Below are 288,358 nucleotides of genomic sequence, written 5' to 3'. Positions count from 1 at the left end.
TAGTTTAGGGAATTTTGAGCTTCTACGTAGTTCTCAAATCACAGAGGCAGTTACCAAAAGGCAAGAGTCCTGCTTACATCTGAGCAATCCTCCTAGGGCTGTTGCCCTTCGGGCACTCAGAAGCCTGGCATCTGGGACCTGGTTTGCAAGAAGCAGGTGATGGGAGCACCTGTGATTAGGATGAATAGTCTGGAGCCAAGAGGCCTGTTCAATAATGCAACACAAAGGGATTAAAAGAAAAGAGGAAAAGCAAGCAAGCACTCAGCAGTTAGTCTTTGTGGTTGGAAGTCTTTTGTTTCTTTCTAATCTCCTTAAATGTGATTGCAATGGCGAAGGCTCTTATATTTAATAGGCTCTCGAGTTACTTTGGAGATGAAACATATTTTACACTTACATAAAACATACTTTATACTGGAACGCAGATGCTACAATTGGTACCCCTGCACTCCAAGAAAGCATTTCAAAAAGGGTCCCCAAAGATTTCAGGACGGCATTTACCATATATAAAAGGATGATTACAATAATACTAAACTCTAAGATTAATGTAACAGAAATAGAAGCACAGAAGATAGGTCTACTTATTACTTTCCCTCTTGGGGAGTTTCAGTAAAAAAAAAAAAAAAAATTAAATGCACTTAACCCTGACAAGGATGACTGCTCCAGGTTTTCAGTAGCTGCTCAAGTTGTCAATACATTGCACTCACTGCTCAGTAGGTGCCCCTAAATTGTGAATTTTGTTAATGAAGTAATGTCCGGAAGTTATTGGCTTCATTTAGAAAGCAATATTCTTCTCCGTAGTGTCAGTCTTATTTTAGGGAATCCACAGGGGATACATAACGTGAAAGTTCAGAGTGGAAGGCATCATGTTATTATTCCCCAAATCTTTTCAAGTGTCCCCCAAAGCCGAAAAGATTAAATTATAAGGTTCTGATTTCTCTACTGTTTCAAAACACAAACATATAAAAGGGGAAAATGGATACTCTTTTTTGAAGGACATAAAACCAACTTTAACTTATATGAAATGTTTTGAATTGGTATAATTTGCTCCTGAGATCTCAAAGCACTTTGTTATATTTCACTGAACTTGACTCTTCCCTATGGACAAGAGAGGTTGAAAAAAATAAAGTATCATGCCCTGATGGCTTTCTCTAGCCACTCTTGGACAAAAAGGAGACAACAGCTTGTCTTTCTGGCCTTGTCATTCTTACCAGGGACCCTTTTGTATGCATTCCTTTTATGCACATAAGTAGGAGTGGCCTGTTCATCCCTGGAGAGGATGGAAAGTGATGTGATTTTGTGACTTGGAAATGAGCACTATGCCTTTTCCAAATCTACCCTTCTGGTTGAAAACAGTGTCTGAAATCCATGATTCAAAAAAAGGTTGAAGACTCTCATGGTAAAAGTTGTCTATCTTAGAGAATTCTAAGTGAGGTTCTAAGGGTGTTTTCAAAACATGGAGGCACTTAACTAAAAAGTATTAGCAGCACCTTACCCGTATGTTCTCTGAAATGGTAAATGTGGATAAATAAAAGGTTTTATTTCATCCACATATTTTGAAGATTAAATAAGAAGAAACTCGTAAAGATCTTAACATAGGGCCTAGGACACAGTACACTCGGTAAATGTTAACAGGCCGTACTGATACAATGGTAGCTGTCGTAGACATTAGTTGTAGTCCGCAGCCTATTTGCACCTACTACTATGTCTATAGAGTTTAACTGATAAAATCTGAAAGCTTATAGACCATTTTCTCCCTTTCTTTCTTTGCTTCCTTACCTCATTCAATTCAAGCAACCAGTAATATTTAGTGAGCACCTATTTATAGACTTTTTGGATAATGTAAAGATCAAGCCAAACATAATCATTGAACCATGAAATTTATATTTTAGAAGACAGAAGAAGATACTTAACCAAAATTTTCACAAATGATTAATGCCAACTCTAGTACGTTCAGTTTGAGAGCTACTGTAGGGGCATGCATAGACTGGAATCTGGCATCTGTTCTAGAGAGGGTGGACTAGTTTATTTAATTTCGCAAACTCATACATACTTTTGTATAAAGCTCCAATTAGATTATATTCTTAAAATTTTTTTAATGTTTATTTTTGAGAGAGAGACACATAGAGTGTGAGCGAGGGATGGGTAGAGAAAAAGGGGGACAAGATTCTAAAGCAGGCTCCAGGCTCTGAGCTGTCAGCACAGAGCCCAACACGGGGCTTGAACCCATGAATGGTGCGTTCATGACCTGAGCTGAAGTGGGATGCTTAACCGACTGAGCCACCCAGGTGCCCCAAATTAGATTATTAATATAGTGGAAAAGCAAACAAGTCTTCCCTCATGGAGTTACTAGTTTTAGTTTTCATACTGTGCTCTAAGAAACTCCAAGAGTGTCACAAGTCTTTTCAGGTGCCACCATGCACTGGGACCACACAACTGCCACACCCAGTTCAGAGTGGAGGCCGTCCTCATTTTGACAGCCCCCTGTTAACACAGGTGTGTGTATATGTGTATATAGGAACTGAGTCTTTACTTTGCACAGTTCCTACGTACTTTTTTTTTTAAAAGTTTATTTAGTTAAACAACCTCTATACCCAATGTGGGGCTCAAACTCACGACCTTGAGATCAAGAGCTGCATGCTGAGTGAGCCAGCCAGGCTCCCCCACAGACTTCTGATAGGCATTGATTTCAGTTAATTTGTGCAAAGTGAGGGCTGCCTATATGTCCTTTTATGTATACTTGAGACAGTGTGTACTGCTGAAAATAAATAATTGGCAGCCATTAGCTAAATTCTAATCTAGAACATGATTTTCCAGTTCAAGAATCCTCATAAGAATATCTCCCAGCAACTGTCCTCCTCCATCTATATTTCGTAAGCTTGATATTCCATTTTCTAAACTTTTCTCTCATTAGATTCAGCTCACTTACCCTCACTACCCTGGTCACTCCTTTGTACATACTGTTTTGCCAATGTAACTCTTAATGCTGGGGACTCAGAACTGAATTGCAGGTACATTTAGCCATGGAAGATGTACCTGTATCACCCGTCAGACTGTATGCTCTACCTGGGTAGGTAACCTTGGTACCCTAGGTTAGCATCTGATATTTGATTGGGACTTAATTAATTATTTCACTGTTAAATACTTCAAATGTAGGATCCCTCATAGTATGAATGCCTAGTGTTAGAAATATAACATGATCATGTTAGTTTTGCTGGAAGCCACCTAACACAGTTGACTTTGTGTTTGATGTTGTTTTGACACATGGTTGTGTGTTTCTTATCAATTTCTCAGATTAGCTACTTTTCATATATGAAGCTCCTGTGGGGGCTGACAATGAAACAAGTAAATTCTGTTGGGAAGGGATTATGAGAACCAGAGAACACAAAGTCAGAACTGAGTAGGATCCTAACTTGAAAAGGAAGCTTTTAGGAATGTTATGACCTCTTTCCCATAAAACTTTGTGTCAAGAGACTAGAAGGAACAAGGAAGTCAGAAATAAAACTTTCACATTATTCTGGAAATGCCAAGACATAATGCAGAAATTTTATGGGTTTATATTTTAAAGGTTCTGCATTATAGTATTGATTTGAATGATTTGAAATTTCATAGAAATTTTCATTACCTTTTAACGTGATGAAATTCACTGAAGAAAGAAATGTTACAGAAATGGGCTATACCATAATGACTTTCATATTCATGTGAGATTGTCAGTGCAGACAATTGGGACTTCAATTGGAATGGGAGAAAGTGCTCTTGAATACCAAATCTGGGCAAAGCAACTTGGCACTTAATGACCAAGCTTAAAAAGTTTACACTCACATTAGAAATTATACTTCTGGGACTCTATCCTGAAGAAATAATGAGAGGAGAGTCAAAGATTTATATACAAAATACTTTATCACAGCCTTCTTCCTAATAGTGAAAAAAAAAAAGAGAGCCTTAATGTTCATTAATATAGGACTGGTGAAACAAAATTCTAGTTAAATCTGTATGATGGAAAACTAAACAATTACACTTCCAGAAAGCGGCAGAACAGTATGGATAGTAAGTTGTCTTTCAGCAACAACAACAACTAAGGAAAAGTAAAATAAAATATAATAATAATGGTGAGCTATAGGCAGAAGGAAGAAAGAAGTAAACAGTTTCAGTTATTTCAGTTTTGAATTTAGAAGCAGGCAACAATTATATATAATAAAATTGAAAAAAATCCTAACCTCAAAGGAAAAATGAAACAAAAGAACCCATGTGTAAAGTTGGTGACTTAATGATGTGCACAATTATTTCAAGAAACTTTGAATTCTGATAATTTGCATAAGCTTTGTGAGCTATAGCTCAATGATAAAGATATGCAAAAAGTCTCAAAATGTTATCTGTAATAATTTCAGTATTTTCATATTGATATTGCTGTTTTTGAGTTATTACCCACATGTTTGTGATAAAGCAACTATGTAATTTTTTATGTCATTAGGAAATAGGACTTTGTTAAAAGAAAAGAAATGCAAATATAAAGTCAAAGAAGTTAAGCAAAAGCATCTCATCCAACATTTGAATTGAATTTACCAGAATGACCTCAAAATGTCTTTTTATCTTAACACTCTATTTTTTACATCTTTTGATGAAGAAGTCTGGACACAGTGACCATCCCAGTATTAGTGAATAGTCCCCATGTACAGATTGTGTACATGTACAGACCACAGATTGTGGTCTCTGGTTGCCTTTTTTTAATAAAAGGAATCAGGACACCTTGAAGAGATGACTAAGTCTAGGTTTGTAGCAGAAGTATGAGCCTGGACTAGCTTCTTGAATTTCCAAACAGGGAAGCCACTAGCGCTGTGCCTACATTGAAAGGAAATGAGAGTCAGTTTGTTTTAAGTTTCTTTATTTATTTTGGGAGAGAGAGAGAGATTGCTCCTGAGCAGGGGAGGGGCAGAGAGAGAGAGAATCCCGAGCAGGCTCTGTGCCATTAGCACAGAGCCCTATGTGGGGCTTGAGTTCATGAACCATGAGATCAATACCTGACCCGAGATCAAGAGTCAGATGTTTAACCTGTGCCACCCAAGCACCCTGAAATTATAGTCATTTTTAAGGACACGGTCTCATCCCAGAAAAGATGGAAATGTGTTAAGAATAGTAATAAGGGCAATGAATTGAAATGTACCAAAATGTAAAATATGTGAGCACATAATGATACAAAAATGGTAAATAAAGGAATCATGCACTTTTCTTACCCTTCCGGTGCACACTGTACCTTAATTTAGACAGAGTACTTTATATAGAAGAATTTCAAGATAAATAAATGTAGAAGAAATGATAAAATTTTATTATTACCACTTTGTATCTACTAATGAAAAAAAGTTAATTAACAGCTATTAAACCAAAATCAAGTATTAAAAAGCTAGTAGGAAACTTTCTAATGGATAGATCAGGTTGTAAACACCTTTCAAGTTTAGTAGCATGCATGTGCACACACACACACACACGCCCACACACACACACACACACACACACACACACACACACACACACATTGGAAAAAGATGTGCCTGCTGATAAGATTCTGCCAAAATATTGAACCTAATCTGCTCAAGCTTCAAGGTCTGCTTACCAGTTTGGACACAAATATAGGGGAGATCAGTACTTGAAAAACACCACAGAGAAACAATCAGAAAAATTCAGAATGTGAAAAGTTCTTTAGGAAAAATGACTGAAGTCTTCAATAAATTAATGACATGAAAAATAAAGAAAAGAACGAAAGGAACAAATAGTTTGAGACTTATGAGATGTCAACTAAATGATATGTGTTGGACATTTTTTAAAAAATTCAATCTAAATAAACAAAATAGTAAAAACACTTTTTTAAAAACAATTGAGGAAGATTGAACATTGACTAGGTGATAGTGAAAACATCTTTAAATGCATGATGTGTGAAAATGGTATTATAATTAGGTTACAAAATAGACTCATAATCTTTTAGAGACACTGAATTATTTATGGAGAAAATTATATTATTTCTTGGATTTGACTTAAAATATGCCAGAGGTGCCTGCATGGCTCAGTTGGTTAAGCGTTGGACTCTTGATTTCAGCTCAGGTCATGATCTCACAGGTTTGTGAGTTCGACCTCCGTGTCTGGCTCTGTGTTGACAGTGTGGAGCCTGCTTGGGATTCTCTCTCTCTTTCTGCCTCGACCTCTTCCCTGCTTGTGCTCTCTCTGTCTCTTTCTCTCTCTCTCAAAATAAATAAATGCACTTAAAAAATATGCCAGTGGAGTGAGAGAATAATGGGTGGTAGTGTAGATGAATCAAGATTGCCCAGATACTGAGAACTGTGTAAGGTAGGTGAACGGTATAAGATATTTTAATGTAATATTCTCTCTTGTTCTATGTGTATTTGAAATTTTTCATAATTAAAAATTAAAAATAATGTTTTTAAATGGTAATAACACAATTAAAATTTTCTTTTAATCTTTATTTATTTTTGAGAGAGAGACAGAGTGTGAGCAGGGGAGGAGCAGAGAGGGAGGGAGACACAGAATCTGAAGCAGGCTCCAGGCCCCGAGCTGTCAGCACAGAGCCCGACGTGGGGCTCGAACTCACGAACCATGAGATCATGACCTGAGCCGAAGTCGCACACTCAACCAACTGAGCCACCCAGGTGCCCCTAAACGGTAATAACACAATTAGCTCTGGGTTATAGAATTTATGAATCTTTTATTATTTTACTTCACTATAACTTTTTTCTTTTTGGTAAAGGTGTATTATTTTAGTTTCATAAAAAAAAAGTATATAAACTTTAAGTGAACTCAGGACCAAATCTGAGATGATAAATCCTAGAACAAATCCCTTGCTGCTTGTCAAGAATCACTGACTCAGGGGCGCCTGGGTGGCGCAGTCGGTTAAGCGTCCAACTTCAGCCAGGTCACGATCTCGCGGTCCGTGAGTTCGAGCCCCGCGTCAGGCTCTGGGCTGATGGCTCAGAGCCTGGAGCCTGTTTCCGATTCTGTGTCTCCCTCTCTCTCTGCCCCTCCTCCATTCATGCTCTGTCTCTCTCTGTCCCAAAAATAAATAAATGTTGAAAAAAAAAATTTATAAAAAAAAAAAAAAAGAATCACTGACTCAGTTTCTGAGGGCTGCTGGGATGAAGTCCCATACCCGGGTGGCTCACAACACAGATGTATCCTATCACAGTTCTGGTGGCTCCAAGTCCAAAATCATGGTGTCAGCAAGGCCCTGTCTCCTCTGAAACTTGTATGAAAGAATCCTTTTTTGCCTGTTTCTGGCTTCTGGTGATGGTGTCAGTCCTTTGCTTACATCTGTCACTTCAGTCTCTGCCTCTGTTGTCCCTTTGTATTGTCTTGCGTGCCTGTGTGTGTCTCTTTTCCTCTTACAAGGGAGCCAGTCATATTGGATTAAAAGATACTTCCTATTCCAGTATGACATCACCTTATAACCAATTATGACTGTAATTATGTAATTAATTATATCTGCAGTGATCTTATTTCCACACACATCATGTTTGAGATAGTAGGATTAGGATTTCAGCATACCTTTTGGGGGCACACAGTTAAACCCATAACCCTAATACCATCTGTGGACCTTGAAATAGCTGTGATGTTAGAGGCAGATATCTCATGTAAAGCTGACCTTGGTAAGGTTGAAATGTCAAGTAAGTCCTTTATTAGTTGTATGACCTCAGGTTTAATTTTTTGAATCATACTTTCCTTGGCTGATAATAAAACAACAGTGTAACAACAGCAATAGCAGTTTGGCTGATAATAATAATAACACAACAACAACAATAATCATTTGTGGTAGGTCAAGTTCTCTATCAGAGAGCCTAGGGTAGAGTTTGTGTGCTAAATCTTTATTGGGAGATTCAGTTCTGTGGCACCAAGAGTGAAGGAGAAAAGGGCAAAGAGCAGGGTACCCACTGTGGTACATCATCACCAAGTTGGTTATGGTTTCATAAGAAGACAGTGTCATCTCAGGTTTGGTATCTTCCAGATAGGTTATGTGGAATCACTGTGACTCAGCATACTTCAATAGCATGAGGAGAAATGTTTATCTGCCTGTTCCTTCCCACCTTTTCTTTGCCATTGGTGCTATTTAATCTCATAGGACTTTACTCTCTGGCTCCCCCCATAACCCATTCTGAGTTTTTTTTTTTTTAATTTTTTTTTCAACGTTTATTTATTTTTGGGACAGAGAGAGACAGAGCATGAACGGGGGAGGGGCAGAGAGAGAGGGAGACACAGAATCGGAAACAGGCTCCAGGCTCTGAGCCATCAGCCCAGAGCCCGACGCGGGGCTCGAACTCACGGACCGCGAGATCGTGACCTGGCTGAAGTCGGACGCTTAACCGACTGCGCCACCCAGGCGCCCCACATTCTGAGTTTTGTTACCCAGCCTGCCTGGATAGTTTGGGACAGCCAGACCTTATGCCTAGATGAGAAGTGCTTCACCTGAATTCAGAAGTGGGTGGAAGAGATGAAGCTCCTGGTAGGTAGGACTGGGACAGATAACAACAGGTCAGGTGGAAGCTGTGTCCAAACCCAGCGTGTATCCTAGAGACTTTCTGAGGAGATAAGGCACATGAGGCTGTGTCCCGAGATTTTCACTGGGAAGCAGATAAGGTCTAGGTGCTGTCAACAGTGTCCAGACTTCATCCTCACCGACACAGCCTTGCCTGTCTTCCTCATGTCTCAATATGACCCCAACGCCTGCCCAAATGTTGCTCCTTCCACCGCTACCCACTTCACCACCACCTACTGAGCTTTTCACCTCACTTTCTCCTAACACCCTATCCTGAGGGATCTTCTCAAAGGCAATTCTTTGCACTTCACTCCGTTTCTTAGATCCCTTAGTGGCTTCTCATTAACAAAAGATAAATCACAAATGCCCACATTTATCGTCACCTCTTCTCCCAGCTTTGTCTTCCAGCTTCCACTGTCTTCCCAGTAGCAATATGCAGACCATTTCCCATATGCACTAGGCTGGCCCTCTCTCCCAGACTTTTATACCTATACTGTCCTTCCTCCCATGGCACATAGCTAATTTCTGTGTCAATCAGGGCTTAGTTGACGTTGTTCTTCAAAGTAAAAGCCTTCTGTACAGCAAAGGAAGCCATCAACAAAATGAAAATGCACTTTATGGAATGAGAGAAAACACACACAAACCATATATTGGATAGGGGCTAATATCGAAAATGTGCAAGGAATGCATAAAAAATACCAATTGCAAAATGGGTAAAGGACCTGAATAGATATTTTCCAAAGAAGACATACAGATGACCAACAGACACCTGAAAAGATGCTCAACAGCACTAATCATCAGTGTAATGCAAATCAAAACCACAATGAGATGTTACTTCATATTTGTTGGTGTGCCTCTTATGAAAAAGACAAGAAAATAAACGTTCCCAAGGTTGTTGAGGAAAGAGGACCCTTGTACACTGTTGGTGAGAATATAAAGAAGTGCAATCAATATGGAAAACATTGTGGAGATTCCTTAAGTTACAAATAGAAATACCATGTGATCCAGCAATCCCTATTCTGAGTGTATACCCAAAGGAAATAAAACCACTGTCTGGAATATCTGTGTTCCTATGTCCATTGCACCAATGTTTTTTCATGATAGTCAACATATGGAGACAACCTAAGTGTCCATCAAATGAATAGCTAAAGAAGCTGTGGTGAATATACACAAAATGGAATTGTGTTCAGCCTTAAAAAAGAAAAGGAATCCTCCATTTGTGGTAACATAGATGAGCCTGGAGGGCATAATGCTAAGTGGAGTAATCCAGACAGAAAAATAAATGCTTCATGGTATTACTCATAAAAAAAAAATCAAATCATAGAAATATTGAGCCAAGCCCTTTACATAAAGTCAAACTCACAGGAGAGAAAAAAACTCAATAGAAACAGAATAGAGTGATTGATGGCTGCCAGGGTTTGAGGTTTGGGGAAATGGGGAGAGGTTAATAAAATGGTATAAACTTTTAATTATAAGATGAATAAGTTCTGAGGGTCTAATGTATAGAATGGTGACTATAGTTGGTAATACTGTGTTACAGAATTAAGTTTGGTAAGGGAATTAGATTTGGTAAGTCACCAAATATAAGGTGACTGTGAGGTGATGAGTTATTACTTAACTTGCCCTAGGGAATCCTTTCACCACATATACGCTTACCAAATCGTTATGTTGTACATTTTAGATACATTTTATATATTTTTTAAATTATGCCTCCATAAAACTTGAAAAAAAAAGAGAAAAAGAAAATACATGCCTAGGTGTAGGGTGTACTTTCTTTGGGATTTTTCCTGGATTTGTTGTTTGGTATCTGACATGAATTTAGGGGAAATTCTCGATCATTATTGTGTCAAATATTTCTTTGGTTCCAATCTCTCTTTGTCCCACAGACCTTGGATATTTTGTTCTGTACTTTTTTTTTTCAGTCTTTGTTCTCTTTGCTTTTTAGTTTTCAAAGATCCTATTGATACATCCTGTAGTTCAGTGAATCTTTCCTCAACCATGTCCAGTCTACCAAAAAAAAAAAAAAAAATCAAAGGAATTTTTCATTTCTATTACAGCATTTTAACCCTGAGCATTTCTTTTTGGTACTTTCTTAGGATTTCCATGTTTTGGCTTTCATTTCCCATCTGTTATTCCTTGCTGTCTATTTTATTCATTAGAGCCCATAGCATATTCATCAGAGTTGTTTTATATTCCCAGTATAATTCCAACATCCCTGGTATGTCTGGATTTGATGCCTGCTCCATTCTCTTCAAATTTTGTTTTTTGCCTCTTGGTATGCCTTGTAATGTTTTTCTTGTTAGCCAGACATGATGTAGTGAGTAAACAGAACTACTGTAAATAGGTGGTAGTAATGTGTTGAGATGTAGGTGGAGGGGAAACGTTCTGTAGTTCTAAAATGAGGTTTCTGCCTTTTCATGAGTCTCTGCCTCTGTAATGTGAACTTCATAAGAGTTTCCCAGTTTCCTTTCACCGGGTCAGTTAGCTGCTGATAAAACTTCATCACCTAGTGTCTGGTAACTAGTTTCCCCTGAGGGCAGGCCTTATAAGAACAGAGCACACTGGTATTTTCCAGAATGGTTCCTTTTCCCCTTTCCCTCTGCCAGAAGCTAAATGGGATTTTTTTTTTTCTCTGATATTTACTGTGGGAACCTGATTAAGCCCATAGAGGTCAATCTCTCCAAATCGTGGAGGCCTCCTGATGACCTAGAGTTTTTAACTTTCAAAGTTGCCCACAATGAGCCTCCAGCAATTTGTCAATTACAGTCCAGGGTTTCCTGTGCTAGCACTGGTACTTTGGGCATTTTCTGCTAGTGAATTCCTATTCCTGTAAGTTGTGACTCCCTGGATTCCCTTGTCTGTCTCTTTGGGGCTGTGGTTTACCCTGTGTCCTCTTCTTCACTATGGATTCAAGAAGAGTTGTTGATTTTTCAATCTGTTAGGCTTTTTATGTGTTGTTAAGACAGTGGTGACTTCCAAGTCCCTTAAATGCAGAACTGGAAACTAGAAATCTGCAGTTACATGACACTATGCATTCTTTCTCCAAAACCAAGTCCTTGTAAGACAGAGACTGACCGTGTAAGAGAGTTCTCCTTACCTGAAATCTATTTCGGAGGCATAAATCCGAGTTTCCAATTTACATCCAGTAAATCATATATGTAGGAGAGTCATCCATCCAGATACTTGCTAGCTGTTTCTTGAAGTGTCAATTCTAAATAATTATCTTAGAAGCTGCATTCTTAGGAATGCTTCTCCTGTCCTTGAATATTGCATAGTAGTGACAGCTGAATTCAGGCATGTGGTATTTTTTTTTTCTGTTTATATTTTGAAACTCTTTGAATGCATAATGCCCTTTTGAAGATACCACGTCTCTTCTATTTAAATGACATCTTAGAAAGGATTAATGATTTGGGGGTTTTAACCCATTCTAAGTGTGACTCTCTATTAAGAATGTTACCACCTCACACCTTAACCCAGCCTCCAGTCAAGTGCTTCTATAATTACACTGTAAGTAGCTAATTAAGAAGGTGCTTAATGTACTGTAGTTGAGAGTGCTTTCCATTCAGGGAATTAGTTCTACTCCTTATTAGGAGTTGCAAGTAAGCAATTCAATATCCTGAATCCACTCCAAACAAAATGCTAACTGGGTATCTTCATGGAAACATAACTCCAGCCAGAATGAGTATTGTGGGAATTACTTTCTCTTTCTTCCTACTTCTTCCTATTATTGTTATCCAGCTCCACAACGGAGATAAGAAGCACAGCATCTGCAATTCTCAGATTAGTCATCTCTTTATCCCATGGTGGTGGATTGACACTTATTTCTGCTGGTATCATGGCTGCCACCATCACAGCAGGATTTCTATTTCTTTTTCAAATAAGTAAAATTAAGGGTACTCAGCATGGTACAGTTCAGCTGTATATCTCTAAGTTGCACACAAATTGAAGGTGCTTTTAACTTTTATTTTTAAACTTCTTTGCCAGCCTGCAATGACAAAAATAAAGTCAAGCAACGTGGTCCATTTACCTGCCTGCCTTCCTTCTAAATATACAGCAGTTGGTTGTAAACTGTGTTACAAGAGCAATTTTATGGCAAAGAACTTTTTCATAAAAGATATTGGAAAAACCTGGAGTAAAAGACAGATTTTTGTTTTCATTCAACAAATTTATCTGGATTCAACCTACAAAGTTGTCGATTGAACAAGTTGAGATAATTTACTGAAACCTTTGTGATAAATAGAATGGGGGACTAGAGAAAGTATAGATTTTTTACAGTATGATGTAGGGCTTTTTTTTGTGTTTGCAATCATAGCCTTCATTTTGATAAGGGAATTATACTTTGGAAAACAACAAACTAATTGCATGGGATTTCTTGAAACATGTCATCCAAACTTGGCTGTCCTGAATTTTTCTCCCAGGATTTTGAGCCTCAAATACAATCATGTAAGATAGAAAAATAGTTGGAGCCAATTCACCTTTGGAATGAGGAGACTTTCTGTTGTGGATTGAATTATTTACCACTCAAAAATATATTCAAGTCCTAACTCCCAGAAGCTGTGAAATATGACCTTATTTGGAAATAGGGTCTTTGCAGATGCAATCAAGGTGAGGTCATACAGAATTAGAGTGGGCTCTAATCCAGTGTAAGTGGACACCGACACAGAGGTAAGACGGCCATGAGAAGGCAGAGGCACACATTGTTATGTTGCCACAAACCAAGGAATGTGTGGGCATCCAGAGACCGGAAGGGGTAAAGGAGGATTTTCCCCTAGAGGCTTTGGGGAGAGTATAGCCCTTGTCGACACTTTTTTTCCAAACTCCTAGAGTATAGGACTGTGAGAAACTAAGTTTCTATTGCTTTAATCCACCCAGCTTGTCATTTGTTCCATTAGCCTAGGAAAATAATATACCTTCCTTTTGCCTTTTCTCCTTTGATCAACTGATGTGCCCTGTTTCTGTTGGCATTTCCAAGCCTAACTTACCAGGTTCTCCTATATTGAGTTATCCCATGATCTTTCTAATAAATCCCCTTTAATTTTTTTAATGTTTATTTGAGAGAGAGAGAGAGAGCGAGAGAGAGAGAGAGAGAGAGAGAGAGAGAGAGAGAGAGAGAGAGAAAGAGAGAGAGAGAGAGAGAGAGAGAGAGAGAGAGAGAGAGATACATATAGCATGAGCAGGGGTGGGGCAGGGAGAGAGGGAGACAGAATCTGAAGCAAGCTCGAGGCTCTGAACTGTTAGCACAGAGCCTGATGCAGAGCTTGAACCCATGAACTGTGAGATCATGACCTGAGCCAAAGTCAGGCCCTTAACCAACTGAACCACACTGGTGCCCCCTAATAATTTCATTTTTAAACTTAAGTTGCCAATAGTGGGTTTCTATTGCTTGGCTCAGACTGTTCTATCTAAGAAGCAAACATTTCTTGCTGTCATTCTAGGTGTCAATTGTTATTGGAGGCTGGTCAGACACAGAGAGTAAGAAAGATAACCCAAACTTAGAAATCAGGCCAAGGGAGAGCAGTATGTAGCCTTATAGACATATTAGATTAAAACATTGTTTAACAGGTCCAACCAAGAACTTTTTAAGTATTTACACTTGAGGAATGTACCATTGTTTAACTTAATATTTACTGTGAATTAAAATCCATATTCTCTGAATTTACATGTTAATTAACATCTAGAATTTTTTTCTGGCAGAGATGCAAATCGTTATATTTCTCAAAGTTTATGGTAGAATACCCTGCAGAACATTAACCAGTTGTGTATCTAATCTAGCAGTCCTAGTATACATTGTTTTTTTCTTCAGTGCCTATATAACCCTTGTTCTAATAATTCTCTTCAAATCAGCTTTGCCATTCTGCTGATTACCTCATTAATGAGGAAGACCAGTTTTGCTACATGTATGTTAAAATCGTATTTTCACCATTTTGATAATTATACTTTGATATGCCTAGAAAAGTAATTTGAGAATACTTGGTTCCAGATTAGCAGAATAACTATTTGTGAATATGACCATTAGGCAGAAGTTAGAATATTGACATTAAATGACAAATATGAAAGGATTTAAGTGTGCTGAGAGAAAAGAATGATTTTGCTCTTCTCTTATGATTGAAAAAAGAGGGGTGCCTGTGTGGTTCAGTCAGTTGAACATCCAACTCTTTTTTTTTTATTTTATTTTTTATTCTTTAAAAATTTACATCCAAATTAGTTAGCATATAGTGAAACAATGATTTCAGGAGTAGATTCCTTAATGCCTCTTACCCATTTAGCCCATCCCCCTTCCCACAACTCCTCCAGCAACCCCCAGTTTGTTCTCCATATTTATGAGTCTCTTCTGTTTTGTCCCTCTCCCTGTTTTTATATTATTTTTGTTTCCCTTCCCTTATGTTCATCTGTTTTGTCTCTTCAAGTTGTTATATGAGTGAAGTCATAGGATTTTTATCTTTCTCTAACTAATTTCACTTAGCATAATACCCTCCAGTTCCATCCATGTAGTTGCAAATGGCAAGATTTCATTCTTTTTGATTGCCGAGTAATACTCTGTTGTATATATACACCATGTCTTCTTTATCCATTCATCCATTGATGGACATTTGGGCTCTTTCCATACTTTGGCTGTTGTTGATAGTGCTGCTATAAACATGGGGGTGCATGTGTCCCTTTGAAACAGCACACCTGTATCCCATGGATAAATGGCTATTAGTGCAATTGCTGGGTCATAGGGTAGTTCTATTTTTAGTTTTTTGAGGAACCTCCATACTGTTTACCAGAGTGTCTGCACCAGCTTGCATTCCCACCAACAGTGCAAAAGAGATCCTCTTTCTCCACATCCTCGCTGATATCTGTTGTTTCCTGAGTTGTTAATGTTAGCCATTCTGACTGGTGTAAGGTGGTATCTCATTGTGGTTTTGATTTGTGTTTCTCTGATGATGAGTGATGTTGAGCATGTTTTCATGTGTCGGTTGGACACTTCCTTGGAGAAGTGTCTATTCATGTATTTTGCCCATTTCTTCACTAGATTATTTGTTTTTTGGGTGTTGAGTTTGATAAGTTCTTTATAGATTTTGGATACTAACCCTTTTTCTGATATGTCATTTGCAAATATCTTCTCCCATTCTGTTGGTTGCCTTTTAGTTTTGCTGATTGTTTCCTTCACTGTGCAGAAGCTTTTTATTTTGATGAGGTCCCAGTACATTTTTGCTTTTGTTTCCCTTGCCTTTGGAGACGTGTTGAGTAAGAAGTTGCTGCGGGCAAAATCAAAGAGGTTTTTTTCCTGCTTTCTCCTCGAGGATTTTGGTGGCTTCCTGTCTTACATTGAGGTCTTTCATCCATTTTGAGTTTATTTTTGTGTATGGTGTAAGAAAGTGGTGCAGGTTAATTCTTCTGTATGTCTCTGTCCAGTTTTCCCAGCACCACTTGCTAAAGAGACCGTCTTTATTCTTTCCTGCTTTGACAGAACGTCCAACTCTTGATTTAGGCTCAGGTCATGATCCCAGAGTTGTGGGATCAAGCCCCACGTCGGGCGCTCTGTGATGAGTGTGGAGCCTACTTGAGATTTTCTCTCCCCCCTCTCCCCTGCTTGCGTTCTGTCTCTCAAAAAAAAAAAAAAAAAAAAAAAAAAAAGATTAAAAAAAGATTGAAAAAAGGAATTTCCCATATATATGTGTATATAACTTACATATATAACATGCATATGTACCTATATATGCATATGTGTATATATATATACATATATATATATACATATATATATATATAGTTTTAGAAAGCCTATTTACTCAAAAATATTGACCTATGTACTATTAAGTGTCTGTTAAAGTCTAAGACAACTTTTCACTGAAGATCTGGTCTTTGGGTGAAACTAAATCTGGACATAGAAGTGTAAGAATATTAAATAAACTCTAGAATCACCTAAAGCAACTGAAAACCAAATGTAAATTACATGAATTTGATAAGAAATTAGGTAGTTTCCCATTGTAAGATAAGACTTATTTTTCCTGTATTATTGAAACATTGGCATTAAAATAAAAACAACAAAGAATGAGTACAGCCAAATCCCATAACAAACATAATGTAGGACCAATGTGACATTATTGAAAAGATTCAGACATAGTCCTGATGGAAGGGGACTGTATGGCGGGGGGGGGGGGGAGTAAAAGTTGTGCAAGAATAATGGGTAGGGAATGAAATAAGGATACTACCATCTCCTGAGTGTTATTATATGTCCAGCTCTAGAAGTCTTTTTAAAATTAAACTTTTTAATCCTTGTCATGTATTATTATCATTCCCATTTATAGATAAAGCTCAGAGAAGTTAATTGTCTTTCCCAGGGTCATACAGAGCTCATGCAGAGTCAGGATTCAATTTTATTTCTAACTCCAGTGTTCCTGTTTTGGGTTTTCTATTAAAGGACATTGCCTCTCAAAATAAGATTGACCTTTCCAGTGGATATTCGGGAGTCTAGTTGATTGCACAAGTCATAGGTAGAAACTGTGACCTTTCTGGAATGGCACATGGTTGATGGAAAAAGTATAGGCAAGGACTACAGAATATTTATTATTGCTGGTACCATATTGCCCTTAAAATACAGTGTGACTGTGGGAATGCCACCTTTCCCCCCACCCCCTTTTCTGGCCTCAGTTTCTAAATCTTTAAAATGAGATTATTGGACCAGATTTATAAATTTATAATTGTGGTCCATAGTATTGTTTTTTTACTAAAGCAGTTCATTATTCTTTCAATCAGAACTTCTAGAGGCATATAAGGTAAATAAATCTGAGATGCTATTATTTGAAAGATGACCATTTGTTTATATTCTATTGAGAAAGGATAAAAAGTTACAGCTTAAACTGATAAAATACTTTATCACCAATTATTATTTTATTTTCTAGTCATTAGAAAAGCTTTTTAAAGCTTATTTAGAAATATTTTTATCATATGTCACAAAAAGAAACAAAATAAGGAAACTAAATTTATGTAAGATTCTTCTAAAGTTTTTTTCCCATTTAGTGTCCAATTTTCCAGATAACTTTTAGGCTTATAGCTGTTTGTTTTTTTCCACATACCACTACTGATCAACCTCTACCGTTGCTTCAAAACTAATGGTTTTAAGGCATTTCTTAAAAACATGGCTGTGCTATCCCTGAGGTTTTTTTCAAAGCCAGTGATACATATTCTTTAAATTTGATGTTGGCAAATAGACAAATATGGCTGTGTGTATTCGCTAGTGTGTGTGTGCGCATGTGTGTGTACACTTATGTAAGTAAACATATGGATTTGTGGTATATGTATATATTCTATAAAACTTCCAGTTTAGATACACAAAGAGGGAACACTTGGATATTGTTCACCTTGATTTTCTCCAACATACGCTGCATTGTCTTTTACAAAAAAGGAACTCAAAAAATATTTATTGACATGAAGTGGACCTAAAATATTCTACTCTGATGTCTATGGTTTTCAAATTATGTGGCTTCTATATGTAATAAATAAATCCATTAGCTGGACTGAATTTTCTAGATATGCTGAAGGTACATTTCTAATGTTTACCATTTATTAGCAAGAGGAAAATAGGATAGTAAATTGCAAAACCTATCAGTGAAGGCAAATTTTTTCCTTCAAAAAGATAATTTAAAATTATAGTTTTTCATGGAGTTCTGCAGTGTTATTTGTTGATTTCTGCCTAATTAAATGCAGATTATAAAGCAAACATCTGCTAGGTTCATTCCCCCTGATCAGTTGGGTAACTAAAGGTGGCAAAATTGGTTTTCCATCTAACATACTATTTGTTTTATCATCAGCATTTTGAAATTGAATTTTTATCACCTCTTTATGCATCTAGAAATTTGTACATTAAAAATAAAAGTATTGAAAACAGCGGTTACTTTGTTTTATTCAACAGAAATGTAGTGTGTGAAATCTTGGTTTGATTGATACAAAGTTAGATTCCAAATTTCTAAGTGCCCAATCTACCAGCCGGTCTTTCCAAATACTCATGTTTAATTTTGAGTTACATTTGAAATAATTTACTTAAACATGTCATAAAAATAAGTTTGTATGTTCTAGAACAAGCTGTTCTAATAGTAGTACTTCAGCATATCAAACAAATTGTTTTTGTAAACCTCTGCTTTATAATCACAAAACCAGAGTTGGTCTTTTAGCTGAAGTTCCTGCTGTCATGACTCACTCCAGTTCTAAGAATTTTGCAAGCCTTCTTCTGACCTGAATTCTAGACACACACACACACACACACACACACACACACACACACGCACACACACACACAGTTTTGTTTTAAAAAATAATATAGCATAAGAGTTCATTCCTCTGAATAATATAACCTGGTGTTTAAGAGTATAGACTTTCTGGAGTGAATTCCTGGGTTCAAGTCCTGTCTCAACCATTTACTGGCTTAGAGCCATTGAAAAGTGACTTAACCTTTGTTCCTCAGTTTCCTCCTCTGTAAAACAGACAGAGTTTAGTACCAAGTAATAGTACTAAGGAGTGCTTTGAGGGAAAACTAGTTTCATATGTATAAAACTCTTAGAATTCTACCTGCCATATATTAAGTATCACATAAGTGTTTGTTAAGTTAAAAGACATGAAAATGTGTTTATATCAGTAGTCACATTATATGCTGGAAGCTTTTGTAAATCTCTAACTGCAAATGAGTGGAATATCCACTTATTTTTGTTAATTACCTCTTCTCTTGCCTCACTATAAATAAATCTTTTTGCTTTTTGCTATTACTCTTTCAGAAACTTTAATGCATTACTGTATATGAAGTGCCCAACTAGCTGGTTAATGCAATGAAACACAAAACTAGTACAAGCCCTACATTCCATACGCCCCGTGCTCCACTTAATAATCAAAGTCTGTTTCTTGCTGGAAACAAGTAGAATTAGTTGGATTTCTCAAAGCAGGGTTTAAAAATTCTAATAAAGCCAATGGTATAGAAAGCTTCAGGCTCAGATATTCTTACTCAAGAGTTTTTGTGGAAGGCCACAGGAATAAAAATATTTACAAAGTTTTAAAGTGATGCCAATGACAGTCCAGCCTTAGTGATCACTGATCCAATCCAAATTCACCATCTTCACTTACTAAATTTCATTGGGCATGAGCAAGGAGCGCTGTCTTTTATTCTGAGGCATGAAAGGAATTTACAGTGAACTTTTACAAATTTTTCAAACTCAGTAAGATCCAGGTAATAGTTACATATTCTGTCTGCCCTTCTGTGCATTTGAATTGGAGAATTGAAATAGTTCTTTACCTTGCCTGGGTAACCTGAGACTCGTTTCCTTTTACAAATAGAATTTATGTTATACAAACATGATTTTTTATCTGTCTTTGTTCCTTTTAATTATCTTACATTAAACATGAATAGGATTCCCATAAGAGTTGTACTCATTGTTAGAATGTAAAGACAATTTATTATTTAATAGGTTGGGCTACTGGGTATCTTCTTCTCATTGACCTCACATTGTCTGATGAGCTCCCCTTAGACTTCAACTGGTTAAAGTAATGGAAATAATGCAAATAGATTTCATTGAACAGCTCTCCTTGAAAAAGTGCAGCTGTCCCATTTTACTGTTGTTCTACTAACATACTCAGGTACACATTACTGTGTACAGTATCTGGGTTCCACACATTGGATGTGCTAGAATACTCTTAGTTCTGTGAGATGTTAGGAAGTATTATGATAAAAGTTTTTGCAGTCAAATTTGTTTGAAAAACTGTGAATTAAATCAAGAGAAATGTGTTTCTTTAGGACTTCTCAAACCATACCGATAGGCATGATCAGTCTTCAAGAGGGGGGTACGGTATGCTGTATCTTCTTACTGTTTTTACCACTTCTTTTTTTACTTAGATTATTTATCAGAACTTGTGTTCTGTAATATCATGTTTGGGAAAGGCTTCTTGTACAGAAGTAAGACTTCTGGAAAGTGAGACTGAAGTAAAATTTGTGTATAATCACTTGAGCTCTTTTATCAGCTAATCCTCCTTCACCTTTGTAGATACCCGAGGGTTAAGTATAGCAGTGCAAATGTGAATAACACTGGAAAACAAATATATACCACTTAGCTCATTCCTCCCCTGGGATATCTAAGTACAGCTCTGAAAGTTACTATTTCTGTCACCAATATAGAAATTAATAGTATTGAAGATATTTATAAAGAAAAGCTATTAGCAAGATCAGCTAGGATTGCCACTGGCATTAGTGAACCTCCAACTGTTTTCCCCAGGCTTATGCCAAGCCATGGCTAGAGTACTTTCTGGATAGTAGTGAAAAACAAAAAGAACATTCCCATTAAAAATCAGATGACAGGGGCACCTGAGTGGCTCAGTCAGTTAAGCTTCCAGCTCTTGGTTTTGCCTCGGGTCATGATTTCATGGTTTGTGGGTTCAGGCTCTGCATCAGGCAGGCTCTGTGCCAACAGCATGGGGCCTGCTTGGGATTCTCTCTCTCTCTTTCTCTCACTCTCTGCACCTCCCTCTCTCTCTCTCTTTCTCAAAAAAAAAAAAAATCAGATGAAGGATCAGTGAGTAGGTACTTGAAGCCAGCTTTTGGATTAATATGAGGGAAAATGTACTATTACAGTAGGGTAACATGGTAAAACAAATAACTGAGTAAATTAAGAGCCATGACTGTATGACTCAAGGGCAGTCAGCCATACCCATGGACTTGGAAAATGTTCCACTTGGAGGAGAACTTAGAGTCACAGTAGGTAGGTTTCAGTTCCTATGTTGTCCCTTTGGCCTGCTATAACCGGGTACCATAGACGGGATGGCTTATAAATAGGAGAGTTATTTCTCACAGTTCTGGATACTGGGAAGTCCAAGATCAAGGGTGGTGACTGATTTGGTGTCTAACAAGGGCCTGCTTTCCTCACAAATGGCTGTCTGGTTGCTGTGTCCTCACATAGGAGAGGAAGTGCACTAATCCCATTCATAAAGGCTCTGCCCTCATGACCTAATCTACAAAGGCCTCACCTCCAAATTTCATCACATCCAGGTTAGGACTTTTAGCTCACCATGAATTTGGTAGGGGAGGACAAAACATTCAGTGTATATAGCACATAGCAGCTTCTGTTGACGTGCAGTTACACGTAAAGTGTAACATAAACAATTAGCAAAAGATCACATTTTTAGGAACTGGAATTTTGACGGCACATGGGTCACCTCCTTGCCATTTTTTATTTAATTCAGCTGTGCACTTTGCAGATAGGCTGTTGTTCACAGAAGTCAAGTAATTTGTTCACAATTACCCAACTAGTTAAGGATTGAGCTGGAATTTGAACCAGGTGTTTGTATCCCAAGTCATTTTTTCAAATAGACTGCTTATTTTTTCCCCCTGAAACAGCAGTGATTACCCTCTTTGCCATTTACAATCTTCAACAAGACATTCAATTACACATCATTAGTATTCACTCATCACAGTTAGGCCTGTTGAGAAGTTCCTCTTGAAGGCCGAACAGTTTTTCATACAACACATTTAAATCTGCAAGTCTTCACAGAGCTATAGGCTGAATAACAGGAGAAAGGTCATTCCAATTTGTAGAGCAAACCAAGGTGGCCAGCGGGCATGTTATTATGTTTGGTAAAGGAGGCAAGTCGGAAAGGACAGGGACATGTCTTTGTGTAGCAAAAGAGGATTTAAATATCACAGTATTGCTTTTACCTTAGTGCCATCTTTAAAGTATTTTTCTTTTCACTACACAATAAAAGTGAACTCTATACACCTTAGGGCATCAATGTACACATACAAGAGGTACTCAGAAATATGTGATGGAAAGCTTTCTTTGTAGTGTTTCTTTCCCTCTTTCCTTTTATCTTTGTCTTTGTATTTAAATTAAATAGAATGTCAATCATGTATTTATTTATGGAAATCATTGTGTATCGGGATTTGGTAGAAGATGGTGACATAATTGTAGGCTTTCACCACACAGAGTAGAAATATGGAGAATTATATTTCTAAGATGTAGATTCTTACCTATAAAGATACAGTGATTACTAGGGGTGCCTGGGTGGCTTATTGGGTTAAGTGTCTGACTCTTGATTTTGGCCTTGGTCATCATCTCACGGTTCGTGAGTTTGGGCCCTGTGTCGGGCCCTGCAAAGACAGTGCGGAGCCTGCTTGAGATTCTCTCTACTCTCTCTCTGCCCCTGTCCCATTTGTACTGTCTCTTTCTCTAAATAAATAAATGAACTTAAAAAATTTTTTAAACATATGGTGATTACTAATCATTAATAAAACATGCTTTGAGTTTTCCAATTAATATCTTTTCCGGATTCTGCATTACTAGAATCTTCAATGTTCACAATGACTGGAATTGTCTTTGGTTGTGGAATTGTAACTGTGCTTTTAACTTCGTTATCACTCTGGCCTGACTTTTACTAATAGGATTAAACAAGCATGGTAAAAGGAAAGCAGAAATACATAACATATAGGAATCAGAGGCCGAATTCATAAAATTAGAAGAATTTAGAACTCCAGTGAACTATTATAGACTAATTGAATCTTTTCCAAATAAGGAAACAGAGACCCCAAGAGGTATAATGATGCCTGCTAAGCCTTTGGCTCAGTGTGGTGGGGACAAAGCTGAAATTCAAACTGTAAGATTATATCATTTCCCAGTCCTTCCCTTTTATACAGTAGAAATGATTTTAAAATGACAGAATCATGAACTGGTGTAAACAAATTCCATTCTTATTGGGCATTTGCAATGGTGATAATTTGGAAGGTCAAGCATTTTTTTCTTTTGCTTTACTCTGCAATGAATGTGCATTGACACAATTTGAAAATGTTATGGAATGTAGGCTTTCTATTACAATTGCCAAAATAGTAGAACATTCAGATTGTTAATTTTTGAAGACACAGCTATTTCCAAACTGTTTTTATTTGCGTTATGTTTTATCACTTACTTTTTTACACATCATGAAGATTAAGGTCTTTGTAATTTAAAAATTATACAACAGCTGCTACAAACTGCTTCTTACACTGGAACATGAAATTTATATTGGGAAAATACCTATTACTAGCTATAAAATATGTATGAGGCTCTGTAGCCAAGTTTGTAAAATGGAATTTCTCCTCACAGCAAAATGGAATGGTTACTTTGCTTGGGGGATTCACTATTAAAGGAGAATTGTATTGATATGTGTTAAGTATTGTTCCACTACATGAATAATGCAGCCATCCATTGTGATACTTAGTATTTTGGAATTATTTCTATGCCATTTTATTATTTAGACACTTACTTATATGCTGCCTTTTGCAGCTGAACTTATTTTATTTGATAGAATTTGCATAATTATCTAAAGATGGGAATTGTATATTTTTGATTAATTTTGGTCTGTGTGTTTCCACAGCTAATTAGACAGATATGATTTATTTACTATACACACAATCCACATCAACCAGAAAAAAAATCATAATAAGTTGGGGGGTATTTTTTATGACAAATGGCAAGAAGTAAGCTATCTGGGATTTTCTTTTTTTTTTTTTTTTGTTTTGTTTTTTTGTTTTTTTTTTTATTTATATATGAAATTTATTGTCAAATTGGTTTCCATACAACACCCAGTGCTCATCCCAAAAGGTGCCCTCCTCAATACCCATCACCCACCCTCTCCTCCCTCCCACCCCCCATCAACCCTCAGTTTGCTCTCAGTTCTCAACAGTCTCTTATGCTTTGGCTCTCTCCCACTCTAACCTCTTTTTTTTTTTTTTTTCCTTCCCCTCCCCCATGGGTTCCTGTTAAGTTTCTCAGGATCCACATAAGAGTGAAACCATATGATATCTGTCTTTCTCTGTATGGCTTATTTCACTTAGCATCACACTCTCCAGTTCCATCCACGTTGCTACAAAAGGCCATATTTCATTTTTTCTCATTGCCACGTAGTATTCCATAGTGTATATAAACCACAATTTCTTTATCCATTCATCAGTTGATGGACATTTAGGCTCTTTCCATAATTTGGCTATTGTTGAGAGTGCTGCTATGAACATTGGGGTACAAGTGCCCCTATGTATCAGTACTCCTGTGTCCCTTGGATAAATTCCTAGCAGTGCTATTGCTGGGTCATAGGGTAGGTCTATTTTTAATTTTCTGAGGAACCTCCACACTGCTTTCCAGAGCGGCTGCACCAATTTGCATTCCCACCAACAGTGCAAGAGGGTTCCCGTTTCTCCACATCCTCTCCAGCATCTATAGTCTCCTGATTTGTTCATTTTGGCCACTCTGACTGGCGTGAGGTGATACCTGAGTGTGGTTTTGATTTGTATTTCCCTGATAAGGAGCAACGTTGAGCATCTTTTCATGTGCCTGTTGGCCATCCGGATGTCTTCTTTAGAGAAGTGTCTATTCATGTTTTCTGCCCATTTCTTCACTGGGTTATTTGCTTTTCGGGTGTGGAGTTTGGTGAGCTCTTTATAGATTTTGGATACTAGCCCTTTGTCCGATATGTCATTGGCAAATATCTTTTCCCATTCCGTTGGTTGCCTTTTAGTTTTGTTGGTTGTTTCCTTTGCTGTGCAGAAGCTTTTTATCTTCATAAGGTCCTAGTAATTCACTTTTGCTTTTAATTCCCTTGCCTTTGGGGATGTGTCGAGTAAGAGATTGCTACGGCTGAGGTCAGAGAGGTCTTTTCCTGCTTTCTCCTCTAGGGTTTTGATGGTTTCCTGTCTCCCATTCAGGTCCTTTATCCATTTTGAGTTTATTTTTGTGAATGGTGTGAGAAAGTGGTCTAGTTTCAACCTTCTGCATGTTGCTGTCCAGTTCTCCCAGCACCATTTGTTAAAGAGACTGTCTTTTTTCCATTGGATGCTCTTTCCTGCTTTGTCAAAGATTAGTTGGCCATACATTTGTGGGTCTAGTTCTGGGGTTTCTATTCTATTCCATTGGTCTATGTGTCTGTTTTTGTGCCAATACCATGCTGTCTTGATGATGACAGCTTTGTAGTAGAGGCTAAAGTCTGGGATTGTGATGCCTCCTGCTTTGATCTTCTTCTTCAAAATTACTTTGGCTATTCGGGGCCTTTTGTGGTTCCATATGAATTTTAGGATTGCTTGTTCTAGTTTCGAGAAGAATGCTGGTGCAATTTTGATTGGGATTGCATTGAATGTGTACATAGCTTTGGGTAGTATTGACATTTTGACAATATTTATTCTTCCAATCCATGAGCAGGGAATGTCTTTCCATTTCTTTAAATCTTCTTCAATTACCTTCATAAGCTTTCTATAATTTTCAGCATACAGATCCTTTACATCTTTGGTTAGATTTATTCCTAGGTATTTTATGCTTCTTGGTGCAATTGTGAATGTGATCAGTTTCTTTATTTGTTTTTCTGCTGCTTCATTGTTAGTGTATAAGAATGCAACTGATTTCTGTACATTGATTTTGTATCCTGTGACTTTGCTAAATTCATGTACCAGTTCTAGCAGACTTTTGGTGGAGTCTATCGGATTTTCCATGTATAATATCATGTCATCTGCAAAAAGCGAAAGCTTGACTTCATCTTTGCCAATTTTGACGCCTTTGATTTCCTTTTGTTGTCTGATTGCTGATGCTAGAACTTCCAGCACTATGTTAAACAACAGCGGTGAGAGTGGGCATCCCTGTCGTGTTCCTGATCTCAGGGAAAAAGCTCTCAGTTTTTCCCCGTTGAGGATGATGTTAGCTGTGGGCTTTTCATAAATGGCTTTTATGATCTTTAAGTATGTTCCTTCTATCCCGACTTTCTCAAGGGTTTTTATTAAGAAAGGGTGCTGGATTTTGTCAAAGGCCTTTTCTGCATCGATTGACAGGATCATATGGTTCTTCTCTTTTTTTTTGTTAATGTGATGTATCACGTTGATTGATTTGCGAATGTTGAACCAGCCCTGCATCCCAGGAATGAATCCCACTTGATCATGGTGAATAATTCTTTTTATATGCCATTGAATTCGATTTGCTAGTATCTTATTGAGAATTTTGGCATCCATATTCATCAGGGATATTGGCCTGTAGTTCTCTTTTTTTACTGGGTCTCTGTCTGGTTTAGGAATCAAAGTAATACTGGCTTCATAGAATGAGTCTGGAAGTTTTCCTTCCCTTTCTATTTCTTGGAATAGCGTGAGAAGGATAGGTATTATCTCTGCTTTAAACGTCTGGTAGAACTCCCCTGGGAAGCCATCTGGTCCTGGACTCTTATTTGTTGGGAGATTTTTGATAACCGATTCAATTTCTTCGCTGGTGATGGGTCTGTTCAAGCTTTCTATTTCCTCCTGATTGAGTTTTGGAAGAGTGTGGGTGTTCAGGAATTTGTCCATTTCTTCCAGGTTGTCCAATTTGTTGGCATATAAGTTTTCATAGTATTCCCTGATAATTGTTTGTATCTCTGAGGGATTGGTTGTAATAATTCCATTTTCATTCATGATTTTATCTATTTGGGTCATCTCCCTTTTCTTTTTGAGAAGCCTGGCTAGAGGTTTGTCAATTTTGTTTATTTTTTCAAAAAACCAACTCTTGGTTTCGTTGATCTGCTCTACAGTTTGTTTAGATTCTATATTGTTTATTTCTGCTCTGATCTTTATTATTTCTCTTCTTCTCTGGGTTTAGGCTGCCTTTGCTGTTCTGCTTATTTCCTTTAGGTGTGCTGTTAGATTTTGTATTTGGGATTTTTCTTGTTTCTTGAGATAGGCCTGGATTGCAATGTATTTTCCTCTCAGGACTGCCTTCGCTGCGTCCCAAAGCGTTTGGATTGTTGTATTTTCATTTTCGTTTGTTTCCATATATTTTTTAATTTCTTCTCTAATTGCCTGGTTGACCCACTCATTCGTTAGTAGGGTGTTCTTTAACCTCCATGCTTTTGGAGGTTTTCCAGACTTTTTTCTGTGGTTGATTTCAAGCTTCATAGCATTGTGGTCTGAAAGTATGCATGGTATGATTTCAATTCTTGTAAACTTATGAAGGGCTGTTTTGTGACCCATTATATGATCTATCTTGGAGAATGTTCCATGTGCACTCGAGAAGAAAGTACATTCTGTTGCTTTGGGATGCAGAGTTCTAAATATATCTGTCAAGTCCATCTGATCCAATGTCTCATTCAGGGCCCTTGTTTCTTTATTGACCGTGCATCTAGATGATCTATCCATTTCTGTAAGTGGGGTGTTAAAGTCCCCTGCAATTACCACATTCTTATCAATAAGGTTGCTTATGTTTATGAGTAATTGTTTTATATATTTGGGCGCTCCGGTATTCGGCGCATAGACATTTATAATTGTTAGCTCTTCCTGATGGATAGACCCTGTCACTATTATATAATGTCCTTCTTCATCTCTTGTTACAGCCTTTAATTTAAAGTCTAGTTTGTCTGATATAAGGATGGCTACTCCAGCTTTCTTTTGGCTTCCAGTAGCATGATAAATAGTTCTCCATCCCCTCACTCTCAATCTAAAGGTGTCCTCAGGTCTAAAATGAGTCTCTTGTAGACAGCAAATAGATGGGTCTTGTTTTTTTATCCATTCTGATACCCTATGTCTTTTGGTTGGCGCATTTAATCCATTTACATTTAGTGTTATTATAGAAAGATATGGGTTTAGAGTCATTGTGATGTCTGTATGTTTTATGCTTGTAGTGATGTCTCTGGTACTTTGTCTCACAGGGTCCCCCTTAGGATCTCTTGTAAGGCTGGTTTAGTGGTGACAAATTCCTTCAGTTTTTGTTTGTTTGGGAAGACCTTTATCTCTCCTTCTATTCTAAATGACAGACTTGCTGGATAAAGGATTCTCGGCTGCATATTTTTTCTGTCTAGCACACTGAAAATCTCGTGCCAATTCTTTCTGGCCTGCCAAGTTTCAAAAGAGAGATCAGTCACGAGTCTTATAGGTCTCCCTTTATATGTGAGGGCACGTTTACCCCTTGCTGCTTTCAGAATTTTCTCTTTATCCTTGTATTTTGCCAGTTTCACTATGATATGTCGTGCAGAAGATCGATTCAAGTTACGTCTGAAGGGAGTTCTCTGTGCCTCTTGGATTTCAATGCCTTTTTCCTTCCCCACTTCAGGGAAGTTCTCAGCTATTATTTCTTCAAGTACCCCTTCAGCACCTTTCCCTCGCTCTTCCTCCTCTGGGATACCAATTATGCATATATTATTTCTTTTTAGTGTATCACTTAGTTCTCTAATTTTCCCCTCATACTCCTGGATTTTTTTTCTCTCTTTTTCTCAGCTTCCTCTTTTTCCATAACTTTATCTTCTAGTTCACCTATTCTCTCCTCTGCCTCTTCAATCCGAGCCGTGGTGGTTTCCATTTTGTTATGCATTTCGTTTAAAGCGTTTTTCAGCTCCTCGTGACTGTTCCTTAGTCCCTTGATCTCTGTAGCAAGAGATTCTCTGCTGTCAGCTATACTGTTTTCAAGCCCAGCGATTAATTTTATGACTATTATTCTAAATTCACTTTCTGTTATATTATTTAAATCCTTTTTGATCAGCTCATTAGCTGTTGTTATTTCCTGGAGATTCTTCTGAGGGGAATTCCTCCGCTTGGTCATTTTGGATAGTCCCTGGCGTGGTGAGGACCCGCAGGGCACTTCCCCTGTGCTGTGGTGTATTACTGGAGTTGGTGGGCGGAGCCGCAGTCAGACCTGATGTCTGCCCCCAGCCCACCAATGGGGCCACAGTCAGACTGGTGTGTGCCTTCTCTTCCCCTCTCCTAGGGGCGGGATTCACTGTGGGGTGGGGTGGCCTGTCTGGGCTACTTGCACACTGCCAGGCTTGTGATGCTGGGGATCTGGCGTCTTAGCTGGGGTGGGTAGGCAAGGTGCACGGGGGCAGGAGGGGCAGGCTTAGCTTGCTTCTCCTTAGGTGATCCACTTCAGGAGGGGCCCTGTGGCAGCAGGAGGGAGTCAGATCCGCTGCCGGAGGTTTGGCTCCGCAGAAGCGCAGAGTTGGGTATTTGCTCGCGGAGCAAGCAAGTTCCCTGGCAGGAACTGGTTCTCTTTGGGATTTTGGCTGGGGGATGGGCGGGGGAGATGGTGCTGGCGAGCGCCTTTGTTCCCCACCAAACTGAGCTCTGTCGTCCGGGGTCTCAGCAGCTCTCCTTCCCTTTGTCCTCCAGCCTTCCCGCTTTCAGAGCAGAGCTGTTAACTTATGACCTCCCAGACGCTAAGTCGCGCTTGCTGTGGGAACACAGTCCGTCAGGCCCCTCCGCTTTTTGCAAGCCAGACTCGGGGGCTCTGCTTGGCCGGCGAGCCGCCCCTCCGCCCCGGCTCCCTACCGCCAGTCCGTGGAGCGCGCACTGCCTCGCCGCCCTTCCTACCCTCTTCCGTGGGCCTCTCGTCTGCGCTTGGCTCTGGCGACTCCGTTCTGCTAATCCTCTGGCGGTTTTCTGGGTTATTTAGGCAGGTGTAGGTGGAATCTAAGTGATCAGCAGGACGCGCGGTGAGCCCAGCGTCCTCCTACGCCGCCATCTTCCCTCTCTCCCTGGGATTTTCTTTTAAAAAAATGTTTCCCAGAACATTTCACAAAAATAGAAACTAAGTTTCTTTTTTTTTTTGATCACGTTCTATCCTCTTAACCATGTGAGTTGCACAGAGTTATTATCCGTTTTCAAAATCAAGTGGTAGTTAAAAAGTTTGATCACCTACTGGTAACGCTATCCCCAAACAACTAAGTTCATCTTCTTCATGTATTTCTCTTCAAATATCACCAATTCACTGTAAAACTTTCAAAATCTCATCTGCCAGTCTGCTCAGTGCGGTACTAGTGACAGAGGTCATTTTCCCATTTAAAGTCCTTCTGAGAAGAGTATCACACGAGCTTTGCAATCCTTTCCAACCTGATTTTCCAAATACATCTTACCATCCACACCCCCAGCCAGACCTGTATCATTTTCTTCTTTGTTCCCTGGCCCAGGCCTTCTCCAAAATATTCACTTTTTATAGTCCTTTTCATCCTTTCAAACACAGTATTTGCCAGTCCGATTTTCTCTCATTTTATGTGAGTCGATATTTTTTTGAAGGGTGGGAGTGATGGCCTGTGGTCCTGATAATCTTTCCTTATCCCTGACTTCCATTGATATGTACTGGTCACTATGCTGGGGGTAGAGCCACACTGTCTGGGTCTAAATCCCAAACGAACCATTTACTAGTTGTGTGATTTAGAGTGGGTTACTACTAAAGGACTACCTTATTAATCTTTATGGGCTGCTCTAACAAAATATCACAGACTAGGTAACCTATAAACAACAAGCATTTATTGCTCACAGTTCTAGAGGCTGGGAAGTCTCAGATCAAGACACCAGTAGGGGTGAAGAAGGGTCTTCTTAGTTCATAGCTAGAGATTTTTTCATGTCTTCTTACTTGGTGGAAAGGGTTAGGGAGCTCTGTGGGATCTCTTTTATAAGAAGACAGATCCCATTCATGAGAGCTCCATCCCCATGAGCTAATCACCTACTAAAGGCCCCACTGATATAATCACTCCTGAGGGGTTAGGATTTTGATATATGGATGTTGGGAATGCAAACATTCAGGGTGTAGCAATGCCTCAGTTCTGATGCCAACGAAGAGGATGATAATAGTATCTATTTAACACATTTTAAATGCATACAATTCTAGCGCCTTGTGTATAGTCAATGATCAGTTAATGTTAGATATTATGGGAGAATAAAATTGATACTTAATATATATTAAAAACGATCTATGATGCTTTACCTCCTTCCTGATTTTAAGACATAAAAGCATTTATATGTCACTAAACAGCATTTATACACTTTTTAAATTTCTATTTATCTAACTGCTAATATAAATTTAGCACTTTAAATAGATACTGTCACATGCCAAATGTGAAAAAAAAATCTTATAATCAAGCCAAACTTTTGATCTCTTATAGAAGTTGATAAAACCTTTCTGACTTTGACCACCTTTGATCTCTAGCATTGTCCCTTCATATGTGCATAGAAGACTATGTCCTTAAGGGAAATATGAGAATTTCCAAGAGTTTATTAAGGGTCACATGCAGAAATGTATACGTGTAAGAAATATGCAGGCATCTTCATATTTAATTATGTGATTTCAGTTTTTTTAATGAAATATTATGCCCATATGAAAACTTGGTATCTTCCTTCGAAAAGGTGATATGGTACAGTTATTGAATTCCACCTGTGGTTGGTTGTTTGATGGTGGATTATGGATTCCAAATGGTGCTAGGGCTTAGATCCTTCATGAGACAGGCAGTCATAGGGTTTTGTGTAGCCCATACCATACGCTCTGTGTAGTCTAGTTGGACAAAACATTCTATATTTTCTATAAATGTGCTCATTTCTCCCTAGTGCTTGTTAACCAGTATTGAATATGGTAGAAACTTCCAGGGCAGTATAGTAAAGCACTGTCATTGGGCATAATTCTGGTTTGAATTGATAATTTGGAAAATTAATGACACAACAAAAAGTTAAATCACAAACAATAAGAAAGCATTACCCACAATTACCCCTAATTCTAATCCTTATTGCCCATAATTCTTTCTAAAAACTTCTAAGTACGTTTAGGTTTAATTGCAAAAGGTATTTAATTAAGGTGTGCAAATGTGCAAAATGATCTCACCACTTAATTAGTGGAAGTTCATATAAATAGTGATGATTCAGTAAAATGTACATTAATATATAAAAATATAAATACACCATTACAGATTTAATTGATTTTTATTCAGTTGCCAGAAAATATTCATATTTGTTAAACAGGTTCCAACGTATCTCTAATTGGACTGCTAGTAAGAGAATTCAAAACCCTAAATATTTTAAATATAGTACATAGTCTTTTCTATTTTGGCCTTCTGATTACTTTTTAGAAATTTCTTTTTTATACCTTGAGCCTGCCTTAACTTCTGCTCTACTGATTTAAATTGTTGCACTAATTTTAAGTATGTGCTAATTTGATCAGAAATGGGAAATAAGGTGTTTTTAGCGGCAAAACATTGCTTCATAATAAAGTTCGTACTAAGTTTCAAGTGTAAATATGATCCACTTAGCGCAGATTGTGTGAAATTTTGAAGCATATTTTACCTCAATCCAGTTAATAATTCTGTTTAGTCTGGTATTTTCTTTTTCTATGTAACACTTTTGTAGGGTTTGCCAAAATGGGGTTCCAACTGGACTCTGCTGTTTTTTTTCTTAGTTATAGTTATGATGCGCTCTTAAATATAATAAAAATACCTTTGCTTTTTGAGTTTCATAATTAAGACTTTTAACTATTTCAAGCTGACCTCCTTGTAATGAGTGCAAATTAGTGAGATTAAATTGAGATTGCTTTTGTCTCTGTCCTCTTGGTTTACATGCAACTTTTACCACACCTCATTAACTCGATAGTTCAGTGCAAAGAAATGCTATTTTGTTCATTTTCAGTGAAAACCTGGCTCTATTAATTAGGCTTGATAGATATTTTCAGCTTTAAAAATAATTTAAAGGTAAAGCTTGACATCTGTAAAAATTCCCACTTCGTATTTATTAAATTTCTAAATTCACTTTAAGAATAAACTTGGTTAAAATACAATGTGTCAGTCAGCATAGGCTGGTTTATGCTGCAAAAAAAAATAATTCACAAGATCTCAGTAATTTGGAACCCCAATATTCTGTTTTCAAGCTTTATGTCCAGGAGGGGTTGGCATGTTACTCTCTTCTTACTGCAAACACTCAAGGAACCAAATACTGAAAACTCTTCTTCCACAATCGCTATGGCAGGAAAAAGAAAACATAGTTAATCAATACTGGCTTTATGTCTTCTACCTGAAAAATGACACATCTAACTTGTGGTTCTGTTGCAATGGCCAAAGCTATGCCTAATTTCACTTGGGCCAGTTAAGCACAATTCCACCATGTGCTTGGAAAGAGAAAAACTGGGGTATTTGTGATTATCCCTAATGACCACCAAAGTCTGCCCTTCTGGTCACCACATATTGGATATACTCCCTTTTCCCTTCTACATAAACAACATCAACAACAACAGACCTTCACATGGTTTATGAAGGAAATAACTCTCAAGCCACACAGTCATAGCACAAAATTAATGTTTAGGATACCTGGGGGTGAGGGGCTGTAGTTCCAAAGAGTACTGCATATGTTTCCTCCTTATTCTGAGATCTCTGAAATCAAAGACTAGTTATCTACTACTCATACAAAATACAGACATACCTCAGAGATATTGTTGATTTGGTTCCAGACCACTGCAATAAAGCTAACATTGCAATATAGTGAGGGAAAGGGATTATTTGGTTTCCCAGTGCATGTAAAAGTTATATTTATACTGTACTGTGCAATAGTATTATGTCAAAAAAAACCCAATGTGCATACCTTAATTTAAAATACTTTATACTATCATCTGAGCTTTCATTGTGTCATAATCTTTTTGCTGGTCTTGGATGTTGATGGCTGCTGGCTGATCAAGGTGGTGGTTGATGAAGGATGAGGTGGCTGTGACAACTTTTTAAAGTTAGACAACAATGTAGTTTATTGCATCAACTGACACCATAAAGATATAATTACAATGAAATTTTTGAAGTATTGTGAGAATTAATAAAATGTGACACCGAGACATGAAGTGAGAAAATGCTGTTTGGAAAATGGCACAGAAAGACTTGTCTCACTCAGGGTTGCCACAAACCTTCAGTTTGTAAAAAGTTCAATATCTGCAAAGTGCAATAAGATGAGGTATGTCTATATATGGTGGTGGAACTTGCTAGCACATAAAGTTAGAAATACATAGAGAAAATTATATCCTATCACCAAGTGAAATTTATTCCAGGTAAGGAAGATTGGTTGAACATTGATAATCAATCAGTGTAATCCACCATATGAGCTAAGTTGCATGCTAGTGTGCATGATTGTATCAATCAATGCAGAAAAAAAAGGTAGACAGAATTCAGTCCATCCATGATAAAATCTTCCAGCAAACTAGTAATAGAAGGAAAATCTCCTAAATTAATAATAATTGCAAATACACTAAAAAAAATATTTTAATGGTAGAACACTGACTGCTTATAGCCCAAGTTTGGGAGCAAGGCAAGGATTGTCCTCTCAGCATTTTTTTTTTTTTTGAAAAAATTTTTAATGTTTATTTTTTACAGAGAGAGAGAGACAGAGCATGAGCAGGGGATGGGCAGAGAGAGAGGGAGACACAGAATCCAAAGCAGGCTCCAGGCTCCGAGCAGTCATCACAGACCCTGATGCGGGGCTCGAACTCACAGACCATGAGATCATGACCTGAGCTGAAGTCGACACTCAACCAACTGAGCCACCCAGGCGCCCCTCCTCTCTTAGCATTTTTGTTCAACATAGTGATGGAGGCTATAGCCATGGCAATAAGGAAATAAAAAATAATGGTAAATAGAAAAGGTGTACAGATTGTAAAGAAAGAAATAATTACATTTCTATATGCCAACCACAAAACCATTTGCATGACTGAAAATGAAAAATAAAAGTATCAAATCACTGTTCTACAGCTGATCCAAGAGACATGAAATGCTTAGATGTAACTCTAACAACACATTTTAAAGGTCTGTATGCTGAAAATTATAAATTGATGATGAAAGAGATCAATGAACACCTACATAACTTGCGAAATATATCATGTTCATGGCTTGGATGACTAAACGTGCAAAAACGTCAGTTTTACCAAATTAAGTTTTTAGGCATTTATCTGTTTTCAGAAAGGATGTGTTTTTCAGTAATGTTTGGTATAATTCTTATAAAAATACAGGCAAGGAGTTTAGGAAGATGGCAGCGTAGGAGGACGCTGGGCTCACTGCGTCCTGCTGATCACTTAGATTCCACCTACACCTGCCTAAATAACCCAGAAAACCGCCAGAAGACTAGCAGAACGGAGTCTCCGGAGCCAAGCGCAGATGAGAGGCCCATGGAAGAGGGTAGGAAGGGCAGAGAGGCGGTGCACGCTACATGGACTGGCCAGAGGGAGCCAGGGCGGAGGGGCAGCCCACTGGCCAAGCAGAGGCCCCAAGACTGGTTTGCAAAAGCGGAGGGGCCAGAGGGAGTGTGTTTGGACAGCAAGCGGGACTTGACATCTGGAAGGATATAAGCTAATAGCTCTGCTCGGAGAACGGGAGGGCTGGACAACAATGGGAGGGAGAGTTGTTGAGCCCCGGACAACAAGCTCAGTTTGGCGGGGAACAAAAGCGCTCGCCAGCGCCATGTCCCTTGCCCATTCCCCAGCCAAAATCCCAAAGGGAACCAGTTCCTGCCAGGGAACTTGCTTGCACCCCGCAAACACCCAATGCTATGCTTCTGCGGATCCATCCCTCCAGCGGGTCTGACTCCCACCCGTGCCACAGGACCCACCCAAAGTGGATCTCCAAAGGAGAAGCAAGCTGAGCCTGCCCCTCCTGCCCCCGTGCACCTTGCTGATCCACCCCATCTAATACGCCAGACCCCCAGCACCACAAGGCCTGGCAGTGTGCAAGTAGCCCAGACGGGCCACGCCACCCCACAGTGAATCCCGCCCCTGGGAGAGGAGAAGAGAAGGCACACACCAGTCTGACTGTGGCTCCAGCTGTGGGCTGGGGGCAGACATCAGGTCTGACTGCGGCCCCACCCACCAACACAGGTTATTCAAGACAGCACAGGGGAAGTGCCCCACAGTTCCCCACCACTCCAGGGATTATCCAAAATGACAAAACAGAAGAATTCCCCTCAAAAAAACCTCCAGGAAATAACAACAGCTAACGAACTGATCAAAAAGGATTTAAACAATATAACAGAAAGTGAATTTAGAAAAATAGTCATAAAATTAATCGCTGGGCTTGAAAACAGTATAGAGGACAGCAGAGAATCTATTGCTACAGAGATCAAGGGACTAAATAACAGCCAGGAGGAGCTAAAAATGCTATTAATGAGCTGCAAAATAAAATGGAGACAACCACGGCTCGGATTGAAGAGGCAGAGGAGAGAATAGGTGAACTAGAAGATAAAATTATGGAAAAAGAAGAAGCTGAGAAAAAGAGAGATAAAAAATTCCAGGAGTAAGAAGGGAAAATTAGAGAACTAAATGATGCACTAAAGAGAAATAATCTACGTATAACTGGTATTCCAGAGGAGGAGGAGAGAGGGAAAGGTGCCGAAGGTGTACTTGAAGAAATAATAGCTGAGAACTTCCCTGATCTGGGGAAGGAAAGAGGCATTGAAATCCAAGAGGCACAGAGAGCTCCCTTCAGACATAACTTAAATCGATCTTCTGCACGACATATCATAGTGAAACTGGAAAATACAAGGATAAAGAGAAAATTAGCAGCTAGAGATAAACGTGCTCTAACATATAAAGGGAGACCTATAAGACTCGTGACTGATCTTTCTGCTGAAACTTGGCAGGCCAGAAAGGAATGGCAGGAGATCTTCAATGTGATGAACAGAAAAAATATGCAGCCGAGAATCCTTTATCCAGCAAGTCTGTCATTTAAAATAGAAGGAGAGATAAAGTCTTCCCAAACAAACAAAAACTGAAGGAATTCGTCACCACTAAACCAGCCCTACAAGAGATCCTGAGGGGGATCCTGTGAGACAAAGTACCAGAGACATCGCTACAAGCATGAAACCTATGGACATCACAATGTCTCTAAACCCTTATCTTTCTATAATAACACTGAATGTAAATGGACTAAATGTGCCAACGAAAATACATAGGGTATCAGAATGGATAAAAAAAACAAGACCCATCTATTTGCTGTCTATAAGAGACTCATTGTAGATCTGAGGACACCTTCAGATTGAGAGTGAAGGGATGGAGAACTATTTATCATGCCACTGGAAGTCAAAAGAAAGCTGGAGTAGCCATACTTATATCAGACAAACTAGACTTTAAATTAAAGGCTGTAACAAGAGATGAAGAAAGGCATTATATAATAATCACAGGGTCTATCCATCAGGAAGAGCTAACAATTATAAATGTCTATGTGCCGAATATGGGAGCCCCCAAATATATAAAACAATTACTCACAAACATAAGCAACCTTATTGATAAGAATGTGGTAATTGCAGGGACTTTAACACTCCACTTATAGAAATGGATAGATCATCTAGACACACGGTTAACAAAGAAACAAGGGCCCTGAGTGATACATTGGATCAGATGGACTTGACAGATATATTTAGAACTCTGCATCCCAAAGCAACAGAATGTACTTTCTTCTCGAGTGCACATGGAACATTCTCCAAGATAGATCATATAGTGGGTCACAAAACAGCCCTTCATAAGTATACAAGAATTGAAATCATACCATGCATACTTTCAGACCACAATGCTATGACGCTTCAAATCAACCACAGGAAAAAGTCTGGAAAACCTCCAAAAGCATGGAGGTTAATGAACACCCTACTCAAGAATGAGTGGGTCAAGCAGGCAATTAGTGAAGAAATTTAAAAAATATATGGAAACAAACGAAAATGAAAATACAACAATCCAAACGCTTTGGGATGCAGCGAAGGCAGTCCTGAGAGGAAAATACATTGCAATCCAGGCCTATCTCAAGAAACAAGAAAAATCCCAAATACAAAATCTAACAGCACACCTAAAGGAAATAAGCAGAACAGCAAAGACAGCCTAAACCCAGCAGAAGAAGAGAAATAATAAAGATCAGAGCAGAAATAAACAATATAGAATCTAAAAAAACTGTAGAGCAGATCAATGAAACCAAGAGTTGGTTTTTTGAAAAAATAAACAAAATTGATAAATCTCTAGCCAGGCTTCTCAAAAAGAAAAGGGAGATGACCCAAATAGATAAAATCATGAATGAAAATGGAATTATTACAACCAATCCCTCAGAGATACAAGCAATTATCAGGGAATACTTTGAAACATTATATGCCAACAAACTGGACAACCTGGAAGAAATGGACAAATTCCTGAACACCCACACTCTTCCAAAACTCAATCAGGAGGAAATAGAAAGCTTGAACAGACCCATAACCAGCAAAGAAATTGAATCAGTCATCAAAAATCTCCCAACAAATAAGAGTCCAGGACCAGATGGATTCCTAGGGGAGTTCTACCAGACGTTTAAAGCAGAGATAATACCTATCCTTCTCAAGCTATTCCAAAAAATAGAAAGGGAAGGAAAACTTCCAGACTCAGTCTATGAAGCCAGTATTACTTTGATTCCTAAACCAGACAGAAACCCATTAAAAAAGAGAACTACAGGCCAATATCCCTGATGAATATGGATGCCAAAATTCTCAACAAGATACTAGCAAATCGAATTCAACAGCATATAAAAAGAATTATTCACCATGATCAAGTGGGATTCATTCCTGGGATGCAGGGCTGGTTCAACATTCGCAAATCAATCAATGTGATACATGACTTTAATAAAAGAAAAGATAAGAAACATATGATCTTGTCAATCGAGGCAGAAAAGGCCTTTGACAAAATTCAGCAACATTCTTAATAAAAACCCTCGAGAAAGTCGGGATAGAAGGAACATACTTAAACATCATAAAAGCCATTTATGAAAAGCCCACTGCTAACATCATCCTCAATGGGGAAAAACTGAGAGCTTTTTCCCTGAGATCAGGAACACAACAAGGATGTCCACTCTCACCGCTGTTGTTTAACATAGTGTTGGAAGTTCTAGCATCAGCAGTCAGACAACAAAAGGATATCAAAGGCATCAAAATTGGCAAGGATGAAGTTAAGCTTTCACTTTCTGCAGATGACATGATATTATACATGGAAAATCCGATAGACTCCACCAGAAGTCTGCTAGAACTGGTACATGAATTTAGCAAAGTCACAGGATACAAAATCAATATACAGAAATCAGTTGCATTCTTATAAACTAATAATGAAGCAACAGAAAGACAAATAAAGAAATTGATCCCATTCACGATTGCACCAAGAAGCATAAAATACCTAGGAATAATCCTAACCAAAGATGTAAAAGATCTGTATGCTGAAAACTATAGAAAGCTTATGAAGGAAATTGAAGAAGATATAAAGAAATGGGAAAACATTCTGTGCTCATGGGTTGGAAGAATAAATATTGTCAAAATGTCAATACTACCCAAAGCTATGTACACATTCAATGCAATCCCAATCAAAATTGCACCAGCATTCTTCTCGAAACTAGAACAAGCAATCCTAAAATTCATATGGAACCACAAAAGGCCCCGAATAGCCAAAGTAATTTTGAAGAAGAAGACCAAAGCAGGAGGCATCACAATCCCAGACTTTAGCCTCTACTACAAAGCTGTCATCATCAAGACAGCATGGTATTGGCACAAAAACAGACACATAGACCAATGGAATAGAATAGAAACCCCAGAACTAGACCCACAAATGTATGGCCAACTAATCTTTGACAAAGCAGGAAAGAGCATCCAATGGAAAAAAGACAGTCTCTTTAACAAATGGTGCTGGGAGAACTGGACAGCAACATGCAGAAGGTTGAAACTAGACCACTTTCTCACACCATTCACAAAAATAAACTCAAAATGGATAAAGGACCTGAATGGGAGACAGGAAACCATCAAAACCCTAGAGGAGAAAGCAGGAAAAGACCTCTCTGACCTCAGCCGTAGCAATTTCTTACTTGACACATCCCCAAAGGCAAGGGAATTAAAAGCAAAAATGAATTACTGGGACCGTATGAAGATAAAAAGCTTCTGCACTGCAAAGGAAACAACCAACAAAACTAAAAGGCAACCAACAGAATGGGAAAAGATTTTGGCAAAGGACATATCGGGCAAAGGGCTAGTATCCAAAATCTATAGAGTTCACCAAACTCCACACCTGAAAAACAAATAACCAAGGAAGAAATGGGCAGAAGACATGAATAGACACTTCTCTAAAGAAGACATCCGGATGGCCAACAGGCACATGAAAAGATGCTCAACGTTGCTCCTTATCAGGGAAATACAAATGTAAACCACACTCAGATAATCACCTCATGCCAGTCAGAGTGGCCAAAATGAACAAATCAAGAGACTATAGATGCTGGAGAGGATGGGGAGAAACGGGAACCCTCTTGCACTGTTGGTTCAAATGCAAACTGGTGCAGCTGCTCTGGAAAACAGTGTGGAGCTTCCTCAAAAAATTAAAAATAAACCTACCCTATGAGCCAGCAATAGCACCACTAGGAATTGACCCAAGGGATACAGGAGTGGTGATGCATAGGGGCACTTGTACCCCAAAGTTTATAGCAGCACTTTTAACAATAGCCAAATTATGGAAAGAGCCTAAATGTCCATCAACTGATGAATGGATAAAGAAATTGTGGTTTATATACACAATGGAATACTACGTGGCAATGAGAAAGAATGAAATATGGCCTTTTGTAGCAACGTGGATGGAACTGGAGAGTGTTATGCTAAGTGAAATAAGTCATACAGAGAAAGAGATACCATAAGGTTTCACTCTTATGTGGATCCTGAGAAACTTAACAGAAGACCATGGGGGAGGGGAAGGAAAAAAAATGGTTAGAGAGGGAGGGAACCAAAACATAAGAGACTCCTAAAAACTGAGAACAAACTGAGGATTTATGGGGGGTGGGAGGGTGGCGTGGGTGGGTGATGGGTATTGAGGAGGGCACCTGTTGGGATGAGCACTGGGTGTTGTATGGAAGCTAATTTGACAATAAACTTCATATATTGAAAAATAAAAATACAGGCAACTTTTTTATAGACATAGAAATACTGATTCTAAAGTTTATATGGAAAGGTATAAAACTACACATCTAAAACAATCTTAAAGAAAAGAATTGAGATGAATTACTTTACCTGAAAACAAGTCTGCTCTATAACTACAGTTATCCAGACAGTGTGGTATTGACAGAGGTATAAACCCATGGCTAAATAGAAACCAGAATTAGAGTCACTCAATGAAGTCCAACTGATTTTTGGCAAAGGTGCTAACACAACTCAATGGGAGGATGGCCTTTTCAACAAATAGGATTGAACATAAGGAATAAAAATTGAACCTTGACCTAAGCCTTATACAAAAATTAACTAAAATTTTATCATAGATTAACATAAGAAAAATTATAAAACTTAAGACACACACGTGCATGCGCGCACACACACACAGACACACACACACGGGTAAAAATCTTCAGGATCTAGTGACAGGCAAAAAATTCTTAGACTGACATCAAAACATAGTCCATAAAAGAAAAGATTGAGAAATTTGACCACATGAAAGTTAAAAAATGGTGTTCTGTGAATGACCCTGTTAAAAGATGAAAATATAAGATACAGACTGAGAGAAAATATTTGTGAACCCCATATCAGTAAGAAGACTAGTGTGTAAGTATATAAAGAACCTTCCAAATTCAGCAGGGGAAAAAAAAATCCAATTTGGAAATGGGTGAAAAATGTAAAGAGACATTTCACCAAATAGGATATACAGATGATTAATGTGCATATGAAGAGATGTTCAACATCATTAACCATTTGAGAGATGCAGATTAAAAACGTGAAGTATTACTACACACCTATCAAAATGGATAAAATAATAAATAGTAACGATACTATGTGAATTTGAGGAATTAGAGAAATTGGATCATCTATACACTTTAGGAATGTAAAATGTTACAGACATCTGGAGAAAAGATTGGCAGTTTGCTATAAAACCATGCATACAGTTACAATACAATACAGCCATTGTACCCTGAAACTTATATGTTTATTAACACAAACATCTGCACACAAATGTTCATATAGTTTATTAATAATAGTCCCAAACTGGAAATAATATAGATATCTTAAAAATTTTTTTAAATGCTTATTTATTTTTGAGAGAGAGAGACAGAGCATGAGCAGGGGAAGGGCAGAGAGAGAGGGAGACACAGAATCTAAAGCAGCCGCCAGTCTCTGAGCCATCAGCACAGAGCCTGATGTGGGGCTTGAACTCACAAACCTGAGCTGAAGTTGGATGCTTAACTAACTGAGCCATTCAGGTGCCCCTACAGAGATCTTTCAGTTGGGGAATGAGCAAACATCTATACATCCATACCATGAAATAGTACTCAATAATGAAAATAAACTGTTGATATATGCAGTGATTCATATCTCTCCAGGTAATTCTGCTGAGAAAAAAAAAAAAAAAAAAGGGACAATACAAAAAGGTTTCATACTGTGTAAAACTGTTTTGAATTTATTTTGAAAAGATAATTTTAGAACCGGAGAACAGATTAATGGTTGTCAGTGGTTTAGGGAAGAAGAGGTGACAAGGGGAGAGGTGGATATGGTTGATACGGAGAAAACAGCATGAGGGATCCTTGTGCTGATACAACTGTTCTGTATCCTGACTGTGGTGGTGAATACACAAAGCTACGTGCATGATGCAATTGTATAAAACTAAATACACATATTTAGGAGCACCTGGGTGGTTCAATCAGTTAAACATCTCACTCTTGATTTTGGCTCAGGTCATGGTGTCATGGTTTGTGAGTTCGAGCCCTGTGTTTGGCTCCAGGAGCCTGCTTGAGATTTTTTCTCCCTCTCTTTCTGCCCCTGCCCTGCTCATTTGTACATGCGCCCTCGCTCTCTCTCCAAATAAAAGTAAATAAATAAAAATGAATAAATGCACATATTTGTATGTATATTTTCATGAAGTGTGGTTTGTGCAGTTGATAGTATCCCTTTTGGCATTTAGGCCATACTTTATATTAATTCTTAAAATTTTAACTCCTAGTACCTAGTGAAAAGAGTAAATAAATATTAATAAGTGCACTCTATGTATAACACAACATATATAAAGGAAAGAAGACTAAAGATATTCAGTAGAGTATAAAGAAATGTTTCTTTTAATCCCAACTGTGGGTGGTTTCATTGTTTGGCAAATTTTTTCTCCTCAAGATATCAAAATTCCAGTGATGGAAAAAAAACAAACAACTAACTAATAGTTACCTAATCACCAAAGTATATGAGAAATACAACCCAACGGCTTTATCATTAATTTTATTTAAAATAAATAGCCTACATATTCTCATGTTACATATGATACCAGACAGTGAGAATTATTATGTATGAAGGAAACACTGGTGATCTTCGGGTAGTATTGAAGCTGGTCTTGTCTGGCTCACAATATAGATCGGGCTCTAGATTAAACCTTGCATGTTAAGTGTCATTTCTAAATGACATTTCAATTGTTTGACATGTCATGGTATTCCTCTTTAACAATTTCTCATTTAACTGGCTTCTTCCACATATGCGCTCATCTTAATCATTCACTCATCCTTGAAGTAGCCAACTTTAAATGCCATGTGTTTTTATTCACAAAGCATGGAATCAATCTCATTATACTCTTGAATGCACAGCTTTTACTAGGAGATCCTCCTTCCAAGCCAAAAAATCAATTTATGTTTAACGAGAGGAATGATATCTTTTTCTGTGTGTTGGCAAAATGGGAGAGCAACGAGAGAGGGAAGAACTCCCTTTATTATATGTTAAAATGTCTCTGCGTGGGTACCTCCCATGTGCGGGTGGATCTGGCAGCTAATTTACATTGTCATATCTTGTTAATCTCACCTTCACATTCATTTGTTCTTCATTTCCATTCAAGATAATGGAACTGAAGTAGATGTTCTGCAACAGAAGATGCACGATCACATTAAGTGCATTGATGTGTTAATGTATTACAACATACTATGATGTAGCAGTTGTCCAGTGTTCATTATGAATCTCAGGAATTAATTCACTTTAAAGACTAGGAAGAATTGCTTTGTAATTGCTAACACAGGAGATAACAGTTCTACAGGATTAGGGACTACTCTGGTGGGAATGACTCGGAATATACAGAGTTTACATTCACAGCTTCATGGCGAGTTTATATACAGTTAGATTTTTTTCAATTGTTAGTAGGCTAAGATTCACGAAAGAATTCCCTTTGAGATCTGTCTTCCATTATTATGTTGTAGATGAGAGGGCATGCAAGTAAGTTTTGGTGCTTCACATAATGATTTAAGATGCAAACATGTTAGTACAGATCTTTACAGTTTAACAAAATACTTTCACATATTTTTTTGATTTAGTTGTTGCTAGTAAAAGCCTGTAATTAGGCAGATCAGTTACTAACCCCAGGGAGGTTAAAGAACTTAATCAAGATCACACAGTTGGAAAAAGAGTTGAGATGATAATTCTATCTACTGGTGGAATGCATGCATGCATGCATGCATGAATGAATGGAAAAATAACTAACTCCAGGTCTTCTTACAAGTGGTATTTCTTTGCACCTACTAGTTCATATGGGGTATACTGTTTAACATGCCATGTTTCCCAAAATTTTCAATTGATCTTTATGCATTTGGACATAATCCTTTACATTTTTTTAAACGTTTTTTTTATTTTTTTATTTTTGAGAAAGAGCGCGAGCAGGGGAGGGGCAGAGAGAGGGGGACACAGAATCCTAAGAAGGCTCCTGCCTCTGAGCTGTCAGCAGAGCCCAGCATGGGGCTCGAACCCACGGACCTGCGAGGTCATGACCTGAGCTGATGTCAGATGGTTAACTGATGGAGCCACCCAAGTGCCCCTGGAGGTAATCCTTTAAACAGATGGTGTGGACAAGCCTCAAGAAAACTATTGCTTTTATGGATAAATAATTAAATGTGTTGATTTAGATAGAAAACAGGTTAATTCGCACAGTTTAAAACTGTCAGATCTGTCTCTCATTGGTGAGAAGCAGTGACATTTGGATGTTTAGTCACCAGGCAGTAGGAATTCTATGCTGTCGGATCTACAGTATCACACTGTTCATAGTGATATTACCAAATGATAGGAAGCAACATTCTCGTTCATATCATTGTGGAGTAAAGGTCTCTGAAAATATTTCCAATCAACCAGTGCAAATTTAGAATTACCCGTATGCATTCGTTTCCTGAATTTAATATCGTCAACATGAACTGTGTCATTTTGATGTCACTTTTACTAATTGCCACATCAGTGACTAATTGAAGTATATTTTAAGCTTAAAGAATATGATTCTATGCTTTATCATCTTAATAAACATTTTATCACTTCTAGCACATATACCATCTCATTAAATTAATGGTTTTTAGAAACATTGCCTTTATTGACAGTTTGCAATAACATGAAGAAATGGGATGAATAAGTGAGTGTATGTTTTACATTTTACAAATTGTGAAACACAGACTCATGAGTCATCTTTGCCAACAGCTTTCATTAGTTAATGGTATTCCCATTAGTTATATTGTACACATATCATGGCAAAAGAATAATGAGGGGTTTTGCATCAAGAAAGAACACGTTGTAAGTCATGAATTGTTTTCTTCCCTTTGTAAGCAAAACTTAAGTGTAGGTGTTGCTAACCAAGAGTTGGTCTTACACAAGTTCCAGGTTATTATCAACTCTTATCATAACTACTCTGAAAGGTTCCCAATTAGAAAACCTGCACCAACTCTGCCTCCTCTCAAATTTCATCCTCAGCCTGTAGCAAAAGGAATATTTTTCCAAAACCAACCATACCGACATCTATTCCATTGCTTAAAACCTTTAATGGCTTAGAATTTCTCTTGGAATAAATACTGTATTAGGTAGTTAAAGAGCAGCTACTGTAACAGATTTTATTCTCTTTAACAGAGTGGAAGGATAATTTTCATTCACGCAATAGAACAAAACAAGTGTTTCTGGTAGGCAAGATTCAGCCCAATTATGATATAAGAATCCAGGTTCCATCCCTTCATGACTCAGACTTCTCTGCATATTGATGGAAAAGTAAAGGAAGGGTGAAGAAGTCACATTGCTTCTTAAACATGTTATCCCAAGTACGCACATCAATTTTAACATTTTCCATTGGCCAGAAATAATCTGGATCTTACTGAATTTTGTCTGGGGATATGTTGCTTCACTGCAAATCCACTTCTGGGGACAGTTTGCCATTATGAATGGTTAGATGCAATTTTAAGTGGACAGCTAACTGTCTGGTACAAACCCATCCCTTAAGATACCATGTAAGATTCTGCCAACCTGGCCTTTTTAAACACTCTTTTCTTTTTTGGCTCATACTCTTGTTCTTTCTATCTCCGTCATGCCACATATTTCCTTTTAACAAAGTTTTTGTACACATTTTACTTTTTTCTTTTGGATCTAAATGCTGTTTGTTTTTCAAATTCTTACCCAGCCTTTCTGACCCCCATTTCTTTTGCTGTATATTCTCATAGTTAAACTTTACCATGTACCTAGACTCTTCAAAACCTTTTAAACTGCCACCATGATCTTCTAAATGCAAATATTCATCAAGAGTCAATGCCTAACTCGTGCTTCCTCAGAAGCAGACCCTAATTTGAATATTCAGATGAAAATAGTTTGTTACTAGGTATGAGGAACATAAAGGGAAAGTGGTACAGGGAAGGGTAGGTAGCCAGTAATTCCAATGGCTGAATCCCATTAAGAAGACTGGAGAACAATATACTCTTCCTCATCATTAGTTTAGGATTAATGTGGAAGAGAGTCGATTTTCTAGCAGAGATACATCAAGCAGAGTGGCCTTCTGAGAAAAGGTTCCGGAAAACAATATGCAGATATTGGCAGATGGATCTGGCATGTGTAAAAATTTTACATATAAGGTATAAGGGCAAGACATTTATAGCATCTGCTACAGTTTACCTGAGTCTTGGTACTACTGTAATCATGCAGCTCAAGTGTTTGTTTTTGTTTTTTTTTTTTCTTTTTTCTCTCTCTCACCTTTGTCTAATAGTTGTTTTACTGGTCATCAGCCTGTGCTCCTCCACAGTCCTGCTGGAATACCACTGACAGATGAGTATTCCTAAAGCATGTCTCCCTCATGTTAATGTGCATTCTCAACAGTCCTCAATGACTCTGTCCCTTTTTTCTGTTTTTATTTAAATTCCACTTAGTTACCATACAGTGTAATATTAGTTTCAAGTGTACAATATAGTGACTCAACACTTCCATACATCACCCTGTGCTCATCACAACAAGCGCACTCCTTAGTCCCCATCATCTATTTAATCCATCCCCTACCCTCCTCCTTTACCATAATACTAGTTTCTTCTCTATAGTTAAGAATCTGTTTAGAGGCTCCTGGGTGGCTCAGTCGGTTAAGCGTCTGACTTTGGCTCAGGTCATGATCTCACGGTTCGTGAGTTTGAGCCCCACATCGGGCTCTGTGCTGACAGCTCGCAGCCTGGACCCTGCTTCAGATTCTGTGTCTCCCCCTCTCTCTGGCCCTTCCCCTCTCTCTCTCTCTCTCTCTGTCTCTGTCTCTCTCTCTCTCCTCAAAAATAAACATTAAAAAAAATTGAAAAAAAAGAATCTGTTTCTTAGTTTGTCTCTCTCTCTTTCACATTACTCCTTTGTTTTGCTTCTTAAATTCCACATATGAGTGAAATTAAATTGTATTTGCCTTTCTCTGGCTGACTTATTCTGCTTAGCATAGTACTCTCTAGCTCCATCCATATCATTGTAAATGGCATGATTTTATTCTTTTTCTGACCAAGTAATAATTCCATTGTATATATACACCACTTCCTCTTTATCCATTCATTAGTCAGTGGACACTTGGGCCATTTCTATAGTTTGGCGATTATAGATAATGCTGCTATAAACAACGAGGTACATGCATTTGAATTAGAAATTTTATATTCTTTGGGCAAATACCTAATAGTGCAATTGCTGGATTGTAGGGTAGTTCTGTGTTTAACTTGTTTCCAGAGTGGCTGCACAAGTTTGCGTTCTCACAAACAGTGCAAAAGGGTTTCCCTTTTCCCACATCCTCTCCAACACCTGTTGTTTCTTGTGTTGTTGATTTTAGACATTCTGACAGGTTTGAGGCCATATCTCATTGTAGTTTTGATTGACATTTCCCTACATCTTTTTACGTGTCTGTTCACTGTCTGTATGTCTCCTTTGGAAAAATGCGTAATCCTGTCTTCTACCCATTTTTAATTAGATTATTCGCTTTCTGGGTATTGAGTTTTGGAAGTTCTTTATATATTGTGGATACTAACCCTTTACTGAATAGGTCATTACTAAATTTCTTCTTCAAATCTGCAGGTTGCCTTTGATTTTGTTGATTATTAATTAATTAATTAATTAATTAATTAATTATTTGCTGTGCAGGAGCTCTTGATTTTAATGTAGCCCCAATAGTTTATTTTATTTTTGTTTCCCTTGTCTCAGAAGACATATCTAGAAGGAAGCTGCTATGGCCAGTATCAAAGAAGTTACTGCTTGTGGTCTCTTCTAAGATTTTTATGATTCAGGCTTCAGATTTAGGTCTCTGATTCATTTTGAATTTATTTATGAAAGGAATTTCATTCCTCTGCATATTTCATTTTTTTCCTTTGCATATTTCTGTCCCTTTTTCCCAACACCATTTGTTGGAGACTATTTTTTTTTCCCATTGAATATTCTTGCCTGCATTGTCGAAGATTAATGAACCATATAGTTGTGGATTCATTTCTGGGTTTTCTGTTTTGTACTATTGATCTTTGGGTCTGTTTTTGTGCCAGTACCATACTGTTTTGATCACTACAGCTTTGTAATGTAACTTGAAGTCCAGAATCGTGATGCTCTAGCTTGGCTTTTCTTTTTCAAAATTGCTTTCACTATTCAGGGTCTTTTGTGTTTCCATAAAAATGTTAATATTGTTTGTTCTAGCCTTGTGAAAAAAGATATTGGTATTTATATAGGGATTGCATTAAATGTGTACATTGCTTTGGGTAATATACACATTTTAACACTATTTGTTCTTCCAATCCATGTGCATAGAATGTCTTTCCATTTCTTTGTTTGTTTTTTTTGTTTAACATTTATTCCTTTTTGAAAGGCAGAGAGAGACAGAGCATGAATGGGGGAGGGGCAGAGAGAGAGGGAGACAAAGAAACAGAAGCAGGCTCCAGGCTCCCAGCTATCAGCACAGAGCCCGACACGGGGCTCGAACTCACGGACCACAAGATCATGACCTGAGCCGAAGTCGGCCACTCAACCGACTGGGCCACCCAGGCGCCCCTGTCTTTCCATTTCTTTATGTCATCTTCTATTTCTTTCATCAGTGTTTTATAGTTTTCAGAATACAGGTTTTCCACATCTTTGGTTAGGTTTATTCCTATCTATCTTATTATTTTGGGTGCAATTGTCAATGACATTGATTTCTTAATTTCTCTTTATGCTGCTTCATTATTGGTGTAGAGAAATCCAACAGATTTCTGTATGTTACTTTTTTTATCCTGAGACTTTACTGAATTTATTAGTTCTATCAGGTTTTTGGTGGAGTCTTTTGGGTTTTCTGTATACAATATCGTGTCATCTGCAAATAATAAAAATTTTACTTCTTTTCTGCCAATTTAGGTGCCTTTTATTTATTTTTGTTGTCTGACTGCCGTAACTAGGACTTCCCATACTATGTTCAGTAAATGGTGAGAGTAAACATCCTTGTCTTGTTCCTGACCACAGAGGAAAAGTTCTCAGTTTTCCCCCATTAAGGGTTTTTCATATGTGTTGAGGTATGTTTCCTGTAAACATATTGAGGATTTTTATCATGAATGGATGCTATACTTTGTCAAATGCTTTTTATGCATCTATTGAAATAATCATATGGTTCTTGTCCTTTCTGTTATTAATGTGGTGTATCATGTTGATTGATTTGCAAAGATTGAACCACATTTGGAGCCCAGGAATAAATTCCACTTGATCATAGTGAATGCTTTTTTTTTTTTTTTTTTTAATGTGTTGTTAGATTCGGTTTGCTAGTATTTTGTTGACGATTTTTGCATCCATGTTTATAAGATATATTGGATTTAAGTTCTCTTTTATTGTGGCATCTTCTCTGGTTTTGGTATTAGGGTAATGCTGGCCTCCTAGAATGAATTTGGAAGTTTACTTTCCTTTTCCAATTTTTTGGAATAGTTTGAAAAGAATAGGTAATAACTCTTCTTTATTTTTTATTTTAATATTATATTGTCAAGTTAGCTAACATACAGTGTATACAGTTGTAGTCTTGGCTTCAGGATTACATTCCCATGATTCATCCCTTATATACAACACCCAGTGCTTGTCCCAACAAGTGCCCTCCTGAATGCCCATCTCCCATTTTCCCCACCCCTCCAGCCCCCAACTCCCATCAACCCTCAGTTTATCCTCTGTATTTAAGAGTCTCTAATGGTTTGCCTTACTTTCTGTTTGTAATTATTTTCCCTTCCCTTCCCTTCCCTTCCCTTCCCTTCCCTTCCCTTCCCCTAGGTCTTCTGTTAAGTTTCTCAAGTTCCACATATGAGTGAACTTGCATGATATCTGTCTTTCTTTGAGTGAATTATTTCACTTAGCATAATACCCTCCACTTCCATCCACGTTATTGCAAATGGCAAGATTTCATTCTTTTTCATCACTGAGTAGTATCCCATTGTATATATACCTCATCTTCTTTCTCCATTCATCAGTTGATGGACATTTGTGCTCTTTCCATAATTTGGCTATTGTGGATAGCACTGCTATAAACATTGGGGTACATATGCCCCTAGGAGTCAGCACTTCTGTATCCTTTGGATAAACTGTTAGTAGTGCTGTTGATGGATCATAGGTTAATTCTATTTTTAACTTTTTGAGGAACCTCCACACTGTTTTCCAGAGTGGCTGCAACAGTTTTTATTCCCACCAGCAGTGCAAGAGGGTTCTCTTTTCTCCACATCCTTGCCAGCATCTGTTGTTTCCTGAGTTGGGTAATAACTCTTCTTTAAATGTTTGGGAGAATTTGTTTCTGAAGGTGTCTTATCCTGGAGTTGTGTTTATTGGGAATTTTTCCATTACTGATTAAATTTTTTAATGTTAATTTATTTTTGAGAGAGAGACAGAGAGAGAGACAGAGAGAGAGAGCTTTCATCATGTGCCCCTGATGACTGATTGAGTTTTTTGTTGGTTATCAAGCTGTTCAAATTTTCTTTCTTTCTTTTTTTTTTTTTTTATCTTTTTTTGTTTTTGAGAGAGTGAGAGACAGAGCATGAGCAGGGGAGGGGCAGAGAGAGAAGGAGACACAGAATCCGAAGTAGGCTCCAGGCTCCAAGCTCTCAGCACAGAGCTCATTGCAGGGTTCGAACTCATGGACCGCAAGATCATGGCCTGAGCTGAAGTCAGATGCTTAACTGAATGAGCCACCCATCTGCGTCTATGCTGTTCATATTTTCTATTTCTTTCTGTTTCAGTTTTGGTAGTTTATATGTTTCCAGGAATTTATCCATTTCTTTTAGGTTATCAATTTGTGTGCATATAATTTTTCATAAACTTTTATAATTATTTGTATTTATGTGGTATTGATTGTTAATTTCCCTCTCTCACTTATGATTTTATTTATTTGGGTCATCTCTCTTTTTTTTATAAGTATGGCTAGAGGCTTATCAATTTTATTAATTTTTTCAAAGAACCATCTCCTAGTTTCACCAACCTGTTCTATTGTTTTTATAGTTTCTATATCATTTATTTCTGCTCTAATCATCATTATTTCCTTCCTTCTGGTGGCTTTACACTTTGCTGTTCTCTTTCTACCTCTTTTAGGTGTAATATTAGGTTGTTTATTTGAAAATTTTCTTGCTTTTTTTTAATAAATATATTTTTTTAATGTTTATTTTGAGAGACGAGACATGGCGTGAGCAGGGGTATTTATTTTTGAGAGAGACAGACACAGAGTGTGAGCAGGGGAGGTGCAGAGGGAGAGGGAGACACAGAATCTGAAGCAGGCTTCAGGCTCCGAGCTGTCAGCACAGAGCTAGACGTGGGGCTTGAACTCGGGAACTGTGAGATCATGACCTGAGCCAAAGTGAGATGCTGAGCCACCCAAGCACCCCTCTTGCTTCTTGGGTTAGGCCTGTATTGCTATATATTTCTCTCTTAGGACTCCTTTTGTTGCATCTTAAAGGTTTTGGAGTGTTGTGCTTTCATTTTCATTTGTTTCCGTGTATTTTTTTAAAATCTCTTCTTTGATTTCCTGGTTGACCCATTAATTGTTTAGTAGCATGTTATTTAACTTCCGTGTATTTGTGGTCTTTCCAGATTTATTCTTATGGTTGACTTCTAGTTGCATAGCGTTGTGTTCAGAAAAGTTCCATGGAGTAACTTTGATCTTGAACTTGGTGAGGCCTGGTTTGTGGACAAATAGGTGATTGTGGAGGATGTTCCACATGCACCTTGAAAAGAATGTATATTCATTCTGCTGTTTTAGTATGGCATGTTTCGAATATGTCTGTTAAGTCTTTCTGGTCCAATATGTCACTCAAAGCTATTGTTTTCTTGTTTATTTTCTGTTTATTTGATCTGTCTACTGATGAAAGTGGGTATTAAAGCCCTCTACTATTATTGTATTATTACTGATTAGTTCCTTTATGTTTGTCATTAATTATTTATGTATTTGGGTGCATAAATGTTTATAACGGTTATATCTTTTTGTTGGAATGCCCTCTTTATTATTATTTAGTGCCTTTTTCTCTTTTTACAATCTTTCTATTAAAATCTAGTTTGTCCAATGTAAGAATCGGTACTCCAGCTTTCTTTTGACATAAATAGCATAATAAATGTATCTCTGTCCCTTCACTTTCCACCTACAGGTGTCTTTAGATCTAAAATAAGTCTCTTGTAGGTAGTATATAGATAGGTCTTGTTTTTTATGCATTCTGACACTCTGTGTCTTGATTGGAGTGTTTCATCCATTTACAAAGTATGTATGTATGTATTTTTATTTATTTATATTAAGTGTTTATATTTGAGAGAGAGAGAGAGAGAGAGAGGAGGGGCAGAGAGAGAGGGGAAAGAAGATCTGAAGCAGGCTCTGTGCTGACAACAGAGAGCTTGATGAGGGCTTAAACTCATGAACTGTGAAGTCATGACCTGAGCTGAAGTTGGATGCTTAACTGAGCCATCCCAGTGCCCTTAAAGTATTTAATGATAGATATGTATGTATTACCATTTTATTATTTGTTTTGCCATTGTTTCTGGAGATTTTCTCTCATCCTTTTTTTCCCTTTCTTTTGTATTTTGCCTTTATCTAATTTTTATTTAGTGATATATTTAGATTTCTTTCTCTTTATTCTTTGCATGTTTATTAGTGGTTTTTGATATATGGTTACTATTGGTTTGGTATATAACCTTTCTGTATATAGAAGTCTATATTAAGTTGATGGCCATTTAAGTTTGAAACCATTCTTTTCCTTTTCTCCCCACGTTTCAGGTATATGATATTATATTTTATATTCTTTTTTTGGTGTGTGTGAGTTCCTTGACTGATTTTTTTTTTACAAAAATATACATTTTTTTTTTACCACTTTTGTGTTTTCTACCTTTAGACTGTCACTTTTGGTCTCTCCTTCCACTTAGACTCCCCTTTATTATTTCTTGCAGGGCTCATTTGATATCATGAACTCCTTTAGTTTTGTTGGTCTGGGAAATTCTTTTATTTCTCCCTCTATTCTGAATGATAGCTATGCTGGATATTCTTGGCTGCAGATTTTTCCCATTCAGCACTTTGAATATATCATGCCACTCCCTTCTGGCTTGCAAAGTTTCTGTTGAAAAGATCTCCTGCTAGCCTTATGGGTTTTCCCTTATAGGTTAAAAACTTCTTTTGTCTTGCTCCTTTTAAGATTTTTTCTTTATCACTGTATTTGCAAATTAAATTATAATACATCTTTCTGTGGGCCTGCTTTTGTTGATTTTGATGGGACTTTTCTGTGCCTCTGGAATTGGATGTCTGTTTCCTTCCTCTGATTAAGGAAGTTTACTTCTATTATTTCTTCAAATAAATTTTCTTCCTTTTTTCTTTTCTTCTGGAATTCCTGTCATACAAATGTTATTACATATGATGCAGTCACTGAATCCTCTAAGTCTATTCTTATTTTACCTAATTCTTCTTTCTCTTTTTTTTTAGCTTCATTGTTGCTTTCCATTACTTTTCTTATAGGTCATTAATTCATTTCTCTGACTCTTCAGGCCTACTGTTTATTGTATGAAGTGTGTTTCTAATCTCAGTTATTGCACTCTTCATTTTTGATCGTATCTTTTTTCACTCTTTTATCTCTGTTGTAAGGGTCTCTGTGATATCTTCTATTATCTTCTCAAGTCCAGTGAGTTTCCTTATGATTGTTGCTTTATATTTTCCATCAGGCATATTACTTATATCTGTTTCACTTTGATCTCTGGCTGTGGTCTCATCTTGTGCTTTCATCTGGGATAAATTCCTCTGTCTTCTCTTTTTATCTAAGTCTCTCCCTGATTCTTAGTCTTAGAAAAGCCGCTTAAGACTCCTGCTCGTGAACGTAATGGCCTTATGAAGAAGTCATGTAGTGCCCAGAAATTGGCCCTTCAGGGAGTGTCTCTGGTTGTGTGTGTGTGCACTCTGCAGTTATGTTCTGGCTGCTCTATCTCTCAGGCCATTCATCTCAGAGGCTCTCCTTGCCTGCAGTGTTTGGTCCCTGGCATATATGTGGCAAGTTTTAACTAGGTGTGCTCCGGTCTGCTTGTGAAATAAGACCTGTTACACGTCCACCTCCACAAAACTCTCTGGTATGGTATTGAGATGTGGGCAGGGTTTGTGCTGATCTTCTGAGGAGAGGGGCCCACTGCCCTGGAACTGGAGCAAGCATGACTGAAAAGGACAGTTCCACTGGACTGCAGGGGGGTCAGGCTTGGTGTAAGCAACTTAGGCAGCCAGTGCCTGTGCCATGCTGCTTTCTGCAGGTGTCTCTGTGTTTATGCTGAGGGGAACACGAGGGGAATAGCACTGGTCAGCGTCTTTGTTCCCAGAGAGGTCACTGTGTGAACTCTGGTTCTCAGGGAGAACCTCTCAGGGAGGTTCTCAGGGATCTGCTCCAAGAAGATCAAATAATTTCCCCACTGCATCTCTCAGACACTTTTCAGATTGCTGTTTCCATGCTGTCTATCCCTGGGTTGTTTGCCTGCCTTATCTCCAACAGCAGTTCAGTGCCCTCCTGGCTGTGTTCCAGCCATGCCTGCTGACCTTTAAATCTTCAGACTTTAAACCCCACTGGTTGCATGAACTCAAGAAATTCATCCCCTCCCCCTCATTTTCTAAGCCATTTTCTAGCATCTTCTCTTTCTGTAGTTGTGGAGTTTATTCAGTCAGTCTTCAGGTCAGTGTCTGGGGTATTTAGGATGATTTGATAGTTATTTAGTTGTGTTTATGAGATGAGGTGAGCGCAGTATCCTCCTACTCTGCCTCCATTTTCCCATCTCTCGGGCATTCTTTATTATAAGATTCAGCCCATAGTCTTTCCTTACTTTCATATAGGTTAGTTTTATTATGCTTTTTCTCCTCTTTTGACATCCGTTATCAGATTCTCTCCTTTGATATGTTCTTGTGTATTCTACATAGCTTCCTTGATCCCCTTTACCTAGAATAATCTTGGCTTATTGAATTTTCATTTATTCTTTAAGACAGCATTCAAATTTAAGCCTCGTTATTAGAAAGTTTAATCTTAGAGCTGTCCAAGTGGATTACTTTGGAGGTGATTAGTTTGCCATTCCTGTATGGTTTTAAGTACAAGTTTGGCAAAAATGTGGTGGAGTTATCCAGGGGAGACTCGATGAGTAATGTATTGAATATCCAGACTTCCTAATGTCTTCTTATTCTGTGATTCTATAAACTCCTTCTTAATTAGTCCAGCTAGGATTGATCATTTTGTGAAGTGCCTGTGACATACAAAGTTTTAACTAGGATTTTAGAACCGATCACATGCACTTTTATATTCTATGGAAATTTTATACATATGTTTCTCATCTCCTCTGCTAGATGATAAATTGTCAAAAGGCAGAGATGTACCATAATTCAATCTGTATCTCAGAGTGCCAGTATTTTGCTTACAGGAAGAACTATAAGTATCTAAAACAAGTCCATACATTTTTCAGTGACCTTCACAAAGTTTCATTTTACTTTCTTCATCTACCTAACAGGTACTGAGTATATGATGAACCTAGCTCCATTGACCATGAACATAGGCCGTATGGCACTACATGTCCCTACTATCAGTGAATATTTCCCTCAGAAAATACATATAAAAACCCATTTGTTTATCTTATTTCTAGAAACCATATGTTAGAAGTTTCAATGTTAATAAATAAATAGCAATATACATTTTCTTTAGGTTAATTATGTGGGTGAACTGGAAATGTTTACATTCACATTCTAGAATATTAAGGGAATTTTTGCAGTCCTCACACCATGGCCATTATCTAATAGTTATCCCCCACTCCAAGGGGGGGTTCATATCCTGTGGATGTGTTTGTATTATGTGTTTGTATCCATTTCAGCTTTTACTGATTGGGCCTAGGGTATATATTTGCAAAACAGAGAGGAAAATATCTGATATTTCTACTATTGTTTATATGCTGAGTGCAAAAATAAGAGTTTTCAGCCATACAGAGAAAAGTATAATATAAAATCTAATATGTTATTATTGGGTAGCAGCTCACTTTTAACAGTTCATCTTTTGCCCCTTGAAATATATTATATTTTTTCAATTCATATACAGATTTAAATGTTCATTCTCACCCTTTCTAGCATACATTCACCCATATACTACCTTGCCACAGTCTCATCCTGTTTCTCATTTCATTATTAAGATTAACCATTACCGTGATAAATTAAGTACACTATTTTAATAATTATATTGCAAATTTTTCTTATATAAGGTCCACTTCTTTTTAATTTATTCACAAACTAGTGCATTTTTTTGTGATTTCTCTGTCCCCATCACTACCCCACATACAAGGCAGGGGGAGGGGGACGAAAGGCAACCCTAAAAGTAAAAATATTAATTAAGCCAAATACCAAATTATTCCAGATCTGGCCAACAGTAGTGTTTTGTTGTTTGTTGTTGTTGTTGTTGTTGTTGTTGTTGTCGTTGTTGTTTAGGTAAGAAATAAGCTACTATCTTGAAAGTCAAGGTTTGGCTTTTTGATAATTAACACTGTTACCACTTGGGGGCTTGTTAGAAGGGTAACCTCAGACTGTCTCAGATCTAATAAATCACAATCTACATTTTACTAAGTTCCTTAAGTGCTTTGTATGCAAAGTTTGGTCATGTAAGACATGGATATTACTGTGGCAAAGATAGTTAAGATATCTACCAATATCTTTTGCTTTAATAGTCTAAGTTCTTAGTTTTAGCTGGTTACCAAGTTAACCATCAAGAGAATACATTTCTCAGTTTTCCTTGCACCGTGGTGTAGCTATGGGACAAAGTTTCTGGCCAATGGAATGTGCTTAGAATCTTTGTTATGATTTCTACGTTATGCCTGGAAAGTGAGTGCAAGTGAGCCCTTGTCTTCTCCATGCACTGCCTCCTGCTAGATGGTGACAATTTGAGTGTTTAAGTTGGAACCAAAAATAAGGAAGCCATATATGAAAGATGAGTAAACCAACTCTGGATTGCTAACCTATGAACTGCTCTGTAAGAAAAAAAAAAAGTCTTACTTTTTAAAATGACTCCTGTTTTGTCTTTTTATTATTACTGCCATTGTACGGGTGATATCCAAAAGTTGACTGTATTTTCATCTTTTTACTTAACCCACCCATTTAATGACACAAAGTAAAATACAGTAAAGTGTATTTCTAAATTCTCATCATGACTTTTTCAATAGCTGAATGAATCATCTCAGTGCAACCCAATGATTAATGCAAGTCAATGACCATTTTTATCTCTTTGGCAACTTCCAAATTCATACTGTTTAGTAGCTTTTGAGTTAAGGGTATGTCACTCTTTAGCAGGTAAAACAGTCAAAATATTACCAGGAAAAAAAAGTCCTAAAACAAGCCCTAGAGTATACAGCATAATTAAACAGTTATTTATCTTTCTGATTTTGAATGTTAATTTTGGTCTTATATCTTAAATCCCACATAATTGCATTTTTTCTGATTATACAGTTTTATACTTGGCAAAACAAACAGTATTTAACTTAGGGACTTATCTTTCTACAGCAGGAGCCCCTGGAGTTTTAGGACCTATCCCTGGCACACTGCTCTGCATAGAGAATACTTTCATTTCCGGAGTCTTTCCCAGCTTCCAATTTTGCTTTGAGCAGATATTATTTTTAATACTATTTTTAAGAATAATTTTAGATTTACCAAAAATTTACAGAGATAAAACAGTTTCCCTATATCTCATACCCAGTTTTCCCTATTATTAATGTTTTGCATTCGTCTGGTATATTTGTTATAATTAATGAACCACTACTGAATGTGTTGTTATTAAGTGAATTCCACAGTTCATTCAACTACCTTGATTTTTACTTAATTCCCTTTTACTGTTCCTGGATCCCGATTAGTTTTATTTAATGACAGTGTCTCCCTAGATTCTTTCATTTTGTCCTGGTTTCTCATACTTTTCTTTTCTTTTTCTTTTTCTTTTTAACATGACCTAGGCCCTTTTGTTTTGTTTTGTTTCGGTAGGGGGTTACTGGTTAGGTAGGTATTTTGTTGGCTTCTTCTCTATTGCAATTTGGCTGGTGTTTTTCTCATTATTAAGCTGCAGTGTGGTTTTTGAGAGGAAGGTCACAGAGGTACAGTGCCATTCGTTGCATCATATCAAATGTACATACCATCTATATTATCTATGTCTTCATATTGATCTTGATCACGTGGCTAAACTAGTGTTTCTCTGGTGTCTCTACTGTGGAGTTACTCTTTAGGTCACATTTCCACATTGTCCTCTTTGGAAGCCAGTCATAGGCACAGCCCACAATTATGGAATGGCCAGTTATGCACCTCCTTTTTAAGAGTGGAATAAATATGTAACTTAAACATTTCTTTGCACATTTCTTTACTTTTTATATTTGTCTTAATGTTTATCTTATAATGCTGTTTCTGAATATTTTGTAAACACATTTTAGAAAAGCCTAATTTTCCATTTCTTCAAATCCATGTTTAAAAGGACTGACCTAAATTTCTGCATAATTTAACTATGGAAATAACTTTTGTGGGCAGTATACTAGTTTAAAGAAGATATTTTAACACAACAGTTTTAACTAATATTTATTGATTGCTCACTGTGTGAAAAGAACAGTTCTAGGTGGTTTCCATGTATTATTTAATTGGTATTAAATTCACTATATTCTAAGAATGCACATATTATTAAGCTACCACTGAGGCTCGGAGAAATTAGATAATTTTCTCAACTATTCAAAACCATTAAAATAATGGCTCAGGGAATTTAGTCCAGCCTCATTCAAGAAGGATTTGGTGATAATTATAAGACTGGTATTATATATTCAAATGTTAAGGCTAAAGCAGTTTATTCAGTAAAACTTAGAAAACACATCATATGAAAATTTTAGTTGTGAATGATTTTTATTTCAATTTCTATATAATAACAACTTCATGGTCCAATCTGATCATCCCAAACCACTCAAGGTTCAGACATTGAGGCACTCACATATCTTGGTCATCTGAGAATATATCAAGATCTATATTTAGAAAATTTCAAATAGTTTGCGTGAGTCAAGTCCTCTATGAAAAAAAAGTTTTGTCTCTTCAGTATATCATCTAAGATGATTTTTAACAACTCATAATTGACGATGATAGAAAGTAGGTAAGTCTTTTTATTTTGTTTTGTTTTTTGTTGTTGTTTTTCTTGTTGATGGAATATGAATGGAATTACACACATGATTAAAAGATTTCCATTTGTGATCTGTTGGAATATACAAGTGTTTCCTATTTTCATTGTACTAATTTCCTAGGATATAATTGCATAACAAAATTCACAAGCAAATGGAAAATTTTATAAGGATATCATGGCAGGCAGAGCATCCTGGAAGCACTTTTGTATATATGAATTTAACAGCCATAAAACTTTTACTCTGAATTAAATGTTCTTGTAACTGGACATTGAAGAATTAAGAAGACACCAGTCATTTGTACAGGTTTCTAAACACAGTAATGCTAATTAGAAACACCCTTGCTCCAGAGACAGCAAACAGGAGGACTCGTAAGATTCTGCTTTAATGGAAACTGTAATGATGCATTTGATAGGTGTTGCATATAGAAAATGAATTAAGGGCCATTCTGCCATCATTTCATATTGTATAAGAAGAGTGCCCTTTGGCTAAATTTCATGTTAACAGTGGTTCTCATTTACTTTACTTTTGCAATTTCCATTGCCCTAAAATAAAACTGAGATAAATTCATTGAACTGCCTACTTTGACATACAGATTTTAAGCCTAAAATTTCTGGAGAGATTTAAATGGCTTTAAATAACTTGTTTTCAACTACATTATGATCACACTCTTATTGTTTAAAAAGATCAGTGTTAGATAACAGGTCACTGATAGAATTAGAAGTCAAGGTATTTAGCATGTATCTTTTCAGCTGAATTGACCATTGTGGATCTCAACAGTGGCTCACTGAGGTGCTTTTAAGCTTAGGAGCTAATATCTCTCTAAAATGGCTGTTAAAAAGAAAAATCAATGGCATCTGTAATGTATAACACAATCCTCATGAAATAGAAAATAGGATAGCTGTTTCCCTTAATATGACACCAACATTTAGTACATGAAGTGTGTGACTTTTGTGTTGCAAATTCTCTCACATTGTTTTTCTTTGGTGTTAAAACCATCGTTTGAGATTGATTTAGCTTCAGTTTGGTTTTACATAGACATATGTCAGGCATGTTATCAGGTTTCTAAAGATTATGATGCCATAGCTGTCAAATTTCACATCCAAAATATGATCCCAAACTACCGAATTTAAAGAGATGAAGCCCTGATTGTCAAATATAAATGACTGAATTTGAGTTCCAGAATTTCACCCTAAGTAAAATCAAAAGTCAAAATTTGAGATGCTTAACTATTTAACAAACAGGCATTGACTAAATAGCCATGGGATAGCTAATCAGTGAAATACCATGTAGCCATGAAGAATTTCCTATAATAGAATAATATGCAATCATACAGAAAATGTTCATAAAAATACAGAATCACATGAAAAAATATTCACAATATATTTTAGGTGAAAATGGAGTCGGTTAAAACTTATCCTAATTTCAAAAGTAAATGGTTGAAAATATGAGTAGATATATAGACAAGCAGATAGATAAATAGGTGGAGCAAGGGAAGAAATAGAAGAGAGTTGAAGGAAACGGAAATGGTGACAGTGATGCAATTCTGGATTTACTTCTTTGTGCTTTTTGCATTTTTTCCAAAAATTCGTATTAAATTTTATTGGTACGTATTGAGAACAAAACAGTGCTCTAGATATTAAAACTATTAGGAATTTTAATAGTCATCTCATGTTCACTTCCTTTATTTTGGAAGACCCTCACATATAGACTTCAGTGGCATACACTATGGATGATATGATGAGAAGGCAGCAGAAACCAGGGATTTCTTCTCCTGGTTGAATGTTGACTTCTCTAGACCTTAATGCTTATCTCCTTCCCTTGCCTATTGGTTATTTACTGGCGGTTCTTATTAGGTATCTTGGGTTTAGATCCTTTATAAGCAAAGTGGTCTTAAAATGATTTTATATATAGGGTAAAATAATTTTTCAAATTCCCTGACATTTTGGGAACAAAGAAATGGTAGGAGACCTCCATCACTAAAGGTGAGCTAGCCCAGAGCTGTATATATGCAGAATAATATATATGCTGAACTACCACACAATTAAGAGTTATAAGAATGCACTCAACACTCAACATTTGTGTGACATTCTAAGGTTTGTAGTAATGTGTTTAAATTGCATTTTGTTTCTCAGTAGAGATAGGGCATTTTAAGTACTTTGCTGATTTATGAAAGTCAAGCCTATAATATATTAATAGTATGTGATATATGGAAGGTGTTATTCATTATTAATTGCAGTGCAGAAATTAGTGAAAGAAGTAGGCAGGAATTTTAATGAACACTTCTCCATCTTTTCTTACTGTTGTCAGATTGATAGCTGGGTAAGCTAGAGTAAAACAAATATTTTCATGTCTGGGTGAACTGGGTGCAAACTTGACTTGTATCTGTGACTTGTATCTGTATCTGTGACTTGGTCAGATGATTTAAATTGTCTGATTTGAACATTAGTCACTTTTTGTTAGTTACCTTGTCCATGCTATATTGGGCAAGTTAATAAAAATTTCAGCGCCTTAGTTTCTGTACATGTAAAACTGGTCTATCACTAGTACATACTTGTATGTATCTTGTATCTGTGACTTGGTCAGATGATTTAAATTGTCTGATTTGAACATTAGTCACTTTTTGTTAGTTACCTTGTCCATGCTATATTGGGCAAGTTAATAAAAATTTCAGCGCCTTAGTTTCTGTACATGTAAAACTGGTCTATCACTAGTACATACTTAAAAGCTTATTGTGTGGATTAAAGTGATAATACACATAAAATGCTTAGTATAGTGTCTGGTAAAAAAAAAACTCAAAAGTTATCCTTTATTATTTTATGGCACTGTTCAATATGGTAGCTTCTAGTAATGTGGCTATTTAGAGACCAAGAAAATTTTATAATTTTTAAAAAATATATATATAATTTAATATATATATAACATTATATATATATTTTAATAAACATATAATTTATTTTGAATTGTCATATTAGACTTACTAAAGAGCTGCAAGAAAATAGAATGATACAAAGAGTTTCCTTAGATCTCTCATAATGCTTTCCTTAATATCAACATCTCATATAACCATATGATTATCAAGAACAGGAAATTAACATTGGTACAATATTATTAACTAAAGCACACTTATTTTTCAAATTGCCATCTAGTTTTTATTAATATCTTTTTTCTTCCTTTAATATCTTTTTTTTATTTTTAATTACAGAATTCTACATGACATCCTGCCTTGTATTTAGTTGTCACGCTTATTTGGTCTCTTTTGGTATCTGATAATTCGTCTTTTCCTTTATCTTTCATGACTTTGACGCTTTTTAAGTTTACTGACCTTTTTTTACATATTTTTTCATTTTTTATAGAAGGTCCCTCAGTCTGAGTTGGTTTGATGTTTTCCCATGTTTGAAGTGAGGTTATGCATTTTTTGTGTAAGAATAGAAGAGAAATGAGTTTGTGTCCTTTTCAATGCAGCATATTAGAGGTTCATGATATTATGTGTCTTTTACTCATTTTACTTGTTTACCTTGAATACTTAGTTATGATGGGATCTGCAGGGTGTCTCCACTATCAACTTATTATATTTCCCTTTATAGTTGTTAAGTATCTTGGGTGAGATACCTTGAGAAAATACGTTTTTTTCTTTAAGTATTGTTTACCAATTTTATCATCCTTGAGTGGATCTTGCCCATAATATCTATTATTGCTGTGTTTTGCTAATGATTAATTTATACTTCTATTTTATTTCTACATTTAGTAATTAGAATTCTCTTGTGAGGAAGAATTGTTTATTCTCCAGTATGGATCCATGGGTACTTATTTTATTCTATGTATTAATATTCAATATAACATCATTTCTTTTTGTTCCAATCATTCCAGCTCTGGCCATTAAGAGTGGCCATTTATCTACTGATATTTGTTGAATAAGTTGCCATTTTTTTTTTTTTTGAGTACTTAAATACTTTTTGGCACCACAACATATTCTAGGCTCATTCTGAGGATTTTCTACCACAGCACTGGAATAAATCCCTTCTCTTAGGAGCTAGGGTTTCTTTTATTGGAGCATGACTTTTTGAAAATAGATATGGGTGTTGGATGTCTTCATAGTTATTAGGGATGTGTATATAGTAGCCCATGCATACACACGTATCTCTGTTTCTGAATCTGTATATCTGTACTTAGTATATAAAAGCATGAGTTTATACTGATACCTTTGATTCCAACACAGCAACACAGGGATTATTCTAGCCTTTCCTCTTTGCCTATAAATGAGAAATACAGGTATCATTTCCAACAGTCGTTTGATCAGATCTAATTTTCACATAGAATAGTTTCAGAATTGCTAACCCATATTCCTGGAGCAAACACTTTTACTAACCAGACTGCAACATTTATGTCAAGTTCTTTTGGCCCTTATCTTTATAGCATGTGGTCATGATTTTCAGTGTAATACAGTTTAATTGTTAGTGTTTGATTTCCATTAGGGTTCCTTGTCCCTTCACATTCTGGTTGGTTTTAATGATTTATTTGGGATGTGTGTAAAGGGTATGTGAAACACCACTATAGTTTTAAGAGTTTTACAAAAAGACATGCTCAAAGAAGTGTGATTACCTCATCATCCTTACTTCTTTACTCTTATTCCTGTCCTGTTGGCCACCCTTCTTCCCCTTTCCCACCAGTTCTGTAAATAAGCAATCACTTCGACACAAATGAGAAGATACTTGTATAGTTTTAATATACTCTTTTCTCTTCCATGAAGGACAGTATGCTACAGATGCTTTGGGTGCTTGGCTTTTTTCACTTAACAGTATTTTCTGAAAGTCTCTCAATTTAGGTTCAAAGCGATCTTCCATCTTATATTTTTTATAGCTATATAGTACTCCATTGTGTATAAGCACCACAGTTTATTTTACCATTCTCATGTATGGGTATTTAAGCTATTTCCAATGTTTTAAATTATAAAAAAAATTAAAAAAAAAAACAGTTCAAATGATACCTTATGTGTATGTACTTATGTATTGTGGAAGGGGTACCTGGTAGGGTACAGTCCTAGGAGTGGTATTGCTGGGTAAATACATACATAATTTTTTAAAAAGTATTTTATTTTACTTTTATTTATATTTTAAATATGAAATTTATTGTCAAGTTGGTTTCCATACAACACCCAGTGCTCATCCGAGAAGGTGCCCTCCTCTATACCCACCACCCACCCTCCCCTCCCTCTCACCCCCCATCAACCCTCAGTTTGTTCTAAGTTTTTAAGAGTCTCGTACGTTTTGGCTCTGTCCCTCTCCAACCTTTTTTTTTTCCCTTTCCTTCCCCCATTGTCTTCTGTTAAGTTTCTCAGGATCCACATAAGAATGAAAACATATGGTATCTGTCTTTCTCTGTATGACTTATTTCACTTAGCATAACACTCTCCAGTTCCATCCACATTGCTATAAAAGGCCATATTTCGTTCTTTCTCATTGCCATGTAGTACTCCATTGTGTATATAAACCACAATTTCTTTATCCATTCATCAGTTGATGGACATTTAGGCTCTTTCCAAAATTTGGCTATTGTTAAAAGTGCTGCTATAAACATTGGGGTACAAGTGCCCCTATGTATCACCACTCCTGTATCCCTTGGGTCAATTCCTAGCAGTGCTATTGCTGGCTCATAGGGTAGGTCTATTTTTAATTTTTTGAGGAAGCTCCACACTGTTTTCCAGAGCGGCTGCACCGGTTTGCATTCCCACCAACCGTGCAAGAGGGTTCCTGTTTCTCCACATCCTCACTAGCATCTATAGTCTCCTGATTTGTTCATTTTAACCACTCTGACTGGCGTGAGGTGATATCTGAGTGTGGTTTTGATTTGTATTTCCCTGATGAGGAGTGACGTTGAGCATCTTTTCATGTGCCTGTTGGCCATCCGGATGTCTTCTTTAGAAAGGTGTCTATTCATGTCTTCTGCCCATTTCTTCACTGGGTTATTTGTTTTTCAGGTGTGGAGTTTGGTGAGCTCTTTATAGATTTTGGACACTAGCCCTTTGTCCCATATGACTTTTGAAAATATCTTTTCCCATTCCGTTGGTTGTCTTTAGTTTTGTTGATTGTTTCCTTTGCAGTGCAGAAGATTTTATCTTCGTGAAGTCCCAATAGTTCATTTTTGCTTTTAATTCCCTTGCATTTGGGGATGTGTCAAGTAAGAAATTGCTACGGCTGAGGTCAGAGTGGTCTTTCCTGCTTTCTCCTCTAGGGTTTGGATGGTTTCCTGTCTCACATTCAGGTCCTTCATCCATTTTGAGTTTATTTTTGTGAATGGTGTGAGAAGGTGGTCTAGTTTCAACCTTCTGCATGTTGCTGTCCAGTTCTCCCAGCACCATTTGTTAAAGAGACTGTCTTTCTTCCATTGGATGTTCTTTCCTGCTTTGTCAAAGGTTAGTTGGCCATACTTTTGTGGGTCTAGTTCTGGGGTTTCTATTCTATTCCATTGGTCTATGTGTCTGTTTTTGTGCCAATACCATGCTGTCTTGATGATGACAGCTTTGTAGTAGAGGCTAAAGTCTGGTATTGTGATGCCTCCCACTTTGGTCTTCTTCTTCAAAATTACTTTGGCTATTGAGGGTCTTTTGTGGTTCCATACAAATTTTAGGATTGCTTGTTCTAGCTTCAGGAAGAATGCTGGTGAAATTTTGATTGGGATTGCATTGAATGTGTACATAGCTTTGGGTAGTATTGACATTTTGACAACATTTATTCTTCCAATCCATGAGCGTGGAATGTTTTTCTTTATATCTTCTTCAATTTCCTTCATAAGCTTTCTATAGTTCTCAGCATACAGATCTTTTACATCTTTGGTTAGGTTTATCCTAGGTATTTTATGCTTCTTGGTGCAATTGTGAATGGGATCAGTTTCTTTATTTGTCTTTCTGTTGCTTCATTATTAGTGTATAAGAATGCAACTGATTTCTGTACATTGATTTTGTATCCTGTGACTTTGCTGAATTCATGTATCAGTTCTAGCAGACTTTTGGTGGAGTCTGTCGGGTTTTCCATGTATAATATCATGTCATCTGCAAAAAGCGAAAGCTTGACTTCATCTTTGCCAATTTTGATGCCTTTGATTTCCTTTTGTTGTTTGATTGCTGATGCTAGAACTTCCAACACTATGTTAAACAACAGCGGTGAGAGTGGGCATCCCTGTTGTGTTCCTGATCTCAGGGGGAAAGCTGTCAGTTTTTCTTCATTGAGGATGATATTAGCTGTGGGCTTTTCATAAATGGCTTTTATGATGTTTAAGTATATCCCTTCTATCCCAACTTTCTCGCGGTTTTTATTAAGAAAGGATGCTGAATCTTGTCAAATGCTTTTTCTGCATTTATTGACAGGATCATATGGTTCTTATCTTTTCTTTTATTAATGTGATATGTCACATTGATTGATTTGTGAATGTTGAACCAGCCCTGCATCCCAGGAATGAATCCCACTTGATCATGGTGAATAATTCTTTTTATATGCTGTTGAATTCGATTTGCTAGTATCTTGAGAATTTTTGCATCCATATTCATCAGGGATATTGGCCTGTAGTTCTCTTTTTTTAATGGGTCTCTGTCTGGTTTAGGAATCAAAGTAATACTGGCTTCATAGAATGAGTCTGGAAGTTTTCCTTCCCTTTCTATTTTTTTGGAACAGCTTGAGAAGGATAGGTATTATCTCTGCTTTAAATGTCTGGTAGAATTCCTCTGGGAAGCCATCGGTCCTGGACTCGTATTTGTTGGGAGACTTTTGATAGCTGATTCAATTTCTTTGCTGGTTATGGGTCTGTTCAAGCTTTCTATTTTCTCCTGATTGAATTTTGGAAGTGTATGGATGCTTAGGAATTTTTCCATTTCTTCCAGGTTGTCCGGTTTGTTGGCATATAATTTTTCATAGTATTCTCTGATAATTGCTTGTATTTCTGAGGGATTGGATGTAATAATTCCATTTTCATTCATGATTTTATCTGTTTGGGTCATCTCCCTTTTCTTTTTGAGAAGCCTGGCTAGAGGTTTATCAATTTTGTTTATTTTTTCAAAAAACCAACTCTTGGTTTCATTGATCTGCTCTACAGCTTTTTTTTTAAGATTCTATATTGTTTATTTCTGCTCTGATCTTTATTATTTCTCTTCTTCTACTGGGTTTGGGGTGTCTTTGCTGTTCTGCTTCTATTTCCTTTAGATGTGCTGTTAGATTTTTCATTTGGGAGTTTTCTTGTTTCTTGAGATAAGCCTGGATTGCAATGTCTTTTCCTCTCAGGATTGCCTTTGCTGCATCCCAAAGCCTTTGGATTGTTGTATTTTCATCTTTGTTTCCATATATTTTTTAATTTCTTCTCTAATTTCCTGGTTGACCCATTCATTCTTTAGGAGGGTGTTCTTTAACCTCCATGCTTTTGGAGGTTTTCCAGACTTTTCCTGTGGTTGATTTCAAGTTTTGTAGCATTGTGGTCTGACAGTGTGCATGGTATGATCTCAATTCTTTTATATTTATGAAGGGCTGTTTTGTGACCCAGTATGTGATCTATCTTGGAGAATGTTCCATGTGCGCCCGAGAAGAAAGCATATTGTGTTGCTTTGGGATGCAGAGTTCTAAATATATCTGTCAAGTCCATCCGATCCAATGTATCATTCAGGGCCCTTGTTTCTTTATTGATCCTGTGTCTAGATGACCCATCCATTGTTGTAAGTGGAGTATTAAAGTCCTCTGCCATTACCACATTCTTATCAATAAGGTTGCTTATGTTTGTGATTAATTGCTTTATATATTTGGGGGCTCCCGTATTCGGCCACATAGACATTTATAATTGTTAGCTCTTCCTGATGGATAGACCCTGTAATATTATACAATTCCCTTCTTCATCTCTTGTTACAGACTTTAATTTAAAGTGTAGTTTGTGTGATGTATGTATGGCTACTCCAGCTTTCTTTTGACTTCCAGTAGCATGATATATAGTTCTCCATCCCCTCACTTTCAATCTAAAGGTGTCCTCAGGTCTAAAATGAGTCTCTTGTAGACAGCAAATAGATGGGTGTTGTTGTTTTTTTTATCAATTCTGATACCCTATGTCTTTTGGTTGGACAATTTAGTCCATTTACATTCAGTGTTATTATAGAAAGATATGGGTTTAGAGTCATTGTGATGTCTGTAGGTTTCATGCTTGTAGTGATGTCTCTGGTACTTTGTGGTCCTTGCAACATTTCACTCACAGAATCCCCCTTACGATCTCTTCTAGGGCTGGTTTAGTGGTGATGAGTTCCTTCAGTTTATGTTTGTTTGGGAAGACCTTTATCTCTCCTTCTATTCTGAATGACAGACTTGCTCAATGAAGGATTCTTAGCTGAATATGTTTTCTATTCATCACATTGAAGATTTCCTGCCATTCCTTTCTGGCCTGCCAAGTTTCAGTAGATAGATCCGTCACTAGTCTTATGGGTCTCCCTTTATATGTTAGAGCATGTTTATGCCTAGCTGCTTTCAGAATTTTCTCTTTATCCTTGTATTTTGGTAGTTTTACTAAGATATGTCATGCAGAAGATCGATTCAAGTTACGTCTGAAGGGAGTTCTCTGTGCCTTTGGATTTCAGTGCTTTTTTTGCTTCCCTTCACCAGGGAAGTTCTCAGCTATGATTTGTTCAAGTACACCTTCAGCCCCTTGCTCTCTCTCTTCCTCTTCTGGAATTCCTATTATATGGATATTGTTCCGTTTGATTGCATCACTTAGTTCTCTAATTCTCCCCTCATACTCCTGGATTTTTTTATCTCTCTTTTTCTCAGCTTCCTTTTTTCCCATAATTTTATCTTCTAATTCACCTATTCTCTCCTCTGCCTCTTCAATCCGAGCTGTGGTCACCTCCATTTTATTTTGCACCTCATTTATAGTATTTTTTAGTTCCTCATGACTATTTTCTTAGTCCCTTGATCTCCGTAGCAATAGATTCTCTGCTGTCCTCTATACTGTTTCAAGCCCAGCGATCTATTTTATGACTGTTTTTCTAAACTCTTGTTCCGTTATATTGCTTAAATCGTTTTTGATCAGTTCATTAGCTGTTGCTACTTCCTGGAGTTTCTTTTGAGGAGAGTTCTTCTGTTTTGTCATTTTGGGTAGTCCCTGGGTTGGGGCTGAACTGCAGGGCACTTCCCCTGTGCTGTCTGGAGTAACTTGTGTTGGGGGGTGGGGCCGCAGTCAGACCTGATGTCTGCCCCCAGCCCACTGCTGGGGCCACATTCAGACTGGTGTGTATCTTATCTTCCCCTCTCCCAGGGGCAGGACTCATTGTGGAGTGGTGTGGCCCCTGTCTAGGCTACTTGCACACTGCCAGGCTTGTGGTGCTGCTTTGATGGAATCTGGCATATTAGCCGGGGTGGATCAGCAAGGTGCACAGGGGCGGGAGGGGCAGGCTTAGCTCCCTTTGCAGTCGGCTGCAGCACCGGGAGGGAGGCAGGCAGACCCATTGGAGGGAGGAATCCACAGAAGCACAGCGTTATGTGTTTGCACGGGGCAAACAAGTTCGGTGAACTGGTTCCCTTTGGGGTTTCAGCTGGGGGATGGGAGAGGGCGATGGCGCTGGCCAGCACCTTTGTTCCCCGCTGAGCTGAGCTCTGTCTTCCAAGGCTCAACACCTCTCCCTCCAGGTGTCCTCTCACCCTCCCGCTCTCCGAGCAGAGCTGTTGACTTTTAACATTCCAGATGTTAAGGCCCGCTTGCTGTCAGAATACACTCCGTCCAGCCCCTCCGCTTTTGCAAGCTGGACTCGGGGGCTCTGCCTTGACGGGTGGGCTGGCTGCCCCTCCACCGCCCTGGCTCCCTCCTGCCATGTAGCGCGCACCACCTCTCTGCCCTTTGTACCCTCTTCTGTGGCCTCTTGTCTACGCTTGGCTCTGGACAGTCCATTCTGCTAGTCTTCTGGAGGTTTTCTGGGTTATTTAGGCGGGTGTGGGTGGAATCTAAGTGATCAGCAGGAGGAGGTGAGCCCAGCACCCTCCTATTCCGCCATCTTCCCTTGGTCTAATGCATAGGTAAATTTGTTAGCTATTGTTAAACTTCCCTCCAGAAGGGATATACACATTTTATTCACAGTTTCAGCAATATGTTGTCATGTATAATTTACCAAAAAAATAGTATTTCATTGTGGCATTAATTTATAGTTATTTAATCGTGAGTGAGTTTGATATTTTTATGGGATTTTTCATATGTTGAGAGCTATTTTTATATATTTTCATGTGAATTGTGTATTCATGTATTTTCCCACTTTTATTTTTTGTTTTGTCCACCAGTTGTTAGTAGAGTTTTATATATACATAAAATTAGTATTTAATATGGTAAATATTACAGTGCAGGAGGTTAGGATGATAACCTACCATATAGTAAAAAAATGTATATATATTTTTGACTCTTTAAAAACTTAATAATGTACTATTGACCAGAAGCCTTACTGATAACAAAGTGGATGAATGCATGTTCTGTATGTTGTATATATTATATATATATATATATTATGTATTTTTTCAATAAAATAAGCTATAGAAAAGAAAATATTATTAAGAAAATCATAACAGAAAATATATGTAGAGTACTATAATGTAAAAAATTCATGTGTAGGTGGACCCACCCATTTCAAACCTGTATTGTTCAAGGGTCATCTGTATATACCACTAGTCCTTTGTCTATGGTATATGCTGCAACTATTTTCTCCGGGCCTGTAGTTTTTTTATTATTACTATTTTTAATATTTATTCTTGAGAGAGAGAGAGAGACAGAGAGACAGAGAGAGAATGAGCAGGGGTAGGACAAAGAGAGAGGCAGACACAGAATCTGAAGCAGGCTCCAGGATCCACCAACTTTTCAGGACAGAGCCTGAGGTGGGGCTGAAACTCACAAACTATTAAATCATGACCTGAGCCAAAGTCGGATGCTCAACCAACTGAGCCACCTAGGCACCCTGGGTTGTTCGTTTTTTGTTTTGTCTATAGTGGATTTTTTCTGCAGAAATAAAATATATATATATATATAATATTTATATACAATATTTATATACAATATAAATATATATTTAAATATTATAAAATATATAAAATATAAAATATATATAAATTTGACTATATATACATACATATATGTATGTGTATATATTCAAATTTTGTTAACTTTTTCCTTTTATTGCTTATGAATTTGAGTAATAGAAAGTTTTTCCCAATACCAAGGTTAAAGAGAGATTTATTTGTATTTTCAAGTACTCGTTTGGTTTCATTCATTAGACTTCCATTTGTTTGTTTGTTTGTTTGGTGATTATTATCACATACGTGTGAGATGTGGATCTAAGTTTATCTCTTTCCAAATGGCTTTGCAGCTGTTTCAGTACCTGTTATTAACAAGTATATTTTTATGTCAGTGGTCTGAGATGCCACTATTGTCATATATGAAATTGCCATATCTATTTAGATTTAATTCTGGGCATTTTATTCTCTTGGTCCGTGTGTGTATTCATACACTGGTACCACACTTGTTTGTTTCTTTGTTATTGAAGTGGACGCACAATGTTATATTAGTTTCAGGTGTGGGTACCACACTGTTTTATTCATTTATTTGTTTATTTATTTATTTATTTATTTATTAATCTGCATTTTAAAAAATGTTTATTTAATTTGAGAGACAGAAGGGGAGCGCAAAGAGAGGGAGAGAGAGAATCAATCCCAAGCTGACTGCGCAGAGCCTGCGGCTAGGCTTGAAGTCACAAACCGTGAGATCATGACCCGACCTGAAACCAAGAGTTGGATGCTTAACACACTGAGCCAGCCAGGTGCCCTGGTATCACACTGTTTTACAGAGAGAGACTTTGCAGTATCTTTTCGTGTCTACTAAGGCCAGTCATCCCGTGTATTTCTTCTCTTACAGAGTTTTTCTAGGTACTCCTGCATGTCTTCTTTCATCTGAACTTTACTATCATTTCACCTAACTTTATGATTTGTTTGGTACAATTAGATTTGCATCGAATGTATAAATCAATTTTTGGAGAACTTGACATTCTTGCAGCATTGAGTCGTTTTATTCAAGAACACAGTGTGTCTTTACATTTGTTCACGTCTTCCTTAGTGCCTTTTAGGAGTGCTAAACTTTTTCTCGTACATTTATATGATATTGAAATTAAATTTATTGCTAAATATTTAGTATGAATGTTACTGTGGTAAGTGGGACTTCTCTACTCCTAAGTTCTCTAATATCTCATTGTTAGAGAGTATATAGAGCCTCTAGGATTTTCAGGTGTAATACTTGAATAATAGTAAATAGAGATAGTTTTACTTCTTCTTTAGGTGTTATGTCCTATTGATTTTTCTCCTCTAATTGAGTTGGTGAACACTGTGGAAGAATGTGAAGTAGTAGTGTGATAATGGGTATTCTTACCTTGTTCCTAATCTTACTCGAAATATCTGTAGTATTTCCTCATCATATAAGATACTGGCTTTAAGACTAAGGTAAATACATTTTTGTCAGGTTCAGAAAGAAGCCCTTAATTCAGATTTCCTTGAGTGCTTTTATCATAAATGACTGTTGTTTTTTGTCAAAGGCTTTCTTAGTGTCTACAGAATTATTTTTGTAGTTCTATATATAGTTTGCCACATACACATTTTCTGCAAATTTGCCTAAGTATTTCATTAGAGTTGGCCATATTTAATTTGTTTCAAACTATATTTGTACTGATTTATATGTTTACCTCAACAATGCCTTTTAGTACAATGCTTAGTGTTCCCTTAAATGTATTCTTTTTTTTCTTTCTGTAATTAAGTTTTTAAATTTTAATTTCAGTGTAGTTTACACACAATGTTATATTGATTTCAGGCGTACAATACAGCGATTCAACACTTCTATATGTTTCAGTGCTCATAATGGTAAGTCTATTCTTAACTACTTATGAAATGATCCTCAGTTCAAGACGATTGATTGCTAAATAAAAAGTAGGTGACTACCAATTAACCGAATAGAATGAACTTCCTATGTCAAGTGGTTGCTGTGGCTCAGAGGCATGGAGTCTACACTACATTTTAAGTAAACAGAAGTCATATGATACTATAGACTGTAAAGGGTAATTGCTATTTTTTTAAAGTTTAGTATCTGTGCCATCCATCCTAAGTTTGGATAATTCACTATTTTAAGAGTCTCAGTAGAAGGTAGAGATTCTTTCTTTCTTTAGAAGTTGAGAACAGCATGTATTACCTTTTTCATCCTCCCTTGCCACTAGGACATGGCCAATCAGTGAGATGCTTCCAACCGGGTCTTAACATTGGAAGGAGATAATGCAAAAATTAAAATAAATAAATAAATAAATAAATAAATAAATAAACAAATAGACAAATAAATCGAGACTGGCTGCGAATCTACTGAAGGGGCAGCGCAAATATGTGAGTGTCAGGGGCAACAGAGTAAGTGGCTTACAACTGAGAGCTGTCACAAATACAGCAACACTCCTTTGGCACAACTCATGGATGTGCAGTATATTTGCTAGTTAAGAAATATTTGTGTAGCCTTTCACGTACAGCTTATGCCTGTATGTCATAATTTTAACTGTCTTCTGAATCATCACCAGAACCTCTTGGTTTCTCTTCAATAGTGGAGGGGGAAAATACTCAGTACTTGGTACAGCCTTGTGGTTTAAAATCAGATCAAGATACAAATGTAAAGCCCAACTCTGCTACTTAATAGTTGCATGACTTTTAGTAAATCAGCGAATCATTATTTTACATAGTGAACCTGTAAATTGGGGACAATATTCCTAATTTTACGGGATTGTTATAAGACCCTAATGTTAGCAAAGGTAATGTTAGCAAAGACCCTAATGCAGTTTTCACGCTATTCATAGTATGTATTCAGTATAGTGCATAGTAGTCATTATTAGTAATTATATAGTCTCAATATTGCCTGTGATGTTACAAGTATTATTTGTATTCTCTGTGCAAGTTACCAATCTTGACTGTTAAATTTCAGCTAGACTCTTAGTTTTTCTTGCTTTTTTTTTCTCAAAATTATGCCTGTTAACTGAGTTCTCACTTTTAAAATGATATGCACCTAGCCTTTAACATCTAAGTGATTAAAATTGTGAGTGAATCTGGATCTTTAAAAATGTTGGAGTTTATTAGGATGGTACTAAGTCAAGTTTTAGGAGTCTTCTGGTAAACAAACAAATAACATGTTACTGCTGTTCATTTAAGTAGGATTTTATGTTGTTCCTGAGATGGGAGTCTGTAGGCAACTAATAAGAGGAACAAGTGAGTGTGAAGAAAAACCAGCTGCCCCAAACCATGCGCATCTCAAAATCAACAGATCATACAGGGGCACAAAGAGGTGAATCCAGCCCAGTGGAATATAGGGCAGATTTCTCAAACTTTGTTTTTCGGGACATTAGCACCGTTAGAGGTAGTATTTTTTTTTTTAATTTTTTTCAACGTTTTTTATTTATTTTTGGGACAGAGAGAAACAGAGCATGAACGGGGGAGGGGCAGAGAGAGAGAGGGAGACACAGAATCGGAAACAGGCTCCAGGCTCCGAGCCATCAGCCCAGAGCCTGACGCGGGGCTCGAACTCACAGACCGCGAGATCGTGACCTGGCTGAAGTCGGACGCTTAACCGACTGCGCCACCCAGGCGCCCCTCGAGGTAGTATTTTATGAACAAAAATGTCAGCATCCCTACTTACCTGGACGTCAGCATCCCTACTTACCTGGATTACTTCTTGAGTATTTATTTACCATGCAAAATAGTAGAGATTCTGAAAAGTCACAGAGTAAACAACCCGGTCTCAGTTTTCTAAAACCTTTATTTTTCCCAACCTGTGGCAACCTAATTTCTTTACCTTAGTTTGTTTTGATTTGTTTTTTAAACATTTTGTGATGATCCAAGTTACAGGGTAGACACGATTCAGTAGTGGAAAAGTTAGTCTGATGAATTGTGAAGACTCCTAGAAAGCAGTGTAAATATTTGAAGCTTTACCCTCTAGGCCCTGAAGAGCCATTGAAGATTTTTGAGGTAGAATAAAAGGAATCAGTGACTTAGAAAGATTAATTGGCAACGGTATATGTTTTTTTATTTAAAAGGGCACAGAGATGGAGGCAAGGGAATCCATTATTAAGCTGTTGTAATATCTCAATTTTAGGAAAATAATTAAGAATTAGAATGGAGGCATTGAATGTAGAATGGAAGAGATTAATTCACAGGATTTGGTGACTAATGGATGTGGATGGGAAAGGAGAAAGCAAGTTGAAAGTAGTTTAAACTGGCAGAAGGGTCCAAATTTGATAAGTGGATACAATGTATCAGGTAGTTCTTGAAGTAATCAAATCCAGAGGATGGCTATTTGTGGAAGAATGTTGCGAATATTTTAGGAACTTAAAAATTGTAGAATTTATTCTGATGTCTCCACTTAAGTTTTCTGGAGTCACAATTTGTCAAGGATTGAAACAGCTCTCTATCTTGCATTTTCTAATCTAGTAAAGAGACTTAAAAGATGATAAACACTTCTTCTGACATGGATTGTGTCATCTTTTGCCTATTTGTTATGTAGAAGCATGTCTTACTATGTGTCTGGTCAATTGATGATTGGCATGGAAAAATGCTTCAACAACAAGATCAATGAATCCTTTAGTCCTTTGGGGTATAACATGACATACTGTGAGGGCACAATATAAAGAAAGTAATTAGGGTTCTTTCAAGGACAAATGTTCCTGAAAGATGGGCAAAAAATAATCTAGGGCCAAACAATTTTTCTCACCCCTATGGAAATATCCCTGTTCATTCAGTGTCTTACATTGTGGAATGTTATGAAGCTTGAATGGAATTGTGCAAGGGAAGAAAGGAATATTAAAATCTTTATTCTTAATAAATCTTTGAGTTAGAAATTCATATCTCATGCTGCTCTAAACTTAATTCTATCAATAATCTTTTCTAGGAGTCTAAACTTTTTCTTGTCTTTTTAAAAAGTTATTCCACAGTTTTAAAAGCCACAGCTGTGAAACTGAGGTCTTGGCAACAGATAGATAAATTTGAGAGGGTCGCAGACTAACCAAGTGAAATTTTCCAATAAAATGTAAAAGATATAGGGCTGAGTTGAGAGAGAGAAGAAGGGAAGAAAGGAGGAAAGAGATATTAGTGCTAAGCACGTATATTTTGAAATCATCCACATAGGTTAAAAATTATATCTTTATATGAAAAATAGAGAGTTTCTCAAAAAAGGAGCGTATAAGCAGGGGAGGTTGTAATGCTACAGAAAATCTCACACAACATTCCACAATGGAGTTCTAAAAAATAAGTATTAGCAATGGAGATTAAGATAGAACAATGTAAGAACAAAGTGGATATATCCAGTGGAGAATTAAATGATTTTTTTAATGTTTATTTACTTTTGAGAGAGAGAGAGCGAGAGAGCAATGAGCACGGGTGAGGGAGGGGCAGAGAGAGAGGGAGACACAGAATCTGAAGCAGACTCCAGGCTCTGAGCAGTCAGCACAAAGCCCGACATAGGGCTCGAACTCACAAAACGTGAGATAATGACCTGAATCAAAGTTGGACGCTCAACCAACTGAGCCACCCAGGCACCCCTCCAGTGGAGGTTTTTAAGGGAGAGGAAGTCAACTGAGGTAAAAAACGTCTAAGACGAATAGAAGAAAGATCATTAAATTTAGTGATAGGAAGGTGTATTAAGCAGAATAAAGGGGCCCCAGCGATGCCCTGTCCTAATCTTTGGAAGCTGTGAATGTGCTGTGTTACATGGCAAGGAGGAACTAAGGTTGGGGATGGAAATAAGGTTGCTAATCAGCTGACCTTAAAATAAGGAGATTTTTCTGAATTATCCAAGTAGGACCAATGTAATCACAAGGCTGTTTTATATAGGGATTTGGAAGCCAGAAGAGTATCAGAGTGGTACAATATGAAAAAGATTTCATCTGGCTATTTCTGGCTTTGAGGTTGAAAAGAGGCCATAAGCCAAAGAAAGTAGTTATCCTCCAGAGTCTGGAAGGACAAGAAAATGAATTCTCTTAGAAAGTAACAAGGCCCTTCTGACACCTTGATTTTAGCTTAATGAGACCCATTTTGAAATTATGATCTCCAGATAATAAATTTGTGTTGTAAGCCACCAAGTTTGTACCAATTTGTTATAGTAGCAGTTGGAAACTAATACAGATGAGTATTGTTTACATGCATATAGAGCTTTGGTAAAAAATATAGCCATCTATTACAGAGTTACAAATGAGAAATAGAAGCAGCAGGTGTAGCCTATTTTTTCAGCAAATTAGGCAAGTGGAATAAAGAAGAGAAGTAGGATGACAAGGTCTGAGAAATTGTTAATTGGAGAAAAATTCAAATGGATCTAATTAAATAGAAATAGTATTGCTTAAGAAAGGGGCTCTATTATATATAGTTCTTTCTTTGCAAGTATTCAGAACATTTCTTAAGAAGATCATACGAACATTATTGTCAAAGCAAACAAATGAAAATCTTCCAAACTAATGGATGCAGTGAGATCTAGAAACTCACAGAAGCTGTTCCATTTACTGTAAAGAATATAAAAAAATCATGTTTAAATTATATGAAATACTACCAATTATGAATGGGATGAAAATAGACACTTAAGAAAAAATTCTGGCAACTTCATAAAAATGTCAATTTTACATATTAAAAGAAAAAATATAATAGTGACATGTTAAGTGCATTTATAGAAAAAAACAAAGAAAAGTATGCTAAATCAAAGCATACACAAAGCAAAGACTGGGAAATTGTCAACAAAATCATTGTATAATACAGAAAGGCAACCTGGCTTTTCACAAAAGTTTGTTATGAGAAAGTCTAGGAACATTTAGGAAGAAAGGTAACTATGTCAGCCAAATGCCGCTGTGGACAATGCTGAACTAAGTGAACCATTTTTATGCAAAACTACTTCTATTATAAAAACATTGGTAAAACACCCTCTGATCTTAATACTGTTACAGCTAATAATGCAGTTTTAAAATATGCCTTTTTAAATCTAGGTAAATGAACTCAATTGAATGATTGAATGTCAATTACATGTAAATGAATGATTTAGACCAGATGACATACAGGTTTCATCTAACCTGTTCTAGTGCTGGAGATGCAAGCATTTCTTGTATAACATATCCTGTGACCAAATATTTGGTAAATGTCTCGTTAAACTTTGCTTTATGACTTCACAGATCTTTAACACATGAATCCCTAAGGAAATATTCTAAATGTAGCATTTCCCCAGGTGTTTTTTTTTTTTTTTTTGATAACTGAAACTATTGTTCCCTGGGAATCCTATAATACCAATATGCAAATGTCAGTGTTTACACAAAACCACCTATACCCCTCAAATCACAAATACCAGTATACTGTTATCCACAGATGAAATCAGAGTCCTAAAACAAAATGAAAGCTCAAAAGAATCATCTTTACTTCTTTTTAAACCTCCATTGTTGGTTGACCTTTGGAGTTCTATTGGACTGTTAACTACATCTTTTTCTATTTCCTAGCTCTGAATTGACCACCTGGTTATCTAGTCATCAACACTTAATTTTCTTCTATTTGAGAGAGTCCTCTGTGGGATTTTGGTTCAGATCTGTCAACTGAAAGAAAACCAGCTTCAGAGTAGGTTGGCAAATGCTTTATTTGTTAGTAAATGCTTTATTCGTCTTCCTGGGGAATATAGCCCAAGAAAATCTTTAAGACTGCTGGGAAGAATTGCCCTGAAATTTTTAGCTGCAATGGATTTTATATGTTAAAAAGGGGGAAAAGGTTCATGTTCTTGCAAGCATCTCTCCAAATACTTTTGTGTCACAGGGATAATTTGTTATAGTTGTTAAAATGAAGGTTTACTGATAACCACATGAGCACCAGGAAGACCCATAGATCACCTTAATACATTATGTTTCTACAAAATTTGATGGTTTAAACTTACTGCTTGCATACCCCTGCTTAATTAACTTCCTGTTCTTGACTCTTTGAATTCATTTGAGATGGTCACAGAATGCTGGCATCAGTCACTTATTTTAATGCCCTGCCCTGCTTGTGCACAGACCTTTGGGCATTGAGAGCTCCTGTTTACTCAATATTCTTGATCACTCATTTGCCAGGTTATTCTCTACATGCTTGATTGCCCTTTGGCTTTCTGTTTTCTTAAATAGGTATCAAAACTCCTACAGTTTTTTCTTATTATAGTACTAACTATACCAATAATTTGCTTAAGCAACTAAGATGCCATTCAATTTCACATCTTCTCTCAATGTTCACAACAACTCTATGGCAGGTGTTTGTCTTTTATTTTGCAGATGAGAAAACAAAGGAAAGACTCCACAGCTGATACTTAGTAGAGGCAAGATTTGAACCTACGTTTGCTTGTCTCCAAAACGTGCATCTAAATACTATTGTCTTGCGACCAGTCTTTTTGCCCTTTCTGTTCGCCATCATGAAACCTTCTTAACAATTTAAGACATTAGCCTGATTTCCAGGAATTGACCCGAAAGAGATTAGATGAAGAGGATATTACTTAGGAGAATAGAGGTCAAGGACTAGAAACTTGAGGACCACTTCTGAGGGTGATCACCAAACCTAACAGCAGAGCTGATGGTGTCTGATTTCACTCAAGCGACAGGGTGCTTCCTGGCTCCAGAACCCATATTGAGGCCTTACAAAATGGGCATGCATTTCCCCTGGAGGCACTCACGTCCACCGCTTCTTTCCCAGCTACCCCTTCGTGAGGCCCACCCCTTACAGGAGGAACCTGGATTCACAGCTGTGAATATCTTCTTGCGTCCATTTTAACTACGTGCCTTCAGTCAACAGCCCTTCCTCTTCTCTTGCCACTCGTCTTTCCAGGGGCCTGAAAAAGTGCTTCTTTTCAGTAAAGGAAGCCTTTCTGGATCTGTGCCCTTGCTCCGTGATGTTCTTTTCTGATCCCGGAAGGGTACTTCACGTTACTCATGCTTCTTCAACCCAGGAAACTGAGGTAATTGGTCGCTTTTTGGTTGTGCTGTATTAAAAGTGCATTTCGATTTCCATAGAGTCCAAAAGCTATTGGGAGCTGTTGGTATGTCTGGGCCAAATGATCTCATCAGGGTTTGCTATTCTCAGTGTTTAGATTTTCCATTCTAATAGATGTGTAGTAGTATCCCATTGTTTTTTTAATTTTCAAATTTCTAATGACGTATGCCATGGAAAATATATTTTTTTCTATTTTATTTTAAACTGAAGTGTAGTTGACACATATTGTTACATTATTTTCAGGTGTACAACACAGTGTTTGGACGTATGTTATGCTGTGCTTACTGCAAGTGTAGCTACTATCATATACCACCCCATTATTATACTATTGACTCTATTTCCTTCCTGTGCTGTACATTTTATTATCATGACTTACTCATTCTATAACTGAAGACCTGTATTTCCTACTCTGTACATTTTGCCCATCCCTTTACCCCGCTCTCTTCTGGCAAACATCAGAGGTTGTTCTCTGTATCTACAGTTCTGTTTGTGCTCTTGGTTTATTTGTGGGACATCTTTTCATATGCTTATTGTCGTCCATATATTTTCTTTGGTCAGATGTCTGTTCAGGGTTTTTGCCCACTTTGTAATCAGGTTCATGTTCTTATTGTTGAGTGTTAAGGGGGTTTTGTTTTGTTTTTGTTTTTTCAGTATATTTTGGATCATAGTCCTTTATCAGGTAGGTCTTTTGCAAATATTTTCTCCCAGTCGGAGCCTTGTCTTTTCATTCTCTTCACGGTGTCTTTTGCAGAGCAGAATATTTTAATGAGGTCTGCTTATCATTTCTTTCTTTCATGAACTGACTGGGAGCTCACAGAAATCTCATGATGCAGACTGTAGAAAATCTGATAATTTAGACAGATGAAATGACTTTACCATCCCTGATGTTATATTGGTAGAGTAATGATGGCAGTGTAAGAATATGCGTCTTTTAACTCCATATCTGATATATTTTCTACTCTTTCACTTAATGTAGATTAAATAAGGACCATTTGTCTTCTGTGCATTTTTAAAGACCTGTGCAAACCACCATGTTTTAGAACAAAAGCAAAATAAATGCTCACATCTTTTGAGGTTGATGGAAATGTCTTATCGCACGCCTTGGCAACTCTTTCTGAAGCTTAAAACATATTACAAAGTCCCATCTCATCCATTTCTAATGGTAAAACCACCCTGGCTGGCTCCCCAATTCCTGTGTAACTTATCTCTTATTTATCATATTCAAATCTGCAATCCTGATGCTATTTTCGTGATCGTAATTCATACTCAACAATCTGTTTCCATTCTCAACTCAGTGAGCTGGCAATCAATTTCTTAGAGCTCTCTGGGAAGAAAGCAAAATCTAAAAATGAAGCCATTAATATATTACAAATAAGTACTAAATCTGTTAGGTAGGGGCTGACAGGTCACATTAGAATGGGTGCCCTGCGGCGCTGTGAGGCACGAGAAAGGACTTGTGATGCATGATACCATTATTGACCTTTGAGTTACACAATTTATCAGAAAGGAAAAAATAGTTTCTTTTGTGTGGGCAAAAACTGCTAAGTGAGCCCTTTACCCTAGATTTCCAGGAGAAGCAAATTGGTCATTGCAAAAGTTCACTAATTAGGCTGTTTATTCCTTCAAACTGACATTGGATTGTTACAACTTAATCAACATGCATGTAACATTAGTTTTTAGCTTAATATTGCATCAGAAGCCAGGGTAAAAAATAGACTGTATTTTGAGAACTATTGGAAGTGTTTGGCCTGCCTTATAATTAGGGTGTTCCCTCTATTCATCTCCATTATACACACTCACACTACTAGAAACATAAATTGCAGTGTAATAAACATAATGGTTGGTGCTCTACCACTAATACAGCACCTCCTCCAAGTTGCATATGATACTTAGCTCTAAATTTTATTTATCTTATTGAATCCTTAAAATACTCATAATAACCATAAAATATGATCCAACTGACTATTCTCATTGTACTGATGTGAAAATTGAGGGTTTGGTGAGATGAGTTGCTCAGGTTGGTACACCTAGTCAGTGGAAGAACTGGGATTCCAATCTCGGGCGGATTAACTCTAACACCCTATGCTGCAGCATCACTCTGTATTGCAGTGCATTTAAAACAAGTTGAGAGGGCCTGAAATTAGTCCCAGACATCGAACTCTATATGCACTGTATTTTAAATCAATTAAAAGTGCTCAAATATAATCACTGATGTTGTGCCTCCAGATAATGCAACACAATTACATCTTTTTCTTGTTCATCATTGCTGTTTAAATAAAGAGAGACATGCTCTGAAGCTTATCATTTACACAGATTTCCTGACAGCCTTAAACCATGGAACATTTTTCTAAGTTAAATTTATTAAGATATAATGTACATAAAGTAAATTTCACCTTTTTTGTGCATACAGTTCTATGACTTCTGACACATTTGTATCAACACCATTAAGGTCATACACAGAACATTTCTGTCACCTCAAAGAGTGTTGTCAATATAGTTTTAAAATAAGCTTTCAATTTAGAATCCTTTTCATACTTACAGAAAAGTTTTGATTGTAGTACCGACAGTTTTCATAGAGCTCACACCCAGTTTCCCCTGTTGTCAGCATCTCGAGTAACTGTGGGCCTTTGTTACCGTTCTCTGCTCCAGCATTGCATCCTGGATCCACATTACATTTAGTCATCATGTCTCCTTCAGGCTCCTCTGGACTATGTCAGTTTTGTAGACATTTCTTTCCTTGGTTTTAATGACCTTGACAGTTTGGAGGACTATTCGTCAGATAATATGTCGACTGCCCCTCAGTTGGGATTTGTCTGATGATTTTTCTCATGATTACACTGGGGTTATGGGTTTTCAGGGGAAAGAATACAGAGTTAAAGTGACCTTCTCACATCACATCAAGAGCACATACCATCAACATGACTTATCACTGTTGATACTGACTTTTATCACTAGCTGACATAGTGTTTGTCAGGTCTCTCTACTGTAAAGTTATTCTTTTCTCCACTTACCATTGTGCATTCTTTAGAAGGAAGTCATTATGCATTATGCAAAGTTTAAGGGGTGGGAACTTATGCTCCACCTCTTTTAGTGGGAACGTATCCACATACATTATTTAGGATTCTTTTGTGCAGGTTATTTGTCTATTCCCATTTGTTTATTTATTCAGTCATTGATTTATGTAAGTATGGACTCAGACATTTCTTTTTTTAAAAAAAATTTTTGATTTTTTTTGATTTATTTTTGAGAGAGAGAGGCAGAGCATGAGCAGGGGAGGGGCAGAGAGAGAGGGAGACACAGAATCTGAAGCAGGCTCCAGGCTCTGAGCTGTCACCACAGAGCCCGACATGGGGCTCGAACTCACGGGCCGTGAGATCATGACCTGAGCCGAAGTCAGATGCTTAACCGACTAAGCCACCCAGATGCCCCAGACATTTCTTTTTTACATGAAGTTATAATCTAATACTGCATTTTCAAATTTTTTGCTCATATTGTTATAGCTCTGGGTATCAGGAGCTCTTTCAGTTGACTCCTATGTCCCTTTGACGTATCCCCATTGTTGTTTGGATTGGTTTTATTTTTAGCAAATTTGGTTTAGGGTTGGTTTGTTTGTTGGTTTATCTCTGTCACTACAAGATATTCCAGGATAATTTTTTATATTCCCTCTTCAAGCTCTAGAATCAACTCTTCCTCCGAGGAGTTCCTTTTATAGGAGAAACCAAGATGTGGGTGCAGGGTGTCCTTGTTGCTATTTGAGTGTGGTGCTTCTAAGTGTTTGGAGCTGATAGAGGAGGAAATATATATGTGTGTATACTAACCCATGTCGTGTATAAATTAACTATAGATAATTCTAGATATATTCATCTGTATCTATCATTCTAACCTTCCCCCTTGCTTGTCTAGAATACTCCATGCCAACAGGTAGAAATCTGGCTCCCACTATCCACCATCCGTTTACTTACTTGTTCAATTCCAGGATACATGGATAGGGGTTTCTGAATTGTTAACCTTTACCCTGATGGGAAACAACTTTACCAATTAGAGTACAGTCCATATTTGCAATTCATTTTGCTTTTGTTCTTATAGCCTCTGCTCACTTCCAGAGTTAATTAGGCAACATAGGCTGACCTTTCTACAAGAAAATATTTGAAGTCAGGATAAAATAATAAAAGTTTTATTTAATGTATAACTACATTATGAAGAGTTTAAAATTCCCAAGTTGCTTGTAATCATGGATATACAGTCACGTAATAGTTTTAGATCTATTCTTTTGAATATTCTAATATTGTAGTACCTGCTTTTTAAATTCATTTTTCTTAGTTTAAGGTTTTGGTTTTCTCTTTCTTTTTAGACTATGCCTCATTAAAAATAGAATTCTATAGGGGCACCTAGGTGGCTCAGTCGGTTAAGCATGTGACTTCAGCTCAGGTCATGATCGTGTGGTCCGGTCCGTGGGTTCGAGCCCTGCTTTGGGCTCTGTACTGACAGCTCTGAGCCTGGGGCCTGCTTCAGACTCTGTGTGTCCCTCTCTCTCTCTCTCCCCCTCCCCTGCTCCTTCTCTCTCTCTCTCTCTCTCTCTCTCTCTCTCTCAAAAATAAACATTTTTTTTAAAGAAGTAGAATTTATAGACCAGAGTTTGATAGTAGGATGATGTTTAAAATTATCTTCTATGGACTTTCCCTATTACTTATCTTTTCATGGACTTAAAAGGTATTAAATATATTTTTAAGCTGGACCCCAAATATCAATTGAGAAACGGACTACAAATATGTGAGTTTAAAAATGCATTCTTAATGGAAATTAAATAAATGTGTTCTTAATAATAAAAGGGAATTCTTTTGAAAATACTAAGCTAATGTAGTATTTTGTCACCTGGAATACAAAACCCCCGCAAATTCAGTGCAATCATCTACCAGAGGAATCTTACAAGACCATGAAATCTGCTTGAATTTAAAAGAGAAATCTCATCTCAAAATATCCTTTCTGAAATTGTCTTTTGGAAGTCAAAGTCAGTGTTTTTAACATAGTTCAGAAACCACATAAAATAAAAACAAAATAATTAAAATGATCAGGCTGCAGTATTTTCTACAAAAGTCAGGCTGGATGCTGGGTTGGACTCAAAGTTCCACAAAATCAATTATATACACATGCTGGAAAGGCACCTGAGATTAAGGCAAATAGAATGAGCAGGGCATCGAGGATGAGGCATCCAAAAAGAGCAAACCTTTCACTGAATATCGGATATGAAACATTTAGAAGCCTACACTGAAGAAATCTTCTTTTGATTAAAAATTAATGGTTTTTATTTATAAAATGACTAGCTTTGAGGTTTTATATATTCATAACTTCAAGGGTTTCTCATATATTTCAAGTACATTCAAGCTTTTGTAATGAAGGTTCATTTTAAATTAATGATTTATTACTTCCAGAAACATTTTAAAGTAGTTTGTAGTATGATGTTGGGCTGCAAAGAGAAACAATTGCCTCGAGAATTCTGTCAGGTAGGCCTCCTCCGTCTTAACAGGATTCAAAGGAAATGGTGGAGGCAAACCTCCATGATTGATAATTAGATATGTGTTCTTAGTATGCAAATATGAATACAGGTGTAATAGTGCTTTGTCTTGAAAAGCATGATTTGATGCATGGGTGAAACCACAGAGGTGACCATGGATTTGATTTTGAGCCAAACTATAGTGACCATACTGTGTGCCTTTCTCTTTTCTAGCTGAAAAAACATTTTTCTGAAGGATTTACTGTTTGCTTTCATACATTTGTTGAAGTCACACAACTCTAAACCCAATATCAGAATACATTTTTTTTTTTAAAAAGCAAAAACCAAACAGGCTTCCCGTTTTCCCATCTTCTGTGTTTCTTCCTGTGTGTATGCTTGAGAGTGACAGGGTTTACCGCAAGACTACAGACATTTTCTTCAATAACAAGTATTTTCTCAACATCCTTATTCTCAGTGGTTCTAAGATTTAATAAAGGGAATTAGAAAAGTTCACAAAAATACAGGACAGATCGGTAAAATTAAGTACCTCTTAAAAGTACCAACCTAATGGTATGGGTATTTAAGTGAAGAAAAAAAAATAAGGGGATTAGGAAAACTTTGGGCATTTATTGAATGATAATGCTTTTAAAAAGCAAAGGCAGGCTAGAATTTAAGTGGATGAGGACTTGGGGCGCTTGGGTGGCTCAGGTCATGATCTCACAATTCATGAGTTTGAGCCCTGTGTTGTCCTCTGTGCTGAATGCTCAGAGCCTGGAGCCTGCTTCAGATTCTGTGTCTCTTTTTCTTTCTGCCCCTACCTGTTTGCTGTTCCTCTCTCAAAAATAAACATTAAAAAAAAAAAAAACACACATTTAAGTTGATAAGGACTAGTAATAGAGGGTTTAGACTTGTCAAAGGGAGAAGAGTTTTCTGATAGAGGGTACTTCATGCCTAAAGACATGAAGGAAATACTATTAAAAGTCATACATGCCAAGGTCAGTAATTTATACATAATCTTAAAGGATCAAAAGAATTGCATCTTCAAATCTAAGAAATTAATAGAGAAGGATTGTGCACAGTTTGATAATGGGAAAGACAAATTGAACAGGCATCAATTTAAGATTTGTTATAATCGAGGTGGGAAGAAACACCGATTAAACAAGTTTGATCATTGTGGAAATTGGAAGAGAGGGAGTGAGGAGCTAAATATTGTGATTTTGTGACCAGGAGAATTTGGTAGCATTGATATAGAGTTGAAATCAGGGATGTGTTAGAAATTTTGATTCCAAGTGCCTGGGACAATGAGCATGCCCTTAAGATTTAAAAATAAATACATAAAAATGAAAAACTGGCTTTTAGAAATGCGCCTAGGGAAGGTTGCAAGAGGGCAAGCCTTATTTTTTGAACATTGCATACCCTTGCCCGCCAATATTTTACTTATAATGCACATGTTGTACATAAATCATGGTTTTCACTTATGATGGTACCTCTAGTATACGTTTCTAGAAATGAAATTATGGTTTCACAGATTTTTTCTGGATATATATTGCCATATTCTTCTCGGAAAGATCAGGTAATTTCTAGCAATGTATGAGATGGCAGTGATCATTATATTCTTGTAAAACATAAGAATTACCAGTGTTTCAACTTTTAACACTTACATTAAAAGATAAATGTTGATGATTATATTTGAATTTCTTTGATTACAAGTGGAATCATTGTTAAAGTGGGTCATTGGGCTTTTTTACCCTTTGTTCCTCCCCCTCCTTCCCCTGCCACCGAAGTGGGGGAAAAAGTGCATTTACCCAGGCACTTTACCATAACAATTTACCTATGTATTGACCTTTATATATATTTGATGTGAATTTTATTACTAATTTTTATTTATGTTTTATTTTTCTTCATACATACATACATATATATATATATATTCTTTTTCTGGGAGAGTGAGGTATTAGGTTAGGAAAAGGCCTTGCTTATCTTGGTATACTTACCGTTTTTGATGCATAAATAAGTATTCATGTAGTTTTGAAGTAGATTAGCAAATCTGAAGGAAGGTACATGTTCTTTTTATTAACTGATGTATAAGAAGAAATTGTTTCATCAATTCTATAGGGAATAGATTTTACAAAGTTTTGAAGTATGACCCACTCTGACCAAAAAATAGATGTCATTCTGAGAATGGAAAGCAGAGACAATTTAATTCATTCTTGCATGCACATTCAGCAAAACAGGATTTTTTTTTTTTTTTTTTTTTTGATTTGAAGATGAACACAAGTCCTTTGTCTTTCTTGAGAAAGATGTGATTGGATATTGCTCAATAACTTAGTATTAACTCAAGGCTAAGTGAAATTTTCCAGCTGGGGTGAATAAGGATTCAAAACCTTTATGAGAACAGAGGGATTGAAAATCATGCTAACTTACAGGAGTGAAGTCAACTGATCTTTTCCTTTATGATTTTTAGTGCTGGCTTTATATTTGGAAAGTCTACTCTGAGGCCAAATAGAATACACACACGTATGTAATCATATATGTGTGTATAATATATATGTAACTATCTGTGTTTTTAACTCATTTATATGACACTTTTTTTAAAACATAAGATGGATGGGGTTGGTGATAAATAACTTTTTAAATAGTTGATGAATGAATGTGTGAATGTGAGAATAATGGCCCTTTCAACCCCTAACATACAGAGACCATGCCCTAATCTACAAAACCTATAAATATATACTTTTCCTGTCCAAAGGACCTTGCAAATTTGATTAAATATACAGATTTTGATATGGAGAGATTATCTGGGTGATCCCAATCTAATGATAAGCCCTTAGTACATCAAAGAAATGAGAAATGGAAAGGAATTGACCTACTGGTTTTGGCTTTGAAATAAAGGAAGGGACCATATTCCAAGGAGTGTGGATGGCACCTTTAGAAGTTGGAAACAGCTCTCTAGTCTATTAATTGATGTGTTAAATATCGATAAGTGCCATTCTTTCAACCAGAACACATAATAACTACATATTGAGAGACTCCCTCTTTACTGTTTTGTTTTTCAATATTTGAATTATTTTAACTTGTATTGTCTAATGTTTGGTGAAAATTAAAGCTGTTAAAGTTGATTAAATCTGTATTAAAGAGACAGAAAAAGAAGAGACAATGCCCTCCGGGAAAACCAAGGAATCTGGGGTATGGAAGGGGGCCTACTATGACAGAAGAATAGAGAGACCTGGAAGGTAGGTGAAGAAATTAAAATAATGTTGAACGAGGTACAGGGAATTAAGGATTATGCTTACCATAAAGAAGTCAGAAAGGGTTTGAAGAAAAAGCATGTTTACAGGGTCAGGGTTGAGAAATTATCTTCTGATGTGCCACGCAACTCAGAAATACTTATGAAAAGGAATCTGTCAGTATTGAAGAGGTGGAGTTTACACTAGATTAAACAATGCAAAGAAGGGTGGGCTATAAGTTGAGAGGGAGCCCGAGTTTTAGAAAGGATAATTTTGAGGACAAGGAAAAATCAGAACAGCCACTGACATGGAAAGATAAAATGGGAGAGAATGAGAAGAAAGAATTGACAGTGAAGAAAAAAAAATGATCGAGTGTTTGTGGGTGGTTGTGGTGTTTTTTATTTTCTTTGTTTGTGTCCCTATTTCCTGCCCCACCTTCTTTCCCCAGTGGACCCTGGATTTTGATTCATGGAAATCGAACACTAAATCTAATACAAAAGAAAATATACTTTTCTTATATTTAGAGAGAATTTTCCCTGTTTCTAGAAAAGTTGTAAAGAGTGAATTTGTCCCCAAACTGGTATGCATTCTTTGTATAAAAATGGTAAATGTAAACAAAGCTTTGCTATTAGAATGATATATGTGAAACTCCCCATGCACTTGGGCAGAAAAATGTTATACAAATGAAAAGTGTTGCATATATTTTCAAAGAACACATGAGTTTATTCCTCAAGGGGAATTGTTAATTTATGTACTGCTCTTGTTCTGAAGGTATGTGCATGATTCATAAGTTAGTTTATAAGTAATTTTATATTGCAGAAAGAAAGCTAAGGGGATACTTAACTGTTTCCAAGTATTTGAAATATTTATTGTATGATAATCAACTGTTCACCAGTTTATTGTAGTAGAGAAGGAAATCAATTTAAATTCCACCTGTAAAAGTTTATGTAAGATACAAATCTTACCTAAGCATTGTAATTTGTTGTAGACTGTTGGGACAGGAAAAGGAAATATTTCTTTTGTTGGTGTTTTTAGTTCTTATGACCCTATATTCTCTGTTCTTCACATCTACACTCCTGAATTTTACCAAACGATTGAAAGGATATGGACCAATCCCCTGCAGTCAGCCCTTACTCATACTAGTCTTTAATCCCACCAAGTAGCCAGTTGGTTTTATTTACTTGTTTTATCCACATCTTAACGTCCGTCTATCTTGGTGTTTCAATACTGTCATGCCCATGATAATTATAGCTAATCACAGATTTACTTGAAAGTAACACCTTGTATCTGTGTCTACCTCTGCACCATTTTGAAGAACGGCCAATTAAAATATCCTGTTAGGGCTCCTGGGCGGCTCACTTGGTTAAGCTTCCGACTCTTGATTTTGGCTCAGGTCATGATCACGGTTGCGTTTCAGCCTGCTTGGGATTCTCTTTCTCTCCCTGTCTTTCTGCCCTTCCCTTCCTGGCAGGCACGTTTTCTCTCTCTCTTTTTTTTTCTCTCTCTCTCTCATAAATAAATTAAAGAAAAAATCCTATGTATAACTACTAATGGGAATGAGGGTGACAGTTTTCAGTTTTTGCTCTTTCAGTTTTGAGTCAGCATTATCAGTCTTAAAGGATTATCTTTTTTTTTCTAATACTTATTCATTTTTGAGACAGAGAGAGACAGAGCATGAACGGGGAGGGTCAGAGAGAGGGAGACACAGAATCTGAAATAGGCTCCAGGCTCTGAGCTGTCAGCACAGAGCCCGACGCGGGGCTTGAACTCTCGGACTGCGAGATCATGACCTGAGCCGAAGTGGTCGCTTAACCGACTGAGCCACCCAGGCGCCCCAGCATTATCAGTCTTAAACAGGCAAATGATTTACATTGAAAAACAAATCTATACCTAGATTATTTTTGAGATCATCATTGCCATGTCCTGCTTCCATGATCCCCATTCCTTTTTTTTTCTTCCTCTTCTTTTTGATGTACTACAAAAAAAAATCCTAAGTGTTAATGTCTTGAAGAAGCAAGGCCATCATTTTTATTCCAAGGTAATGATCTCTTTCATGCCCCTTTCCCTCTACCCTTGCAGTCTTTCGTTTATTATGCAAATAGAAGCAGGCTGAGGAGGCATATTGCAAGAGTTAATGACCAGCTAATTGTTACCACCTTCACCACCCCCTCCCATGAAAACACAGGTACTCTGAATTGATGACTAGCGTTTCCATATGCTTAATGGGAAACAAACAGGAGGCTCAGTTGTGCCGCTGACAAAACATGAGGGAAAAAATAATTTCCATCACATGCCCCTGATTTAAAAGTGCTCCAGGCCATCTTTGTTCCACAGCTAGGAGCATAATAAATTAAGAAAAAGTAGTGTATGGCTGAGATGAAATCCTGTGGGATGTGTGAGTAAACTAACAGAGAACTTGAGGGGAAAAATATAGGTAGCATTGAGTAGATAGTATAAGAAGGAAACAAGGTGCCATGATGTTGCACTAATGAGCTAATAATCTACAGCTGTGATACGCATCCCTCCAGCTCGCTCTGCCTCATGTATTTCATACTTCGAGAGGTTCTGCCGCCATGAAAAGGCATGGTAAAGCTGGACTTGATCTATAAATGGAAAAATAGATGTCATGAATTAGGGAGAATTCATAGAGAAGCAACAGGAATGCTGGAAATAAGAGTACACAAAGGACGAGAAAGAAGTGGGCACAAAAAATGATATTTACTGAGAGGAGTTACTAGGCATAGGATATTCATTCATAATCCTTTTTATCTTCCCCAGAAGATAAATCTATAATTTTTCATTGAAGATAAGAACACTGATGTTCAGATATATTTAATTATTCACTAACTTTGTTGATTCATTTGTACATTTATCCGTTTGATAACTATTTGGGCACACCTTCTTATATGTTAAGAAAAAACATCCCTTGAAATAAGGGAAAATGTGGATGCATAGTTTTCATTATATTTAATATATGTATATCTTTATGTCTTTATGCATACACATATACACTCACCCAAGTATTAAGTAATGCATTTTGTTTAACTCATGTTATTATTTAAATATAGGTTTGTACTTAGTGATTTGACATGTTAAATTGTAAATGTTTGTGTGGTAGAGACACATAACTACGACCAGTAGTAAATATAGAAAGTTACCTTTTATTAGTCTGTTGGGTGTTAATCAGGTCTGTATTTAACCAAGTATTTTTTATCCTAACACTTTTGTTGTTATTGTTGTCTATAAATACCCATGTTTTCAAATGTTCTTGGTACTGGTTTTAACATCTTACTTGTTTCCTCATTAATTAGTGGGTTGAATAATATCTTTAAGACATTTCCTATTTGCAGGAGTGTTAAAATGAATACAAAGCCAAATCATGCATAATAAGATAAATAGCACAAACGCCTTGCCCTTGAGTGCTTGACAGGGAGAACTAATGCTTATGTGACTAACTGCAAAAACAAATGCTATGGTTTCTAAGAGCAGAGCAGGAGCAGTGAACACAAAGTTTTTCTTTAAGTGAAACTTGGGATGAAGCTTGAAAAATGAGAATGCAGTCTGTCGTTTGGAAAGACTTTCTAAATAGAGACAAAAAGCACCGTGAGTGACAGAGCGAGGACTTAAGCCTGTATCTGCCTGACTCCCAGCCACACTTTTTAAGTTTTTTTTGTTTTATTTTATGTTATGTTATGTTATGTTATGTTATGTTATGATTTGTCATGTCCTGCTCATTCTTACCTTTTCAGATCTACTTAACATCGTTAGTCTCTCTGGCCATAATATCCCTCCTTTAAGAAATAAGGTTTGTGGATAAAGGAATACATTATATTTATCATCACTAAGATTGATTCTCATTATACTGTTCTAGTAATTACAAACTCAGAATAATTAGCTTTTTTATTATCTATGGCTAATAATTAGCTTTTGTTTATTATCTTTGGAACATTTAAAAAAGTAATGCGAAGAAATCACTACTGCATTTTTTCTTGGATCTCTGTATAGATGCACAATAGAAAACTTATCTCCAATGACTTGGAAACTTGAACTGACTTCTCCAGTTATAAAAAAGCCAATGAATCTATGAAGCTCAACTTTAAATTATTATGCCTTTTAAGTTTTGGTTAAAGTCTGAAACCAGTGGAAATTGATTGTCATGTTAATATAAAAGTTGTTACTAAAGGGCTGTTTGTCTTCTGTTTCACCTCAGGTACTTTCAAATCTATCCCCCCCTTTTTTAATTCTATATGTTTAAATCTGCATATCGGGAAATTTATTTTTGTGAATGGACAAAAGAGACAAGGTAGCAGTAGCACATTTATTTTGTCCACTTTGTGTAATGTCACAAAATCACATGATATTCTCCACCCTATCCAGCTCTGAGGTGGTTGGGAAGGGACCTGAAGGATGTTGTGTTAGGGTCATATAGACTGAGAATATGTCAAATTTATTAGCTTTATACACTTAAAGCATCACTTATCCCTTTTGATATGTATGAAAATTGAAACTTTTCATTTCACCTATATGGTTATCTGATTCAGATATAGCTTCATGGTTATCTGATTCAGATATAGCTTCCTAAAGAACATCCTAAGTTCCTTGAGGACAGAAAGTGATTGATGAGCATATATTAGGCACACAGAGGATATTTGAATAAATTAGTAAATGAATGAATAATGAATGAAAGACAATATCCAGGTGTGTGTGTTGTAAAGATAAATTAGATGCATTCCTTGATTTATAGAACTTGCATATCCATGGTTACAATAAGGTAATAAAATACATAACAGATTAGATTTGATATTAAAAGTATAGTTTTACATTTATCTGATTAATGGGATGTGATTAAATATACTTTTTTCTTATAGTACAATTTTTTTTCCTCTGAGCGTTATGCTATATGGACATTTTATATAGATGGTGTATGAGTATAAATGAAATAATACATTTCTAACTTTAAGTGGCCTGCAGACATTTTGAAATACAATCAGAGCTCTCTACCAAATGAACTTAAAATCACATAGTTATCTCCAATCAAATGCAGGTATTCAATGAGATGGAAAAAGTATAAGCTGGAAGGCTGATGTCTTTGAATTTAGGATGGTATACTTTCCTTCTAAAAGACTGGACAAATGAATACCCACATTTTCCTTTATTGCTTTTATTACCCCTAAAATGACATTGGATGCTATTTATGGCTGGTTATTAACCTTTGCCTCTTTTCTATGGAAAAGAAATAGTTTCTTCCATGATACAGTTTAATGAAAATTCTTACTATAAATATAATTATTTTGGAGTCTGTAAAGCAAACAGTTAATCCTACAAATGATTTTGAAAAACACGTTGTGACAAGGTAAAGCATCACTTACATGCACATAGGGCAGCAGAGCAACAATGTGACATCAGACAATGGCAGCCAGTGTGATATGCTCTATCTTAAATTAGACATAAGTAGTGAAAAAAGTAATTTCAGATTGCATCTAAAGTCTCTTAAGTGATAGGGCTTCTAGAGAACATAAAAAGTGATTTTTCCTAGACTCTTGAACCATATTCCAGATGATGACGTGCTGGACTTTTTTTAAAGTAGAAAGAAAGATTTTAGTATAATGAGCTTTGGTTGGAGAGAAAAAAAACAACCAACAACAACAAAGAACATTTACATGCTTAGTGTGTTTGAGGGTGTCTTCACCTCTCTATACTGTTGTTTCTCAGTAAGGATCATGGGTGTAATGCTAACTGTGTATCTCATGCTTGAGGCTGTCTTGAGGCTTTACTGAAATACGTGTGTGTAAAGTGCTGGGAGCCGTTTTGATAAAGAGTGCTACCTGAGTACTAGGTATTTTTGTTGTTCGTGAGGTGAATGGGTAGATTAATTGTTCTGAGTTTTTGTACACCAGAGTTCCAAGCATTGCAACAGAGCGAATTGGTAATTTCATTCAGCCCTACCACTTAGCATGCTACAGAATTCTCATTTTATCAGAAAGGTCTTCGTGGCTAAGAAATGTCTGTTTAGGTGATTTGAGGGTAGTATAAAGGTAGATAGAATTTAAGAAATTTTTGTATTTCCCTCAAATGTAGTTCTACCTAAAATTAGGTATCTATACCTGATTGATGTGGGTGTACATTTTAGACTTAAGAAGCTGATAAGTGAACTTTGAGTATTCAGTCCCATTGGAGGAGAAATGTGCGTTTCTGGGTATTACTGGGTGATGTGGGTGGGCTTGGGCTATAGAAGCCGTTAGCACAGGCTCACTTGTGTGGGGGAGTGGGAGCGGCTCAAGTGATATCAATATAATATGAGAAAAGTAATTGGCAAACTAACACTGTGGGAAGCACTTTGAAAGGTTTTGTGATACTGTGGAGTGGTGCAGAAAGGAATTTGTATTTTGAAAGGAAGGCAAGGTGTGAGTCAGGAAATAAAAGAATATATGAGATGAAGGTGTGTTGGAGGAGGAGATGACATGACTTAGAATAACTGGACTGTGGTTACTACTTGGGTATCTGTTTAAATGAGAAAAGAGGCCCTGATACGGGATGAGGTTTATTTAAAAAAAAAAAAAAAAGAAAACATTAAGGTAGTGTTTTTCAGCCTTGGTTGCTCATGAGTCTCTGGCAGAGCTTTTAAAAAGGTTCACTCTCAAGCCTCAGCTCAAGATGAAATAAATCAGAATCTCTGGAGGTTGAGACCTAGACATCAGTTTTCTTAAAATCTTTCTCAGTCATTCCAAAATTCAGCCAAGGGGCACATGGTGATCTAAATGCTCCTAGATCTCCATCGCCATCTCTCATCTGTCCCTGTGCAAAACACACACATTTCCAACTTGGTTTTTTATCAGACTACACAGATATTACATCCTCATGAAGATTTTATTTTCCCCATTTTTTTAAGGTAACGTTGTAACTTTGTTTTGTTTTAATAAGTAATGTAAGTCATCCAGAAATGCTGATGAGCCATAAGCAAAAAACATGATACATGACCACATAGCAATAACTACCATCAATATTTTTTTTCCTGTCCTTCAAAACATAGATTTAAACAAAACTGAGATGATACTGTTTATATTTTTAATGTGCTTTTTAATCTTTGATATATTGAATATGCATTCATGTCTTTCCATGCATTTCTGTAACACTGTTTTCAATGGATGGATGCACTATAGTTCTGTTTTGGTTGTTTAAGCATTCACTGTCTGTGGGATATTGACTTCCTTTTCAGTTTCTCAGTGTTTTTTTTTTTTTTTTAAGTTGTAATTGCCAATTTAGAGAATGGAGATACTATGAAGCATTTAAAGTAAAATAATTGATTTACTAGGTGCAAATCTCATATGTATACATTCTTACATATCCCCTGTGGCTCTGAAACTGAATTGACATGTTCATTTAGTGAATTGACATGTTAAATTGTAAATGTTTGTGTGGTAGAGACACATAACTATGACCAGTGGTAAATATAGAAAGTTACCTTTTATTACTCTGTTGAGTATTAATCAGATCTGTATTTAACCAAGTATTTTTTATCCTAACATTTTTGTTGTTGTTAAGTTGTCCATAAATACCCATGTCTTCAAATGTTCTTGGAACTGGTTTTAACATATTACTTGTTTCCTCATTAATGAGTGGGTTGAATGATATCTTTAAGACATTTCCTATTTGCAAGAGTGTTAAAATGAGTACACTCATTCTATCTTCCTCATTCCCTTCCTCTTTCTCTCCCTTGTGACTCTGTCTCTTTATTTTGTTCTCTTTTTATCATTGTCTCTCTTGCTCTCACTCTCTATCTCATAAGTAGCATTGTGGTATGAGGACTTTCAGTATACACAAGATGAGGCAAATATTCAGGGGATGATAGTGAAATATGGGTAAATATGGATATTTTCTCAGTGGTTTAAATGTTAGAGTATTTTTAATATAATAGAAGACATCTGAAGAGCAATATTATGTATATTTTTGCACCCCCCCCCCTTAATGTGGTGTTATGAGTTTTTTGCAATCTCTAGCTAATTTTAAAGTAGGAAACCCAATTAATAAAATTTTCAAAAGGAAAATGAAGAATGCATCCAAATATTTCCCCAAGCCTGTGAGATGGGGTTATGCTCATCACAGATGTTACTCTCTTGTATGGTATATGTATCTGAAATCATCTTTGTTTCAACATATCCCCAAAACTTGTGCACTGATGTGTAGTGTAGCTACATTAAATGAAGTTTGGGTATAAATTCTATCTACTGAATGACAGTTGTGAAAACCCTAATAAAACATTGGTTCATATTCTGAAAGTATTCAGATAGTTTTAGTATTAGAAACAAATGACTGAGGAACCTGGGTAGCTCAGGAAGTTGAATGTCCAGCTCTTGATTTTGGCTCAGGTCATGATCCCAGGGTAGTGGGTTCCAGCCCTGCCTCAAGGTGTATGCTGAGTGTGGAGCCTGCTTAAGATTCTCTCCCTCCCTCCCTCTATCCCTCTCCCATCCTCCCATTCTCTTTCTCTCTCTCTCTCTTAAATAATAATAATTAAAAAAGAAACAAATGGCCAAGGGACGCAATTGCAGTTTTGTATATGTGTGTGTCTTCATCTCATTATTTGGAACTTGTCCTAGAACTTTTGAAAAAGATAGTTGGAGTCTTATTTCATTTATATTACTATATAATAAATGTGTATCATGTTACCGTGACAGTCTAGGCTTGATTTCAGTAGAAGCTTAAATATATAGAGGTTTTCTTTTCTTTTTTTTCTTTGAAGTTTATTTATATTAATTTTGAGTGAAAGAGAGTGGGTAAGGGGCAGAGAGAGAGAATCCCAGGCAGGCTCCCCACTGTCAGCACAGTGCTCAATGGGGGGCTTGAACTCAACAACCTTGAGATAATGACCTGAGCTTAAGTTAGATGCTTAACCTACAGAATCACCCAGTCTCAAAAAAGATTAAAATAAATTAAATGTCTCAAGTTAGTAATTGGTTTGGAGCACTTCATTTACTTTTTAATATTAAAGTAACATAGGCCTAAAACATTTCAAACAATACAGACGTATATAAAGAGAGCAAAATACAATATACTTGTCTTTGTTCCAAACTAAATTTCTTAAAATAACTGTTGTTAACAGATTGGCACACGTGCTGCCAGTTTTTCCTCTGTGTTTCTGGTAACACAAATGCATTTTTCTATCTTTAAGATTTTTGTACACATAAATATGAATATACTAAGATGACTATTCTGCAACTCCTTTTGTTTTTTAGCTTGTCACTTTATTACAGTTTTCCAGATCAGTACATATGAATCTAACTTATTAAAGTCATAATTAGTTTATATTTCATGAGAAATATGTGCTATAATTTTCTCAGCCACATCTTACTCAAAAACATTCAAATTATTATCAGTTTTTTCCCTACAACAAAAATACTATAGCAAACACACTTTACAAACACTGGTGGCCTTAGGGCAGGCACATTTTCATTTTTAATAAATAAAATACAATATATAGCTATCTATAATATCTATAATTTACTATCATATAAACAGTGAAGAGTAGCAGTCTTTTAGGGAATATTAAGTTATTTCATCTGTCCTGAACTCGTTCTTTACTCTTTTATGCTCTCTCACACTCTCACTTTTTTTCCTTGCTTCCTTCCACTATTCCTTTCATTTTTCTTTGCAACATTCTTAGAGTATTTTTTTTTGCTAATTTCTTAGATTTTTTTTTTGTAGCTTCAAACCTGTATTATAGTTACAAATAAAATTAATTTTCCAAATTAGGAAAATCTCATATCCCCTGTTGCTTTTATAGACCAGAGAAGAAGAAAGAACTTGAACATAATATATTTGTTTACCATGAAAGTGATACAATTGCTCTTGAAATGGGAATTAAAAAAATTGAAACAAGACCCGCTGGTATCTTGGGTGTCTTGAGGTAGTGGAAAAAATGTGCTTGGCATCCTAACACCTGATTTCCCAAGCTGGCTACAGTACAATTATTTGTGTGACAATCAGAAGTATATGTACATCTTCTTTAACCATTCATTAGTCGATAGACATTTGGGCTCTTTCCATAATTTGGCTATTGTTGTTATGCTGTGATAAACATTGGGGTGCATGTGCCCCTTTGAATAAGCACTCCTCCATCCCTTGGATAAATACCTAGCAATACAATTGCTGGGTCATAGGGTAGTTCTATTTTAAATTTTTTGAGGAACCTCCATACTGTTTTCCATTTTCCAGAGTGTACCAGTTTGCATTCCCACCAGCAGTACGAAAGAGATCCTCTTTCTTTGCATCCTCACCAATATCTATTGTTTCCTGAGTTGTTTATTTTAGCCATTGTGACAGGTGTGAGGTGGTATCTCATCATGGATTTGATTTGTATTTCCCTGATGATGAGTGATGTTCACCTTCTTTTCATGTGTCTGTTAGCCATCTGGATGTCTTATTTGGAAAAGTGTCTGTTCATGTCTTTTGCCATTTCTTCATTGGAATATTTGTCATTTGGGTGTTGAGTTTGGTAAGTTCTTTATAGATTTTGGATACTAACCCTTTATCTGATATGTTATTTGCAAATATCTTCTACCATTCCTTCCATAGCCTTTTAGTTTTGCTGATTGTTTCCTTCCCTGTGTAGAAGCCTTTTATCTTGATGAGGTCCTAATAGTTCATTTTTGCTTTTGTTTCCCTTGCCTCTGGAGACATGTTAAGTAAGAAGTTGCTGTGGTTGAGGTCAAAGAGGTTGCTGCCTGTTTTTTCTCTAAGATTTCAATGGCTTCCTTGTCTTAGGTTTTGGTCTTTTATTCATTTGAGTTTATTTTTGTTTGTGGTATAAGAAGGTTGTCTAGGTTCATTCTTCTGCAAGTCGTTGTCCAGTTTTCCCAACACCATTTGCTGAAGAGGCTGTCTTTTTTCCATTGGATATTCTTTCTGCTTTGTGAAAGATTAGTTGGCCATGCATTTGTGGGTCCCTTTCTGGGTTCTCTGTTCTTTTCCATTGATATATGTGTCTGACTGGACATAACTTTTTTTTTTTAAATTTTTTTTTTTTTCAACGTTTATTTATTTTTGGGACAGAGAGAGACACAGCATGAACGGGGGAGGGGCAGAGAGAGAGGGAGACACAGAATCGGAAACAGGCTCCAGGCTCTGAGCCATCAGCCCAGAGCCCGACGCGGGGCTCGAACTCACGGACCGCGAGATCCTGACCTGGCTGAAGTCGGACGCTTAACCGACTGCGCCACCCAGGCGCCCCTGGACATAACTTTTAAAGGGTTTTATTGTTTTGTCTTTGGTCATGTCTTAAATGAATATCATTTACATTCAGTTAAGCAATGCAGATGAAAATTGTTACATTTTCATGACACTTTTTGTTTCTTAATTTGGGCAAGATTCTTCACTCTTGAAAGCATACATAGAATGGTTAAAGCATAAATAAATTGTTCACTTACACGAACTAAAAGGAATTCTGTGACACAGAGTGTGTTACTTTGAACTGGTTTTAATTACCCACATATTAAGGTTCTCTTTGTTCTTTCATTCATTCATTGATAACAATTTATTGAGTTCTATTATGTAGAAGATAATAGACTGAGTATATAATACTGACCCAAGTGGACATGAGGTCTGGCTTCATGGGCTGATAGTATAGTAGAAGAAATTGATATTACTAGTGTGAGATATAAATATATATTTAATCAATAGTTTTGATTGTTTAACAACTACAAAAAAAAAAATAGAGCAACTTTCCCCCATATTAAAATTCTGTTATAGTGTAAAGACCTACTATTCACAAAAAAGTACTGGAAGAAATATAATCTATAAACATGTAGAAAACTACAAATAAAAAGTTGCAGACTGAATTGTATTCTTTGAGTAAACCATTTGTTTTTATCTCCATTTTTTATCTGACAAATAATAATGTGTAGACCTTATCTGCCATAGAATCACCAAGTGGATTAAATCAAGAAGAAAGTCTTATAAAATCCAACAGTAGTGACCCAGTGACCAAGCTGATTTGATTATATACATTACATAATGTGACATTAATAACACTAATCCTTAGGGATTTCCTGTCCTTAAGAGCTCAGAATTCAAAGAAGTCTAAAAAAATAATCCAAATCTAACCTTCTCCCCATTGTGGCATATTATGTGCACTATTACTAGGAGATAGGCTTTCACTATTTTTGTGAACTTTTCAAGTATAAGAAAATCTCTTTACTGTTTTCCTGTCCAACATTGTGGTAAATCATTCCATGGCTTTGTGAAGTGACTTTTAATTGAGAAGTTCTGTGTTATCAGTTTGTTCAGCAGTCATCTGGGGGATTGAAACAAATCAGATCCACCAGAGACCATCTCAAAAATAAAGAATGGCAGTTGATATAAATTTGGAGATATATGTGGCCTGTGATCCAGAACTATTTGTCTTTATGCGGTATAACCTTTCTGGTGAGAAAATCCATTCAGCTTATCAAATTATAGACTAGAATTTTATTTTGTGAACAAAGAGATTTGGGGGGGTTTAAAGGATATTTCTATGTTAGCTGGTGAATTGAACATTTTTACTCAGGATATTTCTTCTGAAAGAAGTAGACTCACTTTCTAAGATCTACATAGTCTTCTGCACTGGATACTACCATAAAACCTTTACTGAATATTTTAGTATTTCTTGGGTGCTAGAATTTTTTTGGTTATGTGGCCATGATAAAAATACTGAAACTGGACACCGAGACTGATTGCTGTGAATGGCAAACTGGAAATGTTACTAGAAAGAGTTTTAAGAAACCTTGATTCTCCCCCCAACTTTGTCACTAACGAGCATGTGTCACTTAGCTTCCTGAATCCTAGTTTTCTCACATGTAAAATCAGAGGATTCATTGTATGAATTGTAGTCAGTCATGGGGCTAATGTTATTTAACACTCTTTGTAGTTGGGGATAGTTTCTACCTGAGATGGAGACTAGTTTGTGTATTTGGCCTCACCGTGAAATTTAATTATTTTTACAGTGAAATGTTTTGCTTTTGTTTTTGTTTGCATTTTTGCTAAATAATGTATAGATTTAGGGATAACTCAGGGTATTTCTTGTTTTGTGGGTCACAGGTGAGCCACAGTAATCTGAAATGGGCCAACATAACTGATAAAGTGAAGAATTGTGAGATTTAATTAAATAATACATTTCAAAATACTGATTACCATAAATAATAATACTGTTCTTTTCTGTAATAGGAAAGACTTTGGTAGCACTAATGAACTGAATATAAAGTAGACATCACAAATGCTTGAGAGAACAAAAGTACACAATAGTAAATTTTAAAATGTTTAAATGAAGGAGTGCCTGGGTGGCTCAGTCAGTTGAACGTCTGACTTCAGCTCAGGTCCCAGTCTTGTGGTTAGTGAGTTCGAGTCCCGTATCGGGCTTGCTGCTGTCAGTGTGGAGCCGCTCCAGATCCTCTGTCCCCCTCCTCTCCCCCTGCCCTGCTCACACTCTCTCTTTCTCAAAAATAAATAAAACGTTAAATTTTTAAAAATGTTTTAATGAAAACTCATTGTGCAATTGAAACTGTTTCTGTGCCTTTACATTTCCCTATGACAGCAAAGCCCCACCTTTTCACAATTTTACATATTCACAGTGGAACTTATGTACACAAGCGGGTGGAAATTAGAGGTCATGGCCCTAGCTGAAGTGATCTGTGCTAATTTAGAGACAACACTGGACATGTAATATAAATATTACATCAAAAACAAATGGTGCTTGCCCTGACAAGTTGCATTTATAAACCCTGGAGAGATGGGATCCTCTATGGTGACTCTGCTTTTATGAAGCTCTGTAATTTAGTGCTAACTCACTCAGTGCTAAGTGTTGGCCCACCCCTGGCCTAATTATGTAGTAGAGAAGGAGTCAGCAATTGGGCTTATTTCATTTGTGAATACTTTGTTGTTTTGTATTGTTTTCCCTTGATAGTATGTATTTATGGAATATATTATTACCTGCTTGAGAATTTTCTCCTTTTCTTTTCCATTTATGGTCAGCAGGATAATTGGATATTTCATTTTAAACAGAAACATTTATTTTATTGCTTTTTAAAGCTGTTGAATTTTAGCCTTTGGCTGTGTGATTTTAACCAAAGGTTTTTGTGATTTACAGCACCATAGCATGTTTCTTTTGCAATTCCTTATAATAGCCCTTAGAAATAATGATAGTAAACTGTTTATAATTTTTATAAAAAGATGTTACCCACGTTGAAAGGAAAAAAATAGTGACCTCCCTCTTGAAATAGACTACCATTGTTTGAAACATCAACACTTGTTTTTAATGACACATGCTTCTTAGACATCTCTATCAGCAGTCCTCAAAGTGTTATCCATAGATTACCTGCATAATAAATTGAAAAATAGCTTAAAAAGGTAGGTTGTTTTTTATTTATTTTTTTAATCAACTGGCCTGATGATTTAGAGTTTCTGTGTCTTTTTTCCCTAGCTTTGTTGAGATATACAACATATGACCCTGTGTTAAGTTTAAAGTGTACAACATGATGATATGAAATATGTATATATTGCAGACTGATTACCACAATAAATTTAGTTAACACATCTATCACCTAACATAGCTTCATTTTGTTGATGTTGTTAAAGCTCTTCTCTTAGCCACTTTCAAGTATTCAATACAGTATTGTTAAGTGTGGTCACCTGCTGTATATTAGATACCCAGAGTTCATTCGTCTTGGAACTGGAAGTTTGTACCCTGACCACTTTCACCCATTCCCTTCTACCCTTCTTCCCCTGGCAACTAACATTCTTCTCTCTTCCTATGAGTTGGATTTTTAAAAAAAAAAATTTTTGGATTTAATATATAAATGAGAACACACAGTATTATCTTTCTCTGACTTATTTCACTTAGCATAATGCCCTCAACTTTCCTCTGTTTTTGCAAATGGCGATATTTCCTTCTTTTTATTACTGAGTAATATTCCTGTGTGTGTGTGAACATTTTCTTTATCCATTCATCTGTTGATGGACACTTATGTTGCTTCCATATGTTAGCTGTTTTAGATACTACAGCAAATGAAAATGAGAGCACAGGTATTTTTGAGGATAGTGATTTCATTTAAAGACATTTCTTGACATCATCCAGAATTACTAAATAAGAACCTTTGTTGAGTGCAATCCAAGGCTATGCATTTTTCATAAACTTTCTAAGTAATTCTTATACACATGAAAATTTGAGGACCATTTTCCATTTAAAAGATGTGTTTTTCATATAAGAAAATTGTGATCCTGAGAAGATACATAATCCTCCCCACCCCCATTCCACAGCTAGTTAACAACAGAACTTGAATCAGAACTTAGATATCTTTATTCTCAAGGTAATCTCTAGAGAGGATATGAACCTCATCCCTCTATTTTTATCCTACATACTTGGTGGAAAACTACACTTTATAAATAATATTTTCTATAGGTAGGCTAAAACTAGCATTTTCACAATTTTTTCCCCTTAGGTTTTTGTCTCACCTTTTTTTTTTTTTTTTTTTTTTTTACAGACTTTGTTCCAGCAAAATCAGTCTGCTTCTATTTTTTCTTTTTTCTTTTTTTTTTTTTTGAGATAAAGTTCTTTATTCATGACTTCTGATTGGGTGTGCCAGACTCAAGATTACTTGTTTTGTTCTTATTTATGTCTTTCCCATTTGTATTGATCAAGATATGCCAGGTTATGCTGCAGTAACAAATGAACACGCCAAGATCATGATGGCATATCGCAGCAAAAGTTTAATTTTTCACTCATGCTACATGTCCAGGTTGGCTTAGAAGCCCTGCTTTATTCTAGTGCTATTAGTCCTATTCAGAAAATATTTTTAGTACTTTCCTCTTAAGAACACGGTAAGATTATATTTACAGGCATTTTTTTTTTAGTTTGTACTGGAAAATTGGCTAGTTCTTTATGATTTGTAAGCAGAAGTTGTGTAAGAAGAAGGGCTTTACAGTAGAACATTTAATTGCGGAATTAAACCTCCTGACCTCTTTGACCTTGTAACTAGCAATGTAGATGATGATGACTGGTTCCTTAACATGGCTCTCTGAGGCCCTGTGATGAACATAGCTTTACTAGAGATCCACCAAAGATGTGTTGCACAAGGGAAAATAAACTTTTGTTGTCTTAGCCTCTGAAATGGTTGGAGTTGTCTGTTACTTTGGCATAACATGGACTATCTTGACTAAGCTCCTCTTAGCTTGTTGGCCCGAGCTGGTCGTAGGAAGAGAAGATCTAGGACTCTTCCATGGTTTCCCCACTGACCCTTTCAAATTATGACAGTTTTTTTCCCCATGCCCTTGGCAACTCTGGGCCTGAAGGTAGGATATATCCTCTTGGCTCTTTAAAGCCTCTTTCAGACCATGATTTCTCTCTGCTCTGTAAAATGCCCGGATTTGTAGCTCATGTCATAAGATTCTACCATCTGCCTCCTGTCTATGATCTAGGCAGTGATACCCTCTTGGTTTCCCTCTTTCACATCCCTGAAGATTTTAGCACATGGACCACTGTTACTCTTTCCAACCAAACTTCAGTCATAATCCTTGGAAATTTTAATAATAATCTGAACAGTCTTTCCAGAATTCTTGCTTCTCAGTTCCTTGACCCTCTGAGCTTCAATAATCTTGTCATCCACACTATCTCAAGCCATCTCCTCTCATGTTCACAATCTAGAGGTTTCCATCTCTAATAACTATGTATCCTCTATAATCTTAACTTCAATCATCTCATCTTCCAGCCATCAATTCTTTATCCATCCAGCAGCAATGGTCTTTCAACCCCACAGGATGTATTATATGTTGATCTTAGTGTTTTTATTGTTACAAGGTAAAAACAATACAATCTCTCATTTGCATAAACCCTCGACTCCTTTATCAATCCCTCTTTCTCTGTTCTAACTCCTTTGCTCATCCTCAGCTGACAGCCTTTCTTTCTATTCAGTTCTACTACGATTACAGATCATCTGTCTGAATTCAAAATAAAGACCACCTTCTTGCTTCTGCAAAGGAGCCCATCTCCTTTCATCCTCTCCCAATCATTGTTTCTTCTATCCTGAGTTTCCTTAATTTTTCCTCCCTATTGCCTTATCACCATCAGCATAAAAACATGGTATATGATCTATCATGCAAAAGCAAACTAAAAACCTTCCTTCACCCCACATACCTGGCTATCCATTGTTCCCCGTTTCTCCTCCTTCACAGAAAATCTTTTCTTACTCTTTCCACTTCCTCTTTTTCCACCATTTTAAAACACCACAATTAGTGTTTCATTTTTACCACACTACCAAATGCTCATACACACACCAATACCGTGTGGCCAAATCAAGTTGTCAATTTTAGCCCTCTTACTTGCCTCCAGTAAGGCTAATAAGCTTTCAGTTTTTTGAGAGGCGTACGGGAGAGAAACTAGGTATTATTGAAAACTAGTAATGTGATGGACATTATTGTGTAAACCTGAAATTTTTGCTATTGGGAAATTTTCCATGATGTAAAACTTGGTTGGAAGAGAACACCTTTCCACACTTTACATAAAATCAAGAAGTAAAAATAAAATAGATAAATATGCCTATGATAAAAAAAAACGATTAAAAAAATCACAAATATATTTTGTTGAAAGCCTGGTAAATAAATTTGCAGAGATTATGACAGGAATTAACATCCTTAGTTTATTAAGAACTCTTACAAATCAGTTTTTAAAAAGTGTAAATGCCATAATATAAACCAGGGGGAAAAAACACAAAAAAAACAGCACCAGGAAACCTCTGAGAAAAATGTTGACTAACATTTTCCTCAAGGAAATTAAAAAAGTCAGGTATACCTGCCTACCAAGTTGCAAAATAATGTTTTAAAAGATGATAAAAAACTAACGAGGGGTTAGTGGAAGAGGTGGACTTGAATGGAGTTGATTTAACTCAAATATATACAAATATTTTGGAGATTAATTAAAAAACATTAATGAAAATTAAAAATAGAAACTATATCCTGGGGAAACATTCAAAAAGTGTACAAAGATAAATGTTTGAAGATAATCACTGTAGCATCATTTGTTTTGTTTGTATTGTTTTAAATGTTTGTTTATGCTGGAGAGAGAGAGAGAGTGCCCATGCCAGGGAGGGGCAGAGCAAGAGGGGGACAGAGGATCTAAAGCAGGCTCTGTGCTGACAGCAGACAGCCTGATGCAGGGTTCAAACTCACCAACTATGAACTATGAGATCCTGTCCTGAGCCAAAGTCATATTTTAACCAACTGAGCCACCCAGGTGCCCCACTATAGCATCATTTGTAAAACTAGGGAAGATAAACTCCTTATAAATAGGGAATAGTTTTAGTAAATTATGGTGTGCACATACAATCAAGTTCTGTTACTGAAAGAAAACAAAATAAGTACAAGATCTCCCAGTAGGAGAATGTTGGATATATATAAGAAAAAAAAAATGTTAAGGCTGTGATAGAGTTAGCTAGAGAGAAGATAATGGAAGGCAAGATAACGCAAGCCAAATCATAGATGGCCATGAATTAAGACTGACTATGACTGAGATTCAAAACCTGTTTGATGAAGTGATCAAAGGAGTCACGTGACCTAAATAACGAATTAAAAGGGCCACTTTGCCCATTAAATAGTGAATTGACTAAAATGGCAAGATGGGAGGCAAGAAGACTATTTAGGTGCCTCTTTGAAGCAAAATAAGGGATGTTGATCACTTAAAACAGGTATAATAATGGTGATGAAATGGTGAAAAATTAGAGAGAGAGCACAATTGGAGAAGGGGCACAGAAAAAGGGAAACACAGAATCTGAAGAAGGCTCCAGGCTCCAAGCTGTCAGCACAGAGCCCAATGTGGGGCTTGAACCCACAAACTAGGAGATCATAACCTGAGCTGAAATCAGTCACTTAACCAACTAAGCCCCCCAGGTGCCCCTCAAAAAAGTTTTAAAAATATTTATCTATTTTGAGAGAGAGAGCAAGTGTGGGAGGGGCAGAGAGAGATGGAGAGAGAGAGAGAAACCCAAGCAGGCTCCATGCTGTGCTGTCAGCACAGAGCCCAATGCAGAATTTGGGCCTGATGTCACAGACCATGAAATCATGACCTGAGCAGAGATCAAGATTTAGACTTGAGCCACCCAGGCACCCCTAAAGGCAAAATCATTAAGATGGATACTGTGAGTGGGAGAAAGAAAGGAGGCAACATTGAGTCTAAGTCTCTAACCTGACCAAGTGTAAGGGTGCATGGAAAAGGTTGAGGAAAGAATAGGATCATGAGAAAATCAGAAATTTATTTGGGGGCATCTTAAGACTTATTTTGCATCAAAAGCATATGTCAGACAATTGAATGTATGAGAGTGACTAAAACTATACATTCTGGAGTCATCAGTGAATAGATAGCATTGAAGTTTTTTTAAAGTAATGACTCTGGATGATCATCTAGAGAATATATAGACAGAAAAAGAAGGCATCCAAGAACTGAATCCTGAAGTACTCCTACATGTAGAGCTTGCTGACGTGAGGTATTGTTTACGAGCAAATAATAAAGAAAAGGAGCAATTGTGAAACTGAAAGAGAACTGAGTAGCACCCAAATACCACAAGAGTGGGTATTTGAGTGGGGAGTTTGATAAACTCTCAAAGGTTATAGGCAAGTAAGAGGGCTAAAATTGACAACTTGATTTGGCCACACGGTATTGGTGTGTGTATGAGCATTTGGTAGTGTGGTAAAAATGAAACACTAATTGTGGTGTTTTAAAATGGTGGAAAAAGAGGAAGTGGAAAGAGTAAGAAAAGATTTTCTGTGAAGGAGGAGAAACGGGGAACAATGGATAGCCAGGTATGTGGGGTGAAGGAAGGTTTTTAGTTTGCTTTTGCATGATAGATCATATACCATGTTTTTATGCTGATGGTGATAAGGCAATAGGGAGGAAAAATTAAGGAAACTCAGGATAGAAGAAACAATGATTGGGAGAGGATGAAAGGAGATGGGCTCCTTTGCAGAAGCAAGAAGGTGGTCTTTATTTTGAATTCAGACAGATGATCTGTAATCGTAGTAGAACTGAATAGAAAGAAAGGCTGTCAGCTGAGGATGAGCAAAGGAGTTAGAACAGAGAAAGAGGGATTGATAAAGGAGTCGAGGGTTTATGCAAATGAGAGATTGTATTGTTTTTACCTTGTAACAATAAAAACACTAAGATCAACATATAATACATCCTGTGGGGTTGAAAGACCATTGCTGCTGGATGGATAAAGAATTGATGGCTGGAAGATGAGATGATTGAAGTTAAGATTATAGAGGATACATAGTTATTAGAGATGGAAACCTCTAGATTGTGAACATGAGAGGAGATGGCTTGAGATAGTGTGGATGACAAGATTATTGAAGCTCAGAGGGTCAAGGAACTGAGAAGCAAGAATTCTGGAAAGACTGTTCAGATTATTATTAAAATTTCCAAGGATTATGACTGAAGTTTGGTTGGAAAGAGTAACAGTGGTCCATGTGCTAAAATCTTCAGGGATGTGAAAGAGGGAAACCAAGAGGGTATCACTGCCTAGATCATAGACAGGAGGCAGATGGTAGAATCTTATGACATGAGCTACAAATCCGGGCATTTTACAGAGCAGAGAGAAATCATGGTCTGAAAGAGGCTTTAAAGAGCCAAGAGGATATATCCTACCTTCAGGCCCAGAGTTGCCAAGGGCATGGGGAAAAAAACTGTCATAATTTGAAAGGGTCAGTGGGGAAACCATGGAAGAGAAGATCTAGGACTCAAATACTGCTACATGTTAAGGGGATGCTCAAAAAAAAGGCTGAATATGTGAATTAATTTACACTGACCCATGAAGTCCACAGGGGCTGAGCAAAAGCAGAAGAGCTTTAAGGTTCAAGGGAAATAGGAGATGGAGTCAGTTGGAGATCTCTAGTGCCCTACAGAGAAAAGAGCCCTATTGGTAAAGTCTTTTTGCAGTCACTGGCATAAAAAGACATGTGAGACATGATTGTATGTACTCTGGTCTGTGAGCCAGATTGTGGTGGAATGGCAAACGTGTGTTACAGAAGAAAGAGGATGATGTTACTAGGAGACCATGATGCTCTGGGCTCTCCTTTCTTATTCCTGCCTAGGTTTGTGTGGAAGCTTTGGGAGGGGACAGTGTTACTGAAACAGGGAACTCTGTATATATCTAACAAAATATTAACTGTAGTTATTAGTATGGTAGCATAATGCATGATACTGATTTTCTCATGTCGCTTAGTTTTAAGTAATTACTTTTTTTAATGTTTATTTTTGAGAGAGAGAGTGAATGCACGTGCACACAAGTGGGGAAGGGGCAGGGAGAGAGGGAGACACAGAATCCAAAGCAGGCTCCAGGCTCCGGACTGTCAGAACAGAGCCTGACGTGGGGCTCAAACCCGGGAATGTGAGACCATGACCTGAGCCGAAGTCAGACACTTAACCAACTGGGCCACCCAGGCGCCCCTAAGTAATTACTTTTAATGAATGTGTATCATGGGATATACACATATATGTATACTATGGAATGATGTGTGGAGTGAAGGAAGATTTTTATCTTTGCTTTCACATCACAGATATTATAGCAAATTTATATGCTGATAGAAATTATGCAGTAGGGAATATTGGAATGAGTATGTGTTGATAATATCCCATAGGTATATTGTATATCCTATCCCACTCATAAACCTATACAGTCTCATTTTTGAGCTATGTTTAAAAATATTGGCCTAGAAGAGGGAAGACATGGAAGAAGCTCTGAATATTTTTTTCTTCTCCTTTTTTTTTTAGGAACAAGTTTTTATATTGCTATTTTATTCCAGCTGTATTTTTCAAATTACTTGGCTAATACTAAACCCATGTTCATAGAGAAATTTATCATTTTACATAAAGTTGTTGAAATCTCACTGGGTGGAACCTAACAGTCATATTTACTGATGTGTCAGTTGTTAAACAGTGAGCAGATGTCTTATTTAGCTTCTCTACAATGGTATCTGGATAGTTTTAGGAAGATTTCTAATAATATGGAAGCTGTTTTGTGATTCCCTCCAATACTGGTCCCTACCTCAAAGTTTTTATTTTTTAGATGTTTCTTATGTCTAACCTGGAAACTGGTCAGCCCCTCTTACGTCTTTTCCAGTCTTCAGGGTTATTGGGAGGATTATAGGCATGGAGTCTGGAATTAATTTCCTAGTGTTTGAATCCCATTGATGCCTAAACATAGGATTTTTCCCCCAAGGAATTTACAGTGTAATCATTGAAGAGAAACATGTACACTAATTCCTACAACATAAAATAGAAGTGAGTAGATTAAAAATAAAACTGGCTGAAGTGATAGAAAAATATCATGGAGTGAATGACATTTGAGTGGGAATTTTATAAATAGAGTGTTTCAGGGATAAAAATGGTGTTAGGTGGAAGGGAATTTCAAGCAGAGAAGTGACTTCAGTGAAGATATGAAAATGACAGATTGCTTTAATGTTTAAGGAAGAGTCTGAGACAGTGGGAGAATGCATTGAGTTGGGGAGAATTGAGAGATGTGGTTAAAAATATCTTGGTGGGACATGAACACCAGCCTAATAATTCTGATTTGCTTTACTATCCATTTGACTTTATGAGTCATTAAAAAGAATTTAGTATAAATGCTGATAGCTGGTATAGCTCACTCTAAGGTTGTTTCTGCACATGAGAGCTACCAGTAAAACATTTTCATTCAACCATTTATTTTACTACATGGTCCCAGACAAATCGTTTTCTTGATTTTTTTTTCTAATCTTTAAAATCAGATGGCTAGTGACAAAGAATTACTTGGCTGATTTGAAGCAAGTATAAATGCACTTAGTATTGGAGTATATACGACCATAGTAGGGTCAGCTATCAATATAATAAAATTTCAGCCAATGACATTCCATATATGGCAGCGTTTGTTGGTAGAACATCCCTCTGTCACTAGGGAGGAAATTAGTTTTTTAGAAGTAGCGATAACAAAATTTTTCCCTAAAGGGTCCGGTGGTACATATTCTGGTCTTGGTAAGCCAGGTGGTCTCTGCCACAACTACTCTACTCTGCCTTTACAGAGAGAAAGCAGCCATTGACAGTATCCAAATTAATGGTCATAGATGCCTTCCATTGAAACTTTATGAGGTCAGAAAGTAGGCCAGATTTGGCTCATTTGCTGAACCTGTTCTAGAAGATTACTAGGAACAGGTGTGGGAAAAGTTTAAGAACACTATTATATAACTAGGACACCACCATATAAAGATGAACGTTTACCAAATGTTTACTCTAAACCATCCACGGGAATCCATACGGGGACCAGAACTGTGTGTTACGGTACTGATCCTCCCAACTCAGGGCTGAATTCATAGTAAGCAAAAATTCTGTTTTTATATATCTTTCATATTGAAGGGCAAAGAGAAAAATCAATTTAACTTAATTAAAAGATGAATACAATTTAAAGATGAGTACATCCCACAAAAACATAAGTCCAGAAACTACCATAGAGCTGAATTTCATGAAACATAAAATTTGTAATAACAAATGAGGATTGTGCCAGATACTTTTCTCGGTACCTCCATGGATAATCTTATTTTTTCCTTCAGAAAATCCTTCTGAGAATGAAATACCTAGGGATAAATTTAACCAAGGAGATGAAAGACCTGTACACTGAAAACTAGGAAAAAAAAAAAAAAAAAAAAAAAAAAACAACACTGATGCAGTAAATTGAAGAATACAGAAGTAAATGGAAAGATATTCCATGCTCATGAATTGGAAGAATTAATATTGTTAAAATGTCCATTCTGCCTGGAGCAATCTACAGTTTAAGGCAATCCCTTATGTATATTTCAGTGGTATTTTTCACAGAAATAGAGCAAACATATCTAAAATTTTTATGGAACCACAGAAGAATGGCATGGCCATGGCCAAATCATCTGTTCCATAGGTCAATGGAACGGAATAGAAGGCCCAGAAATAAACCCACAGATACATGGTTAATTAATTTACATCAAAAAAGCCAAGAGTCTGCAATGGGAAAAGGAGAGTCTCTTCAATAAATAGTATCGTGGGGGAAAAAACGATGAGAAAGCCTATGACGTGAATAGTTACATCATCTCAATTTTACAAATAGGGAAACTGAGGCATGAACAGCTGAAGAATTTTCCCTAGCTACATAGGTAGAGAATGGAGGAGCCACATTTTTTAATCCAGATAGTCCATTTCGGGAGCCATTGCTGTAGACTACCTTTAGGTTTAAGTCACTTCAATTTTTGAAATTTGCGCTTGTCTGTGAAAACAAGTAAGATTTACTTAATGATAGGTACCGTTTGATTACTTAATATATGCCAGAACCTTTTACAAATTATCTCTCGTCTCCATGACTCCACTTTGTGTATGAAAATGAAGACACAGTATCAAACCAAAGTGACATAAGCAGCAATTAGTAGTGTCAGTATTCTAGCCTGGAGAGTCTGACTGTAGAGCCTATGTTGTTTATATTTAGAGCAAGAGAACTAGTCTTAACAAAGACAATGGCAGTTGGATTTTTTGTTTTTTGTTCTGTTTTGTTTTATAAAGAAAGTAATTGAGCAGCACTAAAAAGTTGTTGTGAGTCAGAGAATGCAAGATAAAGTTTTGTTCAGAGAGTTTGGTTAGTTAGCAGTAAGCAGGGAAGAACAGAAAGGAACATGAAAGATAGGGGATCAACAAATCATAAAAGAATGGGGCATAAAAATATTGGGGGAAAGGAATTATTCTGAGTCAAATTTCAAAAGAAAATATGACCTGAGATTGGTCATAGAAGATAAAGAAATGGGTAGAGTCAAGGTTAATTAATTTTTTTATGAATATAACTTTTTGTTAAATTGACTTACATACAACATCCAGTGCTCATCCCAAGTGCCCTCCTCAAAGCCATCACACAATGTCCCCTCTCCCCCAAGATCAATTCAAATGCTGAGCTTGGGATACTTCAAACATGATGTCATTCCAAAAAAAAAAAAAAAAAAACCTGAAAAATTTTAGTTACAGAAGCAACTATGAATTGAAGGTAGTAAGTTTGGTTGAATTGGTCACAATGATAGTAAACTAAAAGGATCTATTCTTTGGGCAATTCAGTATCTACAGATGGAATAAAGTCCTAAGAGGATGAGGAATGAGTAAATCCATTTGCAAACGAGAACACCATCAGTTACCTCAGCAAATGAAATTTCAGTTGACTGATGTGAATTAAAGACCATTCTGGGGCTCTTGGGTGGCTGAGTCGGTTAAGCATCCAATTTCGGCTCAGCTCATGATTCCATGGTTTGTGAATTTGAGCCCTGCCTTGGGCTCTGTGCTGACAGCTCAGAGCCTGGAGCTTGCTTTGGATTCTGTCTCCCTCTCTCTCTGCCCCTCCCCTGCTCGCTCACGCTCTCTCTCTCTCTTTCTCTCTCAAAATTAAATAAACAATTTTTTAAAAATAAAGACTATTTTTAGGGAGAAAATAAGATGTTGGTTTGAAACTAAAAAGTCTGAGTCTCAAAGTTCAGATTCAAGGAATGTTCCACATGACTCAATGAGTGAGATAGAAGGAGTACTTGATTCTTTACAGAGAGGGAGGTCAGAGTGAGAACTGAAGGCGGTGAAAAGGATGGCCTTCCTTTGGAAGTGAGAGATATAATACATGTGTGGAAGAGCATAGGGGGATGGTAAGAAAAGAAAGAAACAGAACAGCCCTAGCATGGGGGAACTGAAACCTGAGAAAGGGAAATCTCACTGCTCCAGTGTGTGGTTAACAGCACCAAATACTATAGTCTAGGAATAGGAGAACTGGAAAAGACTGTTAGACTTTGTAAAACATTGGCTTCCAGTTACCTTCAAAGGAAAAGACAGCTGAAATAGCTATTCACAGGTGAAAGGCAAAACAAACCGAGGTATATCCATACAATGGAATATTACCCTGGAATGAAAAGGAATGAACTAACCAACCTTGGAACCATGAAATGGCATGGATCAGTCTCAAAATAATAGTGCTCAAATACTCCAGACTATAAAAATGTTTACTTTATGATGCCATTTATGAAGTATTCTATAAAGTTAGCTAATATCTGTTGACTGAAGGCAGATCAACGATTGCCTATAGAGAGGAAGATAGATTATAACAGAGCACAAAAGACTGTTGGGGTGATGGATGTGTTCATTATATTAATTGTTGTGTTTTCATAGGTATATGACATGTCATAAGTCATTGAATTATACACTTTAAATATGTGCACTTTATTGTATGTCAGTTATATCTCAACAAAGCTACGAGAGTTGAGAATGATAGTGTTCAAGTTAGATTTCAAGGGATTAATGAAATGGCAAATGGATATACATTTAGCAGGTATCCTAGACCACATAGTACACATTTTAGAATGTTCATTTAAAAAGGAAACTTGGATTACTAGGGCAAATGACACTTTTTGTCTTTTTTAAAGATGGCAAAGCCCTAGTTTTTCCTTAACTTCTATTTACTCCCCCCCCGCCCCCCGCCCCGTGACTCCAAGGTAAAATATATAAGTGTCATTTGTTTTTGAGTATTATTTTCCCCCAGAAGCAGAATAAGTTGTGGAAGAGTTATGTTTTAATTATTTATTGAGAAATGTAAACTGCTTCAAGCAATGTAACACCATAAATAAAAGTGGCTAATTTTGAAAGCATGAGGGTGTACACAGTGTTAATACATTCAATTCTCCATCAACTCAAACTAGAAACACGAGAGCATTCCATACAGTCTTCAGTCTCCTTGTCACAAATTTGCCCTGAGGGGAGAAATTGGGAGGAATCTTGATGGAATATTCTGCCTGTCTTGGGTAGAGAAAAATGTGTTATGTGTGTAATCTCAAGATGAAAATTTAATTATGATTTTTGTGAAATGTTTGTAACCTAACTAAAAATGCAAATTTTTGCAAATTGCTGCAGTGTAGTTTTTCATGATGATACCTTCTTTTTTCTTTTCTTTCTTTCTTCTTTTTTTTTTTTTTTTTTTGATCCATGGAACTATTTTCATACTATTCTAATAGTCGTCGTTTTCATTTTCACCCCACACATGGTAAGACACCACTTTAAGCTGATGATCATTTCTCTTGCATAGAGTAAGCTTTAATTTTACTGATCATTGCTTATAATGTGTGCCTAAAGGCAGAGATCAGGCTTCCCTATCCAATCTCCATTTCCTCTTCAGGTTAATAGGTTCCTCTTTCTCAATCATTGAGTATTGCACATAACACAGAGAAATAAATGCTTATTGAGAGACTAGGCTCTAACTGAAGGATTTGTCTTATCATATAAGGGGTTCAAATAGATAGGTCTTACATGCACACATCTCTTGCATATTTTAAAGATAATTTCAATAATGTTTCTGCTGTAACGTAATGGCCTTAGTCTGAATACACTTGTCCATTTAGTAAGATATGGGGGCAGAGGGCAGTGCATTTTATTCCATGCATGTTGGACTTTAGTACTTAGTGACTAGACATAGTAGGTAATCTCACACAGAGTTAGATATTCATGTATGGTTTTGATGCAAGTAGATTTTACTCCATGATTATGTAAAATTTTAGATTGCCTCATTGGGTTGCTGTAAAGATGAAATGAGGTGGTGGAGTTAAAACTACTGACAAATTGCATAATACATAGAAACCATTCAATAGGTATTAGATTACATTTTGTGCACAGAAGGGAGAAATAAGGATATATGTTCATATTTGTGTGTTTTTATCTAAAGGAACTCAGGAATTAAATATTGGACACCGATAGTAGTTTTTCTTAAGCAGGGTAGAAATTGCAGATGGAGAACAAGGATAGGGTAACATTTTTCTGTGTGTACCTTTGTTATATTTTGAGGTTTTGATCCATATGACTATATAGTCTACTTAGAAAGTTAAATACAACGTTTTCTGATCTTTTTGTTATTTTGGTGTTACTTCCAATGATAATTGCTTTAAATCCTAAAATGCATCTTCCTTGTTCTGTCTTTCCCAGTTTTTCTCAAGAGTATATGCTTTTTTATTTAAGTTTATTTATTTTGGGGGTGGAGGGAAGAGAGAGAGAGGGAGAGAGAGAATCCCAAGCAAGCCCTATGCTGTCAGCACAGAGCCCGACACAGGGGTCGATCTCATGAATGGTGAGATCATGACCAGAGTCAAAATCAAGAGTCAGACGCTCAACCAGCTGAGCCATCCAGGAGCCCCTTGTGTTGAGTTGGGGTTCTTCAGATTGTGAACTCACAGAGAACATGCAGGAAGCAGCACCTTGTTTGTCTATTAGCGTCATGAGCAGATGGGCCTAATATGTATTTTTCAGGAAAGGTTAAAAGTAAGTATGAAAAATTGATATGTCACTTCTGGCCTGATATGGGCACCGCCAATTTTAGAATAACAGACCAAAGAGGAATCTGTTATGTGTTCCTCTGAAGGAAAATCTTATTTTATTGACCCCATGCAATTGCTGTTTTCTGGATCTAAACAAAAACTGGTGACTCTGCAAGTACTTAATGAGGCCTTTTTTTTTTGTTCCTTTTTTAAAAATTTGATCCCATAACTGCCCCCATTCCAAGACAAACCTTTTCTGTGTTGAAGTCCATGCTTACATGGATTATAGATTATTAATAGTTCTGAAATATAATACTTTAGTAGGATTACGAGCGGATGATTGAGAGCTGATTTACCAATAATAGTAATTTCTCTGAATTATAGCTAGCGTTTCTTAGTTTCTATAGGGCAAAGCACCTTAAATGTATTATTGTCTTATTTCATTTCCTCTGCCAACCCTATATAGGAGATGATGCTAGTGTAGCAGATTGGTAAACTGACAATTATGCACTTAGAATATTTGCCAAAAATCACATACATGATAAATGGTGTCAGATTACGATCATTTTAATGCCAAAGCCCATGCTCTTGTCTGTCATGCTACTGTGTATAAGCAGCTCTTCATTATATATTTATATTTCTGGATATACGTTTAAATTTATTTAGCAACATTTCTGGAATATTTAGTAATTGTTTCACTTTGCATGAAATGAGGGCTTCAAACATGGCAGAAATATGACTCATATTTCATGTACAGATGGCATGAATCATCCAATTAATCATCTGAAATGATGGCACTGTATGCCTTTCTATAGTACCTGCTACCCAAAGATACGAGGTATTAATACAATAAAACCAAATATAATATTGATCTGAATGATTTGCTTTACAGTCTTCACAATCCACAATCACAAACAGAAATAATAATATCACAAAATGGATTTTTCCTTTCTGGCTCTATTTTACCTATATTCTTGGTTGCTTAGTATTGTTAAAATATGTAATTTTCAATATAATATATATATGGGGACAAGAGTTGTGTTTGCATAGTGCCAAAAAAACCCTGGTGATTTGACTTTTAAAAATGTAATGTTTGGGGTACCTCGGTGGCTCAGGAGGTTAAGCGTCCAACTTCGGCCCCCGTCCAACTTTGGCTCGGGTTGTGATCTCACGGTGTGTGGGTTTGAGCCCCCAGTGGGGCTCTGTGCTGACAGCTCGGAGCCTGGGCCTGCTTCAGATTCTGTGTCTCCCTCTCTCTCTGCCCTTCCCCCAATTGTGCTCTGTCTCTCTCTGTCAAAAATAAACATGAAAAAAAATTTTTATGTTTAAATGTAATGTTAGTGGCACCTGGGTGGCTCAAACGGTTAAGCATCTCACTGTTGACTTCAGCTCAGGTTTTGATCTCACGGTTCATGAGTTCAAGCCCTGCTTAGGGCTCCGTGCTGAGCATGGAACCTGCTTAAGATTGTTATTCTCCCTCTTACCCTCTGCCCATCCTTTGCTTGTGCTCTCTCTCACTCTCTCGCTCTCTCAATAAATAAACATTCAAAAAAGTTAAAAAGATATAATGTTAAAAAGTGATTCATTTCATAGTGGGGAAAGACACGTAAGTTGAATAGTTTTGCTTTTCATTTGTGGCATCACATGAAGAGAGCTGAAGATTCATTTTCTTATAATATTGATATGTAGATTATAGTTTGTATATAAACATGATCATTCAGAAAAAGAATACTTTAAAGACCCCCACATAATATTTTATTACATGTAGCTATATAAGTGTAATCCTAATAGAGCCCATGTTATTCTATGACCCTATGCAATCTTTACTGCATTATTCTGGGTTTTTTGAGGAAGATGTTCAGTGTAAGTAAGTGATGTTATCATCATCCTTCCCATATCATCATCATGTGAACACATTTAATTGTGTGCCTGTGAACTGTTTAATTAGTTTTTTGAGGCTCTCCTGAAACTGTCATCAGCAGAAATGAAAATGCCAAACTTGTAAATTATCTTTTTTTATATGTGCCAAAGCTGAGACTTCTAGGTTTTGCTAAAGAAATCGCTCTGTTAAAAAATAACAACAAGTATCCTTCAAGTGGAGGGTGTGTGATTTATAGGAGTAGCAAGCTTGCCTAGAGATGGGTTGCCCTGCAGTATCTTTACCCTGTTGGTTTGCTCTAGGTGATTATTGACTTCTCAAGTAGCTGCTGCTATAACGTGAATGCAAGTTGAAACTCATAATTGTTATGTTTCTAAACTTGCTAAAGTAATGTTTTTCTCCTGCTCTTAATATTTGAAGATAGGTTTGGATGGATCAGTCTCTTTTCATCCATCTTTAAAGCCCACAGCTATCTCTGTAAACTGTTGCAAGCTTCTCTTTTAATAGGATGGAGTTGAGACGTGCTTTCCCATTTCTGACATGCTTGAGCGAGAAAACAAAGCTACTCCACCATCCCCCAAATGGAAAAACCTCACTATGCTAGATGGGTTTTGAAAAATAAAAACACAAATCAAAACTTCTAACGGCACATCTGTTCTTATTTACAGGAATTAGATGATACAAACTGCAGCTCGGAATCAGAGGTAAGCATTACATTTAATCTGTCACGCCTGCAGGTTTTTATGGAGTTCAAACATTATAAAAGGTTTGGCTTGATAAAACTCCCTCATTATGTTTCTTGAGGTAGCAGTGTCATCTGTGTCCAGTATCTCACTAACAACATTTCCAGTTCAGTAGGAGCAGACATGTTCATTGCATTTTATTTGATCCCAGGCTGTTTAATACTGGAAGATGTTGTGTGCATGCCATTCCTTTAGGACTTGAAACCATTGGGTTAAAGGTACACCCAATTATGTTATATCTTTAAGCAACTTGAAAGTGTAGATATATAGACATTTACCACTGAACTATGTTTAAATGAAGTTAAGGTTGTGAAACACACTGACAAAAGATAGGGAATTCAAAGTTGAAAGTGACATTTTGTCCTTCTCTTGTGCTGCAGGAAGTTGAGTAGAGTACAGGATAAACTGAAGGAGATTGGAGATTTTACTTTTTTAATGCTGTTATAGATGCACCATATACAAAGTAATAATAATAACTAATATAAAGAGTTTTAAAAAATGCATTCACTTACAAAATTCCATTTAAACTTCAAAATAGTCCTGCCATAATAGGTATTACTCTTTGTTTTCCAAAGAGGACTTGGAGAATCACAATTGCCTCACAATTGCAAGACAAATAGGAATGTAGGTGCATGTTGGGGCCATTTCTTTAGACATCATGGCTGGTACTCTCTGTACTATGCAGTCTCGCTATTGCCGATAAAGCGCATGCATGCGCATACGTCGGTACATTTGTGTGTGCACATACACAAGTAGACAGCAAGAGGGGAAAATAAGTAATTAGATATCAAGCAACACGTATTTTCTGGGTGAATTCAGATGTCCTCTGTCCTGTGCAGTTCAACTCTCAATGGCTTAAACATTGAAGAAGGTTTATTGGCTGATGGAATCTTGACGTCCAGGGCTCTACGTTTGTCCTCAAGTGTGCCATATTTACTTGTAGATATCCCTCATGTTTGCAAAAAGTCAATGGCAGTTTTGGGAGATCTGTGACCCAGTGTAAATCCTGACTTTGTTGCACGTTGGATCAGCCATGAAACTATCCTTGTAGCCAAGGGTAGGACATTCAGACTTGGATTAGCTGAAGTTATCGTCATGGCAAAGGTGAATCAGAATATCCTGTTTGGAATTAGCTAGTTATACCCTGGCATTCTACTGGGTGATGGTCAATTCTATCTAACTACAAGGATTTGTCAATCAAGAAAATGCTGTAAAGCAACCAAAAGCTTGAGGGAATGTAACCTGAAAGACCCAGAGTAGACCAAAATTGAACATGTGCTCAGAATCGTGAGCTGCTAGTGCAGGTTTATAAAAGCAAAACCCACCAGGTTACATAAATTGTTTTTGAAAGAATTATGATTGTTGCTGGAAGAGTTTAAACTGACTAATACATGGTTTGCTGTTTGGCTAAAAGGTGTTACGTTATCTCAGTGCTAAGTAGGATGTGTTCTTGGAGGTGGTAGAGTGGCAACTGACAAGTTAGAGTTGACAAAAGTTGAAAGTTCATGGTGTTCTGAGAATTGAAACAGGAGTTGTATGTATGCCCTACTTCCTTGATGTCCTTTTGGCTCTATTTTGAGTGACTCTCTTAGCAATGCTTACTTTATTTTGAATCTTCTTTCACAGAGCTTATACAGTGGGGGAGAGTGCCATCAATTCTGTGGAGACATTCATAATATATACTACAACTAACTGTTAGTGTGTAACTGCTCTGTGTTAGGTATGTTGAATTCTGTTCATTTGATTGCAGGCATAGAGGGGTGAAATTAATGTACTCCTGAGTACATGTAAGCTTACTTCTATGTGATAGATAAATAAAACTATCACTTCATTCGGTTTTATCTTATAACTCACTTTCTCTTATCTCTACCCTAATAAAGGAAAGCAAAGTTTTTAATGCATTTGATAGATACCTGTTTTTTTAATACATGTTTCATAACATTTGTTTTCTTGTTTTACATGTGCATAAATGTACTGTTGATCATATTCCATTTCTTACTTTTGGACTTAACAGTATGTTTCCATGAGACATCTATATTGGTACAGACATACTCAGTTCATTTCTTCTTAATGTTGTGCAATTCTCTAATATAAGCATGTATCTCCTCTTAATCACTTCCTCAGTAATAGATTCTCATTTTGATTGTAGTTTTACACCATCACCAGTATCATTGCATCAAATTTCTGCCAACATCGTCTTGTAGACTTGTGTGAGCATGTATTTAGCTTATAAACTCAGGACCTGATGTAGTTGGAATGTGATGTTTATATACTGAATTTGACTAGGGATTGAGGAATCCCTCAAATAGGGCCTCTCCAGAATGGCCCTATTTGTATACAAGAGGAATCCATGAGATTCCTCTGCCCTCACTATCTAACAAAGTCATCATTATCGAGTGGTTTCAATCAGGTTCTAATGCAGGAAATGGAAATACATTTATGTATTTTATTAATTTTTTATTTTTTTAAGTAGGCTTCACATCCACTTGGGGGCTTGGAATCACAATCTTGAGATTAAGAGTCACGTACTCTATCAACTGACCCAGCCAGGCATACCTCATTTATGTATTTAAAACAGAAATGGTTTAGTACAAGTAGTTATGTGCTTTCAAGAAAATCATTGAATGGATACAGAAAAAAAGTGTAAGATGGGGTTCCAAGAATGACACCAGAATGATATTTAAATACTTCAAAAATTTAGCTACAATCTCTAAAGAAGCTACCCTGGAACTCTTAAGCTTAAGAATCCAGTGCTATACCTGAGATGCTATTGCAAATTGTGTAGGTATGCTGTTGGATTGATTTGGCTAATACTGTTGATTTTTGCAATTTTATTAACAAGCAAAATGGCTGAATTTTTATTTTCTCATTTAATTAGTATTTTCTTATTCAATCTTACATAGTTTTTTAAACATTTTTGAATAAAATAATCTTGGAAACTTTCATTCTTTTATTTAATTTCCCAGAATAAAATATAAAATGCATATGTTCTGGCTTGCATTGTGTCCCCACCAAAGAACATATTGAAGTCCTAGCCTTAGTACCCGTGAATATAATAATAATCAAATTAAGACAAAGTCTTTAGGGTGGTCTCTAATACAATATAAGTGGTGACCTTATAAAACGAAGAAAAGACATAGATACAAGCACACAGACAGGAGATTGCTGTGTGAATATGCAGACATACAAAGGACTGTTTGCCACATGACAACAGAGGAAAAAATTGAAATTATGTCACCGTAAACCAAAAAACAGCAAGGACTGCGAGCAGCAGAAGCTAGGGAAGAGGATGTGGCCTTCCCAACTTCTTGATTTGGGATTTCTAACTCCCAGGGGGATGAGAGAATAAATTTATGTTGTTTTAAGCCATCTAATATGTTGTAGTTTATTGTAACAGCCCTAGGGACTAATGAAGATCTTGGTACTGGAAAATGGCACACTGCTGTAACAAATAACAACAACAAAAAAATTGAAAGTGGCTTTGGAATTGGATAGTGGGTAGAGAGTAGAAGAGTTTTTGAGGTGCACACTAGAAAAAGTTAAGTTTGCCTTGAAGAAACTGTTGGTAAAAATATGAATTAAAGGTACTACTCGTAGGATCTCAAAATGAAATGAAAAACATGATTTCAGACAATGAAGTAAACATGATCCTTGTTATAAAGTAGCAGGGAGCTTGATGATTTAGAAAGTTGACAGCCTATCCATATTTTAAAAATCCAAATGTGTGCTCTGGAGAAAAACTACAAAAGTGTTCCTGGTTACACTTTTGCTAGAAGGAATGGGTACGTGACAGGGATCCAGTCAACGGTCAGCAGAAATGCTTCCACTTGGACTGAAGAGGACAGAGATGGAAAAGAAAGAAGGAAGATGCTCGACTTCTGGAATATTACACACAGAGCTCCTCAGCTGCAAATACATGTTACCCTTCAAGAAAAGTGAAGAAAGACTTACAGAGTAGCTCAGAGTCCAGAGAGACCTTGAAAGGTTGAAACAGTGGGGTGGATACTGCTGTGAACTCAGAGGGCAGAGATAGTGCCATGGAGGACTGAGTGTGTGGGACTGTCCTCATAGGGCCCAATAGACAGAGCTACAGTGGATTACTCTCAGGCCTTGAAATTTAATGGAATTTGCTGTGATAGGTTTTAGGCTTGCTTGGGATCTATAAGCTTTTTTTTTTTTTTTTTTTTTTTTTTTTTTTTTTTTTTTTTTCTTAAAACTTGTTCCTTTTGGATATGAATGTGACTCTTATGTCTAGACCACCATTACATTTTGAAAATTGATCATTTGTTTTCTCTGTTTTAAATGTCCAGAGATGGAGAGGACTTTTACCCCAGGATGGACCATATCCATCATCTCACTTATACATAATTTAGATGCTTTAGATGATGAGATTGGGACTTTTTGTGTTAACTATATTTAGGTGAAATTTTAGGTTTAGAGGTAATAAGAGAAAAGGCTAATGCTTTGGAAGATGTTGGAATGGGGTAAATGTATTTTGCACATGGGAAAGTTACAGTTTGGGGGAAGTGGACACAAAGGATGATTATGGGTTGGTTTGTGTCACCCCAAAAGTTCAGCAGCACATGGAACATTGACCAATGTAGAACACATCTTAACCAATTTGCAAGAATAGAAATCACAGACTGTCTTCTCTCAGACCACAATGAAATTGAACTAGAAATCAAAAACAGAACTAAAACTGGAAAATCCCCAAATATGTGAAGATTAAATAACACACTTCTAAGTAACACATGGGTCAAAGAAGAAATTATAAGAGCAATTTTTAAATAATTTGAACTAAACGAAAATGAAAACATAGATTTTCAGAATTTATGGGGTACAGTAAAAGCAGTGCTTAAAGGGAAATTTGTAGCATTGAATGTATCTAATAGAAAACAAGAAAGATCTAAAATAAATAATCTGAACTTCCTTCCACCTTACAAAAGTGGAAAAAAAATAGCAAATTAAATCCAAAATAGGCAGAAGCAAGAAAGTAGTAAAAACTAGAGTAAAAAAGTAATGAAATTGAAAACAAGAAATCAATAGAAAAAGAAAACAATATCAAACACTGTTTCTTTGAAAAGATTAATAAATTTGAGGAGACTCTAGCCAGGCAAATTAAGAAAAAAAGAAAAGGAAAAGAAGCTGTAAGTATCAGAGATGAAGGAGAAGGCAGCACGGCATATTCGATGGACATTAAAAAAATATAATAAGAGAATACTGAGACCAACTCTATGGCCACAAGTTTAATAACTTATGAGAAGGACCAGTTCCTTCAAAGATAGAATTCACTAAAGTTTACACAAAAAATAATACATAGTGTGAATAGCCCTATATCTATTAAAGAATACAAAATAATAACTAATAACCTTGCAAAATAGAAAGCACCAATCCTGGATAGGTTCCCTGGTGAGTTTTACCACACATTTAAGAAAAAAACATTATATGAATTTTCTATAATATTTTTAGAGGATAGAATCAGAGGGCATACTTCTAACTCATTTTATAAGAACAGCATTACTCAGATACCTAAACCAAAGACATTACAAGAAAACTACAATATCTCTAATGAATATAGATGCAAAAATTTGCAATAAAATGCTGGTAAATCATATCCAAAAATGTATAAAAATAATTCTACATGATCAACCAATTGGATTTATCCCAGGTGTGCAATGAATTTTCAACAATTGAAAATTATTGTAATCCATCACATCACAGTCTAAAGAAGAAAAATCACATGATCATATCATTAGATGGAGAAAAAGCCTTTGACAAAATCCAATACTCCTTCATGCTTAAAAATTCTCAGTAAACTAGGAATAGAAGAGGACTTCTTCAACTTGATAAAGAAAAAATCGATTAAAAAAAAAGAACTTGCAGCTAGTATCATATTAAATTTTGAGAGACTTGAAACTTTCCCAGTAACGTAAGTAACAAGGTATGGATGTTCCTTCTCACCACTGGTTTTCAGTATTATACTAGAAGTCCCAGATAACGTAGTAAGACAAGAAAAGCAAGCAAAATGTATGCAGAATTTAAAAGAAGAAAATAAAGCTGTTTTTCTTTGCAAATAACATGATCATTTATGTAGAAAATCTTAAAAATATACAAAAAGCTTCTTGGGCTGATAAGTGATTATAGCACAGATGCAAGATGCTAGGTTAACATAAAAAAGTTAATTGTGTTCCTATATAGTGGCAGTGAGCAAGTGGTATTTGAAATATAAAAAAATCACAATATAATTTACATTAATGTACAAAAATGAAACACTTAGGTAGAAATCTAACAAAATATGTATACATACCTATAAGGAAAACTACACAACTCTAATGGAACCTATCAAAGAATAACTCAATAAATAGATATTCTATGTTCATAGATGTCATCATTCCCAGCTACACTCCCTACTACAAGTTATAGCAATCAGGACAGTGTGATGTTGGCAAAATAAAAGATAAATAGGTCACTGGAACAGAATAGAGACCCAGAATTAGACCCCTGTAAATAGAGTCAACTCATCTTTCACCAAGGCACAGAGAGAAGACAATAGAGCAAGGATTTTCTTTTCAGTGGATGATGCTGAAACAACTCATCACCCATATGCAAAAACATGAATTTCTACACAGACTTAATAACTTTCACAACCTTTAAAAATATGGTTTAATTATAACCCAGTGATAGAATTTAGTAAACTTGAGAACAGAAGTACCAGTGTTGTAGATTGACAAATACTTTAAGTTATGACAGCCTATTTGAACACAAAATCAGGAAATAACATACTAACAAAATGATACAACCATGTATACATACATCTGCTTATTAAACACTGAAGTAAAAGAACTGTACCATTTTGCAGTCTTCAGAGGTGTTTGGTGTTTTACTCTGTTCTGATAAAAGCAATTTGAATGTTTGCATAGAGATATAAAAACTTAATATTGAACTGAAAATTGGTTACACATCTGCATTTTTAAAAATTTGAATTAAATTTTCTCCCTTGCTGGTGGTTTAGTAGAATCTTACTTTGGAGCAGGAAAACATTGATGATATAGCTTTTTTTATCAGTTGCTGCCATACTATAAAGCTTATAAAAAGGCCAAGTCTCACAAGGGTGTACCTACCTGATCTCTTACAGCACCCAGCTGTTGGTGTTCTCCAGAGTAGCAAATATATGCCCTGGAGCACAGGGTGATAAGGGTCAATTCCATTATCATATTGCATAGTTGAGCTGTAATGTCCAAACCAATGAATCTAGTTAAACCAGCAATCGCTCATATGATAAAGATGACAATAAACAGGGTGGTGTGGTATGAGCTGTATGGAAGATATTTTTGCTATTATTATGCTTGATATACTGGATGTAGAGTTTATCTGTTTTACTCCCTAACTGCTGCTAATAACAGTAGATACATTCTTCTTCATACATCTTTTTCACCCTTCAGTATAGTTTTACAAATTCTTCCTTAAGCTCCAGATATTTGGTCGCAAGTCAGTTGGGACAAGAAATGGTTTCTTGTAACCACAAATCTTGTTGTGTTGTATGTGCCTTTACCAGTTGTTATGGACACTAAATTGTTAGTTTCTGCTGTGGCCTATACATGGATTTGGGATTTGGTAATTCTTCACCTTGATAGATTTTTATATAAACCTTGAAGTAGTCTGCCAGACCTTGGAAACTGATTTTATTCCCTTTGAATTCTTTTTTTCCCTTTATTTACATTTTCTTTCTTTTTTTTTTTTTAATATAATTTATTGTCAAATTTGCTAACATACAGTGTGTAAAGTGTGCTCTTGGTTTTCGGGGTAGATTTCTGTGGTTTATCGCTTGCATAAAACTCCAAATGTTTATCCCAACAATTGCCCCCATCAATGCTCATCACCCATTTTCCCCTCTCCCCCAGTCCCCCATCAACCCTCAAATTGTTCTTTGTATTTAAGAGTCTCTTATGGTTTGCCTCACTCCGTCTCTGTTTGTAACCATTTTTTTCCCCCTTTCTCTTTCCCCCATGGTCTTTTGTTAAATTTCTCAAGATCCACATATGAGTGAAAATATATGATACCTCTCTTTCTCTGAGTTATTTCACTCAACATAATACCTTCCAGTTCCATCCACGTTGCTGCAAATGGCCAGATTACATTCTTTCTCATTGCCAAGTAGTATTCCATTGTATATATATATATATACACCGCATCTTCTTTATCCACTTGTCAGTTGATGGACATTTAGGCTCTTTCCGTAATTTGGCTATTGTTGAAAGCACTGCTATAAACATTGGGTACATGTGCCCCTATACATTAGCACTGTTGTATCCTTTGGATAAATTCCTAGTAGTGCTGTTACTGGGTTATAGGGTTAATTCTGTTTTTTAATTTTTTGAGGAAGCTCCACGTGGTTTTCCAGAGCAGCTGCACCAGTTTGCATTCCCACTAACAGTGCAAGAGAGTTCCCATTTCTCCACATCCTCACCAGCATCTGTAGTTTCCTGATTTGTTCATTGTAGCCACTCTGACTGGCGTGAGGTGTTGTCTCAGTGTGGTTTAGATTTGTATCTCCCTGACGATGAGTGACGTTGAGCATCTTTCCATGTGCCTGTTGGCCATCTGGATGTCTTCTTTGGAAACGTGTCTATTCATGTCTTCCACCCATTTCTTCACTGGATTATTTGTTTTTCAGGTGTTGAGTTTAGGAAGTTCTTTATAGATTCTGGATACTAACCCTTTATCTCATATGTCATTTGCAAATAACTTTTCCTGTTCCGTCAGTTGCCTTTTACTTTTGTTGATTGTTTCCCTTGCAGTGCAGAAGATTTTCATCTTGATGAGGTCCCAATAGTTCACTTTTGCTTTTAATTCCCTTGCTTTTGGATATGTGTCAAGCAAGAAATTGCTGCAGCTGAGGTCAAAGAGGTTGTTGCCTGCTTTCTCTTCTAGGGTTTTGATGGCTTCCTGTCTCACACTTAGGTCTTTCATCCATTTTGAGTTTATTTTTGTGACTGATGTAAGAAAGTGGTCTAGTTTAATTCTTCTGCATGTTGCTATACAGTTCTCCCAGCACCATTTGCTAAAGAAACTGTCTTTTTTTCCACTGGATATTCTTTCCTATTTTGTCAAAGATTAGTTGGCCATACATTTGTGGGTCCAATTCTGGAGTCTCTATTCTATTCCATTGGTCAAGGGGTCTGTTTTTCTGCCAGTACCATACTATCTTGATGATTACAGCTTTGTAGTAGAGGCTAAAGTCTGGGATTGTGATGCCTCCTGCTTTGGTTTTTTCTTTCGGTATTACTTTGGCTATTGAGGGTCTTTTGTGGTTCCATACAAATTTTAGGATCATTTATTCTAGCTTTGAGAAGAATGCTGTTGCAATTTTGATTGGGATTGTATTGAATGAGTAGATTGCTTTGGGTAGTATTGACATTTTAACAATATTTATTCTTCTAATCCATGAGCATGGAATATTTTTCCATTTCTTTTTGTCTTCAATTTTCTTCATAAATTTTCTATAGTTTTCAGTATACGGATCTTTTACATATTTGGTTAGGTTTATTCCTAGGTATTTTTTGGTTCTTGGTGTAATTGTAAATGTCATCAATTTCTTGATTTCTCTTTCTGTTGTTTCATTATTTGTGTATAGAAATGCAACAAATTTCTGTACATTGATTTTGCACCCTGCAATTTTGCTGAATTCAAATATCAGTTCTAGCAGCCTTTTGGTGGAGTCTTTTGGGTTTTCCATGTAGAGTATCATGTCATCTGTGAAAAGTGAAAGTTTGACTTCTTTGCCAGTTTTGATGCCTTTTATTTCCTTTTTTTGTCTAATTGCTGATGCTAGGAATTCCAACACTATGTTAAACAACACTGGTGAGAGTGGACATCCCTGTCGTGTTCCTGATCTCAGGGGGAAAGCTGTTAGTTTTTCTTCATTGAGGATGATATTAACTGTGGGCTTTTCATATATGGTTTTTATGATGTTTAGATATGTTCCTTCTGTCCCAACTTTCTTGAGGGTTTTTACCAAGAAAGGATGCTGGGTTTTGTCAAATGCTTTTTCTCCATCTATTGATGGGATAATATGTTTTTTATGGTTTCTTTTACTAATGTGATGTATCACATTGGTTGATTTGTGAATATTGAACTAGCCCTGTAGCCCAGAATGAATCCCACTTGATCGGGGTGAATAATTCTTTTTCTATGCTTTTGAATGTTATTTGCTGGTATCTTGTTGAGAAATTTTGCATCCATGTTCATGAGGGATACTGTAATTCTCCTTTTTTTGTGGGGTCTCTGTCTGGTTTGGAATCAAGGTAATGCTGGCTTCATAGAATGAGTCCAGCATTTTTTCTTCCATTTATATTTTTGGAATAACTTGAGAAGGGTAGGTATTAACTCTGCTTTAAATGTCTGGTAGAATTCCCCAGGTTAGCCATCTGGGCCAGTACTCTTATTTGTTGGGAGATTTCTGATAACTGATTGAATTTCTTGACTAGTTATGGGTCTGTTCAAATTTTCTATTTCTTCTTATTTGAGTTTTGGTAGCGTGTGGGTGTCTAGCAATTTGTCCATTTCTTCCAGGTTGGCCACTTTGTTGGCATATAATTTTTCATAGTATTCTCTAAGGGATTGATTGTGATAAATCCATTTTCATTCGTGATTTTTATCAGTTGGGCCTTCTCTATTTTCTTTTTGAAAACTCTGGCAAGTGGTTTATCAATTTGTTTATTTTTTTCACAAACAAGCTCTTAATTTCATCGATCTGTTCTGGTTTTTCTTCTTTCCTTCCTTCCTTCCTTCCTTCCTTCCTTCCTTCCTTCCTTCCTTCCTTCCTTCTCTCTTTTTTTTTTTTGTATTCTGTATTGTTTATTTCTGCTCTGATCTTCATTATTTTTCTTCTGCTGCTATCCTTGGGGTTTCTGTGTTGTTCTGCTTCTAGTTCCTTCAGGTGTGCTGTTAGATTTTGTATTTGGGAGTTTTCTTGCTTCTTGAGATAGGCCTGGATTACAATGTATTTTCCTCTTAGGACTGCTTTGCTGCATCCCAAAGGGTTTGGACTGTTGTGTTTTCATTTTCATTTGTTTCCATATATTTTTTAATTTATTCTTCAATTTCTGGTTGACCCATTCATTCTTCAGTAGGATGTTCTTCAACCTCCATCCATTTGGAGGTTTTATAAACTTTGCTCTGGTTGATTTCAAGTTTCATAGCATTGTGATCTGAAAATGTGCATGGTATGGTCTCAATTCTTTTATATTTATTGAGGGCTGTTTTGTGACCTAGTATGTGATCTATCTTGATGAATGTTCCATGTGCACTCGAGAAGAATGTGTATTTGGTTTTTTTAGGATAAAAAGTTCTGAATATATCTGTCAAGTCCATCTGGTCCAGTGTATCATTCAGGGTCACTGTTTCTTTATTGATTTTCTGTCTGGATGATCTGTCCCCTGCAATTAACACATTCTTACCAGGCGTGGAGGGGTGTGGTTTGGTGTAGACAGGTTCCACTTCCACTGGGGGCTCCCTGTCTAGTGCCCTGAGGCCCCACCTTGTTGGTGATGGGGAGAAAAATGGCGACACCCCAGTCTCCCTTCCATGGACCAGGTGTCCCAAACCACTCTGTTTAGGCTGTCTTCACAGTGCTGTGGCCACAAATGAGGCAGTTTGTCCCACTTTGCTGACTCCCCCAATGTCTTAAAGAATTGAACCCCAATGTCTTAAAGAATCCCACTGCAGGTTCCCTGGTTTCAGGGAAAAGCCATCCCACTTCACGGTGCTGCATGCGTGGTTTGTCCTGCTCCACCCACTCTCGCACCTCGCTGGCAATCGGGTAGGGTTTAAACCCTAGTGTCTTAGAGTATCCCATTCTGTGTGCCCCAGTACTGGGGAGTGCCACTCCACAAGGCTGATATTTTGCATCTGGCTGGCAGGTGCAGGCAGTCTTTGTCCTTTGAACAGATATATACCTTCTTCCCACAGCACTCCAGGAAGGGGATCACTTTTTCCCACTGCAGACTGTGCCTCTGAACTGGTTACTGAGCCCGGGGCTGGCTTATCTCTTCCCCAGGTGTGTGAACTGGGCAGCTGGCCCCAACCTGGAGGAAGCCCCACAGCTAGAGATTGGATCTTTCTCTGTCCGGTAGGAGGTTTTTCTCTTGTGCAGACGCAATCCTGCCCTTCCTCAGCCTCTCTTTCTATTCCCTTTGTCTCTCTGTAGAAGGGGATCTCTCCCCTCTGTGTCTATGCAGCCCATTTTATCTCTCCCAGTTCAAAATCACGTACCTATGGCCCACCAGGTTGTCCCCGTGGGTCCCTTGAGATGTCTTTGTCCCTCGGAAGCCTGGACTGTTGGAATTCAAAGTCCTTTGGCCTCAACACTGCTGTGTTTGGGGGACAAGGGAACTTTGGGTCTCCCTACTTCTCCACCATGTTGGATCTTTCCACCCTTTGATTTCTTTAAAATCTAGGCTCTCAGGACTAAGGCATACAAGAAATCTGTGTTTTCAAATTTTGATGAATTCATCATCTATTTCTTTAAATTTTCTATCAAAGTATGGATTGGTAGCTATTAAACCAAGATGAGGTAGCAGAAAACAGTATGTTTTCAAACAGAGTAGATGTGTTTTCAAACATTCTGTAGTTATTCATGTTGGTTCTCTGAAAACTTGAGGAAGTTTTCCAAAAATCTGGTGCCACCATCAGCTTCCCCAAATTCATGCGGGGAACTTTAGTTCTCAAAGAAATAATATCAGACCTTGAAATGGCTTCAGGAATATTCCCCCGTCAGAAATATTTCCCAGCCATACTCATCAAAAAGCTGGAGATTCTGAAGATCATTCTCTTAGACATTTTAGAATTGGTTATATACCTGTATTAAGCTGATCATTTTGCTGAGGGCAAATACTGTGGATGAATCTTTCAAATTGACTGTCAAAGGTTCCCTGAGCATCTATCAATAACACTGCAACCGTTTTACCATCAGGCTTATTGAAAAGGAAGACGACGACTCCATATCTCAATTATTGTGCTCTCTCGTTAGACCTCTCTGTGAAAAACCAGTCAGTGGTTCATTATAATGTCCAGTCCAATGAACTAATACCTGATTGTACATGTATTTCAACATGAACTCTTTCAGAAATGATTTTCCTTTCATAATGCTCCAGCAACAGATACAGCAATGATCTCCATGACCCTGAAAGCCTCCAGGGGAAGCACTTGATTTAGTGTGATCTCATCTATCTCAGAGGAATGGTCATCTTTGACAACGAAGACTTGGACTGGTCCTACAGTGACAGAACCTCACCACCATCAGTGTTCAGACCACCATGGCCAGAAATTATAGGGACTAAAACAGCTCAGGTGGATTTTCAGGAAAAACAATAACAACAACAACAATATACGAATATAGCTCAGAAGAGGAGGATCCAGTGGAAAAGGCAGGACTTTTCACAAAAATTAACGCACAATGGATTCAAGACCTAAGTGTAAACAACAACAACAACAGCAACAACATAAAAATCCTAGAAGTTAACATACAGGAAAATATAGATGATTTTGAGTTTGACAATGACTTTTTAAATTCAAGGATGAAAGCATAATCCAGGAAAGCAAAAAAAATAATTGGTAAACTGGAATTCAATAAAATTAAAAATTTCTGCTTTGCAAAATACATTGTCAAGAGAATGAAAAGAACAGTGACTGGGGGAAAAAATTTCCAAAGGATGTGTCTAATAAACGATTGTTATACAAAGTATGCAAAGAACTCTTAAAACCCAACAATAAGACTGGGGTACCTGGATGGCTCAGTTGGTTGAACATCCGACTTTGGCTTAAATTATAATCTCACCGTTCATGAGTTCATGCCCTGTGTCTGGCTCTGTGTTGACAGTTTAGAGCCTGGAACCTGCTTCAGATTCTCTCTCTCTCTCTCTCTCTCTCTCTCTCTCTCTCTCTCTCTCTCTTTCTCTCTTTCTCTGCCCCTCCCCCAATGCTCCCTTTCTCAAATAAACATTAAAATTTTTTTCAAACATTAAAACAAACCTCAGCAATAAGAAAATAAACAACCTGATATAAAAACATGCCAGAGACCTTAATAGATACCTCACCAAAGAAGATATATGGATGACAAATAAGCATAAGAAAAAATGCTCCACATTGTGTATAATTAAAGGAATGCAAGTTCAGACAGCAATGAGATACCACCGCATACCTGGTAGAATGGCCAAACTCCAGAACACTGACAACACCAAATACTGGCAAGGATATGAGGTAACAGGAAGTTGGATTCATCACTGTTGGGAATGTAAAATGGCACAGCTACTATGCCAAACAATTTGGTTGTTTCTTAAAAACTAAACATATTGTTACCTTACGATCCACCAGTCATACTGCTTGGTATTTACCAAAAGAAGTTTAAACCACACAAAAACCTGCACTTGAAGGTTTATACTATTTATATTCATAATTGCTAAAACTTGTAACAACATTGACATCCCTTTGTAAGTGAATGGATAAAGTAGGTACATCTAGATGATGGAATGTTACTCACTAAAAAAGAAGTGCGCCATCAAGCCATGAAAAGACATGGAAGAAAATTAAATATATTACTAGGTAAAAGAAACAAACCTGAGAAGACTACATACTGTGTGTTACTAACTGTATGACATTCGGGGTAAGGCAAAACTATGGAGACAGTGAAATGATCAGTGGTTGCCAGGGGTTAGAGAAGAGGGGGGGATAAATAGAGTGTTAAAAATTCAGTGAGACTATTCTGTTTGATACTATAATGGTAGATACATGTTATGTGCCTTTGTCTGAACCCAAAGAATGCTTATTGCCCAATTCCAGAAGTGAACCCTAATGTAAACTATGGGCTTTGGATAATAATGATGTACAATTCATCACTTGTAATAAATGCACCTCTTTGGTGGAGGATGCTGACAATGGGGGAGGCTATACATGTGTGGGGGAAGGAAGTTTATAGAAAAATCTCTGTACTTTCTACTCAGTTTTGCTTTGAACTTAAAACTGCTCTAAATATAAAGTCCATTAAAAACAAAAGTCTGCCAAATCTAGAAGAGAGAGCATGGCCATGTCAACACCTTGATTTTGGCCTTCTAGCTCTGGAACTCTGAAAGGATAAATTTCTGTAGTTTCCTATGGGCCACCTATTTTGTGTTATTTTTTTATAGTTTTGTTATAGTAGCCCTAGGAAACTAAGAATAAGCATAGATAAGTTATCCTGGATGGTTTGGTAATTCTCACCTACAAATACATCTGTCATGATGATGATGATGATGATAAGGATGATGATAATGATGATTGTTGGGAAATAGGTTCAAGAATTCCTTATACTTACATAAGTATACATATTACATAACTTACACATGCAAGTTAAAGATTACTGTCTGATTGTTTTCTCCACATTCACATGTGTAAGATCTTGTTTTCTTCGTGTCCACCATGTGTATCAGATCTTGTGAGCTCAATAAATATGGAGACAAATCCGTGTTTGGGGCTGTCCCAGACATTAGCCTCTCTCGTATTTAATTTTGCATCTGCTCTCTTGCTGGACAAGAGAGGACTCCAGACTAACAGTCTGCGACAGATGATGATGATTTAATGTAGGGTGGGGTGGAATGTTGCAATGGAAAACATGCCTTTACCATTCCAATTTACTTTATATTAATCTGTTCAAAGTTTCTGTTTGAATATTTGATGAAATTGTTATGTCATCTCGTTTCATTACATATTTATTAATAGAATATCAGTAGCAATGATAATGACCTCTTTTTGTTTAGCAGTTCTTCCTTTAGCTTATCTTTCCTGATAAATTTTCTCATATACATCAAGGAGAAACAAGGGACATTCTTAACACTTTGGATGGAAAATGTTTAGGCAAAATTCTTTAGCACATTTTTTGTCTTACACATTACTACAGGCAACCATATTGCTGAGCTCAATTTTTGCATAAGATTTTCTTCATTTTCCTTTAAGTCTTTGTGTTCTAGGCACTTTAAACTTTTACCAGCATTCTGCTTGCTTCCAAAGTCATTCTCCTATTTTAGAATTTGTGTCATTGTAGCATCCCATTTCTTACATGCTGAATTTAGTTACGTATTATTTCATGAAAAAATGATCACAAATTTAGTAGCTTAAAACAACAAACATTTATTATTTTGCTGCGGTTGGATAACTCACTCCCTTGTCATATGGCCCTCTCTGTTGGCTCTGAGTATCTTCACAACATGGCAGCTAGCTTGCTTCCCTCAGGAAGAATGATCCAAAGGACAGGACCTAACGTCATTGTCAAGTGATATGCCATCACCTCTGCTGTATTCTATAGTCACACAGATGAATCCTAGTACCGTGTAGGAGATGACTTCATAAGGGTCTAGAAGCAAGAGGTGGGATAAGGGAATCTTTGGGTCTAGCTCCTACAGCTATTAAGGTATAATCTCCATCAACACCATAGCGATTGGGCTTTGTCAAGACTATCAACATGAAGTCTGCTGGATCTTCATCTAATAGTGGTCAGTTGAAATGAATACATTGAGATTTATTATGTAATAGGAATTTCTGCAATTTGATTGTGTGGGTAATTGGTACTTATAATCAAAACTAACAGACAAATGATTTAAAAATCTGTATCAGTATGAGGTTTCACTTATAATATATTCCAACTATCCTGACACTTGAGGAAAACATTATAATGAAGATCATTTTTATAAGTGGCATCTTCTTAATCTTGGTTTCAAATGAAGCAAAAAATGGTATTGAAGGGCTTATTTGGACTAATGGTGCAGTCCAGTTATTTCAATTAGAGTCATCCAGCTACTAGTGAGCTGACTGTATTATTGGAACAGTCCCTTTAAACTACTGACCAAGTCTTGCCAGGCTCGGCAGGCAGCATCTAATGTGATTACCCCCTAATGTGTTACAGCAGTTAGGAAGTCTATAAAACAATTTTAACAGGGTTTAGAAATACCACTTCTATAAAATGGGCAGACATAAAGTTAATTCTTTAACTCATTTCATTAAGAGAAAAGTGTTTACTTTCCTCTCTGCAAACAATCCACTCATGAATCTGGAAAGTATCACCTGAGAATGCTACTGAAGTCAATAAGATCAAATAGAATAATGACAGGTATTGTGATGGAAATTCTACAAATTCTATTCCAAAATATATTCCCCTATAAGAGCTGCTATAAACTATGCTTGGATTTAGCCATCTTGGCAGAAGATTTAAAAAGAAAAGACACATTCACAGCTATGCAATTAGAGGAGAATCACACCAGCAATTAGTTGTAGAGTAGGTGTTACTTCTATGTTAGCATCTATTTTCAGTTATTTATGCTTTGGCTTTTTTCGTTGTTTCTTTCTTTCTGTGAGAGTTTGCCATCAAACAGCACTGTCTGAGTTCATCTGTGATAGAGTGCCCGAATGCTCATGTTAGGAGGAATTTTAACCTAACCTTGCCAATTTTTGTTTAAGACTTTTTTTCCCCTTTGAATCAATTGAGGTTTACTTCTGGAATTTGAAGCCTCTTCTGAACTTAAATAGCTTTAGTGAAAGAACTCACTACCATCTGAGGGAGGACTTTCTACAACAAATCAACATGGTCAGTTATTCCTCAACTGGAGACTCAGTTTATCCACCTGAGTTTCTAAATGTTGACATAAACTCTACCTGTGTTAACATTTAGCCTGAGTCTCATTCCTTTTTCACAAGACAGTCCTTTAAATATTTATGATAGACCTTTTTGCCTTTTTGTAAGTGGCGTCACCTCATGAAACTGAAGAATACCATCATATTTTGACTTGCTTAATCAGGTTATCATTGATTTTCTTACGACAGGATTATATTTTTGTTTTTGTTTTTATTCTTTGTGCCCTTACAACATCAAGAAGCTGCTTGGTTGCTGTATTTTTACATATCGTGAGAGATTTGGTCCTGGTGCCAATGACATTGAAGGGATAGCTTTAGTCATAAAATTTTGGTAGTCTTCTACTACAATATACTTCTTAACCCATGGTGGCACATGGGGATGGCTGAATGAAATAATCTTGACAGTTTGCATGGTAATGGAAAACTGATGAGGGCAGATGTTGATTTGCAGAGTCATAAAATATAAGATCAAGAGGAAAGTCAAATCACATGTGAAGAATGTAGCTTTTTAAGGAATTGACATACCCAGAGTGATGTCAAAATGAGACAGGAAATTAAGATGGGGACTCTGTAGGTTAAATAGTATATATGCACATATATTGGCATTGAAAAGCAGTTACTAACTTCTACAGTTACAAGAATCTGAGTAGTACTATTCGAGAATGTTGGGGACATTTTGGGGACATTTCTTCAATAGTTGAATGAGAACCTGGGGTAACAATGCATGTTTAATTCATCCAACATTCAGTCACCAGGCATTTATCTCTTCCTTCTTTTGAGACAGGAAATGTTTTGGTAGCATGTTTTGGGTACACAATGCACAATTTTAGACAATGGCATAACCACAAATTTATTAAAGTACTACGATGATCATAAAGAAGGCACAGTATGCTGATTTTGAAGTTCCAAGAGGGCTTTATATCTAAACTATTTTATTGACTAGAAAATACATTTTATAATAATGATTATAAAAGTTTTATGAGATTGTTTTATGGTGTACATTTTTTATAACTTTAAAAATACCAATGAGAACTTGCATTTGCCAGCTTTTCTAGGGTTTGCATCCAGCGACTAGACCCTAATTTATATTTTACTTGCTCTAATTGGTTCTCCTCCAGATTCTTTGCTCTGGGTAAAATTTCAGATGTCACTGGAAGGGAAATCCGTAAGAATGTCATAGAAATGCAGAACTTTTCATGTAATCCAACTGAGTAGAGCCAGGCTAATCCTGTCAGTGAACTTTGTAAACAGAAAGTAGTGTATGCTAAATTTCTCAAGGACCATAGTAGTGAGGTGAGGCTACTAGGTTCATACTATAGAACTAAAAGCAAAGCACTGAAAAGGATTGCATTTTATAAGCCCCAAATAATAGCCACCAGCAGGAGTGATAATATAGTTTTTAATGGGAAAAAAAAACCAACTTGTTTAGGAAAAAAGATATTTTTTTTTTATTAACAGAGCTACTAGATATTATAAGAGTTGCTAAATGTTATTCTAGAATCCCCTTTAAAAATCATATTGTAGGGGCATCTGGGTGGTTCAGTCAATTGAGCAGCTGACTGTGGCTCAGGTCATGATCTTATGGTTCATGGTTTCAAGCCCCGCATCAGGCTCTATGATGACAGCTCAGAGCCTAGAGTCTGCTTCAGAGTGTCTCCCTCTCTGCCCTTCCCTTCTTGGACTCTGTCTCTCTCTCAAAAATAAATAAACATTTAAAAAGTTAAAAAAATAATATTAAAACAGACTTCCATTTCCAGAAACATAGAATAGACATACTTTCTATTTTTCTTCCCTTTAAGTAAAGCCAAAAACCCTGGACATTTTATACAAAATAAACATCAGACTCTGAAAGTGGAGAGAAGAAGGCAGACTGGCTGAGGATCTTGGGACCCAGGGGAAAACATGGTGGTGTCTTGGTTTTCTTTTTTTTAAATTACATTTGTGTTTATTTGTTTATTTCATCTTTTTTTTTTTTTTAATTCAAACTCAAGTTAACATACAGTGTAGTCTTGGTTTCAAGAGTAGAACACAGTGATCCATCTCTTACATATGACACCTAATGCTTATCCCAAAAAGTGCCCTTCTTAAAGCCCTTCAGCCATTTAGCCCATTCCCTCACCTCACTTCTCCTTCAGCAACCCTTCATTTGTTCTCTGGATTTGAGTGTTTCTTATGGTTTGCTCCTACTCTGCTTTTATCTTGTTTTTCCTTCCCTTCCCCTATCTGTTGTGTTTCTCAAATTCCACATATGAGTGAAATCATGTCATACTTGTCTTTCTCTAACTGACTCATTTTGCTTAGCCTTGGGCTTTCTTTATGAATCTCACCACTGAGACTTAGAGGTAAAGAAGCCAGCAATCCAGGAAGGTCAGCAATCCAGGGGGCTGGGGGAGGAATAGCTAATTAGAATCCTTCTCTCTGTGGCCAGAGGAGTAGTAAAAGGAGAGCCTAACAAGAAAGAAAACTTTTAAGTTGATCAGACACCACCAGAAAGACTGTAGTCCCACCCCCACCAGCAAAAGCCAAGCAGGGAGCCCAGACCACTACCTTATGTGGTAGTAATGAGGTGCTCTGACCCCCACCAGGGTAGTGTCAGAGGAGATGAAGTAGGAAATTGAATATCTCATCCATGTCAGGCAGAAATGAGCTTCTTTCTCCCACTGTAGTCAGTGGAGACAATGCATGGAACCTGGACTTCCACTGCAAACCTGTGGTTTTAAAAAAGACTGGAGTAGATGTTCATTTACTTTGTTTTCCTTCCACATGTCACTTGGACCATAAAGATCTCCTGGTTTTTGTTTTTTCTTATTTTTTTAAATATTTTTAAAATATAATTTATTATTAAATTGGCTTTTATACAACACCCATTGCTCATCCCAACGAGTGCTCTCCTCACTGCCCATCACCCATTTTTCTCTCTTCCCCACCCCCCATCAACCCACAGTTTATTGTCTGTATTTAAGAGTCTCTTATGGTTTGCCTCCTTCCCTCTCTGTTTGTATCTTTTGTTTTCCTCTTCCCTTCCCCCTTGGTCTTCTATTAAATTTCTCAAGATACACATATGAGTGAAAACATATGGTATCTGTCTTTCTCTGCCTGACTTATTTTGCTTAGCATAATACCCTCCATTTCCATCCACGTTGCTGCAAATGGCAGGATTTCAATCTTTCTCATTGCCACGTAGTATTCTATTGCATATATAAACCACATCTTCTTTATCCATTCATCAGTTGTTAGACATTTTTCCATAAATTGGCTATTGTTGAAATTGCTGCTGTAAACACTGGAGTACATGTGCCGCTATGCATCAGCACTCCTGTATCTCTTCGGTAAATTCCTAGCAGTGCTATTGCTGGGTCATAGGGTAGTTCTGTTTTTAGTTTTTTGAGGAACCTCCACACTGTTTTCCAGAGTGGCTGTACCAGTTTGCATTCCCACCAACAGTGCAAGAGGGTTCACATTTCTTCACATCCTCTTCAGCATCTATAGTCTCCTTATTTGTTCATTTTAGCCACTCTGACTGGCATGAGGTGGTATCTCAGTGTGGTTTAGATTTCTATTTGCCTGATGACAAGTGACATTGAGCATCTTTTCATATTTCTGTTGGCCATCTGGATGTCTTTGGAAAAGTGTCTTTTCATGTCTTCTGCCCATTTCTTCACTGGATTAATTGTTCTTCAGGTATGGACTTTGGTGAGTTCTTTATAGATTTTGGATACTAACCCTTTATCTGATAGGTCATTTGCAAATACCATTTGCCATTCTGTCAGTTGCCTTTTAGTTTTGTTGATTGTTTCCTTTGCAGTGCAAAGGATAAGTGCAAGCTTTTTATCTTGATGAGTTCCCAGCCTTGGATATACAGATGAATTCTGTGGAGATCTTAAAAATCTCAATCTCCCAGCTGCACTTCAGACCAATTACAGTAGAGGGTGGAACCCAGGTGTTAGCATTTACATCTTCCATGGCATTTTGATGCACAGCTCCTGTTGAAGATCACTGCTTAGATATTCTCTAAAATACCTCCTGTTTCATAAATTCTAAGATTCTTAGAATTCTCACATTGATTCTCCTAAAGATTGGAGAGGTTAAGTAAATTGTGTGTAATTATATATGGGGACCTGGGATTGATGCAGAAGCATTAATTTTGGACCTCTGCTAGCTGAGCTGAACAAATCATACCAACTCTTTAGGTGTCTACCCAATCTAACAGACGACACTCACACCCAGAAAAAAAAAGTATCACAGATTAATCTTATTTCTAGGGCAAATATTTTATGTAACCCAGGAAAGTCATTTTCTTATTGTGGGTCTCATTTTCTTTTTCCATCTATTACTCAACAGCACATACATACATTGAGATACTCATGTCAGATAGTTGTGATAAAGACAGTACCAGAAAATCAAAATAGAAGTATACAAAAATAAAAACCTACTATGAAAACATAAAAGGGCTTATGACTTCCACTTCAAATTCAGAAAGGTGGTCACAAATTTAAAATTCTTATTGCAATGCTTAAGTAAGAAACTTGTGCCCCTAGTCACTCTCCAAGGTCCAGATTACATGTCTCTGGTGAATCACAAGGTTGATAACTGCAAGTTTTATGGGTTCAATAACTAGCTATGAAAAGGCCTGCAATGGTCAGGAGCCAGTAGCAGAGCTCAGAGCCCAACAGTTTCTGTTATTTGTGTTCATACTTGTTCATTCTCTAGAGAAGGTCAGAATATTCTATACAAAACTGTGTTCAGTTCTCAAGTGTGAAACTTCCATGACTGGAAACACATCAAGGCATTTTGACAGCAGATAACTTTTTACCTCCTCTCTGAGGGGTTCCTGTTCAGAACAAAAATGTAATATAGCTCAGAGTGTTATCAGAGCCATTATAAAATCCACTTGGGCATTCTGAGATTCATGCTTAATGCCTTTTTATAATTTGTGAGAATGTGTGCAGAGTCCTTATAGCATGCTAATAACATTGTATTATGCCGCCGTGCAGCACCACATTTCCCACTTACATAAGGACAAAGCTATGATGTCGAAGGCAAAGATGAAGACGAGAACTGCAAGTTAAAAAACAAGGCTTAATAGAGGCCATTGATGACTTGGGGGTAGAGTGATAAAAATTAAAAATATTAAAAAACGTCTAGGCCTGTCTTAGAATGATATTCAAGCTGCATTGTCAAGGCAAGCTTAAAACAAAAACAAAAACAAGAAACAAACATTGTGTGAGATGTTTATTGACTTGCTGTAGGAAAAGACATTGAAATCAGTATATATTCCAAAAAGTGAAGTGTCTACTAAAATAGGCAGCCCGAGTTAGAACATCACCCATCTTCCATATGTGTGTGTTTTCCTTCCTCAAAAATATTATCTTTATAAGCTGGAAACAACTTAAGCTGAAACAAATTTCTTGTGTCAACTGGACTTCAGTTTTATAACTTTGTCCTGAAGAATGAAATCAGACCTAAGTACTCTCTTTTGTTTTGTGACATTGCCCCTAATTTATTTAAATTTGATCATGTCACTTGGAGTTTGGTAAGGTCAGTAATGAATCTATATGTGTTTCAATAATAGATTGATGTGCTGATAATGAGAATGCGTCCTAAAGTGAAAGAAATTTCAGATGGACATTAAACATGCTGTTTTCTGATACTTATGAAACATTCATTCTTTCATAGAAGTAATGATGAGAATGGCATGGTTACATGAAGAATAGAATGCAGAATAAGTGAAGAGTAAATCATCATCTATTTCATAAACAAAAACCAGGATTGATGATAAATAAATCCATGATACTTGAGTTTTACTTTTGAAAGGAATATAAAATGTTACAACTGTCTCAGGAATTCACGTAGACACTCAGTAGGACTTGAGAGAGAAATAATAATTATACAAAATTGTGTTTTATTGGGTAAATGTTTCTTTGTTGAACTGTTAAACCTGAGTGAGAAATAATGGCACCTGTTTTGTTTATATTCATTATTGTCTACTTTGAGGTGGCATTGTGCCAGCATTGTAGGGAAAACCTGGTGATTATTCTCTAAATTGCATCCATTATATTATGAAATCACCTCTTTTACTATGTTTTATGAATGACTAACTAAAGAAACTTCAAGTCTTTAAAAATGATTTATATAATCTAATCATTCATGTAAAATTAATTCTAATAATTTGTATGAGTGTTTCAGGTCATTTTGGAATAATTAGCCATTGTTGAGGGTTTTTTCCCCATCAATTAAACTAATTGCTTTTCACATAGGTGTAAATTGAATATTGATCCCTATTTTTTTAGACTCACTTGCATAAGCAAATTATGCCTAATTACCAGCTTACCACATCATTACACAGTTATCATCAATTATACAAAAATATAGTGTACTAGACTAATGAATTCTTTGTCATGTTTTGAAGGGCTTTTTAATTGTAATTCTTGAAACAATGTTGTCATTAAAAAAATTAAACACCATGTTTAAACCCATAACACAATAAAGCACATTATTAGTTAACGAATATACCAGCTCCTGCCTACATAGTCATTAATCTTAGAATATAGAGAATTCCTTGAAACAAGTTGAAAGAACCTCATTATTGCTATTAAATATAGTGAATTTACACAAGCAAATATTAGACTCTGTTGGTTCTAAATGTGTTTTAGCTCAATCCTTACTGTTTCCGGTATTCTTTTCTAACTGATGAAAAATCTCTGAGAAGGTCTGAAGAGGTAGGGAATTTCAATGAATCGCCAATAGAGAACAGAGTGTCATCTTAAAAAGTCAGGAGATAAAAGAACTTTATTCATCATTCATTCCATACAATGCGTTATTGTCTTCTGGTGTTTTTTTCTGGGTACTTTGATTCACTATTTTCCAGATTAGGTCCTTTAGAAAAACACAAAAATACATGAAAATTAATAATGCCAAAATTCTCCTTGTGGATTTCTACACCATATGATGTCATTGTCACACATTAGTTCTTCATAGAGACTGAAGGTAAAACCAAAAAGCTATATGTATTAAAGTGCTTTTTATATGTGGGAGTATGATCTCACTATGAAAGGCTTATTTTAATACTTAGATCTCCTGCTAATAAAATCATACACATATGTGCCACTTTTTATTGGCGATGCCTTGGTGGAAGGCAGGCTTCTCTCAGTTGGATGCAGTGTTGTGCAGTGTGGGTTTCCTAAGTCTGTGTCTATAGGAACAAAGAGAAGCAGAGGATGAGAAAAGCTTCTGAATGATTCTGTTGCTTAAAACTGGTAGACAGTAGGTCTTGAAGGACCTCTGGGCATTGTGAGGGTCAGTCTTTTATTTGCTCTGTATACCTAACTTTTCTCTCTTCATAGAGATGGGGGAGGGAAGGAGGGAGACAAGTAAACGTCGCTTTACTCTTTTGTGCCTTTTTGATACCAAAATGGGATGATATTTAAAAAAAAACATTTAGTTTTGGGGTCTCTGGGTGGCTTAGGTGATTGAGCATCAGACTCTTGATTTTGGCTCAAGTCATGATCTCAAGGTTTGTGGATTCTGCAGGATTCAATCTCTCTCTGTCCCCCTCTCCTTTTCTGCCCCTCCCCTGCATTCTTGCTCTCTCTTTCTCTCTCTCTGTCAAAAATAAATATTTTTTAAGAACTTAATTTTAAAATTTTTTTTTTATTTTTTTTTTTAAACATTTTTATTTATTTTTGAGACAGAGAGAGACAGAGCATGAATGGGGGAGGGGCAGAGAGAGAAGGAGACACAGAATCGGAAGCAGGCTCCAGGCTCTGAGCCATCAGCCCAGAGCCCGACGCGGGGCTCGAACTCACGGACCGTGAGATCGTGACCTGAGCTGAGGTCGGACGCTCAACCGACTGAGCCACCCAGGCGCCCCTAAGAACTTAATTTTAATTAATTTAAGGAAATTTGGTCATTTTCTTAAATTGGTTGTGTTTTCTAGGGAGAACATGGATAGGTCTCAAGGGCATTATGCTAAATGAAATAAATCAGAGAGTAAAAGACAAATACTATATGTTTTCACATATGTGGAATCTAAAAAAGCCATACTTTAGAAACAGAGTATATTGGTGGTTAGCAGGAGCTAGGAAGTGAGAAAAATGGGGAGAAGTTGGTTAATGGATACAAACTTCCTGGTATAAGATAAATAAGATCTGGGGATCTAGTGCACATGTGGTAGTTATAATTGATAACACTGTATCATATACTTGGAAGTTTTTAAGAGTATGGATGGATTTTAAATGTTATCCCCCCCCTCCACTACATACACACAATTATAATTATGTGATGGGAGAGAGATGTGAACTAACCAGTAATCATTTTGCAATATATATACTATCTCTTCATCACATTGTATACTTTAAATTTATGTATGCTGTATGTGAGTATCTCATTGAAGCTGTAAAAATACTAAAAATCATTAAAAACTGCTTATGTATATGTGCGCAATATGTCAGGAACTGTCTTACATTTGCGTGTGCATTGTTGAAAGAAACAGATATGGTTCCTCAAAGTGTTAATGAGAAACAGACATCAGTAAATAAGTACAACTTATACCTAATGGTAGATCTCAAAAGATCACATCACAAAAAATAACTTGTAATGATGTGAGGTAATGGGTCTTAACTAAACTTTGTGTGGTAATCATTTCACGATCCATACATATATCAAATCATTATGTTGTGCACCTTATACACCTAATACAATGCTATACATCAGTTATCTCACTAAAACTGGAAACATTTGAAAGATTAAGCCTTATATATCTTAGACTCACTTATGGAAACACAGGTCATTAGAGTTGGAAGACTCCTTGAAGATCAGATAGCATTAATCACTGCCATCCAATATCTACTTGAATACTTAGAGTCACAGGGACTTACTACCTACTGAGGCAGCACATAGCATCTCCAGAGAGCTTTAATCATTACAGCGTTCTTAGATACATTCATTCCCTTTCTGCAACTCTTGTGGTAGCTGGAATCTAATCTTTTCTTGCAGTTTTTAGTTTTGAAGATAACGTTTGCTATCCCTTTCTGTTTTCTGTTGTCCAAACATTCACAATCCTCTATACAATTTGTATGATGTCAGACCCTTCAAAAGATTTCTCTTTGGATTTATTCCATGCATATTTCATTCTCTGGTGGCATTTAAAGTGTGTGTAAAGGAAGGTCACATTTATGAAAATCATGAAAAGAAAGCAAAATCCCAAAACAAAAATCTATTATTTTCCCTTTTGTACAGTTTTAAGAGGGATCCAAATAGAAAAAAAAATCACCTTATATAAAACATATGTATTAATAATATTGATACTGAATAGTATAACATATAAATAGCCTTATAGTTTGTGTTTCCTTCTGAAAATTTGTGTTGTACTGAATTATTACTATATTTGGAAAAAATATTGAGATATTTAAAATCTTTTACCAAGGTAGCCCTGCCAAACTATTGATTCATGACAGTATTATACTTTCTGAAATATATATTGTTTAGTCCAAAATTTCTAACTAGTAATGAAAAATAACATTTACATGTAGACATTATTTGATACTCTGATTGTTGGTTGCTTTCAAACCATGGCTTCAGTGATGACAACAGTACAAAACTGATCTAAGCTTAGGTGAATCCAAGATGGATTCAAATATTTTCAGTATAAGAAACTATTATGTTCAACATAATAACATTCTTACCTTCATTCCAAAGGATTAAAAAATTTGACAACCTTTATTCACAAACGGTATTTGTGCTCAGTGTTACTTATTTCTTCATTCCAAATGGTTATTGAATACCATTTTGTATTGTTTATTATAACACATCCTTATTTCTAAAGGTTGACTCAAGACCTTCTTACATTAACTTGAAATAAAATTGAAAATAGCACAGGCCAGTCCTGAAAGTACTCAGCAAACACACATAAAGAGTGAATTTAAAACTCTACACAATAGAAACCACATACTCTGCTTTAATTGCTACAGAGAGGTCAGTGTCTCAAACAAAACAGGGTAAGAAACCTTGCTTTTATAACAGGCTGATGCTATTGCAAAATAAAAAGCAAACTAAGGTCAGCCCTCCTTCCCTAACTTGCTTACTTTTGGTTACATCTTGGAAGTGATTTCAAAGCAGATTTCAAAGGGCAACATCTGTTGTTGGAACTGTGCATAAAAAAGTTTATAGAGAGCTAAGTTTAAAGATAGCTAAAGGGTTTAGACAAGCATAGGGATGCTAAAGAGATTATATTTGGAAGAAATGTGCTGAACTCATTCTCTACTTGCATGAATAATTTTGTCAATAGGATGAAACTAGAGTGACTTACAGATCCATGGCTCCAGCCTGAACTCTTTAAGACTTTCCAGTAATGAGAGAGCAAATGGCAAGTTTAAAGTTCTTTTCATATTAATCACAGAAATAGGTCTGTTGTTAAGAAATTGAAATCAATATTTTACATAGTGTTAGGCCTGGTGGAGTATTTGGAAAATGTTTTCAGATATTAGTTTATACCGTGAGTATTTTACACTTTTTTTTTGTCACCATAGAGTTCTAGCTAATGCCTAAAGCAATGAAGTGTGGACTTTAAACTTAAAGATATTTCTAGAAAATGTTCACACAACTGGATGCTCTGAAATTTATTTATGAATGATGATGTGTATGTGAATTAGAGCCCAAGTTTTAGAGCCCAAAACATGCTATTCTACCTGGCCCTCTTGATCTGGTTGACTATCAAGTGATAATTTAAAATGCATGTATTTCATTATTAGGTTAAAAAGGCAAGTTTAAATATGAAAAACACCTTCATGATATTTTTCTTTGTATTTTCTTCACCAACTAGAAAGTAATTTGGGATTTTAAAAAATCATTGAAAATTGACCCGATTTTTATTTAAGAGCTATGAAAAATAGAGTTTCAGAGCTAAAGCATGAGAAAAAATATATCATGCTTGTAATAAAGTACCTACAATGTCTAATAAGATGTCCTTTTTTTGTAAACCAAAATAAAAATGATACATATACATACATATGTATGCATACATGCATTTTTTTTTCAAAGTATAAATGAATTAATGCAAAACAACCTCATAAATTCTCATAAACAAACCTAACTTTGAATTACAGGGAAGCTTCTTAGAAACCAAATGTCAAATATTAAAGAATTTCACTCATCTATAAAGTGTATAAGTCCAAGAATATGTAGTAATCTGGGGTAGAAAAGCATAGAGTAGGAAAGAATAGGATAGAGAGGAGACAGGAAGACAGGATAATCAGACATTTGTAAAAAGTACTTCATTGGTTTAACTGGACAATTTCTCTCCTTTATAGTATCAAAGAAAATATCACACCTAGTAACAGCAAATAGCTCCCCCACCCTGCAAAAAAAACAAAAAAAACCAAAAAAAAAAAAACAAAAAAAACCAGAAAAAATTAAATCATGTCATCATGTTCTCCTAATAAGCAGTAAATAATTATAGCACCTACCATATTCCATTTTAATTTCTATTTTTGTGTCTTTATTAAATTTTCCTTAAAGACACAACTCTATATCTCCAGAATCTAACCCAATGCCCAATATATAGGTGAAAAACAATTAGAAATTCTTCTTGTTTTTAACCTTTAAATTTTAATCATCAAATCTAAAACTCTGATTTGCATAATTATACAATTAAAACACCTAACTTGTGTAAACTGCTTCCCATATGCCAAAGGGAAGCCAAGGGATTTCTGTATAAATTCATTCATTCGTTTCAGCAACCCTTTGAGGTAGGCACTTTTATTTGTCCACATGACACAAAGGTGGAAACGAAGGTACAGGACAGAACGGTTATTTGCCCAAAGTGAATGAGTCCCAATCAGCATCTGAGTCAGACTGATTGAATCAAGAGTCAAAGCCCATTACCATTACAACCATTATAATACAACATCTCTGTTATCAAACCGAGCAATGCCTTGAGGTCAAGGCAATTTTCCATAGTGGCAGTCCTAAACAACTCCATTAGCATTCATGGTTATTATGTACACATTATTATATGAGCAGAAAAATTGAATCCAGAAGTGGCAAAAGTTAGCAGCTGAGAGTGGAGGCATGTACATAGTTCATGTGGCTAATTACCAAGGTGAACAATCTGTTTTGAGACTACAAACCATTGAGCCATGGACAACTAGAGACATCCAGATAACACTGAGAATAAAAAGAGAAGAAAAAGGAGCCAAAATGGAAGGAGTGAAAGATGTTACAGAAGTCAAACTTGCCTGGCCTGATCGTGCAGCTTAGGGCTGGTCCTTCCATATTTAGTATGCGCTAATCATATTTCATCTCACATACCAACTTATACTCTCCTCTCCCTTATCAAGGTCTGTGATGGATGTAGACTATAACAATCTACAGGATCCACATATGTGTTACCCCTGCACTAGGTTAACATTTCCATGGCTTGATGTTTGACTCTTGATATCATAGACTCACTTAGAGTTCTGTGACAGAAAAAAAACATGGGTTGACTCTGTACTGTTTAATACTTGAACCAGGAATATTAATAACGTTAAAGACTTGGGCCGTTTTATCTCCTTAGACACTAGTATAGATGGTTGGAAAGCCAAATATGGTTGTATTCAGAGAAACTACCTTGAACGCTGGCTCCTGATTTAGTATTGACCAACATGGCATCATAAAGGCAGTAGGTATATATTACATGGGGATGCATGAAGCTTTGTATCCAATCCTAGCTATTTTTCAATTCACTTCAACATTTTTACCCTAAGAATTTCCGGTGTGTTCTGAGTTTAGTTGTGTCCCTCCAAAAAGATATGTTGGAATCCTGGCACATATCAGAAGCTAGAAAAGGCAAAGGATTCTATTCTAGTAGGGGTATAGGGAATATGGTCCTTAAGACACTTTGGTTTTGGACTTTTAACTTCCAAAACCATTAATAAATTTTTGTTGTTTTAAGCCAGTTAACTTTTTATTCAATTTGAACTTCTTATAAATGAAAACATGAATATATTTTATTTTGGGACCTGTTTTCCTTTTCCTTACAATATTATATAAATTTTTTAATCCATTCAACTGTCAATGAAACTTTGGATGTTGTCAGTTTGGGGCTATTACAAATCATGCTACCATGAATTTTATGTGTGTGTGTGTGTATGTCTTTTGATGCATACGCATATGTATTTTCATTGTATATTGTGTGGAATTCGTGGGTCATACAGTAAAAAAAAATGGCTAACATTCTAAAATCATGAGATTATTTTACTCTTTCTATTATAAGGCTGACATTTTCTGTAGAGTTTTACTAAAACTTGATGATGTCAGTCTTTTTAATTTTTAAATTCATAAACTACCATTATGGTGGAGATATAGTGATATCTCGTTATGCTTTTCAAGATATCTTTAACTTACATTCTTTATTATACAATTATGTTTTAAAATGATTTAAGTCACCTTATTTGGACTCAAGTATTCATTTGTTTTTGGCAATGATCACCCTCTAATTAAGATAATGAAAAATTTATTTTCTTGTTGCTCAAAGGATGAACTGCCCAAAGTCTAGAACTGATTAGCAAAATGATATTTTTTTTTCACTGTGGAGAAATCTGCTGTTAGTTCTTCATTGTCCACCTCTGTGGTCTCATGGTCATAAAGAAGTATGTTAATTATAAATGCCATGTGTTCCCCATCCCATCAAGTTGATAATAGATAAAAACTGAGTTCCACAGGGGTGCCTGGGTGGTTTAGTTGGTTAAATGCCTGACTCTTGGTTTTGGCTCAAGTCATGATCTCATGGTTTTGTGGGTTCGAGCCGCACATTGGGCAACATGGAGCCTGCTGGGGTTCTCTCTGTTTCTCTCTCTCTCTGCCTCTGCTCATTCTCTCTCTGTCTCTCTCAAACTAAATAAATAAACTTAAAAATTGAAGGAAAAAAAGCTGACCTTCAGATTGATACCTCTGCTAACTCTGGACTGGATTTATACTGCAGTATGTCATGGGTGATTTGGAGATTTATAGCCTTTTAAAACATGGTTCCTGTATATTGCAAAGAAGATATACGCTCCTCAAACTGCTTGCTGTCGATTTTGCCTCTCTTCTCTGTTGTCTTGCTTGAGAGGCTTTTCCTTCTGAAAGCATAGGTTCACTGCAGAATGAACTGAGATTAAGTGCAGGTGTTAAATAGCATCACAAATTGAATGATAACAGTTTTAAACAAGTCACAGGTATAATTTGAAGTTTTCTAGGATGGCCTTTTTTTTTTTTTTTTATCTTATACTACTACTGCAGTTGCAAAAACATTGACACTTTCCAAGAATGTCTCATTCTATTCTCAGGATGCTCCTCCATCAACAGAAAGTAATAGGTTAAGAAAAACATGGGAGTGAGGTGTTGGGGGTCAGTGGCCTAGCCTTGAGAAACAAACTCTCTCTTCTCCCTGCCGGGTACTTGATTTGGTTTCTCCCTATTTGGAATTAGATTCTGAATGAAAAGGTTACCTAAGCCCTAATTCAGAAATCCTTTACAAAGAAGCCAAAATAAAAAAAATAAAAAGAAGAAAAATCTCAAGAACAAATCACCAGCGTCCTGTAATCATAGCTCTGACTCGCTTTAACATAAGAGATGATTAGGAGGAGATTTCTGTTTTATTAGTGATTTCCAAGCAAAATTCTTTCTCTTATTGACAGAAAAACTCATGGTTAAGAATAGTAATACGTAAATGAAAGGATCTAGCACACTATCAAGGTAGCTTCACACATTTCTAGGTGTGAAGACAGGCACTGGGAACATTAAGTAGCTGTGACTGTATCATCCCCCAAATGAGACTAGCCTTCTTTTAGCTCCTTTACTTTCAACTAAAAGTGAAAAACGTTTATCAGCATATCAGCCGAGGTCAGGCTCTGGAAATGTGTAACAAATGTAAAACACAAGCGGCCCAGAATTGTTCCGCATCTAATACTGCGGGTTGGATATTTGTGCAGCAACCCCAAGGATCTACTTTATTTTAACTTTTCAGAATAACTGAGAGGTACAAAAAAAGATGAAAAAAATGATGAAGTCTTGCAAACATTTGCCAGTCATCTCTCTCTCTCTCTCTCTCTCTCTCTCTCTCTCTCTTTTTTAAGTGTTTATTTACTTATTTTGAGAGAGAATTCCAAGCAGGCTCCTTGCTATCAGCACATTGGCTTGAACCCGTGAACCATGAGATCACCTGAGCTGAAACCAAGAGTAGGATGCTTAACTGACTGAGCCACTTAGGCACATCCTCCCAGCCATCATTTTAAGAAGAATCATAAATGGAAATTGGCTGAAAAGACTAAAAAAACTTGTAGCAATATTAACAAGTGGACTTAATTTGGCTTCATTGGGGAAAAAATTTCCCTTCCTCATTAGTATAACTTGGGCAAAGCTTGGTATATTCTCATTCATTTGGAAAGAAAGAAAAGCTTTGTTGTGCTTGATGATAGGGGATATTCTATCATTTGTAATCATTTTTTTATGATTTAGAGTAAGTTCATGTCATTTCAGTTTGTGCACTGTGGAAATGAACAATTTTTACAAATAACAAAGTATTACTGGTTATTGTCATTAATAGGCCTCAAAAGAATTTCACCAGTTCCTAACTCATAGTGGGGACTTAGAATACATCTGTTTATTTCAGTATCAGTCCTATTTTTTTTAAATTTGTGACTAAACAAAATATGTTCTAGCTGATTTAGGTGGAGGAGGAATTCATTAAATAGATACAGGTGCTTTTTGGAATTATTAGGAAGCCTGGAGAATGTGGCTCCTGAAACAGGCAGTAAATAGGTATGTTATATTTTTAGCTCAGTGACATCAGTTTTTTTACCAAGTCTTTAGAAATTTTTGGTGATCTTGGGGCGCCTGGGTGGCGCAGTTGGTTGAGCGTCCGACTTCAGCTAGGTCACGATCTCGCGATCTGTGAGTTCGAGCCCCGCGTCGGGCTCTGGGCTGATGGCTCAGAGCCTGGAGCCTGTTTCCGATTCTGTGTCTCCCTCTCTCTCTGCCCCTCCCCCGTTCATGCTCTGTCTCTCTCCGTCCCAAAAATAAAAAAAAAATAAACGTTGAAAAAAAAAAAAACTATTTAAAAAAAAGAAATTTTTGGTGATCCTCAAACACAGAAAGAATACAATTTTGTTGGGGTGACCAAAAAACAATTAAAATGATATCCAGCAACCACAAGAACTAATCAATATCCATTAAATATTAGAGGATATGATTATATCGTTTATATAATTTGACTGGTCAAAGATTAATTTAGTTAGTATAAATAGCCAATTTGGAGAACGCAAACCTTTTGTTGATCAAAATAGTAAACTCTCTCTATTGAACATTTTGGACTAAGATGATTGGTAGTTCCCTTCTGTTGAAGTGAGCAGCTTTCTAGGAATAGAAAGGAAATCTAAAGGGAAGTCATTGACAACAGAGGAAAAATTAAATACCTTCTATCTGGTAAAGGGAGAGGGTTATTAACAAGAATAATGAATATATTTTGGAAAGACAGTAGAAATACTTTTGTTTAGTACAAATGTCTTACCTGTGGACCCACTTCATTTTAAGTTCTTTACAACTTACCTATAATATTTTGGGAACCAAATGCCATGATTTTCTTTTAATGTTTATTCATCTATTTTGAGTGAGAGTGAGAGCAAGTAGGAGAAGGGCAGAGACAGGACAGAGGATCTGAAGCAGGCTCCACACCTTCAGCAAGGAGCCTGATGCAGAACTTAAACCCACGAATGATGAGATACTGGCCTGAGCCAAAATCAAGAGCTGAGCCACCCAGGAGCCATGGTTCTTCATTTGACTCACATAGTCAAGCTTTATTTTTAATGCTGATTCTTTTTTTAAATATTTACAGTGTTTATTCATTTTTGACACACAGAGATACAGAGTGTGAGAGGGGGAGGGGCAGAGAGAGGGAGACACAGAATCCGAAGCAGGCTTCAGGCTCTGAGCCGTCAACACAGAACCCAATACATGGCTCAAACCCACAAACCATGAAATCATGACATGAACTGAACTTGGACACTTAACTGACTGAGCTACCCAGGTGCCCCTAATGCCAATTCTTAATATAAAAAATTGAACAATGGTACAAAGAAAGGAGCAGTAAGTGTATCTTAAAGAACCAAAGCTATTCCTGGGATAGATAGCTTCATGTGTTCATTGTCACCATGTCATACACACAAATTATATTCACACAGCATACAGAGAGTTTTCATCTAAATTCTATCTTTTAAGCTCTTTTCTCAACTACTGGGGTATGATCATGAGATTCTGTAGCAGATGCACTTGTTTTCATCTTTGCATCTGCTTCACAGAGCACAGAATTGGGCACAAAATATTTACCTAAACTTATTTATTGGAATGATTGACAGCTTATAGTAATAGGTCAGCACATTACCATATCAAAAGCTATCTAATACAAAGTTTCATGTTTTGGGGGCACCTAGGTGGCTCAATTTGTTCAACATCTGACTCTTGATTTCGGCTCAGGTCATGATCTCACAGTCATGGGATCAAGCCTCTCATCAGGCTCCATGCTGTGTGTGGAGCCTGCTTGAATTCTGTCTCTCCCTTTGCTCCTGTGCTACTCTCTCTTTCTCTCTCTCTCTCTCAAAAAACAAAACAAGTAAAAAAAAAACCCAAAATTTTACATCTTAAACTCAGAAGAATTTTGATGAGATAATTTTCCTGTCACTAATTTTATCACACAATATTGCAAGGATAATAAAGGGATCAGAGACATTTTCTACCAAAGTAAAATGAGGTTTATCATTCATATAATAACATGTATATTTTTCTGAGTACTTTTCATATGTTACCCTATTTAATCCTCAAGATAACTAGATGTGGTAGGTATTATACTTAAATTTATTTTGCAGATGAGGAATCAGAACAGTTAAAATATTTACCCAAGGTCACACAGTTGCAAGCTGTATACATTTTATGTGTATTAAGATTTATGGTATATGTTATATTAATGTGTAAATGTTATATGTATACAGAATAATCATATGTGCGTTAATATGTTAATGTATATATGCCAATAAAGAACATGTTTTAGGGAGCTCAATGAAATTTTATTGATAGATTTTGATTAAAAAAAATCACTGGGGCTCCTGGATGGCTCATTCAGTTAAGTGCTGACTTCGGCTCAGGACATGATCTTACTGTTTGTGAGTTCAGGCGCAGTGTTGGGCTCTCTGCTGACAGCTCAGAGCCTGGAGCCTGCTTTGGATCCTGTGTCTTACTCTCTTTCTTCTCCTCCCCCACTTGCTCTCTGTCTTTCTCTCTCTCTCTAAAATAAACATTAAATTTTTTTTTTAAATAGCAAAATTCACTGACTATAACTTTTTCCCCACTTCGTTAATGTCAGATCCTCAGGTTGTTTTCATAATGCAATTAATTATATGTTTCACAGTGTTTAATCCATCTTAGTTTCCTACCCCAAACAACTGATGAATCTGTACACTATTCCTTTTGTCTGTATAGCACCTGGCATCCTAACCATTCTCCTACCAGAGAACATATTCTCCAGAGAGGATACCTCTCCTGAAGCCAAAGCTGATGGACAGGTCTTGCTTTCTTTCTAAAGGTCTGTTTTAAATCAGATGCACTCTCATTCCCTGGAGAAGCACACATACTTTTCCTTCTCCATTTCTTTAACACATATGCACTTGCTTCAGCTCTGCCCTCTTTAAAATTATTGTTGCTTCCTCAGCTGCAGCGTTTGCATAATGATGTCATTTTTTTTACTGTCAATATCACTATAATGTTTTTATGCAGGGAGTGAGGAAAGAAGAAATAGGGTAACATTGTTCTGAAGCCTTGTTTTTTCTTGTTCTTTTCCTCTTGACCTTGTGTCAATCTGACCATATATGTGATGTGAAAATCCTGTCACAGGTTTATTTGAATCTGTTGCATTTGAGTTGAGTGAGCCACAATTCATTAAGAACAGGCTGTTTCTTGGGGAAGAATTAATCCTGAATTAGCAATGTTGAACCACATGGTTCATTTGACAGTGTCACAATTGGCCAAAAAAAGATTCTACTAATTAAAAGACTTGTATACCAGATCTGCCACTATGTTTTCTGGATATTTTTGCATGTCTTTAATCTAAATAGATCATTACATTTTTTTTCCTAACAGTTTCTCAGTTACTGACTCTGGTTTTCTTAAGCAAAAATAGCTAGGTAGCTAGCTAGCTAGCTAGCTAGCTAGACAGACAGACACATACATACATACCTACATACATGCATAGATGGATAGATAAATTTATTGACATATAAGGGTAGTTCAGAAAATTGAAGAAGTATTGAAGAAAAAGGCTGGGGATGGACAAAATAGAGATCCAGTGGTCTGGGGAGCAGGAAATTTTGATCAGATTATTCAGGGCATTTCTCCTGGGATGAATCAGTGAAACCCATCTTCAGTTTTTTGATCACTGTGCTCAAGGTTGAGATTCTCTAGTGAGCAAGAAACGACAACTGTGGAGTATGTGCCCACGTACTTGCAGGATACCATGATGGACACTTGCACAAAATAACCAATCCATCAGTGTAAAATTGGGAGTTGTTACCGGAATACAGGAAAATTGATGTAGATTGGCAAAAGCAACAAATTTCTATTATAAAGGTAAGCAGTTTAAAAATAGCCTATTACAAAGGGCATTCAATCTACAACACTGTTGTAGTGTAAGTTAGATCTACATATCCAACACTCCACCGCACCTTTTTAAAAATCAGAATATGATATCCGTTCCCACTTTAGGAAGTTAATCAGTTTAAGACAATCCCTTTATTTTGGCAGAATAAAGGTTAAAATGAGATATTAAGCAATCTCAAGTAGAATAGAAAAAATGAGTTGAACTTTGCAGAATGTATTTGAAAGGAAAGGGAAAACATCAGCTCTATACAAAACATAAATTGGTCCATAAATGAAGCATTAATGAGAGCACAGTATCTCATCCTTCTCCTGGCACATGGAGTCAGTCACATTCTTTCAGACACCTCGCACTCCCAGGGCACGAGTGTTGAGGATCCTGAGGAGTATCCGGGCCTTGTTGCTATGCCCCTCGAGAGGCCACTGCAGTATCTGAAGTTGTAAACATGCAAACATATCCTGTCTTCTTCAGAGCTGCCTCCCTGATGTCTCTCTTATTGGCAGCAGAAAGCAGAGCAGGGCTGCAAATCTTGTACAGCAATCTGGAGATGATGGCAGGGCAGCCTCGTGTGGGAATCCTAAATCTGACACTCTGGCCTGTCAGTGCTGGTCTCACTGCTTTTGCAGCTTGTCCAGCACGTGGAAAAGGGAAGCGAAACAGGGACCGTCTGCTTTGTGTTCCTGGCCTCTAACCACACAGTTACATCGTGGTGTGTTTTCCTATCTGTGTCTTTTCAAGAGAACCTTCAGCTAAGTTTATGCCGCTCCTTCAAGGAAGAGAGTCTATATTTTGTACCTTGGACTTAATCTGATTTTAAGTTTTGGTGGAAAAATCATGTATTGGAAGTATATGAGAATTTTGTTTGTTGTGTTTGAGGGGCTTTCTTGTTTTGCTTTGTTTTCAGTGAAGAAGGATTACCAGACCAAAATTACCCATTATCATTTTAAGTAAGATTTGTAAAATGTTCAGGGTCTTAGGTGGAAAAATGCTGAGTAGAATAAGACCTCTTTCTTATTGTAAACCATTTCAGCCTTCCTAGGTTAGAAATAATTGGCTCTGGCAGGCCCATAATCCAGCAGGACTTAATTTACATCCCTGTGAATATTCCTATTAAAAATAATACAAGCTTCGTGGGGCACTTGAATGGCTCCATCAGTTAAGCATCCGACTTCATCCCAGGTCATGATCTAACAGTCCATGAGTTTCAGCCCTGCGTCTGGGCTTGTGCTGATAGCTCAGAGCCTGAAGCCTGCTTCAGATTCTCTGTCTCCCTCTTTCTCTGCCCCTCCCCCATTTGCGCTCTTTGTCTCTCTCTCTCAACGATGAGTAAACATTAAAAAAATAAAAAATGAAAATAATATAAGCTTCCAATTCAATATTGAATGGTTTTAGTATCATTATGCCTCTTGTCGTCTATGAGAACTTAGTGAAGTAAAAAAATTGAAGAAACAGCATGGCTTACAAAATGTAGTGCCTTGATTGAACTGTTGAATATTGCCATTTTTGTTAGTTAAAAAGGGTTAAACATGGGCTATTTCCTATGATTCAAGTTAATATATACAAGGAAGATAAACGGAGGTGATTTATAACTGACTAAGAGCTAAAAATCACCAAGGGGTGGGTTGAGGATGAATACAAAGAAAGCTGCACATCCCAGAATATGGAAGGTGGAGGATTTTTGAGCCAATCTGTTTTATGGGTCTCTAGAGGCTGTGGTGTCAGAGACAGTAGGCACAGTCAAGGGCAAAGGGCAATTGGGATCCCCAATGGTCATTATGCAGAACTAAACCAAGTAGCATTCCTATGCTTAGTTTTAGGCCATAGGCATCTGTTAGTTACCCTGAGATAAGACCCCAAGTGGGGTTTTTCTGCCAAATAACAGTTTGAGGAAAGTTAAGGCACCAAATGTGGCTGTCAGTATTAGTAACAAGATCATGGTCATTTGGCATTTGGTAGAAGGAGCTCTGTAGTCAGCCAGCCAGCAGGTCGGACCTTATTTTACCCCATGTAGACATTCTGGTCATAGTCCCAAATCAGTAGGGAAAACAAAAAGGAAACTGTACTAATGATCAGGCAACGATAGAAGAACACATTACCTGCATCATTATTTCTTAAATTTAAACCATGCTTCTGAGGAGAGCTAGCAGAATCAAAAAGAAGAATCAGAAACTCAGATATAAAATCTATTCTAAGAGCAAATATAAGTAACTCACAGAACAGAAGAGAACTTAAAATAACCCAGTTTATAATTAAAGATTTCAAACACAGTCTTTCCATGGTACTTTTTTGGATAACCAAAACATATTTATATAATCATAAAATGTGAAACTACTTTTTAACATCACCCTAAGGACAATGTGTGATACATTTTGTTGAAGGTGCAATATAAAATATTAATACTAAAAGTGTCAACAATGTTAAAATTAAAGCCTAACTTACAGAAGGTAGTACATTAACCTAGAAGAGAGAGTGGACAAAGAAAAATTGGAAGAGTGACTAAGGGAATGAAAATTCTAATCTTAAAATGCCAGAAAATACTGCTGAATTTTAATGGAACAAGAAGTTGAGGTTTAAGTATATTATTTAAGATGAAAATATAATCGATAGAATTATTATGCAGTATCGAAGGAGAAAATAAAGGATAGTATCAGTAGTTTTAGTTTAATCTTTGTTATTCACATTGGGGGAGTCCATAGAAATTTTCTACAGTTGATAGGTCAAGAAATAATTGCAGATTTATATTATCGAAATGCTGGGAGTTTTCATTAAAAAGTGAAACTAGGATTGAGGAGGAGTGGGACTATAGATCATGGCTTTTCTGTACGATGTGATTAGTTACCAGGAACTTGTATTACTCTATTAACTAATCAAATAGGAAAAATGTGATAGAATATGTAAGGATCACATTGGTCTTTATTGTATTTTCTTGATTTCTTATTTTTAAAACATTTGATATAATGTATACATACTTTTTGGTAAGGAAAAAAGAGAAACTCCAAAGTATTCACAAATCATTAAAATAATACATGCCAGGGCACCTGGATGGCCCAGTTGGTTAAGCCTCTGACTGTTGATTTCAGCTCTAGTGATGATCTCATGATTCATGAGATTGAGCCCCGCATTGGGCTCTACACTGACAGCACAGAGCCTGCTTGGGATTCTTTCTCCCTAGCTCTGTGCCCCTCCCCCGCTCATGCTTTTTTTTTTCTTGCAAAATAAATTAATATACATTAATTGTGCCCTAGTATTCTGCTAGAAGTTTTATATGCATTTAATCTGTTCTGATAAACGGTTTATCTACTATCAGTTTGTTTCACACACGAATAAACTGGGTCTCATAATTTATTAGCTAACATAAGTTTACATAAGTTTGGGTCATGCTTCTAAGCCTTCGTTTTGGTCTCCTCAAATGAACCTGTTTATATCACACCACATCCTCTTCAAAAGTTTGATAATGGATGGATGGATGGATGGATGGATGGACGGATGGATGGATGGATACATGATTGATTGGTAGATAGATAGGTGGATAAAAGATGTGGCATATGCTCTTAAAATATAAGAACCTGAAATATTTAATGCAGCTTCCTAAATGGAAGCTTACGACCCAGTATACACAATAAGAAGGTGACAAAAAAATAGTTTTGCAGTAATTAACGCAGACTTATATGTCATCGTTTAAAAATCTGGCCTCATTGATCCAATTGGTTTCTGAACATTTAATTATTAAAACAGTTTGACATTCTAAATAGTTTTGGCTGCCTCTTTGTGGTTCTATATTGTATTGATACCATTATTTAGAGTTTGGATTCTCTGTCAGACTTCTTAGCTTCCAATTCCTCTTTTCCCCTTTTACTATCTGTGAAAGATTGCTGTTCTCCTTTTGGTGCCCTCATTCCTCAAGCATAAAATGGAAATTAAAAAGGTTCTGCAAAAAGTATGGAAGAAGGGGATCGAAAGGTGCAGACTTCCAGTTATAAAATAAATAACTAATATATAGCACGGTGACTATAGTTAATAGCACAGTATTGCATATTTGAAAGTTGATAAATGAGTAGATCCTAAAAGTTCTCATTGGAAAAAAAATACTAACTCTGTATTGTGACAGATGTGAACTAACCTGACTGTGGTGATTATTTTGCAATATATGCAAATGTTGCATCATGATGTAGTACACCTGAAACATATATAATACATACATCAACTAAACCTCAACAAACATAAAAAAATAAGAAAAAATAAAAGGGGGAGAAAGTTTTGCAGCTGACAATATCATTTGTCTTCCAAACATTTATTTTTCTGTTTTCATTGCCAGCGGGACTTCAATTTGAGGTCTGGAAATAGTTCCAGCTAAAAACTTTGTTTATCTAGTTCTCTTAAAGCTGAGGGTTGCCTCATAACAGTTCTACTTAGCATGATGTAAGTAGAAGTTGGCTGTGGGTTGTGAAGAAAGTATGTTCTTTCTTCTAGATGCAGGAAGAAAGAGATCTGAGTTCTGGACATTCCCACCTTTCTCTGTTTGACTTGACTTGAACAGGATCACAGTGCAAGGAGCTGGGTAGGAAGTCTTGTGAACATGTCCAGAAAACCCAAGAGCATTTCAAAAGTTCTAATTATGACATCAACAAGACACCAGCTGCCTAAGCTTAGATTTTTGTGTGTGTCTGAAGTAAATAAATTACTGGGTCTAAACCATTGTAAATGGTTTTCTGCCACTTGTGACCAAATGAATTCCCCAAGTGATATTGATGTCTTTCTCATATGGTTATCATAGAGATTAAATGAAATAATGTGTATAAAGAATTAAGATGAGAAATCAGCACATACTAAGCAATAATTATTGGTTACATGGGGGAGCGGAGGAAATTTTAAAGAAGCCTATAGGATTTTACACCTTGAAATCCAGTCTTTTCATCTCATTGCTGAGAGAAAAAAATTTCCAAAGCATTAAATGACATATTCATGATAATTTATATAATTTTTATTTCTCTTCACAATCTACTATTATAAAATGTGATGCTTATTAAGCACCTGCTGAAAAGCAGTTGCCTATAAAGCTCTGGGTACAGAGTAATGCAGTCATAAAGAATACTTCCAGTGACACGTATTCTGGGAGTCAAACTAGAATCCAAGCCATTTAAAGTTAAACTGCATCAAATTATAAAGAGCTTTGATACTGAAGTTTGTACCTTAGCAGAGAGGAGGTGGGCACCCCTTGCTACTCATGCCAATTAATTTTATTATAAGTTTACATTGGTTACAGAATCAAAGAAATGGCTAGGGTACCAGAGATGAGACAAAACAATGACTATTCCATTCATTCCGCTACCAGGATTCCAACTTACCTGAATATTGACAATAGAATGTATCAACTTCAGTTATTATTCATTCTTGTGTTCCTCTACTTGACTCGCAGGCCAGCAGGACATGAAGAGAATGTTGGATTGACCTGATAGGCTTCACATATTCATTCCTTGGTTAAGAAAAGTGCATCACCTTGACTGGCAGTTCCACCATATTGCTTACAAAGGAAGAGAAGTAATTCTTTAACAGGAAATTACTGTGCTGTCACCAAAACAAGGCAGAATGAATGTGGAATGACAAAACAAATCACCCATCCATTTACTTAAACCAGGGCTCTACCTTTTTGCAGTATATGTTACCAATTCTCTGTTACATTCTAAGTTCCTACTTGGAATATATAATAGTGTCGTTTTTCTTCTTGCTTATGGAGACTTCTTTTGAAAAAGTTTATGAAATGAAGTACTTCCTCAATCTTACACAACTGGGCCAGACATCCAATTAGTATATCTGTCTTGCTAGCAGGACTATCAATATGATTAAGGAGTTTTCCCTCTAGCAGAGGAAAAGGCCTGCTAAGCTGAGAATCAATGTGGTGTGCTCTTCCATTTACCCCCATCAGTTCTGTTTTCTTGTACCCTTGATTTTTAAGAAGGTTTAGTTGCACTGTTCTTTATATGACCTTTTGCTTTTGTTGTTGAAATTGATAATATTTTGCTTCCTCCTTTGTATTTTAATCCTTTACCTTCTACTCCGTACTTGGAACTCTGAGGCCAATTACCAATACTACTTGGACAAGTCATTGATGTGTAACATGTTTCCTTTTAGTAATTAGCCCCAGAATCATAAGTATGGATTAGAAGAGTTATAACACAAAAAAGTAATAGGTCATTATTAGAGATAAAACGCTGTTGATGTGATGAATGCCATAAGACCCTTTTGGTGCACTGTCCAGACTCTTTCTTCTTGTTTCTGAGTGGCTCTCCTCCATCTTCAATGTGCTTTTGATTTCAGTACCCTTCATCTGCAATCTTACTTGGCAGACTCTCCTAAGGCTGTCAGAGACACTTTGTCCATAGACATGGAGAGCAAGAATCCTTTAGAGTTTACATCCCATGTCACCCGAGGTCCTTGGTCATGGGAGTATGAAGTCCCCACATCCTGTGAGATCAGGGTGAAGCTATCTTCAATAGACCTTGACCTGAAATGGCACTCTTGCTGGTTTCTTCTCTCTTAGCATCATGTGCAAAGTCCTGAGGCAAGAACATGCTGTTTTTTTCTAAGAACCTAGAGAACACTGGCAGAGAGAGTTTGAATAAAAGGAGAAGTGGTATAAAATGAAGTTGGAGAGAATGCTAAGGGTCAGGCCATGCAGTCTTATAAGGAGTCTGAATATTTGATTCAAAGTACAGAAGTTCATACCCACAATCTCTTTCTTTCTCAAAGGAAAGACTGTAATCTAAGATGTAGCCACATGAATGGCTGCCATGATGATGAGGGAACCTGGCTGATATTTACTGTGTTGTCATTGCTGGTAAAGGAAGCATGGGCCAGACAATTAACTTTCTATTGGGGTTGGGACACTTGTTAGCCAGGTTGTACCAAAGGATTTTCCCTATTCTTCAACACAATCCTTAAGCAAAAGTTGGGAGTCAGGAATTCAGAAGCATTGTATTAATATCTAAGAGGTTTTATAAGTTTTAAGATTAGCTGAATATTGCAAAATCATGGTTTAGTTTATCTAGGCTGTGTCTTAGCTGGAACTCGTGGCTGAACACATCAGTAATGGGATTTCTACAAATGGCCCAATCAACAGAGACCTAGAATATAGAGCATCCCAAATACAACCTGTGATAGAGAAGGGAGATTGATCAATTTGACCTAAAATAATCTTGATTTGTTCTATTATAATTCTGCTTCCTAGCAAAGAGATGAAAACTTTGTAACTCATCCTTAGCTGGGATTTAGAAAATGATTATGTTATACTTATATTAGCTTATCACCAATTTTAAAATCTGCTAAATCTTCTGAAAATTACCCATAGATATAATTTTTATGTTTAATTATAGAATTGTCATTCTATTAGGAAGCACATTTTAAAAATAATCTAAAATTATTTTGACATAAACATAATTTTCCCAAGATTTAGATTTTACATCATGGTTTCTTTCAGTGCAGACTAGACTTTCATGCTTATTAAACACAGGTAATTTGACTGGCTAAACAATATAGAACATGAGTATTAGACATATATGTTTTAAAACTGCTTCAATTTTTGTAATACAAGAGAAAACAAATTAACAAACATATGGAGAGCAACTCTATTGGTCTGTTTAGCTTTTAAATACCACATTTTGACACACAGGATTACTGTTCACCAGATCAGATTTCATTTCAATATATGGACTATTAGTAATAGTAATATATGTATTACTTTTCTACTTTTGTTTGAAAGTCTCAAGTATGATTTAATTGTAAGTGCCATATCCTGCAATTTGTCACATATTTAGAGTGGTTGATGAGAATCGTATATATTTTTGTTTAATTGAAGATACTTAATACCAGATAAAGATTGAGAGAAAGAAACACTCTCCATATGTATATGCACATTTTCATGAGCAAAAGAGGAAGGAAAGGAAGGAAGGAGCAAGTGAGCGCTGGAAAAGTGTTATTTGTAACTGTTTCTAAATTTAACTTAATTTAATGATGTTTTTAAAAGTTTTTGCAGTACTACCTAAGATAACAGCTGTGAGGCCTGAAATAAATAAAATCTTAAAGGATTTAAAATAAAACTAAGGATTGGAACATGAGCAGAACCTGATGTGAATAAATCTTTATCTTCCCATTTTTCTTTGCGTTCGTACTGAGAAATTAGCCTTCTTGTCCTTAACCTATATGACATCATATGGGGCAGTTTCTAAAGGAAGCTTCTTCTTTAATACTTCTGTAGGAGTGTGATAGAACCTCTGCCCTTGGGGCACCTGGGAGGCACACTAGGTTAAGCATCTGACTCATGATACCGGGTCATGGTCTCATGGTTTGTGAGTTCAAGACCTGCAATGGACTCTGTGCTGATGGTGTGGAGCCTGCTTGGGATTCTGTCTTTCCTTCTCTCTGCCCCTCCCCTCCTTGTGCATGTTCTCTCTCAAAATAAATAAATAAACCTAAGAAAAAATTTAGAACTTACGGTCTTGAGGAGCTTTTAAGAGGGGATTTTGAGACCTCTTATGCATTAAACTACTGTAGATTAAGTTACTTCATGGTATTATCTTATTTACTCCTAATTACAACTATATACATTAGATATCATTATTTCCATTTTATAAATGAGGCACCAGGTGTTGAAGAAGTTATTGACTTACCCAACACAACAACATTCTTAATCCACAAACACAGGTTTAAAATCTGAATCCAAACCCCAAACCGCAAAGCTACAATATCTCATCTGACACTAGCCTAGTAATTGTGATTTATTTGCTTAATAAGAAAGAAAATCTCTTTTAAAAACACTATATTAAATAATCACATAATTTAAGCATTAAGTCCTTAATGTCTGGTCTGAATTATCCTTCTGCTTTTGCACAACCATTAACAGAGCACTGCAGCTAGAGCAGGGCATTGGAGATCCACAGAAAGAGGCGTGCTTTTCAGAATCCATTTTGTGTGCTTAGGAAAGAAATAGCAACCTATTAGCAAGTAGATAGACTAATTGACTAAATAATTCATATCGACTATCACTGATTTACTCTTAGTAGAAGAATTCACACTGAACCTGTTATTCCAAAATGTTGTATTTGTAAGAGAACGACTCGGAGCATGGCTTTCTGATCTAATACAGTTCACCAAACATATGCATGGTGATTCTTAGTCAACGTTGATTTGGCACATCACTACCCTGTGAATTTTATCTAGATAATTAACCTACTACTTTTTTAAAAACTGACTTTAAATCAAATTGTCACATATATGGTGAGTTATACCAGAAAATAAATTAAGATCACGTGTTATTAATTTACTAAGAAAGGCCATGTGTCAGGAACATCTTTTTGAGTTCAGGAAAACTGATCAGAAATTTCACTTGTAATTTAATAATTTTTTTCCCATTTCCTGATAGAACACTGTGTTTACAACTGCCAAGAACCAACAGTAGGATTAAGAGGTGCCTCTAAAGGGGCACCTGGGTGGCTCAGTCAGTTAAGTATCTGACTTTGGCTGAGGTCATGATCTTGCATTCCATGGGTTCAAAGCCTGTGTCAGGCCCTATGCTGACAACTCAGAGCCTGGAGCCCGCTTCAGATTCTGTGTCTCCCTCTCTCTGACTCTCCCCTGCTGATGCTGTCTCTCTTTCGTGCTCTCAAAAATAAATAAACATAATTTTTTTTTTTTTTTTTAAAAAGAGGAGCCTCTTTGACCTAGCATATAAGGATGAGATATTTGTGCTTGCCTGGTAGAATGGTTTGTCATTTGGGACCAAACAAATCCTCATTACTAGCACCTCTGTTTCTTCAACTTCTTTTTCTCTTTCTTTCCATCAATCTTATAGGGTTTGTTTCTCTCTTGTTCCATTCAAGGATCTTTGCTCTAATAAAAACCAAAATTTAAGAAGTTTTCTCATTCTGGATACACTTTTTACTGCCCGAAGTATAGCACAGAGAATTAAGTTTTCAAAAACCAAGTGATAAAAAGAAAGGAAAAGAGATTAAAGAACATGGAAGTGCTACAGAAATAGACTCAATAAAAAATGTGGGTTTTTTTAAACTCTGAATTGTTTTCTTTTGAGGACCACCACTTTCTTTAAAAAACTACTTTTATCTTGTATCATTCTCTGTTAAGTTATTGATATACATATTTAAGCAACACAGAATCCTTCTTGTATTTCTTTATACAAAATAGAAATAAAAAACTCTTTCCAGAAATATTATTCTCCCAATACACAAGATATGAAATCTTCACGGAAAAGTACAGAAGAGAAAGGAAAGCTGATAATCCAGTAATGGGGCATAGGAGACAAGTTTGGACAAAGTTATAGGCATACAACTCATCTTCCTTCTCTTCAGACAAAAATAATATTAATGGCACAAGGAAATGTAAAAGTGAACTATCCCCTCAATATCCAGAAATAATCAGAGAAAGCTTGGCTAATTATGGACTCTGCCATCTCTTCTGACACACATCAGTAAAAAAGTGAATTATGTCATAGCCTTACAGCAAAAAGGAAAACTTAATGCATGTAAGGTATCATTTAACATAATATGCCACAGTTGGTATTCAAATATAAAACAAGGCATAGTATATGTGTCTATGGATCCTCTTTCTTAGTTTCTTTCCTTAACCAAATCCATCAGATAAATTTAAAGGCAATTATCAGTGTCTCACAAATAGCATTGCCCCTTCTCCCTTTTCATTGCAAAATTTGTCTGTGACCGTCTAAATTTCAAATATCAGATTAATCTATTGGCAATAGAATTTTGTTTAAATCATGTTCCTCTTGGGGCGCCTGGGTGGCTCAGTTGGTTGGGCAACCAACTTTGGCTCAGGTCATGATCTCACGGTCCGTTGAGTTTGAGCCCCGCATCGGGCTCTGTGCTGACAGCTCAGAGCCTGGAGCCTGTTTCAGATTCTGTGTCTCCCTGTCTCTCTGACCTTCCCCCATTCATGCTCTGTCTCTCTCTGTCTCTATAATGAATAAATGTTAAAAAATAAATAAATAAATAAATAAATAAATAAATAAATAAATAAATCATGTTCCTCTTTGACCATCTTAGTGGAAATAGCAAAAACTGGTATTAAATAAACTGTGATTCAGTGATGCAAGATGTAATAGTATGCCGTTAAAAAGAATATCTAATACTACGGGAAAATGGTCATTGTTTTGATTACTAAATGGAAAAAGCAAGTGACTTAATTGTACATTCAGTAAGCCTTGATTGTGTAGAAGTGTACAGATACAAGAAAAGACCAGAAATTCAGATACCAAAGTATGAATACTGATTGTTTACTACATGGTTGTTTTCCACATGTCCCACATGTTCACTTCTTTTGATTTCAGCCCATGTGGTTGAATTGTTTTCTTCTAAAAACATAATATACCTTTTCTTACTCCTGTGCCATTTCTCCCTGTGTAGATCTTAGTTCTTCTAAGAAATTCAGATTTTTTTTCTTCATCCCTGACCTTTTGTTTTATTTAATTTTTTTAATGTTTATTTTTATTTTTGAGAGGAAGAGAGTGAGAGAGAGAGACAGAATCTGAAGCAGGCTCCAGGCTGTGAGCTATCAGCACAGAGCCCGAAGCAGGGCTCAAACTCACGAACCGTGAGATCATGACCTGAGCTGAAGTCCAGCGCTTAACCAACTGAGCCACCCAGGCGCCCCACACAAGATTTTATTTTGTTTTGTTTTATTTTATTTTATTTTATTTTATTTTATTTTATTTTATTTTATTTTATTTTATTTTATTATTTTGTTTTGTTTTGTTTTATTTAACTTTATTGACTAATTTTAAGAGAGAGAGCATGCAAGTGAGTTCGGGAGGAGCAGAGATAGAGGGAGAGAGAGGAGAGAATCCCAGGACAGAGCCTGATGCAAGGCTCAAACTCACAAATTGTGAGATCATGACCAGAGCCAAAATCAAGAGTTGGATACTTAACTGACTGAGCCACTCAGGCACCCAAGCTTGTAATTTTAAGTGGAGGCCCTTCAGTCCTATTTATTTTGCCCAAACATCACTAAATCTCAATTGAAAGCAATCTAGAGAATCCTTGTAATCTTCTCATAATGTAGCTGCATCCACATCTGTTTGCCTGATATGCAGCAAAGCCAATCATGAAGACATCAGTCTTGTAGCAAGGAAAGAATTTACTAAAAGAGGCCTCCACAAGAGAAGGTGGGAGGACAACTTTCAAATCCACCTCCTTGAAGAGGGACACAACAAATTTTTTGTAATTATAGGGAATGAGATCACATACGTAATGATACAAAAGGCATCCCTTATGACTATTCATGAGGAAAGATGGAGCATGTACATTGAGCAAACATATACATAACATATGTCCCATGTTCACTTTGGGGTGGAGACTTGACACCAGAATGAGTGTTTAGCCCCTGACACCGGGAGGTTATCTTAGGACAAGAAGGAAGGGGCTATATGTATGCTCTGAGAGCCAGTAAAAACTGGATGGGCTCTTGAGCTCCTTATAGTTATCTTGGATAGGGAGTATCAAGCCTGGCTTGTTCATAGGCTAGAACCTTTCAGTTAACCTTGAGTCCAAGCTCTGTAGAAGAGTTTAGTGGATTTGTTAGCAGGGTCTGAAAAGACATAATAGTTGATGAGGGGGAAACAATTCTATGGAAAACAAGCTTTAAACTTCGTGCTAGTTTCAATCTCGTTAACCCTATGGGGCACGATTTCATTAATACTCCTTCTACATCTCACTGGGTTTGAATATTTCCAGCTACAAAGAACTCATTTAATATATGGGGTTCATTCCTTGCTACATGTGTTTTAAAGATGGTATCATTATTTTAATGCTTAGGCAAAACACCACTTAATTAAAAAAATCTTGTACAATCCACTAGGTATTCATACTTTAAATTATAATGTGATTATAATATGATTTTAAAGTAAAAAAATAAACACATAGAGTTTCCATTTGTGTAATTTACTCTGTCATTTGATGCTTAGTCCCTATGTTCTGATCTTTTAAAAATTAAGCTTATACGGATAAAGTCTGATGTTACGTTTTCATTATGATAGACAATATGAGAAATAAATATATTGAGGCAGGGACAGTGATTTTTTTGTTTCTGTAAAGGGCCAGATAGCAAATATTTTCAGTTCTTTGGGCTTTATGGTCTTTATTGCAACTCTTCAACTCTGTCAACTACCGTAGCGTGGAAATAACCACAGACAACGTATAAAGAAATGGGTGTAAATGTGTCACTATTCCAATAAATCTGTTTTTATAAAAACAAGCGAGATTGGGATTTGGCTTGATGTGGCCGTGGTTTGCTGGCCCCTGTATAATTGGAGGATTACTCATGCCACTCTCCTAATGAAGTGTATAATGTAGGTCACTATCCCATCAGTGGGGCTATGCAGGTCAGTATTTATTCAATTGAGTATGTATTTATTAAGCCCATCATCAGAGCTTAGCATTATAATCAATCAGGTTTAAACATTGTCTAAGGAAATGAATTTAAGATGATGCAACAAATTCAGTCAGCCAGACCAGAAAGTCAAGTAATTCAGCACAAAATGCCTGTTCTGGGGTATGAAATAACAACCATGTATGCATGTATCTACAATGACTCTTAGTTCCCACCCCACCTCCCAGAGAGATATAGGTAAAATATATAAAAGGCTTATTAAGGGTGAAGATATGCCAGATTATTTAATTTCCTCATTTTTAAGTTTTTCAGAAAAAAATATTAGAATTAGTTTCAAAATGGCCTTGTTTGAGAAATCTTGGCTTTGACCTCCCCCCACTTCTCCCTTCGCCAAAATCTTCCAACACATTTCCAAAGCATGGATAAGGAGAGAATAAAAGCTGACATAAAATCTCATAGTAAACACATTTTCTGATCTTTAAAGATGATCTTTAAAGGGTCCATCATTATGCGTTAGATTACTGCTTTAAGTCATAGGCTTAACACATGCCATGATTATTTCCCAGCAATTGAAACACCTATTAAATTCAGATAATATTGAAGATTTGAATCTTGCAATCCTTTCATATGATTACCGTTTTGAAAAATACATTATAAATTAAAGGAAACATGTTTTTAGTGTATTTTTTAAAAATTAAAAAGTATTTAGAATTTGGTTACAACAATATTCTGGAAGGTACAAAAATTTCCCATGTGTCTCTTGCCCCCCAACCCCCACACACACATAGTCTCCCTTATTATCAACCTCACTCACCAGAATACTTCTTTTTTTTTTTTTCTTCCCAAGAATGAACCTACACTTATACATATAATAACCCAAACTCTGTAGTTTACATTAGGGTTCTTTTTTCAATCTTTTATATTCAGTACAGTTGGACAAAAGTATAATGGCATATATCTATCATTGCAATATCATATAGAGTATTTCCACTGCCCTAAAAATCCTCTGTGTTCTGCCTATTCATCTTCCTCCCCACTCCACTGATCTTTTTACTGTCTCCATATTTTTGCCTTTTCCAGAATGTCATGTAGTTGCAATAATACAATGTGTAGCCTTTTAGATTTGCTTCTTGCACTTAGTAATATGAATTTAAAGTTTCTCCATGTCTTTTTGTGACTTGATAGCTCATTTTTTTCATTATGAAAAAAAAAACCTGCCACAAAATAAGGTGTACAGGTTGTTTGTTTTATTTTTTTTGTGCATGTGAACATAAATTTTTAACAAGTTTGGGCAGATACCAAGTAGTGTGTTTTCTGGGTTAATATAGTTAAGAGTATGTTTTATTTCCTAAGAAACTGTCAGACTGTCTTCCCAAATGACTGTATCATTTCATAGTCTCAGTAGCAATAAGTGAGACTTCCTGTTGTTTGAAATCCTCACTAGCATTTGGTGTTGTCACGGTCCTGGATTTTGGCCAAGGTGTGTGTCAGGGTATGTAGTGGTATCCCATTGTTGTTTAAGTTTGCATTTCCCTGATGACATATAATGTGGAACATATTTTCATACGTGTATATGCCTTCTGTGATCCTCTTTGGTGAGATGTCTAGCCTGTTGTTTTAATTGTCAAATTTGCAAAGGGAAGCTATTCCTTCTCTGACAAGTTTTTAAATATATTAGGTAACTTAGCCATTAAAAGGACATTCCATCTTTTCACTTAATACATATAAACATTTGGTTATTAATTGATGAATTACATTGAAAATTTTAGAAAAAATAGAAAATTTTAGAGTGGGAAGGGTTCTGGATGATTGTCTGGTCCAAACCTGCAAAAGTGGACCTCAGCTATGAATAAAAAATATGCACATATACATATTCCATACTACTCTAATACATTAATCCAAGAAAAAAAAAAAATAGACCGGCAGAAGATGGTGGTGTAGGAGGACGCTGGGCTCACCGTGCGTCCTGCTGATCACTTAGGTTCCACCTACACCTGCCTAAATAACCCAGAAAACCGCCAGAAGACTAGCAGAACGGAGTCTCCGGAGCCAAGCGCAGACGAGAGGCCCACGGAAGAGGGTAGGAAGGGCAGAGAGGCGGTGCAGGCTACACGGACTGGCGGGAGGGAGCCGGGGCGGAGGGGCGGCCCGCTGGCCAAGCAGAGCCCCTGAGTCTGGCTTGCAAAAGTGGAGGGGCCAGAGGGAGTGTGTTTGGACAGCAAGCGGGACTTGACATCTGGAAGGTTATAAGCTAACAGCTCTGCTCGGAAAGCAGGAAGGCTGGAGGACAAAGGGAAGGAGAGTTGCTGAGCCCCTGGACGACAGAACTCAGTTTGGTGGGGAACAAAGGCACTTGCCAGCGCCATCTCCCTCACCCATCCCCCAGCCAAAATCCCAAAGGGAGCCAGTTCCTGCCAGGGAACTTGCTGCCTCCACACAAACACCCAACGCTGTGCTTCTGCAGAGCCACCCCTCCGGCAGGGGGTCTGACTCCCTCCCACTGCCACAGGGCCCCTCCTGAAGTGGATCATCTAAGGAGAAGCGAGCTAAGCCTGCCCCTCCTGCCCCCGTGCACCTTGCCTACCCACCCCAGCTAATACGCCAGATCCCCAGCACCACAAGCCTGGCAGTGTGCAAGTAGACCAGACGGGCCAGGCCACCCCACAGTGAATCCTGCCCCTAGGAGAGGGGAAGAGAAGGCACACACCAGTCTGACTGTGGCCCCAGCGGTGGGCTGGGGGCAGACATCAGGTCTGACTGCGGCCCAGCCCACCAACTCCAGTTATACACCACAGCACAGGGGAAGTGCCCTGCAGTTCTGCACCACCCAGGGACTATCCAAAATGACCAAACGGAAGAATTCCCGTCAAAAGAATCTCCAGGAAATAACAACAGCTAATGAACTGATCAGAAAGGATTTAAATAATATAACAGAAAGTGAATTTAGAATAATAGTCATAAAATTAATCGCTGTGCTTGAAAACAGTATAGAGGACGGCAGAGAATCTCTTGCTACAGAGATCAAGGGACTAAGAAACAGTCAGGAGGAGCTGAAAAATGCTTTAAACGAGATGCAAAATAAAACGGAAATGACCATGGCTCAGATTAAAGAGGCAGAGGAGAGAACAGGTGAACTAGAAGATAAAATTATGAAAAAAGAGGAAGCTGAGAAAAAGAGAGATAAAAAAATCCAGGTGTATGAGGGGAAAATTAGAGAACTAAGTGATACACTAAAAAGAAATAATATACGCATAATTGGTATTCCAGAGGAAGAAGAGGGAAGGAAAGGTGCTGAAGGTGTACTTGAAGAAATAATAGCTGAGAACTTCCCTGAACTGGGGAAGGGAAAAGGCATTGAAATCCAAGAGGCACAGAGAACTCCCTTCAGACGTAACTTTCATCGATCTTTTGCACGACATATAGTGAAACTGGCAAAATACAAGAATAAAGAGAAAATTCTGAAAGCAGCAAGGATAAACGTGCCCTCACATATAAAGGGTGACCTATAAGACTCAACACTGATCTCTCTTTTGAAACTTGGCAGGCCAGAAAGGATTGGCACGAGATCTTCAATGTGTTGAACAGAAAAAATATGCAGCCGAGAATCCTTTATCCAGCAAGTCTGTCATTTAGAATAGAAGGAGAGATAAAGGTCTTCCCAAACAAACAAAAACTGAAGGAATTTGTCACCACTAAACCAGCCCTACAAGAGATCCTAAGGGGGATCCTGTGAGACAAAGTACCAGAGACATCGCTACAAGCATGAAACCTACAGACATCATAATGACTCTAAACCTGTATCTTTCTATAATAACACTGAATGTAAATGGATTAAATGCGCCAACCAAAAGACATAGGGTATCAGAATGGATAAAAAAACAAGACCCATCTATTTGCTGTCTACAAGAGACTCATTTTAGATCTGAGGACACCTTTAGATTGAGAGTGAGAGAGATAGATGGAGAACTATTTATCATGCTACTGGAAGCCAAAAGAAAGCTGGAGTAGCCATACTTATATCAGACAAACTAGACTTTAAGTTAAAGGCTGTAACAAGAGATGAAGAAGGACATTATATAATAATTACAGGGTCTATCCATCAGGAAGAGCTAACAATTATAAATGTCTATGTGCCGAATACTGGAGCCCCCAAATATATAAAACAATTACTCATAAACATAAGCAACCTTATTGATAAGAATGTGGTAATTGCAGGGGACTTTAACACTCCACTTACAGAAATGGATAGATCATCTAGACACACAGTCAATAAAGAAACAAGGGCCCTGAATGATACATTGGGTCAGATGGACTTGAGAGATATATTTAGAACTCTGCATCCCAAAGCAACAGAATATACTTTCTTCTCGAGTGCACATGGAACATTCTCCAAGATAGATCATATACTGGGTCACAAAACAGCCCTTCATAAGTATACAAGAATTGAAATTATACCATGCATACTTTCAGACCACAATGCTATGAAGCTTGAAATCAACCACAGGAAAAAGTCTGGGAAACCTCCAAAAGAATGGAGGTTAACGAACACTCTACTCAAGAATGAGTGGGTCAACCAGGCAATTAGAGAAGAAATTAAAAAATATATGGAAACAAACGAAAATGAAAATACAACAATCCAAATGCTTTGGGACGCAGCGAAGGCAGTCCTGAGAGGAAAATACATTGCAATCCAGGCCTATCTCAAGAAACAAGAAAAATCCCAAATACAAAATCTAACAGCACACCTAAAGGAAATAGAAGCAGAACAGCAAAGGCAGCCTAAACCCAGCAGAAGAAGAGAAATAATAAAGATCAGAGCAGAAATAAACAATATAGAATCTAAACAAACTGTAGAGCAGATCAACGAAACAAAGAGTTGTTTTTTTCAAAAAATAAACAAAATTGACAAACCTCTAGCCAGGCTTCTCAAAAAGAAAAGGGAGATGACCCACATAGATAAAATCATGAATGAAAATGGAATTATTACAACCAATCCCTCAGAGATACAAACAATTATCAGGGAATACTATGAAAAATTATATGCCAACAAACCGGACAACCTGGAAGAAATGGACAAATTCCTAAACAGAGACACTCTTCCAAAACTCAATCAGGAGGAAATAGAAAGCTTGAACAGACCCATAACCAGAGAAGAAATTGAATCGGTTATCAAAAATCTCCCAACAAATAAGAGTCCAGGACCAGATGGCTTCCCAGGGGAGTTCTACCAGACGTTTAAAGCTGAGATAATACCTATCCTTCTCAGGCTATTCCAAGAAATAGAAAGGGAAGGAAAACTTCCAGACTCATTCTATGAAGCCAGTATTACTTTGATTCCTAAACCAGACAGAGACCCAGTAAAAAAAAAGAGAACTACAGGCCAATATCCCTGATGAATATGGATGCAAACATTCTCAATAAGATTCTAGCAAATCGAATTCAACAGCATATAAAAAGAATTATTCACCATGATCAAGTGGGATTCATTCCTGGGATGCAGGGCTGGTTCAACATTCGCAAATCAATCAACGTGATACATCACATTAATAAAAGAAAAGATAAGAACCATATGATCCTGTCAATCGATGCAGAAAAGGCCTTTGACAAATTCAGCACCCTTTCTTAATAGAAACCCTTGAGAAAGTCGGGATAGAAGGAACATACTTAAAAATCATAAAAGCCATTTATGAAAAGCCCACAGCTAACATCGTCCTCAGTGGGGAAAAACTGAGAACTTTTTCCCTGAGATCAGGAACACGACAGGGATGCCCACTCTCACCACTGTTGTTGAACATAGTGTTGGAAGTTCTAGCATCAGCAATCAGACAACAAAAGGAAATCAAAGGCATCAAAATTGGCAAAGAGAAGTCAAGCTTTCACTTTTTCAGATGACATGATACTATACATGGAAAATCCGATAGACTCCACCAAAAGTCTGCTAGAACTGATACATGAATTCAGCAAGTTGCAGGATACAAAATCAATGTACAAAAATCAGTTGCATTCTTATACACTAACAATGAAGCAACATAAAGACAAATAAAGAAACTGATCCCATTCACAATTGCACCAAGAAGCATAAAATACCTAGGAATAAACCTAACCAAAGATGTAACAGATCTGTATGCTGAAAACCATAGAAAGTTTATGAAGGAAATTGAAGAAGATATAAAGAAATGGAAAGACATTCCCTGCTCATGGATTGGAAGAATAAATATTGTCAATACTACCCAAAGCTATCTACACATTCAATGCAATCCCAATCAAAATTGCACCAGCATTCTTCTCGAAACTAGAACAAGCAATCCTAAAATTCATATGGAACCGCAAGAGGCCCCGTATAGCCAAAGTAATTTTGAAGAAGAAGACCAAAGCAGGAGGCATCACAATCCCAGACTTTAGCCTCTACTACAAAGCTGTCATCATCAAGACAGCATGGTATTGGCACAAAAACAGACACATAGACCAATGGAATAGAATAGAAACCCCAGAACTAGACCCACAAACGTATGGCCAACTCATCTTTGACAAAGCAGGAAAGAACATCCAATGGAAAAAAGACAGTCTCTTTAACAAATGGTGCTGGGAGAACTGGACAGCAACATGCAGAAGGTTGAAACTAGACTACTTTCTCACACCATTCACAAAAATAAAGTCAAAATGGATAAAGGACCTGAATGTGAGACAGGAAACCATCCAAACCCTAGAGGAGAAAGCAGGAAAAGACCTCTCTGACCTCAGCCATAGCAATCTCTTACTCGACACATCCCCAAAGACAAGGGAATTAAGAGCAAAAATGAACTACTGGGACCTTATGAAGTTAAAAACCTCTGCACAGCAAAGGAAACAATCAACAATACTAAAAGCCAACCAACGGAATGGGAAAAGATTGGCAAATGACATATCGGACAAAGGCCTAGTATCCAAAATCTATAAAGAACTCACCAAACTCCACACCCGAAAAACAAATAACCCAGTGAAGAAATGGGAAGAAAACATGAATAGACACTTCTCTAAAGAAGACATCCAGTTGGCCAACAGGCACATGAAAAGATGCTCAACGTCGCTCCTTATCAGGGAAATACAAATCAAAACCACACTCAGATATCACCTCACGCCAGTCAGAGGGGCCAAAATGAACAAATCAGGAGACTATAGATGCTGGAGAGGATGTGGAGAAACAGGAACCCTCTTGTACCGTTGATGGGAATGCAAAATGGTGCAGCCACTCTGGAAAACAGTGTGGAGGTTCCTCAGAAAATAAAAATAGACCTACCCTATGACCCAGCAATAGCACTGCTAGGAATTTACCCAAGGGATACAGGAGTGGTGATGCATAGGGGCACTTGTACCCCAATGTTTGTAACAGCACTCTCAATAATAGCCAAGTTATGGAAAGAGCCTAAATGTCTATCAACTGATGAATGGATAAAGAAATTGTGGTTTATATACACAATGGAGTACTACATGGCAATGAGAAAGAACGAAATATGGCCCTTTGTAGCAACGTGGATGGAACTGGAGAGTGTGATGCTAAGTGAAATAAGCCATACAGAGAAAGACAGACACCATATGTTTTCACTCTTATGTGGATCCTGAGAAACTTAACAGAAACCCATGGGGGAGGGGAAGGAAGAAAAAAAAAAAAAAAGAGGTTATAGTGGAAGAGAGCCAAAGCATAAGAGACTCTTAAAAACTGAGAACAAACTGAAGGTTGATGGGGAGTGAGAGGGAGGGGCGGGTGGGTGATGGGTATAGAGGAGGGCACCTGTTGGGATGAGCACTGGGTGTTGTATGGAAACCAACTTGACAATAAATTTCATATATTGAAAAAGTATATATATATATGTACTGCTGTATGGAACTTAACAATTCTTATGTAAAATAACTCCAGGCACGACTAGTTTTAGGAGCTTAAAATGTCATCATCACTTAGTTTTTATTGTGTCTATGTTCTATTTTCCTCTATGTTGGTTTAATATCAACATCGTAAGTGATGGGATATGGCAATCCACAGCCTATCCAGCTTAGTGTAATTGACTTGACCTCTCACTTTCTTGAGTCTTAGAAAAAGTTTCCATCATATACCTTACCTTCTTTATCCATTCATCTGTCAGTAGACTTTTAGGTTGTTTCTATATCGTGGCTATTGTAAATAATGCTACAGCAAACATAAGGGTGTATATATCTTTTTAAATCCGTGTTTTTATTTTCTTTGGGGAAACATGTGGTAGTGTGATTGCTGGATCATAGGGTAGTTCTATGTTTAACGGTTTGAGGAACCTCCATATAGTTTTCCATAGTGGCTGCACCATCTACATTCCCTTCTCAAAATAAGTGACTTTTGAGAGTACATAATAGGATTAAACCCTCTTAGTTGTCCTGGTTAGCAAAGAGGCTTAGGAGATGGGGAAGGATTTGACATATAAGGAGTAATGTAGGATAAATAGTATATTGAGTAGTCTCTCCACATGTTTCTATTGATATACGTACATATTTAACATATAGTAATAATTCTCACCACATTGGTTTGTTTTGTGGATAAAGTGAGACAAACATATGGGATGAAAATTTATTAACATTATTATGATTTATTTATAGGGTGGGGCAAATAAGCTACATATAGTTACAGAAAATCAATCAGTAGAACAGAAAAGAACTCTTATTTAACCTGTCATTTTGCTCCCTTGTCCATAATTTGTACAATAAGTCCGCTTACCTCCCTCTAAGACCTGAATTCTTACAATGTTGATTAAATGGTTCTATTTCTAGGTATGAAGGGATAATTACAGTAATAATAATACACTGTAGTATTATATTTGAAATTTTATAGAGTAAATAAAAATAGTTAATAAAAATAAAATACTCCTTCCTTATTTGCTAAATTGCAAATGGTATAAGCTAAAATAGATAGGTGATAGATAGATCCCTTCCTTGATAAGTCCACTTTCTTCCAGAACAGAAAAGTAAATAGCTTTATCGGGCATGATGTTTCCTTAGCAACAGCACCACAGGAAAATTATAACAGGCATTCCCTCTAATCTATAGAATGATCCATCCTACATGCTTCATGCAGAGAAACCATTACTCAGCACATTTCTACTCATTTAACTTTTCCTCACATCTGCCAAGTGGTTGCCAGAACTTACAAAATAAAAAGCAAAACAGGTTTTTCTGTTTCTCAAATTCTTCGGCAACTCATTTCTCAACCACTTTTCATTTTTACAATTGGTCGTTTCATGTATAATATGAAATAAAATGTATTCTTTTGGGTGAATAGTTTTATGTGTTTGATAATGAGGAACCACTGCTATAATCAGGATACTTCCATCACCTAAAAATGCCCTCTGTATCTGTTATAGCTGGTCACTTCCTAATTGTAGCCACTGATCTGGGTTTTTTTTGTTCCTTTAATTTTGACTGTCCCAGAAGTGCACATAAATGGAATCATACAGGTTGTAGCCTTTTGAGTATGCATTTTATTAAATGCTTATTTACTTATTTTGACAGAGAGAGTGGAGCATAGAGAGAATCCCAAGCAGGTTCCATGGCTTCAGCACAGAGCCGGACATGGGGCTCCATCGCCCCAACAGTGAGATCATGACCTGGGCCAAAATCAGAAGTCAGATGACTAACTGACTGAGCGGCCCAGGTGCCCCTCGAATATGCGTTTTACACTGATCAGAATGCATTTGAGGTTTATCCATGTTTTTCCTGTTCAGTAGTTTGAGCTTTTTAACTTTATTGCTGAGCGATACCATTTTGTGTGGATGGACCATAGTTTGTTTATCCATTCACTCATTAAAGACTATTTTTTTCCAGATTTTGACAATTATGAATAAATCTGATAAAAAATGATATGCGGATTTTTTTGTAAATGTAAGTTTTCATTACCCTTGAGAAAATACCTAACTGTGTGATTTGTGGAGTGTATAGTAAATGTATATCTACTAAGATATTGCCAAACTCTTTTCTAAAGCATTTTGCCATTTTCTGTTTCTGTCAACAGTGTATGAGATTTCCAGTTGCTCCACATCTTCACCAGAATTTGGTATTATAAACACACACACACACACACACACACACACACACACCTTTGCACCAATGTATGTATGCGTGTGTGTGTCTAGCTTTTCCAGCAGGTCTGTAAGGGTATCTCCTAGATATTAATGTGATTATAGTTTGCATTGAAGATCTTTTCATATGCTTCTTTATTCATATATATATATATATATATATATATACACACACACACACATATATATATACACACACACATATATATATATACACATATATACACATATATATGTGTATATATATATATATGTAGTTGGTGTGGTGTATATTCCAATATTTTGCTCATTTTTAAGAATTGGGTTATTTATGTTTTTACTATTGAGGTTTAAAAATTCTTTGAATATGCCTTGTAGAAGTCTTTTATCAGCTGTGAATTTTCAAATATATTTTTCTTTGGTGACTTGCCATCTTTTTTTTTTAACAGTGTCTTTTAAGAAATGAAAGTTTAAATTTTAATAAAAAACAAATAATGTTTTCTTTTATGAATCATATTCTTTCTGTAATATTTATGAATTATTTGCCAGGCATGAGGTCACAAAGATTTTTCTCTAACTTTTCTCCTAGCAATTATATAATTTTTTGCTTTTATATTTAAGTTTACAGTCTATTTGACTTAATTTTGGTATGTAATGTGAGGTATGGAGCACCATTTTCTCATCTTGTCTCTGCCTTGCCTTTGCCTTTGCCTTTGCCTTTGCCTTGCCTTGATTCTTCCTTTTTTTTTTTTTTTTTTTTTTTTTTTGCATCTTCATGAACAATTGTTTCAGCACCAAAGGTGGGTGACTGTCCTTCCTCTACTGATTTTTCTTTCTATCTTTGTCAAATTGATAATAAAAGGATGGGCCTATCCCTGAGGTCTATATTCAGTACCACTAATATCCTTGACTGCTTTTTTGCTAGTAAATCTTGAAATAATTTAGTGTGAATCCTCCAGTTTCGTTCTTCTTTTTCAGTTTTTTTTTTTGTATTGTAATTATATGAGTACTCATCTAACAACAAAGCTTTCCAGTTCATGATACAAAAACTGAAGGAACTAAAAGGAGAAATATATAAATACGCAATTAGTCTTGATAAGTACAATGATTTCCACTCATGAATTGATAGAACAAACAAACAGAACAATCAGCAAAGAGAGAGAAGAGTTAACACTATCCATCAACTTGACCTAATTAATATTTATAGAACTCTCCACCTAGCAATACATAAGATTTTTAATCACACTTGCAGTACTCACCAAATAGGCCACATTCTGGGGCAAGCAAAACTGATTTAACTTTCAAAAATCAATCACTGTAATAATTCATCACATCAGAAGACTAAGAAAAAACATAAAACATAATTATATCGATAAGTGAAGAAAATGCATTAGACAAAATCAACATCCCTTTGTGACTGAAAAAAACAAAAAAGCATACTAAGAGCAGAAGGCGCCACTCTCAATCTGAAAAACAAAATATATATTTAAAAAATTGCTGACATTATACTTTGTGGACAAATACTGAATGATTTTCCCCATTAGAACAAGTGAAGGATATACATTCCCAACTACTTTCACTCAGTATCATAATGCTTTCAGTTCTAGCCAGTATAGTGAGGCAAGAAAAATGTATAAATGGCATGAAATTTCAAAAGCAAGGAATAAAAATATCCCTAGTGATAGACAAGATGCTTGTCTATGTAGGAAATTTCAAGGAATGTACAAAAACATTTTTAGACCTAATTTAGCATGTTTGCAAGATACAAGATTAACATAGAAAAACCTTTTTCTATGTACCAACAATGAAAAATTGAAAACCAGAATCTTAAAAGATACCATTCATCATAGTTTCTCAAAAATGAAATCTTCAAGCATAAATATACAAGATACGTACAAGATCTATCTGATAAAAAACCGCATTGCTGATGAAAGAAATCAAAAGAAACCTAAACCGATGGATAGATAATACCATACTTATGAATTTGAAGACTCAATAAAATTAAGATGTAGTTTTCTCCAAATTTGCTTTTAGATTTAATGTAATTCCAATACTTGGTTTTCTGTGTAGATAGAGCCAGTATGAAAAAAGTAAAACTATTAGGAACAGAGAACAGATTGGTTCTATCTGTCTAAACAGATAGGTTTAGAGGGAGCATCTGACTGGGGGATGGGTAGCATCCTCAAATCCCCCAGAATGTTGGATTTGGTCTTTATCCTCTTACTGGTTCTGGTTACAAGAATCTATGTATGTGTTTAAACTTGTAGGTCTGGATACCATCAGAAGATGAGTTTTATTTTATGTACATTAAAATATAGTCATAATAAATGGTAAAAAAACAACTTGTGACATTAAGGCCTTTTAAGAAAAAATAATGTCTAATAAACCAAATGTTAATATAGTTTAACATTATGATCGTGAGATGCTTAATCATTCCATTGTCTTCAACATGAGTAAGTTTCTCGAAAGAGCATTCATTGGTATATCATCTACCTTCTAAAAGTGAAAAGTGTTTCTAGTTTTCTCTAGTTCCGCTAGGAGAAAAAAAAAAAAAAGCTTTGTGTGTCCAACTGGGAGCCAAGGTTACTGAAGTGAATGAATGTCACTATCATTAAAATTTTCTGCTTTACACTTGCAATGACATGATAGGGCTACAGAGTATTATGCTAAGTGAAATAAGTCAGTCAGAGAAAGATAAATACCATACAATTTCCCTCCTATGTAGAATTTAAGCAACAAAACAAAGGAGCAAAGGGTAAAAAAATAAGAGCCAAAGATAAACCAAGAAACAGATCCTTAATTATAGTCAAGAAACTGATGGTTACTAGAGGGGAGGTGAGTGGGGAATGGGTTAAATAGGTGATGGGAATTAAGTAGTGCACTTGTTCTGATGAACACTAGGTGATGTGTGGGATTGTTAAATTACTATATAGTACACCTGAAACTAATATAACACTGTATGTGAACTAAGTGGAATTAAAATAAAAACAAACTTAGAAATTTCTGCTCCAAATAAATGTGTATGTCTTTTTCTTATGCAGAAGAACACTGTGCTTGAACATTATTTTTATTTTTTTGAGAAAGAGAGGGAATAAATGGGGAGAGGGACAGAGGGAGAGAGAGAGAGAATCCCAAGTAGGCTCCATGTTCCGTTCAGAGCATCACACGGGGTTGTATCCCACCCTGGGATCATGACCTGAACCAAAATCAAGAGTTGGACACTCAACTGATTGAGCCACTCAGGTGCCTCATTTTTACATTTTCTAAAAATTTTTAAATATATTCTTTAAATTAGATTCATTTTAATTGATATCATCATTCGGTTTACTTGCAATTCATCTATGGAAAATGTGTAACATGTGTGACTTTATATGGAGGAAGATAAAAGAAATATCAGCAACTTTACAGATTGTGCCAGACTTCCTCCTTAAATAATGGACAGTGTTACTAGCCATTCAAATAACCTACATATTAAGAAAAACATTCAGCCCAGTAATTTCTTTGCATAGCTTCAGTTATTCAATTTTGTTTGAATTATGATTCATTACTAGTGACTTATCATTATAGATATTCTTGCCTTTCTTTTACTTAAATATTGGCCAAATTCCTGGGTGGTTTTGTTTGGTCCAGAGGCTTTATATACTTAATCACCTAAATGTCTCTAACATGTGTTAACATGAGCTTAGTAAAATATCTATTGTTTCTGGTAAATGAGGAGGAAGTACTTTTTAAGATTTGTTGTTCTCTTTGGATTCCTCATTATTATAATCTGTTTGCTTAAAAAAATATTCTGGATAACAGAGTGATTAATTCTGCCATGAAGGAGAACTAAGGCACTAACTCTGTGTCTGTAGATTTAATCACAGATTTTATGCCTTTGTTAAATCCTAAGTCAGAGTAGCTGCTAAAAAGCTGTGGTCTACTTTTTGTTGTTGTTATTGCTAAAATAAAAATATGTCAGAAATACCTTTCTGAGGTCTCTGGATTTAGTATTTGGTAATTCTAATTACTGGTTCTAGTCTAAGGGAATAGTAGGTGCATAAGTAGAGTATAATCTGTTATATTTTTATGAAAATCTAACATCTGTGAGCTGGTGTTGCTTTCTTCTTCCTCTGTGAAGCCTCCCCAGTACCATGATTATAGAGTATAAGAGCTACATTTGTCTATTATGACACTAAAAATAATTTAGAATCCAGGATATAAAATACTGATTTTATCTGTTAAGTAAATTAGGGAAAGATAAATAATTTATATTGTCACTCTTTATTAAATACTGTTTTAATTTCTAATTGCAATTTTTGTGTTCACTATTGGACATGTGTATAAAATTATATCTCATTAACTCAAGGCAGATTCTCTGTGGCACAGCTTTTTACTAATAAGTGCTAACTTCAGAATTTGCATTAAATAATTCTATCCAGGGGCGCCTGGGTGGCGCAGTCGGTTAAGCGGCCGACTTCTGCCAGGTCACGATCTCGCGGTCCCTGAGTTCGAGCCCCGCGTCAGGCTCTGGGCGGATGGCTCAGAGCCTGGAGCCTGTTTCCGATTCTGTGTCTCCCTCTCTCTCTGCCCCTCCCCCGTTCATGCTCTGTCTCTCTCTGTCCCAAAAAAAATAAATAAACGTTAAAAAAAATTAAAAAAAAATAATTCTATCCAGTTCAATCCAACAAATATTTTTTGAATATCCAGTATCCATTCTGGGCCAGGCATATGCTACCATATAGAGCATAAAGATCATTTGGAAAATTGCTGTCCTGAAGTTTATAATTTAACAGCTGAGATGTGTCTTTATGATCATTAATACAATGTAAAGCAGATACTGTTTTCCATGCACTGAGATGAAAGCATTGAGACCATTTAAAAGAAAAAAAAGTGATTCTAATTAGGATGATTAATAAAAATTTCAGGGAAGTGGTAACATTGGCAGTGGTCCATTGAGGATGAGTTCAACTTTGGTGGATATGAATGCAAAGTGAAGGAGATGGGAAAGGGAGTGTTTGTTTAAGTAAAGCATGGAGTGCAATTCTGAGAATAGGAGATGATAAAGTGAGTTGTGGAGTCTTAAAGACCAATAAAAATTGTCAACAGTAGATTTCAGAAAGAAAAAAAAAAGATATTTTTAGAAAATAATGCACACACACATACATATATACTAAAATATATATATGTATATGTATATATATATGCGTGTATTTATATACATATAGTGTGCTAATAATTTAAATGAGAAGAAACTACTTGGATTATAGTTGGTAAGTTTGGAGGAAATCTGTTCCTTGAATCTTCAAGTGTGATATAAATATAAAAAAACTCTATTTATGGCAAGTGTAGCCACCAAAGTAACACTTGAACCATTCCTGTAGATATAGTATAATTACATGTCAGAGCTGATGTTATTATAGTATAATGTATCTATATGTACTAGTAGGTAGTATACCAGTAGGCTGAAAATATGGCTAGTACTATTGCCTACAATTTTGAAAAGCTGGCTAAGATGCTGGAAACTGAATTCATGCCAATTAGACTAATGTGAAAAACACTGCTACCTGTTTTTATATCAAATGTAGTGATTTTTTTTTAAAATAACAAACATTACTATTGGTTATTTAATTCCCTCACACTTCCCAGGCATTGTAAGTGGAACCAATTGATTTTATGTCAACATGTAAACCAGTCAGAGAAGGTGTTTCTGTAAACTTAAGCGTGGTGGAACTTAAATTTTTCACAGAATTGTTGAACAGGACCTTCTAACCTTCCCTCATAAATTGCTAAATGCCTAATGGCATACTAATGATGGAATTGGTCTTTGGATGACACACCCAGGGAATGACCATAATGGCTTCTGAATAATATTTTGTTGTTCATGAACTTCTAATCATTTTCTGAGTTTAACAGTAATCATACTATTTGTCACGTGCTAAGATACTTGTAAAATATTTTGCATTTTTCCATATTATATTCTGTTGCAATAGACATTATTTTCATTGTGTATCTTTAGGAAAATATATTAAAACAAATGGGGAAAGGGAAAGATCCTAGAAATTATGCCTTTTTATTTGTGAGAGGTGATTTTGGTCTATTTCTAGAAATGAGAGGAAGAGACTAAATGATTCAGAAATATTTAATATCCAGCTAAATGATTCAGTATTCATTTTTTACAAAATTATTTAATTCAGATGGATAAATATTATCAAAAACTAGCATGAGTTTATGTATAATATATAGTTTCATATGCTCAAAGATATTTAGCCTAATAGATTGTTATAAGTATAACAAAATTTAAGTAGCACTTATTCATTTAAAAACCATTTATTTATGGGGCGCCTGGGTGGCGCAGTCGGTTAAGCGTCCGACTTCAGCCAGGTCACGATCTCGCAGTCCGTGAGTTCGAGCCCCGCATCAGGCTCTGGGCTGATGGCTCAGAGCCTGGAGCCTGTTTCCGATTCTGTGTCTCCCTCTCTCTGCCCCTCCCCCGTTCATGCTCTGTCTCTCTCTGTCCCAAAAATAAATAAACGTTGAAAAAAAAATTTTAAAAATAAAAACCATTTATTTAGGACATTCCATGTACTAGACAAGGTGCTGTGACTCTTGTTCTAAGGACTTGTGTGAAAATTACTATGAGTACAGAACAAGGCTTCCTCAAGAAGGGTATGGACATCTATGAAGGGAATGGATATATGAACTGATATTTTAAAATTAGAAGAAACTTTTCCAAATAGTAAAGGAGAAAGACCTGATAGAGTAATGAAAATAGCAGGGAGGCATGATGTATATCCCATTTGTTGTGGATTGAATTGTGTCCACCCCACCATCCAATATGTTGTCACCCAACTCCAAGGAGCTATGAAAATGACTTAGTAATAAAATCTTGCAGAGATGATGAAGATGTAAGGGAAAATGGAGTCATAGTGGAGTGGAGTGGGCCCTCAAAGCAATGTGACTGGTGTCCTTATAAGAAGAGGGAGAGACACAGAGGCAGAAGGAACACCATGTGAAGACACATACATGTAGAGAGAAGTTGGTCACATGATGGTGGAGGCAGAGATTGCTGCTGTAAGCCAAACACATCAGAGATGGCCAGCATACACGGGAAGCTAAGAGAGGGACATGGAACACGTTATCACTTATTGCCTCCAAGAGGGAACCGACCCTGCTGACATTTAGGTTTCAGACTTCTAGCCTCCGATGTTGAGAGAATAAATCTCTATTGTATCAAACAACTCAGTTTTGTGGTCATTTGCAAGAGCAGCCCTAAGAAGCAAATGCACCACGCTTAAGAAAGGGTGTTTAGAGTTGTCAGAACAGGTGGAGAACTTATGAGGAAAGACAAAGTCGGATTAAAATGGCCCTCGTGCTTGTAAGTGAAGGAGTAGAAGCTCTTAGCATACAGTAATACAGAGGGTTTTTTTTTTCTTTTATTTAAGGAAGTTACATTCTTACATTTGTTTATGAGAGAGAGCATGAGTTGTAGGGAAGATGATAATTTTGAAGGGTGAAAAGCTATAGCTATGTAGGCCAGAGAAAAGGCTCTTTCAGCTTTGTAGTTGAGGGATAATGATGGTTTATACAATTTATTGTTAAACATGCAATGCCCTCAGTGGATGAACATGCTATTTTGGACCCAGCCTAGAGAGCAATCTTTGTTATCTTTTTTTCCATTAATGGTGAAGGGTTTCACTGATCTATCCAGATTTTCCTTTTCTATTTCTCTGGCGGTTAAGGCCCTCATTAAAAAGATGGCCAGTGTGGGAAATATCTTGATAATGGCATGGACAATGTCTTTGATGAATGGGCTCTCAAGAATGAGGTAATTTAAATTCACCGTACAGAATCTTAAGGCAGACAACAAAACCTGCATAGATTGAAAACCGGGATTTTTGGTCTCACTAGGACCAGCTAGGAAATCTAGCCTTGAATGGTAATTAGTTCTTCAGCTGGATCAGTTATATCTTCACATTTCATAACCCAAGGGATTACTTTTTCAGTCAGGCTGAATCTTTTCAATAACACGTGAATTTGAGTGATTATTAATTCATTTTAAATAGTTAACCAAAGTAACATCATCTGATTAGTTGGTAAATACTCTGTACCTTTTTTTTCTGCAATGGTATATTTTTGTTATTTTTCCTATGATATATAATAGGAATAATAACAGACATTGTCTTTACTATAAAATGCTTGGATTGGACTCAAAATAATATTTGTGAAGATCTTTATGTTTTGATGTCAATATGATAATTTAATATGCATAATATTTTTATGTCTCTGGCCCACTATAAAAGTATAAAATATCTGGGAACACCTGGGTGGCTCAGTCAGTTGAGCATCCATCTTGGTTTTGGCTCAGGTTGTGGTCTCACAGTTCGTGAGTTCAAGCCCTGCGTTGGGCTCGGTGCTGACAGTGTGGGCTCTGTGGTTTCTCTCTCTCTCTGCCCCTCCCCTGCTCTTGCACGCTCTCTCTCTCTCTCTCTCTCTCTCTTTCTCTCTCAAAATAAATAAACTTAAAAATGTAAAATATCTGAAATCTAGTTGCTTTGATTTTGCAGTTTTTAAATTTTTAATAAAATCACCAAAATTAGTGCAAATAATTTGATTAAAATTAGGTCATTTATGAATAAAATGAGCTTATGGCCGCAGTTGTGGTTGTGAGCAAATGTAGTAGTTTAGGTTCTCTGAAAAACACATGCAGTCCACCAGTGAAATGTAGACCACACATCTTTAGTCTAAAAGATGTAAGAGGCATCAGCAGTAGTTATGTTTCCTTTACCATATACCTTCCCTTTTCTCTGTTCTCTTGCGTTGTGATATTAGGATCAATCTTACCAATTAAGTGATCTTCCTTGCACTCCTAATAAGGGCACCTGCATCAAGCAAACCTTGCCCTTAGTGAAAAATTTTAAGGCATTTTTTCTTTTATTAGCCAGCTTTTGATATTCTTAATTAAATCCTTGGGAACAAGTAGATATAATTCACAAGGTGATTTGGCTCTCTGGATTTATACTGATGCCACAGAAAATCATCTTTGAAAGATAATTTCAGAATCAATGAAGGCACTATTATCTAGAGTAGCTTGCTGAAGCACAAGTAAAAGCCACTGTTACTTTGACAGTTTTTGAGTTAAGTAGAAGTTGCATGCAAAGCCTATATCACTGTTACCTTTGTCAGTATTTCCAATAAGACTTCTTGGAAAACTGCAATGTTTGCTTTGGTTTTATTGAAATGATGAACATGAATATGTCAGCTGCCTGCCTTAGTGAACAAAATGCCATAGAATTTCAGTGTAAGAAGCACATGTGGGTTAAAGAGAAACAAAATCTCTGTATGTTGTTTTCAACAAGGATCTAGAGAACAGTTGGTGTGATTTTTACTCATGTGTTCCTTTGTTCAGAATCAATCATTCTGATCAATCAATAGAATACTGAAAAGAACATTTTTTTTATTTATATATGAAATTTATTGTCAAATTGGTTTCCATACAACACCCAGTGCTCATCCCAAAAGGTGCCCTCCTCAATACCCATCACCCACCCTCTCCTGCCTCCCACCCCCCATCAACCCTCAGTTTGCTCTCAGTTCTCAACAGTCTCTTATGCTTTGGCTGTCTCCCACTCTAACCTCTTTTTTTTTTTTTTCCTTCCCCTCCCCCATGGGTTCCTGTTAAGTTTCTCAGGATCCACATAAGAGTGAAACCATATGGTATCTGTCTTTCTCTGTATGGCTTATTTCACTTAGCATCACACTCTCCAGTTCCATCCACGTTGCTACAAAAGGCCGTATTTCATTTTTTCTCATTGCCACGTAGTATTCCATTGTGTATATAAACCACAATTTCTTTATCCATTCATCAGTTGATGGACATTTAGGCTCTTTCCATAATTTGGCTATTGTTGAGAGTGCTGCTATGAACATTGGGGTACAAGTGCCCCTATGCATCAGTACTCCTGTGTCCCTTGGATAAATTCCTAGCAGTGCTATTGCTGGGTCATAGGGTAGGTCTATTTTTAATTTTCTGAGGAAGCTCCACACTGCTTTCCAGAGCGGCTGCACCAATTTGCATTCCCACCAACAGTGCAAGAGGGTTCCCGTTTCTCCACATCCTCTCCAGCATCTATAGGCTCCTGATTTGTTCATTTTGGCCACTCTGACTGGCGTGAGGTGATACCTGAGTGTGGTTTTGATTTGTATTTCCCTGATAAGGAGCGACGCTGAACATCTTTTCATGTGCCTGTTGGCCATCCGGATGTCTTCTTTAGAGAAGTGTCTATTCATGTTTTCTGCCCATTTCTTCACTGGGTTATTTGCTTTTTGGGTGTGGAGTTTGGTGAGCTCTTTATAGATTTTGGATACTAGCCCTTTGTCTGATATGTCATTTGCAAATATCTTTTCCCATTCCGTTGGTTGCCTTTTAGTTTTGTTGGTTGTTTCCTTTGCTGTGCAGAAGCTTTTGATCTTCATAAGGTCCCAGGAATTCACTTTTGCTTTTAATTCCCTTGCCTTTGGGGATGTGTCGAGTAAGAGATTGCTACGGCTGAGGTCAGAGAGGTCTTTTCCTGCTTTCTCCTCTAAGGTTTTGATGGTTTCCTGTCTCCCATTCAGGTCCTTTATCCATTTGGAGTTTATTTTTGTGAATGGTGTGAGAAAGTGGTCTAGTTTCAACCTTCTGCATGTTGCTGTCCAGTTCTCCCAGCACCATTTGTTAAAGAGACTGTCTTTTTTCCATTGGATGTTCTTTCCTGCTTTGTCAAAGATGAGTTGGCCATACGTTTGTGGGTCTAGTTCTGGGGTTTCTATTCTATTCCATTGGTCTATGTGTCTGTTTTTGTGCCAATACCATGCTGTCTTGATGATGACAGCTTTGTAGTAGAGGCTAAAGTCTGGGATTGTGATGCCTCCTGCTTTGGTCTTCTTCTTCAAAATTACTTTGGCTATTCGGGGCCTTTTGTGGTTCCATATGAATTTTAGGATTGCTTGTTCTAGTTTCGAGAAGAATGCTGGTGCAATTTTGATTGGGATTGCATTGAATGTGTAGATAGCTTTGGGTAGTATTGACATTTTGACAATATTTATTCTTCCAATCCATGAGCAGGGAATGTCTTTCCATTTCTTTAAATCTTCTTCAATTACCTTCATAAGCTTTCTATAGTTTTCAGCATACAGATCCTTTACATCTTTGGTTAGATTTATTCCTAGGTATTTTATGCTTCTTGGTGCAATTGTGAATGGGATCAGTTTCTTTATTTGTCTTTCTGTTGCTTCATTATTAGTGTATAAGAATGCAACTGATTTCTGTACATTGATTTTGTATCCTGCAACTTTGCTGATTTCATGTATCAGTTCTAGCAGACTTTTGGTGGAGTCTATCGGATTTTCCATGTATAATATCATGTCATCTGCAAAAAGCGAAAGCTTGACTTCATCTTTGCCAATTTTGATGCCTTTGATTTCCTTTTGTTGTCTGATTGCTGATGCTAGAACTTCCAGAACTATGTTAAACAACAGCGGTGAGAGTGGGCATCCCTGTCGTGTTCCTGATCTCAGGGAAAAAGCTCTCAGTTTTTCCCCGTTGAGGATGATGTTAGCTGTGGGCTTTTCATAAATGGCTTTTATGATCTTTAAGTATGTTCCTTCTATCCCAACTTTCTCAAGGGTTTTTATTAAGAAAGGGTGCTGGATTTTGTCAAAGGCCTTGAAAAGAACATTTTAAGAGGAACTAATAGAAAGTTTAGTGAAATATAATAATGGGGACACATAATAACCCATGCTTTCCATAAAAATATATAGGAAGATAGCTAGCTAAGTAAATAGATACAGAGAACACAGTTAAAGATTGATCCTAGGTCTATCACATGTCTTTGTTTGAGTTAACATAAAATAAAATCATCAGTCAAGGAAGCAAGGAATATTATATCAGAACTGAAATATTGTTATTATTGGCTGTAATAAAAATATTTAGCCATGGAGAACTCAGTGGTATATTAAAATAAAGAAAAAAAATTCTCAGTTTACTATTAGGTCAGATGGCTCACTTTTATAGTTAATTATCCAGGAAAAGGGAGAGAAGAAATCAAGAAAGAGGAAAATAGACAATTCATACATGTGTGTTGACAATTAATAAAGTTTTATGATGGTGTTTGTTTTCTTTACAGAGATGCAATATCATGAAATTTTTGTACCATCTTTAGGCAGAATTAAGACCTGTAGAAGAAAAATGAACCATAGTCTTAAAGTTTTGTCACGGCAAGAATTTTTGAACATGTTTACTTTTGAAAACTAAGCCATATCATAGCCATAAATATGGCTATTTATAGCATATCATTTTCATTCAAAAATTGAACAAATCTTAATTGTTCATTTTGATGAGTTTTAAAAAATTCCATGTCCGTGTAACCAAGAACCTAAGCGAGACAAAACATTTTCATCACCCTAAAGAGTTCCTTCCTATGCCTTTGTATTCAATTTCTACTTGAAAGCAGCAGCTACTTTTGGATTTCCACTAAAACCAGTTTGTTTTGCCTGTTTTGGGTTCTTACCGATGGAATCACACAATGTGTAGTCTCTTGTCCAGCTTCTTTCACTCAATGTAATGTTTTTAAGATCCATGCATATTGTTTCATGTATCATTAGTTTGTTCATTTTTATAACTTAACAACATCCCATTGTAGGAATATACCAAAATGTATTTATCTATTCACTGCAATTAATAGAGATTTTGAATTGTTTCTAATTATTGCCTCCTGTAATTAAGACTACCATGAGCATTAAAAATTGTTTTTTTATGTTTTATTGATTTTTGAGACAGAGAAATAGCATGAGTGGGAGGAGGGGCAGAGAGAGAGAGAGGGAGACACAGAATCTGAAGCAGGCTCCAGGCTCTGAGCTGTCAGCACAGAGTCCCATGCGGGGCTTGAAATCATGAACTGTGAGATCATGACCTGAGCCAAAGTCAGATGCTTACCTGACTGACTGAGCCACCCAGGCGCCCCAAGACTGGCATGAGCATTCTCATGTAAGTCTACTTGTAGACATATGTTTTATTTTTATTGGAGTAAATAACCTTGACTGGAATTCCTGGTCATAAAGGTTAACTTTGTATGTTTAACTGTATAAGAATTTGCCATCCTGCTCCTCCATGAGGTTGTACCATTTTATGTTACTACCATCAGTTTTTGAGACTTCCAGTTGCTCTTTGGGGAAGGCAAGACAATGACCCCCCAAAGATGTCCCAATCCCCAAAACCTATAAATATGTTAGGTGATATAATAAAAGGACTTTGATGTCTTAATTTAAGGATCTTGAGATAGGAAACTTATCGTGGTTTGTTCAGTAAATGAAACGTAATCACAGAGTTCTTGTAAAAGGGATGCAGGAGGGGAGTCAGAGAAGGTGATATGATGGTGGATTCAGAGACGGTGAGGATGGGGAAACAGAGGGAGAGAAAGTAGGGATGCTGTACTACTGGTTTGTAGATGGAGGCAGAGGCCAGGAACCAAAGAAGGCAGGGAGCCGCTAGAATATGGAAAAAGGCACAGAAATACATTTGTCTCAGGTTTCAAAATAAACACAATTCTTCTGATACCCTGAATTTAGGACTTTGAACCTCTAGAACTACAGGATAAAAAGCTTGTATTGTTTTAGGCCACTAAGTATGTGGTAGTTTGTTATAGGAGCAATAGAAACTAATAACAATATGCATCCTTACCAACTTTTAATGTTGTCAGTGCTTTGAATTTTTGCCATTCTAGTGAGTGTGAAATGATTTGGCATTGTCACTTTAACTTGATTTTCTCCAGTGACTCATAACATCGAACATGTTTTCATTTACTTTTTGACCATTTGTCTGTCTTATTCAGTGAAGTATTTTTCGAAGTCTCTTCAGTAGCCTTTCATCTTGCTTTCCTTTTGTTGTTGATTAACAGGAGTTTTTATATATTTCTGATGCTGGTTCTCTGTGAGGTATATGTGTTATAGATATTTTTCCAATTTATGGCTTACTTATTCATTTACTTGTCTTTTGTTTAGCTGTAATTTTTAGTTTGGTTAAATTCTGAATACATATTAATTTCTTTTGTGAATAGTATTTTATGTCATATGAAATTGTGTCCACCTCAATGTCACTAATAATATAATGTCAAATTTCACTCTGACAGTTCAATGTCACTAAGCTATTCTTTTGTAGTTTCTTCTAGAAGGTTTATCGTTAAATTTTTACATGTAGACTTGTGATTTGACCCAAATTTATTTTTGTCTATAGAGGGAAATAAGAATAAAGATTCATTATTTTCTATGGGCAACTGGGTGGCTCAGTTAGTTAAGCGTCCAATTCTTGGTTTTGGCTCAGGCCATGATCTCACAGTTCTTGAGTTCTAGCCCAGCTGGGGCTGCATGCTGACAGCACAGAGCCTGCTTGGGATATTCTCTCTCTCTCTCTCTCTCTCTCTCTCTCTCTCTCTCCTCCCCCCCCCCCCCCACCCTGCTCATGCTGTCTCTCTCTCTCTCTCTCTCTCTCTCTCTCTCTCTCAAAAGAAATAAACTTGACAAAATATATATTAAAAAATATTCATTTTCTAGTAGTTATTCATTTGTTTGAAAACCATTTATTAAATACTTTCCTATATTCCATGAATTTACATGACACCAAAAAATATTAACTCATGACAATAATACTTGATCTAAAATAGGCAGGTACACAAATAATACCTTTATTTGATAGCCATATAAATAATGCAAAGTTCACACCAAGACTTGGGAGAAGATACTGAATACTAGTCATACTTGTGTACATACAGCAGAGCTATCACAACTGTTTACAAAATAGGACATTTTTAGTGTGTTTGTTTAGTTCAACACATAGATTAGGACAGAGAAAGCATATAACATAATGAACTTTATCTTTTTGACCACCTGGTACTTTTTCTAGGTCATCCTGATAAAGAGTTAAAGACAAGTGGCCAACATAAAAACTTAATGACAAATTATTTATGATGGTAGGCATATCTTGATTTCTGAGCTACTTTTAAATTATGAAATGAGACCTCAAAATCCATTTCTTATCAAAAGCTACAAGTTTTCAGCATTACCTAAAATCATCCTCATTTAGTATGTCTGGCGTGTTTCAGCAGGTGCAGAGCTGCTCAGATGGCTAAGACTCAATACATTGAACTGTCACGCTGCAAATTCTTGGAGTACAACCTTATGGGCATTTCCCTACCTGTGCAAGTCCTCTGTTTTTACCTCTCAGAGTTTATATTTCTCAAACTGCTTTAATTATAGTATTTATGGTTGACCTCAGGCAGAAGAAGTTTAAAAGGGTGGAATAAACATATGCATTTTGTCTCCCATGAACAGCACATCACTGAGCTATTATTCCTGGGGAATTCCAATTCAGCGAAATCACATAGACAAGCTTTTGCCCTAACACTACTCAGCTGTCTAGGCTGTACATGTGTCAGCACCTTGACTGTCTCTATTTCTCTTTGCAGGAAACTGTAATTTTTCTAGATTTTTCTAATGCTCCTGTGCAACTCCCTTGCTAGCTAGGGAATAATTCATCACCATCAGTACCTTATTGTTTTGCTTTTTTGTGTCAAAATTTAGCTAGTTTCATCTATAAGGCAGAGAGGCAAAAAAAAAAAGAAGGAGATAGAGAATTATGATTATGCAACTCAGATGGTTAAATAATCTGACCAATTTAATCATCACTTTAAATATGTTTTGCTAACTAACACAGAGCCCTAATTGTTGCAAATAAAACTATTTGCCTGAGTTACCTGGATAATGATCTCAATAATCCCCTTTCATTTTATGTGTGGAGATGGATGGAGGCAGGGAAGATTACATTATCTGGATCATCCAGTGCCTATATGAAACTATAACAAACTTTTCACATCATGTATGGTCTTCTGTTTTTTGACTTAACGAGACTTAGTTTGTTGACCAGAGAAGACACTAGGGAGCAAAGAAAGAGAAGCAAATTAACTTACCTAGGGTCAAAGGTCTCAAGGAAAAACTCACTTCCTAGAAAAGGCAGACAGTGTCAGGGATCATAGATTTTCCTGGGGCTAAAGTCAGAGCGATTGCCTCCTATCTTCAAAGGCCTCATTCGTCATGCCAGTTGAAGCATCATAGACCTTGCCAAAATATCTGTGACTCAAATGTGCCCCATTCAGGCATGAGGGAAAGCAAAAGCTAACAAAATAAATACATGTGTCCCAATAATACTTGATTAAACTTATTTAACGGTTATTGTTATTTTTATTGTAAAAAAATTATTATATAATGTACATATAAAATTGTGTATAATAAAAATTTTACTTTATATATTAAACTTTATATATATATATGATAAATCCCTTCATATTTTATCTGTATAGAAGAAAGTAGATATGAAAATAATTATTGGAGTGGTGTAAGTGAAATAAAAGAAAACATAAACATGGTTACAATTGTCAAATAATAGAGAAATATCCTGTGTATTTTAGAGAAACTGAACCTTGGGTTTTCATTTATAATTCACTGGGTGACCTTAAACAATCACCTGAATTTTAATACTCTGATTGAAATGATTCGATACATTATTGGATGAAAGTATTTAGAAGAGAACATAGGGCATTAGTATTAGTCAATAAGAATTGCATTTATTTTATTATTAGGACTAATAACAAAAAGAGTACTTGTACTATGTATATAGTACATATTCACTATGTTTGAGGATGTGGTGTATTCCATTGAATCTAGTATGAAGCTTCATTCACGATGTATACTTAAGTATGTTAGCTGAAATCTGTGAAAATATAGTTTAAGGAATCAGTTTCCCTAGAGCCAAATTATATTTTGATGCTACATTGTCTTAATATACAATCGTTCCTCTACCTGGTATCATTCAGTTTTATTTTTATTCAGAATCATGGATATGAAGAATTATAAGGACCAGCTTTTCTAGATGTTCCTTGACAATTGTTATCTTGATAATTTTTTAAAGTAACTCTAACTTAAAAATAAAACAAGCAAAATCAAAATGTTCTAGAGAAGTCTATGACATTTTTGTTTAGTATTTCCATTTTTATAGGGGCCCAAAAGTTCCTCAGGCAGCTTTCCAATATTTGGCCCAGTTGCATTCTTCAGTGCTGTATACATTACTCAAATATATGCCAGAGTCATCTGGATGCTAGGTTAAAACCTGAGTTCTTTCAGCAGTTACTAACATGTCCAGTCTCTGAAACCTCTGTCATCCTATTACTTACCACCATGAAATATTTGCCATTTTGTCTTTATCTCTTTAAAAACTGTCATGTTAAAATTGATGTGAATAATATAGGTACTTGTGATTCTATTATTTCTGTGTATAATATTACATTTTTCAAGATACTTGAATTTCAATAATCAGTTTCTTTAGCTTGCAGTGCTATAAACAACAACAGCAACAACAAACCAAAACTGGAATGGCCTAACTCCTAAGTGATTACTCCAGCTAAACTAAATCTAAGTAGACATCATCCCACTGTTAACAAACCCAGGATAAATACCCAACACAAAACATGTATAAAAGTCTATTGCTTTATACATATGATAGGCATCTTTGAGCTCAATCCATTTTTATTTTTTCCAAAGAGATAAAAAACCTCAGGATTTTCTTAGATGCAGTGACTCTCAATATCCTGGAGCTACTGAGGTATGATTAATTTCAAAATAAATTTGAGAATTCAGATGTCACTGATAATACATTAACATATATCGTATGAATTCATATCGTAATACCATTCTTTTGCAACTTAGCAGTTTTTTCAATAGGAAAATAAAGGTAAATCTATAATAAAATGGATACTTGGGTTTTAACTTCTGCTTTTCTGGGAGTATATAGTTATTATTTATTTGACTTATTTGTTAAACATAGATTATCTTTTAATTAAAAAATGATCTCTAGTGTATATAGAAAAATTGGGAGTTTTAATGCTATTGTTAACTAATTTTGAGGCAAGAGTGAAGAAATATTTAATCTTACTTTGCTTTATTAAAATAGTGCTCTACTTTATTGTGTTAAACTACTGAAACAACAAATAGGGACCTTTGTTCTTTGAATTGATGAGCATCTTGAGACTAGAATAAATGCTGCTGCCACTGGCCTTTAAAAGCATATTGTTTAAAGCAACACTTTTGGCTAGCAAAAAGATTTTTTTTCATCTCTATATATACTATGCCTTTATCTACAGAAGGCAAGCTAATGTTACATGAAAGTACTTAAATTTTTCACTCAAAACAATCATGTTGAGATGAAAATAATAAGGAAGGGAGGAAGAGAGGAAGGAAGGGATAAATAAATAAATAAGTAAGTAAGTAAGTAAGTAAGTAAGTTCCTCCTGGAAACCTGTTGTGTATATCATAGGTCTCAGACGAACATTCCTTTAACTTCTTCATTCTGAATAGGATGAGTTTTCCTGGCCTTGGCATTTATCATGCATGTCGGTGAGAAAAGTAGAGAATCACACTTAGGAAGGAAAATATTTCTAAATTCTGAAAACTAAAGAGAAAGGGAGAGCTTTAGGCACATTAAATTAAATCGCAGCAAATTGGGGTTGGTTTAGCTGGTGGATTCGAAATAAGCTCTAGAACCATTTCATTCTTTGGAACATGGGAGTGTTGATTCAGCCATCTCTCCTGCAATTCATGCTGATTCTCTCATTAGAAAAGCTAATATATTCATTATCCTAAAAATCCTATCATTATCCTAGTAATATCAGGTTTGCAAAGGTGGACCTAACTGAAGACTTGTCCAGCTGCATTTAGATTTCTTAAATACCAAGATTTAGCTTTTGTAGTTGACTTCAAATTCAGTGGTTAATAATAATGGCTAGAAAACTCAGAGAAGAGGAATATGGTGGCAGAATAGGAGGACCCTAGGCTTTTCTGGTCCCAGGAACACTACTAGATAACCATCAAATCAACCTACATATCCCAGAAACCAACCTGAAGACTGACAGCAGAAACTCCACAACTGAAGGGAGGGAAGAGGCAACGTTGAAGAAGGGCGAAATTCAGGTATGTGGTATAGGGAAGAGAATAAAAGAGGCTGTAGAGGGTGGGGAGCCATGGTTGCAGAGAAGGACAAGACAGAGAGAAAGAGGAGCACACAGGGCAACACACAAGGATACCATTTCCCCAAAACAGTTGGTTTGAAAAATGAGAGGGGTTGAATTTTGTGAGTTCTTGCAACCAGCAGAGCTTAAAGCATAGAGTTTTAAAGTTCAGTGGGCCTGGCTGTCATAGAGCCTAGAGGACACTGTGCTTCCCTTCAGAGAAGGTAGGCAAACATCCCAGGACCAGACAGCATGAAAACCACTAACTGAAGAATGCCTGGGGCACACAGTGAGATTATTCATTCTTCTCAGAGTATGTCTCTGAGATGCAGCTTTTACAGAGACACTTCTCTGGGAACAAAGGAGCTGGCCTGTACCATTTCCCTTCCACACCTCCCTACTCCCTGGCCCTTAGCCTAAACACACAGCCACCTGAAGGAAGCAGCTTAGCATGGTTACTGGCTGACTAACTTGCTTACATTAAGCCATACCTCCCTGTGCTCTGGTGGGACTGCCCCTCTCAGTCAAGTTTGCCTCAGTTCCAGCATGGCAGGCCCCTCCCCTGGAAGACCAGCACAAACCCCTGTCCACACCAGGTCTCCCGACCAGAGAGTTCTACAGAATTGGTGTGAGACCTCATTTCATAAGCAGACCAGAGCAAACCTAGTTAAAACTCCCCACATTCAGGCAAGGGACCAAACACTGCTCACAGCAGGTAAGGAGGGCCTCTGCAGATGACTGTCCTGAAGGATAGAGCAGCCAGAACAAAATAGCAGAGGACATGCAGTACACACTGGAGATACTCCTTGAAGTGTCAGGCCTTAGGTAGTACATAACTGCTTCTTTATAAGGCCATTGCTTTCCGGAGTAGGAGATATAACTGGTTTTCCTTTTTTTTTTTTTTTATTTAAATTTTTTTTTTTTCAACGTTTATTTATTTTTGGGACCGAGAGAGACAGAGCATGAACGGGGGAGGGGCAGAAAGAGAGGGAGACACAGAATCGGAAACAGGCTCCAGGCTCTGAGCCATCAGCCCAGAGCCCGATGCGGGGCTCGAACTCACAGACCGCGAGATCGTGACCTGGCTGAAGTCGGACGCTTAACCGACTGCGCCACCCAGGCGCCCCTATAACTGGCTTTTCTAAAACAGAGAAGAAGGCAGAGATAAGACAAAATGCCCAAACAAAGGAATTTATCCCAGATGAAAGAACAAGATAAGGTCAAGGACAGGAATCTAAGTGAAACAGATATAAGTAACATGCCTGATGGAGGCTTTAAAGCCGCAATCATAAGGATACTGGGGGGGGGGGGCATTCAGAAAAGAATGGAAGATATCAATAAGACCCTTACCACAGAGATAAAAGAGTTAAAAAAGAATCAGAGGTGAAGAGGTCAATAAAGGAGATTGGAAATAGGCATGATGGAATAAACAGCAGAGTGTAAAAAGCAAAGGAATGAATTAATGACCTAGAAAACAAAATAATGGAAAATAATGAAGTTGAACAAAAGAGAGAAAGAAAAAAATTATATAATGTGAGAATAGACTTCGGGAACTCAGTGACTCTATCAAATGTAGTAACATTCATATTATAGGAGTCTCAGAAGAAGAGAGAGAGAAAAGGGGGCAGAAAATTTATTTCAAGAAATAATAGAAGAAAGCTTTCCTAATCTGGGGCAGGAAACAGACATCCAAATCCAGGAGGCACAGAGAACTCCCATCAAAATCAACATAGGCATGCCCACTGCAAGACCTATTGTAATTAAAATTTCAAAATATAGTGATAAAGAAAAAAAAAGGAACATACAAAGGAAGTCTTTAACTTACCAGGGAAAACCCATAAGGCTAAATGGCTATTTCTCAACAGAGACTCGGCAAGCCAGACCAGAGCGGCATGATATATTTAAAATACTAAATGGGAACAATCTGGAGCCAAGAATACTCTATCCAGCAAGGCTACTGTTCAGAATAGAAGGAAAGATAAAGAGGTTTCCAGACAAACAAAAAGTAAAAGAGTTCATGACCACTACTCTAGCCTTGCAAGAAATATTAAAGGGGGCTCTCTGAGTACAAAGGGGAGACCAAAAGTGACAAAGACAAGAGAGCAACAGAGAAAATCTCCAGAAACAATGTCAAAACAAGTGATAAGATAGCAATAAACACATCTCTCTCAATAATTACTTTGAAGGTAAATGGACTAAATGTTCCAAGCAAAAGATGCAGAGTGTTGGAATAGATAAAAAAACAAGACTCATCTATATGCTGCCTACAAGCAACTCATTTTAGACCTAAACACCCTGCATATTGAAATTGAGGGGTGTGAAGGATTATCATGCAAATAGATGTCAAAAGAAAGCCAAAACTGATCTTAAAACAAAGACTATAAAAAGAGAAAAGAAAATCATTGTATAATGATAAAGAGGACAGTCCAACAAGAAGATTTAACCTTTGTAAATATTTATGCACTCCTCATGAAAGCACCCAAATATATAAAACAATAACAAACATAAAGGCACTAGTAGATAATAACACAATAATTGTAGGGGAGTTAATACTCCACTTACATCAATGGACAGATCGTCTAAACAGAAAATAAACAGGGAAACACTGGTTTTGAATGACCTACTGAACCAGTTGGACTTAACAGATATATTGAGAACATTCCATCCTAAAACAGCAGAATACACATTCTTTTAAAGTGCACATGAAACATTTTCAGAATAGATCACATATGATATCCCAAAAGAGTCCCACCCCCCACAAAAAAAGTTTCAAATCATACTATGCATCTTTTCTGACCACAATGCTATGAAAGTAGAAGTGAACCACAAAAAAAAATTGGAGATTAAATAAATGGAGGTTAAATACTATGCTACGAAACAGTGAATGGGTCAACCAGGAAATCAAGGAAGAAATTAAAAAAAAAAAAAAACCATGGAAACAAATGAAAATGAAGACACACTGACCCAAAACCTTTGTGATACTGCAAAAGCAGTCCTAACAGGAAAGTATATAGCAGTACAGGTCTACCTCAAGAAGCAAAAAAAAAAAAAAAAAATCTCAAATAAACAATCTAACCCTACATCTAAAAGAGCTAGGAAAAGAACAACAAATGAAGTTTAAAGCCAGCAGAAGAGAGGAAATAATAAAGATTAGAGCAGAAATAAATGATATAGAAACTAAAAACAAAACAAAACAGAAGAGATCAATGAAGCCAGGAGCCAGTTCTTTGAAAAATTAATAAAATTGATAAACCTCTAGCCAGAGTTATCAAAAATAAAAGAGAAAGGACCCAAATAAATAAAATCACAAACAAGAGAGGGGAAATAACAACCAACACCACAAAAATACAAACAATTATAAGAGAATAATATAAAAAATTCTATGCCAACAAATTGGGCACTCTGGGAAAAAAATGGATTAGTTCCTAGAGGCATATTAACTACCAAAACTGAAACAGGAAGAAAGAGAAAATTTGAACAGACTGATAGCCAACAAAGAAATTGAATCAGTAATCACAAAATTCCTCATAAACAAAAGTCCAGCACCAGATGGCTTCAGAGGCAAATTCTACCAAACATTTAAAAAAGAGTTAAAACGTATTCATCTCAGGGGCGCCTGGGTGGCGCAGTCGGTTAAGCGTCCGACTTCAGCCAGGTCACGATCTCGCGGTCCGTGAGTTCGAGCCCCGCGTCAGGCTCTGGGCTGATGGCTCAGAGCCTGGAGCCTGTTTCCGATTCTGTGTCTCCCTCTCTCTCTGCCCCTCCCCCGTTCATGCTCTGTCTCTCTCTGTCCCAAAAATAAATAAACGTTGAAAAAAAAAAAAAAGTATTCATCTCAAACTATTCCAAAAATTAGAAAAGGTAGGAAAACTTCCAAATTCAATGAGGCCAGCATTACCCTGATACCAAAACCCAATAAAGATTCCAATAAAATGGAGAACTGCAGGCAAATATCTCTTATGAATATAGATGCAAAAGTTCTCAATAAAATAGTAGCAACGTGAATCCAACATTACATTTAAAAAATCATTCACGATGATCAACTTCCTTCCTTCCTTCCTTCCATCATTCATTCATTCATTCATTCATTCATTCATTCATTCATTTCTGGGCTGCATCAGTGGTTCAGTACTCATAAATCAATCATTGTGATACACCACATTGAAAGGAGGGATAAAAACCATATGATCATTCTAATAGATGGCAGGAAAAGTATTTGACAAAGTATGACACCCGTTCATGATAAAAACCCTTAGCAAAGTAGGTTTAGTGTGAATATAACTTAACCTAAAAAAAGGCCATGTGTGAAAAACCTACAGTTATTATCCTCAAAGGGGAAAACTGAAAGGTTTTCCTCTGCAGTCAGGAACAAGACAGGGATGTCCACTCTCAGCACTGTTATTTAATCTAGTACTGGAAGGCCTAGCCACAACAATCAGATAACAAAAAGAAATAAAGAGATTCTAAATCAATAAGGAAGAAGTAAAACTTACACTGTTTGCAGATGACATGATACACTATGTAGGAAACTGAAAAGACCACCAAAAAATGACTAGAACTGATAAATGAATACAGTGAAGTTACAGGATAAAAACAATCAATGTACAGAAATGTGTTGCATTTCTATACACCAATAATGAAGAAGCAGAAGGAGAAAATAAGAAATCAATCTCATTGACAATTGCAACAAAAACAGTAAGATACCTAGAAATAAACCTAACCCATGACATGGAAGAACTGTACTCTGAAAACTGTGTAACACTGAAGGAAGAAACTGAAGATGACTTAAAGAAATGGAAAGACTTTCCATATTGTTAAAATGTCTATACTACTGCCCAAAACAGTCTACTCATTTAATGCAATCCCTAACAAAATACCAACAGCATTTTTCACAGAACTAGAACAGTCCTCAAATTTGTATGGAACCACAAAAGACCCCAAATGGCCAAAGCAGCCTTGAAAAAGAAAAACAAAGCTAGAGGTATCATAATTCTGGACTTCAGGTGATATTACACAGCTGTAGTGATCATACTCTATGGTATTGGAACAAAAATAGACCCATAATAGAATAGAACATCTAGAAATGAACCCACAACTGTATGGCCAATTAATGTTTGACAAAGTGGGAAAAAATATCCAGTGGGGGAGAAAACATCTCTAAAACAAATGGTGTTGGGAAAACTGGACAGCAACATGCAAAAGAATCTGGACCACTTTCTTACACAAAACACAAAAATAAATTCAAAGTGGATTAAATACCTAAATGTGAGACCTGAAACCATAAAAATCCTAGAGGACAACATAGGCATCAACCTGTTTGATACTGGCCATAGCAGCATCTTTCTAGATATGTTTCCTGAGGCACAGAAAACAAAAGTAAAAATAAACTATTGGTACTTCATAAACATCAAAAGCTTCTTCACAGTGAAGGAAACAATCAACAAAACTGAATAGCATCCTACAGAATGAGAGAAGATATTTGAAAATGACATATCAGATAAAGGGTTAGTATCCAAAATCTATAAAGACCTTATCAACCCTAGAAAACAAATAATCCAGTGAAGAAATGGGCAAAAGACATGAATAGACACTTCTCCAAAGAAGACATCCAGATGGCCAAATGACACCTGAAAAAATGCTCAACATCACTCACTTATCATCAGGGAAATACAAACCAAAACTATAATGAGGTATCATCTCACACCTCTCAGAATCAATAAATTCAACAACCTAAGAAACCACAGATGTTGGTGAGGATGTGGAGATAGGGGAACTTTCTTGCACTGTTGATGGGAATGCAAGCTGGTGCAGCCAGTCTGGAAAACATTATGGTGGTTCCTCAAAAAGTTACAAATAAAATGATAGTGCAATTGCACTACTAGGTATTTACCCAAATAATACAAAAATAGTTACTCAAAGGGATACATGCACCCTGGTGTTTATAGCTACATTATCTACAATACCCAAATTATGGAAACAGAGCAAATATCCATTGACTGATGAATGGATTGAATGGATAAAGAAAAGGTGGTGTGCGTGTGTGTGTGTGTGTGTATACAAGTATATACAAGTGTATACAAGTACACACACACACACACACACACACACACACACAGGGATATCACTCAGCCATAAAATCTTGCCATTTGCAAAGAGATGGATGGAGCTTGTGAGTATTATGCAAAGTGAAATAAGTTAGAGAAAGACAAGTACCCTCTGATTTATTTCATATGTGGAATTTAAGAAACAAATAAAGAAACAAAGGGAGAAAAAAGAGGCAAACCAAGAAACAGACTCTTAACTATAGAAAGCCAACTGATGGTTACTAGAGTTAGGTGGGTGGGGGGATGGGTGAAATAGGTGATGAAGATTAAGGAGTGCACTTGTGATGAGCACCAGGTGTTGGATGGAAGTGTTGAAATACTAAATTGTGCACCTAAAACTAATATTATCCTGTATGTTAACTAACTGGAATTTGAATACTTAAAAAAAAGTACAATATTTTTGAAAGAATTATCTCCAGCTATCCTGGAACCTTATATTAATCTTCAATTTTTTTAAATTGTGTCATGTACATTTTTGTAAAATATGTGCTTCTTGAATGATTCTCAGGGGATCCTTGGTGGCTCAGTCAGTTAAGGGTCTGACTTCAGCTCAGGTCATAATCTCACACTTCATGAGTTTGAGCCCCCCATTGGGCTCTGTGCTGACAGTTCAGAGACTGGAGCCTGCTTTGGATTCTTTGTCTCCCTCTCTCTTCCTCCCACGCTCATGCTGTCTCTCTCTCTCTGTCTCAAAAATAAATGAACATTAAAAAAATAAACAATATAACATTGCTTATCATATTATAAGGTCTCAGATTTATAAGGAAGTGTATGACCTACAAAATGATTGAAGCACCTTTAGAAAGTTCCCCTCAGATCTTCCATGGCCAGAAACTAAACAAAATCTGAGAAAATCTTGTCCATTTAAAAAAAAAAAGATCTTCAGGAACTACCTCCCTGCATTTCTATCCTTAGGTCTAATTCTTGTGTCTGAGATTATACTAGAGTTCTCTGTCTTCTATGTAATAAGCTTTTAATATTTGACAACAGATTCCTCTTTCCCCTACTTCTCTTGCCAGTTATCTTTATTCCATTTTAAAGAACCTGTGTCTTTAGCATTATCTGTTGCTATAATTTTATTTGTTCATTCATTCATTCATTCATTCATTCATTCAAAAGTGACTGAGAATCACTGACACTTAGCCTAAACTTGACGACTCCGGTTTTTGTAGCTTTTCCTAAATTATGCAATCTTTTTTAAAATGTCATAAATTCTAGGAGCATCTGGGTGGCTCAGTTGGCTAAGCATTTGACTTTGGCTCTGGTCATGATTTTATGGTTTGTGAATTTGAGCCTTGCATCAGACTCTGTGCTTACATTGTGGAGCCTGCTTAGAATTCTCTCTCCCTCTCTCTCTGCCTCTCCCTCCACCTTGTGCTCTTTCTTTCTCAGAATAAATAAACTTTTAAAAATGTCATGGGGCATGTGGGTGGCTAATTTGGTTGAGCATGTGACTTTGGCTCTGGTCATGATCTCATAGCTCGTGAGTTTGAGCCCTACTTGAGGTTCTGTGCTGACAGCTCAGAGCCTGGAGCCTGCTTTGGATTCTGTGTCTCCCTGTCTTTCTGCCCCTCCCCCACTCGTGCTTGCTCACTCGCTCTCAAAAACAAAAATTAAAAAAAAATCATGAATTCTAAAAATGAGTATTATTTTGTAAGATTAAGATCCTTTTTTTTGAATTTTTTTTAACGTTTATTTATTATTGAGAGACAGACAAAGCATGAGGATAGGAGGTGCAGAGACAGGAAGAGACAATCCAATGCAGGCTCCAGGCTCTGAGCTGTTAGCACAGAGCCCAATAAGGGGCTTGAATTTACAAACTGCGAGATTGTGACCTGAGCCAAAGTCAGAAGCTTAACTGACTGAGCCACCCAGGTGCCCCTAAGATTGAGATTCTTAATGTAAAACCAGATAGTAATAATTTACCATGTCTTTAATTTGTATTCGGAAAAATCTTAACCAGAATTTGCATTTTACGTCACATCCTCTGTGACTCTAATAATTCTCTTTGTTTTTTTTTTTCCATTTTATGTTGTTTAACAATTAATCCAATGCTAATAATGTCTTTATTAGACATTGAGGGGAAGGAATTGAGAGGAAAGAATCCCTAATTATATTATTAAGATTGAACAGTAAACACAAATTTATAACTTACCTAGAACATATGTTCTTTTGGGCAATTTTGTGGTTGATTTCCAATTTCAAGTAATGTTGGTTATAGTGAGAAAATGTCTTCCTAAAACTATACTTCTCTTAATATATCTCAGAATTCAGTGGTCTTCATGGATTGATGCCACCATACTTTTTTTTTTTTTTTTTTTTTTGTAATGTTTCTTTATTTCTGAGAGAGAGAGAGAGAGCATGAGCCGGGGAGGGGCAGAGAGAGACACACACGCAGAGTCTGAAGCAGGCTCTAGGCTCTCAGCTGCCAGCACAGGAGCCCGACACCAGACTCAAACTTAGGAACCACTAGATCATGACCTGATGCGAAGTCAGACACTTAACCGACTAAGTTACACAGGCTCCTGCCACCATATCTCTTTATTTAACCTGCAAATGAAACTCAGTGAGCAAAAGAGTGAGAAATAACAACAACAACAAAGAGAAAGAAACAAATATGTAAAGTCCAAGTAAACTAAAGCACAAAACCCAGATAAGTTTTTCCATTGGGGAATAGATGAAAGAATTGATTAATTTGTCTCTAGATTTAGACCTTTCCAGGGTTCTTCATAAATCATTCATATCCTGACACAGTCTGTCGGCTATGTTCACTTTGGTTGCCATTTCAGATGCATATTTCTCTCTTTTGTGTGTTACTTTTATTCTTATTTTTTTTGAAAGTGTACCTCTTGAAGTTGTAAGGAAACCTTGAATTGTATCAGCCTCTAGTAGAAATGGCCTCTCCTTTCTTTTCCTTGACGCTTCTTTCTGTTTTGCCTTTAATCTATCTCCTTGGTTAATTGATTATGACTTCTAAAATCAAGAAATATGATCTCCTGGCTATTACTAAACTGTAAAAAAATACTCTCTATTATTGTATCATCCTATTACCTCTGATAGTCCCTGGCAAAATTACTTCACTCCAGTCAATTCCAATAGCATTTGGATTTAGAAATGAAATGCTTTGCATCATTCATTAATAATTTTCTCCACAGCAGTATAAACTAAAGTTTGGTATATGTGCAGAATCACTGTTTCTTACACACATTCATATACACATATATTATGTACACACATCTTTACATTTGTACAAAACCTTTTTTTTTAAATTTTTTTTCAACGTTTATTTATTTTTGAGAGAGAGACAGAGCATGAACGGGGGAGGGGCAGAGAGAGAGGGAGACACAGAATCGGAAACAGGCTCCAGGCTCTGAGCCATCAGCCCAGAGCCTGACGCGGGGCTCGAACTCACGTACCACGAGATCGTGACCTGGCTGAAGTCGGACGCTTAACTGACTGCGCCACCCAGGCGCCCCTGTACAAAACCTTTTTAATGAACCTTTTCTTTAGTTCCACTTTGTTCCACTTGAATATTCTTATTTATTAGTGTAATAATCTTTATTCAAGTAAAGTAAAGCACTAGTCAAAATTTAGACCAACTAGTCTCTATGACATTTTTGAAAATATTTAATATTATAAATGATTTTGCTTTTAATTTTTATACTTTTCAATTCCATTTATTTTATTGTGTCAAGCAAAGGATGTATTTATGTTATCCCTTCAAATACTAAAGCAAATATTAAAGATCTTCAGTAAAGCCCTATTGTGAATGCTGATTGAGTTAACCACAGTCTGTATCTTTCCTTTATAGGCCATATTGCCTCTCAGAATCTTGGGAGATGTTATTAATGTATCTCGTTTTTATGCTCATTAATGGTAACAGCATGTAGTATATTTTTTAAACCCCCAGTTGCTGGAACTAAAATGAAAAACACCATATCAATTTTAGATGTATGGATGGATGAACGATTTTAAATCTCACAACCCAGTTGAAGTTTATATGTGTAACTCTTCTCTGCCTTTTTTCAAATTTACTCTGTTACTTCTCTATTTATATTTAGGAATGAGTAGCTGAACAAATTTAGGAAGCTGTTGTGTGTTTTCTCTTTACATAGTGGCCTCTACCTCTAAACAAGAAGAGACATTGTCGGGGTGCCTGAGTGGCTCAGTTGGTTTAGCATCTGACTCTTGATTTCGGGTCATGTACATGATCCCATGGTTTGTGGGATTGAGTCCCGTGTCAGCCTCTGCACTGAGAGTGCAGAGCCTGCTTGAGATTCTCTCTCCTTCTCTCGCTGCCTCTCTCTTCCTCTCTGTGTCTCTGAAAATAAATAAATAAACATTAAAAAAAAAAAGAAGAGACATTGTCACCAATGACTGGCAGTTGCTATTTTTAGGGATATAAACAGGGAATAAGTAGTCCCATGCCTTCTCTCCTTCAAGTGAAAATGATGTTGATTCTTTTCCGTGATATAACACCCACTCTGGGAGTCCCCACCTCAAGTTTATAGATCACTTTCTTTGGAATATGTTATTACTCTGGCCTCAGTGAATGAGAGAACACCTTTACTACAGAGTACAGCTGGGGAAGCAGCCTAACTAACTTACATACTTATCCCTGATCTTCATAACTACCACCAACTAACTCCCAAGGGCTCTTTTGTGAGCAAATTTTATCTGTACTGTTATTTTCTGAATGGTTTTCTGAGCATTGTGGATCATTCATAACTGTGATGTCATTTGTGTTCCTACTAATGAGAATGTGTCCGTCTTTGTCTCCTGGTATCTTCCTTTCCTCATAGGCTTAGCATCTCCATTTGCCTATAGTAAGTTCTGTTTACATTTGGGTCCCATGACAGTCCTCACTTTGCCTTTTATATTCCTTTCTCTTGTATTTGTGCATCTGTGTTCTATTCCTAGTAGGCAAACCCTTCCCTTAGGTTAACAGCTATGTATAACCATGTCTTCAATTTCAGTCAAAAATAAATTCCATTGCAGCTAAATGTGACTAACAATGGAAACATCTCCTTACCAAAGGGCATTTCTGATGTCAAGTAGATACATGCTCTATCTAAAGATCCCTACTTCTAGAAGAGCTTATACATGGATCTCACCTTCATCCCTTTATATAAACTTATTAATTAAATGTGCCTTCATAGGCCTGATTCACATAAGTTGATTATTTTATAATAAAAGATGTCACTAAGATTTCCTGCGTTTATACATGTACCTTTCTGAAATCATTTAAACACTATTAGTTTCTTTCATTAATAAAACGTTTTCCATAAATTGAACATTAGTTTTTAATGTGAATAGAAGAGTCACAGTTAAATATTAAATATTTGTAACTCCCTTCAAAATGTATTTTTTTAACAAAAAGGTAAGTGAGCTTTTTAAATCAATTCTGTCAACAGATGTAATGTTGTTCTTGTCTTGGAGAAGACATTTTAAAAGATTTCACCAAAATTCTTGAGAAAATTATAGAATAATTTGTAAGAAATAATATAAATCATGTAAATATTTTACCCAGTTCTCCTCAATGGTAGTATTTTGTAAAACTATGATATAATATTACAATCAGGACATTGACTTTGACAATCCACTGACATTCCTTCTTCTTACATTACTTCAGTTTGATTTGTACTCTATGTGTGTGTTAAATTTTATGCATTTTTGTCACCTGTATAGGTTTGTGTACCAACCATCATAGTTAGTACATTGAAAAATTCCATAAACACAAGATCTCTGATCTTGTTATTTTATAACCACGTGATAGCATTTTTAGTGTAACTATTTTTACATTTTACATTTAGGGAAGGGTCAAAAGTCTTTTTGTCAGCCCAGTTCCTGTCCAGATAATTTAAATTAATCGTCTCCCTGTTCTTCCTCGGAGGGCATCACTACTTGAGTTATAGACTCCAGGGTGCTCTCCTCTTGCTTTTTCAGCATTGTGATATATTGCATGTCTGTACATCATCAAAGCAAATTGCCTCTTCAATGATGTGTAAGTATAATACATCATCAAAATGGGATGCAGTGATAATGCATTACCCCGAAAAAAAATGGCTAGCATACTTGACAGACAAGGTCAAGGAGCAAATTCAGGCAGCTCCAACACAGCTCATGAGGAACATTCTGGGCCTGGAAGTGAGTTTGTTTGTCTGGAATAATCCCCTTGAAATGTGGACAAGGCTAAAGATGTATGTGTGCTGTGGGTTGATTCCTTTGGTAAACTGAAAATGAGGTGGTTGAACTTCCACTAAAATGATATTTGTATGACATGTGAATGGGTTTTCTGTCCACAGGGTGTTTTGAATCGTGTATTTCTTACTCATTAGCAGCAATTTTTTTTTTTTTTTTTTTTTTAGAGGCAGCTCTTCAACAAGTTTGCAAACACCTTCAGGGTAGTAACTGTCTTATATTTCCTTTGTTTCTTCCGTGGGGTCTAAAACATTACTGAGCACATGGAAGACACTCAATAAATATTTGTTTACTGAAATTGAGTTTGTAAGAGCCAGAAACTCATGCTTCTTCTCAACATAGCTTGACACTTGGCTGCCCAGAGTCTTTGAATGCTAGGTGGTAAGGTTACCGTGCTAGAATTATGTTGGCTTATTATCCCATTTGCTGCCTGCTTTTCTTTCTTTTTCTTTTCTTTCTTTCTTTCTTCCTTTAAGTAGAGCTTTTTTGCCAGGAGCTATTTTTATAAAGGATTTCATTCTAGCTCATGTGGGATTAAACTTTTAAGTTTGGCTTGGGACTTGAGAAAAGTATAACTCATGAAGGTTGTTCTGCACTGCAAAAAGGATGGGATTTGAGGAAGGGCTGCTTTTGACATTGGCATAGCAGTGTTTCCTCCCAGTTGCTGTCAAAGTAGCTTCTTTAAAATATACTGCATTTATTTCTCTACCCCTTGATTCATATCAGTTTTATTTCAATGTCATCAGTGAAGAAGAGCACCACAATCACAATATTTTATCTGAGTGGGGTCTAAACATGAATCCTCTGAGGATACATTAGGATCAATATAAGTATTATATGTTGGAAAAAAGACATCATTTCCTGATGTTTCTGTAGGACACATTTGTTTCAAAAATATACATATTACAGTGCAGTGTATATATAGTGCATTTTAGCCTACTCTAAAAATAACCAAACCAAATTTCTTACAACTGACCCTGATGATGGGTGTTCCAGTGGGAATATATAATACTTGTGCTCTTGACCAGTGTGGGGAAATAAAGAGGAAGCCAATAGATTTCATTTTATGTCCCAGTTCTGATTGCTCAGGGACAGTCATATCAATATTTTGTTGATAAAAGTTATGAGTCAAAGATCATTTAGTAATGTCTGCCAGGGACTCAAGTAGAGACATGTGATATGCTGCCTGGTGGTGGGGAATGAGGTAGAGTCACAGGGCCTGACTCTAATACAGGGATCGTACATGGCAAAATGTTGGGCCATGGGCAAATCACTTAATAAAAATGAATCATTGAATATTTTGAAATCACACTGTAAGTTGCATATCGTATAATATATTTTTATTATACTGCTAATTGTATATGGATTACAGAATGAAAACAATCACTATACATTTAGAAACAAAAGGAATAACAACAAAAAACAGGTAAAATCTATAATCCCACCAAAGCAGCAATTTATTGATATTCTTTTACATACCTTTGTGTATATTATCAACTTATATGTCACCATATGTATTATTTTAATATTTTTCCTTTCTACTTGTGTGCCATGGATATTTAAAAATCAGAAGATATTTTTTACAAAGGTATTTTAATATTTGCATGGCAGTTATAGGAGTTTACCATAATTTACTAAACCAAAGACTTATTTAGACATTAAAGGAGGGTCTAACTCTTGTGTATTTAAATTATACTAACACTAAAGACAGATAAGTAATAGGAAGGAAGGAAGGAAGGAAGGAAGGAAGGAAGGAAAGACAGAAGAAAAGAAAAGAAAAGAAAAGAAAGAAAGAAAGAAAGAAAGAGAAAGAGAAAGAAAGAAAGAAAGAAAGAAAGAAAGAAAGAAAGAAAGAAAGAAAGAAAGAAAGAGAAAGAAAGAACTGTCAACACACAGTGTTGCATTTGGTTCAGGTATACAGTGTAGTGATTGGACAACTCTTCACCTTATGCTGTGCTCGCTACAAGTGTAGCTATCATCTGTCACCATACAACAGTATATAATACCATTGACCATATTCCCTATATTGTACCTTTCTCCACCATGACGTACTTGTTTGATCACTGGAAGCCTGTATCTTCCACTACCCTTCACCCATTTTGCCTGTTTTCCCCTGCCTTCGAACCATCAATTTGTTCTCTGTATTTATGGGTCTGTTTCTGTTTTTTGTTTATTCATTGTTTTTTTTTTTTTTTTATTTCACATATAACTTAAACCATATGGAATTCTTTTTTTGTCTGACTGAAGTGAAGTAAGTCACAAATAAGCATAATACCCTCTCCGTGCATCCATACTGTTGCAATGGCAAAATATTCTTTTTTATGGCTGAGAAGTATCTCATTGTATGTACATATATATACCAAACCTTCTTTATCCAGTCTTCTGTTGATGGATACTTACATTCCTTCTCTATCTTGGCTTTTGTCAATAATGCTGCAATAAACATAGGGATGCATATGCCTTTTATTTTTAATGTTTATTTATTTTTGAGAGAGAGACAGAGTGTGAGCAGGAGAGGGGCAGAGAGAGAGAGGAGGAGACACAGAATCCAAAGCAGGATCCAGGCTCTGAGCTGTCAGCCCAGAGCTCGAAGCAGGGCTCAAACTCATGGACCGGATTGAAAGGTCATGACCTGAGCTGAATTTGGACTCTTAACCGACTGAGCCACCCAGGCACCCCACATATATCTTTCTAACTTAGTGTTTTTGTTTCCTTTGGGTAAATACCCAGCAGTAAGACTATTGGATTGTATGGTATTTCTATTTTTCATTACTTGAGGAACCTACATACTGTTTGCCACAATGGCAGCACCTGTTTACATTTTCATCAGCAGTGCAGAGGTTTCCTTTTTCTCCACATATTCACCAGCATTTATTATTTCTTGCCTTTTTGATACTGGCCATTCTGACACGTGTAAGGTGATATCTCATTGTGGTTTTGATTTGCCTTTCCCTAACGATTAGTCACGTTGGACATCTTTTTGTGTCTGTTGTTCATCTGTATGTCTTCTTTGGAAAAATGTCAGATCCTGTTCAGATCTTCTGCCCATTTTTAATCAGATCATTGGTTTTTGGGGGTTGAATTTTATAAGTTCTTCATATATTTTTGATACTAACCCCTTATCAGATATATCACATACAAATATCTTCTCTCATTTATTAAGTTTCCCTTTTGTTGTGTTGATTGTTTCCTTCACTGTGCAAAAGCTTTTCATTTTGCTGTAGTTTCAGTAGTTTATTTTTGCTTTTGTTTCCCTCGCCTGAGGAGACATATCAATAAATATGTTGCTAAGACCAATGTCACAGAGATTCCTGCCTATGTTTTATTCTAGGATTTTTATGGTTTTAGGTCTCACATTTAGTACTTAATCCACTTTGAGTTTACTTTTGTATACGATGTAAGAAAGTGGTCTAGTTTCGTATTTTGCATAGCTGTCCAGTTTTCCCAGCACCACTTATTGAAGAGATAGTCTTTTCCCCATTGGATATTCTTGTCTCCTTTGTCATAGATTAAATGATCATACAAGCCTGGTTTTATTTTGGGGCTCTCTCTTCTTTTGATCTATGTATCTATTTTTGTGCTAGTTCCATACTGATTTTATTATTAGAGATTTATAGTATATCTTGAAATGTGGGATTGTGATACCTCCCGCTTTGTTCTTCTTTCTCAAGGTAGCTTTGGCTATTGGGGTGTTTTGTGGTTCCATATAAATTTTAGGATTATTTGTTCTGGTTCTGTGAAAATTTGCTTGTTTGTATTTTGATAGGTATTGCATTGAATCTGTAGATTATTTTGGATAGTATATACATTTTGATAATATTGATTCTCCCAATCCATAAACATATGTCTTTCCATTTATGTATCATAGTAAATATATTTGAAATAAGTTGTTTCTAACTTCCTTTATCAAGTTTCACAAGTTACTATGTTGGATCAAATGAAATACAGATTTTTATGGGATTTACTTGATATTAAAGGGAATTGTTTTAAATTACACTACAGAATGTCTATGACACTTGAGCCTTTGCAAACACATGTATCTGATTATGAACATAGGTGCAGTCGGTTCTCCTTAATCACTTATTTTGAAGAAGTGAATTTATTCCCTTTCTTTTGACCTATTAAGGGCAATTTGAACATAAATTCCACATTTTTCTATGTGCTACTTTGTCATTGGAAAATACTATGTGGATGTACAAAACAGAATCTGGTTGAAGATCTTTGGGAATATACACAACATAAACCTTACATGGCTCAAACATCTACCAGCTACCTCAGTTCAGCACAAGTGGTATGTGCTTAAATATCTAGTGTTTCTATCTTTTTTTCAGATCATCCTTTTCCCACCATTTCATAGTTCCTCATAAGCTGAAACCTGACACAAGAAAATTTCTGTGTTTTTTTTTTAAGGTGAAGTACCTATTTATTTTTTTAATTATGTATTTCTTAGCCATTTAACATGCATAGATATGCTAACACTTTTATTAGTTTCCTATCTCACAAAGTTCGTAAGTATTTTGTTGTTGAAACTCCATGTTCCCATAAGCTCTGCAGTTTTTATTTCATGACTTTGTACAGTTATGACAGTTTTTATGAAGACCTATGTCATAGTATAACAGATACGATGTTTGTGTGAGTGTGAGTGTGTGTGTGTGTGTGTGTGTGTGTGTGTGTGTGTGTGTGAATGTTTAAGGGGACTTTCTTTCTTTTTTTAAAAAAAAATTATGTTTATTCATTTTTGAAAGACAGAGACACAGCACATCAGGGTTAGGGCGGAGAGAGAGGGGGACACAGAATCTGAAGCAGGCTCCGGGCTCTGAGCTGTCAGCACAGTGCCCGACGCAGGGCTCGAACTCACAAACCGTGAGATCATGACCTGAGCCCAAGCCGAATGCTCAACTGAATGAGCCACCCAGGCGGCCCAAGGGGACTTTCTGAAAGACTGCCGTAATTCAGTCTTTGTGTTGTTCAAGGCTAACACTGATAAAAATGGTAGCTATTAGTTTTCACTCATTAAGGAGCCAGAGCTATGTAGCAGTTATATTCAAACCATTTATAATTCACTCAGCCCAGGAACTTTGAAGTTCTGTGATCCTTAATGCACTTTTAATGGATGAGTTTTGCATTAACTTTCACTGTACATTTATAAAGTGTAATTTTATTTAAAATTATTTTCTTTTCCTTTTTAAATTTTTTTTTAAGATTTTATTTTTGAGAGAGAGAGTGAGCGTGCAGGGGAGGGACAGAGAGAGGGAGACACAGAATCTGAAGCAAGCTCTAGGCTCTGAACTGTCAGCACAGAGCCTGCTGTGGGGCTTGAGCTCACGAATGGTGAGATCATGACCTGAATTTATTTTAAATTCACAATATTATCATAAAATGTATACCCTTCACTAAACTAGACAGTATCACTTTCTTTCCTATTTACTTTTAAATGTTCCCAATTTTTCCAATTTAATGGAAAAAAAAACAACATAGTACTAACTAGGATTAATAATTTTATATACAGTTAATTTGCCACTTGTTGTTCTTTTATTTTGAATAACATAGGCCATAAATAACCCCTTTTTTTCTCATTGAATAGACATTTAAATTTTTTCTGTATTTGCATGGGCCCTTTATATACAATATTACAGAGCAATTCTCATTTGGTTAAATAATCAGTCCTTGGACAAATGAAGTAAATATTTCCCCAGCTACTCTAATAATACCATAATAATATTTTATAAACACACATATACACTGAGTGAAACTTGATCATGATAAAACCAAAAAATCTATGCCAAGAAACATCATACTTAGGACACTGATAACTAAAGATAAGGAAAAGAATTTTGGAAGCATCCATTAAAAACTAACACCTTACTTTTAGGAAGAACAGTGCAAATGACAACAGATATCTTATTAGAAATGATGAGAGCCAGAAAGAAGTGATGCAAAAATTTGAAGTACTGAAAGAAAAGGCGTTTTAACCAAGAATTTTATACCCTGTTGTACACAGAAAAAATAGACAACTAAAAATAAAATGGCAGACATAAGTCCTAACATACCAGTAATGGCATTAAATGCAGATGGTCTAATACCAGTTAAAAGAATACCAAAGTCAATTTAAAAACATCACCTTCGGGACGCCTGGGTGGCTCAGTCGGTTAAGCATCTGACTTCAGCTCAGGTCACGATCTCACGGTCCATGAGTTCGAGCCCCGTGTCAGGCTCTGGGCTGATGGCTCGGAGCCTGGAGCCTGCTTCCGATTCTGTGTCTCCCTCTCTCTCTGCCCCTCCCCCGTTCATGCTCTGTCTCTCTCTGTCCCAAAAATAAATAAACATTAAAAAAAAATTAAAAAAAAAATTAAAAAAAAACATCACCTTCAATGGAGATGAGATGGCAATGGCAATGAGATCTCAATGGCAATGAGAAAGAACGAAATATGGCCCTTTGTAGCAACGTGGGTGGAACTGGAGAGTGTGATGCTAAGTGAAATAAGCCATACATAGAAAGACAGATACCATATGTGTTCACTCTTATGTGGATCCTGAGAAACTTAACAGAAACCCATGGGGGAGGGGAAGGAAAAAAAAAAAAAAAGAGGTTAGAGTGGAAGAGAGCCAAAGCATAAGAGACTCTTAAAAACAGAATAAAGTGAGAGTTGATGGGGGTGGGAGGGAGGGGAGGGTGGGTGATGGGTTTGAGGAGGGCACCTTTTGGGATGAGCACGGGGTGTTGTATGGAAACCATTTTCACAATAAATTTTATATATTGAAAAAAAAAAACATCACCTTGCTATATTCTGTCTACAAGAAAATAATTTAAAATATAGCAGAAGTAGATTGAAAACATAAGGAAGGAGTATTTTACACTATACAAACATTAATCAAAGGAAGGTGTAAGTGGCTAAATCAATATCAGACAAAATAGATTACAGAGAAAAGAAAATTATTACACAGGGTATATATATACGTGTCAACCTACAGAAAAGGCCTACCAATACAAAAATGTGTATGCACCAAACAACAGGACTACAAAATATATGATTCAAAAACCAGTAGAGCTGAAAGGAAAAGTAGGTAAATCCACATAATAATCAGAGATTTTAATTTCCTTTTTTCATCAGTTGAACAACTCCAGGTAAAATTAGCAAAGATATAGAAGAATTCAGCAAAAACATCAACCAACCGGATCTATACGAAAAACTCAACCCAACAATAACATGTGAGGTAAAGTTTCTTTTCCATTGTCCATAAAACATACATGATAAATTATATGCTGGATCATGTAACAAACTTCCACAACATTAAAAGAATTGAAATCATAGGAAATGATCCCTGACAAAAAAATGAAATCGCAGTAGAAGTCCATAACAGAAATGTAAAAGAAAAATTTCTGAACACATGGAAACTAAATAGCACACTTCTTTTTTTTTTTTTTAAGTTTATTTATTTTTGGGAGAGAGAGAGTGTGTGTGGGGAGGGGCAGAGAGAGAGTGGGAGGTACAGAATCTGAAGCAGGATCCAGGGTCTGAGCTGTCAGCACAAAGCCTGAAGCAGGACTCAAACTCAGGGATGGCAAGATCATGACCTGAGCCAAAGTCGGTCACTTAACTGACTGAGCCCCCCAGGCGCCCTTAAACAGCACACTTCTAAATAATCCATAGGTTAAAGAGGAGGTTGTAAAGAATATTGAAACAAAACAAAACGATGAACTAAATAAATATCAAAATAAAACATATCAAAATTTGTTGGAACAACACTAAATACATGTATTAGAGACAGAATAAAAGTCTCCTATCAATGATCTAAGATCACAAACTCAAGAACCTAGAAAAAGAAAAACAAAATTAATCCAAAGCAAGCAGAAGGAAGGGAATAATAAAATCAAGAAAATAACTATATGAAATTGAAAACAGAAAAAAGAGTAGAGGAAACCAATGAAATAACTGATTCTTTGAAAAGAATAAAAAATTAACACAGTAAAGAACATATGCACACCAACATTAGAAGCTTAATATCACTTACATCCATTAAAAATTAAATATTAGGTGTAAATCTGATGAAACATATACAGGAATTATATGTGAAAGCTACACAATACTGGTAAAAGTAATCAAAGACAATCTAAATAAAATGGAGAAATACTGTATTGATAGGTTTAAAGAATCAACATAGGAAAGTTGTCACTTTTTCAAAATGATATATATCAGTTAATAGAATTCCTATCAAAATCCCAGCAAGATTTTTGTAGATACAACAACATGATTTAAAATTTATGTGAAAAGACAAATGAACAAAACAATCGTGTAAGAGAAGAATAAAGTGGGAGAAATCAGTTTACTCAATTTCAGGACTTAATAACCACATTGGTTTGGTATTTGCAGAGCAGTAGGCACATAGGTCAGTGGAATCAAATAGAAAACCTGGAGTCTGAATCACCCTCACATATCCAACTGACCTTATACAGATGTGCAAATCAGTTTGAAGGAGAGAAGACAGCCTTTTCAACAAAGGGTGCTAGAAAAATAGAACATTCACAGACAAAAAAAAAAAAAGTCTCTACTTAAGTCTTACACTACAAAAATTAACTCACAGTGGATCATAGACTTCATTGTAAATATAAAATGATAAAGCTTTTAGAAGACATATAGCAAAAATTCTTGGGGATCCAGAACTAGGCCAAGAATTCTGAGACTTGATACCAAATTATGATCCATAAAAGATAAAATAGATAAATTGAAAAAGTTTTCTTTGCAAAAGTTCTTGTTAATAAGGTAGAAGAGTTACAGATTGGAAGAAAATATTTACAAATCATATATCAAATGATGGAATACTATGGAGTACTCACATCTCAAATAGCATATAATCCAATTAAAATGAGCAAAAGATATGAAATATTTCACTGATTATATGGTGTATATAATAAATAAGCACATGAAAGGATGTTTGATATCAGCCATTAGAGAAGTGCAAATTAAAGTCACATAATATCACTACACAACTATGTGAATAGCTAAAATTTAGATAGGTAGATTGGTAGGTAGGTAGGTAGGTAGATAGGTAGATAACCAAATGCTGGGAAATATGCACAGAAAATGAATCACTCTTCCATGGCTAGTGAGAATTTTAAAAAGGAAAGCCACTCAAGAAAGCAGTTTGGCAGTTTCTTATGTAAACATACTACTATATAACTCACCATTTATCCTGAAGGAATGAAGGTTTATTTTCGTTTGGAAATGTGTATGGGAATGTTCATAGCTGCTTTATTCATAATGGCCCCAAACTGGGAACAACCTGTTCGTCATCTGGTGAGTGGCTAAACAAACTGGTACATCCATTAACTTGGAATACTAGTCAGTAGTATGAATTATGCTAATGGAAAAAAAGCCAATCACATAAGTTACATGCTGTAGGATTCCATTTATGTAATATTTTTGAAGTGACAGAATTATAGAAAAGAAGACCAGGTAAGTGACTGCCATGACAGAAGTGGGTGTGGCTATAAAAAGGCAAAATGAAGCCTCCTTCTGGTGATGGAAATGCTCTGTATGCTGACCGTATCACTACCAAGATCCTGATGGTGATAATGCAGTCTAGTTTTTCAACATGTTGCCACTGGGGGAAACGGTCTAAAGGATACAGAAGAGCTCTCTGTATTCATTCTTAGAACTGCATACGAATGATCAAAAAAAAAGTTTAATTAAAAAAAAAAAAAAAACATTAAAATCCAGGGTTTCTCACTAGCACTTTTCCATTTTTATCCCCTACATTTAAATTTTTACTAGCTATAATTAAGCTTCATGAGTGTGTGATATACAGGGTCACACACTAGGAGTCTGTGCTTGGCTTAGTGCTCTCCGGCTCCATGGTGAAATTCTTAAGAATATTTGAACACTGTGTGCACATTTTTATTACAGTGGGCTGCACAAATTATGTAGCCCAGTCTGGTCACAAGTAAACAGTTTACAGGTAGCCCTCTTTTTCTATCAGGATTAGAAAATTTAGCTATTAGAGACACAAGCTCAAAATCGTATATATAAATGATAGGAATTAATTTACATGAAAAGGCTAGAGTGAGGCCTGAGGCTAGTCTGAGTCCTTTATAAAAAAAATAATTAGCCACGGGGTGCCTGGGTGGTTCAGTAGGTTACCTATCCTACTTTGGCTCAGGTCATGATCTCAACAGTTTGTGAGGTCGAGCTGTGCATCGGGCTCTGTGCTGACAGCTCAGAGCCTGGAGCCTGTTTCATATTCTGTGTCTCCCTCTCTCTCTGCCCTTCCCCATTCACATACTTTCTCTCTCAAAAATAAACATTAAAATTTTTTTAAAAATAATTAACCTTCTCTGACATCATCTATATCTGCCTGACTTCTAAGTTTCAAAAGCTATTGTTTAACCAGATTTGCAGTACATTTTCTGACCTTTCACAACAAAATGTGATTACTTTTCCTTTTTTTTTTTTTTGATCTTCTAAACAGTTTGCCTATTGTGCAAAGATTTCTGAAAAAATCAAAGGTGCTGTTCAGATATGAATTTTTGCAAAATGTACCATGCCTATTTATCATACCATGAAGGGTTATCATAAATCAAAAAAAAAAGTGTTTGTTAGGAAAATGAACAAGAAATGTACTCAAAAAAGAAGATTGCATTTGCATAATTTTCAAAGGTCAATCTAATACAACATGAAACTTGAACTTCAAAATTTTGGTCAAAATGCAGGTACTGAGCTTAACTAAGGTAACAGGGTTTTTCTTCCTTTCTCTCTTCTGTTCCCTCCTCTCCCCTCTGCTCGCCTTCCCTCTCTCCCTTCCTCTCTTTTTCTTTATCTCCTTCTTCACCCCACCTTTTGTATGTCCTTCATTCCATTATAGTATCAGTGACATATATGTTTATTCTAGAAAAAAACTCTAGAAGGTCTAGGTTATTGTTCCCTCTGCTTCATGCTTAGGGAAGTAAAATTCTCTTAGAGAAGTCTCTTTACATTTTTATTAAAGCATTTGATTACATTTGAAGAAACATTTCTTGAGTATATGATATATATAATAAATAAGCACATTAAAGAATGTTTACTATCGTCAGCCATTAGAGAAATGCAAATTAAAGTCACAATATAATATCACTATGCAGCTATGTGAATAGGGTATGAGTTGTATTCTTTAAAAACTTCTAAATGCCCCTCTTACCGAAAGTTGTTTGTAGAATCCAATTTTTGTGAGGAATCTAATGTTTGGAGGTTGAGGGGTAGGTGGGTATATAAAGACTTAAACCTTTTGAATTCTTTTCGTGTGATTTGGTGATTTTCACTACATTTTACTACATTACACTTGGCCGTTTATTAAGATGTTTAATTATTCAGGATTGTGTAGGTTCCCAGTAAGAGCAATGCTCCTTAACTAATTTAGTGATTCTTAACCTTGTTGCATATTTGAATTACTAGGGGAGGTTCCCAAGTCACAATGCCTTACAAAAATAAAATCTGGAAGCAAATTCCAGGTGATTCTGATGCAAAACAACCATTAATTTAGCTTAGAGATTAATTGTATTTCCTGCCATAATGATGAAAATGTCCCAGCGATGGTCCAGTTGGTTTCAGGCCTAACTAGATCCAGTCCTTCAATCATGATGTTAGAATGTTTTATCTTCTTTTGTGATTCATTTCCCTCTGCATGTTGATTACATTCTGTTTTATAAATAATTTTCTGCATGTGGTTGGAGGTGACCAGTCACCTCTCCTGTATTAGTGGCTCTTAGTCTAAGACTGCTCATGGCCTGTAAAGTCAAATTAGGTGACATGACTATACATGGGGCAGAGTCATGTCATGAATTACATGAAATGGGAGAGAGGAGATTTTTCCAAAGGCAGAGACCTTGGGTATATCTATTCATTTATTCAGTCAATCAGTAGTCAGTCACTTGGTCAACATTAGAAGTAGATTCTCTTCAGAGAAAATTAACAACCTACAGTTTAAAAACTGTGCTACAGAGAAAGTAAAAGCTGTTTCTTAATCTATTTTTACTATTTTTTTGTGTTCTCCTCCCAATTACATTTTGAACAGAACATTTGCTTTTCTTAAATTGATTTTTTTAAAATACTTAGCACAATCTTCTCAACTCGTAAGGCATATCTCTCTGGTTAATTATGTTTCTCATGTGAAAGATAAAATAACTACAAACATAAAGTAGCAATTTTCTATTGAGAGTTAGTGTCAGGTTCTTTGCCTAACACCCTGAAAACATTATCTGATTTAACTGTATATATATTGGGTTCTTAGGACCGGTATAACAGAGTACCACAAACTGGGCCACTTACAAGAGAAATTTATCGTATCATGTTTCTGCAGGCTTTGAGTGCAAAATCAAGGTGTCTTTGGGGGCCGTGGTTCCTCTGAAATCCTTCGGGGAACACATCCTTCGAGATAGCTTTTGAATGAAGCTGGTATTTCTTGAAGCTGGTAGCTCCATTCTCTACCATCAGCATCTCCTGGAGTTCTGCCTGGGTGTCTTTGTCTCCTTGTAACCACATTTTTTTAAAAAATTAATTTTTAAGTTTATTTATTCTTGAGTAATAGAGACAGAGCATGAGCAGGGGAGGGGAACACAGAGGCCGAGACACAGAATCCAAAGCAGGCTCCAGGCTCTGAGCTGTCAGCACAGAGCCCAACTCAGGGCTCGAACCCAGGAATGTGAGATCATGACCTGAGCCGAAGCCAGGTGCTTAACTGGCTGAGCCACCCAGGTGCCCCCCTCCCTCCCCCCGTTTTTTAAAATAAGGACGCCAGTAATTTCAGGTTAGGAATCCTCCCTACTGCAGCATGACTTCATCTTAACTAATTATATCAAGGCAACCATGTTTCCAAATAAGGCCACATTCTATAGTACTGTGGGTTAGGACTTCAAAATACATTTTTTGGAGAGGACAAAATCCAGCCAATAAAACTGTATGAAATTGTTATCAATCACATTTTTCAGAGAAGAAATGTGTATATGTTGAGTCATTTGCATAGTATTGCAAGTAACAGAACCAGTATTTAAACAAAATTCCATCTCCGAAATACCAAGCAAAGATGAGTTATTCCTTTCACTCTTTGCAGCTGCTAACAGTTTTCTGTTGCTTGAGTGTGGAGTCACTGCCTAATGTAAGTAAAGAAAAACCTACCAAACAAGTAATAAGTCCATAGCAAAAGAGGTGACTGCTGTTTAGAACCTCTCACACTGCATTTTACAGAGCAGGTAATAGGCATTTGTTGAATGAATGTTAGCTACTTGGAATATGAAATGTCATGTAGATTTTCCACCATCTTGCCTAACTTTATAAAATTATTAAGATGAGTCTGATACAGACAGTTTCAGTTTAGAAAGAAATTTCTCATATCAAAAATTATAAATAGGAAAGAACATTTTTACTGTTATTTGACTAATTGTCAAAATAAAGTGGAACTTGCTAGTACTAAGTATATCTCGGTTAATGTGTCCATATGTGGATGAAAAGAGAGATAAGCTAAACAAATTTCTGTCTTTTAGGATATTTCAGAGATTGGTTTTGCCCTATCTTTTAGATATATGAAGAAATTTTTAACTAAGTATGTGTTTTCATTTTACATTAACAAGATAAAAAACCAAACTGAATTATCAGTTTTTCTATCAGGTGTTCTCATTACCACTGAAAAGTTACTATGTGGCTTTGGGCAAATTGCTTGAATAACACAATAGACATTTATACTGAAAAATAGTTAAAACTAGAAACTCTGGGGGCACCTGGGTGGCTCAGTCAGTTAAGCGTCCGACTTCAGCTCAGGTTATCATCTCGCAGTTCGTGCCCCGCGTCGGGCTCTGTGCTGACAGCTCAGAGCCTGGAGCCTCTTTCAGGTTCTGTGTCTCCCTCTCTCTCTCTGACCCTCCCCCGTCCATGCTCTGTCTCTCTCTGTCTCAAAAATAAATAAACGTTAAAAAAATTTTTAAAAAGCAAAAACTAAAAACTCTGGTGTGCGTCGTGGTAGGACAGCAAATGCTATTCAGCAGATGTGCTGGCGTTTATTCCATTTCTTTCCTGAGACCAACTCCAGAACACAGATGCAACTTGAAATACCTTGAAACCACTTCTGCTATGATACAGGAGTAAATTTGATGGATGGGGGAGTAGAAATGTGGGAATCTGAGAAAATGGGGCATATGAGGGAAAATGGGATGATCGAAAGAGGAAGTTCCTTCTCATGGCATTCAAAACGTTTTTCTCCCCCCACCTCTAAAATATTGTGCTAGACAATCAAAGCAACTTTGAGGTCCTATTTAGATCCTGTCAGTAGGCAGTGTGAGCTCTCTCATCTTCAGAAGAAATGCTGCAAGATGTAATTAAGAGACAAAACCACTCAACAGTAAACACATGTAAGAAGAGTTAGTTGACTTACTAGCAGGACCTCAAACACCATCATCAAATAGAACCATATCTAATAATAGATCCATGAATTTAATTTATTCATACAGTTAATATGCAGATTTGATTACATGTTTTTTGAGACCAGTTTTTCAGGTAAAGAGCTACCACTGCACAGTGATTTTTCTGTGTACATTCACAATGCAGAACAATCCATTCTACCTGTGGGATCTTCCCATTATTTGAATAACTTCCACAAAGAAGGAACCACTTAAAACAATGGAAATAAGACCAGAATTTATATGATTGGCTATTTTATTTTACTATTCATGAGGAGTCATTGCATGGAAGCAGACTTCACAAAATAGTGAGGTTTTCTCATTCTTTCTTTATATGCTATGAGGGAAATTGTATCTTATTCTTCAGAATATAGAAGTGTATGTTCTCAGTATGATTTCAAATCTTTTGTCCCATAAAGTCGTGAAAAACAGAAATAGGCCATTAAGAAGAGGGTACTTGCCTATTCTCATTTCCAAGAGCAAAATATTAGGGCAAAATAATTTAAATGTTTCTTTCTTAGAATAATTTTGTTGAAGTTACTCATTATATTTTCAGAGTAAAATCTGTTTATCTCTTCTCACCCTCTTCCATACACCTACGCATTTACACCTCCCATTGCCTTAATTTTTAAATGTTAAATGAAAAAATTTTAAAAGCTTACCTAGCCACCTATTTATAAATGCTTTCCAGAAAGTGTGTGTGTGTGTGTGTGTGTGTGTGTGTGTAGTTCTCAGTTACTTACCATGTCTGTGTTGCTCTGATAGCCATTATAGTAACTGGGGGAAGGGAAAATTAGGAGGGGCACCTACTGATGTTTGACTCATGGAAGAATACTTTGTAATACAGCCCTGATATTAGGTAGAAGATAAGATACAGTAAGTGAGTAAATTTGAAGATCTCATTGGCTTTATTACATGATTCATGGAATCAACATCCTACCTGGCAAGTAGAGGGGGGTGATCTATGGAGCTGTACGAAACAAGCGTTTTATAGAAAGGAGGATGGGGCAAGACATTATCAGTGAAAGAAAAGAAAGGATTGTTGCAGGCAAAGTCACCTTTCCCTAGGGGAAAAGACAGAGGTCATATCATGCAAATTACCTCATTTCCTTTGGGGGATGGAAAAGGCCCATGATTACCTCATTGGTACAGAACAGAAATTCCAGATTAATTGGCATAAAGTCCCACTCACTGAAATTAAGATAGGTGTGCTGTCCTGGGGGCAGGTGACTCCACTTTGGGCCTGTAGTTTTCTTTTTAACAATTCAAATGAAATGAAAGCACTTTTCTAAAATAAAAGGAGAAGCTAGGGATGCATTAACTGCTCAGGCCAGGAGAAAGGAAAGCAACATTGAGGAGAGGATTAAAAAAAAAAAAAAAATGACGGACCGCGAGAAGAGAAGAGATTCACAAAAAAGACAAGCTCTGTGTGTGTGTGTGGGGCGGGGGGGGGGGGGGTGGAGAAGACAAGTTGTCCCTGAGGGATGCTCTCCACACATGGCCAAACGTTAAATAATCAACTCTGTGTCTTTATTTGGTGCATAAAAATATGTTATCTAGACCCTTGTCACTCAAAGTGTGATTTGTAAACCATCAGCATTAGTGTCACCTTGGAGCTTGTTAGAAATGCGGACTATTGGGCCCTATCCCATACTTACTGAATTGAAATCTTCATTTTAAGAAGATGCCAGGTAATCCTTGTGCACATTAAATTGGAGAAGCCTTAAGCTAGACTATAGAGAGCTAACCTACAGGTCTAAATATAGACTTTTTGGCCCAAGACACAGTACTTACTGCTGACTCTCCTCACCATTTTATTTTCTGTCAATATATTGACTGTGGACAAAAAGAACCCTGAAGCCTGGATAACAGCAGTTTTACATAAAGAGCACACTGAAGGAAGCTGGCAAAGAGGACAGGAAAACTGGCAGTTCTTGAACTCTCACCTCTTTTCACAATTTTTAAAAATGTTAGAAAGCTGTTCTTTAAAACCCATTTCTCTCTGGCAGTTGAATCTTTGTAGTGCAACTTGTGAGAGGATCTCAAAAACTCCCTCCTGCATGATTGAGCTGTGCTGGCTGACAGGCTGTGAGCCCGGCCATCCCAGCCCATCTCTTTGGTTACCTGCTCCCCCATCTACTTGATCAGAGGGGCCTCAGAACTGTGCAAAACAGCCAGTGACTTGACACTGATCATCAAATCTTTCAAGACACTCCATTTATTATTGCACTTCCACATGGAATTTGCATTTCTAACGTAGGGCTGGGACAGGATTGAATATAACCAAGACTTGTCTTCCCAGAGGCAAAAGTATATTCTGAAAATGTGTTAAGAGGAGGCTGTTCATGCTTCTTGAGATCGTAATATTTTGTGCCACTCTCTGCCCCGTTGAATACATTTTCAAATCTCTGAGGATGTTGTTTTTATCTTATAACCAGAGTTTCCTCTAAAAAGCAAAGTACATTCAAACTCACTTTCCTGTCCCCTTTACATGGATTAATTTAATAATCAATTGAATGACATGGACATGTAGTATCTATTTTAAATCTGTGTAGGCAGAAAGCACAATTGGGCAGAGCTAATCTCTTGAGAGCAAAATGAAGTTTTCAGTTTGGAATTGATTAGATTGCTAGGGGATTAAGCCCTCTGTTGGTAATGCTCTGTGGCTTGGAGCAGTTAGAAAGAAGGGGATTTGGGTTTCTGCTTTGTAAACAAATATGTAAGGTTTTAAAAGGATTTGCTTTTTCTTTGGGGAGTCGCCGTTGTACTTGGTGATTGTCAAGATGTGGCATTTTATTGCTTGCAAGGAAAGCAAGATGGACCTGAGATCCTTTCCTCACATATTCAACATCTTTTAAAAAATGAATTGATTCTTTGGCTTTCATGGCATGTCACGACTAAAGGAAATGAAGAAAAAGGACAAGGAAGAGTAAAGTAAGAATGAAAATTTAGGAAGTGTTGTATAGAATACCAAGCAGACATAAGAGTGGAAAGAGGATGTGAAGACCCTTGCACGAAAGGAATGTCCCATATTAATTTTTTTTTCATGTTTGGGAGAGTTTTTTTTTTTAATGTTTATTTATTTTGAGAGAGAGAGAGAGCGAGCATGAGCAGGGGAGGATCAGAGAGAGGGAGAGAACATTCCACAGGGCTTGAGTTGACAGACCACGAGATCATAACCTGAGCTGAAATCCTGAGTCAGATACTTACCTGGCTGAACCACCTAGGCATCCTGTGGAATAGTTTTAGGTTTTTAGAAAAATTACAAAGATCATACAGAGAGTTCGTCTCCCCCGACCGGTTCCCCCTATTATTAACATCTGACATTAGAATGGCACTTTTGTTAACAATTAATAAAATAGTATTGGTACATTATTAGTAAACAAAGGCTGTAGTTTATTCATATTTCTTTGGTTTTAACCTAGTCATTTTTCTCTTTCAGGATATGTTACATTTTGTTGTTGGGGAGCAAAAATTCCTGTTCCCTCAAAGGTCCTTTTAGCTGAACTAAGAATCAAATTGTCATGAGACAGATTAACAAGAAAAAATCAAATTTAATACATGTATGTATGGGGAATCCACGTAGACATGGAAATTCCAAAGATAGTCACGCAAGATGAGGTATATATGCCATCCTGAACTAAGGAGAAGGGAGTAGTGGTCTGGGATTTCAGAGGAAAGGAATATACTTCACAGGTTGATAAGAGCAGATGTTTGGTAATTAGATGTTAGCCCTGCCATTATAGACGGGTCACTCAGATAAAATTTATCTCTCTTAATAACCCATATTCTGGGAAAGGCCCCCAATTTGATTCTTCTGTGTGGTTAAAGGAGGGACAAAAATTTCTCTTGAGCCAATAGGGTCTCAAATGCCATCAGCTTAAAATAACCCACATGTCAAAGTGACACAATCTGGGGGAGGCTGTCCTGCACCCCTTCATTGTCATGCTTCTTAAGCTCCTCTTGACTGTATTTCTCGTACCTCCCCTGTTTTTTATGACCTTAACATTTTTGAGTAAGAATGGTTAAGTATTTTGTAGAATATTACTTATTTGAGGTATATGTAATGTTTTCCACGTGATTAAACGGAGATCCAGGTTTTTGAGATAGACAAAGATAAAAATGCCATTCTCATCACCTCATCCCAAGGATAAATGCTATCAGTGTGACATCACTCTTTATCTTGACTTTGGTCACTTGAATGAGGTGATGTTTGTCAGGTTTCTGCACGGTGAAGTTACTTCCCCCTCCCCCCATACTCACTGTACACTTTGGAAGGAAGTTACTATACACAACCCACATTTAAGGAGTAGGGCATTATGTGCCACCTTCTTGAGGTGTAGGCGGAAAGTATCTACATAAATTATTTGACATTCTTCTATACAGGAAATATGTTTATTCTCTTTATTAATTCATTGATTGATCTATTAAATATAATTAAATTTCTCCTTACTACACTTATTTCATTATGTATCCATGAATATTATAATTTGGATTATAATGTTAAATCATTCTGGCATTGACTATTAGGGATAGTTTAGATGGCTTCTGGAATACTCCATTCTTAAAAGCACAATAAAAAAGAGATGAGAAACTATGACTGGTTTCTAAGCTATAATATGCAGTTAAAAAGAGCCTAGGATTAACAGACAAAAGCCTAGTTTAGGGTTTCTGGTCGACTAAGTTTTGCCATTCACCAACAGTAGCATCAGCCTCATGTTACTTGTGTGTGCACTGGAAATACTATTAATGCCTGGGTGTACTTAAAAGTAAAATTAAATACTAATTAACCCTCTTGTTAAATTAGAAAGTGAGTCATTGTTAACCCACACTAAGTGGGAAGCCACCATGCAAATGTGATATTTTGGAACATACCTAAAGATTAGTAAGCATGATTTACAGAGAATTGACTACAAATCTCAACATTGCTTATCCATAGGATTGCTGATAGAAATGCAATATAAAGAATAAGAATTGAATAAGTCAGTAGACAGGGAGTCTTTCAGATACCTCAGAATCATGTTAGGCATGGGGTGAAGCAGTTCAGATTAGCAAAACTCAAAAAGATCCCACTGACAGATCTAAAGAGCTAGAGTTGCTAGGAACCTTTGATGTAAGGACACTATAACTGAGGGGAAAATAAAAATAAAATACACATGCCTAGGGAGAAGCTCTTATGGATTTATGGTATTCCTCATAGGGCAAAGGTGGGTGGGTAAGAAATTCTAAATGCCTGTTATATATTTAATATAACTCAATAGAATTCAACAGAAGAATTTCCTTTTTTAGTCTATGAATGTCAGAAATCTATTAGACTATAACATTCCTTTGTTAAATTCAGTATTTAATTTGGAATTAAATTGTGCCAAACAGTAGGGTGCCATATTATAGAGCAAGTGTTTTTCATGAGTTGAGTCATTGCTTATTAAACTTGAAATTAATCAGCAAGTCATTGTCACTGAAACTTTTGGTCTCTACCAATGTTAATTTGGAGTTGGACATGATGTGCACCCAAATGAGGCTATAGCATTTCTTAAGGCATTTTATAAATAAGTTATTTATACAAATTTGGAGCATGTTTTTACCCCAGTAAACTTACAGTAATTCTAGAAAAGTCGTTGAGGTTACCATTTGCCCCAGACTGATTTCTACTTTATTGCCACCTTTATTTCAATCTAGGACTCATTAGTTCTTTGCAAGTAAGGATGGAATAGTAATTAACATTCAAATCAGTGATACTATGATTTAGCTTTACACGGGCATGTACCAGAAATACATGTTTCATTGATTTTATCATTTCTTGTGTCTGTGCAGCCACTCCATCTACAGTGTGTGTTTAGTGGTAGTGGGGTGACAATAAAAGCAAAAATAATTATTAATTGCTTGCCTTAATTCAGGTAGTGTTCTAGTTACATCCAGTGTACCCATCTAGTCATAGTTTTTATGAGTAACTCTTGCTCAGTAGCAATTTGCAGTTTATAAAGACGTTTCACATGTTTTGAAGATGTGAATCTCAACAAGTTCATGTACATTGATGTGCAAAAAGCAAACAAACGAGCAAAAACAGTGACATACTTTTTTATACTACTCATATCTAAATCCCACCAAGAATTTGGAAAATTTAACCTCATTTTTTCCCAGGGTTTCTTCAAACTTAAAGTATGTTGTGGATATGTATGGAATGTTAAATAGTGCCAAGATTAACCGTGGGCTCTGGTCAGTGAGTCATTGGCACCAGTTAAAAATGAGAAATAACATCAGGGCTTCTGGTTCTCTGAGTTATCTATGGCTTCTGCCTTTATCTATCTTTATGCACTATCTACCCTTTTTGTCAGGTCTTCATGCCTTTTTTGAGTCTCTGCCCTGGCCCTACTATTATGTGCTTTCAACATTTCCAATAGTTTTTGCTATGTCGCTATTTCAGAGACAAGCACTTTGTTTATGCCCAGTGCATTGCCTCTGTTCAGTAAGGCTTAGAAAGAGCCAGGAAACCATTTGGGCTATGTCAGATTTGTTCTCAGCTACATCCATCTACTAAGCCAGCAAGCACAAGCTCATTGAGTGGACAAGTGCAATATACAGAGAGAGAAAAGTAAGATATCTATATCTATAAGATGTGTGTGTGTGTGTGTGTGTGTGTGTATATATATATATCTATATATCTATATATATATATATATATATATATATATATATATATATATATATATATAAATGTAATCCCACCATAGATAACTTCATTTGATTTACACAGTGGAATGTAATTAGGTCTTCCCCTACCCTACTTTACAGAAAAATACATCGGAACTTGATGAAATCCACAGAGGCTGTTAGTGTCAGTGCCAGACTTGGAAACACATGCTTCTGGGACAATATTTTATATAGTCCTTTCCATTTTATCATCCTGTAGTTTTTATTTCTGAAATAAATTCATTCAGTATTCTACAAATGTTTATAAAAGCCTACTGTAATAAAAGAAAGATATTAGGCACTATATCATATAGACTAGAAGTAGGATCATGTGGTTATTTTGATGAACCACCTTTTATAGATTGGAAATTGAGAATTAGATTCATTAAGAGTTTTAACTACGAGCATAAAGATAGTTAATGACAATCAACATTCATAGTCTAGTCCAGAACTCCTGAAACTCTATCTGGCCTCTTTCATTCTGAACAAAACATACTTCTGAACTTCAAGAAAATTTGATGATAGCTTAAAGAGATGAAAAGTTGTTAGTAATACCTACTAGATTTTGCTGTCGGGGACAAGACCATAAGCATGAGGATGAGTGACGAATCCCTTAAGCTGGAGGGATCAAGGGCACAAAGAGGAAAATGGAAAGACGAAGTGGAATTTGATCTGAGACCCATGAATGTTTAGGATTTCAGTGCCTAGGCATCTCAGCTTTAGACTCTCAGAGCAGAAGAAAGGACCTGAGCAAGAAATTGTACAAAACCATTCTGATGATTGGAAGAGTCCATCAACATAAAAGGAATTGAGAAGGGAATGAAGTGCTTCAGCTCTAGATGGACATCTGAAAGTAAAGTGAGATTAAGGCTCGTAGTTACAGTGAGGCATAGGTAGACTGAAGGCGTCAAGGAAAAAGGAGTTGTCATTGTCTCCCGGTACATGCAGCAGCTTCCTGTTGGTTTCTTGTTGAATTTGGATATCTGGAGTAAATACTTTGTCTTGCCTCTTTCTTGTTAAAGCTACTTTCCTTCATCTTTTAGGGCATCTCTGTTTATCCTCTTTCCTCCTGACATACTCTTCATCTTCTCAAGGCTTTGTGACACATTTTTCCATCTCTGAATATAGTGGAAAGAAACAGAGAGGATTTCTCATGAATTACTTTCCCCTCTAGAGATTGAAGGGGAGACTTAAGACTGATGACATCGTTCAGAGAAATATTTTCCCAAGTATATTTTTTTCTTTCTGGAGGAAAAACCTGAATGTGTTCTTTAAGTAAAATCAGGAGTTGAGATCCTTTTTCTTTTAACCTGATTAATGCTCTTTTTCAAAAATACAAATGAGATGCGTTTAGTTTTTGAACACAGGCTACTTTTACACCCTGCTCTTGTTTTCCTCTTCTGTTTTTGTTATTCTGCAAAACCAAAATAGTAGAATTTGAAACCTCCATGAAGGAAGGTACTTCATATTGTTCACTGCTGTATCCCGGGAGCCAAAAATATGCCTCATACACAGCTCAAATAATAATTAAGCTGTTTTTTTAAATATTTATTTTTGAGAGAGAGAGAGAGAGCGCGTGCAAGTGAGCATGAGTGGGGGAGGGGCAGAGAGGAATGGAGACACAGCATCTGAAGCAGGCTCCAGGCTCTGAGCTATGGGCACAGAGCCCGACATGGGACTTGAACCCATGAACTGTAAGATCATGACCTGAGCCAAAGTCTGACACTTAACCAACTGAGCCACCCAGGAGCTCCAAGCTGGTTATTCTCAGCTTGGGCAGCATTGTATTTAATGCTCTTTTTCAAAAGTCTAAGTCTGATTCTGTAGTCAGTTGTTTAGGCAAGAGGTACATAAATTAATTGGATTATATAATCCCAATGGCCTATCCAAGATTAAATAAGAAAATTGTAATTGTGCTCCACTAGAGGTACTTTTATATAACAACAGCATATTAACATGTTTGTTTAGATTGTTACCAGTCACTCTGGAAGTCAGTTAAATGAGGAAGCAAAACATGGTATTTGATGGCTGTACAAGTCCATTTATCATTTCAAATACACTCTAACACCAGGCGCATCATTTAGATTTTATGGCAAGATGTAATAACCAGCCACCTGCGAAGATAAAATATAGTTTTTTCAAATAAAATTTTTCCCCACAAGCTTTATTATGCATATTTCGTTTGTGGTCTTCTGATACTAGCCATGGATGCCACACATCAGATATGATGAAGAGGGTATCTTTAGGATACAGTTTTGAGAGGGAAACTGTATCCCACAGGAAAGAATTTATGCCAAACCAGAAAAGGATTTATTATGAACCATACTAACTACTCTGAGTCTTTTATATCAGGACTGGCATTAAAGACAACCAAGAGAGAGTAACACAATTAAATGGTCCATCAAAATGCGTCTAAATTGCATAAATATGAGTCAAAATCAGTTGCTTCTATTAGGTTGAACATTTTCAGGTAAAATTAATTTTTAGTCAAATTAATTAAATGACTAATTTCCTTGAATCAAGACACATTTCACACTGGTTGCAAATTCATTGGTTGCAGTGGGGTTGTTAATAAAATAACACTCACTGTAACCATAATTTCTTTCCCACTGATTTTTCTCCCCAGAAACAAAGTCTTCCGATATTAGTTTTTATGAGTGTTACCTCCATAAATGATTGTGAAAACAGGAGATTCTTTTCTTTTTAGTCATGTCTCTGAAAATATCTTTTCCTTCTTTCCTCCCTTCCTTGACCTTTCATTTCCTTCTCAGTCTTCCCAAAAGTAGTATCTGTCCATAGCCTTTGTGCATACAGAATAGATGATGAGTAATCTAATATTCTTTTCATTAGTCATAAACTTGATTTTCTTCTCTCAGGATACTTGTGGGAGTATCTTTCTATTTTTACTGTGTAGAAATTTCAAACTATGTCTGGGTTCATTATCTTCTTTTATTCCTTATTTCCATTATCTCGGACATAGTGGATCTTCTGAGTTTGTCTTTTTTTTTTTCAATATATGAAATTTATTGTCAAATTGGTTTCCATACAACACCCAGTGCTCATCCCAAAAGGTGCCCTCCTCAATACCCATCACCCACCCTCCCCTCCCTCCCACCTCCCATCAACCCTCATTTTGTTTTCAGTTTTTAAGAGTCTCTTATGCTTTGGATCTCTCCCACTCTAACCTCTTTTTGTCTTTTTTTTTTTTTTTAATGATTTTTGCTTTCTTCATGGTTTAAGAGAATTATTTAACTTTATTTAAAAGTCTTATAATAATTTTTGACAATTATGGTTTTATTCTCTGGAAGATGTTTCTTGGCTTTCAGTTTTTATAGCATACTCTAATTGTTGTAAAGGGATTTTCAACATTTCTGTATAGATTATAACTGCAAGGTGAGTGGATGAGAGAAAGGGGCTGTATAATGTAATGTCTGCAGACATATTTGGCAATTTGGCATATTGATTGATTGGCAACTGTGATGGGATTGCTATTGGCATTAGGTAGGTAGAAGCCAGAGATGTTGCTAAGCATCTTACAATACACAGGACAGCCCCGAACCAAAACAAACAAACCTAGCTGGCCCCAAATGTCATTAGTGCCAAGTTTGAGAAGTCCCATTTTAGAGACATTGATTTCTGTTCCTCTATAATTCCTAAGCTTCGTGTGGATGAATATGAAAGAGAAAAATGTTCTAAATACTGGCAAAGAATAAAGGTTGAGTAAAGGATTACATGCTATTAGTGTTGAGGAAAGAAAGAGAGGGATAAAGTAGAAGTCAGGTGATGAAGAGCCTTACGGTCATGCTTAGTGGTATGAATTTAGAGCAGAAAAATAAAACAAGGCAGTATCTGAAAGAATTTCTTGGAAACCTCAAAACTCTGTTCAAATGTAATGATCACAAAAATAATAATACTTAATGAGAAGAAAGTAGCTTTTTGAGTGTGAATGAACACTTTGGTGGAGAGGGTCAGAAGAAGCTAAAAAGTTTGTAATCCCAAAAACTCTTTGAGGTATAGATGTTGTGCCTAACAAAGCTTTTGTCTTGCCTGTTTCCTCCTTGCTTCCTCAATCCACACAAATTTACTCTAGGTGACACTGTATCTATTGATAATGTCCATTTGGGTTAAATAAAAATGTTAAACATCCTTGAAAAAACCTTGAAGGGGATGATGTTGCCCTTCTAAGTCTACTGACATACTCTTATTCGTGAACATAGAGTCACTCTGCATGACGTTTTATCTCACTGTGGGTACTAGATTATGACCCTGGTGGCTCCCGAAGTAGCATTCCATGTCTCAAGTAGGAATGTAATCTGTCACCCTCCCTACCATCCACAATTTCTCAATCCCTTTATATGTGCAGGTACATGTGCCCATATGCACATAAGTCAAATTGAATTTTAATCTTTTTACTTCTTCCTTTTCCTAATTGAGTATATAATTTGATTAGCAGACATGACTGATGTTTTCTTTTCCCCTTGAGTTGTTATAGATTTCTTATTTCGGGAACTTTGAGCAGATATTTAGAACTGAGAGTTTTCTTTCTCCTTTTCATTGTGTCTTCTTTCACCCCTTAATGTTCCAAAATTGCTTTACATTAAGCTACCCATTTCATGCATACAACGGATTTGGGTCTATGTATGTGTGCATACACGTGTGTGTGCATGTGTTCATGTGTATTCAGTTGTTGAATTACTGAACTAGTTGATTAAGAGAATTTCATTTAACACAGAGCTATTTCCAAACCAAAATAATCTAGTTTCTGACATTTTGTCCCCTATTTTGACATCTGGAAAGGGTTCCATCATATTATATTCTTTGGACTCTTGCAACATTTGCCTGCTAGCAATGGGAGGGTCTGTATAACATCTGATCCTGTAGTATTTTTCACTCATAAACCAGAAACAACTTGAGCCCTGTGAAGTATGGAGGTTTAAAGCAAACCTTTATTTAACATTTTGTGTGTCAACATTTCTCCAACTTGACCTGCCAAGTGGATTTCATAGCAGATGACTCTGGAACATGAACAAGTGTTTGTTCTTATATCTCACCCATTAGTGTTGAATTAAAGACTACAAGGTTTGGATCACATAGCAGACTTCAGTGCCTTATGCTGCTGATGCTGGCCAAGAACAGGAGCATCTGAATATTTATATGTTTATTCCTGTGGAATTTTAAGAAATCTTTGGACAGTTGACAGTATGCGCCTATACCGCTAAACCTGAGGGAACATCCAAGGCACTTGTAAATAGCTTTGCATGGATGGGAAAACTATGTTGATTCTAAAAAGATGTCAGATGAGCTCTTTAAAAATAACTATCCTGGAACTCACTTTTCATGAAAAAGAAATCCTCTCGGCTAATAATTTATGGCAAAATAGATTTGTCTGTGGAGTGGTAACAACAGTGAGAGAATGCGCTAACATTTCTGTGTATTTCCCATGTGTGTATATTATACCAGCTGTTTTTCCATGTATTATCTCATTTTGATCTCATGATGATGCGCTAAAACAATAACTACTACCACCTCCATCTGGAACCTTCACTCCAGTCTGTTTATGACCATGTATGAATATGGTTATTCAATGTCTGCAGTTTTATTTTATCTTAAAAGTAAACTTTAAAAATGTATATTATTTCCCATCTATGCCAACAATTGTTTAAGTCAGTTTATCATCACTTTTTCTCTTGGCTATCACAATAGTCAATTAATTGTTTTCTCAGCTTCCAAATTTGACCCCTCCCCAACATATTCTCCATATTTAGACTTCAATAGCTTCTTACTAAACCTAGAAACAGAATGGCACCTGAACTCCTTACCATGCTCTCCGAAGCTCTACAGGATATGTCAGGGTGTCAGATGAAGGAAAAAAACCCCATATACCATATATATAATATGTATATTTATATATAATGCTATAAAACTTATATTTTATACATTTATGAATTATAAATATATATGCATATGTGAATATATATATAACACGCATATCTGTAAAGTCCATCATATATAATATATATACATACACACACACACACACACATATATGCCATTGATTTTCATTAATTGCAGTCCTTATGTTCTCTAACATTTTCAACAACATTGAACTAGCAAATATAAAACTATTGTTCCTAGAGGAATTAGAGAGTTAGGTTTCTGAGAACCTCTGGTTAGAGCATTTTCACTGAATAATCAATACATTACCTTGTATTATGTGTATTTCTCTTTAAAGACACTTTTATTATATATATTGTATTGTGTGCATATTGTTTGCAAGTATAAATATCAATTACATATAATATATACTATTTCCTGGTGTAATTTATATGTTGGCCATGAGTGCAATATCAATGAATCAATTATATATATTATATATATTTTGGCTATGAGTTCAAATATTGATGAATCAAGAATATATTTAATAAATATGGATATATATAGGTAATGCCATAAAATGTTATATTTTATACATTTATGAATTATATATTATATTATTTATATATTAATTAAATATAACATTTTATAGCATTACCTATAAATATCCATATTTATTAAATATATTCTTGATTCATCAATATTTGAACTCATAGTCAATAGCATTATAATTCATCCCCGAAGGAAGCTTATCTTTCTCCTCAGGTATGTTACAGCCTTCTTGGACTTAGCAACACTTGACAGCACTTCAGCTTGAGGACTGTGTTAAATAGCAAGATCACCAACAAGAGCACTAAATGCAAAAATGCAAAAATAAGAGTGACACTAGATAGACGATGAGAAGGACACATGTACAGTATGAGAGTTCCAACCAGAGCACTGCCTCGTTTAACTCTAGCTAGGAAAGTGCCTGTTTCGGGAGTTAAACTTTTCGATTCTCATCAGTGACAGTGACAGCACCGCAGATACTGATTTGGGATATTACAATTAAATGTTAGCAAGGTGAATTTATAAATACAGAATCCATAGATGATGAGGGTCAACTGTATATATGAAAATGACAAAGGAATGTTCACTTGAATTGCAGATAAATGTCAAATCTTTAGTATAAATATGTCTCACAAAATATTTGGGATGTACTTATATTAAAAAATCACTGTTTATCCGAAATCAACTGATTTTCCTATATTTTATTAGGCAACCCTATCTGATAGCTTTTTACCTAGCCAGGCTTGCCATGCTTTGCTTTGTGTATTAATTGATTGATTGATAACTTCAAACTCATTTCCTTCTTTATATTTCTCTGAAATCTCAGGATTCTCTTTTTGGAGCCTCTCATTTACCCCTGACCTTGTTTTCAGGATCTCCTCATAACTGAGTTTTTGTCTTCTTCCAAATCTTTCCTGACTCCCAGGTCCTCCTCTTTCCTATTTAGTGTGATTCCCATACGCTATTTGTAAAATTTATAATTATTGTGCTCATGTGTGTTTTCTTATTTTTGACCTGCCTCCCTAAGAGGCTGCTTCCTCCAAGAACCACATTGATTTGCATACTGATACGTAACCCCAATACAGTATCTGACACATGAAGCCTTGAAGAATGAATGATGTAAATATAAATGGAAAGGGTATGAGGATTTATAGAACAGAATCCTTAGTTACATATCTGAACCTAGTCTACTCATTCTCCAAATATTCCTCAGCACCTTGAGCATAAGCATCTGTGCTAGTTTTAAGATAAGCTTACATTCTGCTGGGGCAGACAGAAAGGAGACAAATAAATAATTTACTTATAGCTTACAACACTGCCGTGAGGTAAACGGTCACAGGAATTAGAAAATAAATGGGAAAAGCATCCTGCATAGAATTATCAAGGTTTCAGGAAGAGGATCCTTATAAGATTTCTGTTTAATAAACATTAGAACATGCATCCTAAATTTCTAAAGCATGTTCTAAGGAGTTTCTCTGTTTGGCCTTACAAGTTAGTGTGCAGTGGGAAAGGACCATGAATAAAACACTGACGGGGCGCCTGGGTGGCGCAGTCGGTTAAGCGTCCGACTTCAGCCAGGTCACGATTTCGCGGTCCGTGAGTTCGAGCCCCGCGTCTGGCTCTGGGCTGATGGCTCAGAGCCTGGAGCCTGTTTCCGATTCTGTGTCTCCCTCTCTCTGCCCCTCCCCCGTTCATGCTCTGTCTCTCTCTGTCCCAAAAATAAATAAACGTTGAAAAAAATAAAATAAAATAAAATAAATAAAACACTGGCATTTTGACACCTTCCTCCCCAGCCATGCTACCACTGTTTCATGATGTGCTGAATAAATGACACACACATGCACGCACACATTTTTCCATATGTACTCAGTTAATTTTCACTAGTTTATATGCAGAGGACTAGCCGTGTAAATGACAATCAGTGATATAAGAAAGCAATTAAATTCAAAATAATAAGTATCTTAATGTCACTTTTTCAAAGGATTTTTAGAGCCACATTTTAATTTATTTCCTGGAACACAAATTTATTGAGCACCAGCAATTTATTTCAAGTCAGACATCGTTACAGGCTTTCAGAATACAACAGCAAACAAAAGCAGACAAAACTTAAATTTGACTTCAGGGAAGTGAAAGGTTCTAAACAAATTCCAATCTTAGAGTGTCTGATTTACAGCAGCAGGAACATGATGTATTGACATGTTAGCGCTCTTTATCCTCAATGTATTTGTGTAGCTTTAACTAATTAATCCTCATGATACTAAGCAGTGGATAAAGCTTATGTATTAAACATTGCATGCTCTTTTTAAAGCAATGACAATCCTTGTAAACGATGTGTCCGTTGCCAGAAATCCACATAAGTATTTTGGTTTTAAATTCCCTAAAGCTAAGAGCACTGCGAATCCACTGCTGGAAGTTGACTTTTTCTCTGTTGCTTGGGACTTATGTATGTTGACAGTGGAGTTTCAGAAAGCGTTTAGTTATTTTTAAACCAGAAGGTGTTCATTCTCTTCTCAAAGTTTATTTTGGCTGCTCCTTTACCAGGCTAGTCGGGGAAACCTGGATGAGTGTTCATGAATAAATGGCCGTGCCATTTTAGCATATGAGTGAAAGCTCTCTGCAACTGTTCGTGCCCTGGTCCAGTAGCTATTCTAATACCTGTCCTACTTACCTCATAGCAATGTTAAGATGGTGACATAAAATAATGGCACCATTCTCCCTGGAAACCGTGCACTGACTTCCCACTGAACCTACCGTAACATGTAAACTCCTTACCATATCCAGCACAATTTTTCTTCTGGCCCCTGACAGCCTTCCCAAATTCTCCTAACAGTCTCCCTCTCATACTTTCCATTCTTGTCACAAGGGACAACTTTTGGCTTTTCAGACATACCAGACCCTCTCCTTGTCACACATTCCCTCCGCCTGGAGTATTTTTTACCCACTTTTCACATACCTGGCTCTTTGCATTTTCCACTTCTCTACTTAAATTTGACATCGTCTGAGAAACCTACCCTTATTACTGGCCACCTAAAATAAGACCTGCTCCTGTTCATTGTCTAAGAGCACCTTGGTCACTTTTAAATGACATTTATCTTAAATATTTTGTTATTTTTTGGATGCTTTTTTATTCGTCATTGCTTTCTCTCCAGGTAAGGAGGCTCCAAGTCCCCCTAAGGGAAGGACCATTCGTGTTTCATTCACCACCATATACCCAGTACTAGCACAGAATGGATCCAAGAAAGGCCTCAAACTTGTCTTACGTATAAACTGAATAAATAAATATGTGCCAGTATGAGTGCTTAGAATCTCTAACTGGTAGTTGAATTAATGGAAAGAGCAGTGATAACAGGTTGAGAAGACCTTTCTCGTCTTGATTTTGCCATTGTTTTTTTCTATCCAACGTAAGTTGTTCTGTCTCTCTGGATATCATCCCTCGTTTGTGAAATATAAATAATGGAAATGTAATGCATGTGAACTGTAATGCATCGAATATATGCATATTGTATGATGTAAGTCATGTACAAATATAAAGTGTCATGATTTATAACAACCGATTACGTTTTTAAAAACAGGTAATTTCCTAGATCCTCACATTTTTTAGTAGACTTCTAATCCTTCACCAAGAGGATATACAAGATCAAATCAATGAAAATAAATATAATCTTTGTGATCTGTTTTTGTTTTCCTCTTTACATCTCACCTTGGTAATGTCTTTCTTGCCATTCCTCTTAATTTTCACATTTCCCCAATAGTTTAAAGAACATGAAATTGCAATATAAACTTAGTGCACTTGGTTAATGAGAAAACGTATGGAAAGAGTAAAAATAAAATTAAAGAAAACAGGTTCCCTCCCCCGCTCATTTTTTTTTTTACCACTTTTGAAGATTACTGTTAGTTATTAGAGTGATGTAGTTAATGGGCAAGGAAAATTTATTCATTATCCAATCACAGTGTCTGACCATTAGAATCATTAACATATAATGGTAATTACTTAGGTTTGCATTGCAGGTTTTTCTTTCACCTGAAATCGAAAGATCTTTTGGAGAAAAGAGATAACATATCTGTCTTCCTAAATTGCTCTATTCTCTATCTCAACCAGGTATTTAGTGAGGGTGAAATTTTATGGAAACCCATGAAAAATTAGAGGAGTATGGTTCTTTCAGGAAAATTAATTTGCCTCTCCTGTTTCTCCCCACTACCCTATTAGAAGTATAATTGACTTGATGCACAGGTCATGCCAAACTCATTAAACCTACAAGCCCATAATGGGTAGGATCACAGACCTAAATGTTTTCTTTGAAGCTTCCTTATGGCACATACTTGGATGCTACAGAGTCTTGCCTGTGTTGGGATGTGCTTCTTAAAGGAGGCTTGGAGGCCATCTGTTTATTCTGGCATGAGTTTCATTTATAGAGTTTGAAGACTTGGTAGTAATTTGTTTTAGTCTGTTTTCTAGTAATTAAAAATGAAAATGAGCTTGATTTTCTGTTTGTCTCACGTATATGCCATTATTTTCATTTGTAAAACAGAAGTTCTCTGGGGTAATTGTGGCTCAAACACTGTTGATATAGGTTGAATCTGAGTCATTTTTGGCTGTTCTAACAAAAATAACATAGCTTGGGTGGCTTAAACAACAAACATTTATTTCTAACATTTCTAGAGTCTGGGAAGTCTATGATGAAGGTTCTGACAGATTCGTTGTGTGGCAAGGACTTTTTCTGTTTTATAGACAACCATCTTCTCTTTGAATCCTTGCATGATGAAGAGCAGAGAGTAGAAGCATGCTCTTTTCTGTCTCTTCTTATAAGGACACTAATCCCATTCATGACTACTCTACCCTTGTGACCTAATTAACTACCAAAGGCCCCAGTTCCTAATACCATCATATTAAGGGTTAGGATTTTAACATAAAAGTTTTGAAGGGACATACATATTCAGTCCCTAACAGGTCATCAACATCAAGATGAGAATTGCAAAGCCCACCAAGAGATGAAACCAGGGAACACTGTTGGGGAAAAAAATGATCATATTGCCCCATCTCCACTGGGGAAGCCAAATGGAGGTAGGGTCAGGGAAGGCATCAGCATCAGCAACTAATGGGAAGTGTCATATTTGAACAACACAAGCAGGAAACCTAGTATCCATGAACCAACTGGAGGTCATAAGCCCAGACACTGAGTGAAAGTTAGATGGTCATGAGAGTAAACATCTAATTAATTCCCATTCTACACAGATTTTTATAGTCCTGACTTTTTTTTAAGGTTCTAGGTCCACACTGTATCAAAACATTCCCATTAACCATGAAGAGTCAGTGTTCCAAGAACTAGTTCTTGTGTTGGTATCAGAGTTTCCTTCTGTACCAGTTTCCAGCAATATCCCACAGTGGTTGGATAGTGGGATTTGGACAGAAAAACTTAAGTATGAGGACATCTTGAAGGGATTACTATAACAGTTTCTTAGCATTATAATAGCCTCAGGCCACCAACAGTTATAACAGCACCTCATATTCTTTGGGGAGAAAAAAAGTCCCAATTTGTAGGATTTACCTACTTCTCTGCAGAGAATACAGCATGGCCAATTTCAAGTTATCAAAAGTTAAAACTCCTTAATATTTTACCTTGGTGCTTTCTAGCTGACTCAAGTGGACTTTAGCACATGCCATCATTCATTCTTAAATGAAAAGCCTTCCTTTGATCCCACATTTTGCCATGACCCAAATTTTCTACTTCCTTTCCTAGCCAAACTTTGTGAAAAAATTGTCTTTTATTGCTATATCCATTTGCCATATTCCAGAGATTCATTTATTAGTAATCAATATCCTCCATATGCCAAAATGATTAGTCTCCTCTTTATTCTTATTTTACCAAAGCTTTTAGCAGTTTTCAACATGGTCAACTACACCATCTTCTGGAAATCACTTCTTCCCATTGTTTAATGGACGCTACACTTAATGATGGTTTTCTTCCTATCTCTTTGATCTCTTCTTCTTAAAAAAAATTTTTTTTAACATTTAGTCATTCTTGAGAGTGAGAGAGACAGAGCATGGATGAGCATGGGGCAGAGAGAGTGGGAGACACAGAATCCAAAGCAGGCTCTAGGCTCTGAGCTGTCAGCACAGAGCCCGATGAGGGGCTCAAAATCACAGACCGCGAGATCATGACCTGAGCTGAAGTTGGATGCTTAACCAACTGAGCCACCCAGGTGCCCCTGATCTCTTCTTCTTGACCTCAACATTTCAAATATTGGAGGGTTTCCTTTATCCTTGAGTCTCTCTCGCTCTCTTTTTTTCTCATCTGTATGTTCACCATTGGGGCTCTAATTCAATACATTGAAATGCTGCTACATCCCAATTATTGGCCTCAATTCTTGACCTCTCCTCAGAACTCTAAAATTATATACCCAGCCTTGCACTTCCATTTGGAAGTCTGGTGGGCGTTTCAAACTTAATATGACCTGAACAATTTTTTTTTGTCTATATCAGGTTTTGGCAAACTACAGTTTTAATAAAATCCGACCTTCCAAATAATTCTAAGAAAAAAAATTTGGAATATGATCACACCGTTTGTTTACATGTTGTCTACAGACAATTTCACACTGAAGTGTAGAATTAATAGTTGCACCAAGACTGTATGGTCTGCAAATATTGCAATATTTATTGTCTGGCCCTTTACAGAAAGCTTGTCAGCAGCTGGTCTATATACCCAATCTGTTCCTCTCCAAGTAAGTCATTATCTAATTGGATAAAAACATCTTCTGTTTCATTTCTTAAGCAGAATTCTCATAATTACACTTAATTTCTTTTTTTTTCTTACCACATGCATTCAATGCATCAGCAATTCCTATGGACTTTACCTTTAAAATAAATCCCAAATCTTTCTGTTTTCAAAATTTCCAATACAATCACTACCATAAGTTGCCTAAAGCACCAAAACAACTTGCTAATGGTTTCCTTCCTACTTTGTAATCCTTTCTTAATTTACAGAAAAGTGTTCTTGAATCACATATCAGATAGTCCTTTCTCTGCTTAAAAACTTTTGGTGGCTATGCATTTCACTTAGAATAAATCTACACTCTCTACCTCATATAACTTTTATTTATTTATTTATTTATTTATTTATTTATTTATTTATTAAATGTTTCTTTATTTTTGAGGGAGAGAGAGAGAGACAGAGCACCAGTCAGGGAGGGGAAGAGAAAGAGGGAGACATAGAATCCGAAGCAGTCTCTAGGCTCTGAGCTGTCAGCACAGGGCCAGAGGCAGGGCTCAAACTCATGAACCACGAGATCATGGCCTGACCCAATGTCTGATGCTTAACTGACATAGCCACCCAGGTGCCCCTACCTCATACAGCTTTTGTATCATTTTCATTCTTCCTTCTATTGCTGCCAGCTCTCTTCCTGCTCCTTAGACACCATTTGTTTGCAAGTGGTTGTTAAATGTCACCGAGCACTTTCCCAATGCTTCTCAGGTCAAATTGCATTCTTCTGGTCCTGAGACTATTGAAGGACCCAGAGAGGTAGTCATTTCCTATGGGGCTGTGAGCGTGTGAGTGTATGTGTGTGGTCGGGAATGGGGGGCTGTGGGGAGTGGATCATCTGTGATCTTTACCTACTCAACATTCAACCTCCTTTCTTCCACTCACTTCATGTGATGTAGATGTGTGTTGGAGGGCAGAAAGTTCTCTTGATCTTTTTTAGACAGAGTCGAGTGACCCCAATCTGAAGGGCATATTTGAACCTACAGTTATAATGCTTAGTTCAGAGATGAGTGTAGGATCCAAGTTAGTCCAATAAGACTCATTCCTTGCTAATGGGATCAGTTGCTAAGGAGGTTGGAGCAGAAAGTAAGGCTGCAGCTGTCAGTCTAGGCCCTGATTAGAGAAAAGAAAACCAATACAATGAAAGCACAGCCACAATATGGAGAGAAACGGAGTCTTAGCATTCTTTGAGCATCTGGAGAAGAAAAACGATTTAAAAAACAACTTCTTCGTCTTCCTCCTCCTCTATTTATTCTCCTTCTCCTCCCCCGCCCGCCCCCAAATCTACTTCTGGGATTTTAAGCATATGAGCCTGTTCCACTGTAGGTTTTCTTAAGTCACTTTGAGTGGGATACTTATTACACATAATTATCCTGATTATCTAGGAGTTTATCATAGTAGGAAGGTATTTCCTAGGGTGCCTGGGTGGTTCAGTCTGTTAAGTCTCTGACTCTTGATTTTGGCTCAGGTCCTGATCTCACAGTCTTGAGATCTCACCGAGAGTAGGGCTCTGCAGTGGACTCTGTGCTGTTTGTGGAGCCTGCTTGAGATTATTCTCTCTCCCCTGCTCCTCCTCCTCTCTCCCTCTCTCTCTCAAAAAAACTATATCTATATCTATATCTATATCTATATCTATATCTATATCTATATCTATATCTATATCTATATCTATCTATATCTATATATCTATATTATCTATTTCTTCCTTTCCTTCCTTCTTTCTTTCTCTCTTTCTTTCTTTCTTTCTTTCTTTCTTTCTTTCTTTCTTTCTTTCTCTCGCTCTCACTCTCGCTCTCGCTCCTGTTTCTTTCTTTCTCTTTCTCCCCCTCTTTCTTTCAGCGAGTCTCTTCCCTGATCTTCATGTTTGCTCCAGGAAGGACCACAGTCTCCTGCTTCTATAGAGCCCAAGGCATATTTCTTCTCCATGTTGCAGAAGTAGTTGGTCCATTCTTTTGCACATTGTCTCCTTGCCCTCTTCCTCCACAAGTCAGCGTGTGCTTGTTATACAGCTGCAAGTGGTAGGAGAGGAAGAACTGAGCCCAGTCTCAGGCTACTGATGCCAAGGCTTTTGTGTGCATTAGAAACTACCACTCCCTCTAAAACCATCACCTCGGGCATGGGGTGGTTCTTTGCAGCCTAGGCTGTATCTTCACCTTGAATTCAAGATCTCGAAGTCAGCCAGAGGACACTGTGCAGAATACAAATGACACCCTACCCTGAGGTCCCCATAGTACTAAGAAGCCAAGACCTGGAGCCATGAGGTAGAAAGAAGCTCTCTTCTCTCCACACCCACTGTTACTGTGGTCTGTTCCTAAGGTTGATGGCTGCTGATGTTGTATGTCTCTGGGGCATCTCCACACTGTACATACCACTGTGGTCTTGGCAGTGATCGCAAATGTTGATGATAGTTGGAAATATTGTGATGAAAGTCACATTTCCCAGCATTGTTTAGGTCTTAAGCTGGTATCTTTTCAGGAGGGCCTTCCTGAGTTTGATTTGGGGATCTCTACAGGAAATCTCTGTTGATGAAAGTCAAAGTCAGCTGTTTAAGTAGTCTAGTTGGAGGCCATTTGGCAATTGGCCATTGGAAGATAACAAAGTATAGGGTAAAGCAGGACATTTGGCATATCTCCCCTGCCATTTGCCAGTGACATTTTCAGGGGTCAGTCTAGGGGACCCTACTGTCCTTTGGTTATTTCAGTGTCTAGCACTCCCAGGGGAGACCCTCATCACTGTGTGGGACATGGAGGGAGGGAAAGAACTTCCACTGGGAAGTCACCAGCGGTAGGCAAGGGCTTTGGGGGTGCAGGGGATATAGGCACTGCAGTGGATTCAGGGAGATAGGACCCTAAAAGAATGGGGGTGGTTAGGAGATTGGGCGAAGTTCCAGAGGCAATAGTGGGGAACATGCTAACGGTGGGAGCGGTGCTCGGGTGCTGGGTCCTAGCACTTGTCCTACCTTTGTCCAGGCAGAGAGGGGACCAGACCTGGCAAGGAGCAGGTGGCACAACCAGAAACCGCTTTCTTCCTACTTCTTGACTAGTGCATTCCAGCCTCACTGAGTTTTCTCTTGCTACAACATGCTATTTCTACTTCCAGGCCTTTGCACTAGTTTCTTTCTCTGTCTGGGATTCTCTTCCTCAGTGAGTGCCTCTCACTAATAGCTGCTTTTCATCAGTCAGCTTCCATTTTAAATGCCACTTTCTTCAAGAGACTTATTTCTTAACCACTCAACCTAATACAGCTACCAATGCACATGATTCTGTATCATCAATGACCTATTTTTAAATTGCAAAGTATGTTTACTATAAGTAGCTCTTCATATTTATGTATTTATTTATTTGCTACTTAATTGTCTGTCTTTCCAAAATAGTACATAAGTTTCTCAAGAATAAGAATCTTTTCTGACTTGTTCATTTAAGTATCCCTAGTATATAGAACAGTGCTGAGTAGTGTTGTTTGAATGGAAAAATACCCAACTTTAGTATTCCAAAGTGGTTTCCCAAGGTCATCTTGAAGGAGGTAGCCCAAGTTAACTTCCTTAGAAAAAATATGAAGGCAGAGGGCAGAGCCATGCATTGTATTAGTTTAAGTGACACGTGTATCCGTATTAAAGAATTAATTTGTTTTTACTGTGTATCTTCTTAAATATTTATAAGCAGAAAATTGGCTATAATCTCCTGTATTTACTACTCATGTAAAACAAATGAAGTAATCTAATGTAATTAAGGCATTTACCTGTTGGATTATTTTGTGCATTTCTCCCATCCACGTACTAACCAGGCCCAACCCTGCTTAGCTTCCGATATCAGACAAGATCAGGCACATTCGGGGTGGTATGGCCATAGACTATTTTGTTCATTTCTATCCAACTCAAGATCTTTGAGGGCAGGGCCCATATTTAATTTGCTTACTAACCCATCATCTGTGCTTTTACATTCCTGGGACACGGATGTAGCATTGAAAATATCTGTTGTGAATTAGTGTTGAAAAGCAAATAAAGGCATAGTTCATGCCATCAAGGGAGTTGTCCAATAGGATAAGCTTAAAGACACAAATGAGCTGTCCATCCATTTTCTGGAATACTCCTCTAATGAACTCTGAGCTTCCTTACTAGTAGCATCTGTTGGTGCTAACTTACGCCACATAACTATTGTAACGTGCTAATTCCTGAGCACATGATAATGACTCCTTAAACCCTTAAAACAAACTTAAGAAATATATGCTATTATTCTCTTATTAAGAGATGAGGATGAGGAGGAACAGATAGATTATCTGTCCACAGCTAGTAAGTAGCAAGAGCTGGGATTTGAAGTCAGTCTGATTGTATCCAGTCTGAGTTCCATTGCCTGCAGTTAACCAATGAGTGAATAATCCTGTGTCATTAGCTGTGGCCAGGGTCTCAGAATCACAAGTTATGTCCCATTAGCATACAATAGATTTGACTTAGTTAGGTGGTATTTTTAACAAGATAATCCACTCCTACTACGGGATACAATGGCTTTAGACAGTTTTTTTTTTTTTTTTCATCTAAGTTACTTAAAATTGAAGGTAAAAGGAACTGTAGGAGTACCCTTGTCCTACCCTTTCATTTTACAACTGAGGAATCTAAAACTGGGAGGAGATTGAAGTCACATGGTTATGTCATGGCAAAACCAGGAGAAGAAACTAGAAGCCTTTTGCTCTCTAAATTCTGTTCACATTTAATGCCAGGGGAAATTGACTGTTTTCTTTCCTGTAGCAGAAAAGAAAAGCAGATAACTAAACATTTTTGTTGTTGTTGTTCTACTTTTCTTTACCTTTAGAATTATTGCCAGAATATGACGATCTGCTCACTAGTTCTTGAAAGTACAATCCTTCTGTGTCTTTCAGATGATCCAGAATGTTTTTTTTTTTTTAATTTTTTTTAACGTTTATTTATTTTTGAGACAGAGAGAGACAGAGCATGAACGGGGGAGGGGCAGAGAGAGAGGGAGACACAGAATCGGAAACAGGCTCCAGGCTCCGAGCCATCAGCCCAGAGCCTGACGCGGGGCTCGAACTCACGGACCGCGAGATCGTGACCTGGCTGAAGTCGGACGCCCAACCGACTGAGCCACCCAGGCGCCCCCAGAATGTTTTTAATTTATGCATACATACATCCACTCACTTTTTCAGCCCTTTATTTATTAATCAAGGATTACTTATACACTATACACTTATATACTATGTGCAAAGGTAAGTAGGAAAGAAAGAATAGTCCATTGTGATTTTAGTAATATTGAGTCTATTTTGTCCTGTTTTATTTTCTCATTTGTCTGAAGTCCTTCCAAGGGTATACAGCTTATAATTCCTAAATGAAATAAATATAAAATACACACACACAAAATAGCATCAATGTGAAAATTTGCTGTCGACTCTAGTACCTAGCTATTATTGTCTTAAAATTGCTTTGTTTCTATGTCTCTCAATATGACTAGCTAACACTATTGCATGCCTAATATATAACAAGCATTCTATTAAATTCTCCTTGTATATTACCTAATTTAATTCCCTAAAGAGTTCCACAAACAAATATTTTATTATCCATATTTACAGCTTTATATCACATTCTTAGTAAATGGTAAAGCCAGGATTTAAATCAAAAAATGATTTTCTCTAAAGAGGTTTTGCTTAATGACATCATCAAACTATCTTTAAAATTGTTGGCATATATAGAATATATCCCCAAACTTTGACAGAGAATGTTTAGGAATCTGAGTTACTTTACACTAAAACTAAGAAAACACATTTCTTTTCATTTTCTTCTAACAAGTACACCTTTACCTCCCCTTTGTATAATTTCCTACAAAATTTTGCCCAGTTAGTGATATAGCCATAATTTTATTTAATCCACTAATAAGCAATGATGTCACATTTGGAAACGTTAGAGGAGACTTACACACTGTAACTTTTTTACTCCTTAAATGCAGTCCTATTTTAGAAAATGGTGTTGCAGGATTGTGCTTATTCACGTTCTGTATCATTTTTCACAGTCCGGTTTTTTAAGGGAATTAACAGCTTGAGAAATGGTCTGAGTAAAGGTAGCTATTCTCCTCAGCGTGTCTGAAGATTGAAGAAGGCATAAATAGCAGTCTACTCCCTTGATTTATTCTGAACTCTGAGACAACTGAGGCCCATATACATTATAAAGTGGTTGGCTCCAGTGGTGTTAATAAATTCTTTGTAGGATGCAAGCATTGCTCATTGGGTCTTCTTGTGTTTGAATTTCATTTAAATGACACACATATATATGTTTATGTATAATTTCGGCCTCATGGGTAAGACTTGGAACAAACAACTTCCGTTACACCTAATAGATACAGTCTGTGAGGTATATTGGGTGTACGCTGTTCATCAAAATACTGGTAAATTGACCTACATTTTTTAAGTTCAAAAATATAAACTTCAGTGTGTATCAGGAAACATATATTGTCAGTTATCCTTGCATTTCTCAGTGTTAAGTAGTTGTATTATGCAAGATGAGTGAGTCTGTAAATGCAAGGTAGATGTGACTGCATTTGGACTTTCTAAAAGAATTGTAGGCAGTGTATGCTCAGAAACCACCTGCTGTTTTGGAAATAGACTTTGGAGTTGATGGTTGAAGTTATAGATTTTTTTCTAAAGCAGCATAGAAGTAACAAGGATTTGGCTGAGGATAAAGACATTTTCCTTCTATGCCACCACTAACTGCTTTCTAAATATTTATTCTTGAATACAATGTTCATATAATATGTAAGAAACAAGTTGGTGCTCTCTTAGTTACACTGTGTATTTAACATGAACTCAAAAATGAAACACATCTCAATCCATAACCTCCCCACTTACTGGTTAAAGAGTCAGAGTTAAGGAGACTCATGTGGGATTCTTGACCTCCTTTTCATTCTTGTGTTTCATAACTTCTGGCCTTCAGCTCCTTATTTGCATAGACAATAGTGTCTAGTAATCAATCAACATGTTGTACATTCTATAATGACCGTGTAATTAGCATGCCCTCTGCATTATTTCTGACCCCTTACAGAGAGCATAGAGATGTTGATTGCTTTGAACATGGAGACATATGACTTTGGGAGCACGATAGGGCAAATTGAAAAATTACAATTCATACTGGCTCCTAGATTTATTGTTTCTGTTTTTGGAAAGAAAAATGAGTTTCCTATTAGTTGTTGTAGTGTTCACTTATTTTTCAAAGCTGTTTGAAATTAGTAAGATATTTAGTTGTTTACTAAATCTTACCTGATTATTTTTTTCCTAGGGGGAAAGTAGTATAGATTTGAAGTCCATTAAATAATACTTAATTTATTCTTTTATCTGAATTTAGGATTAAATGTCACTTTTGGTTTTTATCCATATTTATTCTATTTGAGAGCAATGTTTTCGCAAATACCTCAGTTACCTTCAGATAAGCTATTTTCTAAGGGATACACATTAACTCCTTCAAAATCAGAGATATCGTGTGGTAGCTGCCTTAAGGGCATCTCTGAAGCACCTAATATTTTTGCAAATATTGATTTAGATGAAGCATGAATACTCACACAAAATACCAATACTGACTAATTATTCCTTCCTTTAGGACACAGATGTTTACCATGACATACCCTTGTTCCCTTCATTGCTAGAGGTATTGCCATAGATAGTAAAATAAGTGAAATCAGAATTTGTTTGTACTGCCAGGCTCCATCATCCATCATCTAAAGTGTATTTGATTTTTGTCATATTTTGCTAAGAAATTATTAATGCTGGTTTGACTGAATTAAAATATGTCATTTGTATCTGAAATAGCAAAATGAAATCCTGAGGAATGATGAGTTGCTGGAAAGATAATTGGAATGAGTAGAATATCTTAATTTATCATATTAAGAAATTTATTTCTACGCTTTCAATCTGTATTCATATATACTGGCTCCAAATGTAATGACATATACTCCCCTAGCATTAGATTTCTTTCAAGGGAATATGTTTTTCTATGACTCTTGTTTTATGACTAAAGAAAGAATAAAAAAATATATATTTAGAATAACTAAAATTAAGCAAAAGGTCAGTCCAAGAACATCCTCCATGCTTATATGATTAATTCTAAGGTATACATGTATAGAAAACGGGGACCATGTATGATATTCAGAATCCTAAATATGTCCCCCTAGATTCATTTTTCTGTTTACTCAATCAAACACCAATCTAGTACTGCTGTATAGCGATTTTGCAGACAGAACTAAGATTACTGGCCAACTCATCTCAATTTGGGGAGGTAATTTTAGATTATCAGGGTGGGTCCACTGTAATCACATGGGGACCCTAAAAGCAAAGGACCACTGCAGAATATTCAGGCAGAAGAGTGGGGTAGTGTGGGGAATAAGCTTAGGGATGTCCCAGGCTTACACCAGTGGTTAACAAGGCATAAAGAAGTACAAAGCCATAGGATGCTCACACCTGATTTTGGTTTAAAAAGATCAGGACCCCAAGATAGAGCAGAGGGGTGAAAAGGCACCCAGGATAGAGAGGGGTATGCAAAGACACCCAGGATAGAGACAGGGCAAAGTCCCCCAATACAAACATATATGAGGTAAGCAAGATTAGGCGTTCAGGGTGAAAACGCCCCCCAATTTAGTACTATAGAAAGGGGCTTTCACAGGAAGGAAGGACCAAATTAGGTGAGCAGGTAAATAGGGCTATATGCTGCCTAGAGCAGAGATGATTAACAAAAGAAAAGGTGCCTTGTTAACAACCCATTGGTGTAAGTCCGGGGGATTCCTAAGTTCATTCCCCACAGGGAAGAAAGATGAGGCAGAGAGAAAAGAATCCGGAGATTCAAAGATTCATCATGATTGGCTTTTAAGGGAGTCAGTAAGTAGCCTGGAAATAAGGTCTCTAGAAGGTGAGAATGACCCATGTCAGACAGCCAGCAGTGAAGTAGGGACTTCATTCCTATGACCGTATGGCACTAATGCAGTCAGCCCAGACATACTTTACTGGCCTTGGGAAGCTACAGAGCAGTCAGCTCATAAATGTCTTTTGTTTTAAGCCACTAATTTTGTGGTGATTTGTTTTGATAACAATGGGGGGAGAATGCACTGTGTTTACCTGCACTCGAGATTCTTAAGTAGGCAAACCTCACATTTCTAACTCTCTTTGGAGAAGTTTCACCTCTTCGCCTTATTAGCACAGTTCTACCTTTTTAGCGATGTGTCAGGCAGTGAACTGACTCATTGAAAAGAAAAAAAAAGCCAAGTAGACGCTAAATGACCATTTTTATTTTACTGTCAAGATTAAGTGTTTTAAATATTTTTAACTAGTGTACTGTAACCAGAGTGACCTTTTCAGAATCCACATCTCATCCAAGGTCCCATTTCCCCATCCTTCCCCACCGTCCTTCTTGCTTAAACCTTTTCAATGGCCTCCTTGTGCTGTTAGGACAATAGGACACTTAAAAAAAAAAAAAGTTTCTGCCTGATTTGGCTTTTACTTACCTCTCCAGGTTCATACTCATTTTTTTTTTTTTTTTTATGATTCCTCCTCATGGCATGTTTTCGTTGTATCTGCATCCCTTTATCTACTTGCTGCCTAAAAGCATGCTAAATAGTTAATAGCACAGGCTCTGGAGTTATAGTCTCCTAAATTCAAGTCCTGGCCTTGCCACTTCTAGCTATGTGACCTCAGGAAAAATACTTAACTTCTCTGTGCCTCAACTGTCTCATCAATATGAGGGGGAAGATTATACTACCAACTGTATTAGTCTACTTGGGCTGCCGTAACAAAATGCCAGAGTGAGCAACTTAAACTACAGAGATTTCTTTCTCACACTTCTGGAGCTTGGATGTACAAGATCAAGATGTCCACTGATTTTGTTCTTGGTGAGACCTCCTTACAGACATCCTTGCAGGTAGCCCCTTTCTTGCTGTGTTCTCCCAGGGCATCCCAGGGTGGGTATGGTAAGAGAGAGATCTTCTACTCATTTTTTTTTCTCATATAAGGACGTCAATCCTATAGAATTACCAATCTCCCCTTACTAAACCTTATTTAACCTTAATTGTCTGCTAAATTCCCTGTCTTCAAATACAATGAAGGTTTGGGCTCAATACATAAATTTGAAAAGAACACAATCTAGTCTATAACCCCTGCTTTAGAGGATTGTCATTTGAAATATTTATTTATTTGTGTCACTTCCATTTTTGGCATGCTGTACATTTTTGTCACTGACTCATTTAATGAGCATCTATGCAGAGTTCTGATTCCAGACATAAGCAATAAGCAGAAGTATAATTTAGATATTTTTCTTCTCATGGGGCTGAGTAACTGTACACCTACAACCACAAATGTAAAGCAGTGATAGCTATTTTTTAATTTAACAAATATTTCTTATGTATAATCAAAATATATTTGCTTCTCTATTCTATTGGTAATGTGACCAGATTCAGCAGTAAAAACAGTCAAATAATTTGGTCAAATAGCCATTTATTGATAAATTAGTCATTTGGAACTATTTCAACCAGTAGAGTTAAGTGGACTTATTTGGGATATAAACAAAGCTTTATAGTAGAAGAGTGTTTCATTCGAATGCAATGAGTCTTGTTGGGTGTTTTATTATAAGCTAAGCATATTAAAAGATTATAAGAAAAAATGCATATAAAGCACTTTGCCCAGTGCATGGCACATAATGAGTGGGTTTTTTTGTTGTTGTTGTTGTTGTTGTTGTTGTTTGTTTATTTTGTTTTCGGAAATACTTGATTCCTACAAAGTGTGATCATTTCTCTAGGAAACAGGACATATCATAAACATGACAAGAATGTAGTTCTTTTGGAGGAAAGGGATCTTGAACACATAGTTTAATATCAACCAGGACGGCTGCTACTAAGAATGGAGGATATGGGGGGACCTGGGTGGCTCAGTCCGTTAAACATCCGACTTTGGCTCAGGTCATGATCCTGTGGTTTGTTAGTTCCAGCTCCATGTCAGGTTCTGTGCTGACAGCTCAGAGCCTGGAGCCTGCTTTGGATTCTGTGTCTCCCTCTCTCTCTGCCCCTCCCCACTTAGTCTCTGTCTGTCTCTGTCTCAAAACTAAACATTAAGAAATAGATTAAAAAAAGAATGGAGGATAGTAAAATAGTGATAGAAACAAGTAGGGTTGCTGAGCTACTTTTGACAGGAGGTCAGGGGAAGATCTAGGACAGGTGACAATTGGTTTATCTCCCAGTGCTCAGAGGTTGAAAAAGAGTTTGCCTAAAGCCAAGGTCTTCAGCTCTGTGATTGTCCTTTATTTTGCCAATGAACCCCCCCCTCTTTCTCTGTGCAATCCATTGTGGGTGTCCTTTCTTAATGGAAGATGTGTCAGAAAATGGACTTAATAATTTTGTTCAGCATCAAGTATACCAAACTGATCAGTTAGTACTATAAATGTTTATGTTACTTTGTTCTCATTTCCACCAAGAAGGACAATTAAAAAAATTCTCCCTGGTGGTGGTAATATCACACATAAAACAGAATCTCAGTATGTCCTTCTTTATTTCTATTTTCTTTTGCATTAATTGCCTATTTATTGTAAAAGTCTAGTTAATTTTCACTGTACAAAATTTTGCCAGTGTTGCTTTATGTGTTTAATTACATCAATTAATTATTTGCATGATTTAACAGCCCATAGGCTACCAGAGAAATAATCGTTTTAAAAGCTTGATGTTGCTGACTCTTTCTGAAGGAAAATTGGAAAAGATTCAACTTGGAGAATGATTGATTTCTTAGTGATATCTTCCTGTCATAAACCCAAGATATTTGAGAAAGACATGTTATAATTTTTCCACAGCATAGTGAACTTCCAGATACCAACATCTTAAAAACTTGAAGGTATTAAAAGGAGAATTGTGTACCAACAGTAAAACTTCACCAATGTCCTATGGTTTCTATTTTGAATGAAATAACTTTTAAACGTCCTAGCAGTCAATGGGAATTCAGAACTATTTTAGTCAGTGATTCAGACAACTGGAAAAAGCATCGTTTAAATTGTAGGCATACTGTGTTTATGAAGAAGGTTCTCCAAGAAATGTTAACTGTAGTGAGCATTCTAATGATGGCTGTGCAAATATTAAACAGCCTCTACAATTATGTTTCTGTTTTCTTTTCTCTATTGAATGTTTACATTCTTTAAGCATCACTGATCGATAGCTTTCATTGACTTTGTTTTCTCCTTTCTCAGCTCTTTCTTTACTTATTTTGCTTAATGCATTTCTTCACATGGAGATTTATTTATTTATTTATTTATTTATTTATTTATTTCACTGTTGATGTGGGGGGAAAGATTGACCTCTTTTTATTAACAGCTTGAATTATCAGCAGGCACTGAGGTTTAGTGCCAAGTAAAGAACACACAGACGAGCTTATTTTTTATCCAGTACCACTTTTAACCTTGAATGCAGACCTCTGGGTAATGTCACACGGGATTCTTGCTGAATATTTGCTGAGGGCTTCTTTTATGCTTGTCTCAGCCTTGGTTTAAAACAACATCAGGAGAAAGGGTCACCAAACTGCTTTCAAAAAGGTCTTTTCTCATTTGCCCTTTCTTTCCCAGACTTTTTCACCACTCTCGCTTTCGTGAATACTGAGCTGTGTCTTAACTCTCTACACTGTGTAAGGACTCAGTGGTTTTAAACATTTAAACATGACACAGAAATTCACTGTGACAGGATTCAACCCATAATCTCTATGTGCAAGTCTCCAAACCTGGTCTCCCTCTTGTAATCTTCTCATTGAAAGACAAGAACATCACCATCCACTCCTTGTACAAGCCAGAAAACCAGCAGTCATCCTTGCTATCCTTCTTTTCTCTCACTGTGAAGTTCAACAAAAAATTCTGTCGCTGTTCATTCCTAAACACGCCACATTTCTTCCCAGTTCTGTCCATCTCCTTGGCCATCACCACTAGTTTAGACCAAGTGTTTACTATCTCTTGTCTGGAGGGGGAAACTTCCTAACTGATTAATCCACAGTCACTTTTAGGTCTTTTTTAATTGCCGTAACATTGAATTTATCTGAATAAATATTTAATGATATCACATGCTTCATCTCATACATGAAACACTTCCATGGATTCTCGTTACAACTAATATGATCTATAAAATCCTGTTTGTTTTCGCTCCTTTTTACAGCTTCATTTCAACCTATATGTCCCAAACACCTTTTTGGTTTTTCAATTAGACCTTCTATTATAAGACTTTAGCACATACTGTTCCTTCTACTGAAAACTCTTATCTTCATCAGTACCCTCTGGCACACATACATATGTACATACATAAAATCAGTTTTTTGAAAAATTATTTCCTTCTTATTTATTCATGTTTTAGATTGTAGTTACAATGTTTTCTTCCATGGACAACACTTCCTAACCTTACTAACTAGATCACTTATATCCTATGTGATACTTAGCTCACGTTTCATTTTACATTTATTTCTAGGATTAATTAGGTTGTGGCTGAAATTTCTATGACGGTAGGCTCCATATTTGTTTTCATTTAATATCCGATCCTTGACATCTGGCTTACTGTCTGACATAATATCTACTCCATAAATATGTATGGAAAAAAACTAGTCTTTGTTTAGTACACATAAAAGAAGTGCAACTCATTTTCTACCTAACATTTCTTCATGTATTTGAGGAGAACCACCATGCTTCTCATTCTGACTTGGAGCTTCTTCAGGAATAATTTCCTTCATTTATTTAATCAGTCTTTATATTAAATGCTTTTGTGACCCCTTACAATCTTGATCATCCCTCCCTGAGTATTTCTTTCACTGTCTAGATGAAATATAGATAACTCTGGAAGTGGTGTGTCCAGAAATGAACCCAATATTCTACGTAACATTTTTTTTTCTTGTACCTATGTCTCTCACCTTCCCTGTTCATTCAGTTTTGTAGAGAATCGAAGATTAGCTCATAAAGTAGCCATCATGGAACCATTATTGGACTAGCCACCCTAATCTGTTTTTGAGGCAAATTATTTAATATTTTTGACATAATTCCCAATTCGGTTTAGTGTACAATACAATAGTTCTTTCTTATTCACTTCATTCATTTTAAACTATAGTGAACTTAGAATCGTAAATATCTGAATGTAAAGATCTTTTATTTTGATGACTTTGTTTTTGAGATGAGGAAATGGAATCCAAAACAAAATTATGTGCCCAAGGCCCTGGGAAACATCAAAGTTAGAACTGGAATACAGCTTTCCTGACTCCTAGCCTAGGAAAAATGTAAAGATATACCAATGTTGATTAATGATTGGAATAAAATCTTGGGAGAGCCTTTTAAAGAAAACTCTATTTTTTTCATTATTTTGTACCTATTTTATACCCACTATTCAAGATTCTGTTTCATTTTATCTGAGTTGGAATTTGGCTATCAGCAGGAAGGAAGAAAAAATCCCATGGTGATTCTTTTAATCTTACAATTTATGTAGCTAATGTATTAAACAACTAGTATTTATTTTTATTATTATTTTTTTAATTTTTAGAGGAAGAGAAAGCATGAGTCGGGGAGAGGGGCAGGGATAATCTTAAGCACGTTCCACACTCAGCATGGAGCCTGATGTGGGACTTGATCCCACAACCCTGGGATCATGACCTGAGCTGAAATCAGTAGTCAGACACTCAACCTACTGAGCCTCCCAGGTGCCGCAATGGTTAGTATTTTAGTAACCTGCTATTATAGTAGCTATTAAAATGATGATAATGGTGCTGTTGCTAATAATTAGATGCAAGAGAGAAATGCCATTCAATACTTATATAAAAATGAAACACTTCTAATTTTTAAAAAGTTTAATTATGTAGGTAGCACTGTATGAACATTTAGGAAAACTATGTTTTTCCTTTAAGCTGGGATCCCTCTGTATTAGTAGCCCCTTTGATTTCCAAGTTTTTGTTGTTGTTGTTGTTGTTTCTTTGATTAAGAGGAGTAAAACCTCCTCGTTCTATTTCTGATCCTCCCAGCCGCCAATCGTGAGAACGTATGCCACACCACCCATATGTTCGTCTCCAGATGGCTAGCCTGCTTCTCTCAGTTCCCCCACCTGCCTGGGCCAAAGGCATGCTGTGCTCAGAACCCCATGTATAACAGGGAAGATGCTGGTGCCTGCTGTCATCGGTGCACTCTCATGTCCACAGCTTCACAAGAGAACAAGAGAGGAAAGAAAGAAAGGCAGGGGTGAGGGGAGCAAACAGAGAGTTAAGGGAGGGGGAGAGATGGGAGGAAAAAAGCAAAGGAAAATGGGGAAAGGAGGGAGGGAAAGATTATAATTCAATAATAAAAGTGTAGATATTTTATGATACCCCATTGTTATTTTGACAATTTAAGGAAATGCGTACAGCATACTCAAATATAAAATCAGTATCCTTTAAATATAGTTATATAAATCAAAACACAAATTCTTGTTCTGACATTAGAACTGATGCTGTATTGAACTGGCCCTGGACATGAATGATGGTAGATAAAAAGCTTCAAGTGGTTTTCTGTTGTTTTGTAGGGAAGACACCATGCATTTGTGTGCCATGTGTCATATATATTGCTAAGAAATAATATGCAAGATATAAAACACATGTTGCTGATGTATATAGTCATAATGTGTTTGAGTTGCCACTCAAGCTGAAACTCTAGAATAAAAGAGAGATGACAAAAATCACAAAGGGGATTTCCTCTCTTTTAACTCTATTTCCTCTCTGATTTTCACCCAGTGTACCATCCTCAACCTACATCAGAATCACCTTGGACAGTCAAAGAGAACCATGCAGCAGTTAATCAAGGTTGTTGTAAAAGTTTGTCATAATGCCCCAAAGCCTTCCTTTCTCAAGTAAAGTAAAAGCCAAATGTTATTATGTCGAGAAGAGCCTAAAGACATGTAAAGAGGAAGAAGGGAAACTCGTTGTAAGACAGTTGCAGTAATCCAGGGGAGAGATAATGGAGGACTGGAATAGGATAGTAATGATGGAGTTGGGAGATGTGGGTGCATTCTTGACTGGTTTAAAGGTAAGACTTATAGGGGTGCCTGGGTGGCTCAGTCGGTTAAGCGGCCGACTTCGGCTCAGGTCATGATCTCGCGGTCCGTGAGTTCAAGCCCTGCGTCGGGCTCTGTGCTGACAGCCCAGAACCTGGAGCCTGTTTCAGATTCTGTGTCTCCCTCTCTCTGCCCCTTTCCCACTCACGCTCTGTCTCTCTCTGTCTCAAAAATAAAATAAATGGGGGCGCCTGGGTGGCGCAGTCGGTTAGGCGTCCGACTTCAGCCAGGTCACGATCTCGCGCTCCGTGAGTTCGAGCCCCGCGTCAGGCTCTGGGCTGATAGCTCAGAGCCTGGAGCCTGTTTCCGATTCTGTGTCTCCCTCTCTCTCTGCCCCTCCCCCGTTCATGCTCTGTCTCTCTCTATCCCAAAAATAAATAAACGTTGAAAAAAAAAAATTTAAAAAAAAAAAAAAAAAATAAAAAAAAAATAAAAAAAAAAAAAAAAAATAAAAAAAAATAAAATAAATGTTAAGAAAATTTTTAAAAATTAAAAAAAAAGGTAAGACTTATAGATTTTCCTTATCAATAGGCCCTAGAATGAGCCAGTAAGAGATGAGTTAAGGTTAAGTCAAATAGACTTGGCCTGAAAAACTGGACAAATGAAACGGCCCTTACTTGGGATGGGAACGAGTGTAGATGTAGAAGGCTTTGTTGGGTGGGGAGTGGGAATAGATTGGGAATTGTGTTTGAGTATGTTGATTTTGAGTTCCTGGTGGAGATTTCCATTAGGCTATGGTTGGAAGGAAAAGTCTGGGCTGTTGTCATCATAGATACTATTTGAAGAAATTATGTAGGATGAGGTCCCACAGGGAATGGGTGTCATAATAAGCAATGAGGAGATGAAAGTATTGTGCGATGAATGAGACACTAATATTAAGAAGTCAAGGAGCTGAAATGAAGCCACCAAAGGAGGTTGAAAAGGAGTGGTCACTTGGTGAAAAAATGAAGAATAGATGGTGTTCTGGAAGGCAAGTCAAAAGTTGTTTCAGGGATGGCAGAGTGATCAGTAAGTTCAGAGATAAGTGGAGAGAACATACGATTAGACATATTATTAATAAAATGAATACAATTACTAATAAAAAGAATGGTTAAGCCCAATTATTAACTATTCATACTTATACAAATCACAGTAAAATATAAAACTAAGATAAATTCTGGAAAAGAAAAGATGATATTTTATAACAATGAATAATAACAATAGAGACAGCAGAAGACATAGGGTCAGGAATCCTCCAAGGAAATGATCTTGAGGTGATGAAGGATGAAGAAGGTTGCACATATGCGCACGCACACACACACAGTATATGTGTGTGGCACCTTAGATACAGGATTATGTATGTTTAGGAGGAGATTCTTGAGAACCACCAAAGATGAGAAGTGCACCCCATTGTATCAGGTAGGATGTTTTTGGCTGCAAGTAAGAAAGTTTCTGAATAAAAATGTGACTTACAGACTAGGAGTTGATTAATAAATCTCAAAAATAAGTGCAGTGAGAGGTAATTCCAAGGAAATTTGTAATGACCTCATGATATCAGAGTTCCACATCACTTCTATAGGGACCCTCTTAATCTCCCCCTCCACATTCACTAGACGGCTGCTGCAGCTCATAGTGGCAACCACTACAAAAAATTTCTAAGGCAAGAAAGAAGCAAGGACTTTCTTCTCACATATTTCTTCCTTTCTATCAACTAATAAAATATTTATCAGTGGCTTTCAGCCAAGTTCACTTCAGCGTACCTGATCAGAACTAGGATCACTGGCCCTTCCTAGCTGCAATGGAAGTTGGAAATCCACGTTTCAGATGATTTGAGATTCAAGTTTGAAGGCAAAATTGTCGTGTGTTGGTAAATATTTAACAAATGGCTGTTGGGAGGGGCCACATGTTTCTACATTTATAAGGGTGTTATAAATTTCATTGCTGTAAGGGATATGTAGCACAATATTTACAAATAACAATAGTGTATATAGTATTCGTTATAACTTTCCTATATCTTATTTATTTATACATAATATGTCCAACAAGTGTTTTCTTAACTTTGCATCTGTAGCTTTGTATGAAACTGTTTTTGTAGCTCACAAGCATAGTTCAGCATGAATGTCAATTGATAATTTCATATGAGTTAATGAGTGATACAAAAGTAAAACAACAGTGAAGATACATGTCAGAATTTTACCTATTTATCGTTAATGTGAGGGCATCTTTGCTAGATCTTGTGTGTGTGTGTGTGTGTGTGTGTGTGTGTGTGTGTGTGTGTGTGTCTGCACTTTGAAAAACACTATTGCTTTATTACCTACCAGCGGGACTGGCCTGCATGGAGCATTGGATGCTCTGGGCTCAGTGTATGCGTAGGATGTGAGGAGGAGATGCGCAGTGTGAGTTTGCTTTGAAGGAAAGGGAGTGATCTGGAGGCCAGGCCCAGGAGCCCTCAGATTCACTTCCATAATTGGGTAGACTTTGTAAACGAGTCATGGCAAGGTTTGGCCATGCTGCCAATAAGATTAAGAAATTTTTGGAAATCTATCTGTGATCAGAATTGAAGTCCAGGTTCTTCCTCATGTGGTCAAGGATAGTAGGGTCCTTCTGGTTCTTTCTGAAGGCAGCCAGTTCTGTGTTCCTGAAGGTTAGGAACTCTGCCTTGGAGAGCATGCCATTGTTACCCTCCTTTCCAGCATATTTCTGGAAAATAGCAATCAGAGACTCGATGCTCTGCTCAGTCTCGGCAAGGTTAGGCATTTTTGCCATGTCTGCATGAAGCAGGCATGGAGGCTGTTACCCTCTGTGGTGCTGCTTTGCTAGATCTTTGAATACCAGAAAAATAGTTCACAATGTGTGTTCTTTTCATAACACAACAGCACTGATGTGACATACTTGTGACTTAATCTACATTATTAACATTTTTACATTACTCCTAGATAATTGGCAAAACAACGAATCATGTTTTGAGTTGTAGCATTTGCCTGGGTTTTTTTGGTGGAACTATTCTCAACATTGCCAGTTTCATGCTACCAACATGACAACCCTGAATATAGAGTTGAGGTGTGCAGTGACATACCATTCTGTAGAATTTCAACTCTACACGTGCAATAAATGTAAATAAACTCAAGATAATAGATAATAGTACTCACTGGTAAGATAATTAGAAGTTTTGGGGCGCCTGGGTGGCTCAGTCGGTTGGGCGGCCGACTTTGGCTCAGGTCATGATCTCGCGGTCCGTGAGTTCGAGCCCCGCGTCGGGCTCTGTGCTGACAGCTCAGAGCCTGGAGCCTGTTTCAGATTCTGTGTCTCCCTCTCTCTGACCCTCCCCCATTCATGCTCTGTCTCTCTCTCTATCTCAAAAATAAATAAACATTAAAAAAAAAATTAAAAAAAAAAAGATAATTAGAAGTTTTGAGATTTTACTATATTGCTTTTAATGCAATTAATTTAATTGTGAGTTTATGGAGTTTGATTTTTGATGTCTGTGTTTATTTAATAACCAGTTTGCAAGATTCCTGGAAATTGAACATTTGGCTCTCACAGGCCTCTTTGGATCAGGTCCACAACCAAGACATAACATCAGTAAGGAAGGAGGAAGGGGATGTTGTAGAGTTTGCAGTTTTTAAACATTTATTTTTATTTAATTTTTTTTTATTTTTTTAACTTGTTTTATTGTTTATTTTTTTAAAATTTACATCCAAATTAGTTAGCATATAGTGCAACAATGATTTCAGGAGTAGATTCCTTAATGCCCCTTACCCATTTAGCCCACCCCCCCTCCCACAACCCCTCCCATAACCATCAGTTTGTTCTCCATATTAATGAGTCTCATCTGTTTTGTCCCCCTCCCTGTTTTTATATTATTTTTGTTTCCCTTCCCTATGTTCATCTGTTCTGTGCCTTAAAGTCCTTATATGAGTGAAGTCATATGATACTTGTCTATCTCTGACTAATTTCACTTAGCATCATACCCTCTAGTTCTATCCATGTAGTTGCAAATGGCAAGATTTCATTCTTTTTGGTTGCCAAGTAATACTCCATTACACACACACACACACACACCGCATCTTCTTTATCCATTCATCCATCGATGGACATTTGGGCTCTTTCCATACTTTGGCTATTGTCAATAGTGCTGCTATAAACATGGGGGTGCATGTGTCCCTTCGAAACAGCACACCTGTATCCCTTGGATAAATGCCTAGTAGTGCAATTGCTGGGTCATAGGGTAATTCTATTTTTAATTTTTTGAGGAACCTCCATACTGTTTTACAGAGTGGCTGCCCCAGCTTGCATTCCCACCAGTGCAAAAGAGATCCTCTTTCTCCATATCCTCACCAACATCTGTTGTTGCCTAAGTTGTTAATGTTAGCCGTTCTGACAGGTGTAAGATGGTATCTCATTGTGGTTTTGATTTGTATTTATGAGGAGTGATGTTGAGCATGTTTTCATGTGTCGGTTGGCCATCTGGATGTCTTCCTTGGAGAAGTGTCTATTCATGTCTTTTGCCCATTTCGTCACTGGATTATTTGTTTTTTGGGTGTTGAGTTGGATAAGTTCTTTGTAGATTTTGGTTACTAACCCTTTATCTGATATGTCATTAACAAATATCTTCTCCCATTTTGTTAGTTGCCTTTTAGTTTTGCTGATTTTTTCCTTTGCTGTGCAGAAGCTTTTTATTTTGATGAGGTCCCAGTAGTTCATTTTTGCTTTTGTTTCCCTTGTCTCCAGGGATGTGTTGAGTAAGAAGTTGCTGTGGCCAAGATCAAAGAGGTTTTTTCCTGCTTTCTCCTCAAGGATTTTGATGGCTTCCTGTCTTACATTGAGGTCTGTCGTCCATTTTGAGTTTATTTTTGTGTATGGTGTAAGAAAGTGGTTCAGGTTCATTCTTCTGCATGCCACTGTCCAGTTTTCCCAGCACCACTTGCTGAAGAGACTGTCTTTATTCCATTGGATATTCTTTCCTGCTTTGTCAATGATTAGTTGGCCATATGTTTGTGGGTCCATTTCTGGGTTCTCTATTCTGTTCCATTGATCTGAGTGTCTGTTCTTGTGCCAGTACCATCCTTTCTTGATGATTACAGCTTTGTAGTAGAGCTTGAAGTCTGGGATTGTGATGCCTCCTGCTTTGGTTTTCTTTTTCAAGATTGCTTTGGCTATTCGGGGTCTTTTGGGGTTCCATACAAATTTTAGGATTATTTTTTCTAGATCTGTGAAGAACAATTTAAAACATCATAATTCACTAAAGTACAACAGTAGGAGTATTTTCACTCCCAATTATGTATAATAATTAGAGATCTGTTACTTAAATGGGCACCTCCATATTTTTAGATTCAATAAGGAAAAGGACATCTTTGAATCTTTTTTTTTCTCACCAACTTTTCCTACCACTTCCTTACCTCTGTAGATTAAGAGCAAATATAATATTGATTTCCAACACAGACAAAATGTCAATGAAAGGCAAAACAAAACTGGAGTCAATTGAATTCTCTTTTTAATGCCTAATTGATTTTAAGCCTCCTAGATAATGAATGGAATAAAAAAATAATAAAGTTGTCCTGAAAGGAGATAATTCAGTCCAAGTCCCTTTATATGCCTGAAAATGGACATACCTCATGTTTGGATACCTTGCCTCAAGTTACCAGGTAATGACAGAGAAAAGATAAGAACTCTAGCCTCCTGACTGGAAGGTCATGCTTTTCACATTGCTCTACAGCAAACCTTAATTCTGGACCATCTTTATCAGGGGAGTCTTTGATACATTCCTTGGGTGTGAAAAGAAAGGACTATCCCATTCATCACGTGTCTGTGCCTGGCCTTTTAAATCCACCACCGGCACAGGCACAGTGAAGTTCTATTCCAGCTCATTGTGCTAGAAATAAACGGAGGTCTCATAGCAGCCATTACAGTCTAATTATATTTGACAGCCAACCTGACAGGTTTTGTTTATTTGTTTATTTATTCTTTTGGTGCTTATGGCTTCAAAAAAATGAATCACACTGTCAAAACCATCTTACCCTTCAGGAATTCTCTCTTTGCTTCATTTAAAAGCTTACAAAAGCATCTATTTCTAACATGCCTGGTGAAAAGCATACAGCAAATGGTTTCATTGGGAAGTGTGTATAAGAATGCATAATTTGTGTGACAGCCAGTGATGGTCAGCTGTCTCTGATACACTGTGGTACACTGGGTAAAGGTGTGAGAATCATGACCTCATATAGAAAAACCACATATGTAGATTTTTGTGTGTGGGAACAAATGAGAGGACTGGTATTTTTAATCCTTTAAGCAACAAATGTGTCTACAAAATTTGGGCAACGTTAGACATAAAATGGTATAAGGTTCATAATGGCACTATCGCTAGTGGATAATTAACAGATTACATCTGACCTTACCTTGATTTATTGTTCTCCAGATGACCCCATTTTTTAGAAATATCAACATCATGTACTTAAATGTGATGTGATTAATTGAAATTGATCACTTTAAAACAGAGTTGCTGACTGAAGATCTCTCCTTTTTCCTATGTTATTCTAATTTTACCTATTTTCCTAAGACCGATGTTATATCCTAAATGGTTCAAAACAAGGTAATAAAAATTTGGAAGTGTTGAGATCCAATTCCATATCAGCCTATTGAAATGATAATTTGATCCTAATTAAGTACAAAAAAATTAAAATCCAGGAAGAGGAAGATAGGATCAAATAGTGATAGCACTCTGTGTGAAAAACGGCTTTGGTTGGCTTCAAGCTCTTCATGAGTCATTATTGGGACAAGACTACAAAGAGCATGAGTGTGAACATTTTGAATCTTGCCTTCCTCTGAGAAATATAGGTGAGATCTTCTACTAGCCCTACTCCGGTCCAGACTGGAGAGTTCATGCCCGGGAGTGCGGTCAGCTTGAGCAATATATGTTTTCATTTTCCATGCCTTTGATTAAGCTTCACCTGGATACAATTGCAACTCAATGTTGAGAGTTTGGGCACTATTGCATTTGCTCATTCATCATGTGCTTATAGTGTTTTCTCTTCTAATTTATGTTTTTCTTACTCTCTGGTCTCATGTGGCTGTTGATAATTGGTGATGTTGTTATTTTTGACAGTGTAAAAAGTAGAGAAATACATTTTATATGTGTTCCCTTTTATATACTATTAGATATACAGTGATTCCCAGAACTAAAAAACTTTCTAGCTTAATGAAAGTAGACTGTACTGAGTTTAGCTCTAGGGAGGACATAAGTAAAATATATAAAAATTGAGTATACTTAGGTGAAAATCCCCAGGAAGACTTTGGAGACTTAGTAAACCACCAAGTGCTATAGTTGGGAAAAAATAGAGACCTCATATTTATGTGTGAGAAAAATGAAAAATCAGTGGGTACTTCCTAAGTAGGATAAATACTCATAAAAAGAATTGTTATACTTCAGTGAAATTCAGTTTATTTTTGTGACTCTGCTAGTGGATGGAAATTGTGGGTTCACAGATTCTGGTCAGCTTTAGAAAAATGTTTCTAACAGATGGAGGTATTCAAAGATGGAATATGCTGCTTTATAATCAATATCCTGTTTCAAGAGATGTCCAAGTGGAACTGAAAAACAAATATATTAGCTGGTTTATAAATGAGTGTGATTTATCAGATATAGAGTTCCAATAAGTGGATTCTCAAAGATTTCCTTCAACTCAGAGAATCTATGATTCAATGGTACATCATTGGTGACTTCAACATTTATATCTCCCAACACCTGACTGTATGTAGCTTTATTCAAGATGATGAAGAGAAAATGGCATCATCCTCATTTAGTTTTCTATTAGTTCGTAATCTCTCATCTAAAACACAGCAATGATTGACAAGTTTTGCTCAAGTACCATCCCTACCACTTGTTAACATTAATCACTCAGCCTAGAAGAATGAGTAGTGGCTATTTATAAACCTACACCTAATTTTTTTTAATCTTAATTTTCCTATGTAGGTTTTCACATATTTAATTAGCTTATAGACAATTCATTTATTAAATCACAAAGCTTAGGTATTGATTTAATATAGCATAGACTTTAAAAAGGAATGTTTAATAATGGAGAATGATGTTTAATCAACGTGTTGAATGTGAAACCGATTCATAATTTGAAAGGTCAAAAATAAAGGGCCAGCATCCATCATGATTTCATCAGTCATCTTTTATTTAGAGCTACTCAAAAACAAGTGAGACCATTCACAAAAGGATTAGTTCCTAACATTTAAGCTTGTATTCTAAGATCACCACTAGCCATAGTGTTCATGGCGTTAATTACCTAGAAGTATGCCATTTTCTAAAGGAAGAACAAAACTCCTTAAATATTAACATCACTAAGATTAGGCTTTAGAAGTGTAAAATCAAATGCAAGCCTCTATGGGGTCCAAACTTTTTCATGAGAATGTCAACACGATAGAGAAAAAGGCCCCCTGAAAGATAGATAGTATGTTATGCATCCTCCAAGTAAAATAGATCATAAGTCTATTACCACGCTTCATTATCCTGAGGTAAAGCAATTAATATTCTTCTTTTCCAAATAGTGTTGACTGCCAAAGAAAACTTGTGAAGATGTCCTTTAAGCCAAAATATGTTTGTCATCCAAATCACTGTTTCAACTACCACCATGCCTCTTCTGCCATTCTGTGTGTTTTGGTAACTCAAATTAGCTCATATATGATTGATAAGTAGGGGGGGTGTCAGTATTATGCTAAATTTCATTGGTTCACATGTGATTTTCTCAAGCAAGACAAGTGTTAATAGGTAGTGAATGAATGCTCTTCTTCACTAGACGAGCTGATGATGCTGGTGGAATAGTGGGTTCAGCCAATGGAAGAAAGGGGGAGAACTTTGCAGGCTGAAGAAACTAAACATGCAAAGCCTGCGGTCAGGACCGATATGTTGGTCCTTAGTAATTTGAATTTGATTATGGGTGAGATGGAAAGCTGCTGAAATCCTGCAGGGAAGGGATATGACAGTTTATGTTCTGAAAATGTTAGTTTGACTTGCAATTGCTGGATAAAGAAGTAAAGAAACAAGTTAGGAGATAAATACAGTGGGCTTGGTGAGGGTTGGTAGTGGCTTGCTAAGGACAGAGGGTGCCATGAGCAATGGAGATGAAGTAAGTTAGAGGTATGGTTTGGGGCTAGGATGGGAGGAACTCGCTAAGGGATGGAATGTGTTGCAGATTAAACAACAACATTTTGTTCCTTCACTTTTCCTTACTGGAGGTTTTCAACCTAAGGTTAGGTGACAACTTCCTGTGGCTTTTATAAAAGTTTTCCTGCCTTGGTCTGTTTGTATATTGGAGTGATATCACCTCCAAAGAAGCATCCACCAAATGATTTGTAGATGGGACATTTTAAGGAATATTATTCATTTAACAGCATGAACTATTAGGGAAGCTATGTGTATCAAGTGACATACTTTCTGTAATCTATAAGGCCAAGTCAAAAGCTCTTCATTTTACCTATCTTCACCTTCACATTCCGTTTTCCAAACATGCGTCTCATACTTCAACACATATACTTTTCAACTTTCAACCTCCCTCCAGAAAAATAAAATCATCAGTAAGCACTCTAATTCAAAAGTAATGGGCAATGAAAAAAATATTGATTATACCAAGTCACCAAATGCAAATGTGGTATGAGAGAATAAGCATGTTTGGCTAGAGCTACAGTATTATAAAATAAATGATTTGCTAGTCATTGAAGGCACTTGTCCATGTAAGTGAGTAGAAATATATAGGATTTGCTTATTATCTCCAGACCACGTAGTAAATTATCACTGAAATGGCAAAGACTGAAGTGGACATAAATTTGGGGTTTGCTGTGCTGAGGAGTTTGGAGCTGGTATATATTTCAAAAGCCTTTGGAGGCTACCGATCATCATGATATGCAGCCCAGTGCTGCAGATAAAGTATAAAGGTGATTTCTAGTTTGAAACTTAACCAAGGTTTCCCTGGCTTACAGTTAGAAAATTTGTTTTCTCTGCTAAAGAGTTTACTGATTTCCTTTTATTTCTTTTTCAGTTTTAGATCTATTGCTAAAATACCAAATTTTTCATGTGTCATTATCCTCTGGGAAATAATTTTAGAATTAACCTCTCCACCATTTATTTTTCTTTTGATTACAGATTGGTTGATTCAACAATTATCTATTAACTCTTACCCTATAGCAGACACTCTTCTAGGCACTAAGGAGTGATGACCAAAAGAATTGTAGTTCTGCCTTCAGAGTTTATCACCTAGTGAAGATTAGAAAGACAATACAACAAGTAAATACGTATGTAATCAATTAATTAAAACAGGAGTGGTAACAGAGGAGAATAGTGGGACCTGTTTTGCATGAAAGTAAGTTTGCTTCAGGTAAAATACATGTGTATGTTGGAGTTATGAAATAGCTTAATCTATTAAATGCCCGATGGTAAAGAGAACACAGTTGTGAATTTAGTCTCTGGATGTTCCAGTTAGCATTTTACCTAGTGGTGGTTATTATCTTACAAATAATTGTTGTTTATCACAAGTAAGATGGGATACAGGGTTTATATAGCTGAGTCCAGCCTTATCGCCATTTCTGGTAAGAAAATATAAGTATCTGACCTATTAATGGTTTAGTAGTGTCATCTTAGCAAAACAAGTTTCGTTTTCTTCTATTGTTATTATGTTCAGCACTATAAGTTTGCAGACTTCTATCAAGGCTGTTGTATTTATGTTTCATGTGCAAGGGATTTTATCCTTATGTTAGTGGTAGTTAATGGCTTCTTCCATTGTGGAAATGCCATGGAGCGCCATTTTCACGTCCTTCTACTCCCTTAGCTGCCTCCTGTCCCATATGGAGTTTCTCAAAAAGCTAAATTATGTGATTGCCTGAGGAAGCCAGCTCCAGAAATATCACAGAGTCATGATACTCTATTAAACTAAGATCTAATGCACATGGGAGGGAAATATGACTGGAAAATGTATTCCCTGGTTACTCTTAAGAGTCTCACACAGTTTTCAGTTTCTTTTGGTGGTATTACATAGCTTTTTGAGATAACTAATGTTTCTCTTCTTTGGTACTCTTCCCAATAGAGAGGGAAGAAAGTCCTGATTCTTTTATAACCTTTTGCTGGAATATCTGTGCTATGAATTGCCTTTATGATTTTTTGAAAAACCCATTCTCATGTGTACTGTATCATTCATTTAGGAATCTGTGCATTGTCTTTACTGTTCTAATTCCCATTCTAGGGAACAAATTGCAGATCCTTTGTATTTTAATCATCAATTTTCCTACTCAATTGTTTTAAGTACTCTGTAAACTAAACGTGGTTTGTGTGTTCCCCAATTTAAGTATTGAAGAGTTTTTGAAAGCATCAGTATTTCATTAGTGATCAGTATAGATTGGGCCAGTCTTCAACCACTTTGTGTTCATTATTAAAGCCTTAGTTTCCGATGCTAAGTTGGAGACAGAGAACTGATGATGCTGGTTAAACAAATGTCTAATGAGGCAAGTGGTAACTACCTCTGGAAAAATGTAAATGGTTCCAGTGACAGAGTATCACAGTGGGCACTGTCACTGTCCACTTGTTGACTATTTCAAGCTGAGTTGAGATGCATTGATAACATGTAGTGAATTACATGAAACATGGAATTTTCAGCGCTATACGTAATTGTGCTATCAGCCATTGATACCCTGATATCTCAATCCTACTGCATTGACCCATTTCATAAAACAAACATCAGAGGCAGCAATTGTCAGCAAAACAACCATTTATAGGGTGTGAAAATTGTGATATGCAACCATAATTGACCTGAAATTCCAGCAAAAATAGATGGACACTCCAAAACCAGTAAAACAATGACAAGGGATCTGGGAGACATAATTTTCCTAGCAAAAGGTACTGTTTAATCTTTCTCATCAATATAGACAGAAGATATAGGGGCATGAGTACAACTCGAGTTAGGTCAACGATTGGGCCAGTTGACTTTTTCTGGTTGTACAGCTCTCAGGGAGGTGGTGGCCATTTCAGTCTAGTGTTGATGAATGATGCAGAAACTACACTAGATGAGCAGTAGATACTTGGCCATGGGGGAGCAGAAGTAATCCCATAACTTTTAAGGGAGATAGCTTGATCAGTGCCCTTCATTAAGGGCAGACATTGTGAATGTGTTTGTAAGTTTTCTGCTACTGCAGCTATTATGTCAAATATATCCATGATAAGTAGTTATATGTGTAGACAGTTACATAATATTTATGTGTGTCAGTTTCATCATCTGTAAAATGGGCAAGAGATCTAGTGAGAATTAGTATTCTTTTGTGTTCTCAAAGTTTATGAGTCCCAGAGGCCATGGCAAAATGGTAAGATAAAGAGCTTTTACTACATTTTGAGATATGGTAGCCCTTCTTCAACACAGAAACAAAGGGCTTTTACTAAAATCATGTTTGAGTTTGTTAGAAACATAATTCCAGTAGCCTTTTTGTATTCTATGTTGACTGCTACTGAAGTTAATTTGCACACTACTTTAGCTTTCGGCGGGAGGGTGGGGGGGGGGTCTTTCTTGCTCAACAAACTGTAGTTAGATTGAATAGGTGTGAAGAAGAAGAAAAAAAGGAAGGAATAAGTATAGGCATGTGCTTTACATCTTCAATGATTTGAAGTCACTTGAGTTGTAAGAGAATATTTCCTCAACACCCCTACCATCAGTTGATGTGTAAATAGAATTTTGAGTATTCAGGAAAATGAACTTAACAAAATAAATACACATCAATAAATATGTGTACATTTTATAGAATATACACATCAATAAAATTCAATTCCATGTGTGTTTATTGAATTTGTACTAAGAGCACGGGTTTGATGTTGCTAGATTCTTTGCTAGGTTGAATGCTAGATTCTGTTGTAAAGACTAACCTAAATATAAGTACCTTCCCCCAAGGAACTTTTAGCTGGTGGAGTGTAGAGAAATTCACTAGAAGATAATGTAGACTTGGAGGGAAAAAAAAACATTATGTGGAAAAGATTAATTGCAAATGGAAGACTTGGGCAGAATTTAAGGAAAGAAAGTATTTGAGTAGTTGATAAAAATGTATAGAATTTCAGTAGGAGAGTAGTAAGCACAAAAGGAAACCACACTTATCATTAATTTATACATAGAGCTCAGCTTAAATAATTGGGTGTCTGTAATAATCTATGCTTAAAAACTCCCCTATGTCACCAAAAATGTAGTAGGAATAGGAAAGATTTCTTTTTTTTCCAATTAGTGGTTTTGATCTCTATGCAAGTTCAATAAACACATAGACACACACACACACACGCACACACGCACACACACACACACACACACGCACACACGCACACACACACACACACACTTTAATAAAAATTTGGATGGTGGGGGCCCTAGATGAACTGTTTTGAAGGAAATTCAAGCAACAGACTGATTCTATGTTGGCTTGCAACCAGGAAGTACTGATGAAGCTCTCTGAGTTCTAAGAGTAGATGTTTCAGAAGCGCATGTGTTGGGGGAGAGGAGAATATTATTTTCTGTCAGCTGTCTTTTTATTACTGTAATTTTTTTGTTTCATTTTTTAAAAACTAGGCTTGAGGGGCACCTGGGTGGCTCATTCAGTTACATGCCCAACTTCAGCTCGGGTCATGATCTTGCAGTTCATGAGTTTGAGCCCCACATAGGGCCCTGTGCTGACAGCTCAGAGCCTGGAGCCTGCTTCTGATTCTGTGTCCCCCACTCTATCTGCCCCTCCCCTGCTTGTGCTCTGTCTCTCTCTCTCTCTCTCTATCAAAAATAAATAAAAACTTAAAAAAAACTAGGCCTGAATATGAATTTTCAGTTAGAAAGATCTCTCCTGAGACCCAGAAATAGACACCTGTTTGCAGATAATTAAAGTCTGAGTTTATTTCAGAATTGTCCTCTCCAAGGCTCTAGCACAGAAAGAGAGGGGGACATCCATATTCCAAATGCCTGGTACAGATCACAGGACAGATTTCAAATTGGCAGCTGGCCAGGAGAATCTGACTAATTACCAGCTTTTTTCCTTTGATTTCAGCCTTCTGGAAGAAAGTCTGCCCTAACCATGCTTTCTTTGTCTTACCACTCTTTCAATTTTTAATACTTTCTCATTTCCTGAAAATATTTCCTAAATATTTCCAATGACTAGATAACCATCAGATGCCCAGTCTTATTCTTCTCAGTTGCTCTGAAGCATGAAACCTCCTGAGCTCCCCAACTTCCTTAGTTTCTAACACATGGCATTCTGTTTTCTCCTTTTACTGATAGGAGGAGAGTTATCATCTATTGACCAGGTGCACAGTTTGGTGAGAGCTTTACATGAATTACCTCATTTCATCCTCATAACTCACCAAAGAAGTAGACCATATTGTAATCTGCATTTTGCTAAAGACAAAAACCAGACCAAACAAAATAAACTGGGGTTTAGAAAGGTTATATCATTTTCTGAAGGTTTCCTACCTTCTCTTTTTCTCCCCTAAAAATTAGTGGTTTCCTCACTTTCTGTATTTTTATTTTTTAAAGTTCTTCTTCTGTGATTTTCCTTTTTGTCAAAACCTTAAGTAGCAATCATAGGTAAATAATTCTTGGATTCATATCTCTAATCCCCCAAATGCCTAATAACTTCTAAGAATGCCAGCCAAGCTCAGGTTTCCGAAAGTTTCATATCATTAAATAAGTTAGAATAGTGGTGTTCGTTTTTGTTTTTCCTTTGGTAGTCAGTGTACATTCCCTCACCTTTAGGCACAATAGCTCCAGCTTTGAGGAAACTAATTCTGTCTCCACTGGCTACAGTCTGGCAGGATGTCTGTCCAGATAGTCAGCCCTGTTGTGGCCAGATGGTTGCTGCATGACCCCTATTCATCCATTTTTATCTGATTGACACAAAGCTTAGAAATAGTAGGAGTTGATTCCTTCCAGATGCTTTATCTGAGAAAGATAGTCCATCAATACCTATAGACCCCTCGAGCTACACTGACCCTGTCTTTTCTAAGCCTCCTGTTTCACGTCTCCCCTCTGAGTCTGCAGACTCCTCTGTATTCTTCCCATCAATCCTCTTCTTCTTATGCCAGCCAGAGTGTTTATGTTCCTTGCAAACAAATACACACACACATACACATGAATGCACACATAACTAATATTCTCAACTATTGTTTATTTAATATCTACCATGCAACGGGAATTCTGTTAGACTTAGGGGCATAAAAATGAATACTTTACAGTCCTCTGAATACACAACTGTCATGTTAGTGAGGAGATAGACATAAATAAAAGATATCATTATAATACAATGTGACGGTGCCAGACCCCGCAGGCAACTGTTAGGCGTCTTTCTAAAATTTCTACTTTCTAAATTGCTGTCTGAAATTTATTTATTTTTTTAATTTTTTTAATGTTTGTTTATTTTTGACACACAGAGAGAGACAGAGCATGAGCAGGGGAGGGGACAGAGAGAGAGAGAGAATCAGAAGCAGGCTCCAGGCTCTGTGCTGTTGACGCAGGGCTCAAACTCCCAGACCGTGATCATGACCTGAGTTGAAGTCAGAGACTCAACCGACTGAGCCACCCAGGGGTCCCTGAATTGCTGCCTGAAATTTAAACCCCAAACTTAAGAGACAATAGCACAGATAAGCAACTATGTATGATAGACAAAGGACAGCTTCTGTGCCGTTAAGACATAACTGAAAACTAAAAAAAAAACATGCGTTTGTCAAAAGATGTGTTGACCAGTATTAGAGGAGTAGATCCATAAAAGAAGTAGTTGGAAGTTTCCGTGTAAACTCTGAGCTTCCAGTAGCAGAGTGAGGTGGTAAGATTGAGGAATCTGAAGTCAGACACTACTTGTTCAAATTCTGGAGAATTTGCTTAACCTTTCTGGGTGTTAATTTCTTTAGATCTAATTTGGAGATAACAGCATCAATTTTACTAGGTTACCGTAGGGACTATATAAAATAATTCATTTTACATAAAATGCCTATGGTACCTAATTAATGTGAAATGTTAATACTTTTTACAATTATTATTATTTCTACCACTTCTATCAAATTTGGTGTCCTTATCTCTGTTATGGAAAAGGATTATCAGACCATCTAAGCCCAGAATCATCTAACTTTGAATCATCTGATTCACTCAGTTCTGACTCTTTGCTCATGAAGCAACCTTCTTTTGCTGTCTTTGTACACAGGCCTGCTTTGAGGGAAGAATTGCTTTGCTCAGGCCAATTAATATCTCGAGAAGCTCTCTTTTCATACATAAACTGAGTATTTGCTTTTTATACACCAAACTTAGGATTTTAGCAAATGAATGTTAGCCCCTAATTCCTAGATGTGGGACATGCTGTGACAGACACAAGCCCTGGGCTTTACAGGGGCATTCACGTATCCTAAGCCTCAAGAAAGTCTTCTTAGGAATTTATAGGAGTTGAGCAGATCAAAGGGATGATGGAGGACTGACTGCTACAGAGTGCAGGGCTGACAGAAAATTCAGTCTCATCAGACAGTGAAAACAGAATGGTGATGGTGGTGAGTGGTGTGTGTGAGGACTACAAGTGCTTCAGGATTGCTAGAGAAGGAGGTGAAGGCAGGAAATTGTGAGAGGTCAAGGCCATTGGGATAAACTGAATTACGTCCCTCCCCCATTCATACATTAAAGTCCTAACCTCTAGTACCTCTAAGTGTGACCTAACGTGGAGATAGATTTTTGACTACAGTGGTCATCAAGTTAAAATGAAGGCATTAGGGGGCAACTGGGTGGCTCAGTGGGTTAAGCATGTGATTCTTGATTTCAGCTCAGGACATGATCTCATGACCTCATGTGACCTTTGTGAGGTTGGGCACTGCGTCAGGCTCTGTGCTGAGATTGTGGAACCTGCTTGGAATTCTGTCTCTCCCTCTCTCCCTCTACTCACCCCTCACTTGTGTTCTCTGCTCTCTATTAAAGAAGGAGGAGGAGGAAAAGGAGAAGGAGAAGAAGAGGGGGAGGAGAAGAAGGAGGAGGAAGAAGTAGAAGGAGGGGAGGGGAGGAGGAGGAAGATGAAATGAGGTCATTAGGGTGGGCCCATGTCCAATATGATTGGTGTCCTTATAAAATGGAAAATTTGGGCATAGACACAGATACTCATAGAGATAGGTTGACACAGGGAGAAAGCTACCGTCTAGAAGCTAAGGACAGGGGCCTGGAACAGATCCTTCCCTCATAGCCTTCAGAAGGAATCAAGTCGTCCTATACCCTAATTTTGGATGTCTAGTCTCCAGACTGTGAGCCAATAAATCCTGTTTTTTAAACCATCCAGTCGGTGGTATTTTGTGATGGCAGCCCTAGCAAACTGGATGTGCTGAATTTTAGACATCATTGTGTCTAAAAGGAGTTTATACTTTATCCTTTCCATAATAACAAGGCATTGAAGAAGGGTGAGATATAACCTGATTTGGTGTGGTGTGTGTGTGTGTGTGTGTGTGTAGATAATTGTGATAGCTCAGTGGAGGATGGATTCAAGGAGACAGAATACTCAAGTGAAGGACATGAGTTAGGAAGCTATTATTTCAAATGAGTCATTGCTATTTGTACTGGGATGAGATATTTTTTTTAAGTTTATTTATTTTGAGAGGGGGCAGGAGGGACAGAGAAAGGGAGAGAGACAGAATTCCAAGCAGGCTCTGCACTGTCAGCACAGAGCCCCATGCAGGGCTTGAACTGATAAGCCATGAAATCATGACCTAAACCGAAACCAAGAGCTGGGTGCTTAACTAACTGAACCACCCAGATACCCCACATGCTTTAATATTTTTTTAATGCTTATTTATCTTAGGGAGAGAGAGAGAGCAGTGGAGGAGCAAAAAGAGAGGAAGACAGAGAATCTGAAGCAGGCTTTCTATGCAATCACTGCAAAGCCGAATACAGGGCTCAGTGTCAGAAATCGTGAGATCATGACTGGAGCCAAAATCAGATGCTCAGCAGAGTGAGCCACCCAGGGCCCCCTAAGATATTTTTAATATGAGAAGAACAATTAATTGTTTACAAGGGTAGCTGAGTGAAGTGCACATGGGATAACACTGGAGCCAGACTCTCAGTATGTATATTATACTTTTGCCATTTGCTAGCTGTGTGACCTTGGGCAAGATATTTAACTGCTCTGATCACATTTTCTTTCTTTCTTTCTTTCTTTCTTTCTTTCTTTCTTTCTTTCTTTCTTTCTTTCTTTCTTTCTTTCTTTCTTTCTTTCTTTCTTTTCCTTCCTTCCTTCCTTCCTTCCTTCCTTCCTTCCTTCCTTCCTTCTTTTCTTTCTTTCTTTCTTTCTTTCTTTCTTTCTTTCTTTCTTTCTTTCTTACTTTCTTTCTTTCTTGGCAGGTTGTCTATCCACTGTAGTCAACAAAGTTTCTAAAACATAAACCAGATTTCTGTTTCCCTTTCCCTGCTTAAAATATTTTTCTCTAAAATCTGCCCTCAAGAAGCTCAGAATTTAGAAAGGGTTTTCTTTCTTTTCTTTACATAAAGCTCAAAACCTCGTCCAATTCTCCTTTCGTTCACGACAATGAGTTTCTAATTGTGATAGAGTCTACTTTAAAAGCATCTTTCTTTCATTCCCTCCAGCTTTATTAGGATATAACTGACAAAAATTGTATATATTTGAGGTGTTCAGTGTGATATTTCACATGAATATACATTATGAAATGATTATCCACAATTAAGTTAATTAACAAAGCTCTTTCTTGATTTCTTCTCTTTTGTATTGCCATCTGTATGATCAATCTGTTCTTAGTCACTCTTGCTTTCCACTGATTGAGTTACTCTATGCAGTAATGTTAACTGACTTTCCTAAAGTCAAAAGACTAAATACAGAATGTCTTTTGTGGCATTCTAAGCCATTCATGATTTGAGAATACCTGCCACCTTGTCTCCCACCTTCCCCTTTTGTATTCCATCTGCGTCAGTCAAATTGGGATTTTCTCACCTGCCAGATCCTGCCCTGTTCTCTTGCATTTCATGTTGTCTTCCTATGTTTTTCTCTGTTGAAGTCTACCTGTACAACAAAGCCTTTCAAAAAGCCATTTCCAAACTGAAATACTCTTTTTGTCAGTGTGCCTTTTCAGTTGTGTATGGTAAAAATTTATTCAAACATACTTGAATGAGAGAAACTCATGTATTGCCATAAAAAGTTGGGAATTCTAGGAGTTTTCAGTTTTCTCTAAGTGGTAGGGAAAATGCCTCCCTTTACTTCTCCATCCAGTGGCTCCAGGCTACACTTTCCAGTTCTCTAAAAGCAGTAAATCTCTACTGTCTTTATCAGTCCTGGAAAAGAAGGAAGGAAGGAAGGAAGGAAGGAAGGAAGGAAGGAAGGAAGGAAGGAAGGAAGGAAGGAAGGAAGGAAAGGGAAGGAAGGGAAGGGAAGGAAGGAAGGAAGGAGAGAGTGAGAAAGAGGGAGAAATAGAGAAAGGAGAGAGGGAGGGAAGGAGTGAGGGATGGAGGAAGAGAGGGAGGGAGAGGGGAAGGAAGGGAGGGAGGGACAGAAGGTGGAAGGGGGGGAGGGAAGAAGAAACACAGAATCCAGTTTGCTCTACTTGTGTGAGTACGATCATGTGGTCCAATTATTTTGTTCAGGGATTTGGGAAATCTGATTGGCCAGTCTGGATAACCTTGGTAATAGCAAGCATTTTTGATTGACAGCCCAGCCAGAAACTCATGAAGTGAAGAAGGTACATTTATAAAACAATACTTAGAGAAAACAGAACAACACATACTCCCAGTAATACCCTACCAAATGCACTAAGTTGAAGGTTTTTATTCCTCTTGTAATATAACTTCACCCATGGTTCTTAAGTTACCCTACCTTATGGTATCAGTGTTAGATTACTTATCTAATCCTCTTTTGTACATCATCAACTCTTTGAATATTCTCCTCATCTTATGTATCTTTGCAACTATCACAGTTCTGAAAATATGGGTCCTTTTTGTACATTGGTTGGATTGAATTATAAACCACCAGAGAATTATTTAAGAAGATTAAAAGATGATCCTTGGCCTATCACAGGAGGCTCTGTTGACCTAATCCATGATCACCTTATTATTACCGCTCCTAGTCCAGAAATGGTTGGGAATCTGGTGCTGCTTAGTCATTGGTAGAGGCAGACACAAGTGGTGGAAATATACCATATAAGCATGTGCTAGATTGTTTACTGGTCAAGTATATCTCCCATTCCTGCAGGCAGGCTCTTATATGGTGTGACTTTATAGAACCTCCATTAAGAGGAATTTTCTACCCTTCTGAGTCTGGGCTGCACTTGTGATTCACTTGAACAAGAAATGTACCAGAAGCAACAGTGTGTGAGCTTCAGAGTCTGGATCTCCAGTGGCCCTGTAGATTCTGTCTTTGAGGTCCTACGTGGTTGCTGTGACACGGCCATGCTGTGGAGCAAAGGACCACATAGAGAGGTCCAGCTGTCCAGCTATCCCAGTAGTTCCAGTTGAGTACAGGGAACCCACCTGCTGAATGCTACATCATCAGTAAACAGAAGAACAACTCCGCCAACTCACAGAATCATGAGAATAGAGATCTGATATAGAGCAAGATTAAGCTCACTTTCCCAGGTGAGCACAGAGGAGTACTCTCTAAAACATTCTAGTTACTAATGTCACTATATGTTGTGGAAATAAATCCAAATTAGGACAAGCAAAGTCTCTTTATTCAGAGCTTGTGATATAGCAAGGGAGTCAGCTACCATCACTTGTATTTAGCTGAGTCTCAAAGGCAGGCAAAGAAGTGGAAAAGATTTCAATAGTGGGAAAAAGGGAAGGCTTCCGGTGTGGCCCGAATGGAGGCTTTTGGCACTGGAATCTGTAGTCAGGCTAACTAGAAGCAGAGCATCCTATGTTAGTGGTTAGAGGTGCCTGTTTGGCTTTCTTAGTTTGGTTCTGCTGGAAATGGGGTAAAAAATTAAGGAAGCTGTCAATCATTAAAAATTTGCCGACCTTTTGAGCCAGTTGTTAAAGGGGTTATTTCCTGGTGTCCTGGGCAGTTACTATAGTTGGTAGGTGGTTACTATGTTGGGCTAGTAACAACAGACTATGGGTCAGAATCATGTTTTTATAAATGGTCTCCTTATTGTCTATTTGAATATTCAGTTTCTTAACAGTTTACTTTTTTATAAAGAAGATACTTCCCCAGATTGTTTAGAACATGGAGCCCAGGCTGGGTTTACCAAAATAAACTAAATTGTAGAAGAAGCACTCTGTAAAGTGTCCATTAAGAGGGAAAGATTTGGGTCAGCGGAGCTTGGGGTTTGAGTCCTGAGGGCAAAGGGATCCTGGCATTTCATGGCCAAGCAGAAAAGGCAAACCCTCTAAGTTGAATAGTATATAGAGTTGGCAGGGCAAGATGAAAAATTATTTCTATCCATGTTATAAAAGCTGTCAATACTCCAAGGCAGTGCCTCTAAGAGGCCTCTTTCTAAATGTAGACACCTGACATAAGACTAAAGCATTAACTCATTAACTTCCATTTTCATAAACCAGCTTATTAATTTCTTAATGAAGGGATTTTGATGAGGGACTGAAAGTTATAACAAGTTTTGATTAGTACAACTGAAATGAAAAAATGAAACACTTCTCTCAATTCACTCACCAAAACCTTCCGGAGCACCTGCCATGTATACATCACTATTTATGAGTGAGAAGGTGAAATGGATAAGATAAGATCCTTATCTTCTTCTCAAGGAAATGGTAGTCTGGCAGGCCCAGGGACACTAAAGCATGCAAATAAAACCCTAGGATATGTTGTAAAATGTGCTAAGTGTGGTAACAGGCAATAAGCCATGGAGATAGGAAAGATAGAGTTTCTCTTCTCCAGACAAAATGATGGGAAATTAGGTCATAGAGGATATACTGGTAAAAATGAGGCTTGAAGGATAATATCTATGCTCTTGAAAAATTAAGTTCTAGGCATGCCTGGGTGCCTTGTTCGGTTAAGTGTCTGATTCTTGGTATCAGCTCAGGTCATGATCTCATGGTTCATGAGGTTGAGCCCTGCATTAGGCTCTGCACTGACAGTGGTCAGTCTGTTTGGTTTTCTCTCTCTCTCTCTCTCTCTCTCTGCTCCCTGCCCTGTGTAAAATAAAAATTAAAAAAAAAAAAAATAAAAACAAGTTCTAGGCAAGTTCAGGAGCAAGAAAGGGCCTTTGGGATCCCCAAAACAAATTAGTGAAGTTGCACAATAAAGAGTATTTGTCTGAAGTGTAGAGTTTGATTAAAGAACCAAAAAAGAGAAAAAAATAAGTGAGGAAGGAAATTTAAGGAGAAAAAAAATAAATCAGCATCACCCAGGAAAACCTTAAATGCTTAGATAAGAAGTTTAACATTTATTCTACAGGAAAAGGTCCATGAAACTTTCAAGCAGTTGAATGACCTATTCAGAGAATTGCTCTAAAAATGAGTCTTTGAGCAGTGGCTTTTACAATACAGAAGACCGAGTTTATATACGAGAGCACCAGATAGGGAAACCACTGGCAGGGTCTAATTGGAGCATCAGAAAGTGAGGGGACATAATAGATGGCCCCACATTTGTAAGTATCTAATGGGGGTTGAGAACTGAATAAAAGGAAATGACTAATATAGCATTAAAACATTAAAAGGTTGCCTGTTGCTAACCCTATATAAACAGGCCAAGTTAATCACTATGGAATTTCAAATGCCAGCTGTACCCTGTGAGATTGTGAAAGGTCTCAAATTATTTTGAGATCAAAAATAAATTTTGAACGGACTTATGGACATCTGAGTCATTATCATACCTGGATTTTTTTTTCTCATTGTTGCTGTTTCTTTGAACAGCTTCCTATAACCCCAATGTTCTTTCACTTTCTCAATGTATTTATGAAATGGTAATAATGATTTTGGCCACCCTGATGTGGATATAGAGAAGAAACAAATTGAATTCATTTCTGCAATGCACATTGAGAATTTCAGAGGTTTTCTTTTATTTCAAGAAAAATAGAAGCTTCCAAAAGACTCATAACAGCTAAGGTTGGGCACTGAAATTGCCTTCTGTTCTATGGAGACTGCATAATATGAGCTGGAAAAAAAAAATCATCCTGAAACAGGAGGTTTCATATCAACAACAGAAAAAAAAAATCTAGAACATAAATTGTAGTTTTCTTGCAGAATATATAACAGCTCACTTGTAGTGCTCCTGTCTCTTGCTGAACAGGGCCAATGGAAAACATTTCTCGATTCAGCATTTTGTTTGATCCCTTACTACACAGTGATTGATCATAGCAATTTCTTTCACATAAACAGAATCCTCCAGATAAGCTTGTTGGAGACACTCAGGGCTATGAATACACCACAGACCCAAAACTAATATTTTGCTTGTAGTGTTTAAACTCAGTGCCAATAGGGCTCAAACTACTTGTATCTTAAAAGCAAAACTCTTTTAAGCATCATGATTTAATCAGGTTCTGGGAAAAGGGCATTGCCTAAACATGTTTCTCCTGTAGTGAGGTATCTGTCTTTTATGAGAGCCCCAACATACAAGCAACAAAACGTATGGTGTAATGCGGGCAGCATCTTTAATCATTAGGAAACGATCCAACAACTGCCCAGCTATCTCATTTTGGAGAGCAGAGAGCTGTATCGGAAAGGAAGAGAAATGGAGGACAGCATTTCCTGTGATCCTGAACATTTTCTCATATTGATGATGGTCATTTCTGCCACTGGAGTAGCTGGAGTCGTAATTTGAGAGGAGTGTCATTTTCTGCAGATACAAGCCTTGTGTAATCCTCCCATTTAAATGACATGATCCTGCAAGCTGATGATTTCATGGCCCACAATTTGTCACTTCTCCACTGTCTAAGAGTGAAATGGTAGTTAAACGACCATCAATACCCTCCTTGTATTATGCCTGCATGTTCACTTACTTTGAACAAATTTTTAGTTTGTTCATTATGTTTTAATATGCCACCAAAGGGAAAGGTGATCATGATTTTTCAAAAAAAGCAAAGAGATCATCAAATGAAAAGGTGGCTTAATTGGATGGCTTACAGAAATCTATAAAACTGTCCCCCACCAATGGCATAAAGTCTGTAGGGGAAATAGTCTATTTACATTTTAAAAGTCTTTTGAGTTCAACTGATGGCCTTCTTTTAGTTATTACAGCTCAGTTTTTATTCTTCACCAAGATTCAGATGATTATAGTAGTATAAATACCTACAAATATGTTTTTAAGAATGTATTTTGTGTTTTTGACATGGATACATAATTTTGTTGAGGTACAGAGCAAGCGGACATTAGCTCTTGACTCAGGTGTTGGAAGTCATGCCTGGTAAGATACCACCTTTTCTGTTTTGTGATGTGAAAGTAGTTTTGGATAAAGGGTTTTAGGGTTTTAAAATATCAGGGTTTTTTTTTGACAACAATAGGTTTTTGATATAAAAATACATTAGTGAAATCTTGGGACCTATGAATTGAATGACATTTTCAAGATGCAGCAATGACATATATCAGGGCATGGATGACTGGAGTCTCCTTGAGTGAATGTTGCTTTTAGTGGGACCCTCCAGTGTATACAGGACTAATGGGTAGTGGCCTTGGAAGATAGACTTACTCTGATGTGTCTTCTTTGAAACTTTTCTCTTGGTATCAGGACTACAATATCTTTAGGGTGATCATAACATTTGTCATCCAAACTGAAAGTCTTTTGAGAATGAAAGGGGGGATATTGAGGTACTAGGGCTATTCTTGGCAAACAGGGATGCATGATCACCCTAAATATCTGGACTCTGGACTATTAGGTTGTGTGCTATGAAAATCCCACTCCCACCATATTCCAGTGTGTGTATGTGGAAATTATGTAATTGGTAGCAATAATGTTTGCGTATATGGCATGGGTGGGGACAGTGGGGTATGAAGAAAAGAGAAGGTAACATGCAAAAGCCTTTGTATAAAAATGCTCTCTAGATTTTATCACCCATGAAGATAACATATTAGTGACTTACTGAAACTGAATAAATTAACCACCCCTGGTAGGGAACCCTCCCTGTGCACCCCTAGTTGTTGGTTTTGTGAACCATTTTCATAGAATATTTATGAATTTCTTTCTAAATTGTAA

General features: G+C 36.7%; 2 pseudogenes; both read right to left on the bottom strand.

Moving 5' to 3' along the window:
* Positions 1 to 127,761: 127,761 nt before the first annotated feature.
* Positions 127,762 to 260,142, bottom strand: LOC112857748 (atlastin-1 pseudogene; annotated as a pseudogene).
* Positions 260,143 to 265,706: 5,564 nt separating this feature from the next.
* LOC112859355 (protein S100-A11 pseudogene) lies at positions 265,707 to 266,017 on the bottom strand (annotated as a pseudogene).
* Between the last annotated feature and the right edge of the window lie 22,341 nt (positions 266,018 to 288,358).

The sequence above is a fragment of the Puma concolor genome, chromosome A2 (genome assembly GCF_028749965.1).
Source record: "Puma concolor isolate L17-30 chromosome A2, mPumCon1.1.hap2, whole genome shotgun sequence".
NCBI lineage: Eukaryota > Metazoa > Chordata > Mammalia > Carnivora > Felidae > Puma > Puma concolor.
Note: the sequence above shows the minus strand (reverse complement) of the source record. Positions and strands in the feature narration are given on the sequence as shown.